Source organism: Hemitrygon akajei, chromosome 14, assembly GCF_048418815.1.
Source record: "Hemitrygon akajei chromosome 14, sHemAka1.3, whole genome shotgun sequence".
NCBI lineage: Eukaryota > Metazoa > Chordata > Chondrichthyes > Myliobatiformes > Dasyatidae > Hemitrygon > Hemitrygon akajei.
In genome coordinates, this window is record NC_133137.1 from 50,525,823 (window position 1) to 50,757,503 (window position 231,681).

General features: G+C 46.4%; 1 protein-coding gene, 1 long non-coding RNA gene and 1 pseudogene across 2 annotated transcripts; 1 reads left to right on the forward strand and 2 right to left on the reverse strand.

The window, feature by feature from the left end:
• Nucleotides 1–19,787: 19,787 nt before the first annotated feature.
• On the reverse strand, nucleotides 19,788–20,721 carry LOC140738985 (sin3 histone deacetylase corepressor complex component SDS3 pseudogene; annotated as a pseudogene).
• A 32,535-nt stretch (nucleotides 20,722–53,256) lies between these two features.
• Nucleotides 53,257–60,384, reverse strand: LOC140738571 (uncharacterized). The gene is made up of 3 exons (XR_012101393.1): nucleotides 60,213–60,384; nucleotides 53,825–53,889; nucleotides 53,257–53,736 (listed from the first exon to the last, which is right to left on the reverse strand). It is a non-coding gene; the product is annotated as an uncharacterized lncRNA (long non-coding RNA).
• A 10,196-nt stretch (nucleotides 60,385–70,580) lies between these two features.
• On the forward strand, nucleotides 70,581–230,404 carry eea1 (early endosome antigen 1). Its single transcript, XM_073066037.1, is given in 31 exon segments — nucleotides 70,581–70,741; nucleotides 90,468–90,554; nucleotides 92,704–92,832; nucleotides 96,583–96,683; nucleotides 103,401–103,455; nucleotides 103,545–103,610; nucleotides 106,012–106,051; nucleotides 106,165–106,278; nucleotides 108,730–108,851; nucleotides 112,924–113,079; nucleotides 117,489–117,605; nucleotides 120,161–120,499; nucleotides 122,005–122,154; nucleotides 125,738–125,857; nucleotides 136,511–136,714; nucleotides 138,610–138,810; nucleotides 150,576–150,689; nucleotides 152,047–152,202; nucleotides 155,102–155,241; nucleotides 157,358–157,646; nucleotides 173,397–173,498; nucleotides 175,637–175,829; nucleotides 188,610–188,710; nucleotides 188,712–188,792; nucleotides 189,964–190,149; nucleotides 213,170–213,301; nucleotides 214,953–215,138; nucleotides 218,312–218,550; nucleotides 224,183–224,303; nucleotides 225,464–225,562; nucleotides 228,601–230,404. Coding segments are annotated over 31 exon segments (4,287 nt in total). The 5' UTR covers nucleotides 70,581–70,717; the 3' UTR covers nucleotides 228,724–230,404.
• The last annotated feature ends 1,277 nt before the right edge of the window (nucleotides 230,405–231,681 follow it).

Here is a 231,681-nt window from a genome sequence, read left to right on the forward strand (position 1 = left end):
CCTGGGCCTGAGATCGTATTGTAACAGCAGGGCCTGGGCCTGAGATCGTATTGTAGCAGCAGGGCTTGGGCCTGAGAATATATTGTAGCAGCAGGGCCTGGGCCTTAGATCATATTGTAGCAGCAGGGCCTGGGTCTGAGATCATATTGTAGCAGTAGGGCCTGGGCCTGAGATCGTATTGTAGCAGCAGGGCTTGGGCCTGAGAATATATTGTAGCAGCAGGGCCTGGGCCTTAGATCATATTGTAGTGGCAGGGCCTGGGCCTGAGATCATATTGTAGCAGCAGGGCCTGGGCCTGAGATCACATTGTAGCAGCAGGGCCTGGGCCTGAAATCATATTGTAGTGGCAGGGCCTGGGCCTGAGATCATATTGTAGCAGCAGGGCCTGGCCCTGAGATCATATTGTAGCAGCAGGGCCTGGGCCTGAGATCACATTGTAGCAGCAGGGCCTGGGCCTGAAATCATATTGTAGTGGCAGGGCCTGGGCCTGAGATCATATTGTAGCAGCAGGGCCTGGCCCTGAGATCATATTGTAGCAGCAGGGCCTGGGCCTGAGATCATATTGTAGCGGCAGGGCCTGAGATTGTATTGTAGAGGAAGGTGCAGGGATTGTATTGTGGCAGCAGGGCCTGGGCCTAGGATCATATTGTAGCGGCAGGGCTTGGGCTTGAGATGATATTGTAGCGGCAGGGCCTGGGCCTTAGATCATATTGTAGTGGCAGGGCCTGGGCCTGAGATCATATTGTAGCGGCGGGGCCTGAGATTGTATTGTAGCAGCAGGGCTTGGGCCTCAGAATATATTGTAGCAGCAGGGCCTGGGCCTTAGATCATATTGTAGTGGCAGGGCCTGAGATTGTATTGTGGCAGCAGGGCCTGGGCCTAGGATCATATTGTAGCGGCAGGGCTTGGGCTTGAGATGATATTGTAGCGGCAGGGCCTGGGCCTGAGATTGTGTTGTAGTGGCAGAGCATGGGTCTGAGAGTGTAGTGCAGCAGCAGAGCCAAGTTTGAGAGTGAGGAACTAGCAAACATTAGGCCAGTTTAAGCACTGTCTTAGGCCTGAAAAATCAGGGCATCAGGGCCAGAGGTGAGAGATGAGTTGGTGGTCAGCTCTCTTCTCAGTGAGATTTACTGAACTGAGGCTGTGGTGTGTGATGCACCATCAATAACTCACGCTGAGACTTAGGAAGTGAGATATCGGCTTTTATTGACTGGAAGAACAAACAACACTACATCCTGGGAAAATGAGGGAGAGCAGCAGACCACAGTCGCCTTTATACAGGGGTCTGTGGGAGGAGCCACAGGAGCAGTCAGCAGGGTCTGTGGGAGGAGCCACAGGAGCAGTCAGACAGGTATATCTAGTTCACCACAGTGTGCAATTAACAGGCTCCTGGACTGGCTGTAGTGATGATTGGCTTAGTAGTTGTGAACAGCAACAACGTCCATGAGACCAAACCCTTTGCCAGTCTGACATTACCAAAAAGGCCTCCAACTGTGCCAGATTACTGGAGTTTTAGTGTTACTCTTCTCTGCAGTGTAGTTATTGTCAAGCTATGCTGGTCAATTAGGCCCACCAATGACTTTCATGCCAAGCTATCTATTGTTTCAACCCAAGATGGGTCTAGAAGTTGATGTCTGATTTGTCCTTGCTGCTGTGCTCATCTCATCCATCATTAACACAGCTCTCCTGCCTCCTTCCTTCCAAACTGTCAAATATAGTGTTCAGCTCCCAGTCTTGTTACTGCTTCTCCTTGTTAGCTATCAAACTATATCCAATGATAAACATTGATGTACTTAATTTATTTTGCTAAATGCATTCTGTTTAAACAACAACCTAAGTTTGTCTTAAATGCAAGAGATTCTGCAAATGCTGGAAATTCAGAGCAACACAAAATGCTGGAGCAACTCAGCAGGCAGCATCTATGAAGCAGATCCTGACAACGGGTGACAGCCTGAAACATCGACTGCTTATTCCTTTCCAGTGTTAAACTGTAACAGGCCCATTCACACCAGTACTGTACACCAGTGTTATACAGTGACAGACTTGTCTCCACCATATAACATATAACAATTACAGCATGGAAACAGGCCAACTTGGCCCTTCTAGTCCGTGCCGAACGCTTACTCTCACCTAGACCCACCGACTTGCACTCAGCCCATAACCCTCTATTCCTTTCCTGTCCATATACCTATCCAATTTTACTTTAAATGACAATACCGAACCTGCCTCTACCACTTCTACTGGAAGCTCGTTCCACACAGCTACCACTCTCTGAGTAAAGAAGATCCCCCTTGTGTTACCTCTAAACTTTTGCCCCCTAACTCTCCTATAATTTGGTGACCAGAACTGTACACAATACTCCAGATTTGGCCTTACCAATGCCTTGTACAATTTTAACATTACATCCCAACTCCTATACTCAGTGCTCTGATTTATAAAGGCCAGCATACCAAAAGCTTTCTTCACCACCCTATCCACATGAGATTTCACCTTCAGGGAACTATGCACCATTATTCCCAAATCACTCTGTTCTACTGCATTCTTCAATGCCCTATCATTTACAATGTATGTTCTATTTGATTAGTCCTACCAAAGTGTAGTACCTCACACTTAACAGCATTAAACTCCATCTGCCATCTTTCAGCCCACTCTTCTAACTGGCCTAAATCTCTCTGCAAGCTTTGAAAACCTACTTCATTATCCACAATGCCACCTATCTTAGTATCATCTGCATACTTAAAAAGTACTGTACCCCAGTTCTATACAGTGCCAGAAACCCCTCTCCACCAGTACTGTACCCCAGTGTTACACAGTGACAGACCTGTGCCACCAGTACTGTATCTCTGTGTTATACAGTGACAGACCAGTCTCCACCAGTACTGTACCCCAGTGTTACACAGTGACAGACCCATCCCCACCAGTACTGTACCCCAGTTTTATACACTGATAGACCTGTCCCCACCGGTACTGTACCCCAGTTTTATACACTGATAGACACGCCCCCACTGGTACTGTACCCCAGTGTTACACAGTGACAGACCCGTCCTCACCGGTTCTGTACCCCAGTGTTACACATTGACAGACCTGTCTCCACCAGTACTGTACCCCAGTGTTATACAGTGACAGACCCGTCCCCACCGGTACTGTACCCCAGTGTTATACAGTGACAGACCCATCCCCACCAGTACTGTACCCCAGTGTTACACAGTGACAGACCTGTGCCACCAGTATTGTATCTCTGTGTTATACAGTGACAGACCAGTCTCCACCAGTACTGTACCCCAGTTTTATACACTGATAGACCCGTCCCCATCGGTACTGTACCCCAGTGTTACACACTGACAGACCTGTCCCCATCGGTACTGTACCCCAGTGTTACACACTGACAGACTGTCTATGGCTCTGAATTTGTTCCTGAGTCCAGAAGCTCATAGTGAACATGACATGGTTCCTGAGTTTCAGTTCCCTGGCCGTCACATCCCCGAGACCCTGTTTATGGACCTGTGAACCTGTCGTATTTCACCAGATTTCTACAGATGTACTGTGGAGAGGTGTCTGGCTGGTATAGAGGCACTAATGCCCAGGAGAGACTCAGCCAGCTCAGGCACGGGCACAGAACCTCACCAACGTTCAGGCGGAGCCTAAAGAAGGCGGCATCCATCACTACGGAGCCTGACCAGCTGGAAGAAGCCCTCTTCTCATGACTACCACTGGGGAGGAGGTGCGACAGCTGAAGGCCCAGACCTAATCTTTTATGCACAGCTTCCATCCCTTCACCATTAGATTTCTGAATAGTCCATGAACTTCTCCTATTTAGCAAGTTTGAAAGTTGTAATTGATGGAAATTTGCTATGACTGCAGTGTGCTGCTGCCTCAAAACAAATAACTTTCAGGCCTAATGTCAGTGACAATAAACCTAATTCTGATTCTATATGGACGGTGCAACACTGCTCATGCAAAGAGCACCATGCACTGGTAATTGAATTCCTTATACGTACTTTGGATGAAGAAAGCTCACTTTGCAAATAAAAGAATTCACCCCTCACTGTGATACTAACCAGAACACAGACGAGGTACTTGTGACATTTGGATCCTTTGCTCAGTGTTCAGAAGGGTCCTTCGAGTCAAAGTCAAATTAAATTTATGTGCATGTCACCATATACAACCCTCAGATTAATTTTCTTGCGGCCATTTACAGGAAAATGAAGGAACAATGGAATTTAAGAAAGTCTGCACATAAACAAAGACTGATGAACAACCAGTGTGCAAATGAAGAGGACTGAGCAACTGAAGAATGAATATTACTGGGAAGATGAGTTGTAGAGTGGGTCTGTAGGTCATTGAGTTGGTTTTGTTTTGAAGTTTTGAAGCTTTTCACGTCGATTCAGTAGTCTGATGGTAAGCTGGTGCTGTGTGACCTCCTGCCCAATGGTATCGATGTGGCCTGGATAGTGGAGTCTTTGGCAATGGGTGCTGCTTTCTAGTGACAGCGCACCACGTAAATGTGCCCCGTGGCAGGAAGGGCTTTTCCTATGGTGGACTGGGCTGTATCCGGCACATTCTGCAGACTCTTCCACTCCTGGGCATTATCGGGCTGTGAAGCAACTAGTCAGTATACTCTCCACTGTGCCTCTACAGAGGTTTGTCACAGTTTTAGATGGCATGCTGAATTTAGAACTGGAGGAGATTAATGTGTGTTTGAATAGAATTCTGAAGAGCTGTTGTGTCGGCTGGCTTCTGCTGACACGAGTTTGGTATTTTATTATCTTTGCTGATTCCTATTTCCATGGGTCTGAAATGTTTAGAATCAAATCTAATAAAACTACTTGAATAGTTCACTATTATTTATGACTGACATGCGACTTATTTGTGCAGTGCAGGAGCTTTGACCATATATGACGATAAACCAGCACTGTGGAAAAAAACAGCATTGACTAGGTTCTACACAAAAGGAATCTCCAACATTGATCCAGAGCAAGCAAGTATTGCTCCTCTGTTAGTACATCGCAGTTAATGGATGTTGAGCAACTTTTGACATTAAAAAAAGATTAGATAAATGCCCTGAGCTATCTATAGGATTTAAACTACAAACCACAGACAAACAGCAGTGGCTTAAATCCATGATCAATTATTGGCAAAGAAATAAAATCAATGAGCAAGTATCAATGGTCACAAGCTTTTCTCACAAACCTTTCATTCACAAGATTCTCTGCAATTCACAGTCTGGGCTAAACCATCTTGACCTGCCATTGCAGCCTCACTGCTCAATGCATTCAATCTTCAGCACAGCACGTGTGGGGTAATTGATTTTGGGAAATAATGTGGGAGAGTTTGATCAAACATAGTTCGAATCCCTAAACAAACAAGCTGGTGCGAAGGTCTCTTCTTGAAGGTTGTTGATAGAGACAGGGAGTGAAATCTTGGCCTGATCAGTCAGCAACGGAGCTCTTAACAGATACTGAACAATTATCAGCTACGTTCACTCAAAAGTTAATTATTTATTAGTGCAATCAAAACTGCAATTGAAGGGGTCAGTCTTTCTTTGCTCATTTTTCTAGTGTACCATATTTCTCTATTGGGTAGTGTGGCAGTTAGCACGGGGCATCGGAGTTCAGAGTCCAATCCCGACATCCTCTGTAAGGTGTCTACACGTCCTCCCTGTGGAACGAATGGGTTTCCCCCGGGAGTTCTGATTTCCTCCCACAGTCCACAGACGTTCCGAGTAGGTTAATTGGCCATTGTAAATTAGCCTGTGATTAGGTTAGGGTTGTTGGGGGTTGCTGGGAGGCATGACTCAAAGGACTGGGGGAGCCTACTTCATGCTCTATCTCTAATAAATATAATAAACAGAATCCAGGCAGAATACTCTCATTTTGGACCTGGGTTTTAGGGGATTATTTTTTGGCTTAGAACTTGACTGCTTCTTCACCTAGGGATAGAAAATACTCTCATGCCTCCCCAGTACTTCATTAATATTCACTGACTGAAATATTCCATCATCAAGTACCTCCACCATCCAGGCCATGCCCTCTTCTCACTACTACCATCGGAAGGAGGTACAGGAGCCTTAGGTTCCACAGCACCAGGGTCAGGAACAGTTATTTCCCTACAGCCATCGGGCCCCTGAACCAACATGGATAACTTCACTCAACTCAACTCTGAACTGATTCCACAACCTATGGACTCATTTTCAAGGGCTCTACAACTCATCTTCTCAGTAGTTTCTTTAATTTGAAAAATTTGCCTTCTTTTACACATTGGTTGTTTGCCAGTCTTTCTTCATGCATAGACTTTTACAAATTCTTTTGTGAAAATCTATAAATTTGCCGACGATACAACCATTGTTGTTAGAATCTCAGGTGGTGATGAGAGGGCGTACAGGAGTGAGTTATGCCAACTAATGGAGCAGTGCCACAGCAACAACCTGGCACTCAACGCCAGTAAGACGAAAGAGCTGATTGTGGACCCCAGGAAGGGTAAGACAAAGGAACACATACCAATCCACATAGAGGGATCAGAAGTGGAGAGAGTGAGCAATTTCAAGTTCCTGGGTGTCAAGATCTCTGAGAATCTAACCTGGTCCCAACATATCAATGTAGTTAGAAAGAAGGCAAGACAGCGGCTATACTTTATTAGGAGTTTGAAGAGATTTGGCATGTCAACAAACACACTCAAAAACTTCTATAGTTGTACAATGGAGAGCATTATGACAGGCTGCATCACTGTCTGGTATGGAGGGGCTACTGTACAGGACCAAAAGAAGCTGCAGAGGGTTGTAAATCTAGTCAGCTCCATCTTGGGTACTAGCCTACAAAGTACCCAGGACATCTTCAGGGAGCGGTGTCTCAGAAAGGCAGTGTCCATTATTAAGGACCTCCAGCACCCAGGGCATGTCCTTTTCTCACAGTTACCATCAGGTAGGGGGTACAGAAGCCTGAAGGCACACACTCAGTGGTTCAGGAACAGCTTCTTCCCCTCTGCCATCCAATTCCTAAATGGACATTGAATCTTTGGACACTGTCTCACATTTTTTTAATAAACAGTATTTCTGTTTTTGCACATTTTTGAAAATCTATTCAATATATGTAACTTATTTACTTATTTATTTATTATTATTTTTTCCTCTCTCTGCTAGATTATGTATTGCATTGAACTGCTGCTGCTAAGTTAACAAATTTCACATCACATGCTGGTGATAATAAATCTGATTCTGAATTTCTTTATTTTCCTATAAATGCCTGCATGAAAATGAATCTCAAGGTAGTTTATGTTGACATAAACATACTTTGATAATTTTAATAGCCATGAGTAAGACCACCAAGGTTATCATTAACGTACAGTATCAGCAAAGAGGTTCAGCAGCTTTGGGGAGCAGGGTGATATCCGATGAGTTCAATGGGAGTTCCTCACATTTCAATCAGACTGAGGGTCAATGTGGTTTTATTTTCAACAAAAAATCTGAATATCAATTGACTGTTGGAGAGGAATGAAGACATGTTCTATTTTTATTTAAATATGTGATTAAAAACCTATGTCAGAAATAAATCCTGGTGCCAAAGATACAATTTTCTGTCTGGATGGAAATAATCCAAAGTGATACGTGTTGGAGAGGTTTCTGTCCACTCTCTTTAATAACCTCATCAATCAAACTGAAGGGCAGGTTGCTTTTCTGTGAATAATAAAATGGCCACTGAGTGTGGCCTTCTGCAGCTGTAGTCCAGCCACTTTAAGGTTTGGCATGTACATTCTGCGACGCTCCTCTGCACACCACTCTTGTAACCCATTGTTATTTGAGTTATTGTCACCTTCATGTCAGCTTGAACCAGTCTGGCCATTTTCCTCTGACCTCTCTCATTAACAAGATCTTTTCGCCCACTGAACTGCCATGCTAGACTGGACTGCCAACACAGATGCCTTGTGCAGGAAGGCACAGAGTCGACTGTACTTCCTAAGAAGGTTGGCGTCATTCAATGTCTGTAGTGAGATGCTGAAGATGTTCTATAGGTCAGTTGTGGAGAGCGCCCTCTTCTTTGTGGTGGCGTGTTGGGGAGGAAGCATTAAGAAGAGGGACGCCTCACGTCTTAATAAGCTGGTAAGGAAGGCGGGCTCTGTCGTGGGCAAAGTACTCAAGAGTTTAACATCGGTAGCTGAGCGAAGGGCGCTGAGTAGGCTACGGTCAATTATGGAAAACTCTGAACATCCTCTACATAGCACCAACCAGAGACAGAGAAGCAGTTTCAGCGACAGGTTACTATCGATGCAATGCTCCTCAGACAGGATGAAGAGGTCAATACTCCCCAATGCCATTAGGCTTTACAATTCTACCGCCAGGACTTAAGAACTTTTTAAAAGCTATTATTAATGCTTTTTGAGATAGTGATTTAGATGCATATCATATTCTTTACTGAGTTAAGTATTGTATGTAATTAGTTTTGCTACAACAAGTGTATGGGACATTGGAAAAAAAGTTGAATTTCCCCATGGGGATGAATAAAGTATCTATCTATCTATCTATCTTTCATTCATTTTTAAATTTTTTTTAAAAAAAAATTTCCACCATTCTCCGTAAACAATAGGTGGTTGTGCATGAAAATCGCAGGAGGTCTGCTATTTTGGACACACTCAAACTCCCCCCGTCTGGCACCAGTGTCGAGGTCACAATTCTTCCACATTCTGATCTTTGGTCTGAACAACATCTGAATCTCTTGACCTTCTCTCCATGCTTTTGTGCATTGAGTTGCTGCCACATGACTGGCTGATTAGATATTTCATTAACGTGCAGGTGTACAGGTGTATCTGATAAAGTGGCCACTGTTTGTATTAGCTTTGTGTTTCACCCATCTTCTTCCCCAGCACTCATCAACAGCCTCCTGAGACGATCTTTGGACCAGCTTGTTGTTGTCTCCTTGAGAAATTTCAGCAACAGGTCCAAGCTGTCACTCCAGCGTGGTGCTCAGAGACGTGAGAGACTGCAGGAGGCGGGATCTGGGAGTGCACACGGCATGCTGCAGGAACTCAGCATTGGTCAAAGCTTTCATTCAGTCCGGATGAAGGTTCTCTACCTAAAACCATTGATGGTTCATTTCCCTCCACAGATGCTGCCTGACCCACTGAGTTCCTCCTGTGTTTTGAGTGTTGCTAAAGGAAAGTTGACTACTGAGATATTTTGTGGTCACCCTCTCAGTTGTTTATGGACAACTCAATGATCTTTCAAATATAGAATAATCTTCAGGATCCTAAACAACATTATTCTCAATCATCTGTCACTCTTGGAACTTCCTACAAAATTCTTTTCTCTAGATTTCTAATTTACAATAGTATAGCACCTCACCAGGCATCATAATAGAACAGCTTATGTAACTGCTGTCTCTCCCAGGGTCCCGGATTCAATCGCGAGCTCAGGTCCTGTCTACACATTCATACTGTGAGTGAGTGGGTTTCCTCAAAGTCCTCTAGCTTCCTCACTACCAGTTTGTGGGTTGGAGGGTTAAATGGGCACTGTGAATTGCAGCTTCTGAAGGTGAGTGGTAGAATCTGGGGAAGGGGGTTGGTAGCTGACGGGAATGTGGGGCAAGTAGAAGGGCTTCAAGATTGGAGATTGGAGCTAATTGATCACAGTGTACATTGAAACACAGTGAAATGCATCTTTTTTATTAACAACCACCACATCAACTGTGAATGGTGCGCTGAGGGAGCCCATATCTGTCACTGCACATTCAGGAGCATGTCCACCATGCTCAGCGAAACAACAGTGAACACAACACAACAACAACAACAGCAAAACAACCCAGCGGTGACACATGCAGTCCTCTAACCACAAGGCCAGCCGTCTTCTTCGGCCTCCAGCCTCCAGCAGACTCTGATTCTGACTTGGACACACAGACATTGGGCCTTTTGCCACCCCAGTGGGTTCACAGACCTGGGGCTTCAGGTTAGGACAGGGTTAGTGAGGGTGGGGTGCCTGTGGTGGATGCTGACTCGGGCTGGCTGAGGGGCCTGTTCCTGTGCTCTACGACTCAATGAGTTCAAAAGCACCTCACTCGTGCAGTCTTGCCAAATTCCTAAATCAACATTTCTACAAGTCTTGAGAATGAAATTAATTATTGTTCTTAATGCTACAAAAGACATGGCTGAGGACAGAAATTCATTGATTGTTACTTTATAAAGTTCAAAACCAACAGGTAGCATTGAATCCTCACAGAACACATCTGCCTTTGGCTGTTGTACAGAAGAAGGTCCACCCAGACTGTACAAGAAGGCATGGGGCAGGACCTTGGCACCCAGATGGGGATTGGGGAATGAGGGGGGTGGGAGGGCAACTGTGGTTCAAAGAATGCAGGACAGAAAAGTAAAAAGATGTGAAAAATAGAAAAAAGCATGGTGTGTTTGTGAATATCATGCAGCGGGGGAAGAGGCCTTTCCGCCAGCACGTCAACCATCAAACACACATTCACACTAACCATACACAGATCCCATTTCATGCTATCCACATGCTCACCATTCCAACACTCACCTACACACTGATGGCAGTTTGTACTGGCCCATTAACTTCAAATTGATTCGAGTTGGAAGGCGGAGCTTAGGAGGGATAATGGCGCCTAACGGCGACTCCTTTTCTTGCATCTTCGGAAACAGCTCTATTTCCATCTTTAATATCGGTATTTTTCCCTTTCAGGGTTCTTTTGAAGACCCTGACCTGGAGTTACACGCTGACTTCGGTTCTTTGCAGGGATGGGACCCGTTCTCGGGGTCTCACGACTGGCTGTTATTCGACATGCCAAGGGTTCGGCCTGAGAGTCTCGATGGTTCAGAAGCCTAAGATCTCAGGTCTCTGGAGGTGGGTGGATCGAGGGTCGGTGTCACGCGTGTCATCGGGGAGACCAGAAAATCTTTTGCTGTGGGCCCGAAGACCTGAGGTCTTTGCGATCTTTGGACACAGAGCTTGAAAAAAGCAATGAAATGGACTTTTAACATTGTAAACCAGTGGGTTGTTGTTATGTCTTCCGCTCGCTGTAAAAATGGGGTCACCTCCCTCTCCCTTACCAGGGAGAGAGAGAGAGAACCTGTGGGTTGTTGAATTCGGATGAAATGCAAAGCCTTTGGGGTAACTTTGGTCTGTGTCTTTGCTAATGCTTAGCACACACTTGGGTTAGGTGACGGGTGCGCTTTTTTTGCTGGTCGGAGAGGGGGGAGTGTTGCTCGCTGCCGCTTACACGTGGAAGGGGGAGCTGGGGGGACTTTGGGGTTCTAACATTTAACTGTCGTTCATTCTTTGGGGCACTCCTCTGTTTTCGCGGATGGTTGTGAAGAAAAAGCATTTCAGGATGTATGTTGTATACTTTCCTCTGACATTAAATTTGACCTTTGAACCTTTGAACCTATGAAGTTCAGTATATTCAAGATTGCTGATGACACCACTGTCGTAGGCTGAATCGAAGGTGGAGATAAATCAACATGCAGGAGGGAGACTGAAGATTTGGCTGAGTGGTGTCATAACAACAACCTCTCACAATATCAGCAAGACCAAACAACTGATTACAGGCTTCAGGAGAGGGAAGGCAGAGGTCTATGAGCCAGTAATCATCGGAGGATCAGAGGTGGAGGGGGTTAGCAACCTTAAATTCCTGGTGTTACTATCTCAGGGGACCCATCATGTAGGTGCAATTGCAAAGAAAGCACAGCAGCGCTTCTACCTCCTCTGGAGTCTGTGGAGATTCAGCATGACATCTAAAACTTCGGCAAACTTCTAGAGATGGGGAGTGGAGAGTGTATGGACTGGTTGCATTGTGTCCTGGTATGGGAATACCAGTGCCCTTCCATGGAAAATCCTTCAAAAGGTAGTGGATTTGGCCCGGTATATCATGGGTAAAGCTCCCCCCACCCCCCCGCCCCACCATCGAGCACATCCACATGTTCTGGGAAAGCAGTGTCCATCATTAGGGATGCCCACCCCCAGGCCACGCTCTCCTCTCACTGTTGCCCTCAGGTGGAAGGTACAGTTACTACCCCTCAACCACAGGCTTGAACTGTACTCAACTTCACTTACCCCATTATTGAAATGTTCCTACAATCGATGATCTCACTTTCAAGAACTCTTTATCTCATTATCTCATGGTATTGCTATTTTGTTACATTTACATTTGCACAGTTTGTTGTCTTCTGCACCCTGGTTGCTCTTTCAATGTTATAGTTACTGTTCTGTAGATTTGCAGAGTAGGAAAATGAATCTCAGGGTTGTATATGGTGACGCATGTACCTTGACAATAAAGTTTACTTTACCTTAACTCATCCACCTGTAAGATTTTGTTTGGAGGGGAACACCCTGAGGAAGCCCACATAGTCACAGGGAGAGCTTGCTGACTCCACATAGACAGCGCTCAAGGTCAGGATTGAACCTGGTTTACTGGAATGGTGTGGAAGTGCCACTGTGCTGTCCCAGGAAGTAATGAGGGACTGAACAGGGAATGTCCCCCATGCATTGTGCTTCTGCACACCACTGAGCATCTCCTCAAACACTTTCAGGACTACTCCTTCCACTTCCTGATCAATGAGGATATTGTATTGATTGCACAGATTGCGAGGAACTTCAGGATAATTCCCAATGGAATAAACTCATCAGTCCAATTTCCTCTGTCCTTACCTCCCTCTGTCAGAGGTTCATCAGCTCCACCTTTTGCCCTTTTGCCAATTATAAATGTTAAGGAGTAATTCATTGCCACCCATTAACCCAGCAATTTGTCTTTGGGATGTGGGAAGAAACTGGAGCACCTGGAGGAAATCCCATGATCACAAGGAGAACCTGCAAACTCCACATAGACAGCACCGGAGGTCAGGATCGAATCTATGCTCTTGGAAAACCAATGGCTGTTCCACCACTCCATTTAACATGTAAATATCATAAGCAATGGAAAGGCAAATAATATGTTGGCCATTATTGAAAGAGGATTTGAAAACAAGAGCAAAGACGTATTTTTGCATTGTGTACAGATCTGGTCCCGACACATAAAGAATATACTTGCAATGAAGGCTGAAAAAGAAGTTTTCATACAGTCAATAGGTTTAATACAGGGTTGATATTTCACCTGGGTGTCACAGTTCAAAGGTGTTTTGTCATCCAGCACAAGGGTGAGAAGGTCATGAACCTTCCCACCCACCCTCCTGCAGCCCATCACAGGTAAAGCCTTCCCCATCTTTGAGCACATCTACAAGGAGAGCTGCCACAGGAAAGCAGCTTCCATCATGAACGACCCCCACCATCCAGGCTGTGCTCTCTACTTGCTTCTGCTTTCAGGAGCCTTAGGTCCCACACCACCATGTCCAGCAACAGTTATTACCCCACAACCATCAGGCTCCTGAACCACTGTCAATAATTTCACTCACTACAACTCTGCACTGATTCCACAGCCTATGGACTCACTCGCAAGGACTCGACAACTCATGATCTCAACATTATTTATTTATTTATTTACTCATTCACAGTTCGTCTGCTTTTGCCACTGGTTTTTTGTCGGTCTTTGTAGTTTTCCATTGATTCTACTGTACTGTATTGCTTTGCTTTACCGTGAAAAGGAAATGAAATTCAAGGTAGTACGTAGTGATACGTATGTACATACGTTGATAATAAACTTACTTTGAACTTTGAACCTTAGGCTCACCCTTAGGTAAATCAATTCATGGCCTGAATGCAGATGGAAACTGATGATACAAGTTAAGAGGTTCATGGGAACATGGAAGTAAAACAGGGAAGTGGTTCTGAGGTAAAACACCAGCCATTGGACTGCAGACTGGGCACAGGAGTCTGAAAGGCCTGTTTATAGAGCCATAGTGATTCAGATTCATATTTATTCCGATTCAGATTTATTCATCACATGTACATCGAAACGTACAGTGAAATGCTCACGTGCATTGATCGTACAGTAGGATAAAAGGATGGTACAACATTGTGGACCAAAGAGATGATACTGTGCTGTAGTGCTCTATGTTCTATGCACTATCCAATCTCTCCTTAAAATTTAAGCCTTCCAGTCCCAGTAACACCCTTGTCAATCTTTTCTTCACCATTTCCAACTTAATGAAATCCATTCTCTAGCTGGACGACAGAACTACGCACAATACTCCAATGTAGTCTCACCGACAACCTGAATCACGGTAGCGTGATCTTCAACTCTTGTGCTGTAATGTTGTTATGTTCGCTATGTCAAAATTATTATTTGATGCTAATAAATGGGTTTGATTCCTGGATAGCAGCAGTTGTGGGCCTTATACCCAGCACACGCACTGCATGAGCCAGAGTAAAGATACAGTACTATACTAAAAGCCTGCACCAAGATATGATACCAGAACAACAGATCACTGTTTGGTCAAGGTGCAGAGCTATTGCCAGTCTTTAGCCCAACTCTACGTTGAGTGCGTTCCTGGACTAGAAATTCCAGGAAGCGATGGGGATTTCTTCCAGGAAGCTTTGACTACATCCCTGAGTCCTGCCGATGGGTCTCGGCACGAAACATAGACTGTACTCTTTTCCTAGGTGCTGTCCGGCTTGCTGAGTTCCTCCAGCATTTTGTGTGTGTTGCTCCAACATCTGCAGAATCATTTCCTCTGCCAATCTGAACATCTTTCCTTTAGAGAATGAAACAGAAAGCTGTTTTGGGATCACAGTGTCGGCAACGTGAATGACTAAAGAAGTTGACTTAGTGTAACTGGGATTTTAATCCGGGGCATGCTGGCCTCAGAGAGAACTCTGATGTTAGCTTGTTTGTCCTATTGAATTTGCAGACACAGGGTTGGCGATATTTTTCCAATGCCTTGAGATTCCTGCTGTTAGAATATAGAACTTAGAACACAAGACAACAGTACAGGCCTTCAGTACACAACACTGTACCAACCTTTTATCCTACTCAGAATCAGAATCAGGTTTATTATCACTGGCATGTGACGTGAAATTTGTTAACTTAGCAGCAGCAGTTCAATGCAATATAGAATATAGAAGAAGAAAATATAGTAAATAAATAAGTCAATTAATTACAATATACATATATTGTGCAAAAACAGAAATAATATATATTTAAAAAGTGAGGTAGTGTTTACGGTTTCAATGTCCGTTTAGGAATCGGATGGCAGAGGGGAAGAAGCTGTTCCTGAATCGCTGAGTGTGTGCCTTCAGGCTTCTGTATCTCCTACCTGATGGTAACAGTGAGAAAAGGACATGTTCTGGGTGCTGGAGGTACTTAATAATGGATGCTGCCTTTCTGAGATGCCTCTCCCTGAGGATGTCCTGGGTACTTTGTAGGCTAGTACCCAAGATGGAGCTGGCTAGATTTACAACCCTCTGCAGCTTCTTTCAGTCCTGTGCAGTAGCCCCTCACCGACCCCATACCAGACAGTGATGCAGCCTGTCAGTAAGTTCTCTACTGTACACCTATAGAAGTTTCTAAGTGTATTTGTTGACATAATGTGGTGAACTACATATACCTGTCTGGACACACCCCCTGCTGACTGCTCCTGTGGCTCCTCCCACAGACCCCGGTATAAAGGCAATTGAGGCCTGAGCCCGGCCTCATTCTCCAGGATGTAGTATGGTGGTCAATTACTGCTTGTTCTTTCTTCCAGTCAATAAAAGCCGATATCTCGACTTCACGTCTCAGAGAGAGTTATTGATGGTGCATCACATAACAAATGTCTTCAAATTCCTAATGAAGTATAGTCGCTGTCTTGCCTTCTTTATAACTGCAACAATATGTTGGGACCAGGTTAGGTCCTCAGAGATCTTCACACCCAGGAACTTGAAACTGCTCACTCTCTTCACTTCTGATCCCTCTAAGATGATTGGTCTCTACAATCAATCTAACCCTTCCCTCCTACATTACCCTCCATTTTTCTATCATCCATGTGCCTATGTAAGAGTTTAAATGACCCTAATGCATCTGCTTCTACCACCACCCATCACCCTCTGTGCAGGGTGTTCCACAAACTCATCACTCTGTGTAAACAGTTTTTAGCCCATCATTCTGTTCCAATTTTTGATTATAAAAGGCTATAACCATCAGACAAAGGAGCAGAATTAGGCCATTCAGCCCATTGAGTCTGCTCTACCATTCCATCATGGCTGATTTATTATCCCTCTCATTCTCCTGCCTTCTCCCCATAGCTTTTGAACCTATCAACCTTTGCTTTAAGTATACTCAATGTCTTGGTCTCCACACTCAACTGTGGCAATGAATTCCATAGCTTCATCCCCCTCTGGCTAAAGAAATGAACTCTCATCTCTATTCTAAATGGACGTCTCTCTAGTCTGAGGCTGTGCCCTCTGCTTCTAGACCCACACACGATAGGGAACGTCCTCACCACATCCACTCTGTCTAGGCCTTTCAAAATTTGACAGGTTTCAGTGAGCACCCCCTCATTCTTCTAAACTCCAGATAGTCCAGGCCCAGAACCATGAAATGCTCCTCAAACATTAACTGTTTCATTCCTGAAATTATTGCAATGAAGCTCCACTGGACTCACTCCAACGCCAGCACATCCTTTCTTGGATAAGGGGCCTAAACTGCTCACAATATTCCAAATGTAGTCAGACCAGTACCTTATAAAGCTTCAGCGTCACATCTGTCGGCCAGAAAGAATAACAATCTTCAAATCAGTGAATTCAAATGAATCAAGGACAGTGGAAGCAGTCTTTGTTCTTGTCGTGTGCTTGGGGGATGGAGGCTGCCATTTTGTGAAGACACTCGATTCTCCATTTTGTGAGCTTGACATGCTGGACTTGATTAGTGTTTTAAAGAAGACACAAATACTGTTCAGGTAATCTGCTGGACTGGAGGTCATTTCCAAATAAGGAGTTGTTTGTGAGGTGTTCTTTGGTTGGCTATAACATGCAGACTTGTGAATGCCTGAGGTGATTCAAGCTCATCGCTGACTGAGAACAAAGAGCCATGAGTCAGCAACTGTCCCTTGATGGGAAGAGGACAATAGATGGATGCTGCTTTGGACCAGAGCCAATGACCAGGTGTTAAAGGCCAGACACATGACCTGCGGCCAATGACACGGGAATGCGACATTTGAATTGATAAGAAATGGATATAAAAGTGGATGCTTTGTGTGTGCTGGTGGCGGTAACTTCGAAGAATAACCATCGCAGACACAAGCGAGAAGAACCCTGCATGAAGCACGTGGAGAGTGAGTTGGGACCACGAGGAACAAGGAACACCTGGCCAGCGTAAATTCCTCCGCCCGGGTAATACCTTTGTTATTCTTTGACTATCCAGGACAGTCAGGGGTATTTAGCAGGTGTGCGCACAAGGTATTTAGTGTATGAATTCATGTATTTGTTAGTTTGAACAATAAAGGTAATTGTCAGTAAATACAGATCTTGCTGTGCCTCACTCAGAATCGTTGGAAGAGGTAGAAGCGGTATCTCTCTCTCTCTCCTCTCTTTTCCAACAGATCCTGGCTCTTATCTTTAGTCCTCTCGAATTGAATGATAACATTGCATTGGCCTTCCTTACCACCAACTCAATCTGGAAGTTAACCTGCAGGGAATCCTGCACAAGGATTGTACCTCTGATTTTTGAATTTTCTCTCTGTTCAGAAAATAGTCTGCAGTTTTATTCCTTCTATCAAAGTGAATGATCCTACACTTCCCTACACTATATTCCATCTGCCAATTTTTTTTTGCCCAGTTTCCCAATCTGACCAAGTCCTTCTGCAGACTCCCTGCTTCCATAACACTACCTGTTCTCTACATACCTTTATATTGTCTGCAAACTGGGCCACAAAGCCAGCAATTCTGTCATCCAAATCGTTGATTTATTATGTGAAAACACCACTTGTCACCAGCAACTAACCAAAATAGGCACCCTTTATTCTGACTCTTTTTATCCTGCCAATCATCCAATTTTCTATCCATGCTAGTTTGTTTCCTGTAATACCCTAGGTATTATCTTGTTAAGCAACCTCATGTGCTGCACCTTGTCAAATGCTTTCTGAAAATCCAAGTAAATTACATCCATTGACTTTCCTTTGTCTATCCTGCCTGTTATTTCCTCAAAGAATTCCAATAGACTTGTCAGGCAAGATTTCCCCTTAAGGAAGCTGATGCATCATCAATAACTCTTGGAGATGGGAGGCTGTGGGAGGAGCCACAGGAGCAGTCAGCGGGGGGGGGGGGGGGGCGTGTCCAGACAGGTATATGTAGTTCACCACAGAAACCATGCTGACTTTGGTCTACTTTATCATGTGCCCCCAAGTACACTGAAACCTCATCCTATATAATAGACTTCAGCATCTTCCCAACCACTGAAGTCAGGCTAACTGGCCTATAATTTCCTTTCTTCTGCCTCCCTCCCTTCTTGAAGAGTGGAGTGTTGTGGTGTGCACTAGTAATGTCGGAACCCAAGTGTGGAGGAAAGGCAGATGCTAACCAAAGTTTATTCATAAGAATACACCGCGAGGCGTAACATTCTCAAAACTAGGACCCCGCAATGAGTGCTCATTGGGCGTCTGCTTAAGTAACACAAGTAACGTGGCAACCCCAAGCCTATGAAAATAAATTTAACAAGTTTAAACAGAAAGCACCGGGAGACCGCATTACAAAGAGTGAGTCGCTTGATAAAAAGCACAAGGAACTAAATGAATATCGACTCCCGTTAAACAACAATTAAACAATTCAGGTGCTCTTAAAAACTTTGGAGTCTGATGCTCTTTGCTCCCCACACAAGCCCAAAGAGCTCATTACAGTGGAGTGACATTTGCAATTTTCCAGTTCTCTGGAAAATGTTACGGAATCTAGAGTTGCCATCAACCCTGCTAGTGTCCCCTTCCAATCAACTCCTCTCTCATGCCTCTGTAATTCCCCCTTACTCCATTGTAAAACTGATACATCTGTTTAAAGCTTCTCCCTCTCAAACTGCACAGTGAATTCTATAATATAATGATCATTGTCTCCTCAGGGTTCCTTTACCTTAAGTTCTCTAATCAAATCTGGTTCACTACAAAACACCCAATACAGAGTTTCCTTTCCTTAGATGGGGCCAGAGGGTGACTTCTCCCAGCTCATCAGTGAAACAGTGAAATTCTTACTGTTTAATGTCTCTGCTTTCCTTTGCAGGGTGGCTGGGTTCCTATCGGGATCTTTGATCTACAGCGGCACTCAAAAATGCAGCTCTGCACAGTGGCATATTCCCACTCTAGGAGCTCACTGATCGGCCGCAGTTTGGTATGTTTTTGATGTTGTGTATGTGGCCTGGCTACACAACAATGCTCTTAATAAAAACGCTGGAGTCGGGAGCTAGTTTCACGGTTTTTTACTGGCAGAATCCAAACTTCAGCACACATGTACAGATCAATATGCGCCTAATAGCTCATTCAACAACGTGTTACTAAAACGTAAAGTAGTCCCTTATTGTACTGTAGGCTATACGGTACACTCCTCCCCTTTTATTTTAATAGTGTATCACCTGTTCTTTTTTTACTGGGGCACTATGCTAAATAAATATGTTTACCCTTAACATACAAATGCCTACCATTTGTTTACCTAGTAACTTAATAATATCAAATTATAACAAAGAAACATAATAATATCAAATTATAACAAGCCTTTTATTTACTTTTGGTCTAAGATCTATTTATAACTTAAGTCTCGGGGGGGGGGGGTGTCTTCTCTGCCTCTCCGGGAGCGTCTGTCTATAAACTTGTTTGTTTTAATACAGATTTCCATATAAAAGCCATAAAAAGTTGACCTCTGAGCATAGGGAGTTAAGAAGATGTGTGCCTCCACCTTGCTAAGAGTTCTAGGCAGCAGATCTCCTCCGTATAATGAAGACTCCTCTGTACAGCTGTCCTGGATATATACGCATCTTTGTGCTATCACTTGTCTTCCTTTCCCATAACTCATTTGTTCCAACTGAGCTAATTACACAGCCAATCTTCGTATTCGCCTTAGATTCCAAGTAGATAGCCTGACCTTTATGATACCAGCTCTTATCAGAATATAACTTACCATCTTCTATTCGTGCTTCATATCTTTGTGCTGGTGATTTAGCAGGAGTGCTGGGAAGATGCTCAGGAGAAGACGGAGATGCTGGTCTTTTTGGAGATTTGAGCTTATTGAGAGTTCACAGATCTTCCATTATCTGTTCATCTGTTAACAAGTAATTTAACTGCGCAGGTGCAGGTTTTTGTCTTTTGTCTGTAATTGGAACAGGGTCATTAGGTCTCCTCCTTAGTTTCCTCGTCATTATTGGCTTTACCTCCTTAGAATCTCCTGTGAGTTCCATTGTTAGCCTCTCATTCTCAATCATCTTTTTCTTTTCTTCTAACTCACTTTTTATCTTCAAATCCCTTCACTGCTGCTTTCTTCTCTTTAATATAATTCCTTTCCACTTGTTCTGTCTCCAGTTGCAGAGAAAGCTCTGCATTTCGTATTCCTTCCTTGCATTGTTGATCTAATTTCTTCATCCTTTTCTGATACTCCTGCAAAGAGCCTTCCTGTAACTGCTGTTGCTGTCTTTAGAGAGATGTCAATTTCTCCTGGTACATCTGCTCTTTTACTTCCAGGTAGTCTTCATCATCCTGCTTACTGGCAATATCTGTCTCCCTTGCATCCTTTGTATCTTCATCCCAGTCACAGCCACGGATAATGTGTTCGTCCTCATCGTCGATGCTGTCTAGCTCCTCCTTGTTGTTGTAATAGTCGACAATGGGTGAGAGGAGAGCTGTGGACATCTTCCCCCACCGAGCTGCCCTCCTTTGCTGACACATCTAGCACCTTGATGGTGTATCAATCCAAATGGATTTTCCTGAGCCATTCACGTCCCAGCAACGGTGGTCCTCTATTTTCCAGTACATAGAGGTTCAGCTGCTGTGTTTTGTCTCCGTAGGTCACAGTCACTTTAATTTTACCTTTGCGACTCACTTTCTGTCCTAGCAGTCTTTAGCAGTAGTTTAGTTTGTTTCCGAGGTATGTGAGAAAACAGTCATTTGTAGTTGGGTACAGAGATCAGTGTTAAAGCTGAGCCTGTGTCCAATTCCATTTCCGGTCTCACACCTGCCACTTGTGGAGTGATCCTTATTACTCTTCGATCATCTGTCTCTTTCACGCTGTGAAGTTGCAGACAAGACAATTCACTTTTGTCTGAGTAGTTTTCATCAGAACTGCTTTCTTCCATTTTGTGTACATTGTTGTTTTTTTCTTTCTGGGGTTTCTTGTTTCTCTGCATTTTGTCCTTTTTCTGCTGTTGACTAGCTTTGTATACTCTGCCAGTGTGGCCCTGTTTGCCCCAGTTTCTGCATTCTTTGTCTTTAAACCAACAGTCATCAGGGTCATGTGACCTGTTCCCACAACGGTAACATTTCTTTCCTTCATTTCTGTTCAGTGACATTTTACTTGTGGCATACTCCAGAGATTTTTGTTGTTTCTCTGAAGCACCCCTGCCGCTATTTCCATTGATATTGCAATGTTCAGCACCTTCTCGAATGTAAGGTCCCTTTCACACAGAAGCTTCTTCTGTGTGGTTTCACAGTGCATGCCACACACTAACCTGTCCCTCAATGCGTCCAATAGACCAGCTCCAAATTGACAATGTTCTGATAATTTGCGCAATTCAGCACAATATTCAGAAATGCTTTCATTTTTGTTCTGATTCTGTTTGTGAAATTTAAATCTTCCAGCAATGACCAGTGGTTTGGGGTTTAAATGCTGTTGGAGAGTGTCTACTATTTGCTTGAACATTTTGTCAGCTGGCTTTTCAGGGGTTAACAAGCTCCGTAGCAGGCTATATGTTTTTGCTCCCATAATCCTTAACACCATTAGCCTCACAATATAACTCCACTCTTTCGATGTAAGTTACCCAGTGTTCAATACTACTATCAAATGCTGTAATGGTTTCAATCATTGCCATCCTTGTTATGTTAATTTAGCCCTGTTTTCTCCTTTTTTTCTTTTTTCCTTTTTGTTAGTGCCACGAGCGCACTCCGTCTGTGTGTCTGTGTGTGTGTGTGTGTGTGTGTGTGTGTGTGTGTCTCCTTTTTATCTCTCTTCTGGGGCAGACAGACCTTCACCTTCTGAGGGTCAGCGCCGGCTGTGGTCTTGCCTGGATGTGCTGTGGCTCCGACTGTGTCTTTTGGTCTCCCGACGTTCCTGACCCCGGCTGTGCTCCTGCTTCCTTTCAGACTTGCAGCCTCGCTCTGTATCCTTCTCCCACTCCTTGGCTCGTTCCTTGCACTCTTCCTCCAAGTGTTGTTATCAATTAAAACATGGCGTTCCGATACAATGTAGGGTCATTAACCTTGTTGCCAATTTTTTGTGTATGTGGCCTGGCTACACAACAATGCTCTTAATAAAAATGCTGGAGATGGGAGCTTTGCCTCGTGGTCTTTACTAGCAGAATCCGAACTTTAACACACATGTACAGATCAATACACGCCTAAACGCGCATGCTCAGTACGCGCCAAATACGCATTCAACGACGTGTTACTAAAACATAAAGTAGTCCCTTACTATACTGTAGGCTATAGGGTACAGAGGCCTTGTGTGGCCATGTGGGACATAAATTCTCACTGGTGTTGCAAACTGATGTGTAGCAGGAGCCGGAACATCAGAGACAACAAGAGTGGCTGTCGGAGGGCTCTGCACTCAGTCATCAATCGATATCTCTCTCTCTCAATCTCTCTTAACGGTGAGGGAGAGATCGAAATAGTGACTGTTGTATTCCCTGTCACTATGGAAGGAGCGATATCTGTTTCTCCTTTGTTAGTGAGAGTGACCCCGTGGGACATTGAAAATGTCGGAGCATTTGATGGACTGTAGACTGTGGTCTCTCTTTGAGGGCTTTGCCGTTGTTTGAATGGTGGGTGGTGGTATTACTGATGCTTTATGCTGGAGGGTGGATGCTGCTTGTGCGTTGGAGGGGGTGGGGGCTGTGGGGTTCTTATGTTTTCTCTGTCATTCATTCTTCAGGGATTTTCTTCTGGTTTCGAGGATGACTGTGGTGAGTGAGAATTTCAGGTTGTACATTGTATGCATTCAATGGAACTATTGAAATATTATTGAACTATTGATTCAACCACAAGTTGCTCTAAAGAGCTATCTCATAGGCACTCTACAAATTCCCTCTCTTGGGATACAGCGCCAATCTGATATTTCCAATCTATCTGCATATTGAAATCCCCTATGACTATTGTAACATGCCTTTTCTATTTCCCGCTGGAATTTATATCCCACTGTTCAAGGGTCAGTGTACAACTCCCATCAGGGTCTTTTACCCATACAGTCTCTTAACTCTACCCACAAGGATTCTACATCTTCCAATCACATGTCACCTCCTGCTAAGGATTTGATTTCATTTTTTCCACCTCTCCCCCTCTGCCTACCTGCCTGTCCTTTTGATACAATGTGTATCCTTGGATGATAAGCTCCCAACAATGATCTTCTTTCAGCCATGTCTCAGTGACGTCCACAGTGCTGATCTCTAACTGATCATCTGCCTTATTCAAATATAAAACCATCAGTTCTGTATCCAACGGCCTGTTCAATTTTGTCCCCATGTTTCACTTCACCTCATCCCACTGACTGCAACTTTGCCCTATCATCTGCCTGTCCTTCCTGACAGTCTCACTACACACTGCATCAACTTGTATACCAACTGCCCCTATCCTCAGCCCTGTCACTCCGGTTCCCATCCCCCAGCCAAATTAGTTTAAACCCTCCCCAACAACTTTAGCAAACCTGCCTGCAAGGATGTTGGTCCCCCCCCCTCGGATTCAGGTGTAACCTGTCCTTTTTGTACGGGTCATATCTTCCCCAGAGGAGATCTCAATGATCTGAACCACTTCCTCAGTCACTCATTCATCTGTACTATCATTGGCTTCCTGCCCTGACTAGCACGTGGTATGGGGGGGGTAATCCAGAGATTGTTACCTTGGAAATCCTGCTCTTCAGTCGCTTGCCTAACACCCTAAACTCACTGCAGAAGACATCTTTCCCCTTTCTACCTGTGGGTTTGGTGCTCACGTGCACCACGACCTCTGACTGCTCACCCTCCCTTGTGAGAATCTTCTGCAGCCGCTCTGGGACATCCTGGATCCTGGCACCTGGGAGGCAACACACAATCCTGGCTCCTCTTTCACAGCCACAGAATCTGCTGACCGTCCCCCTAACTATCGAGTCTCCTATCACTACCATACTGCCCGACTTTCCCCTTTCCTGCTGAGCCTCAGAGCCGGTTACTGCTGCCACAGGCCCGGTTACTGCTGCTGTGTCCTTATAGGCCATTCCCAACCTCCCCCCCCACCCCACAACCAAGCAGTATTCACAGGGGGTACTTCTTGCTGAGGGGCATGGCCACAAGGGTACTCTGCTCTGACTTCTTAATCCCCTTACTTTTCCTGCTGGTCTGAAGCCTGCACTCTGGGTGTGACCACCTCGGTAAAAGACTCCTCTGCCTCTCAGTCTGCTGACTGAGTAACTGTCCACATCCACAGATGGATTTCTTTTCCATAGGATATATCTTTGCAGGGGAGAGTGAAATGTTTGCCACTGTTTGTTTACCTTTAATCTGTTTCCCTACTTTGGCCAGCTTTGCTTTTAGAGATGGCCCGTATTCAGTAACTCCAGCCTAAAGGCGTTCATTTTCAAACTGAATGTGAAATTCTATCATGCCATCCGCATCCCTCTCTCGGACATCCTTTACTATGGGCTCACTTGTAACCTCTGACTTGCTACACATGAGCAGATCGAAAATAACCTGTTCCCTAATTGGTTTCACATTGTATTGTTCGAAGACACTGCCCTGAACATACTCCATGAACCGAGCTTCAAAGCCACTTGTCAATTGTTTTGTCCACTGTGCATGAAGTTTCAACCCACCCATGACTATCTCAGCTCCTTTCCCGAAGGCTTCATCATTTACAATAGACAATAGACAATAGGTGCAGAAGTAGACCATTCGGCCCTTCGAGCCTGCACCGCCATTTTGAGATCATGGCTGATCATCTACTATCAATACCCGGTTCCTGCCTTGTCCCCATATCCCTTGATTCCCCTATCCATAAGATACCTATCTAGCTCCTTCTTGAAAGCATCCAGAGAATTGGCCTCCACTACCTTCCGAGGCAGTGCATTCCAGACCCCCACAATTCTCTGGGAGAAGAAGTTTTTCCTTAACTCTGTCCGAAATGACCTACCCCTTATTCTCAAACCATGCCCTCTGGTACTGGACTCTCCCAGCATCTGGAACATATTTCCTACCTCTATCTTGTCCAATCCCTTAATAATCTGATATGTTTCAATCAGATCCCCTCTCAATCTCCTTAATTCCAGTGTGTACAAGCCCAGTCTCTCTAACCTCCCTGCATAAGACAGTCCAGACATCCCAGGAATTAACCTCGTGAATCTACGCTGCACTTCCTCTACAGCCAGGATGTCCTTCCTTAACCCTGGAGACCAAAACTGTACACAATACTCCAGGTGTGGTCTCACCAGGGCCCTGTACAAATGCAAGAGGATTTCCTTGCTCTTGTACTCAATTCCCTTTGTAATAAAGGCCAACATTCCATTAGCCTTCTTCACTGCCTGCTGCACTTGCTCATTCACCTTCAGTGACTGATGAACAAGGACTCCTAGATCTCTTTGTATTTCTCCCTTACCTAACTCTACACGGTTCAGATAATAATCTGCCTTCCTGTTCTTACTCCCAAAGTGGATAACCTCACACTTATTCACATTAAACGTCATCTGCCAAGTATCTGCCCACTCACCCAGCCTATCCAAGTCACCCTGAATTCTCCTAACATCCTCATCATATGTCACACTGCCACCCAGCTTAGTATCATCAGCAAATTTGCTGATGTTATTCTCAATGCCTTCATCTAAATCATTGACGTAAATTGTAAACAGCTGTGGTCCCAATACCGAGCCCTGTGGCACCCCACTAGTCACCACCTGCCATTCCGAGTAACACCCATTCACCGCTACCCTTTGCTTTCTATCTGCCAACCAGTTTTCTATCCATGTCAATGTCTTCCCCCCGATGCCCTGAGCTTTGATTTTACCCACCAATCTCCTATGTGGGATCTTATCAAATGCCTTCTGAAAATCGAGGTACACTACATCCACTGGATCACCCCCGTCTAACTTCCTGATTACATCCTCGAAAAACTCCAACAGATTAGTCAAGCATGTAGACTCTCCTGCTTCAGACCTCTAAAATCCCCTCAAAATCATTCCTTACCTTACATCTCTGAGCCAGGAGTGTTTCTCACTACATACTAAACTCAGTTCCTCTCAGCTCAGACTCAGATTTGTTTACAACATGCACCTCCAACATGCATCCTTTCCTTTATCAAGCAACACGCCCAAGAATGTGGGGGCACCACAGTAGAGTCGTGGTTAGTGCGACACCATTGCAGCTCAGGGCATCGGAGATCAGAGTTCAGAGTTCAATTCCGGCCCCATCCGTAAGGAGTTTGTACGTTCTCCCCATGGGCCGCGTGGGTTTCCTCAGGGTGCTCGAGTTTACTCCCACAGTCCAAAGATGTAGTGGTTAGTAGGTTAATTGGTCATTGGAAATTGTCCTGTGATTAGGCTAGTATTAATTAGGTGGGTCGTTGGTCTGGAAGGGCCTGGTCTGTGCCGTATCCCTAAATAAACAAACAAATCATTGTGCTGAGGGCAGCCACAATGCAGAATACCCACAATATTCCATAGAAGAACACCTGTGGCAAAAACAAGACACCAACAGCAAAACAAGCCCTGTTCCCATCACTCCCACCCACCCACTCACACACCAAGACAGGCCACTCGTTTCCAGGCTGCCAGTCCTTGTCTCCAGATTCAGACTTGCAGACATCAGGCCTCCAAATTCAGGCTTTACCCAGGGATGCTGATTGCAGCTTTGACCTTTGGTTCTTGACTTCCAGATTTGCACAGACCTCTGACTTCAGTGACCTAGGCCCACACGACTTCTTCAGGTCTCTACTTTCAGTCGTCGACCTTTGGTTTTGCTGTCCTGACTTCACCAGGTTTGCTTGTTGAGCCTTGTACTCCAGACTAGCACGGACCTTCGATCCCGGACATCCAGGGACTTTTACCATTTTATCTATCCTTCTGAAATATCAAATGTTCAGGAATATTCATTTCTTGAGCTTGGTCACCATGTCTCTATAATATTCCCATGGTAAAACTCTTTCATTTACATCTGTGCCATTACTTCATTCATCTTATTGTGAATGTTATGTGAACATAAGACCAATGTTTTACCATTGTTGCTTATTTTGACCCGTTTTCTAGGAGCTGTTGTGTGCTCAGTACCGTCTTGACACACTCTGGTTATCTTTATCCAGCTTGCTGTCCTTCACTATTGTCTTGCTCTTTCTCTGTAACTTCCCAAATTTTCCAATGCTAATTCCCTCACCACCTCCCCTCCCCTACACCATCTAGTACAATATTCAGACTCTTGACCTTACAATCTGCCTCATTACAGATTGTCTGCCTGCACTGCACTTTTTCTGCAACTGTAACACTCTGTTGCTGCAATCCCTCTGTCTCTGCCAGTGACCCGTTGTGATGAAATGATTGATGTGGACAGTATGCAAAGCGATGTTCTCATTCAGATTCAGATTTACTTGTCGCAAGTACATCGAGTGAAATGATTTGTTTGCGTTAACAATCAACACAGCCAAGGATGTGCTCGACACACTCTGGCACCAGCACGGTATGTGCACCACATTCGTCGGAGCAGCACTGAACACAACAAAATAGAACACACAAAGCAAGCCGAGTTCCTCCCTCACACCCACCACACAGGTACACCGTCCTCCAACACCAGGACAAGCTGTCTGCTTGACCTCCAGTCTCCAGTACAATCGTGGATTCGTAGACAGTGGACGTGCAACTTTCCCAGCAGAATCTCAGAGATCTGCAGACTCGGGCCCCAAATTCTGCACTTCCAATGGACCTCCGGCTTCAGTCTGGGCTTCTGATTGACCGCTGGGCTTTGACCCTCGGCATCGAAACAGGACTCACTGATGACGATGGATGACGACCCTAAAAGCAGCCCATGAGCTTGCGACTCACCAGGGGCTGGTCTCCAAACACCAGGCCTCAAATCCCAGTCTCACGATTCACATTCCCAGGAAGACATTGGCCCTCGTACCTCCTGCCCACACAGAACTTTGATCCTGGAACACAGCAATGATTCCAGTCCTATTGGTCCAACATCCAAACAAGTCCATGTCACTGACCTTCGAACATTGAGTGTGGGCTTTACACTTGGTAAATGTGACAATAATAAAGCAATTTATTTAAATTAATACCATATCCAGAGCCCTAGCCACCCAGCCTCACTATACCACGGCTGATCATTCAGCACCCAGCCTCTGGTCAGTTTTCTCATCTCTCCACAGTCTCTCTCTTGTACCTGTTGGGACAAGTGTAAGGGTTGAGGGTCCACCACAACTGTCTTGCCTTTAGTCACCGGCCAAGCCCACTGTGCTTAAATAGAAGGGTGTAGCAGCCTTCAACCTTGGCCATTGTGGTGTTCAGTCTCCAACTCATCAAATCTGATCAAGGTGTTGTTCCTTGAGTTGCAGAAATGCACCACAGATGTGGCTACTTTGGATTACAGCAGCCTGACATGTCACAGCCCTTCCACCAGGGATCAATGTACCTCTTGCTAATAAATTATAATTTTAATGAGAATAATCTGGTTTTAGAGTATCAATTTTATTTCTACTTTTTGCTTTTGATTATAGTTTAGAATGACCCACTTTGCTTATTTCTGCTTTCCTAAACTTCTGATTTGGATTCCTACTGTTGGTGTTTCTAATTCATTCTAGTTTAGTTTTTTAACATACCTTTTCCCCATATCCAACTAATTCTATGGTTTATCAGATTGCTCGCTCTGCCTTCTGGTGGGAGAGCGCTGAGCGAAGGGCATCCTTTGTGTGCATTGCTTGTCCTCATGACTCCCACTGTTGAGTCTGCTGCTCACTCACAGCACCAGCTGAACAGCTATCTGAAATTGTTGACTTAGATTTATTCCCAAAGGCTGCAATATGTCCAGATGGAAAATGAAATGTTATTCCTCTCAAACTTAAACTGGGCCTCATTGTTTCAGATTCAGATTCATTTAGTTATCACATGTACATCGAAGCACAGAGTGAAATATGTCATTTGTATTAACAACCAACGCAACCGAAAGATGTGGAGGGCAGCCCACTAGTGTCACCACTAGCAAACGGTACATGCCCACAATGCTCAGCAGATCAACACAGGACATGACAAGCATCAAAACAATATCAGTGAAACAAATCCTGTCCCTGAAAGTGAAATATATTATCAGAGTACATACACGTCACCACATACAACCCCGAGATCCTTTCTCCTGTGGGCATACTTAGCAAATCCGTAGAATAGTAACTGTAAACAGGATCAATGAAAGAGCAGGAGAATTGAAGACAACAAACTGTGCAAATGCAAATATAAATAAAGAGCAATAAATAACGAGAGCTTGAAATGACGAGATAAAGAGTCCTTAAAGTGAGATCATTGGTTGAGGGAACATCTCAATAGAAGAGTGTAGTTGTCCTCTTTTGCTCAGGAGCCTGATGGTTGAGGGGTAGCAACTGTTCTTCAACCTGGCGGTACGAGTCCTGAGTCTCTTGTACCTTCTACCTGATGGTAGCAGTGAGAAAAGAGCCTGGCCTGGGTGGTGGGGATCTCTGATGATGCTTTCCTACAACAGCATGTCATATAGATGTGCTCAGTGGTTGGGAGGGCTTTACTCATGATGTACTGGGCTGAATCCATTACCTTTTGTAGGATTTTCTGTTCAAAGGCTTTGGGGCTGTTTCCATACCAGCCCATAATGCAGCCAGTCAGTACAGTCTCCAGCACACACCTATAAAAGTTTGTCAAAGTGTTTGGTGTCATGTTGAATCGCCGCAGCCTTCTAAAGAGGCACTGACGTGCTGTCTTTGCAATTATATTTATATGCTGTGTCCAGGACAGGTCTGCTGAGAAAATGATATCTAGGAATTTAAAGTTACTGACCCTCTCCACCTCTGATCCTCCGATGATTACTGGCTCATGGACCTCTGGTTTCCCTCTCCTGAAGCCTGTAATCAGTTCCCTGGTCTTCTTGACATTGAGTGAGAGGTTGTTGTTATTACACCACTCAAAGGTTCAAAGGTCAAATTTAATGTCAGAGGAATGTATACAATATATACATCCTGAAATGCTTTTTCTTCATAAAACCTCCATGAAAACAGAGAAGTGCCCCAAAGAATGAACGACAGTTAAAAGTCAAAAACCCAAAGTCCACCCCAGCTACCCCTTCCCACGTGTAAGTGGCAGCAAGCAATGATCCCCCTCCCCCCCACCGGCAAAAGTAAACGTGTGTCGGTACCATCACCAAGCACAAGCGTGTGCTAAGCAATAGCAAAGACACAGACCTTGCAGTTACCCCAGAAGTTTAGCATTTCATTCGAATTTGACAACCCACAGGTTCTCTGTGTCCCTGGCAAGGGAAAGGGAGGAGTCCCCCAATTTTCACTCAGCCAGATTTTCAAATCTCCCTCCTTTATGCTGATTCATCACCACCTTTGACATGGCAAACTTGTGTATGGTATAGCCACACAGTCATAGGTGTAAAATGGGTAGCTGGGGTCTAAGTACACTGCCCTGTGGTGCTCCTGTGCTGATAGAGATTGTTGAGGAAATGTTGCCAATCCAAACTGATTAGGGTCTACAAGTGAGAAAATCCAGGATTCAATTGCACAAGGAGGTATTGAGGCCAAGATCTGGGAGCCTATTGATTCATTTTGAGGGGATGATGGTATTAAATGCTAAGCTATAATTGATAAAGAGCATCCTGATGTGAGCACCTTTGCTGTCCAGATGTTCCAGGGCTGTATGAAGAGCCATTGAGATAGCTTCCGCTGTAGACCTGTTGTTTCGATAGGCGAGTTGGAGTGTATTCAAGTCATCATTCAGACAGGATCTGATACGTTTCATCAGCTGCCTGACAGAACACTTCATCTCTGTGGGTGTAAGTCAGACATGTGCAATTGGGCACCGGTACAATTGAGGCCTGCTTGAAGCAGGTGGGTACTACACACTGTTGGAGTGCGAGGTTGAAGATATCTGTGAATACACTAGCCAGTTAATCAGTACATGGGGGATGTGAGATTGTTCCTCCCTGTTCTGGTGGTCAAAGCGAGCATAGGAGGTGTTGAGCTCATCTGGAAGCAAAGCTCAGCTGCCCCCTAGGTTGCTAGATTTAACTTTGTAGGAGGTTATGTCATTCAAACCCTGCCACAGCTATCATGCATCCTTTGTTGATTCCAGTCTAGTCCAGAATCTCCACTTCACCCAAGAGACAGACAGACAGACATACTTTATTGATCCCAAGGGAAATTGGGTTTCGTTACAGTCGCACCAACCAAGAATAGTGTAGAAATATAGCAATATAAAACAATAAATAATTAAATAATAATAAGTATGTTATGCCAAGTGGAAATAAGTCCAGGACCAGCCTATTGGCTCAGGGTGTCTGACACTCCGAGGGAGGAGTTGTAAAGTTTGATGGCCACAGGCAGGAATGACTTCCTATGATGCTCAGTGTTGCATCTCGGTGGAATGAGTCTCTGGCTGAATGTACTCCTGTGCCTAACCAGTACATTATTGAGTGGATGGGAGTCATTGTCCAAGATGGCATGCAACTTGGACAGCATCCTCTTTTCAGACACCACCGTCAGAGAGTCCAGTTCCACCCCCACAACATCACTGGCCTTACGAATGAGTTTGTTGATTCTGTTGGTGTCTGCTACCCTCAGCCTGCTGCCCCAGCACACAACAGCAAACATGATAGCACTGGCCACCACAGACTTGTAGAACATCCTCAGCATCGTCCGGCAGATGTTAAAGCACCTCAGTCTCCTCAGGAAGTAGAGACGGCTCTGACCCTTCTTGTAGATAGCCTCAGTGTTCTTTGACCAGTCCAGTTTATTGTCCATTCGTTTCCCCAGGTATTTGTAATCCTCCACCATGTCCACACTGACCCCATGGATGGAAACAGGGGTCACCAGTGCCTTAGCCCTCCTCAGGCCCACCACCAGCTCCTTAGTCTTTTTCACATTAAGCTGCAGATGATTCTGCTCACACCATGTGACAAAGTTAGTCACTGTAGCCCTGTACTCAGCCTCATCTCCCTTGCTGATGCATCCAACTATGGCAGAGTGGCTTTCCAGAGATCATACCTGCACTTTTTTGTAGCATTTGTAGCATTCTTGATCTCTAGAGCCTCTGATATAACCCTCAGCAAATTCCAGATTTCATTGTTCATCCAGGGCTTCCGATTGGGGTAGACCCGGAACGATTTTGTGGGGACACACTCATCTACAACTGTTGTAATAAAGTCTGCTACGATGCTAGTGTAGTCACTCAGATCCTCAGATGAGTTCCTGAACACGGCCCAGTCCACTGACTTGGGCAATCCTGTAACTATTCCTTTACCTCCTGTGATGAACACTTAGCTGTCCTGATCTCTGGAGCCGTGTTCTTCAGGCTCTGTCTGTGTGCAGGTAGTAGGTGTACAGACAAATGATTCGACTTGCCAAAAGTGCTGTCTCAGGAAGGAATGATAGGCATTCTTTATCATAGTGTAGCAGCGGCCTTCTGGTGCAACAGGTTATGTGCTGCTGATAACTGGGCAGGGTTTTCTTCAAACAGGCCTGGTTGAAGTCACTGACGATAATTTGAAATGCGTTGGGATGGGCTGCAGATGACATCACGTAGTGTCCCAAGTGCTTTTTTATAGTCTGCCATTGGCAGTATATGAACTTGGATGAGAACTGTTGAGACAAATGCAACTGTCTACATTTCATCGTTAGGTGGTCTAAGTCAGGGGAATATAAGGTCGGCATAACTACCACATCTGTACACCAAAGAGGATTGTCCAAGAAGCACACACTGCCACTTTTCCTAACCAGAGTTCGTGGTTTGATCCATTCTGAAAATGGTAAAACCTTCTGGTCTGACTGCTGTGTCTGGCATGTCCACAGATAGCCAAGTTCCAATGCAACAATGGGGACCTGCCTCATCTGCCTCTGTCACAGCAGCCTTGCCCGGAGATCGTCAGTCTTATTTTCCAGTGACTACACATTTGCCAACAAGATGCTGGGTAGAGGAGGCCTCATCCCTTTGTGTTTCAGTCTGACTTGGCTCCCCGCCCACCTGCTGTGTTTTCAGCCATGGCGATGTCTCTTAACGGTGCTGCGCTTAACAGCTTCGCATTCTAGCACTGATCACAAAATTACTGATGTTGTTTTGAAGTCTGTTTGTTAAGAGGAAATGTATCTGCTGCAGATTGCAGTGAAAGTAATTCAAAAGAAGTATATTTACGAGGAAAACTGGAACAATTTTCTGCATTCCGCAGGAAGTCACCGATGTTCACTGACGCCATCTTGAAATCCACAAAGCTGCAGGACAGAGGGAGGGAGGGAGGGGAGCTCTGAGCTCACACTACTCACGTGGAACGGGTTTTCAGGAACAAAAGGAAAAGGTTCTGACACAAGGCAAGAGGGTGACAACGAGGCATACATGGGGCTTGGGTAATTGACATCTCTTCATAATGGAGTCTCAATGTGATGCTTTAGCATGTGCTGTAAGCTAGCTAGACTGCATTTTATAGACTCACACAAGATAAGACCAGCCTGTTTTGTACATCGGTTGTGTGTTGGCTCTACAAAAGAGCTACCTAACCCTCTCACTCACCTGTCCTTCCCAGATTTGTCCCTGGGACATTTCCACCTCCTCTCAGTCCATTCAATCCTGAGCACCAAAGTCGAACTTGAAGTAACTTTATTATCAAAGTATTTTCATGTTTCTATATGCTACCTTGAGATTTATTGTGGAACCTAAGGCTCCTGTACGTCCTTTCCGAGCATAGTAGTGAGAAGAGATCATGGCCCGGATGGTGGGAACCCTTGGTTACCAATGCAATAAATCTCTTTTCCACCCTTCCTAAGGATTTCTCAAAGTGAGATACCAAGAATTGAGCACATAATCCATGGAACATTCAGAATTCAACAAAAGCTTAACAAAACTTCCAAGCTTTTGTATCCTGTGCTATTGCACTCCTTAATAATGCCAAGGACTCCACCAGCTGTGGAAAAGAAACAGGCCTGCCACCTATTATAGTTTGTGCACTCCTGTTTATCCCCATAATGCCTTTGTCCCATTTAGTTCAGATTGTCATCTCTGAATCTTCTGACCACAATGAGCCACTTATCAGCTCCCTGTTCAATGTTACTTACATTGCCTCTGACCATTCTGTCAATCTCCTGAATTCTTCCTAACCCTAATGCAGAGGCCCAGTGGCTGGGTCTGTGAATCTCTGAGACCGCTGGGGAAGTTAAAGGCCCAATGTCTGTGAATCTACAGATCCCGATGATAACAATGAGAAGCAGTCTTGCCCTGGGTGATGATGGGGGCCTTTATAATGGACACCACCTTTCTGAGGCATCACCCTTTGAAAATGTTTTGGATACTACAGAGACGGGTACCCAAGATGAAGCTGACTAATTTTACAACTTTCTATAGCTTCTTTCAGTCCTGTGAAGTAGCCCCCCCCCCCCCCCCATACCAGACAGTGATGCAGCCTGTCAGAATGCACTGCAAGGTACATCTAGAGAAATTTTCAAATGTTTTAGGTGACAAAACAAATCTCCTAATGAAATATAGCTGCTGTCTTGCCTTCTTTATAGCTGCATCAATACTTTTTTGGACCAAGTTATGTCCTCAGAGATCTTGACACTTGAAATTGCTCACTCTCTCCACTTCTAATCCCTCTGTGAAGATTGGTGTGTTTTCTCATCTTACCCTTCCTGAAGTCCACAATCAGCTCTTTCATCTTACTGACATTGAGTGCCAGCTTGTTGCTGCGACACCACTCCACTAGCTGGTATAAATCACCCCTGTACACGGTCTCATCTCCATCTAAGATTCTACCAACAATGATTGTATCATCAGCACATTTATAGATGGTATTTGAGCAATGCCTAGCCACACAGTCATGGGTATAGAGAGAATAGAGCAGTGGGCTAAGCACACACCCCTGAGGTGCACCAGTGCTTACTGTCAGTGAGGGGGAGATATTATCACCAATCTGCACAGGTTGTGGTTTTCTGGTTAGGAAGTCAAGAATCCAATTGCAGAGGGAGGGTCAGAGACCCAGGTTCTGCAACTTCTCAATCAGGATTGTGGGAATGATGGTGAACGATACTGAATTCCTGTTGAAAATTTAATCTTCTTAAGGGTAGGTGTCCCTAATAAAGACTTCGTAATGGAGAAGCAAATCATAAGCACAGAGATTCTGCAGATACCGGAAATCCAGAGCAACACACACAAAATGCTGGAGGAACTCAGCAAGTCAGGCTGCATCTATGGAAACGAAAGAACAGTTAACATTTCGGACCGAGACCTTTCTTTAGGACCGAATACCATCTGCCTTGTTGTTCATTTCAGTTCTAAGTTTTGCATCACCTGCAAGTTTGGAAATGATTTAGCAGCACACCTTATACTAACCCCCAGGTATGTAGTCTGAAGAGCTTGCCCTTGACTTTCTATCTCTCAGCAGCTTTGCATTCACTCTTCCCTGTGCTTTTAATTCCAAAGTCAAAGTCAAGTTTATTGTCCACGTATGCATACAGAAGATGCAATGAAAAACTTATTTGCATTTGCATTATTTGCATAAAAACTTATTATCACAGGCTCGCAGCATCAGATAAGCAGCGTTCACAATGAAAGCTTAAATTATACACATGTTTACTGAAAAAAAACAAGTAAATAGCACAATTAGAGTAAAAAAAACAAAATCTATTTTCGTGCAAAGTGATCAAAGCAGCCATAGAGTTGATAAACTGTGGTAATTTGTTTTATTTTGGGTAGATTTCCCTACAACCGGAGTGTCTGGAGAGGGAATTCCTGAGGCAGTGCCTCCTGTAGATAGTGGGGAGGGATTTGTCCATGATGTATTGGGCAGAGTCACTATTCTCTGCAGCTTCTCCACGGGGTTCAGTTTTGCTAACGGGCCTGTGACATGGGTTCTGCCAAGGAAGCCTCTCGCTCCATCACATTAGAGTTTACCTGTACAGAATATGAACCTTAGGCTTCTTGGAGCAGATCAAATTGTTGCAGCATAACTCTTGGCAATGGAAAATGCACTGTGAATAGATATCACACGGCAACTGAGCTGGAACTGCAGAAGCAAGTCATTAAAGGGGAAATGAATGCCACACATTCTGATCAAGCAGGCTTGCTGAAAAGTACAGGAAATCTCAGGCCAAGTTACCACTTCTCACAATAGGTATTAAACACCACAGCCGACAGACTTCTCTAAATGACACAAATTCTGTGTTTCCTTTCTGTCTAGGACAGTCCACTGCAGGAAAGTTGAGGACAACAGTTAGAGACCTGCGGGAGAGTCTAGGATCAGAGGGCAGAGACCTGGGGGAGAGTCTAGGATCAGAGGGCAGAGTCCTGGGGGAGAGTCTAGGATCAGAGGGCAGAGACCTGCGGGAGAGTCTAGGATCAGAGGGCAGAGACCTGGGGGAGAGTCTAGGATCAGAGGGCAGAGACCTGCGGGAGAGTCTAGGATCAGAGGGCAGAGACCTGAGTGAGAGTCTAGGATCAGAGGGCAGAGACCTGGGGGAGAGTTTAGGATCAGAGGGCAGAGACCTGAGTGAGAGTCTAGGATCAGAGGGCAGAGACCTGGGGGAGAGCCTAGGATCAGAGGGCAGAGACCTGGGGGGGAGTCTAGGATCAGAGGGCAGAGACCTGCGGGAGAGTCTAGGATCAGAGGGCAGAGACCTGGGGGAGAGTCTAGGATCAGAGGGCAGAGACCTGCGGGAGAGTCTAGGATCAGAGGGCAGAGACCTGAGTGAGAGTCTAGGATCAGAGGGCAGAGACCTGGGGGAGAGTTTAGGATCAGAGGGCAGAGACCTGAGTGAGAGTCTAGGATCAGAGGGCAGAGACCTGGGGGAGAGCCTAGGATCAGAGGGCAGAGACCTGGGGGGGAGTCTAGGATCAGAGGGCAGAGACCTGGGGGGGAGCCTAGGATCAGAGGGCAGAGACCTGGGGGAGAGCCTAGGATCAGAGGGCAGACACCTGAGTGAAAGTCTAGGAGGATCAGAGGGCAGAGACCTGGGGGAGAGTCTAGGATCAGAGGGCAGAGACCTGGGGGGGAGTCTAGGATCAGAGGGCAGAGACCTGGGGGAGAGCCTAGGATCAGAGGGCAGAGACCTGGGGGGGAGTCTAGGATCAGAGGGCAGAGACCTGAGTGAGAGTCTAGGATCAGAGGGCAGAGACCTGGGGGAGAGTCTAGGATCAGAGGGCAGAGACCTGGGGGGGAGTCTAGGATCAGAGACCTGGGGGAGAGCCTAGGATCAGAGGGCAGACACCTGAGTGAAAGTCTAGGAGGATCAGAGGGCACAGCCTGAGTGAGAGTCTAGGAGGATCAGAGGGCACAGCCTGAGACTACAAGGACATCACCTTATAGCAGGCTTGAGGAGGAATTGCTTTAGCCAGTGGGTGGTGAATCTGTGGAATTTATTGTCACAGATTGCTGTGGAGACCAAGTCATTGTTTATGTTTAAGGTGGACGTTGATAGGGTTTTGATTAGCAAGGGTGTCAGGTTACATGGTGATTATTTTTCGTTTAGAGTTACAGCTGTAACAGACCCTACCAGCTGAAAAAGCCCATATGGCCCAGGTTGATGCACCATCAATAACTCTCAGAGACGGGAGGCGAACGATAGCCTTTTATTAGCAGCAGAAGTGACCACAACATCTTGGAGACTGAGGGAGGAGCAGTGCCTCCAATCGCCTTTATACAGGGGTCTGTGGGAGGAGCCACAGGAGGAGTCAGCAGAGGGGCGTGTCCAGACAGGTATATGTAGTTCACCACACTCAACCCCCCCTTTGTTTTAAAAGAGAGTCCCCACGGGGTGAAGTTTCTTACAAGTATATTTACAGGTTAAGTCTATCAGGCGGTCGAATCTGTCACTGCGATCTACGTAGCACCGGTGCCGTGGTGATTGCACAGGTGACGGTGGTTGTGCTGGCTCCACCCTGACTTGAGGTGCCAGCCCGTTAGGCGTCAGTAATCCCTCATGCGTGTGCGAGGCGTCCAGTATGGGAGTGTCGTGAGGTGTCTGTGTAGGGCTTGGTGTGTGCGGTGTCTCATGGGTATACACCTCGGTGGGTATGGGGTTCATAGTCACTGTGGAGTGTTCGGGGTAGTGGTCTGCTGCTCCTGCGGGCGCCAGGTTGCGGACGGAGACCGTGTCCTCCCGCCCATCAGGTAAGACCACATAGGCATACTGGGGGTTCGCATGAAATAGGTGAACCCTCTCGACCATCGGGGAGTATTTATTGCTCCTCGCATGTTTCCGGAGCAGCACTGGCCCTGGGGACGTCAGCCAAGCCAGTAGGGTGCTCCCAGTGGCAGACTTCCTGAGAAAAGAAAAGAGGCGCTCATGAGGGGTGGCATTGGTGGACATGCATAACAGGGAGCGGATGGAGTGGAGTGCCTCGAGGAGGACCTCCTGCCAGCGAGAGACCGGCAATCCCTTTGACCTAAGGGCTAAGAGTGTGGCCTTCCACACTGTGGCATTCTCCCTCTCCACCTGGCCATTTCCCCGGGGATTATAGCTCGTGGTCCTACTAGTAGCAATACCCCTAGCCAGCAGGTGCTGGCACAGCTCGTCACTCATAAAGGAGGACCCTCTATCACTGTGGATATAGCAGGGATATCCGAACAGAGTGAAGAGCTGGCGCAGGGCTTTTATGACGGACGTGGCAGTGGTGTTGGGGCAGGGGATGGCAAAGGGGAACCGCGAGTACTCGTCGATTATGTTGAGAAAGTAGACATTGCAGTCGGTGGAGGGAAGGGGGCCCTTAAAGTCGACACTCAGTCGCTCAAAAGGGCGGATGGCCTTGATAAGTTGTGCCTTTTCAGGACGGTAGAAGTGCGGTTTGCACTCAGCGCAGACTTGGCAGTCCCTGGTCATCGTCCTGATTTCCTCAAGGGAGTAAGGCAGGTTCCGGGCTTTCACGAAATGGTAAAGTCGGGTGACCCCCAGGTGGCAAAGATCTGCATGGAGGGCGTACAGCAGGTCGAGCTGTGCGCTGGCACATGCTCCTCGGGATAGGGCATCAGGGGGCTCATTGAGCCTTCCAGGCCGGGTCAGGATGTCATAGTTGTAGGTGGAGAGTTCTATTCTCCACCGCAAAATTTTATCATTTTTGATTTTGCCCCGCTGTTGGTTGCTAAACATGAACGCAACTGAGCGCTGGTCAGTCAGCAAGGTGAACCTTTTGCCGGCGAGATAGTGCCTCCAGTGCCTAATAGCTTCCACTATGGCCTGGGCTTCTTTCTCCACCGCGGAGTGCCGAATTTCAGGGCCTTGAAGGGTACGAGAGAAGAATGCTACCGGCCTTCCTGCCTGATTGAGAGTAGCAGCCAGCACAAAGTCGGAGGCGTCACTCTCTACTTGGAAGGGAATGGTCTCGTCCACCGCATGCATCGTTGCTTTGGCAATGTCCCCTTTAATGCGGCTGAAGGCAGTGCGGGCCTCGGCTGAAAGGGGAAATGCGGTGGACTTGACCAGGGGGCGGGCCTTGTCTGCATAGTGAGGGACCCATTGGGCGTAATAGGAAAAGAAGCCCAGGCACCGTTTGAGGGCTCTGAGGGTGGTGGGAAGAGGGAGTTCCAACGGTCAGGGTCAGGGCCAATGACCCCGTTCTCCATGACATACCCAAGGATAGCAAGTCGGGTGGTTCCGAACACACAGTTATCCCTGTTATAGGTGAGGTTAAGAGCTTTGGCCACTTGGAAAAATCGTTAGAGGTTGGTGTCATGATCCTGCCAGTCGTGACTGCAGATGGTGATGTTATCCAGATATGGGAACGTGGCCTTCAGTTGGCACTGGTCCACCATCCGGTCCATTTCCCTCTGGAAGACAGAGACACCATTTGTGACACCGAAGGGGACGCGCAGGAAGTGATAGAGCCTGCCCCTTGCCTGAAAGGCGGTGTAGGGGCGGTCCTCTGGGCGGATAGGGAGCTGATGGTAAGTGGATTTCAGGTCTATGGTCAAGTACACCTTGTACTGGGCTATCTGATTGACCATATCCGCGATGCAGTGTAGGGGGTACGCGTCAAGCTGCGTGAACCTATTGATAGTCTGGCTATAGTCCATGACTATCCTATTTTTCTGCCCGGTTCGAACAACGACCACCTGGGCCCTCCAAAGACTTGTGCTTGGCTCAATGATCCCCTCCCTGAGCACCCGCTGCACCTCTGACTGAATGAAGGCCCTGTCCCCCGCGCTGTACCTCCTGCTTTTAGTTGCCACAGGTTTACAGTCAGGGGTCAGGTTGGCGAACAGCGGTGGGGGAGGGATCTTGAAGGTGGAGAGGCTGCAAGTGGTGTCAGTAGTGCGGCCGTTGGCATGGTGTTGGGTGGGATGTGTGGGTCGGTGTGTGTGTGTAGTCAGTAGCGGGGTATATGGCGAAGTCCCACAAAACTGAGGATTTCTAACAGTGATTGGTGGGAGGGGCCCGTCATACTCCACTGTCACACTTTTCAGGTGGCTCTGGAAGTCGAGCCCCAATAGCACAGGGACACACATTTGAGGCATGACCAGTAACGCAAAGTTCCGATATTCTGTGCCCTGCACCACCAATGTTACTACACAACCCCCCCGGATGTCTGTGGAATGCGATCTAGAAGCCATGGTGACCCTCTGGCTTACCGGTCGTGTCACGAGTTGGTGTGGAGCACTTTGGTCGAGGGTCACGGAGGCCAGAGTTGCATCGCGGGTCGGATGCGGGGCGAGGTGGCGCCGACAAAGATGGCCGCCCCCATGCCTCGCACGCAGTGGGCAGGCAAGATGGCGGCCCCTATGCCTCACATGCGGCGCTGTCCGACCCCACTCGTGGTTTGGACTTACAGGCCTTGGCGAAATGGCCCTTCTTTCTGCAGCTGGAGCAGGTAGCTTCTCGGGCCGGGCAGCGTTTTCGGGGGTGCTTTTCGAGTCCGCAGAAGTAACACTGTGCGGACTTGCGACTGGTAGCAGCCGAGGTCGATTCACCAGCGGGTTGCATCCAAGATGTTGTGGCCACTTCTGCTGCTAATAAAATTGATGCACCATCAATAACTCTCGGAGACGGGAGGCGAAAGATAGGCTTTTATTAGCAGCAGAAGTGACCACGACATCTTGGAGACTGAGGGAGGAGCAGTGCCTCCAATCGCCTTTATACAGGGGTCTGTGGGAGGAGCCACAGGAGCAGTCAGCAGAGGGGCGTGTCCAGACAAGTATACACACAGTTTACCACACAGGTACACCCATGTGACCAATTCACCTTCTAACTCAGTCTTTGGAATGAGGGAGCACCATGGGGAGAACGTACAAACTCCTTACAGACAGCACCAGAATCGATCCTCAGTTGCTGGTAAAGGAAAATAAATCAGGCATGATGGAGCGGTGGAGCAGACTCAATGGGCTGAGGAGACTAATTTTGCTTCTATGTATATAGGGCTAAAAGCTTTCTTATCTGGACACTTTAAGCAAAATCTTCCAACACGGTGTTGGAACTATGAGGGAGCTGCATTCACTATGCCAGCTCTAAGCTTTGCAATTCCTTTAGGATGGTCCTATTGTCGGATCCATTAGTTGAGAGTCAATGTAGACTTCCCAATGCTTACCTGGAAATTTTGCTTCAGGTAAGAAAATTGAATAAGTTTCAAATTGACAGTTATCAAGACTCGTAAATATTTTCCCTGTACTTTGATTGAGAATCTCAAAGGAGCTATTCTTGTCTTCAGTGAATTTTTTTTCATGGATTTTCAGAAGGCGTTGACATGGTGCCACACATGAAGCCACTCAGCAAGATGGTATTACGTGAAAGGTGCCAGAATAGATAGAAGACTGGCTGACTGGCAGGAGGCAAAGAGTGGGAATAAAGTGAGCCTTTTCTGGTTGGCTGCCGGTGACAAGTAGTGTGCCCCTGGGGGCACGGTCAGGGCCACATCTCTTCACGTTATATGTCAGTGATTTGGATGAAGGAATTGATGGCACCGTGGCCAGGTTTGTGTTTGATATGAAGATAGGTGGAGTGCAGGCAGTGTTGAGGAAACAGGGGGTCTGCAGAAGGACTTAGACAGATTGGGGGAATGGGCAAAGAAATGGCAGGTGGAATATCGTGTTGAATGTCCAAGGATAAATTAGCTCATTTTTATTCTCATATAAACCCTATTTGTGATAGATGTCAATCAGAAATCGCGTCTTTAACTCATATGTTTTGGTCATGTCTGATTTTGGAAAAATATTGGAAAGATATTTTTGATATTATTTCGGCGGTACTGAACATTGATTTACAACCCCATCCTATTACCGCAATTTTTGGTTTACCGATGATGGGCTCACTTCACTTATCTCCTTCCGCCTGTCGAATGATTGCTTTTCTCACTTTGATGGCTAGAAGATCTATTTTGTTGAATTGGAAGGAAATTAATCCTCCCACGGTATTTCATTGGCTTTCTCAAACTATGTTATGTCTAAATTTAGAAAAAATTAGAAGTGCTGTATTTGATACTTCTATTAAATTTGAAAAGATATGGAGACCATTTATTCAATATTTTCATATGATGTAATGGCCCTGTGCCAGGCTTATTGGTTTTTTCAGCTTTAATCGTATGTATGTTGAGAGGATCGGAGTTGACGACATTGATGTTTATGTATGCTTGTGAGATATTATGAACAGCCCTTTTTTTTTCTTTTTTTTTAGTTTTTTTAGTTTTTTCTTCCTTTTTTGTTTTTTTTCTTAGATATTAGATTAGTAGATTAGTTAACTTTCATATATAGATTTATATATTTTCTCTTTTTTTAATATTATATATTAATGGAGCTTCTGTTGGTGTTTCTGTAGGTCTGGATATCTATGGTGAGTTCACACATGCTCACACACACACACACACACACACACACACACGTAAAAATTCAGTTTAAGTCCTGTGATAGATTTCCACACGGACGTATAGTGTGGAAGTACTCCAGGAAAACACTGAAACCCCAGAGAGCAGATAAACTTTGTTCTTTGCTCCAGTGGCACAGTTGCTGCAGAGGGTCTCATCAGCAAAACATGTGACAGCAGCTTGCCAAGGCTCCTAAAGCTGTGACTTTTATCATACATGTGCATGGCAGGACCACAGCCTGCCGGTCCCCATGCAGGCCACACACTACCCTGACTCGGAAACACGTTCACAATGCAGCATACAAAACCCACAGCAGAACAAGTCCACCATCGCTGCAGGACTTGTATGTGTCCAGGACAAAGAACGGGTAACAGACACCATCCACCTTGCAAAGTGCCTTTTCCAAAAGCCCCATTCTGGAAAGTGTGACAGGGCTGGAAAAACAAAAACTTCATGGTATCTTAAACAGTTCCTTCCCCCAGGCAGCTCATCTGATCGACCATTCTAGCTAGCTCCACCACCCTGCTCTGTGTGACACCCAGTCACAGCACTGTGAACACTTTAAACCACCTTTTATAATGCTGTTCACACTGTAAATACATAGTTATTTATGTATTTATGCAAATTTTATTCCATATTTGCTTTTTAACCTCTGTCTTTTTTTATACTGTCTTTCATTGCATGTTGCACTCTGACCAACACACATAACAAATTCCTAACATATAGATGGATAGATACTTTATTGATCCCAAAGGAAATTAGTGTCACAGTAGCATTAAAAGTGCACTGATATAAATATTAGAAGATAAATAGAAATAATAAAAAATGTTGCCTCAAACAGTCTAACAGGAATGGGTCATCACTTCCCCAGCTATAGGTTATCTCATTATAGAGCCTAATGGCCGAGGGTAAGAATGACCTCATATAGCGCTCTTTGGAGCAGTGCAGTTGTTCTTAGTCTATTACCGAAAGTTCTCCTCTGTTCAGCAAAGGTGACATGCAGAGAGTGAGAAAAAATGTCCAGAGATGCCAGGATCCATTGTTCTACCACAGCCTCCAGTGTGTCCAGTTTGACTCCTATAAGAGAGCCAGGCTTTCTAATCAGTTTATTGACATCACCCATGTTGATGCCATTGTACCAGCACATAGAAGATTGAACTGGTGACAACAGACAGGTAGAAAATGTGAAGGAGAGGCCTACACACTCCAAAGGACCTCAGTCTCCTCAGGAAGTAGAGGTGATTCTGGCCCTTCTTGTACACAGCCTCTGTGTTGGTGCTCCACTCAAGTCTGTCATCCCGTGCAACCCCAGGTACCAGTAGGTCCTCACCACATCCATGTCCTCAACATCAATAGTAACAGGGAGCAGTGCATACTTGGTCCATCACCATCTCCTTTGTCTTACTAATGTTAAGCTGCAGATGATTCACCTTCCACCATTTGACAAGTGTGAATGCCTGTGGAGAATGAAGTTGATCCTTCAGCCTTGAAATCATGGAGCTGCCTGAGGAGGGAAAAACCTTTACCAGGAGGAGCTGCCCGAGGAGGGAGACACCTTTACCAGGAGGAGCTGACCGAGGAGGGAAACACCTTTACCAGGAGGAGCTGACCGAGGAGGGTAACACCTTTACCAGGAGGAGCTGACCGAGGAGGGAAACACCTTTACCAGGAGGAGCTGATCAAGGGAATCATCTTTACCAGGAGGAGCAAAAGGTTCAGGAGAGCAGCTCACCACAACTTCTTGAGGGTGATTAGGGATGAGTAATAATTGCTGGCCTTGCCTGTGACACCCAGATCCTCCCAAAAAATTATAAATCAGGAGATGAAGGTGCCGGTAGCGTTATTGAGGATTCCTAATAGCCATCCCACAATCTCTTTGACCCACTACGTCAGGAAGGAGGTGCAGGAGCATCATGACTAGGGCAGTCAGACTGGGCAACAGCTTCTCCCCTCAGGCTGTATGACCCGGCCAACATCGAGGCCTCATCACTAGGACAGCGAGCTGTTTTCTGTCTACCTGTGCTGCTTTCTACATGCTTTTTGAATTATATTTTATTAAGTTAATTATGATCTGTTCTGTGTGTGACGTATATTCTGTGGCTGCACTGCAGCCCGGAGGAACGTAGTTTCCTTTGGTTGTACAGTCACATGACAAGAAACTTGAACTTCAGCTTCAACTAGAAGAGCCATGCCTGATCGGTCATCCAGAAGTTGAAGCCCGCTGAGAGACCGGAGATGGGAGGCCTGTCTGTATGTGTGTGAGGGTGGGAGGGAGGAAAAGGCCTTATTTTGCTGCTGCTGTCTTGTTACTTGCTGTATTTTGTTTTGTTGTGTTCTGTGTTGTTCTGCCAAGCACTGTGAACATGCTATGTTGTGCCAAAATGTGTGGCGGTATTTGCAGTCTGCCCCCAGTGCAGCATGTACAAGTCAACACGTACAAACAAGCTGGAGGAACTCAGCAGGTCGGGCAGCATCCGTGGAAACGAGCAGTCAACATTTCGGGCCGAGACCCTTCGTCAGGACAGCGTTGGGTGTGTTGGTTATTAATGGAAATGAGGCATTTCACTGTCTGTATCTATGTACATGTGATAAATAAATTAACCTGAATCTAATCCCATCCCTTATCCTTAAAGGTCAACTTGCAGGTTGAGTCAGTGGTGAGGAAGGCAAGTTCAATGTTCACATTCATTTCAAGAGGACTTGAATATAAGAGCAAGGATGTAATGCAGAAGCTATTTAAGGCATTGTTCAGACCACACTTGGAGCATTGTGAGCAGTTTTGGGCCTCTTATCTAAGAAAAGATGTGCTGGTACTGGGGGGGAAGGAGGAGGGGGGTGGATGGGGAAGGAGTTTCGTGAGAATGATTTTGGGAATGGAAGGGTTAAGGTATGAGGAGTGTTTCATGACTCTGGGTCTGTACCCACTGGAGTTTAGATGAATGGTGGGGTGTGGAATCTCATTGATTCGGACATTGAAAGGGCTAGATAGAATGGATGTGGAGAGGATGTTTCCTATAATGGGGGAATCTAGAACTCCAGGGCACAGCCTCAGAACAGAGGGAAGTCCATTTAGAACCGAGATGAGGAAGAATTTCTTTATCCCTGAGGGTGGTTGGGAGGGGAGAAGAGAGAATGTCCAGGGAGCGTGGGGTCTTTGATTATGTTGCTTGCTTTACTGTTGCAGCAACTAGTCGCAATAAATGATTCCCCACCTGCTTCCCTTTATTCCATTCACTGACCTCTTCTACCAGATGCCTTCTTCTTAAAGCCTTTTACCTCTTCAATCTATCCCCTGCCAGTTCCTCACATTATCCTCCCCCCTCCAGGTCTCACCTATCACTGCCAGCTTGTACTCCTCCCCCTCATCTGGCTTCTGCCCCATTCTTTTCCAGTTCTGATGTAGAGTCTTGGTTGACTGTTTATTCCTCTCCATAGACGCAGCCTGACCTGCTGAGTCCCTCCAGCTTTCTGTGTTTGTTGCTCTGGGTTTCCAGCACCTGCAGAATCCTGTGTCTCCAATTTTACTCTGCAGATTCTGACATGAGCGGGGCTTTTGTAGAATTTTACTTCTAGCTAAACCATGAGACTGTCCTGAAACTCTGAGCTACTCCTTGGAACTCCATGAACAACGACCAGGAGCTTACGGACTGTCACTAACAGACTGGACATTGGCCAGCCTCTCCCCTTCCCACCAACTCGCCACAATGATCCCTCTTCAGGTCTGGCCCTGAACTTGCATCTTTCTCCGCTTTCTCTCCTATATTCTGTTACCCTCTGCCTCCCAGCTTTTCCCTGAGCCACCACGTTATCTCATGAGGATAAGTTGAGCCTGCTAGGGCTTTTCTCTCTGGATCAAGGTAGAATGAGAGGTCTACAAGATGATAAGAGGCGTAGATGTGGCACTGTCTATTTAAAGAGCAGACACGAGGAAATCTGCAGATGCTGGAAAATCAAACAACAACACACACAAAATGCTGGTGGAACACAGCAGGCCAGGCAGCATCTATAGGGAGAAGCACTGTCGACGTTTCGGGCCAAGACCCTTCGTCAGGACTAACTGAAAGGAGAGGTACTAAGAGATTTGAAAGTAGTGGGGGGAGGGGGAAATGCGAAATGACAGGAGAAGACCGGAGGGGGTGGGATGAAGCTAAGAGCTGGAAAGGTGATTGGCAAAAGTGATACAGAGCTGGAGAAGGGAAAGGATCATGGTCTCCCAGTCTGCGTCGGGTCTCACCAATATATAAAAGGCCACACCGGGAGCACCGGATGCAGTATACCACACCAGCCAACTCACAGGTGAAGTGTCGCCTCACCTGGAAGGACTGGCTGGGGCCCTGAATGGTGGTGAGGGAGGAAGTGTAAGGGCAGGTGTAGCACTTGTTCCGCTTACAAGGATAAGTGCCAGGAGGGAGATCGGTGGGAAGGGATGGGGGGGGACGAGTGGACAAGGGAGTCGCATAGGGACTCCCTTCTCACAATTCCTCTGACTCCACCGCATCTGCTCTCAAGATGAGGCTTTTCATTCCAGGACGAAGGAGATGTCTTCCTTTTTTAAACAAAGGGGCTTCCCTTCTTCCACCATCAACTCTGCTCTCAAATGCATCTCTCCCATTTCCCGCACATCTGCCCTCACCCCATCCGCCTGCCACCCCACTCGGGATAGGGTTCCCCTTGTCCTCACCTACCACCTCACCAGCCTCCGGATCCAACGTATAATTCTCCGTAACTTCCGCCACCTCCAACGGGATCCCACTACCAAGCACATCTTTCCCTCTCCCCCCTTTCTGCTTTCTGCAGGGATCACTCCCTACGCAACTCCCTTGTCCACTCGTTCCCCCCATCCCTTCCCACTGATCTCCCTCCTGGCACTTATCCTTGCAAGCAGAACAAGTGCTATACCTGCCCTTACACTTCCTCCCTCACCACCATTCAGGGCCCCAGACAGTCCTTCCAGGTGAGGCGACACTTCACCTGTGAGTCGGCTGGTGTGGTATACTGTGTCCGGTGCTCCCGGTGTGGCCTTTTATATATTGGTGAGACCCGACGCAGACTGGGAGACTGTTTCGCTGAACACCTACGCTCTGTCCGCCAGAGAAAGCAGGATCTCCCAGTGTCCACACATTTTAATTCCACATCCCATTCCCATTCTGATATGTCAATCCATGGCCTCCTCTACTATCAAGATGAAGCCACACTCAGGTTGGAGGAACAACACCTTGTATACTGGCTGGGTAGCCTCCAATCTGATGCCATGAACATCGACTTCTCTAACTTCCGTTAATGCCCCTCCTCCCCTTCTTACCCCATCCCTGACATATTTAGTTGTTTGTTTTTTTCTCTCTCTCTGCCCATCACCCTGCCTGTTCTCCATCTCCCTCTGGTGCTCCCCTCCCCCTTTCTTTCTCCCAAGGCCTCCCGTCCCATGATCCTTTCCCTTCTCCAGCTCTGTATCACTTTTGCCAATCACCTTTCCAGCTCTTAGCTTCATCCCACCCCCTCCGGTCTTCTCCTATCATTTTGCATTTCCCCCTCCCCCCACTACTTTCAAATTTCTTAGTATCTTTCCTTTCAGTTAGTCCTGACGAAGGGTCTCGGCCTGAAACATCGACAGCGCTTCTCCTTATAGATGCTGCCTGGCCTGCTGTGTTCCACCAGCATTTTGTGTGTGTTGTTTAGCACTATCTATTTCTACCTCCATCATGTTGCCTGCTTCCTTCCTGTTCACCTCCTGCTCGGACTCTCAGCAACACCTTGTTCCCCTTTAAATGTTAATTCTAATGAACTTGAGGCCTACGTCCATCACCCTTCCCACTGTCAACCTGAGGTCCTGTAAAATTCTTCAGCAGTTGTCCTAACCTGGTCTGCTTGGTTTGGCAACACAAGAGATTCTGCCGGTGCTGGAACTCCAGAGTACCAGAGTAAATCCAGAGCCCGGATGAAGGGTCTTGGACTGAAACGTCGACTGTTTATTCCTCTCCATGGATGCTGCCTCACCTGCTGAGTTCCTCCCGCTTACTGCTTGGTTCGTTCATCCTATTGTGCTCATGGTTAAGTAATAAGCCAGTTCTAACATCCTTGTCATTTTTAATTTCCTCCTAAGCCTTAGCCCCCCTTTGCTCTAGCCATACACCTGTCTGAAGTAGCCTCACCTCTGACATCTGGCCCCTGGAGACATGCCTGACTTAAGTCACTTTTCCACTAGCAGCCAAAGCCCTGACCTCCAGAGATTCATTCCTGAAATTCCACTGCCTCTTCAGCTTTCTTTTAGAAGCTGCTGAAAACCAACCTGTTTCCTAAGCCCTTGGTCACTGCTATGACAACTTCTAATGGTTCAGTGTTAAACTTTCACGTCAAAGAGCTTTGGAACGTTGAAAGCTTCAAGTGTTATATAAACAGATGCGGCTGCTGTTGGTGCAGTCTGCATATTTGTTTAATCTTTATTCATTATATGCCAACTAGTTTTTCCACATCCATCTTCCGGAGTACTTGTGAAATGAACGTGAAGCTCTCTCTGCCTTGGTAAGGCAGCAGCACCATCAAAGACCCCACCCACCCTCTCTCCTCCCCTCTTCCATCAGGCAGAAGATATAAAAGTCTGAAAGCACGCACCACCAGGCTCAAGGACAGATTGTACCCCATTGTTATCAGATTCTTGAATGGACCTCCTGTACTGTATAAGACGGACTCTTAACCTCACAATGATCTTGCACTTACTGTTTACCTGCATGCACTCTCTCTCTGTTACTGTAACACTTCATTCTGCATTGTTACTGGTTTACCCGGTCGAACCTCAATGCACTGTGAACCGATTTCATCTGTACTAACAGTATACAAGGCAAGTTTTTGGTGCATTTGACAATAATAAACTAATGCTGATAACAAATAGTCCCTTCAAATGTAGCTGATGAAGGGTTTCGACTCAAAACTTTGACTCTTTATTGCCCTCCCTGGATGCTGCCTGACCTACTGAGTTCCTCCAGCATTTTGTGTGTGTTACTCTAGATTTCCAGCACCTGCAGAATATTTTACAACGATAGCAGGTAGTGTTGTATGTGTGATTATACTTCGGTTCCCTGCGTTTTCCCAGCACCCAGTCTTGGCACAGCACATCCAATCCTGATCAGGAGCCTTTTACCCACAGGCAGTGCTGTCAATGAGAAATCTCTGATAAGCAGACATGAGGCAACACTTCAATCGATACTAACTGGCTGATACCAGATCTGATACAAAACCACAGTTACACTTACATGATAGAAATAAATCTACTCTACACGCCTGTATTTACTGAACAAACATTTCCCACCCATTGGTGCCAAAGAAATAAAGCAGTCTGAGTAATCAGCAGGCACTCCCAGACTCAACAAATTGGAATTTTACCACCCAACGTAAAAAAAGATTAAAGTTCACAGCCTACATCAGTGATTATCAGCACTGAAATCGAAGGCTAGTTGCTGATGGATATAGCTAGTTTTAATAATTTATTATTCAGAAATAAAATTTACCATATTTGAATTTCAAAATGCCCTCATTGTATTGGACAGTACACTGCCTCTGGATGACTCAGTGGGTGTCACACAGTTTTAGCCAATTGTTGAACCTCTCACCTTAATATTCAGATTATGTGTGATTTTTAAACTTTTGTCTGCCAGTGAAGTATGAAGAATAAAAATAGAGGGAGTGTAAATGCCTTTGCACTTGAGTCTTGAATCAAAATCAGAATCAGGTTTATATGCCAAGAAATGTGTTGTTTTGTGGCAGCAGTACAGTGCAAGACATAAAGGTTTACCATATGTTACAATATGAAATATGAAAAATATAAAAAGAGAGCAAAAAGTGAGTAGTGTTCATTGTCCGTTCATAAATCTGACAGTGGAGGGGAAGAAGTTGTTTCTGAAACTTAGAGAGTGTATCTTCAGACTCATGATAATCCTGTACTGTACTGCATTGTTAAGCTGCACTGCACTTTCTCAGTAGTTCTGCAGTTATACTTCATCCTGACTGCATTGTTATTAGTTTACCTTGTTCGTCCTCAATGCACTGTAATGAATTGATCTGCATGGGGTAGCACGGAGGGTTAGCAGCTAGCATAACACTAGCAATCGGGATTCAATTCCCGATGTACATGTACATACAGTATGTATGGGGGGGGGGGGGGGGTGTGTGTGTGTGTGTGTGTGTGTGTGTGTGTGTGTGTGTGTGTGTGTGTGTGTGTGTGTGTGTGTGTGTGTGTGTGTGTGTGTGTGTGTGTGTGTGTGTGTGTGTGTGTGAGTGTGTGTGTGTGCTTGAGTGGATATCGGACTGCTGGAAAGCAATGCTGGAGAGGAAGTAACGGCGGACAAGGAAATGGCAGACAAACTGATTACGGTAAGTATTTAGCATCAGTCTTCACTGTGGAAGACTCCAGCAGTTTGATGGAAATTCCAGGTGTCGGGGGCAGGAGGTGTGTGAAGTTACCATTCATTACTTGAGAGAAGGTTCTTGGGGAAAGTGGAAGGTCTAAAAATAGATAAGTCACCTGGACCAGATGGTGTGCACCCCAGGGTTCTGAAGGAGATGGCTGAAGAGATTGTGGAGGCATTAGTAATGATCTTTCAAGAATCACTAGATTCTGGAATAGTTCCAGAAGACTGGAAACTGCAGATGTCTCTCTACTCTTCAAGAAGGAAATTATCAGCCAGTTGGTCTGACCTCAGTGATTGGGAAGATGTTGGAGTCCATTGTCAAGGATGTGGTTTTGGGGTACCCGGAAGCACATGATAAAACAGACCATAGTCAGCATGGTTTCCTCGAGGAAAAATCTTGCCTGACAATTCTATTGGAATTCTTTGAAGAAATATCAAGCAGGACAGACAAAGGAGAATTGGTTGATGTTTTGTACTTGGATTTTCAGAAGGCCTTTGACAAGGTGCCTCTCATGAGGCTGCTTAACAAGCTACAAATCCATGATATCACAGGAAAAATTCTAGCATGGATAGAGCAGTGGCTGATTGGCAGGAGGCAAAGAGTGGGAATAAAGGGAGCCTTTTCTGATTGGCTGCCAGTGACCAGTGGTGTTGCACGGGGGTCTGTGTTGGGACCGATTCTTTTTACGTTATATGTCAATGATTTGGATGATGGAGTTGATGGCTTTGTTGCAAAGTCAGGAAGGTGAGGAGCAGGTAGTTTTGAGGAAGTAGAGAGGTTACAGAAGGTCTTAAGCAGATTAAGAGAATGGGCAAAGAAGTGGCAGATGAAATACAGAGTTAGGAAATGTATGGTCATGCACTTTGGTAGAAGAAAGGGTTGACTGATTTTAAAGTGGAGAGAAAATATGAAAATCTGAGGTCCAAAGAGATTTGGGAGTCCTCGTGCAGGATTCCCTGAAGGTTATTTTGCAGGTTGAGTTTGTGGTGAGGAAGGCAAATGCAATGTTCGCATTCATTTCAAGAGGAATAGAATATAAAAGCAAGAATGTAATGTTGAGACTTTATAAAGCACTGGTGAGGCCTCACCTGGAGTACTGTGAGCAGTTTCGGGCCCCTTATATAAGAAAGGATGTACTGAAACTAGAGAGGGTTCAAAGGAGGTTCACGAAAATGATTCCAGGATTGAGCTGCTTTTCACATGAAGAGCGTTTGACGTCTCTGGGCCTGTATTCATGGAATTCAGAAGAATGAGGGGTGGCCTAATTGAAACTTATCGAATGGTTTAATAGAATGGTTTGATAGAATGGATGTGGAGAAGATGTTTCCTATGGTGGGAGTGTCTAAGACCAGAGGACATAGCCTCAAAAATACAGGGCTTCCTTTTAGAATGGAGATAAGGAAGAATTTCTTTAGCCAGAGAGTGATGAATCTGTGGAATTCATTGCCACAGGCAGCGATGGAGGCCAAGTCCTTAAGGCAGAGGTTGATAGATTCTTGATTGGTCTGGGCATGAAGGGATACAGAGATTGGTGCTGAGAGGAAAACTGTGTATTTAATAATAACATGGGCTGAAGTCAGCATGGTTTCCTTGTTTTTGACTTAACGGATTCCTCAGTTATGCAAATCTGTTGGAATTGTTGAAGAAATAACAGGAGGATAGACAAAGTAGAGTCAGTGGATTTTCAGAGAGCCTTTGACAAGGTGCTTCACATGAGGCTATAAAGAATATAAGAGTCCATTGTATTGCAAAATTCGAATTTATTATCAAAGTATGTATACTATATATATCCTTGAGATTAATCTTCTTGCAGGGCCTCACAAAACAAAGAAACATAATAGAATTCAATAAAAGAACACACAACAAGACAGCCCCATACCCAATGTGCAAAAGAGGACAAATCGCACAAATAGTAAAAAAAAAGTGAACAATAACACAAGCAGCGTGAAGTGCAGAGTTCCTGAGAGTGAGTCCACGGCTGCACTGAAGTGAGTGAGGCCGATCCAGGATCTCGATGGCTGAAGAGCAACACCAGCTCCCGAAGCAGACAGCATGGGACCCAGGACTCCCGCTCGATGGTAGGAATGAGAAGAGAGGGAGACAAGTCAAATGCAGACAGGTGGTGCTGAACACAAGTTTGCCTTCGACAATTTTTATCTTGCTTGATGCTTTAATCAGTACAGAGTAATGGAGCCGATCGCAGGTTTGTCTTCTGCTATCAGGCCTTGACACAGTGTCCACCCCCAGTGATGGCTACTCCAGCCATTCCTGTACCCTTGAGAGTCTAGTTCACCAATTCCCTTGGGAGATCGTAAAAGTGTAAGATCATTTAGTCGGTTCAAAAGTACATCATTAAAAAGATGCAGTCTCTGCAAGGAATATACTTACTAGATTAGCAAGTAGTCTTGTGAGCTGTCTGCGAAATATTGCCGTTGGTCACTGGCGCCATCTTGCTGCAGGAAAGATACCTGCATGAGTGAAAAATTGGCTGACTAGCAGGAGGCAAAGAATGGTTGGCTGCCAGTGAGTGGCGGTGATCCACAGGGGTTGGTGCTGGGACTTCATTTACATTATAGGTTGATGATGTAATGATGGCTTTTTGGCCTCATTTGCAGATGATACAAACATGGGAAGAGGGGCAGGCTGTGTTGAGGAAGCAGGGAGCCTGCAGAAGGACTTAGACAGATTAGGAGAATGGGCAAAGGAGTGGAAGATGGAATACAGTGTGGGGAAATGTATGGCCATGCAATTTAGTAGAAGGAATAAAGGAACAGACTATTCAGAAATCAAAGGTTCAAAGGGACTTGGGAGTCTTGGTGCAGGGTTCCCTAAAGTTAAGTTGACTCTGTGGTAAAGAAGGCAAATAAAATGTTAGCATTCATTTCCAGAGAACTAGAATATAAAAGCAAGGATGTAAGTCTGAGACTGTATACAGTATTGGTCCAACCACACCGGGAGTATTGGAGAGGGTCTAGATGAGTTTGCGAGAATGATCTCAGAATCAGAATCAGAACCTGGTTTATTATCACCGGCATGTGATGTGAAACTTGTTAACTTAGCAGCAGCAGTTCAATGCAATACATAATCTAGCAGAAAGAAAATAAATAATAATAAATAAAATAAAACTTAATAAATAAACAAGAAATTCAATTACATGTATTGAATAGATTTAAAAACATGCAAAAACAGATATACTGTATATTAAAAGAAAATGAGACAGTGTCCAAAGATTCAATGTCCATTTAAGAATTGGATGGCAGAGGGGAAGAAGCTGTTCCTGAATCACTGAGTGTGTGTCTTCAGGCTTCTGTATCTCATACCTGATGGTAACAGTGAGAAAAGGGCATGCCCTGGGTGCTGGAGGTCCTTAATAATGGATGCTGCCTTTCTGAGACACCGCTCCCTGAAGATGTCCTGGGTACTTTGTAGGCTAGTGCCCAAGATGGAGCTGACTAGATTTAGAACCTTCTGCAGCTTCTTTCAGTCCTGTGTAGTAGCCCCTCCATACCAGACAGTGATTCAGCTTGTCAGAATGTTCTCCATGGTACAGCTACAGAAGTTTCTGAGTGTATTTGTTGACATGCCAAATCTCTTCAAACTCCTAATAAAGTATAGCCGCTGCCTTGCCTTCTTTATAACTACATTGATATGTTGGGACCACATTAGATCCACAGAGATCTTAACACTGAGGAACTTGAAGCTGCTCACTCTCTCCACTTCTGATCCCTCTATGAGAATTGGCGAGTTCTCCTTTGTCTTACCCTTCCTAAAGTTCACAATCAGCTCTTTTGTCTTACTGATGTTGAGTGCCAGGTTGTTGCTGCAGCACCATTCCACTAGTTGGCAGATCTTACTCCTGTACGCCCTCTCGTCACCCCCTGAGATTCCACCAACAATGGTTGTATCATCAGCAAATTTATATATGGTATTTGAGCTAAGCCTAGCCACACAGTCATGGGTATATAGAGAGTAGAGCAGTGGGCTAAGCACACACCCCTGAGGTGCGCCAGTGTTGATCATCAGCGAAGAGGATATGTTATCACCAGTCCGCACAGACTGTGGTTTTCTGGTTAGGAAGTCGAGGATCCAATTGCAGAAGGGGTTTCAGAGGCCCAGGTTCTGCAACTTCTCAATCAGGATTACAGGAATGATGGTTTTAAATGCTGAGTTATAGTCAATGAACAGCATCCTGACGTAGGTGCTTATGTTTTCTAGGTGGTTTAAAGCCGTGTGGAGAGCCATTGAGATTGCATGTGTCATTGTCCTATTGTGGCGATAGGCAAATTTCATTCTCGGGAACGAAAGGGTTGATGAGTGAGGAGCACTTGATGGCTCTGGGCCTCCATTCTCTGGAGTTCAGAAGAAATCAGGTGTGGAAATCTCTCTGAAACCTACTGAATATTGAAAACCCAAGGTAGAGTGGAAGTGGGGAAGATGTTTCCTATGGTAGGATCAAAGGGCACAATCTCAGAATAGATGGATAACACTTTAGAACAGAGATGAGAAGGAATTTCTTCTGCCAGATGGAAGTGAATCTGTGGTATTCATTGCTAAGGAAGGCTATGGAGGCTAAACTATTGGATTATTAGATATAGGCCATTTTGGGTCCAAAGCAGATGGCATTTCATTGGCTCTTCCTCAATCCAGTAGCATTTGGACAGTAAAGATGCATACATCAGTATGGTCATTATTGACTACAGCTCAGCATTCAATACTGTCACCTTAAAACTAATCAATAAGCTTCAAGACCTGGCCTCAATACCTCCTTGTGCAATTGGATCCTCAATTTTTCACTTGGATTGGCGACAACATCTCTTCCTCAATCTCCATCAGCACAGGTGGACCACAAGTCTGTGTACTTCTGCTCTACTTGCTTTACACTTATGACTGTGGGGCTAAGCACAGTTCCAAAGCCATATTTAAGTTTGCTGATGACACCACTGTCATTCACCCAATCAAAGGTGGCATGTAGGAGGGAGATGGAAAACCCGGCTGAGTGGTGCCAACCAAACAATCAAGGTGCAAAAGGCAACAAACTGTGCAAATACAAAAGGAAGAAAAAGAAATAATAATAATAAATAAACAATAAATATTGAGAGCATCAGGTGAAAGGCCCTTGAAAATATGTCCATAGCTTGTGGGAACAGTTCAGTGATCGGGCGCATGAAGTCATCTCACTGGTTGAAGAGCCTGATAGTTGAGGGGTAATAAGTGTCCCTGAACCTGGTGGTGTGAGTCCTGAGGGTCCTGTAACTTCTTCTTGATGACAGCAGCAAGAACAGAGCACGACCTGGGTGATATGGGTCTCTGCTTTCCCACAAAGGTGCTTGTGTAGATGTGCCCAATGGAGGCGTGTGCTTTGCCTGTGATGGATTGGGCCACATCCAGTACTTTTTCTAGGATTTTCCAATCAAGGGCATTAGGGTTTTCATACAAGGCTGCGATGCAACCAGTCAATATACTCTCCACTAGTCATCTATAGAAGTTTGTCAAAGTTTTAGATGTCATGCCAAATTTTCGCAACTCCTAAGGAAGTAGAGGCGCTGCCATGTTTTCTTCACAATTGGACTTACGTGCTGGGCCCAGGACAGGTCCTCTGAAATATTAACACTGAGGAATTTTAAATTGATGACTCTCTTCACCTCTATTCCCCTGATGAGGACTGGCTCGTGGACCTCTGGTTTTCTCCTCCTGAAGTCAATAATCAGCTCCCAGGTCTTGCTGACATTACATGTATACGTACTTTGATAATATATTTACTTTGTATATTTAAAATGGAGGTTGATAAGTTCTTGCTTAGTAAGGGATTCAAAGGTTATGGGGTGAAGGCAGGATGATGCAGTTGAAAGGGATAATAAATCAGCCACAATGGAATAGCAGAGCGAACAATGGGCTGGGTGGCCTAATTCTGCTCCTATGTCTTACGGTCTTATGAACTATTGCGAAGGGGGTGGGGGATATAACACAGTCCCTCTATAGTGACTTTTTACTAAATTCTACTCATTTGACCTCAGTGGATGATCTCCCAAGAATATCATCTCTAAGCATGGCTGTTACATCCTCTTTTATAACAAAGATAACACATACCTATACTTGTGTTATGCCTCTTAGAGCCTGTATCCTGAAATATTGAGCAGCCAGCCTTGGCCTTCTCTCAGCCATATGCCTCTCGCTGTAATCACATCCCAGTCCCCAGAGGACGGAGACAATCAAAATCAGGTTAATATCGCTTGCATGTTGTGAAATTTGTTAACTTTGCAGCATCAGTACAACACATTACATAATAATCGAATAAAACAGTGAATTACAGTAAGTATACATAAAACAATTAAATTACAGTAAATAGTGCAAAAATAGAAATAAAAAGGTAGTGAGATAGTGTTCATGGGTTTAATGTCCATTTAGAAATTGGATGGCAGAGGGGAAGAAGCTGTTCCTGAATTGTTACATGTGTGCCTTTGGGCTTCTGTACCTCCTACCTGATGGTAGCAATGAGAACAAGGCATGGCCTGAGTGGTGGCGGACCTTACTGATGCACGCTGCCTTTTTGAGGCATTGCTCCTTGAAGGTGTCCTGGATACAATGGAGACTAGTGCCCATGATAGAGATGACTGAGTTTACAACACTCTGCAGCTTCCTTCGATCCTGTACAGTAATTTCCCCCACCACCCCTATACGAGACGGTAATGCAGCCAGTTAGAATGCTCTCCATGGTACATCTGTAGAAATTTGTGAGTGTTTTTGATGATCTCCTCAAACTGATAGGGCAGATGATGGGGCAAAATTGCAGTCAATGATATGAGTTGAAATGCAACATGGGGGCAAAATTTTGAAAAGGTGATGAATACAGGACAGAAGGTATTATATTTGTATATGGAATAAAGTAGATGATCTTCTGTGCAGTCAGAGATTGGCAGGTAGGACATTGTGGCCATCACTATGTCGTGGCTGAAAGAAGATCATTGTTGGGAGCTTAACATCCAAGGATACACATTGTATCAAAAGGACAGACAGGTAGGCAGAGGGGGTGGGGTAGCTCTGTTGGAAAACATGAAGTCAAATCTCTTGAAAGTGGTGACGCAGGATTGGAAGATGTAGAATTCTTGTGGGTAGAGTTAAGGAACTGATGGGAGTTGTATACGTGCCTCCGAACAGTAGCCAGGGTGTGGGATATAAATTATAATGGGAGTTGGAGAAGGCGTGTCAAAGGGCAATGTAATGGTAGCCATGGGATTTTCAGTATGAAGGTAGATTGGGAAAATCAGGTTGGTGCTAGATCCCAAGAGAGGGAATTTGTAGAATGCCTATGAGATGGCTTTTTAGAGCAGCTTGTGGTTATGCTCACTAGGAGAAACACAATTCTGGATTGGATGTTGTGTAATGAACCAGATTTGATTAGGGAGTTTCAGGTAAAGAACCCTTAGGAGGCAGTGATCATAATATGAAAGAATTCATCCTGTACATTGAGAGGGAGAAGCTAAAGTCAGATATATCAGTATTACAGTGGAGTAAAGGGAATTACAGAGGCATGAAAAAGGAACTGGCCAAAGTTGATTGGAAGGTTACACTAGCAGGGATGACAGCGTAACAGTAATGGTTAAAGTTTCAGAAGGTTCAAAGGTCCAATTTAATGTCAGAGAAATGTATACAATATACATCCTGAAATACTTTTTCTTTGCAAACATCCACGAAAACAGAGAAATGCTCCAAAGAATGAATGACAGATAAACGTAAAGAACCCCAAAGTCCCCCAGCTCCCCTCCCTCCCACATGTAAGCAGCAGTGAGCCACAATACCCCCTCCCCAGCTCCCCTCCCTCCCACATGTAAGCAGCAGTGAGCCACAATACCCCCTCCCCAGCTCCCCTCCCTCCCACATGTAAGCAGCAGTGAGCCACAATACCCCCTCCCCAGCTCCCCTCCCTCCCACATGTAAGCAGCAGTGAGCCACAATACCCCCTCCTCCAGCTCCCCTCCCTCCCACACGTAAGCAGCAGTGAGCCACAATACCCCCTCCCCCAGCTCCCCTCCCTCCCACACGTAAGCAGCAGTGAGCCACAATACCCCCTCCCCAGCTCCCCTCCCTCCCACACGTAAGCAGCAGTGAGCCACAATACCCCCTCCCCCAGCTCCCCTCCCTCCCACACGTAAGCAGCAGTGAGCCACAATACCCCCTCCCCAGCTCCCCTCCCTCCCACACGTAAGCAGCAGTGAGCCACAATACCCCCTCCCCAGCTCCCCTCCCTCCCACACGTAAGCAGCAGTGAGCCACAATACCCCCTCCCTCCCACATGTAAGCAGCAGTGAGCCACAATACCCCCTCCCCCAGCTCCCCTCCCTCCCACACGTAAGCAGCAGTGGGCCACAATACCCCCTCCCCAGCTCCCCTCCCTCCCACACGTAAGCAGCAGTGAGCCACAATACCCCCTCCCCCCACCGGCAAAAAAGAGCATCGGCACCCACCACCGAGCACTCAGTGTGAGCAAAGCAACAGCAAAAACACAGACTTGCAGTTACCCCAAAGACTTTGTGTTTCATCTGGCATTCGACATACCGCCAATTCTCTTTCTCCCTAATAAGGGAGAAGAAGGTGTCTCCATTTTCCCAGCGAGTGGGGAGACATAACAAACAACTCGCTGGTTTACGATGTTAAAAGTCCATTACGTCGCTTTTTTCGAGCTCTGTGCCTGAAGATCACAAAGATCCCCGATCTTCGGGCCCGCAGCAGATATCCCAACTCCCCCAACAACACACGAGTCTCCAGCCGTGACACCGACCTTCAATCCACCCATCTCCAGAGCCCCGAGATCTTAGACATCCGAATTCGAGCCGGACTCTCAGGCCGAACCCTTGGCTTGCCAAACAATGGCCAGTCCTGAAACCCCGAGAGCGGGTCCCATTCCTGCAAAGAACCGAAGTCAGCGTGTAACTCCAGGTCAGGGTCTTCAAAAGAACCCTGAAAGGGAAAAATAAAGATATCAAAGATGGAAGTAGAGCTGTTTCTGAAGATGCAAACAAAGGAGTCGCTGTTTAGTGCCATCTTAACAGGCAGGGTGTTGTTTATTTGGATTGTCATAAGTCTTTGACAAGATGCCACACATGAGGCTGCTTAACAAGATAAGAGCCCATGGGATTGCAGGGTAGAAGACTGGCTGACTGACAGGAAACAAAGAGTGGCAATAAAGGGAGCTATTTCTGACTGGCTGCTGTTAACTAGTGGTATTCCACTGGTGTTGGTATTGGGGCTGATTCTTTTTACATTATATATCAATGATTTGGATGACAGAATTGATGGCTTTGTGGACAAGTTTATGGACAATACAAAGATAGATGGAGGGGCAGGTATTGTTGAGGAACCAGGAGGATTTAGACAGATTGTGAGAGAAGTGGTAGATGGAATACAGTGTAGGAATGTGTATTGTCATGCACATTGGTAGCAGGAATGAAGGCATAGGCTATTTTCTAAACCGGGAGAAAATTGAAAACTCAGAGGTGAAAATGGACTTGGGCGTCCTTGTTTATGATTTCCCAAAAGTTAACTTGCAGGGTGAGTCATTGGTTATGAAAGCAAACACAATGTTTGCATTCATTTGGAGAGACTAGAATAAAAGGACAAGGATGTGATGCTGAGGCTTTATAAGGCATTGGTCAGACCGCACTAGGAGTATTGTCAGCAGTTTAGGGCCCTTATCTAAGAAAAGTTGTGCTGGCGTTGGAGGGGGTCTAGAGGAGATTCTTGAGAGTGATTCCAGGAATGAAAGAGTTAACATATGAGGAGCATTTGATGACTTTGAGCCTGGATTAGCTGAAGTTTAGAAGAATGAGGAGGAATCTCATTGAAACCTATGGGATATTGAAAGGCCTAGATAGAATGGACACAGAGAGAAAGTACCCTATAACGGGTGAGTCTGGGACAAGAGGGCCCTGCCTCAGAATAAAATGACATTCATTTAGAATACAGAAGAGGAAAATTTTTTTAGCCTGAGAGTAGTGAATGTGTGGAATTTATTACAATGGATGGCTGTACGGGCCAAGTTATTGAGTATATTTAAAGCGGAGCTTGAAAGTTTTTTGATTAGGGCTTCAAAAGTTACAAGGAGAAGGCAGCAGAATGGGGTTGAGAGGGATAATATGTCATGATAGAAAGGTGGAGCAGACTAAATGGGCTCAATGGCCTAATTCTGCTCCTATATCTTATAATCTTTATCCACCTTCCGTGTTAACCCTTGTGCATTGAAATAAATGCAGTCGACCTAGGTATTCCTTATTGAGACTTTATTGGTTACTAAACTTGCTCTTGCTGGTTACTGTTTTATCTCATGACTTGCTCCTGCTCAGTCACACAACCCCTGCCAATCCAGTTTAAAATGCTGAGGATTTACAGCATTTTTTGCAGTTATTATGCATGCTTATTTTTGCCATCTTCTGCTTTTCAAAACTTAACATCATCAAACGAAAGTGTTCCCATAACTGTTTAAAAGTGGATTCCTGGCTAACGGTTAAGCAGTCAGTTCTTTTGGAATCTTGTTTTCTTTCACCATCTAAGGCAGAATGAAACAAAATTCCTGTTCTGCAGAATATGAGGCAACAGACAAAATTCCATGTCACCCAGTTCAGTGAACACCTTTTAACAATGATGGTGTGAATGGTCAGTTTTATTTCAGCAACACCTATTTTGTTTTCAGAGTGAGTGACAAATTATATTGTGATAATTCATAATTTGGAGAAGGAAAGCTCTGATTTTAAAACTCTGCTGCTTTGCAGCCATACCCACCCATGGAGAAGGCTTTGAGAGCAAACCCCGAAGAAGAAATCCGGAGTCAGGGTCCCTAAGGCAGTTCAATGTTGTTTACAACTTCACTCTGGCAACCTCTGCGAGGACACTGGTGCCAAGCTGCATCGGCACTTGCCCTTCCCTTGGACTACATCAGTGACGTGGAGAGGGGGAGCCCGCTGCATGGGCAACAGCCGGATCTTCACACCCAGGCTTGTACCCTGGAGAGGACACAGGCCACCAGAGGCACAAACCCATGATCTCCTGGGATCGACAGCTGCCTACTACAGTCCATAATTTGAAATAGTGCTTCTTTAACTTTTTTGATGCAACTTTAAGACTCAGAATTTTCATTAACTTTGTTACTGCTTTAGGGAAAACGTGTGCCTTTCCTCACTAAGGGCTAGGTGGTGGAAAGGGTTCTTCAGATAGATAGATAGATAGATAGATACTTTATTCATCCCCATGGGGAAATTCAACTTTTTTTCCAATGTCCCATACACTTGTTGTAGCAAAACTAATTACATACAATACTTAACTCAGTAAAAAATATGATATGCATCTAAATCACTATCTCAAAAAGCATTAATAATAGCTTTTAAAAAGTTCTTAAGTCCTGGCGGTTGAATTGTAAAGCCTAATGGCATTGGGGAGTATTGACCTCTTCATCCTGTCTGAGGAGCATTGCATCGATAGTAACCTGTCGCTGAAACTGCTTCTCTGTCTCTGGATGGTGCTATGTAGAGGATGTTCAGAGTTATCCATAATTGACCGTAGCCTACTCAGCGCCCTTCGCTCAGCTACCGATGTTAAACTCTCCAGTACTTTGCCCACGACAGAGCCCGCCTTCCTTACCAGCTTATTAAGACGTGAGGCGTCCCTCTTCTTAATGCTTCCTCCCCAACACGCCACCACAAAGAAGAGGGCGCTCTCCACAACTGACCTATAGAACATCTTCAGCATCTCACTACAGACATTGAATGACGCCAACCTTCTAAGGAAGTACAGTCGACTCTGTGCCTTCCTGCACAAGGCATCTGTGTTGGCAGTCCAGTCTAGCTTCTCGTCTAACTGTACTCCCAGATACTTGTAGGTCTTAACCTGCTCCACACATTCTCCATTAATGATCACTGGCTCCATATGAGGCCTAGATCTCCTAAAGTCCACCACCATCTCCTTGGTCTTGGTGATATTGAGACGCAGGTAGTTTGAGTTGCACCATATCACAAAGTCCTGTATCAGTTTCCTATACTCCTCCTCCTGTCCATTCCTGACACACCCCACTATGGCCGTGTCATCAGCGAACTTCTGCACATGGCAGGACTTCGAGTTATATTGGAAGTCTGATGTGTACAGGGTGAACAGGACCGGAGAGAGTACGGTTCCCTGCGGCGCTCCTGTGCTGCTGACCACTGTGTCAGACCTACAGTCTCCCAACCGCACATACTGAGGTCTATCTGTCAAGTAGTCCACTATCCAATCCACCATGTGAGAGTCTACTCCCATCTCCGTTAGTTTGTGCCTTAAGATCTTGGGCTGGATGGTGTTAAAGGCACTAGAGAAGTCAAGGAATGTAATCCTCACAGCACAACTGACCCCCTCTAGGTGAGAGAGTGATTTGTGCAGCAAATACGTGATAGCATCCTCCACTCCCACCTTCTCCTTATACACAAACTGAAGAGGATCCTGGGCGTGCCGGGTTTGTGGCCTCAGATTCTGTATTATCAGCCGCTCCATGGTCTTCATAACGTGCGACGTCAAGGCAACAGGTCTGAAGTCATTCAACTCCTTTGGTTGTGGTTTCTTCGGTACCGGGACAATACAGGATGTTTTCCACTGTCTGGGTACTCTTCTCTGCTCCAGGCTCATGTTGAAGATGCGCTGTAGTGGTTCTCCCAGCTCAGTCGCACAGGCCCTCAGTAATCGTGGGGAAACTCCATCCGGTCCAGCCGCCTTGCTGGTACAGATCTTCCTCAGTTGACCTTCCACCTGTGCAGCCGTAATCCTGGGCGTGGGCAAGGTCTCCTGTGAGTGGCTATTTTCCTGTGAGGGAAGTAAGCCTGGTGTGGATTTCTGCGGTGAGGATGAGATTGAGCTGTCGAACCTGTTGAAGAAGTTGTTCAGCTGGTTCGCTTTCTCCACATCTCCACTTATGTTCGCCCCCCGCTTTGCACCGCATCCGGTGATGATCTTCATCCCATCCCACACCTCCTTCAGTGTCGGAGGATACATCCTGGGACCAACACTTTGAAACTGTCATGAAGAAGCACATCAACAACTGCACCTTGTTAGGAGATTGAGGAGATGCAACTCAGAACAAATGTCGACCACGTATCCGGTGGAGAGAATTCTGCCTGGTTGCATCATTGCTTGGTAGGGAGATTCATTGTACAGGATTGAAAATGGTTGCAGAGGGTTGTAGGCTCAGTCAGCTCCACGATGATCACATTCCTCCCCCCTGTCAATGACTTCACTGAGAGGTGGAGCCCCAGGAAGGTGGTATCTGTCATTAAAGACCCCCACCATCAGGTTTGAGCCTTCTTCCCATTGCTACCAAGAGGGAGAAGGTACAGGGGCTCAAAGACACACAAAATAATTTACAAACAGCTTCTTCCCTTCCACTAACAGATTTCTGAGCAGTCCATGACAACGATCTTGTTATTCCATTTTTTGAAGTATTGATTTATTTTTGATTATATTAATTTTATGTACCATTGTTGCAAAACAATGAATTTCACATCATATGCACTCAGTGGCTCGAGATGAAAAGAGAGGCCAACTCTATCATCAAGACAACAGTTCATTGGGCCCCTGAAGGATGGGGGAAATGTGGGAGACTAAAGACAACTTGTCACCATACCATAGAGGCAGAATTGAGGACTCTGAATCACACCTGGGGCACAATAGAGGAGATGGCCAAAAAGACAGAGAGAGATGGAGGATCTTCATTGCTGCCCAAGACATGAGCGCCAGTAACTAACTAACACTCAGTGGCTAATTTTTTTTAGGTATACATTTACACCGGTTCGTTAATGCAAATATCTAATCAGCCAATCATATGACTGTAACTCAATGCATAAAGCACGCAGACATGGTCAAGAGGTTCTGTTATTGTTCAGACCAAACATCAGAATGGGGGAAGATATGTCAGCTCAGTGACTTTGACTGTGGAATGATTGTTGATGCCAGACAGGGTGGTTCAGAAACTGCTGATCTCCCGGGATTTTCACATACAACAGTCTCTAGAGTTTACAGAGAATGGTGTGAAACAAAAGTGAGCAGCCCTTCTGTGGATGAAAATGCCATGTTAATGAGAGGTCAGAGGAGAATGGCCAGACTGGTTCAAGCTGACAGGAAGGCGACAGTAACTCAAATAACCACATGTTACAACAGTGGTATGCAGAAGAGTATCTCCAAATGTACAACACAGCAAACCTTGAAGTGGATGGATCACAGCAGAAGACAACAAACATAGACAGTGGCCATTTATTAGTGTAAGTCAGTGGTCTGTCTGATTTACTCTTGCTTGGTGGCTTACTTAACCCTGAATCAGAAAGGTTATGAGCTGATGTCCCACTCCATTGACTAGAGCAGAAAATTCATTCCACCAGTCCTGTGCAGAGAATATTGTGTTGATGAACAGAAGAAATTAGGAGCAAGAGTAGGGCCCCCAGGCCCCTCAAGTCTGGGCTGTCATTCAATATAATCACAGCTACACTGTTGTCAGTTCGTCAATCTTCCAAATTCCAATCCTCCCCGTTCAATACCTCTATTCATCTGTCCTCCATGACAGAAAAATCCACAGGGCCATAAGAAATAGGAGCAGAATTAGGCCATTCAGCCCATCCGCCTGCTCCACCATTCCATCATGGCTGATATATTATCACTCTCAACTCTGTTCTCCTGCCTTATCCTCGTAACCTTTGACACCCTGACTAATGAAGAAACTATCAGCCTTCACTTTAAATATACCCAATGACTTGGCCACTACAGCTGTCTGTGGCAAAGAATTCCACAGATTCACCACCCTCTGCCTCATCCCTGTTCCACCTCAACTCTGTTTTAAAGGGGCAGCCTTCTATTCTGAGACTGTGCTCTCCGGTCCTAGACTCCCCCACTATAAGAAACATTTTCTCCAGGTCCCCTTTCTCTCATACTTTCAATACTTGATAGGTTTCAATGAGATTCCCCCTCCTCATTCTTCTGAACTTCAGTGAGTTCAGGCCCAGAGGCATCGAACGTTCCTCATATGTTAACCCTTTCATTCCCAGGTTAATTCTCTCTAGTACTAGCACACCCTTTCTTAGATAAGGGGCCTAAAACTGTTGACAAAAATTCCAGAGGTTCATAGTCCTCAGCAAGAAGAAATTCATCCTCATGATGACTTTTAATGGCCAAATCTTTATTTTGTAACTACATTCCTTGTTTGAAACTCTCCTTCTGGTGGACAGTCCCCTACAGTCACAAGGCTACACAATGAATTATAGAACCATACAGGAGGGAAAAAGGCCCTGTGGCCCATTGTGTGTGTGTGCCACTGCAAGAAACACTTCTATTCTTTCGATAAGCAGGACAGCACTGTGCGGATCATGTTTTATTCTGATTTCTCAAATGCCTTTAATACCATTCAGCCCTCATTGCTGGGGAGAAGCTCTGTTCAATGCAGACTGGCACTTCCATTGTATCCTGGATAATGGACTACCTGACTGTCAGACCACAGTTTGTGCAACTTCAGAGCTGTGTGTCAGACATGGAGCCCCACAGGCTACCTTCCTGTTTACCCTGTATACCTCAGACTTTAGATACAACACTGAGTCATGTCATCTGCAGAAATTCTCTGATGACTCAACAATAGTTGGGTGCATAAAGGGAGGATGGGAGGATGAACATAGGGCTTTTGAGGAGGACTTTGTCAAATGGTGCAAACTGAATCATCTGCAGCTCAGGATGAGTAAGAGAAAGGAGGTGGTGATGAACTTTAGAAAGACTAAACCTGCACTACTCCCTGTTACTATTGATGGTGAGGACATGGATGTGGTGAGGACCTACAAGTACCTGGGGCTGCACCTGGATGACAGATTTGAGTGCAGCACCAACACAGAGGCTGTGTACAAGAAGGGCCAGAGTTGCCTCTACTTCCTGAGGAGTCTGAGGTCCTTTGGAGTATGTAGGCCCCTCCTTCGCATGTTCTACCAGTCTGTTGTTACCAGTACAATCTTCATTGTGGTAGTGTGCAGGGAAAATGGCATCAACACAGGTGATGCCAACAGGCTCAATACAAACTGATTAGAAAGGGTGGCTCGGTTATAGGTGTCAAACTGGATACACTGGAGGCAGTGGTAGAACAAAGGACCCTACGGAAAATCCTGGCAATTCTGGACAATGTTTCTCACTCTCTGCATGCCACCTTGGCCGAACAGAGGAGCACTTTTAGTAATAGACTAAGACAACTGTGCTGCTCCAAAGAGGGCTATACGAGGTCATTCTTACCCTCAGCCATTAGGCTCTATAATGAGTCAACCTATAGCTGGGGAAGTGATGACCCACTCTTGTTAGACTGCTTGAGGTAACTTATTTTTTATTCTTCCTACTTCTCCTCTAATATTTATATCTGTGCACTTGTAATGCTACTGTGACATAAATTTCCTTTGGGATCAATAAAGTATCTGTCTATCTATCTATCCACCCAACATTCTGATCAAACTGCTCATCAATTCTGTTCAGAAATCTGATGGTGGAGGGGAAGAAGCTGTTCCTAAAACAAACTCCACGTAGAGGGTGTTGAGGTCAGGATCCAACTCAGTTTCCTAGAACTGTCAGGTATCAGTCCTACAAGTGGCACCACTGTGCCACCGTTGGAGGTGCCACCCTTCCAAAGAGGTGGAAACCAGCAAACCAGCTTCTCCCTCAGGTGGTTGTGAGGATTCTGTGGCACCACTGAAGAAAAACAAGGCAGTGCTCCAAGATTTATCACTCAATCAACATTTTGTTGGAGACTATCTGGTCATACATCAGGTTACAGGGGCAGAAGGTAGGAGAATGGGATGAGAGGGAAAATAAATCAGCCGTGATGAAATGATGGAGCAGACTCAATGGGCCAAATGGCCCAATTCTGTTTTATTGGTCTTTTTATTATGTTGGAGTTATTATGTAGAATTTCCTCCTTATTCATGCCCAACAATGGGGGATGCAACATCAAAGTCTTTATTGAATATAAAATTATTTGGGACATCTTAAGATTGTGAAATGGATTACAAACATAATTTTCTTTCTTTTTCAGTATGGTCTCAATGCAACTTTAAGTTTATTGAAATTAGATCTTTATTAATCTGTGGTTAACATTATTAAGAGTAAAGATTAGCTTAATTTGTCACATGTATATCAGAATCATGTGTGGCGAAATTTGTTAACTTGGCAGCACCAGTACAATGCAATATATGATAGTATAGAAATAAATGAGTAAGTAAATCAATTACAGTAAGTATATTGAAACATGGAGTCCCAGGGTCGAAGTGTGAAGGTCAAACCCATGATTGCCAAGTCCTAGGGTAGAGGTTGGCGATGTCCGGAAGGCAAAGCCAAAGGTCAAAGTCCAGAGCTTGTCAAGTCCATAAGTAGAAAGCCTCAAAGGTCAAAGACTGAAGTCGGCAAGTCTGGAGGTAGAGGGCATCTTCAGGCCGGGGACAGAAGGTTGAGGCCTAAAGTCTTCAAGATTGGGAGTCCGAAGCCAAGGACTGCAGGTGGCCTGACCGGGTGTGTGTGAGGGGTTGGGAAAATGGCTTGTCTTGTTCTGTTGTTGTTGCTGCTGTGTGTTGTGTTGCGTATCTGGGCATGCTATGTTGGTGCCTGTATGTGTGGTGACACTTGCCGCCCTTGGTTGTTAGCACAAACGACACATTTCACTGTATGCTTTGATGTACATGCAATAAACAAGTCTGAACCTGAATATGGTGAAAAGTGTTGTTTGCATCAAATCAAGTCAGCAAGGATTGCTGCAAGTGTCACCAGGCTACTGGCGCCTACATTACACACCCACAACACGCTAACCCTAACCATATGACTCTAGAATGTGGGAGGAAAGCAGAGTGCCCAGAAGAAACCCACGCAGTCAAAATGAGAACATTCTAACTCCTTACTGACAGAATCGAACCCTAATCAGTGCAAGACCTTTTAATAGAGGAAAGCTTGCAGTTAGTGATACATTTTGTAGAGGAGTAATATTTCTGATGGTTGTACTTTAGAAAATGATTGGATCCAATTCCCATGTTGTAAGAAGTTTGTGCATTCGTCCTGTGACTGCATGCGGTTCCTCCCACATTCCCAAGATGTGAGTTAGTAGGTTAATTGGTCACATGGTGTAATTGGGTGGCAGGGGTTCGTTGGGCTAGAAGGGCCTGTTACTGTGCTGTATCTCTAAAATATATACAATTAAATAAATAGCTTTACATATAATTAAGACTAATTAATGGTAGGACTTCTTCTGACAGAGGGAATTATGCCATCAAACCTACAATAAACTTATACTCTTAAAACAGACAAGAGAAAATCTGCAGATGCTGCAAGTCCAAGTAATACAAACAAAATGCCTCAGGACTGTCCTGCCAAAAGGTCTCAGCCCGAAACATCAACTGTACTTTTTCCATAAATGCTGCCTGGCCTGCTGAGCTCCTCCAGCATTTTGTGTGTGTGACTTATATCTGGTTAGGATTACCATTGCTCTGCTGAGATTATAAAGCACTACTATATAAAGTTCTCTCAAGAGTTTTGCTCCATATTTATCCCCCACTGGCCAGATCAACAAGAGATCTTGAAGCCCACTCTGCTTATGGCACACAGGTAAAACATGACAGTCTGTCTGCAGTGTGACATGCATCGTCGAGGACCCCCACCATCGAGGCAGTGCTAGCTTCTCATTGCTGCCATGAGGCAGGGGATACAACAGCCTGAAGACCCACAAGCTGATCGACAACAGCAGCTTCTCCTCTACCCATCAGGTTCTTGGACCGATCTGAAAACGCTCATTTTACCTGGACTATAGAGAACAATCTTGCACTTGTTGTTTATTTTTGTTGAGTAAATTATGTAGAATTTTATGTTCAGTTAAGCTTATGGCATTTAATATTTTTAATCATGCATGGCGCTGCTGCTGTAAAGAAGTTAATTTTCATGGCATTCAAACCCTGGGTATTTGTTTGCCCATGACAATAAACAGAAGCTTGTACTGGGGAGCGCAGACCACCGGGCTTCACCCGGTGGGTTACATCCATTGCATGCAGTCTAGGCGATAGTGAAGTTTGGTCACAAGTTTCATGCAACAAATAAACCGGTGAAGGAGCGAGGAGGGGTGACTGGAGCGGCCAGCTGCACGTTGCTCTCGCTAGGCGGACAGACGTCAGGTGCCCGCCGGCCCACAGGCTCCTCCCTCCGGCCCTGCAGTTACACTGAGCGAGGATAACTCCTGGTCCCGGCCCGGCCCAGTCTGCTGGTAGCAGCCCCGAGCCCACTGCCATGTTCCGGCGGATTCTGCAGAGGGTAGGTGCGGGGGACGAGGGCGGATTGTCGGGGATGGGTACGGCCTGGATCCTGCTCTAGCAGCCGAGGCCTCGGCCGATCTGCGGCCCCGGCGGCCCTGGGTCTTGGGGACGGGACGGGACGAGACGGGCTGGGCTGGGCTAGGCTGGGCGGGGTGCGGAGGTATGTGCCGCCAGTGGGAGAGTGCCCTCCCACCCAGTTCCCCGGTTCAACACCCAGCTAACCCCAATCCATGGGCCCACACCACCACGCCCACCCCTTCTGCCACCTACCTCTCCCCATCTCCTCCACTCCCAGACCCCTCCTCCCTACACGCCCACCCAAATCTCCTCTCCCTACCTGCCTCCCCCGAACCTCCTCATCCTCCCAACTCCGTCCCCCTCCTCCCTCTCCAGGTAGGGTAACAACACCCACACACTCTGTCCCTCCCCTCATTACTCACGCTATTCTATTCTCACACCCCCTTTCCCCCACCTCCTCCTCTAAGCCGTCCAGTTTACTCTCCCCGATGCCCAGCTTTCCCCCCAACCTCCACCCTGCACCAACAAGATTGTGCTCACGTCCCAACCTTCCTTCACACCCCCTTTGGGCTTATACATCCCATTATGATACCCTGTTTACTCCATTTGTCTCTGCTCCAGTCCTGCTGTTGAGTTGCCTTGGGGAGGAGTTCTGTTTTCAAGTTTGCAAAGCTGAGCGATCAGGTGAAAACATGGCTGAAGCAGTACAGTGGATTCTATTTAATTGGGACACATTAGGATTAGTACATTTTGGCCCAATTAAGTGGCTGCTCCAATCAGCCAAGGTTTCATGGAAGGAGTTAAAAAGGTATATAAAAAAGACAAGTAACACACACAAAATGCTGGAGGAACTCAGCAGGCCAGGCAGCATCTATGGAAAGGAGTACAGTTGATGTTTCGTGCCGAAACCCTTCATAAAAGGTAGATTATACTCTTCCAAAGATGCTGCCTGGCCTGCTGAGCTTCAGCATTTTGTGTGTGTTGCTCGGATTTCCAGCATCTGCAGATTTTCTTGTTTGTCATTTTAAAAACACACAAACTCATTTTAACTGAGTAATAAATTATGTATTTAAATGAAATACAGAACAAGTTAGAACACTACAAATGTTACTATAGAACTGTGTATTAGTTCCCAATAGTTATGAATGGAGGTCACTGCCATGTTCTTGTTGATTGACTGTAAAAGAACAAATCAGTGCAGTCATCAAATGGACTACCTTCATACAATGCTTTCAATGATTGCATCTTCCAAACTTTCATTTTCATTGTAACATTCAAGATGATTGTTGGTACCTTAAAATTCTTCATGATTCCTTACCTGCTAAAGCAGTGAAATCATTTCATTTTCACTCCCAGCTCTTTCTGGCATCTCCAAGCCTGAATGCTTGAAGCTGCACTGAGCAAAACAGTTCTGAATTGCCTTACTGCCAACTATCAGTGACGAAAATCACTTCATTTTGAACACAAACTCACGCTACTAACACTATTTAAGAATTGTTTGCTCTAAGCATGATATCTGTGAATGGCCACACAAGAACATGCTACTGGCGCTACTTAGAAACTGTTCGGCAACATTCTCCTGTTGGACTTAAGCAGCAGAGTATCCCAAATAAACAAAGGGAATCGTGGCTATTTTCCTGAATAGTTTATGTTCTTTAAGGTCTCAAATTATGATGTTGGAATTATGATTATGATTCCATAATTATGATTATGGAATTATGATGATGTAGCTATTAGTGAAACATGGTTGCAGGAAGGGTGTGATTGGCAACCAAATATTCCTGGATTTAGTTGCTTCAGGGGTGATAGAGTAGGAGGGGCCAGAGGAGGAGGTGTTGCATTGCTTGTCCGAGAAAATCTTATGGCGGTGCTTTGGAAGGATAGATTAGAGAGCTCCTCTAGGGAGGCTATTTGGGTGGAATTGAGGAATGGGAAAGGTGTAGTAACACTGATAGGAGTGTATTATAGGCCACCTAATGGGGAGCGTGAGTTGGAAGAGCAAATGTATAAGGAGATAGCAGATATTTGTAGTAAACACAAGGTGGTGATTGTAGGAGATTTTAATTTTCCACACATAGATTGGGAAGCTCATTCTGTAAAAGGGCTGGATGGTTTAGAGTTTGTGAAATGTGTGCAGGATAGTTTTTTGCTACAATACATAGAAGTACCGACTAGAGATGGGGCAGTGTTGGATCTCCTGTTAGGGAATGCGATAGGTCAGCTGACAGATGTATGTGTTGGGGAGCACTTCGGGTCCAGTGATCACAATAGCATTAGCTTCAATATAATTATGGAGAAGGACAGGACTGGACCTAGAGTTGAGATTTTTGATTGGAGAAAGGCTAACTTTGAGGAGATGCGAAGGGATTTAGAGAGAGTGGATTGGGTCAAGTTGTTTTATGGGAAGGATGTAATAGAGAAATGGAGGTCATTTAAGGATGAAATTATGAGGGTACAGAATCTTTATGTTCCTGTTAGGTTGAAAGGAAAGGTTAAAGGTTTGAAAGCGCCATGGTTTTCAAGGGATATTAGAAACTTGGTTCGGAAAAAGAGGGATGTCTACGATAGATATAGGCAGCATGGAGTAAAGGAATTGCTCGAGGAATATAAAGAATGTAAAAGGAATCTTAAGAAAGAGATTAGAAAAGCTAAAACAAGATACAAGTTTGGTTTGGCAAATAAGGTCGAAGTAAATCCGAAAGGTTTCTACAGTTATATTAAAAGCAAGAGGATAGTGAGGGATAAAATTGGTCCCTTAGAGAATCAGGGTGGTCAGCTATGTGTGGAGCCGAGGGAGATGGGAGAGATTTTGAATGATTTCTTCTCTTCGGTATTCACTAAGGAGAAGGATATTGAATTGTGTAAGGTGTGGGAAACAAGTAAGGAAGTTATGGAACATATGACAATTAAAGAGGTGGAAGTACTGGCGCTTTTAAGAAATTTAAAAGTGGATGAATCTCCGAGTCCTGACAGGATATTCCCCAGGACCTTGAGGGAAGTTTGTGTAGAGATAGCAGGAGCTCTGACGGAGATCTTTCAGATGTCATTAGAAACGGGGATTGTGCCGGAGGATTGGCGTATTGCTCATGTGGTTCCATTGTTTAAAAAGGGTTCTAGAAGTAAGCCTAGCAATTATAGACCTGTCAGTTTGATATCAGTGGTGGGTAAATTAATGGAAGGTATTCTTAGAGATAGTATTTATAATTATCTGGATAGATAGGATCTGATTAGGAGTAGCCAGCATGGATTTGTGCGTGGAAGGTCATGTTTGACAAACCTTATTGAATTTTTTGAAGAAGTTACGAGGAATGTTGACGAGGGTAAGGCAGTGGATGTAGTCTATATGGACTTCAGCAAGGCCTTTGACAAAGTTCCACATGGAAGGTTAGTTAAGAAGGTTCAGTCGTTAGGTATTAATGCTGGAGTAATAAAATGGATTCAACAGTGGCTAGATGGGAGATGCCAGAGAGTAGTGGTGGATAATTGTTTATCGGGATGGAGGCCGGTGACTAGCGGGGTGCCTCAGGGATCTGTTTTGGGCCCAATGTTGTTTGTAATATACATAAATTATCTGGATGATGGGGTGGTAAATTGGATTAGTAAGTATGCCAATGATACTAAGGTAGGAGGTGTTGTGGATAATGAGGTGGGTTTTCAAAGCTTGCAGGGAGATTTATGCCGGTTAGAAGAATGGGCTGAACGTTGGCAGATGGAGTTTAATGCTGAGAAGTGTGAGGTTCTACATTTTGGCAGGAATAATCCAAATAGAACATACAGGGTAAATGGTAGGGCATTGAGGAATGCAGTGGAACAGAGAAATCTAGGAATAACAGTGCATAGTTCCCTGAAGGTGGAGTCTCATGTAGATAGGGTGGTGAAGAAGGCTTTTGGAACGCTGGCCTTTATAAATCAGAGCATTGAGTACAGAAGTTGGGATGTAATGTTAAAATTGTACAAGGCATTGGTAAGGCCAAATTTGGAATATTGTGTACAGTTCTGGTCACCGAATTATAGGAAAGATATCAATAACTTAGAGAGAGTGCAGAGACGATTTACTAGGATGTTACCTGGGTTTCAGCACTTAAGTTACAGAGAAAGGTTGAACAAGTTAGGTCTCTATTCATTGGAGCGTAGAAGGTTGAGGGGGGATTTGATCGAGGTATTTAAAATGTTGAGAGGGATAGATAGAGTTGACGTGAATAGGCTGTTTCCATTGAGAGTAGGGGAGATTCAAACGAGAGGACATGATTTGAGAGTTAGGGGGCAAAAGTTTAAGGGAAACACGAGGGAGTATTTCTTTACTCAGAGAGTGATAGCTGTGTGGAATGAGCTTCCTGTAGAAGTAGTAGAGGCCAGTTCAGTTGTGTCATTTAAGGTAAAATTGGATAGGTATATGGACAGAAAAGGAGTAGAGGGTTATGGGCTGAGTGTGGGTAGGTGGGACTAGGTGAGATTAAGAGTTCGGCACGGACTAGGAGGGCCAGAATGGCTTGTTTCCGTGCTGTGATTGTTATATGAAGTAAGCAGCTATCCTAATTAACTGATGCCTGGTTAATCGAAATCCGCTGTATAATGCAGGAAAACGTGAGGTTATTTACTGCGGTTCAGGACAAAGGCACGGTGGTTTTTTTTGAATGATGAGCAATCAGGAAATGATGTTTAGAGGGATTTAGTTGTTCATGTACATGAGTTAAGCATGTTGGCTGTATTAAGGGAGTGATAGTGTTTTACAGCAATCAATAGAACTTGGCTGAGTTCATATGTGGAATATTGTGTACAATCTTTGTGTCTTTGTTTAAAAAATGGATATAGTTATCATTGAGGGTGTGTAGTGAAGATTCATCTCAGACTGGTTCCTGGGATAGTGGGATTGTATGGAGAGTGCTTGTTAGCCTACGCTTGGGCACTCTAGAGTTGAGGAAACTGAAAACTGAACTTGTTGAAATTAATGATTGTAACAGGGAGCTTACTTCCCCAATTGGAGACTCTAGAACCAGGTGTCATAGTCTTAGAATAAGTTGCAAATTCTTTAGATCTTAGATGAGAAGTTTTCCTACCCAGTGGATGGTGACTTTTTGGAATTCTGTATCATAGGCTGAAGGTTGTTCACTCTAGAAAGACATTGATAGGTTTTTGGAGGTTAAGGGAAAAGATTGCCCACGATCAGGATGAGCAGGCTAGTAAGCTAGATGGTGGACTCCTGCTCCTGTTTTCTGAAACTTGTCTGTTGATTGTTTGATGACAAAGATGAAAGGTAAACAAAGTTGTGACAAGAATTGGTGGGGAAGCTGCAGGAAAATTAAAGGTCTAGGAGATAACCACCTCTAAGAAGACCACAACTTTGTCATGGTTTGGAGGCTTGCATGCCTCAGTGAGCTGGAGAGCTCTGTTAGCTGGAGTCAGGGCTTTATGTTTTTGGTAGGGTCAAACAGGTCAAAGGGTAGAGGCCAGGCCAGGAGTGGTCCACCTTTCTTCCAGGTTTGGAAGATCAGCTCAGGGCTAGCAACCCTGACTGGTCAAACAAAACTGTTACAGAAACAGTGATGAAAAATTCTTCTACATCTTAGTGTGATGGTATTCCTGAGTCTCCGCCCGGGACTTGCATGACTGACAGTGGTGAAAACTGAGAGGAAGCTACTGGCATGATGAAGGAAGCCCTGAACACTGCCGAGACCAAGACCAGCATTGGTTTCGGAAAGACAGAGCTAGAGGACCTTCATTGCTGCCCTAAACACCAGCAGGCGCAAAACAGTACGCAAAAATAAACTGCGCTGGATTCCCATTCATACCTGCAAGTATTGTGCAAACAAAAATGCTTGAGCCATACTTTGTCTATTACTTGGGCTTTGGTGCAGTTGAAACAAAAGTAATCACCTGTCCTAGACAAGGCTAGCGTATATTGCTCCCACATGCCATTTGTTCTGCCCATCATGCCAATTGATCAACATCATCCTGTCCCTACAACTATCCTCACCATCACTAATCCAAATCTTAGACATACCTAACAAACATTAAGGGTTCAGATCACCACTGGTCACAGGCTTCCAATTGTAAAAACAGCCCTCTTCAACCATCATCATGACTCAAAAAACCTGTTTTTGTGCTAACTTGCTCTGGATTTCATGAGTTCTAACCCTGGCGATCATTTTAACTGGTGGCAGCTTATAATTTCCTGTTGTTTGTGACGTTTAATTCAAAGCCTTAAACTGTCTCAGTGTAATGTGAATTTATGTTCTCTGGATTGTTACATAGGTTCTAAGCAATGCTATGGTGAAGGTTATACTTTGGCGTAGTCAGTGTGGTTTGAGAGAGAGGACTCTATTAATGGAGCAGTAACACATAGAAGCAGGCCCTTTGGCCTACTTGGTCCATGCTGACCAAGATGCCCATGTAAGATGGTCTCAATTGCCTGTATGTGACCGATTTCTCTCTCAACCTTTCTGATCAATGTGCCTGTCGAAGTAATTTTTAAATGGTGTTATTGTACTTGCTTGAACCATTTCCCATATAGCTCATTGCATATACACACCACCTTCTGTGTGAAGCTGCCCCTTGGCTTCCTTTTAAACCTTTTCTTGTCCTACTTTAAATCCTTATGTGCTCTAGTTTTTGATTCTCTAGGGAAAAGATTGTGTGCATTCTCCCTATCTACGCTGCTAATGATTATACAGAAGGTCATTTCTGAGTTTCTTGTGCGCCAAGGGATAAAGTCTAGCCCATCCATCCTGTCCCAATGATTTAGGCCCTCACGTATTGGCAATGTTCTTTTAAATCATTTCTGCACTCTTTTCGGTTTAATTTTTTCTTTCTTATAACAGGGTGACCCAAACTGTACACAATACTCCAGATACTATCTCATTAACATCTTGTAAAGATGAGACATAACATCTCAATTTCTATAAATCAATCCTTTGACTGATGAATTCTGACTTGCCAAGCTCGCTCTTCATCACCCTGTCTATGTGTGATGCCACTTTCAGGGAACAATATACTTGTACACTTGGGTCTTTCTGTTCAACCTTTCCCAGGACCTGAAGCTGGTGGATACATTTTTTTTTATTCAATAAAATGAGACATTCTTGGGGTAAGAGGCCCGTTTGATCCAATATTACATGACATTTTTTATCCTGAAGTTCAAAGATAGTGGCAGGACAATTCCATATTTACAATGTATCTACAAGGCTTCCTTTGAATTACATATAATTTTCACACCTTTTTTGCACCCACACTCCAGACACCCAAAAATGAATGTTAATCAGCATTGTCTGGTTTTCAGATAACTGTCCATAGCTCCAGGAAACTGTTGTCCGGGACTGCATTTTAAATTTATTCTACAATCCATGTTCAGGTTTAAAGACTGGCTGCTGAAGTTAATATTTGCTATATACCCTGACTCCAGAATATGCTCGAACACTACCATTCTCTGTGAAAGTCCTATACCCTGACTCCAGAATATGCTCGAACACTACCAATCTCTGTGAAAGTCCTATATATATCCTGACTCCAGAATATGCTCGAACACTACCATTCTCTGTGAAAGTCCTATACATACCCTGACTCCAGAATATGCTCGAACACTACCATTCTCTGTGAAAGTCCTATACATACCCTGACTCCAGAATATACTCGAACGCTACCATTCTCTGTGAAAGTCCTATACATACCCTGACTCCAGAATATATTCGAACGCTACCATTCTCTGTGAAAGTCCTATACATACCCTGACTCCAGAATATGCTCGAACACTACCATTCTCTGTGAAAGTCCTATACATATCCTGACTCCAGAATATACTCGAACGCTACCATTCTCTGTGAAAGTCCTATACATACCCTGACTCCAGAATATGCTCGAACACTACCATTCTCTGTGAAAGTCCTATACCCTGACTCCAGAATATACTCGAACACTACCATTCTCTGTGAAAGTCCTATACCCTGACTCCAGAATATGCTCGAACACTACCATTCTCTGTGAAAGTCCTATACCCTGACTCCAGAATATGCTCGAACACTACCATTCTCTGTGAAAGTCCTATACCCTGACTCCAGAATATGCTCGAACACTACCATTCTCTGTGAAAGTCCTATACATACCCTGACTCCAGAATATGCTCGAACACTACCATTCTCTGTGAAAGTCCTATACCCTGAATCCAGAATATGCTCAAACACTACCATTCTCTGTGAAAGTCCTATACATACCCTGACTCCAGAATATACTCGAACACTACCATTCTCTGTGAAAGTCCTATACATACCCTGACTCCAGAATATGCTCGAACACTACCATTCTCTGTGAAAGTCCTATACATACTCTGACTCCAGAATATACTGGAACACTACCATTCTCTGTGAAGGTCCTATACCCTGACTCCAGAATATACTCGAACACTACCATTCTCTGTGAAAGTCCTATACATACCCTGACTCCAGAATATGCTCGAACACTACCATTCTCTGTGAAAGTCCTATACATACCCTGACTCCAGAATATACTTGAACACTACCATTCTCTGTGAAAGACCTATACATACCTTGACTCCAGAATATACTGGAACACTACCATTCTCTGTGAAAGTCCTATACATACCCTGACTCCAGAATATGCTCGAACACTACCATTCTCTGTGAAAGTCCTATACATACCCTGACTCCAGAATATGCTCGAACACTACCATTCTCTGTGAAAGTCCTATACATACCCTGACTCCAGAATATGCTCGAACACTACCATTCTCTGTGAAAGTCCTATACATACCCTGACTCCAGAATATACTCGAACGCTACCGTTCTCTGTGAAAGTCTTACCGTGGTTTGACTTTCCAGAGTGCAACACCTGGCACTTATCTGCATGGATTACCATTTGGCTCACTGACCTGGTTGACTTGTTCACTCTATTTTTTGATATCATGTCTGTGATGCCACCTTTTGTTTTGTTTGGGTATCCCAGTCCTCGAGCCTACCTCCCCAGCCATCCACGGTGCTCACCTCCCTCTGAATATGTTTTAACCCAGTGAGGGTGGGAGTTACTCTGGCATACACAGGACAAAGATGACCTCTGACATGAAGGAGGGGGTGAGATTCAGACAGCCTTGCTCTAGCACACACCATCTTGACTTGAATGTATGTTGCCATTCCTCATTGTCGTTGGGACCTACTGAGTCTCTTTGGAACTCCAGTTTCCAGTGATCATGAACCGATCTTAAGACCACTTCACTAATCCATCACAACTTCCGTTCTCTCAGGTTAGCTTGAGTGAGCCAGGGCTTTTCTCTGTGAAGTGGAGGATGGGAGGTGACTTGATAGAGGAGTACAAGATGAGAAAAGGCATAGATTGAGTGGATAGCCAGAGATTTTTTCTTAGGCTGGAAATGGCTAATTTGAGAGGACATACTTTTAAGATCATCAGACATAGGAGCAGAATCAGGCCATTCAGCCTATCGGATCTGCTCCGCCATTTTATCATGGCTGATTTACTATCCCTCTCAACCCCATTCTCCTGCCTTCTCCCCGTTACCTTTGACGCCCTGTTTAACCAAGAGCATATCAACCTCTGCTTTAAATATACTCAATGACTTGGCCTCTGCAGCCTTCCACGGCATTGAATTCCACAGATTCAGTGCTCCCTGGCTAAAGAAATTCCTGCTCATCTCTGTTCTAAATGGATATCCCTCTATTCTAAGGCTGTGCTATCTTGTCTAAGACCCACTATGGGAAACATCTACTCTGATAGGCCTTTCAGTATTCAGTAGGTTTCAGTGTTTGTGCTTCATCCATCACTTCACTTTACTTTGTTTAGTTTATTTATGCTAATTCAGATTCTCCTTAAGCTTCCTGCTTGTTATAAGTACTCTCTATGGCAACAGGTTCCAGATTCTCACTTTAAAAAAATGAAAATATTGGTCAACACACACAAGATGCAGGAGGACCTCAGCAGGTCAGGCATCATCAACGCAGAGGAATAAAGAGTCGACATTTTGTGCTGGGGTCGTTCATGAGAACTGGACAGGAAGGGGAAAGAAGCCCAGATATGAAGTTGGGGGTGGGGGGGAGGAAAGAGGAAGGAGCACAAGCTGGCAGATGATGGGTGAAACCAGGTGAGGGGGAAGGTAGGTGGGTTGCCGAGGGATGACGAAGTGAGAAGCTGGGAGGTGATACATGGGGTGATTGATAAGTTTGTGGCCTAAGGTAGAAGGAGTCAATTTTAGAAAACCTAGCACATTTAATTTTCAACATAGTCCCCTCCTAGATTTACACACTTAGTCCAGTGGTCGTGGAGTGCACAGATTCCTTCTTTGTAGAAGTGGTCCACAGCAGAGGTGATTGATAAGTTTGTAGCCTAAGGTAGAAGGAGATGAGCTATACAGCTCTCGTTACATACACATGCAGTTCAACTCTTTGAGTGAAAATGCAGAAAGTTTGAAGTTAATAAGTTCGTGGCCTAAGGTAGAAGGTTATCAATCACCCCATGCTGTGGACCATTTCTAGAGGTCCAAGACGCCGACTTCTACAAAGAAGGAATCCGTATGCTCCACGACCGCTGGACTAAGTGTGTAAATGTAGGAAAAATAAATGTGCTAGGTTTTCTAAAATTGACTCCCTTTACCTTAGGCCATGAACTTATCAATCACCCCTCGTATATAGACAAGGTAAAGGGCTGGAGAAGAAGTAATGTGATAGGAAAGGGGAGTGAACTGGGAGGAAGGGGAGGGGCAGCAGAAGGAGGTGATAGGCAGGGGAGCCAGAATGGGCAATGGAAAAAGAACGAAGAGGGAGGGGTTCAAAATTATGAAGTTAGAGAATCAGTGTTTATGCCCACAAGTTGGAGGCTACACAGACGGAATATGAGGGTGTGGCTCCTCCAACCTGAGAGTGACCTTGTTGTATCAGTAGAGGAGGCCGTGGAGAAACGGTGTTGGATAGACTGTTGAGTCTGAAGGCTGGTAAGTCCCCGGGACCTGATGGTCTGCATCCCAGGATACTTAAAGAGGTGGCTCGAGAAATTGTGGACGCATTGGTAATCATTTTCCAATGTTCTATAGATTCAGGAACAGTTCCTGCTGATTGGAGAGTGGCTAATGTTGTCCCACTTTTCAAGAAAGGAGGGAGAGAGAAAACAGGGAATTATAGACTGGTTAGCCTGACGTCAGTGGTGGGAAAGATGCTGGAGTCAATTATAAAAGAGGAAATTACGACACATTTGGATAGCAGTAGAAGGATCAGTCTGAGTCAGCATGGATTTATGAAGGGAAAATCATGCTTGACTAATCTGGAGTTTTTTGAGAATGTAACTATGAAAATGGACAAGGGAGAGCCAGTGGATGTAGTGTACCTGGACTTCCAGAAAGCTTTTGATAAAGTCCCACATAGGAGATTAGTGGGCAAAATTAGGGCACATGGTATTGGGGGCAGAGTACTGACATGGATTGAAAATTGGCTGGCTGACAGGAAACAAAGAGTAGTGATTAACGGGTCCCTTTCGGAATGGCAGGCTGTGACCAGTGGGGTACCGCAAGGTTTGGTGCTGGGACCGCAGCTGTTTACAATATACATTAATGATTTAGATGAAGGGATTAAAAGTAACATTAGCAAATTTGCTGATGACACAAAGCTGGGTGGCAGTGTGAAATGTCAGGAGGATGTTATGAGAATGCAGGGTGACTTGGACAGGTTGGGTGAGTGGGCAAATGTATGGCAGATGCAGTTTAACATGGATAAATGTGAGGTTATCCACTTTGGTGGCAAGAACAGGAAGGTAGATTACTATCTAAATGGAGTCAAGTTAGGAAAAGGGGAAGTACAACGAGATCTAGGTGTTCTTGTACATCAGTCAATGAAAGCAAGCATGCAGGTACAGCAGGCAGTGAAGAAAGCTAATGGCATGCTGGTTTTTATAACAAGAGGAATTGAGTATAGGAGTAAAGAGGTCCTTCTGCAGCTGTACAGGGCCCTGGTAAGACCCCACCTGGAGTATTGTGTGCAGTTTTGGTCTCCAAATTTGAGGAAGGACATTCTTGTTATTGAGGGAGTGCAGCGTAGGTTCACAAGGTTAATTCCCGGAATGGCGGAACTGTCATATGTTGAAAGATTGGAGCGACTGGGCTTGTATACACTGGAGTTTAGAAGGATGAGAGGGGATCTGATTGAAACATATAAGATTATTAAGGGATTGGACACACTGGAGGCAGGAAGCATGTTCCCGCTGATGGGTGAGTCCAGAACTAGAGGCCACAGTTTAAGAATAAGGGGTAGGCCATTTAGAACTGAGATGCGGAAAAACTTTTTCACCCAGAGAGTGGTGGGTATGTGGAATGCTGTGCCCCAGAAGGCAGTGGAGGCCAAGTCTCTGGATGCATTCAAGAGAGAGTTAGATAGAGCTCTTATAGATAGCGGGGTCAAGGGATATGGGGAGAGGGCAGGAACGGGGTACTGATTGTGTATGATCACAGTGAATGGCGGTGCTGCTAGATGGCTGAATGGCCTACTCCTGCACCTACTGTCTATTGTCTATTGACACGTCATAATTGGAATGGGAAGTCAAATTGAAGTGGGTGGCCACCGGGTTGGGCGGCGTCTGTGGAAAGAATGTCAGTTAATGCTTCACCGGAGTTGAGCATAAGTGAGGCAGAGAGAGTGAGGATGTGATGGTTAGAACAAAGACATTGTTCTAATAGAGTGAGAGTGTTAGGGGCAGGTAGAGCGCCACAGTCGCGTGGTGGTTAGTGTGACGCTGTTACAGCTCAGGGTGTTCTGGAGTTCAGAGTTCAACTCTGGTGCTGCTCTGGTAAGGAGTCTCTGTGCATCTACCCTGTGGAATGCCTGGCTTTCCCCGGCTGCTCCGGTTTTCTCCCATGATCCAGAGATGGACTGGGTAGGCTAATTGGTCTTTGTAAATTGTCCCCTGATTATAGGTCAGGGGTAATCGGACTTGTGGGGTTTCTGGGTCAGCATGGCTCGAATGGCTGTGCTGTATCGCTAAATAAAATTTTTTAAAAATTAGTGCCCTTACGGCGTGCCCCCTTTGATAAAATTAGAACGGCTTGGGAGCTTGACTTAAACATTTCTTTATCTGATGCGGTTTGGGACTCAATTCTCAAGTCAGTTAATTCAACCTCTCTTTGTGCTCACCACTGTCTTTTACAGTTTAAGATTGTACATAGGGCTCACATGTCCAAATCTAAATTGTCCTGATTTTACCCTAACATTAGTCCTGTCTGTGATAAGTGCAAAAGTGGCGAGGCTTCTCTTATTCATATGTACTGGGCCTGTCCTAGTCTAGAGTAATTTTGGAGGGAGGTTTTCCTAACCTTATCCCATATTCTTAATTGCCACTTAGAACCTAACCCTCTGATTGCTCTTTTTGGTTCCTTGGGTGAGGCGGATATACATTTGAGTCCGACTAAACGTCGAACATTATCTTTTGCTTCTCTTCTGGCTAGACGTTTAATTTTTCTTAGGTGGAGAGATGTTGCCCCGCCCACGCATGCTCAATGGCTTAGTGATATTATGTCCTGTTTAGACCTTGAAAAAATTCACTACTCACTTTGGACATAAAGTTTCATAAGGTGTGGGGACCTTTTCTTGAATATTTTCATGACTTTTCTGTAGATTAAGTTTTTTTTCAGTCCCTTACTTTCAGCTTTCTTTTTCCTTGGTAGTAGGCATTATTATATTTTGTTCTTATTTTCATTTACAGTTTCGGGGGTTTGAATGCTCCGATTTATATTTCCTACATCTTGCAGTGGTTGATCTGGAGTTTTTTTTTCTGTGGGGAGGGTGGATACTAACTCTACATGACTTTACTTTGGGTGCTTTTTCATCATTATTTTGAACCATATTATTACTGTATGTATATCTTGCAGTGTATTAATCTCTTATTTTGTAGTTGGGTTTTTGTTGTAGTAATTGTAGAAATGTATAAAAAAAATCAATTTAAAAAAATTAGATTAACTTCCTTTGTCTGATGTGTTGCAAATGGTAAGATTGTGGGACATGACCAGCAGGCCAATCTGCACAGAGAGAAAAAAAAGAATTTAAGGAATAAATGAGTCAAAGTAATGTTAGGCGACAATATCTAGATCTTAATGGAAAGGAAATGTGAGAATCTGAGGTTAGAGGTTTGAATATTGAGTCCAGAAGGCTGCAGTGTACCCAGATAGAAGATGTTTGGCCTGGTTTTAACAGTGCAAGACGCAGCAGAGGGAAAGGCTGGAGTGGTATAGTGAATTAAAATAGAAAATTCGCACTATCCTGTGTAAGGAGCCACTTGAGTAAGGGAGGATTCCCTGAATTCCTTATTCAATTCAATGATGACTCTCATATTAATGGCCCCTTAGAACAGCTTTCCGTGTTAACCCTTTCAAACCCAGTTGTAATTGTAGATCGCTGTCTGGCCACCTCTTGGTCTGGGAAAGAAGCCTGGTCATCCCTGACATGCTTATCCTCTCCAGTTGGTGTCCTTGTGACCTTGTTTTGCTGCTTCTCCCCTCAGGAGGAATTTATGAGTTCACGTTGTACAGTTAGTCACTCTACCGTTGGTGTGTCTCAGGGTAATTTCCTCACTGCCTGGGATGGGCACTCTCAGACACATGGATGATTCCATGCTGGGAGCTGCTATCATGGTCCTCTTTCAGCTGTGGAGAGTAACTGGAACCCCAGCTCTTTCCTGCCATCAGCCCAGAGTTCAGGAAAAGATAGTATGGCTGTTTTTAAACTTCCCTTTACTTCATACCCCAGTCTTGGTGAGAAGAGGCTGCTCATGCATCTTTAAATGACCATTTGAGGCCTGACAAGACTGTTGGGTATTGATTATTATTGTCACATATACTGCGATACAGTGAAATGCTGTGTTGGCACCGGAATGTGTGGCATATGTGTTGGTTATTAATGCAAGTGATGCATTTCACTGTACGTTTTGATGTACACATGATAAATAAACTTGAATGTTGAATCCTGAAAAGCGTGTTTTGAATACTGTTCATACAGACCCAATGAAATGGAATAGGGTGAAGCAGTAACAGTGCTGAGCGAGTGTAAAAGGTACTGAAGGAGTGCAGTGCAGGTCAGTGGTAATGTGTAAGATCATAACGAGGTATGTTGTGAGGTCAGGACTCCAGCTTATGGTACAAGAGGTCTGCTCAAGAATCTGATAACAATGAGTTAGGCTCCCCTTGAGCCTGGTGGTACACACTTTCAGGGGAGAAGAGAGCATGACCAGGGTGGTGGGTCTTTGATTATGCTGGTTGCTTTACTGTGGTAGTGAGAAGTGTAGACAGAGTCCATGGAGGCGAGGCTGTTTTCCCGTGATGTACTGTGCTGTTGTTTTATTAGAAAGCTCCAGTTGCCTCGGTGAGGTCTGATTCATATTTCATACTGAATATTTGGGAGTCATTTTGTACTGTGAGTAAGGCTGTTGTGCATAGTGGTTGAGTCATATGCCACGATGACATCTTACCTCATACCCCCAATCCAATTGCAGTGTTTTAATATTTGCAGGGCTATCATAGTTTACAAACTGCATGATGTCTCCTGTAATTCTACACAATTGGGTCTTTCCTGCAGCTCTGCTCATTGGTTTGGCACTGATGTGTGTGATGCTCTTTGTTCCGTGACTAGATTGGGATAAGTGTTTGGCCATTCCCTCTTTGAGCCTTTTACCATTCAGCATAGTGGTTAAATCCCGCAGAGCCCTGGACCACAAACCGGGGCATGGACAGTAAAGCTGCTGTGACACAGCTCCACTGGCTTGGGTTCAGTCCTGACTGCCAGTGCTGTTTACATGAAGTTTGCAAATTTTCCCTGTGACAGTGGGGGCTTTTTCTGGGTCTTCTGTTTTCCTTGTGCAGGTTGAGCATTAATTGGCTTCTCTAATGATCTCGAGTGTGTAGGTGGGTGTTAGAAATGGGGGTATTCACATTCAGATTTATTTATCACAGGTACAGTGAAATGCTATTGTTTGTGTTAACACCCGGGGGGCAGCCCACAAGTGTCACCACACATTCCGCTTGCCCACCATGTTCAACACAACAAACAATGACATTGAAACAAGCTCCTTACCTCCCTCCCACCCACACACAGACAGCTCCACGACAGGCCTCCAAGCTGTGTCCACTGGGCTTGGCTTTAGACCACTGACTGAGCTCTGGGCTCAGATTGCTGGTGTTGACTCCTGGACTGGCCAGCGAGGGGACAGAACAGGCAAGCTCCAGCCTCGAACATTGAACATGCCCGACAGGGTTGTGTGGCCTTCGGATGCAGATCATCACCCGTCCACGTGGACTTCAAACACAGAACGCAGAGTGGAGGCCTGACGCAGCCCTGTCCCAAAATCCTAACCTGACCTCTAACTTCCCTCTCTGTCCCTTAAACCATCCGAAAGTATGTAAACCTAGGACTGCTGTGCTATGGAAGTGCAGTGTTTCAGAAACAGACAAACTAAGGCTGTGCCTGTTGCTTTTTAAAGAAGGACACCTTGGTTCTCTCCAGTGTCATAGACAGTGCCACTCAACACGTGCCTTGGAATGTTCTGTGTTAATGCAGGAGTGCAGTGGAACCTCAGATTAATGTTAAATCTGAAGGACTACAGGGCTTCCTCCTCAAAGTGTCAAACTAGCTGATAAAAGTTATTTTGGTAGGGGTTTACAGTGACATTGATAGATCAATAAAACAAATGTGATTACATTTCATAAATACAAATTCTACAGATGCTGAAAATCCAGAGTAACACAGACAAAATGTTGGAGGAACTCAACAGGTCAGGCAGCATCCATGGAGAGGAATAAACAGTTGACATTTTGGACCAAGACCCTTCATTAGGAGGGTTACAGTTTCCAAGCACAGCTTAAAGAATGACGATAAAGTCCAGTTCACTTGAGAATATGTTAGAATTACTTTCTAATAAACTTCCAGGAGTTCCTTTGAATGCATTGAGGTTGACATGTACTACCTTTTCTTTATCCTTTGTGGATGTGACTGTCGCTGTTTAAAGTCAGTGTTTTTCATCTTTCTCAGTAACAACTTGCTTAGCCTTTCAGTTGTTACGAACCCCGTAACTGGGTCACTTACCAGCAAAGATAGAGAGGTCCGTTGAAGTCTGATGGTACTATTTTTAACAGTATTTATTGGTAAAAATACACAAAAATAATATCAATGCAAACATACAGATAATATACGTCGTCAATACTAAATCTAAAGCGCGGGTATAATAATAATCAATAAGAAATAGCTCTATCGTTGTCTAAGGGATAATGTATTGTCCGATGGAAATATAAAAGTCACTCAGTTCATTCAGTTCATACATGCTTCAGCCTTTGGGGACCGCTGGGTTTTCAATTGTTGACGAGAGAGAGAGAGGTTTTGAGAATAGAAACTTGCCAGCTTTCCTTTATCCGCTCTTGATCCGTATTCGTCCTTTAGCGAGGCCGTTCCGTGGAGGACTTGTCATCCGGGCAAGGATGGACATACACACAAGCCTCCACTGGTCTCATACGTTTCTCCTGGTGTGTCTAAAGGGGTTGTTCCCCAGACCCTCTTTTATCCTTACTCACGGGGTCTCAGATGTCAATCAGGTTGGGATGATGCCATCTCTCAACCAGCCCACTCTGGTCATCTCCTGAGGGCTTCAATGAATAGTACAGTACTCAATATACAATTCCGTCTCCAAGAGACAATAGCCGTTATCAATGGTTCCGCCTTACGGAGGCCAGGACACATTCCAAACCCTGTGTATTCTGGATGTCTCTCTCTCATTTCCTGGGTCCCAGACCCAAATTAATAGCGATCTTGCGATTCTCAAAAAGGAGGGGACTACTTTGTACCCTTCGGCCCCTCAGAGTTGTGGCACATTCGTAACACAGTTGTTATGATACCAGCCCCCTCCTTTGCGAGAATCGCAAGAGCCCTAGTGAGGGGGGGGGGGTCAATGACCCAAGAGAGAGAGAGACGTGCTGAACAGCCACAGGAAATGGGAGAGAGAGGGAGACGTGCTGAAGACCACGTTCCACCGGGAAGCAGAATAAAGCGACCCTGGCTATTGTCTCATGAAGACCACGTGTAAAGCCCTCGGGCAAAGTGGGCTGGTTGAGAGAGAGATTGACACCTGCGATCTCGTGAGGAAGTATAAAGGAGGGTCTGGGGGGGGGACGACCCTTTCAGACGCACCAAGGAGACACGATAGCGATCCCGTCGTAGCGGGAAGCCATTTTGAAGGAAGCCACGTGCGTTAGATTCCGAATCGGGAGTCTGTGGCTGGAATCACGGACAATCGCTTTTAACTAACAACAGGAAAGCCTGCTCTCCTGATTCCACCGCGTTGCTTCGGAAGGACCTGGGCAAGTGTTCCTTTTCTCACCAACCTCTCTCTCTCCAATACGGGCAACTCAGCGGTTCCCAGGAGGCTGAAGCCTGTCGACTTTTTGAATGACTGTTATATTTTTCCAAATGGACAAGATATTATCCCCCTAGACAACGATAGAGCTTATTTCTGATTGATCATTACTATACCTGCACTTTAGATTGAGTATTGACGACTTATGGTATCTGATTGTTTGTATTAACCTTCCTTTTGTGCCCCTTTATAAATAAAAACGGTTTAAAAATAGTACCATCAGACTTCAGTGGACCTCTCTATCTTTGCTGGTAAGTGATCCAGTTACGGGATACGTAACACAGTGAACAGTAAAATCTAAGGGTCACACCCTGTGGCTGTGTGTTCCAGATTCCATGCACTCTTGGTTGAACAAATTTTTCTCAGGCGATGGGCGGGCAAGGAGATGAGGTGAGGGTGGGACAAGGGGTTGGGAAATGGAGAAGGGAGAGGTGTTTGGGGGGCATTCCTGGCAGTTTGAGAAATCAATGTTCATGCCACAGGTTGGAGGCCACCCAAACAGAATATAATGTGGTGTTCCTCCAACCTGAGTGTGACTTCATCATGACAGTAACATGGCTAGATATAATGGAATGGGAAGTGGAATTAAAGGTCATCCAGCATCAACGCTGTCCATTTCACACACATCTACTCTTACCCCATCCTCCTGCCACCCCACCAGCCTCCATATCCAAATTCTCTGAAACTTCTGCCACCTCCTACGGGATCCCACCACCAAGCACATCTTTCCCTCCCCTGCCCTCCACTTTTTGCTTTCTGTAGGGATTGATCCCTACACAACTTCCTTGTCTGTTCATCCCTCCCCACCGATCTTCCTCCTGGCACTTATCCTTGCAAGTGGAACAAGCAAAATCTCCAGTGTTCTCAGTCTATTCAGCTTCTCCTCTTCCCATCTTCCCTAAAGAGTGGTGACAGGAGCTATGCACAGGCTCCAGCTGAAACCCAACTAGTGTTTTGTATCAGCAGATGCTGGAAATTCAAATAACAACACACACAAAATGCTGGTGGATCACAGCAGGCCAGGCAGCATCTATAGGAGAAGTACTATACGGTCGACGTTTCGGGCCGAGACCCTTCGTCAGTGTTTTGTATAGTTGTACTATAATCTCCCCGCTCTTACACTCTAAGTGAGCTGTGTGTTTGACCTTTGGGTTTGGTGGGAGCTGAGGCAACGCTTGTACCCTGATGGTCCCCTTGAAACAGACTGTATGGAGAAGAGGGAGCTTTCACCAATAGATCTGTCTGGTTGTTTACTGAGTTACTCACACGTGAATCACCTCCAGCTCTGGTTGGCCTGAATCTCTTTCCTTTTCTTGCAGACGTCTCTTGCTTCTTCAGGATCTGAACCAGATACCTCAGTAACAGCATCACCCGCTGTAGAAGTTAACAATGAAGGTGGTTCAGAGGTACGTAACCCCAAAACATGATGCTCTGATCTTCAGGAGTCAGTTATCATCATTGTTGCTTTTTATTTGTTTACTTAGAGATACAGCGTGAAACAGGTCTTTCTGGCCCAACAACCCACCTAGTTAACCCTAGTTTAAGCACAGGGCTAGTTAACCCTAGCCTAAGCACAGGGCTAGTTAACCCTAAGCCTAATCACAGGGCTATTTACAATGACCAATTAACCTACTAACATCTTTGGACTGTGGGAGAAAACTGGACACCCAGAGAAAACCCATGCACTTGGGAAGAATTCTACAGGGAGCAGAGGAAGCTGATAAATCGCCATAGTCCATAATGTACCTGCAAACTCAGAATGGAGAGAGAGAAATGACCAGTGTTCTGGGCAATGTTTGCCCAAGGCTGTGGAATGTATAGATTTGTTCAAATGTCTCATTTACTTGTACCGACAGTGAGGAAAGAGAATCCCGTCAGTATCAAAACCACTGGGCCTTCAGTCTTTGGAGTAAAGTGCAATTATTCAAAGGAACAGCTAAAAAGTTACTGTCAAATTAACAGACAGATTTGAAATTGATGCACAAGAACAAACCTAGTATCCAAACCATTATTGACAAACTAGCACATTATTATCTTGTCACCTTCTGCAGTACTTTGAACACAATGACAGGGTCAGGAACTGTAACATTGAAGAAATTGTAAGTTAGTCCTCAAAATGGTGCTGTCTGTACTGTTTTTGTGAATAGAATAGTTGACGTGCTTTCAACACATTAGCTGTATGTCAGGATGTGAAATATCTTGCTGGGAAATGAAATGCTGAACAATTTGTGGAACTTTTACAGGTTATATCAATAAGTGGAAGAATTATTACTGACCTAGTAACAAGGAAAAGCAGGGAATTAGCTTAATCAGAAAGGTTAGATTATAATGAAGTTCTTTACTGTCATAAGACTATAAAATGTGGACTCTCAAAAGTCAAAGTCTAAGATTGCATGTATTTGAAGTGAGATTTTATTGTAAGATCTATTGGGTTTTGTATCTGAAAAGGAAATTGAACAAAGATAAGCAGCAAGAAGGTAATTCTAGTTGGAAATGAGACAAGGAGACTGCAGTGATTTGTCCAGATAATCAGAAGAGCAGCTTTTAAACAAAACTTCAGGGTGTGGTTGAGAGGAAGCAAAGATGGAGATCGGGTACGTTGGAGCCTATGAATGGCAGAGGACCTGAGGCATCTGATAATCACATTGATCATAATGATAAGAATTAGTTAGGATAGCCTGCCCTGGTCTTCCCCCTTTCTCCAACACACGATTGACAGTCTTCACACATACAACACAGGACCAGAGAAGGTCTCTTCCACCCATCCACAGAGTTCTGGCTGATTTGTACCTCAACTGCATTTACTTGTCTTCCACCCATATTCTTAGATATCCTTACCTGCCCAAGATCTAAGCTTGAGATTTGCTGCTGACCCATTGAACTCGCATCCTTTTTGGTTTTCAATGCTTTCATGTTTTTGCCACTCTTTGGAAGAACACGCTTCCTGAATTCACTTCAGCATGTCGGACGCTAATTTTACATTAATGTCTCCTAGTGCCTTCAAGTGCACTTCCCAGAAAAAGATGATATCTCAGTCCTTCCAATTATTTTAAGGTTATTTTACTACTTTTTTTCTATTGACACAGTAACCTTGATGTTTTCAGTTTATCAGAAATCCAAGGAATGAGTGGAATAAAGAGGAGGCGGCTATAATTGAGAATTATTGCTAAGAATTAATGAAATTTCTTTGCAGTTGAAAGCTTCCATCTGCTACTAAAGTAAAACTAATGGAATATTGCACAATTGTGGGATATCACTGAGCATAACTCCATGCAAGGGATCTTCAAATTACTTAAATCAAGCTGTAATGAGGACAGCAAATAAAAGATGTGCTGCTGTTTTCTTCAACCAGTGATGATAAAACTCATCCTTTGAAACCACTTTTAGTGGATTTTTGAAGTTCAATCTAACTGTTCTGCATGTTGAAATATTCTCCATGTTTTTTTGTGTGTGTGTATATGTCTTGCTTTCACAGCCATGGTGAAATTGGACCTATTCGTGCTTGACCCTGCTCATAATAAGAGTTGTAATTCTGAAAGTTAACACTCTTTCCAGGGGTTCATCTGTCCCATCTGTATGCAATCGTATCTAACGCCAGCTGAGCTGTTTGAGCATGATCGGAACGAGCACACTGTGGCAGACAGGGCGAAGCAGGAGCAGCTTAATCCAGAGACGGCCATTAGTGTGGGTTGCTCTTTGTTTGAATACTCTCTGGGTGGGTGTGTGTAGTGGTGGTGGATTTTCATTCTAACGTGAAACTAGTCTTGATTTTTGCTTTTTTTTCCCCCTGTAGTAGCAGTGGGCTGGCCTTTCCCTGTTCTTTTATGCCAGCATGGCTGTACATTGAGTTTGTCTACTATTGCACAGCCTCTTTGTCACTACTGGATGAGTCACTTACTAATCGGTGCACAGGAGACTTTCTGGGGTTTCTCACCGGAGGATTGTGCTCTGCCATAGTGTTTAATGCAGCGGGACCTGGCTTTGCTTCCATTGTCACTTGCATGGCAGCCTCTGACATTTGCCCACTGAGGTGAAGTGCACCTTTCTCTTGACAATAGTGTGGATAGTAGTGATAGTTTTGTGCTTTGGGACAACACAAAGGATAGTGAAATATTTCACTATTTTGAAAGACGGAGTTTAGAGTTGAACAGTAAGAAGTGGTAGATGGTCTGTGATAATATCCAGATAAATACACCCAGTGGTCAAGCCCCTTTCTTTCTCCCTCGGCCTCCCATCCCATGATCCTTTCCAGCTCTGCATCCCTTTTGCCTATCACCTTTCCAGCTCTCAGCTTCACTCCACCCCCTCCTGTCTTCTCCTATTATTTCACATTTCCCCCTCCTACTTTCAAATCTCTTGCTATCTTTTCTTTCAGTTAGTCCTGACGAAGGGTCTCGGCCTGAAACATCGACTGCACTTCTTCCTATAGATGCTGCCTGGCCTGCTGCGTTCCACTAGCATTTTGTGTGTGTAAACTGAGGCACAAAGAGATTTGGGAGTCCTTGTGCAGGATTCCTTAAAAGTTAATTTGCAGGTTGGGTCTGTGGCGAGTAAGGCAAGTATAATGTTAGCATTCATTTCAAGAGGACTAGAATATAAAGTCAAGGATGTGATGTTGAGATTTGAAGTATTGTGAGCAGTTTAGGCCCCTTATCTTAGAAAGGATGTGCTGAAACTGGAGAGGGTTCAAAGGAGGTTCATGAAAATGATTCCAGGATTGAATGACTTGTCATATGAAGAGCATTTTGATGGCTCTGGGACTGTCTTCACTAGAATTCAGAAGAATGAGGGGTCACCTCATCAAACCTATCAAGTGGTGAAAGGCCTTGATAGGGTGGATGAGAAAGTCAAAGACCAAAGGACACGTCCTCAGAATTGAGGGGCCTCCTTTTAGAACAGAGATGAAGAGGAATTTCTTTAGCCTGAGAGTGATGAATCTGTGGAATTCTTTGCCAGAGGCACGTGTGAGGGCCAAGTCTTTATGTATGTTTAAGGCAGAACTCGATAGATTCTTGATTGGTCAGAGCATGAAGGGATACAGGGGGCAGGCAGGAGATTTTGCTCCAGATTTCAGTGTCTGTACAGTCTGGATGAGAATCCCGTGGTGAAGGGGATGTAGATGGAGAAGAATTCTTGCTTGACACAGTGTTTACAAACAAGAGAAAATCAGCAGATGCTGGAAATCTGAGCAACACACACAAAATGGCCAGGCAGCATCTATGGAAAAGAGTACAGTCGATGTTTTGGGTTGAAATCCTTCAGCATTTTGTGTGTGTTTTGTACTTTTGTGGTTAGGAAGGAAATAACTGCTTCCATCTCTTCATTCAGGAATTGAAACTTTTGGAATTTGTTTCATTAATGGTTGAGCAGAAGTTTTGCCATTAACTGGTGATGTCAGTACTCTCCACATTTCTGACCTTCAGTGGACCTGAAGCATCATTGCTAGTCAGTCACTAATCCACTTTTAAAAGGAGTCTTGTTGCCATGGCACTCAAGCTGTGGTTTTTCACTTCTGGTTTTCTTCATGGTAGGAAGGAACAGGAACTAAAAAAAACATGGATGCAGACAGAGGAATGAGATCAAACCATTCAGTACCTCATGTCTGTTGTCCATCAGTAACTGGCATCTATGAAGTTGCAACGCAAGCTCGTTCTACTTTATTATTATCTGTGCACAGGGAGGAGATGCCTGCCTGTTGTGTAGGGGTTGTGTTAAGGAAAGCTTTGTTCTATACTAATTAAAGTTTTAAACAACGAGGAGTGATTTTATTGAAACATACCTAATTCTGATGGGTTTTGACAAGGTAAATGGTGAAAGATTCCTTCCTCAGCTCTTCACCTCTTCCAACTTTTATCTCTCAGCTTTTACTTCAGCTCCCTAGCCCTCTCACCTGGTTTCACCCATCACCTGCCAGTTTGTACTCCTTCCCCTCACCCTACCTTCGTATTCTGGCTTCTCCCCCTTCCTTTCCAGTCCTGATGAAGGGTACTTGCCGGTTTATTCCCCTCCATACATGCTGCCTGAGCTGCTGAGGTCCTTCAGCATTTTGTGTGTGTTGCTGTGGATTTCCAGCACCAGCACAATCACAATCTCTTATGGTTATGGTAAGATGTTTCTCCTGGTGGGAGAATTGTGAGTTGCATTTTCAGAATAAATGGCCATGACAAGTTATTTGATCTGAGGATCACTCTTGATTTATGCTTTGCATTCAGTCCTTAAATTCTGTACTTAAAGAGAAGCTTCCACAAAGTCAAAGTTGAGTTATTGCCATCTGCAGAAATACATGTATGCATAGGTGCATTGAAAATTATATTTGCATCAGCACCACAGGCACCTGTATCAGAAAAGCAGCATTCATAAGAAATCATAAGCCTGAATTATACATACCTTTTACAAGAAAGAACTCAATTAGAACAAATATCCATTGTGATTAGAGTGTTGCTATACTGTAGTGATCAGGTTATGCCAGTTGATTTAAAAACCAAATGGTTGAAGGGAAACAGATGTTTTTGGACTTTGTGGCTTCAAGGGTTCTATGGACAGACAGTTACTATTGTGACTGGGTCAGTCTAATGAGACTTCTGTTACTTTGGAATAATGTCAAAGTTGAAAGCAAATTTATTATCAAAGTACCTGCATGTCACCTTATGTTACCTTGAGATTCATTTTCTCGCAGGCATTTACAGGAAAATAAAGAAATATAATATAATTTATGAAAAGGTATACATAAAAGACTAACAACCAATGTGCAAAAGAAGACAAACTGCAAGTAAAAAATAATAAGTAAGTAGAGTTATTGAGAAGATGAGTTGCAGAGTCCTAGAAGGAGAGTCGAGATCATGGAATCAGTTCAGCATTGAGGTGGGTGAAGTTATCCATGACAGTTCAGGAGCCTGATGATTGTCGGGTAGTAACTTTTACTGAACCTGGTGGAGTAGGACAAGGCTCTTGTACCTCCATAACAGTGGCAAGTTCGATAGATCTGGGCAGTTGCTTTAAATTTATAAACTTTATCCTTAGCAGTAAGATGGGTGCACAGTAACTGAAAGACAGCCAAACCAAGAGGCAGTGGGGAATGTGAGGATGCTGGGGCTGCTTCCCAACAGGGCCATTTGTCAGGAAATAGAACATGGTGGGGGGGGGGGGTGGTGAGTGTAGTTTAGGGGAGAGCTAATGAAAAGAGTAGGCTGGCCAGAGATTAGCCCTTGTCCACACGCGGCATGGAACATCCTGCTGCTTCTGCAACATTCAATGCTGTCGTGAGACTGTCTTAATTCTCCTGTCTGCCCAGTGACTTCATGAGCTTGGCTTGATTTGTTTGTCCACGCATCCTTGTGCTGTGCGGCATGTTTCCTTGCTTCCAATTCCCAACCACGGCTCACGGGAGTGTACGCAAAGACTCTGATTTGTTCTGTGCCCACTTTGACTTCACAGGGTTTTATTTGCCCACTGTGTATGAAGTCCCATGCTTCAGCCGAGGATCTCTTCAAACACTATGAGGTGTTTCACGATCCGGGGAATGACTCTGGCCCCAGGTAGGAACAAACAAATTTGCCAAGCTTCATTTATTTACTGTAAGAGTTGTCCCAATAAATTGGTTTGGTCGTTTTCAAGGTTTCTCAAGACATTTTGAGTTAATTTTACTGTTGAGTTCAAAAGTAATATCTGTATTATTGATGCCAGTCTATAAGGAAACATGCTTCCCCTGGGTTTCTATAAATTAATATAAAGATAGATTGGAATCCAGTTGATTGGGACACATTGGGACCCAATTAATCAGCTTCCCCAATTAGCTGAAGTTTCATGGAAAAAATGAAAAAGGTATAAAAAGACAAACTATATCAAAATTATGCATTTAAATGAAATAAAGAACAAATTAGAACACTACCAGTACTACTGCAGTGCTATAAAACTGTATTAGTTGCTAATATTTGTCAAGAAAAGAATTAATCCAGTGTACGCTGCTATTCCGCCAAATAAGCAGCTGCCCTGATCAACTGATGGCCCAGTTAACCGGACTCCACTGTGTATGCAGTTCATTCTCGTCTGGGCAGTTGACACCTTATTCATGAACTTGGTTTCAGTTGGTCTAGATTCCTGGAATCCAGTGGTAATTATTTCCAAAGATGAAACCCTTAATTGGTCTGGGTTTACTTTATGTATTATCCTGCATGGAATGAAGAAGGTGAGTGTTCAGGGACACAACACCACCATTACGTGGGACAGGTTGATAAGCTCTGAGAAAAAGACCTGCTTCTTGGACTCTTTTAGTCCCACCATGGTTGACAGATTAACCTGCTTCAGAGGTATACAAAGTACATTTATTATTGAAATACACATGCCACCAGGACGTTCATTTTCTTGCAATCATTTACAGGAAAATAAAGAAATACAATAGAATCTATTAACAAAAATATACATAAACAAAGACTGACAATCAATGTGCAAAAGAAGACAAATTATACAAATAAAAAAATAAATAATACTGTAGACTTCTTAAAAGTGAGTCAGTTGTGGAATCGGTTCAGAGTTTTGGTGAGTGAAGTTATCCACGCTGGTTCAGGAGCCTGATGGTTGTAGGGTAATAACTGTTTCTGAACCTGGTGGTGTGGGATCTAAGACTCCTGTACCTCCTGCCCGATTTTAATAGCGAAAAGAGAGCATGGCCTGGATGGTGGCGGTCCTTGATGATGGATGCTGTTTCTTGTAGCAATGTTTCATGTAAATTTGCTTAATAGTGGGGAGGGTTTTGCCTGTGATGGACTGGGCTGTATCCACCAGTTTTCTGTAGTCTTTTCTGTTCCTGGCTATTGGTGTATGATACTCTCCACTGTGCATCGATAAAACTTAACATGCAGAATTCAGGCAAGTTTCTAAGAATGTAGAAGTGCTGTTGTGCCTTCTTTGTGATGGTACCTGCATGCCAGATCCTCTGATATGATAACGCCAAGGAATTTAAAGTTACTAACACTCTCTACCTCCGATGCTCTAGTGAGTATTGGCTCATTGACCTCTGGCTTTTTCCTCCTGTAGTCGATAATCAGCTCTTTAGTTTCACTGATGTTGTTGTGGTACCTTTCAACCAGATTCTTAAAATTCCTCCCATATGCTGATTTGTCATTAACTTGGATTTGTCAACAACAGTGGTGTTGGCAGCAGACTTAAATATGGCATTGTAGTACACCATATGGGCTTAAGTCTGTGGGGCTTGAGTGCAGAATCTTAGGGAGGCTTGGAGACCTAGTGTGGGTGAATATACAAGATCTCTCGACACTATTTCAAAGCCGTGCAGGGGGCTTCCTTGAATTGTTGATAGATAAAATAACATATCTTGTCTTATGTGGGATATGGCTTTGCGTAATATAGTGCTGTGTTCCATTAGTAATTACACTTGGAAAGGCATCTTGCTGGTTATCAAAGACTTGGTGGCCTGAGACCTTGAAAAGTGCTATTTGAGTGTTGGTAGGTCTGTTTCTTAAATTAGTACTGCACAGATCAATTGCCGGTGGCTATCTAAATTAAAGGAATCTAAAGAGATGTTTACCAAGGTGTGTGATCGATTGATCAGTCTTGGCAGAGTCACTCACTGTTAGTGCTACAAGGGTAGTTAAAAGGAATGCTGTTATTCTTCAACTCAGTTATGCTCAAAACTGGTTCCTTACAACACTATGCATATCATTGTTTCATTCTGCAGAGAAATATTGCTCTCCCTTAATAAAGGGGACTTTTTTCCACAGCTGAGTTATCTGCCTTCAGCAGTGCAGGCTCATTGAAATCAAAATCTGTTCACATCGATGATGAGTGTTTATAGATTTGTTTTTAGTGACAGGATGTGCGAAGGGACATGTAACTGCCCGTTGTTAGAGTGTTTAAGTTATTTAAAGAGACAGCACGGTAACAGGCCCTTTTGACCCAATGAGACCACGCTGCCCAATTACACTGTGTGTCCAGTTAAATTACTAACCCTTCGGGATGTGGAAGGAAACTGGAGCACCCGGAGGAAACCCACGCAATTACAGGGAGAACGTTTAAATTCCTTACAGTTACCTAGCCTGTCCCTTGATACCTTCCCACTGCTTTGTACTTTCTCCACCACTTACAGTCTTGGGCTCGCCAGTTTTTTTCTCATGCCCAGAGACAGGATGTTGTTTGCAGGTAAATTTGCAAACCAGAGGATGAGGAAATATTGATTCTGTTCGTTTCTAGGAGGGGTGCTGAGCATTGAGGAAGCATAATCAGTAAGGTTGTAGCTGAGAGGAAGATTGCTGGAGTCTTTGACAATGTGGACGGTGATCTTTAGGCCACAGGGTGATGTCTGTGTGTTGGAGCGTATGGAGTTACAGTACTGTGCAAAAGTCTTAGGCACATGTAAAAAAATTCTCTAAAGTGAAGGTGCTTTCAAAAATAATGAAATGCAAAGTTTCTAAATATTAAAAAAAATACTCCAATGAGCATTAAACAGTTAAAAAAAACTAAATCAAATCAATATGTGTTGTGACCACCCTTTGCCTTTAAAACGGCATCAGTTCTCTTAGGTACACTGTTGTGCCATTTTGTAAGAAGATCAATTGGTAGGTTGTTCCAGGCATCCTGGAGAACCTCTTCCTGCAGTTCTTCTGCAGACTTTGGCTATCGTGTTTGCTTCCGTTTCTCCAGGTAATCCCAGACAGACTCGATGATGTTGAGGTCAGCTCTATGGAAGCCGGAACATCTGTTGTTGTTTTCCTTGTTTTTTTTTTCACTTAAGCTCATTCTTTATGACCTTGTCCTGCTGCAGAATGAAGTTGGAACTGATCAGACGCTTCTCTGCTGGTATTGCGTGATGGATGAGAACCTGCTTGTACTTCTCAGCATTGAGAATTCCATTAACTCTGACCAGATCACCAACTTAATTTGCAGATATGCAGCCCCAAATTTACAGGGAACATCTGCCATGTTTTACTGTTGGCTGCAGACGCTCATTCATGTAGCACTCGCCAGCTCTTCTACGGACAAACTGCCTCCTGTCTGAGCCAAAAGTTTAAACTCTGACCTGTCGGTCCAGAGCACTTGCTGCCATTGTTCAGAACCTTGTGTTTTGGTACATAGGTGAGCCTCTTGGCTTTGTTTCCACTTTGGAGGAATGGCTTTTTGGCAGCAACTCTTCCATGAAGACCACTTTTGACAGTACTTCTCCAGCCTGTAGAGGGGTGCACTTGGTTTCCTATGGTTTCATGAGTTCCGAGCTGACTGCAGTGCTGGACTTCTTCCAATTTAGAAGGGACATCAGTTTGATGTATCTCTCATCTGCTGCACTCAGTTTCTGTAGCCGACCATTGCATTCCTGGCCCTCAACCTTGCCCATTTCTTCAGAAGAGCATGGACAGCACATCTTGAAACTCCTGTCTGCCATGAAATTTCTGCTTGGGAGACACCTTGCTGATGCAGGATGACCACCTTGTGTCTTGTTGCTATGCTCAGTCTTGCCATGGTGTAAGGATTGATGGTTAGAACGTTAAACTGTCACGCCTGCCGCACCCTCACCTTTTAATTTGGTTGTCAGTTTGATTCCTTCTCCGCCTGTTTCTGTTTCAGTTGATCGGTTTAGTTCATTCAACTCATTACGCTATTGATCATTAGCATTCTGTTTATCTTTGTTTAATCATGTACTGGGCTAAATACCTACAAAGTTAGCAAGTTTTTATTTGAAAAGTGGTGTGTTATTTAATATGTTACTTTCTTTAAACAACATACAAACATTCCTCTGTAACATTTAAATTTTTTGGAAAATGAATGTTTAAAAATCTAAAATTTGCTCATTTTTACTGGCACACTAATGCAGAAGACAAAAGTAAACATCAAAGGCAAAATTTATATAAAAAATCTAGGATGCCTAAGACTTTTGCATAGTACTGTAAATCCTGATAAAAGTGAGGTGAGTTTGGAAGTGCTATTGACAACATACTGCCGTGAATGGGCTGTTCGAGGGTGTACTGAGGAACAGAAGGACCTTGTACAAATCTAAAGATCCTTGAAGGTGGCACCACAGGGGGATAATGTGGTTAAGAAAGCATTTGGAAGACTGGCTTTCATTAGAAGGCATCAAGTAGAAGAACTGGAAGGTTATACATCAACTTTATAAACCACTGGTCAGACCTCAGCTGGAACATGGCATGCAGTTCTGGACACCACAGAGTAGGATATTGTGGTGGTACTGGCAATGATGGAGGGGAGATTCACCAGGGCAAATCTATCCTGAAAGTTAAGAGGGGACATGATTGAGGTACGGTTGCAAACAAAGTTTGTGAACTCTTTGCAATTACCTGGTTTTCTTCATTAATTACTCATTAAATGTGGTGTATCATTCATCTATGTCACAATAATAGACAAACACAATCTGCCTAAGCTAATAACACACAAACGATTGTACTACTTGTCAATGCACCATTTAAACAGTCACGGTCTAGGTTCAAAAAAAGTGTGTGAACTTCTGGGGTAATGCCTTCTACAAAAGCTATTTAGACTCGGGTGTTCCAATCAATGAATGCTGAAGGAGGTGGAAAAGAACTCAAGGGTAACAGCAAAAGACCTGCAGAAATTTCTAGAACTTGCTAAAGTCTCTGTTCGTGTGTCCACTATAAGAAAAACACTGAACAATAATGGTGTTCCTGAAAGGGCACCACAGAGGAAGCACCGCTCTCCAAAAAAAAACATTGCTTCATGTCTCAAGTTTGAAAAAGACCACCTAGTCAAGATGGTACCTGTGTACAACGTTCCTTCAGTTGACATCTTCGGGATGGATCATGAAACCAGATATTTCACTTTTTAATGTTTTTTACATTTGTCATTGGTTTTGAATGTGATTCCGGAACTGTCGGAGCCTGTGATTTGCAGTTTGGAGATCTTTTGGGTGTTTCAGTGCTCTGCGGTCTCCAAGCGGATTCCAGCAGGAAGGCAGCGTGTGCAAACCTCATGGTGATAAAGCTGTAGGATGGCGTGTGAGCCGAGGTTTGACTCCATTTCACTGATTAAAGTTTCCATTGTTCGCTGATTAAAGTAACGGGGGAGATTGAAACGTCGAGGCGAATATGGAGGGTGAGCACTGGCTTCCTGTCTTTTGATCGCTGGTGGGATCGGTCTGCTACCAGAGAGGGGAGACTGCCTTTTGATCGCTGGTGGGATCGGTCTGCTACCAGAGAGGGGAGACTGCCTTTTGATCGCTGGTGGGATCACTCTGTTACCGGAGAGGGGAGACTGCCTTTTGATCACTGGTGAGATCGCTCTGTTACCGGAGAGGGGAGACTGCCTTTTGATCACTGGTGAGATCACTCTGAATCTACCGCTGTGCCCAGAGAATGATACCCAGGTTTTCTGCATTTTGGATATGGACTTGGACTATAGACTTTTTTTTCCAGACTTAAAGAGTTTTTTTTATATTCTATGTTTTTTGCCTGATCTCCCTCATTTTTTGTGTAGGGTGGGGAGGATTTGTGGGTTAATGTGCCTGTTGTTTTTTGTTCATTTTTTTGTGTGGGGAGGAGGGATTTGGGGGGTTGATTGTGCTGCTGTTCCTTTCTTTCTTGGTTTTGTGGCTATCTGGAGAAGAAGAATTTCAGAGTTGTATGGATGGCATCCGTTAGTCACGTGAGAGCATGGATCCGCGCCTGGAAAGACTTGCTTCAGCCTCTTCAGGGGGCAGGCCTGGGCAAGGTTATATGGAAGACTGGCAGTTGCCCAAGCAGCAAGTTCAATAAAGACGTGAAATGCCTCAATTGTTTGTGTGTTATTACTTTAGGCAGATTTTGTCTATATTATTGTGAAGATCAGACCACATTTTATGAGTAATTCTTGCAGAAAACCGGGTAATTGCAAAGGGCTCACAAACTTGTTCTTGCACCTGTATATGAATTGATGAGTATAGATGGGGTAGACTACAGGAAACTTTTCTCCAGATCAAAGGCAGATGAAACAGACATAGATGTAGAATGAGCGGGAAGAGATTTAGAAGGAATCGATGGGGAACATTTTCTACTCGGTGAGTGAGCACCTGCCTGAAAGCGTGGTGGGAGCAGAGTTGCTGACAACATGTAGGTGACGTTGAATTAAGTACTTGAATTGTCTAGGTATGGAATGCTACAGATCAAATACCAGAATACAGGATTAATATAGATGGATATCCTCTAGCTGGAATGGAAATAGCAAACTGAATGGCTTGTTTTCCTGTTATATGACTCTGAGAGATGTGCTGACTATTATGTTGTTTTAATGTGCAGAGATGATATTAACTTCCATCAGCAAGAGCTACAAGACCTTAAGGCCTCCTTAAAGGTGAGAATGTTCAAGCATTTCCATCTTGAGCTTCTGTCGCACATCAGTATCTGTTGTCCTGCTCAAGATTTGCTGCCTTGTTTCTGCAGGAAGAGCGCTGGTTCTCAGAGGAGCTGAAGAAGGAACTGGAAAAAGTGCAAGGACAGCTGAAGCAAGTAATTCATTTCAGATACTTAGCTGGATTGGAGCTAAAGTGCCCTGATCATATTTGTCTCACTTTTCTCATATTGAGCCATGTGGTAACTGCACTAACATCTATTTTGGTTCATAATGGGGAACGTGATTAGGAATATGTAGGGGTATAAATGCATGAATGTTTTATAAAATTTCATACAAAGCATCCCATATTTTTCCAAACACATGAAAATAGTGTTCATATTTTATGTTATTAGTTAGGTTTTGGTTGGAGTATTGCATTCAGTCTGGGCACTTTAAATGATCTTTAAACCCTGAGAGGGTGCAGAGGAGGTTTGAGTGAGTGAAACCCGTGGAGACTCTGATTGAGGAGCTAGAAGCCACAAAGGATTTTGATAAAATCGAGCAAGGCTCTATTAACAGTGGTGGAATTATAAGCAACAAGGCAGCCATTGAATTTGAGATCATTGACAAAAGTAGGTTATGAGGAGCACTTTGTTTATGCAATTAGTTGTAATGACCCAAAATATATTGCCCAAAAAAGGTAAATTCCAAAACAGTAATATATAAATAGTTGGAAGTGGAACCATTTTTGCTGGTGTGGTGAAGTGCAACAGGGGGGGTCGAACTCATTGGACAGAGCTTTCAAAAAGCTGTTGCAGGAAGTGAGCAGAATGTGCTTTAATGCATGTGAATTTTTCCATTAAAAAAACATAATGCACGAACATAAAGCAGTCAATTGTGCTTTGAGCTTTTGGTGATGAGGTTAAATAAAGCAAGCTCCCTGTTCTATTGGATAGCATTCCTAAAATAGCAATGCACTTAGAAGTGAATGACTTAAATAATTACCATGCTTGAGTGTGCTATTGGTCAGTGTGCTGATCTGAGGAAGCCAGGTCCCTTCCACAGAAAGGTGCCTCAATGCTTAATGGAAGTTCTCGACCATCCATTTCCCTTCGCTGCTGAGTTTATCCAGGGCTTTGTGTGCGGCTCCAGGTTCCTGCACCCGCTGTTGTTTGTGTACCACAGCACCCCTGTTCAGGAAGTAAGGATTCAAAGGACTCAATTTATGCCTTGGCTTGTATCATTTTACTTGTGGCCAGCATTGGTTTGTTTGTATCTAAAGTTTATTTTGTGACATTGGGATAGTTCAGTTTCAAAGGACCAACGTCTTGTGTTGTCTGGAAGTAGTTTGTTTCCTAACCATAATGATTCGCGGAGGAATAGTTCAAGTTTATTGTCATCTGATTGTATATATATATACAACCAAATGAAACAACATTCTCCTGGGCCACGGTGCACCCACAATACATATATCACACATAGCACATAAAACAATACAGGTCAAAAATGCATGTAGTAACCAGCACAGGTAAACAGTACAGAAAACAGCAAACTTGTAATGACTAGACCTTGGTCATGACAGAGTAATCATTAGTCTCACAGCCTGAGGGAAGAAGCTGTTACCCAGTCTGACAGTCCCAGTCCTGATGCTTCTGTACCTCCTTCCTGATGTTAGTGGGCCAAAGAGATTGTGAGATGGGTGGTAGGGATCCTCAACAACGCTTTGGGCCCTTCGTCTACAGCACTTCCGATAAATGTTACAAATAGAGGGGAGGAATACCCCAGTGATCCTCTCGGAGTCACGGATAGGAATTAAGTATGAACTTCTGAAAACGTTTGGGATCAAGGATCCAGTGTGAACAAGGAGATCCCAGAGAGGGGTTAGAAAGAGCTGTTCCTTTCAGTTCTTGGAGCACAGTTAGTAATGTGAGCAACATGTTTTTCCAAGCAAGTTTGAAGATTGGTGAAATGAACTGGAACTAACTTCTTTGTGATAGCAGCTCCAGCATTTTCCACACAAACTTTGACTTGCATTATGAACTGTAGATATAAAATTATTCTTTTAAAAGTGCTGTCATCCAAATGGCAGGCAGTAACCACATATGGCTAATTGGGAACCCAGCTATGGCAATTGCACTTATGATTATTGATGACAGTTGGGTAATCGTTGCGACCCTTGTCCTAATAATTGCAGTATCTCAGTACTCGTGTTTACACAGTGTATGCATGTGAACTTTAATCTTTTTGTACATGAGTTGGTTAAGGCGACTGTGGAGTGTGGGAGGCTTTTTGATCACTAGAATTGCTACTTTATTATATGGCAGGAGATATTTGTTCAGTAAATATATACAAGGGAAGTGTATTGATTGTGTAACTGGGTGTGTTTTCTATTAAAATTAGTGTTGGGTAAAATCTCCCCTGTGGCTAATTTGTGCCACTTTTTGGGCAATATTTGGTTCACCTAAAGTTATTGGTACATGTCTTTTATGGAACCAGGGTTGGCCTAGCTTCTCAAGGTGGTTAATTGATGTCATTAAATATCTAATATGCTCAAACTCAATTTTTATTTCTTTTTAGGCATCTCAGTCTGGTGGAGCAACGTCTCCTATTCCCCAAGGTAACTTCTCTTTAAAACAAGTTGGGCATATTGTGAAAAAAAAAAGTGGTGACTTCTAGAACAGACTGCAACAGAATTAATTTTTTAACTGTGGGTTCTTGTTCCTCCCATAGAGATTTCACATCTACAGAGCCAATTAGAAGACTCCCAGCTAGAAAACAAGAAGGTCACACAGATGAAAGACTTGCTCGAGCAGAAAGCTGCCACGTTAGCAGCGGAATTGGTTGGTAAGTATGGATTCCCTGTCTCTGAAGATAAATTAATGATCAGAGAATTTTATTTTTACTTTGGGACCTCTCAGTTCTTTGGTTATTGAAGTCCTTTTGAAATGTTGACCTTTTAACTTATCCTAAGATCAATCTAACCCTTCCCTTATACATAGCTCTCCATTTTTCTATCATTAATGTTCCTATCTAAGAGTATTCAAGATTGTTTAATTCAAGATGTTCCATGCACTCTCCACTCTGAAAAGAATTTACCTCTGACATCCCCCTCTGTGTCTCCCAATCATCAGATTAAAGTTGTGTCCCTTTGTAATAGCTGTTTTTGCCCTTGGAAAAATGTCTCTGTCTATCCACGCCTCTTGTCATCTTGCACATCTGTACCAAGTCACCTCTTATCCTCCTTCACTCCAAGTAGAAAAGCCCTAGCTTGCTCAACCTATCTTCATACGACAGGCAGCATTCTGGTAAATCTGTTAGTTAACATCTCTCTTGTTAGTTAAGAAACAATTATTGTCAGCGTCATCAAAAGCAGGAACTCTCCTTACTTTTCTTTAAATAGTGCCTTTAGATCTTTTAATCCACCTAAAAAGACAGTGGGAGCCATTACTGTCTGATTTGGTGCAGCATCCATCACAATATACAAAAACTACAGCGTACTGTCAGGTCAGCAGAACAGGTCATTGGCTGCAGTCTCCCATCACTGCAGGACCTGTATGTGTCCAGGCCAAAGAAACGGACAGGGAGAATCATTGCAGACTCTATGCACCTTGCAAACTGCCTTTTCCAAAAGCTCCCTCTGGAAAGTGTTACAGGGCTCTTGAAACAAAACCTTCATGCCATCTTAAAAGGTTCTTCCACGGGTGGTTAATCTGAAGACAGATGGACGGACATACATTATTGATCCCAAGGGAAATTGGGTTTCGTTACAGCCGCACCAACCAAGAATAGTGAAGAAATATAGCAATATAAAACCATAAATAATAAAATAATAAGTTAATCATGCCGTGGAAAAAAGTCCAGGACCAGCCTATTGGCACAGGGTGTCTGACACTCCAAGGGAGGATTTGTAAAGTTTGATGGCCACAGGTAGGAATGACTTCCTATGACGCTCAGTGTAACATCTTGGTGGAATAAGTCTCTGGCTGAATGTACTCCTGTGCCTAACCAGTACGTTATGGAGTGGATGGTAGTCATTATCCAAGATGGCATGCAACTTGGACAGCATCCTCTTTTCAGACACCACCGTCAGAGAGTCCAGTTCCACCCCAACAACATCACTGGCCTTACGAATGAGTTTGGTGTCTGCTACACTCAGCCTGCTGCCCCAGCACGCAACAGCAAACATGATAGCACTGGCCACCACAGCCTTGTAGAACATCCTCAGCATCGTCCGGCAGATGTTAAAGGACCTCAGTCTCCTCAGGAAGTAGAGACGGCTCTGACCCTTCTTGTAGACAGCCTCAGTGTTCTTTGACCAGTCCAATTTATTGTCCATTTGTATCCCCAGGTAATCCTCCACCATGTCCACACTGACCCCTTGGATGGAAACGGGTCACCAGTGCCTTAGCCCTCCTCAGGTCCACCACCAGCTCCTTAGTCTTTTTCACATTAAGCTGCAGATGATTCTGCTCGCACCATGTGACAAAGTTTCCCACCGTCGCCCTGTACGCAGCCTCATCTCCCTTGCTGATGCATCCAACTATGGCAGAGTCATCAGAAAACTTCTGAAGATGGCAAGACTCTGTGTTGTAGCTGAAGTCCAAGGTGTAGATGGTGAAGAGAAAGGGAGACAGGACAGTCCCCTGTGGAGCCCCAGTGCTGCTGACCACTCTGTCTGACACACAGTGTTGCAAGCGCACAAACTGTGGTCTGCCAGTCAGGTAATCAATAATCCATGACACCAGGGAAGCATCCACCTGCATCACTGTCATCTTCTCACCCAGCAGAGCAGGGCAGATGGTGTTGAACACACTGGAGAAGTCAAAAAACATGACCCTCACAGTGCTTGCCAGCTTGTCCAGGTGGGCGTAGACACGGTTCAGCAGGTAGACGAGCAGGTAACAACCATTCTAGTCAGCTCTGTGTCTTCATGCACATTTTACTCCATATTCCATATCTGTTTGTTTTTTTACATATTACGTATTATAATTGTTGAATGTTTTTGTTTCATGTTGCGCCAGTAAACCACGGCAAATTGCTAAATTGTATATATCAAATAAAGATGAACCTTGATCCTTTAATGTTTTGCCTGAAGGACTGTACTTATGAGAACATAACACATCTAGTGCTGTTTAAATATCTTGGGAATGGAACCAATATCATTGACTCAAGGGTGAGAATGTTGAGCTAACATCTCGAGGGCAGTACGTATTTGAAAAGTAAATATAAATATATGATTTCTTTTGAAAACAGCCAATCATTTTGCATGGGTTAATATTCATAAATTCTCAACAGATGTAAAAGCAAAATTTGATGATGAGAGAAGCCACAGGGATCTTGCAGAAATGAATCTGAAATCTTTAACAGAAGAGCTGGAAAAGGAGAGGGCTGTGGTTGAAGAGCTCCGCAGTGAACTGGTATGCAAGTTTCTTCTCACAATTATTCTATTTCAGCAATGAAATAAGCCTTGAGGATTTATCCATACCTACCGTGTGTTTGCTCTGCTCCCTCTGAGAGTTAATCAAGATAAGCCCAAGACTTCCTTTTTCATGCTTTTGAGCCTCTTGATGTCACTAGCTTCTTCCACCTCATGTACATTACCCAGATTAATTAAACTTTATTCTGTCTTTCCTATCTTTCACAAGAAAGATATAAGGTAATGCCAAATTAATCCCAGATGATTAAGGGAAATGGAGAGCAAAATCTGAAATTGGTTAAGGACAGCAAACAGAGGTCTTTAGCAGAGAATTAACAGAAACAAAATACTGGAGGAACTCAACGACTGGAGCATCATCTATGGAGGGAAATGGACAGTCAAAGTTTTGGGTTGAGGCCCTTCATCAGGCTGGGAAAGACGAGGGCAGAAGCTAGAGTAACAGGTAGAGGAGGGGGAATAGCATGAATTGGCAGGTGATAGGGAAATCCCGGTGAGAAAGGAGACGGTATGTAGGTGAGTGTGGGGGGCGGGGGTCTTAAAAAGGGATGATGTAAAAAGGTGGGAGGTGATAGGTAGAAGAGACAAAGGGCTGAAGAAGCCAGAATTTTCTAGGGGAGGACAGTGGACCATGGAATGAAGGGACGTAGATGGGAAACCAGAGGGAGAAGGTGAGGGTGATAGGTAGGCTGTGAGAACAGGGAGAGGAAAGAGAAGGGGATGGGGGGTGCACAAGGAAGAGGTAAACAATGAATCTTGGGATGGTATAAGGAAATCTCATTCTCCGAGGGACATGTTTGTAATTTTTTTTATTGAAGTTCATCATCAAACAAACATTTCCATAAGATGTATTTCAGACATTGTACATATATATCATATAATCATATATATCACAAATCTCCACAAAGTATTTATCTGAGGTATACGCTTATAGAAAAGAGTGGAAAGAAAAAACAAGCAAAAGGAAAGAACTATGTACAAGTAGGGAGTGATTTTTTTTTACAACAGATTCATTGATTTGTGAGAATAAAATCAGGCCTATGAGGCATTATGTAGTTAAACCATTTTTCCCAGTATGAATCAAATTGTTCCAGCTAATGATTAACAGATGCTGTCTGAGGGACATGTTTGATCTATTCCTCTGAGTAGATCTACAGTCAGTGACCACTTTTATTAGGTACACCTGCTCATTAATGCAAGTATCTAATCAGCCAATCATGTGGCAGCAACTCAATGTGTAAAAGCATGCAGACATGGTCAAGAGGTTCATTTGTTGTTCAGACCAAACATCAGAGTAGGGAAGAAATGTGATCTAAGATTGTTGGTGCCAGATGGGTTGAGTACCTCAGAAACTGCTATCTCCAGGGATCTTCACAAGTTTACAGAGCATGATGCAAAAAAACAAAAACATCCAGTGAGTGGCAGTTCTGAGAGAGGTCAGAGGAGAATGGCCTGTCTGGTTCAAACTGACAGGTAGGTGACAGTATCTCAAATAACCTTCCATTTTAAAAAGTGGAGTGCAGAAGAGCATCTCCAACTGAACAGCATGTCGTACCCTGAAGTGGATGGGCTACAGCAGCCGAAGCCCATGAACATACACTCAGTGCACACAGGAGGTAGATCAATGCTGGAACACGCAAGAAGTGGGTCTCTGCCAGCTTTTTGAGTGAACTACTCAGCCATTCAATGTCCTGCGTTCCAATTCAGATGTTAGGAGCAGTGGTTAGGTAGTTCCAGCACAGAATAAATAACTTGCACTGTGAACTCCAAAGTCACCATGGCAAGTTGCAAAACTAATTTCAACAGTCTTAATAATACACGGCATGTCTTTGGAAAATGATACCACACATGTTCCATTGCTTCGGAGTATGGCCAACATTTATTATCTGACTCCAGTGCAAAGGAACAGAAACAGAGACAGGGAATGGCTCATTGAGGTCATTCAGCCCATCATATGTATACTGATCAAGAAAGGAGCCCCTTGCCCAAATTCCATCTTCCAGCAGTAGTTCCGGAATCCAACATGTCACAGTCCTTCATTTTCATATTCAGATATTTTTTAATGTTTTCTGTCTCTGCTATTGTTAGTAAGTGATTTCTAGACTACAGCCACTATTTGGGTAAAATCATCTTCTCTTAGCTCCCCTTTAAACCATCTACTAAATATTTTATGTCTATGACCCCTTGTTTTTGACCACCTCAGCTAAGTGAAGTTGGTCATTATTAATTCAATGTAGGCTCCTAATGTTATTCACCTCAATCATTCTTCCTCGACCTCCACTGTTGAAAACGGGTTCCCAACCTTTTTTATGCTTTAGATGAATACCATTAAGCAAGGGGTCCATGGACTCCAGGTTGGGAATCCCTGGTTTAAAAGAAAACACTAACTTGTCCACTCTTTCCACATTGTGATGCTTTTCTGGGCTAAGCTATGTCTTGCTAAATCCCTGGATCCTCTCCAGTACCATCAATACTTTCCTGTAATGTGCTGAACCAAAACTGGCAGCCTGAGTTTTAGTATAACCACCTGCTCTTATGGGAGTAGAAAATCCAATGAAAAGGATTCCGTGTGACTTACAGATCACCTCAGAAACTTGTCCTGTTATCTTCCAGGTCTCTGCAAGTTTGGTTCAAACTCTAATGTTCTTCCACACCACTCGACGCCCTTCTATTCCCGTAAATTCCCTTGCTTGTTGAGCCTCCCCAAATGCATGGAACCCATTTGCTACTTTTCTTCCTGATGTATCAGACCATCAGTATCTTCCAAATATTTCCTCTACTTGACCAGACTATATATCAGCTGCTTGGCTCCTACATTAAAGTCTAAATCATTCAGATATGTAAAAAAAAAAGTAAGCAAAGGACAGAGAGTTGAGCATTGTGGAACATCGTGATCAAAAATCTCCTAGTGACCATAACCGGTCAATCATTACCTCTGCTTCCTGCCAATGCAGCAACTTTGGGTCCACTCACCCACTCCCCTTGATTCCCAAACAGCTAATCTTTAACCTGTAACTGAGTAGCTTGCATGACCGTTTCAGAAGGCAGGTTAGAGTTAATTTTGTAGCTCTGTGTCTGCAGTCATGGAGGCAGACTGGGTGAAGAGGGCTGGTCTCCTCTTCTGAAGAAGACCATAAGACAGAGGAGCAGAATTGGGTCTGCTCTGCCATTCAAGCATGGCTGATTTATTTTCCCTCAACCCATTCTCCTGCCATCTCCCCATAACCTTTGATGCCCTTTACTAATTAAGAACACATCAACCTCTGCTTTAAGTACACCCAATGACAATAATGTCTTCCACAGCCAATAAATTCTACTGATTCACCACCATCTGGCTAAGAAATTCCTCATCATCTCTGTTCTAAAGGGATGTCCTTGCATTCTGAAGATGTGCCCTCTGGCCCTAGGTTCCCACTATTGGAAACATCTTCTCCACATCCGCACCAACTAGGCCTTTCAATATTTGGTAGGTTTTAACATGTCATTAACATGTCAAATGACTTAGTGAATTTAAGTTACTAGTTGATTATTTTAGTAGAGTTAAAAAAGTTAAAGTCTGTCCCGAGCCTTAACAGGCCGGTGCTTATGCCAGTTTCCATGGCATGAAGTGACTGAGAGTATGAGACTGCCTCCCCCACCCCCCGGATAGGCCGCCAGTCTATCGCGAGGTTAACCCCCAGCATTTTGCCGGAACCTATCTTCAGCTGGGTGGACTGGAGCAATGTGTGGTTAAGTGCCTTGCTCAAGGACACGACACACTGCCTTGTTGCTGGGGCTCGAACTCACAACCTTCAGATTGCTAGACCAACACCTGAACCACTTGGGCACGTGCCACATCTTTTAGTAGAGTGCCACTACTGAAACTAGACAGAGGTACTTTGGATCTGTAATGCTCCACAACGTGAGCTGGTGGACCCATAGGATTCATTCGTTGTCTCAATGGAGTTAGTTGTGAATTTGGATTCCTTTTTGTATTGTTGAAAGAGGCAATCAAATTGTCATTACTCCTACTTCTAACCTGGTTCGGAAGCCTAATTGCTATAGTGTCATTGCAGCTTCAGAGGCCTGGAATCGAGGATGTGCTGGTGCTGAAGAAGGAGCTGGTACAAGTTCAGACCCTGATGGATCAGATGAGCCTGGAACAGGAGAAGCGGTCCGATAAACTGAAAGACGAAAATGAGCGGCTGAAAGTGGAGGTTGGGGCATCGGAGGTAAGATCGTGGGCATCCTCATCTGCACAAGTCTCCCGATTCGGTACAATCCAGTGACAAATCATCTAAAGGCTTAAGGAGGCTGCGTTAAATACTAACATTTAATTGGTTATTTGAAATATAAGCATCTGAACAGGATGATGGAACCCTATTGCCAGAGTGAAGGAAATTCAGCCCATCATGCTTGTTCCAGCTGATTGTTGGGGTTATCCCATAAATCTCATTCCCTTGATCTTTCCCTGTGGGTTGGCAGTTATTTTTGGACCGTCTTTCAGTCAGTCTGAATCTCATCATTGTTGTAATAGAATGGATTACCTAAGCCAGGAATCTTGCAGATAAACATTATTTCTTTTGCTTCTCCATCAGATCTAATGAACAGTCTGAGTTTGCGCATGTGCGTGCGTGTGTGTGTGTGCGTGTATGCGTGTGCGTGCGTGCGTGCGTGCGTGCGTGCGTGCGTGCGTGTGTGTGTGTGTGTGTGTGTGTGTGCAGTGTGGGTGCAGCACTTTTGATCCAATGTGTCAGGCAGTAATCCTCTGTGATTGGGCACCTTGCCTGATGTTGTTTGCTGTTGACTTGAACATTTTTCATGTTTTTATTGGCAAAGGAAGCTATTTGGCTCATCCAGTCTGTGCTGGCTCTGAACATTCCCATCAGTCCCATTTCTGTGCAACCGATTCTCTCTCATATTGCCTGTCAGTCGTTGCCCCTTTCCTTCCACTGGGGGAAATGTACAGCCGATAAGCTTATCGGTATATCTTTGAGGAGAACACGTGAACTCTAGACAGACAGCACCAAATGAACCGGGCCCGTTGGAGCTCCCCGGTAGCACCATTAGCCACTGAGGTGGAAGCATGCAGCTGACAACAGGAAGACATATAACATGGATTACTACAGCACAGTACAGATGTTGTCCGACCTTTTAACCCACTCTGACCCTTCCCTCCTACGTGGCCCTCCAGTTTTCTATCATTCTTGTATCTTTCTAATAGTTTCTTAAATGTCCCTAAGGTAGCTGGCTCCTTCACCATCCCTGACAGTGTGATCCACACACTCACCGCTCACCTTTGACATCTCATAGAAACGTAGAAAACCTACAGCACAATACAGGCCCTTTGGTCCACGAAGTTGTGCCAAACATGTCCCTACCTTAGAAATTACTAGGCTTACCCATAGCCTTCTATTTTACTAAGCTCCATGTACCTATCTAAAAGTCTCTTAAAAGACCCTATCGTATCCGCCTCCACCACCCATTCCACGCACTCACCACTCTCTGAGTAAAAAACTTACCCCTGACATCTCCTCTGTACCTACTCCCCAGCACCTTAAACCTGTGTCCACTTGTGGCAACCATTTCAGCCCTGAGAAAAAGCCTCTGACTATCCACACGATCAATGCCTCTCATCATCTTGTACACCTCTATCAGGTCACCTCTCATCCTTCTTCGCTCCAAGGAGAAAAGGCCGAGTTCACTCAACCTATTCTCATAAGGCATGCTCCCCAATGCAGGCAACATCCTTGTAAATCTCCTCTGCACCCTTTCCATGGCTTCCACATCCTTCCTGTAGTGAGGCAACCAGAACTGAGCAGAATACTCCAAGTGGGGTCTGGCCAGGGTCCTATATAGTTGCAACATTACCTCTCGGCTCCTAAGTTCAGTTCCATGATTGATGAAGGCCAATACACCATATGCCTTCTTAACCACAGAGTCAACCTACGCAGCTGCTTTGAGCGTCCTATGGACTCGGATCCCAATTGATCCTCCACACTGCCAAGAGTCTTTACCATTAATATTATATTTTGCCATCATATTTGACCCACCAACATGAACCACTATATTTTCCTCCAGTCACTTTGAAATTATGCCATTTCCACACTGGGAAAAAATCTCTGGCTATCCACTTGATCTATGCTTCTACCTTGTACATCTCTATTGAGGTCACTGCTCATTCTCCTCCTCTCTTAAGAGAAAAGCCCTGCTCGCTCAGCTTCCCCCATAAGATATGCTCTCTCATCCAGACAGCAGCTGGTAAATCTCCTCTGCACCTTCTCCAAAGCTTCTACACTTCCTATAATGAGTCAACCACAACTGAACACAATATTCCAAATGTGGTCTAACTAGAGTCTTATGGAGCTGCAACATTACCTCATGGCTCTTGAACTCCCCTGACTAATGAAGGCCAACACACCATAGGCCTTCTCAATCACCCTATCAACTTGTGCAGCTACTTTGAGGGTCTGTGGACGTGAATCCCAAGATACTCTCTTTCTCCACTGTATTGAAGATGTAAAACGAGCACTGAACTTGATCTCATATGTTCCCCAGTGAGAGGGTTAGATTACATTTGCCCCCTGCATGTTGGGTAATGGATTATTGCCCTGGTGTTTTTACCCCTGCTCCTGCCTGACACATTGCCTCGCTTGCTTCCAGTTTCCATTGTTCACATCGAGCTAACTGAAGGGGTTAATTACTGAAGCTTTAACCCGATAACTGTGTTTGTGAAGTGACATTTAATTTCTTTCCATCTTCCATGCTGCCATCCTTCACTTTGTTTTCCTTATTGCTTCCCATCTGGAGAAACTTGAATCTGAGGTAAATCTTGCAATCCTTCTCTCGAACAATGCCTTGTGTGCCACTCAAAATTCCAGACGCTGTTGCTTCTCCACAGTTAATCTGTTGAATCTTTGTTTAAAATGTTAGCCATTTAGTCAAAGAGGTGGGGTATTCTGTTATTTGCTGGAAGCAATGACTGTTGTTGAGGCAATAGGATTCTTTTAAATGAGAGTGAGCTAGTGTCTATGCTGTTCTCAGATACCTATTTCTTCAAGTGTGTACCCCCTACATATGGCTTTTTAAAAATGAGTGACTTCATCTCCTGATGTCAGAAAGTTTGATTTACAGTGACGAGTTATTTTATTTTATATATATGCCCTTCCGGCCCAATGAGCCCATGCCGCCCAGTTACACCCATCTGACCAATTAACCCACCAATCTCTACATCTTTGGAAAGTGGGAGGAAGACAAGGCACCTGGGTCATGGGGAGAGTGTGCAAGATGCTTACAGACAGCAGCGGAATTGAACCCGGGACACTGGTGCTGTAATGGTGTTACGCTAACCGTTGCACCACTGCGTTGCCCCCATTAGATGTGACGATACATCTGAGGGCACACTGGTCTAAAGTCCGGACTCTTATTATTAAAATCTTCTGTTTAATTTTCAAAGCACCGAGGGTCATATCCTAGGTAGAAAACAATTGCCAAAGTTAAGCAATGTAAATATTTAGTTAGTAGCTGGGATTAGAGTTGGGTACTCCTGTTGTTGTGTTCAGATGAATTCTTTGACAATAACTGCTCTAGACACCCAGTTCTCAGATCAATCAGAGGGAAGTAAACTTGAAGCAGTGTGCACAGGTACCCTAGTGATGCAGAAACATTGCTAAATATTTTGAAACTTTTTGTTTGCAAAAATTTTGATAAGAAAAGCTAGACAGCAATATGTTGTTCAGTTCTCCCAAGCCTGTTCCACCTTCGGTTGGATTATAACAGAACCATCCTTCAATTCTGTCTGCCCATTTCGTTTCCATATCCCTTAATTGTCTTGAGTCTAACAATCATCAGTAAGTTTTGAAAGGTCTAGGTAACTTGTAGCTTTTAAAACCTTTATTGGATTAGAGTTCACTGTTTCAAAGTCAAACTAGATTTCTTATCTAAATACGTACTGTATATGTCAACATGACATACGCATACCATGGCCTTTTAGAATATTTAACATTCAAAGTTCAAACGTTCAAAGTAAATTTGTTATCAAACTCTGTATATGTCTCTATGAGATTTATTTTCGTTCATGTATTTACAGGAAAATAAAGAAATATGGTAGAATTTATGAAAAGACTATGCATAAAAAAGACAAACAACCAATGTGCAAAGGAAGACAAATAATGCAAATTAAAATTTTGAAAAAAAATACTGAGATTATGAATTTGTGTAGTCATTAAAAATCAGTCTGCAGACTCACTAGGACTTTTCCTGGTTTGGGGGACTTTAGTTACGGGAAGAGGTTCGATAGACTGAGCTTGTTTTCCCAGGAGTGACAGAGGCAGAGGGGTGATCTGATAGAGGTGTATTAAATTATAAGAGGCATTGATAGGATGGATAGTCAGAATTTCCCTCCCCCTGGTGGTAGAGGAATCAAAAACAAGAGGGCAGAGATTTAAAAGTGGGGGAGAAGTTATCAGGGGAGCCTGACCTTATTAGAATCAGGCAGTAGGCAGTCTAAACGGGTTGAATGATCTGTGTGTGCTTCATTTAAGAAATATGTAATTTTCCAATTAGTCTATATTTGAACAATGTTTCACTCTCCGTTTTGCAAAGATCAGGGCTGTGAGTCACACTTGTGTTTGGGTTTAAGGTCTCCATGGGGGAGTTGAAGGCAGAGCTTGCCAAAGTTGTTCAGGAGAACTCGAGCCGTTGTGAGGAGATTCAGAGGATCCAGAAGGAACGTGACGCAGTGAAGCAGCAAAACCAGGTGTGTGAAGCCCCGACTATGGAAACTGGCACTTGTTACTTGAACAGCAGAGACACCAGGGACAGCAGATGCTGGAATCTGGAACAACGCCCGAGGTACTGCAGAAACTCCACATGTCAGCGGGCATTTGTGGAGGCAGATGGAAGTTTCATTGTTTTGGGTCGAGACCTTTCATCTCTACTCTCGTCCAGTCCAAGTTACGAGCTTCCACCTGAAATGTCCTCTGTCCATTTCCTTCTGCAGATGCTGCCTGAACCACTGAGTTTCTCCAGTGATGCCTTTACTTGAAACCCTGGTTGTAAATGAGCACTTGGATAATATTCAATTGAATTCAAGTTTAGCTATCATTCACATACATGAATACAGCCAAAGGAACAGTGTTACTCCAGAGTCAAGTTGCAAAGCACAGTATCAACAGTCACACAGCACAAAGCACACATAACACATACAAGATGGCAAGCACATGACGATGTCAGTAAGATACAGCGATGTAAAAAAATATTCCAGGCCCAAGTGAACACTGGGAGAGTGTGGGTGGGGCGGGGGGGGGGGGGGGGGGGCAGTGCCGACTCCAGCCTGGATACTGCACCAATGCCTCTCTCTACTGGCTGTAAACCGGCAACACTGGCTTGAGGCCTAGTCCTTTCTGCCACCAACAGCACACAGCACCCCCATCTTAATCAATATAATTTATGATATAGAAGCTAGAGTACACCAGATTCAGATTTGGATTAATTTATCACATGTGCTTTAAAACACAGTGAACTGCCTCGTTTGCATTAATAACCAACATTTGTGTTAACACACGAGAATATGCTGGAGGCAGCCCACAGGTGTCTCCTCACATACCGGCATCAACATAACATGCCCACCATGCTTGGCAGAATAACACATCATTGACAAATCCTAGCAGCAAACCAAACCCTGTCCCTCCCTCCCACCCATCCACGAACATATACTGTCCCCTAACCCCGGGACAGACAGCCTCTGGCCTCCAGCCTCCAGGACTTGTAGTTTGGCAGATATGGGCCTTTGACTTCCCCAGTGGATTTGCAGAGATTTGCAGACTTGGGATTCAAGCCTATCAACTCTTCACACCTACTCTGCCATTCGATAGGATTATGGTACCTCAGCGTCACTGTCCTGCACTCACCCCATGATTCACATAATATCCAAGTATATATTGAATACAGATCCATCACTGATCAGTTTGCAGCTTTTGGTTTTGAGACGATGTTGGTGACCATTTTCCTCAGCCTGCGGGTGTTGATGTGGGATGGACGGATCAGATTGTGTTTCTGGGCATCCTGTTTGAAGAAGGAGCGGGGCAGCTGAGGTTTGCTAGAGCAAAGCAGAGAGTGTAAGGTTTCTTTCTAGGGACAGTTGGAAGAGCCCTGAGAAGGAGAAAGTGGAAAAAAATGTAATACTCAACCGCATGCCAAGTTATTGTAAGTGTCATCAGTCAAAAATCTCAGGCCAGTAATGAGGATCATTTTCTTAAGAACTGTAAGGCACCACTTGCAAAGGTTGCAGAACCAGGGTGAAGAGAAATGAAATTAAAAATAGGAATTGAATGTACAGAGTTCCGTTACAACACGATAGTTATGGTCTTAAGAAACTTCATGTTGTAGGAAGTCACAAAACAGGTTGTAGTTACCTTCAAAGCACAGATTTAAACTTGAAGGCCAAGGGCTTTAAGAGGAGCCATCAGAGATTTCTGAAAGTGAAGCAGGGAATGAGGGGGTTCACTCTAGTAAATATGAGAGAATCCTGGGGTGAACAGAATGTAATACTCAACAATATGATGAATTATCAACATAAAAAATCTCAGGAACATTACCAATTTTATTTTGTTGGCTAAATACTTAAAAGCATGGTTAATAGGTTGGTATTGGATAATTTGTATGGGCTTCCTTCCCAAAGAAATGTTAGCAAAAGCTGTTGGTATTGGGATTTGTTTATTACTGTCTGAGATACAGTGAAAAGCTGGCCTTACGTACAGATCAAATCATTACACAGTGTAATGAGGTAGAACAAGTTAAAACAAAAATAATGCAGAATAAGTTGTAAAATCTACCAAAAAAGTGCGGTGCAGGTAACCAGTAAAGTGCAACGTTATGACGAGATGAATTGTGAGACCAAGAGTCCATCTTATCGTACAGGAAGTCCATTCTGGAGTCTGATAGGAGGATATAAGCTGTCCTTAAGCTGCTATCCTCAGACCTTGATATCTTCCGCCTGATGGGAGAGGGGAGAAGAGAAATATCCTGGAAGTGTGGAGTCTCTGATTATGTTAGCTACTTTACTGAGCAGAGAGAAGTCTGTCAAGGGGAGGCTGGTTTCTGTGATGTGCTGAGCTGTGTCACGACTCTCTGCTCTTTCTTGTGATCACGTGCAGATATGGACTGTTGTTGATTTATGATAAACTTGACTGCGAAGCTGTTCAATTCTTTAAATCAGATTTTTCAGCTTTTGAACTTAATGACAGTACTGCTAACCCTGCCATGTAATATTGCACCATTTTAACTGAACGTTTATGTATTGCCTTAACGTAGAAACTCTCTGAAAGTCTATCCAAGAAAGAAATTGGATTTCAGGAGCTGCATGATCGTCTGAATGAGGAGGTGTTGAGTAAGAAGAGTTTGCAGACTCTTCTGCAGGAGAAGGAACTGGATTGCAAGCAGCTGCAGACGAAGCTGTCATCTGCCGAGGCCTTGATGCAGAGAGCACACACCGAGCTGGGTCAGAGTGGCGAGTCTGGCCAGAGGCTGAAGGCTGAGCTGTCAGAGGTGGAAACCAAGTATCACCAGCTTCGGGCTGAGTTCAAGCAGACGCAGCAGCAGAGAGAGGAGAAGGAGCAGCTGAGTGCCCAGCTGCAGAGCGAGGTCAACCAGGTGAGCTGTGTAAACCCCTGGCCCTCGCCACTTCAGAGTTGCTGCACAAGTTGATAGGGTGGCTAAAAAGGCTTACAGTGTGTTTGCTTTTGTTGTGCTCAAGAACAGTGAGGTAATGATGAAGCTCTATAAAACCCTGGTTAGACCACTCCCAATTCCAGCATTTGTGGTTTCCTGTGACTCCATTTTATAAACTCCAGCTGATTTACAACAGAGAACTCCCACGCTGTTTTCATATCACCTGTTCCGTCGGCCTTCCTGTAACTCCAACTTGGTGTCAGAAATCACAACTGCAACTTCCAACTCTGGTGTTCAGTGCAATTTCAGTTTCTGCAGTCTCTTCTGGTTTTGCGCTACAAGACAGCCACACCTTTAAAACCTGCCCTGACTCCAGGGCGACTAGTTACAGTTTGTGATGATTCCTTTCAGTTACAGGTGTTTTGGTTTAAGAAGTTAACCTGAATTTCTGGGCACGAAGACACTAATGCTTTGGATGATTTTTTAAATATTTGATAGAGATCTGCAGCATACAAGTGTAAATAAAAAATGTTTCCTTTTAAAGTTATTCACAGTAGATTTAGATATATTTATCACATGTTCATTGTAACACGCAGTGAAATTGTTATTTGCATGGACAACCAACACACCTAAGGATGTGGTGTGGGGAGCCCGCAAGTATTGCCAGCATAGCAAGCCCACCGTGCTCGGCAGAACACAACAAGCAACAAAACAACAGCAAGACGGCCCCTTTCCTCCCTCTGCCCCTACCAGTGCACATCTGCAGTCCTCCAGCCCCAGGACAGGCATCTTCTTTGTTCTCCAGCCTCCAGTGGACTCGTGGATTCGCAGACTCTGGGCTGCCAGACGCAGTAACTGTAAACTCTGGTAGGATTAGTTAGTGGAACGCCATTGATTTAAAAAATGCATACTTTTGGGATTAAATCCACATACTCAGTCACCCTACACCGACTTTCCACTGAATCACAGTGAGGAATATATTTTAGAAAAATAATGTTAGGTCCAATTTCACTGGTTTAAAGTAAGAATCTTGGTTTTAAAGAAATGCAAATAAGATTTGAATTAAAAACATGTAGTGTATAAGAAGCCACCTTTCAAACAGTTTTGGGCCAGAATTGCCTATTGGAGCCCAGTTGTAATCTATATCCCCGTGCCCACCACCAGTTCCTCTACATGAAAGTGGGAATAGCACAAAGCTTACGGGTGGATCGTCTGCTTGTGCAAAGAAAGCAGTTCTCAGTGGAGCTGGCTGACCGTACTCCAGGGTGCTCATACAAGTTGCTCGAAACCTGGTGGTCTTGGCAGCACATCGAGATGTCCGTGGAGGAATGCTGCTGACTGGCACGTTCCAGACTGTCGGAATACGTGCTGGGGGACGCACTGAAGCGTGCTGCAGTTACCGCAAGGGCTCGGTGGGGAAGGATCACAGTGTAGGGTTCTTCCGCTACTGATGTTAAAAGATGCTCATAGAAACTGTCCTTTCATAGCTCCACGCAAAGCTTCTGGAGACTGAGCGGCAGCTTGGAGAGGTACAGGGCCGGTTGAAAGAACAGAGGCAGCTGTCCGGTGAGAAAATGAAGGATAAGGAACAGCAAGTGGCTGACCTGCAGCTCAGACTGTCTCGCAGTGAGGAGCAGGTAAGACTCCACGTGGCCCTGCTGAAGGGTCTCAGCCTGAAACGTCAACTCTGCTCTTCTCCATAGATGCTAAGTTTCTCCAGCATTTTGTGTGTGCTGCTCTGAGTTCCAGCATCTGCAGACTTCTCTTGTGTAAGACTCCATATGGGTTGTCTTCAGTAGTTTGATTTGTCGTAGAGTTTTAGGAACAGCTTCTTCCTCTCTGCCATCAGATTTCTGAATGTGCCATGAACACTACCTCATAAGACATTCGGCCCATTGAATCTGTTCCTCCATTCAATCTGACTGATTTATTTTCCCATTCTTCTGCCTTCTCCCATAACCTTTGACACCTTTACTAATCAAGAACTTGTCAACCTCCACTTTATATAAACCCAATGACTTGACCTCCACAACCACCTGTGGCAATGAATTCCACAGATTCACCACCCTCTGGCTAAAGATATTTCTCTTCATCCCTGTTCTAAAGGAACAAATGGCTATGTGTGGCCATTTGGCCCATCAAGTTTATACTGACATTTATACCAATTCTATTTTACCCCAATCAGCACCTCCTCCCTAATATTGTTCTTTTACAGTATTTATTTTCAGAAAGTTATACTGTACTCATTTTTATGTCTTGCACTGTACTGCTGCCACAAAACAACACATTTCTAGACATGTGTTAGTGATAATAAACCTAATTCTGATTCTTCACTGAGAGGCAATATGCAGTTTAAGACACTGACGAGTGGATAAACTGAAACGTCAGGCCTTTGGGGTGAGTCATCAGGCAGCGATGTAATCCCTGACTCAGTCACTATCCAGTGTTACAAAAGGCCCTCCTATCCTTGCTCATGGTCCAGCAACATATCATATTTAACCTCCCTCTCTTGTGTTTAACCTTTCTCTGTAGGCTCCTTGAACTTTCCAGTTCAATTAAGTGTTCATGACTTAGCGCAAAAGTTAGAGCAGGTTTTTCAAGGTGACCGTCACTGTGCAATACTTGGATACCACCTTTCAGTCAAAATGTATAACTACAGCCTATCTACTCTCACAAGACATACTTCCCCATGTTCCCTGAACAATGTTTACACTTCAGCCAACATCAACTTTTCGGGGGGAAAAAAGGGCAACTTCACTTCCTAGTACATTAGTCAATGCTAAACAATGAATTTGCCCTTTGCATCAGCATCTAGATATAAACATATCCAAAGTACAAATTTTCTACCACCATTGAATAAACAATTTAAGTAGGAAGTTTCATAGAACAAAGACCATAAGCCATTACAGCATAGTTCAGGCCTTTCAGCCCACGATTATGTAGGGTGAACCTAACCCTTCCTTCCCAAAATAGCCCTCCATTTTTATATCATTCATCTGCCTATCTAAATGTTTCTTGTATATCTGTAATGTATCTGCCTCTGGCAGGGTTTTCCACACATCCTACAGTCTCTGCTTTTTTTTTAAAAAAAGTATCTCTGATATTTCCGTTATACTTTCCTTCTATCATCTTAAAATTATGCCGTGCAAAAACATCTTTGGCTATCGATCTGAGAGTTGAATGCAGCTATTCACGTAGATTAGGGCCACCTTAAGAATGTTTGAAATGTGAGCTAATCACATTGGGGATTGTCGTTCTGTGCGCAGATCAAAGTCACAGAGTCATGCTGCCCAGATCTGGGCCTCTGGCCAAACACGGCCACAGTGACCCTCAAGCATCTCTCTCTGCTGATCCCACTTGTCCCCCATTCTTCCCCCATTACCTCTCCCTAGGCCACCCATCTTACAGTGCCCTGTTAACTATCTTGGGTACGTGGGCGGTAACCATAGCACATGGAAGGAAAACCAGGGGAAGGATATGCGAACTCTACACAGCGATCAGCATTGAACTCGGGAGCTGTGGGGCAGCAGGCAGCAACCACTGTGCAACTGTGCCCCCTATTGGAGTGTTTCCTTTGCCTGAGAGTGAATGGAATGCTGATCTTCCCTCTGAAGCATTGTTTTAATTGTCTAATTTCATGTGTAGTACTCATAGCACTTGGATAATATATTTGAGCTACTTTTAGCTATGATTACTAAATGATTCATTAGGTTTTGTACAGCAATTTGCAAATGAACATCTCTCCTATCAGGTTTCTCTCTCTTCAGCCCTTTACCTCTTCCACCCCTCACTTTCCAGCTTCTTGGTTCATCAACCCCCTGGCCACTCCCCCACCTACCTTCATCCTCACTTACTTTCACTTATCACCTGCTAGTTTGAACTATTTGACCTCTCCTCGCCTTACTCTGACTTCTTCCCTCTTCCGTTTCAGTCCTGATGAAGGGTTTTGGCCCAAAGTGTCAACTGTTTATTCCACTCCATAGGTTTAGTTTAGGTATTGGTTGACATATGTACGCACTAACAGTGACGATGCCTCATTTCCTCAAGTCCTTCGTGTACTTGCAGATTTTTCTCTGACAGCTCCTCAGCAGAAAAGAACTGATCTCCAGCCTCCTCCCCTGCTGGTGCTGGCCTGGGTTGTGTGAATGGCTGTGATTGGTTCCAGAGTAAACATTATTGATATTGTTTCCATTTTAACATAATAAAATAAAGCAGAGGACCGGTTTTTGATTGAGTTTTAGCTATGAACTCCAGTGGATTGTTCCATTTGTGGTCACTGCTCAATGGAAGGTGAGTGGGAAGAACTATATGTAGTTATTCATACCGCAGTCAAGCTGATGAGCTCAGATTTCTCTGGGATGTTGACCAGAGGAGAGGAAGGTCAGTTCAGCTACGCTAACTGGTTGAGGGTGTTCGTGTTGTGGGCCTTGCTGTCCTGAAGGTGTGTGAGGCTATACCAAGAAAGGAAGCTGAGAAGTGACGTGTTACTAACCTACATCCCAGTGTGATCATGTGTGGTCTCTGAAGCTGTTTGTCGGGCTGACGACGTGGGTGTACAATGACAGTGTCCCTCTGCTGACCGCTGGCCGGGGAAAGCTGACTGAACAACTTTTCCCCATCAACTGGTTCTCTGTTGCTTCACTCAGCGGCACTTGAACCCTGGAGCCTGGATCCTGAGACACAGAGTTTCAGAGGAGGCTGGCACATGGCTAGCAGTGGCACTCTGGAGCCTACTCCCACTCAGGGCAAGGAGCCCCCTTCGGGTGTGGTTACCACAGGAGAGGGTAAGTGATCGGTACAAAATCTGATGAGGGGTTAAGGAGTCAAACCTGGGCTTGAGTTCTAAGGTGGAATGATGTTCAGCTACATCGTCCTTCCAGCAGTCCCTGTAGCCAGGCACGGTTCCTTTGTCCCAACTTGGGGAGTTGAAAGAGACCCTTGGTTCTGCAGCGGACTCAGAGTTTCCCATTAGTCCTGTAGTTTGGCTCTGTTCCAGCAGGATGCTTGTTGGAGATGAAGCTCGGCATCCTGGTGCCTCTTACCTTGGTCTTGCATACACAGAGCAACACACACATCTCAGCAGGTCAGGCAGCACCCATGGGAAAGAGTAAACTGTCTTTGCCGAAACACTTCTTCAGGATTTGCAAACACAATGTTCAATTATTCTCTTAAAACCCACTGCTGTCCAGGGTGGCGCTCATGCTTTGATTTGTGCTTCAGGTGAAGGGAGGTGCGGCCGCCCTGATGGAAGTACAACATCAGCTAGAGAAACTGAAGCAGCAACACCAGGAGCTGCAGACCAGCCAGCAGAACACCACGTCCCAGCTACGAGAAACACAGGTAATCACTTAACCAGCCTCGCACCTGGGAATAGGAGAGTACCTGACTTTGGGGTTTGCACTTTTGCATGTTGGTTGTTTGTGTGTGTGTGTGTGTGTGTGTGTGTGTGTGTGTGTGTGTGTGTGTGTGTGTGTGTGTGTGTGTGTGTGTGTGTGTGTGTGTAGTTCTTCATTGATTGTGTTGTATTCCTTCGTTCTACTGTGAATGCCTGCAGGAAAATGAGGATGGTAAATGGTGACATATACAGTACATACTTTTGGTAATAAATTTACTTTGAACTTTGAGAACTGCTGAAAGGACTTTTGGTGAAGAACGCTCCTTCAGTCGATATTTTCTGGATGGATCATGAAACCATATATTTCATTTCTTTCATGTCTTTTCCGTTTGTTATTGGTCCTGAATGTGATTCTGGAACTGCTTTGCAGTTTGGAGATTGTTTGGGTGTTTCAGCACTCTGCAGTCTCCGAGAGGATTGCGGGAGGCAGAGGCAGCGTGCTGGAACCACGTGGCAAGAAGGCTGTGAGCTGATGTTCGACTCCATTTTGCTGATTAAAGCTTCCATTGTTTGCCAGTTAAAGCAACGAGAGAAATTGAAATATTGAGGTGAATGCAGAAGGTGAGCACCAGCTGCCTGTCTTTTGATCACTGGTGGGATCGCTCTGTTACCGGAGAAGGGATACTGCCTTTTGATCACTGGGGATCGCTCTGCTACTGGAGAGGGGAGACTGTCTTTTGATCGCTGGTGGGATCGCTCTGTTACTAGAGAGGGGAGACTGCCTTTTGATCGCTGGTGGGATCGCTCTGTTACCGGAGAGGGGAGACTGTCTTTTGATCGCAGGGGATCGCTCTGTTACCAGAGAGGGGAGACTGTCTTTTGATCACTGGTGATCGCTCTGTTACCGGAGAGGGGAGACTGTCTTTTGATCGCTGGTGGGATCACTCTGTTACCGGAGAGGGGAGACTGTCTTTTGATCGCAGGGGATCGCTCTGTTACCTGAGAGGGGAGACTGTCTTTTGATCGCTGGTGGGATCACTCTGTTACCAGAGAGGGGAGACTGTCTTTTGATCACAGGGGATCGCTCTGTTACCGGAGAGGGGAGATTGTCTTTTGATCGCTGGTGGGATCACTCTGTTACCGGAGAGGGGAGACTGTCTTTTGATCGCAGGGGATCGCTCTGTTACCAGAGAGGGGAGACTGTCTTTTGATCACTGGTGATCGCTCTGTTACCGGAGAGGGGAGACTGTCTTTTGATCGCTGGTGGGATCACTCTGTTACCGGAGAGGGGAGACTGTCTTTTGATCGCAGGGGATCGCTCTGTTACCGGAGAGGGGAGATTGTCTTTTGATCGCTGGTGGGATCACTCTGTTACTGGAGAGGGGAGACTGTCTTTTGATCGCAGGGGATCGCTCTGTTACCGGAGAGGGGAGATTGTCTTTTGATCGCTGGTGATCGCTCTACTGCTAGAGAGAGGAGACTGCCTTTTGATCGCTGGTGGGATCGCTCTGTTACTAGAGAGGGGAGACTGCCTTTTGATCGCTGGTGGGATCGCTCTGTTACCGGAGAGGGGAGACTGTCTTTTGTTCGCAGGGGATCGCTCTGTTACCTGAGAGGGGAGACTGTCTTTTGATCGCTGGTGGGATCACTCTGATACCGGAGAGGGGAGACTGTCTTTTGATCGCTGGTGGGATCGCTCTGTTACCGGAGAGGGGAGACTGTCTTTTGATCGCTGGTGATCGCTCTGCTGCTAGAGAGGGGAGACTGCCTTTTGATCGCTGGTGGGATCGCTCTGTTACTAGAGAGGGGAGACTGTCTTTTGATCGCAGGGGATCGCTCTGTTACCGGAGAGGGGAGACTGCCTTTTGATCACTGGTGGGATCACTCTGTTACCGGAGAGGGGAGACTGCCTTTTGATCGCTGGTGGGATCGCTCTGTTACCGGAGAGGGGAGACTGCCTTTTGATCACTGGTGGGATCACTCTGCTACTGGAGAGGGGAGACTGCCTTTTGATCGCTGGTGGGATCGCTCTGTTGCCGGAGAGGGGACTGCCTTTTGATCGCTGGTGGGATCACTCTGTTACCGGAGAGGGGAGACTGCCTTTTGATCACTGGTGGGATCACTCTGTTACCGGAGAGGGGAGACTGCCTTTTGATCGCTGGTGGGATCGCTCTGTTACCGGAGAGGGGAGACTGCCTTTTGCTCGCTGGTGGGATCGCTCTGTTACCAGAGAGGGGAGACTGCCTTTTGATCGCTGGTGGGATCGCTCTGTTTCCGGAGAGGGGAGACTGCCTTTTGATCACTGGTGATCGCTCTGTTACCGGAGAGGGGAGACTGCCTTTTGATCACTGGTGATCGCTCTGTTACCGGAGAGGAGAGACTGCCTTTTGATCGCTGGTGGGATCACTCTGTTACCAGAGAGGGGAGACTGCCTTTTGATCACTGGTGGGATCACTCTGTTACCGGAGAGGGGAGACTGCCTTTTGATCGCTGGTGGGATCGCTCTGTTACCGGAGAGGGGAGACTGCCTTTTGCTCGCTGGTGGGATCGCTCTGTTGCCGGAGAGGGGAGACTGCCTTTTGATCGCTGGTGGGATCGCTCTGTTACCGGAGAGGGGAGACTGTCTTTTGATCGCTGGTGATCGCTCTGTTACCGGAGAGGGGAGACTGTCTTTTGATCGCTGGTGATCGCTCTGCTGCTAGAGAGGGGAGACTGCCTTTTGATCGCTGGTGGGATCGCTCTGTTACTAGAGAGGGGAGACTGTCTTTTGATCGCAGGGGATCGCTCTGTTACCGGAGAGGGGAGACTGTCTTTTGATCGCAGGGGATCGCTCTGTTACCGGAGAGGGGAGACTGTCTTTTGATCGCTGGTGGGATCGCTCTGTTACCGGAGAGGGGAGACTGTCTTTTGATCGCTGGTGGGATCACTCTGTTACCGGAGAGGGGAGACTGTCTTTTGATCGCAGGGGATCGCTCTACTGCTAGAGAGAGGAGACTGCCTTTTGATCGCTGGTGGGATCACTCTGTTACTGGAGAGGGGAGACTGTCTTTTGATCGCAGGGGATCGCTCTGTTACCGGAGAGGGGAGATTGTCTTTTGATCGCTGGTGGGATCACTCTGCTACCGGAGAGGGGGAGACTGTCTTTTGATCGCTGGTGGGATCGCTCTGCTATCGGAAAGGGGGAGACTGTCTTTTGATCACTGGTGGGATCACTCTGTTACCGGAGAGGGGAGACTGTCTTTTGATCGCTGGTGGGATCACTCTGTTACTGGAGAGGGGGGACTGCCTTTTGATCGCTGGTGGGATCGCTCTGTTACCGGAGAGGGGAGACTGCCTTTTGATCACTGGTGGGATCACTCTGTTACCGGAGAGGGGAGACTGCCTTTTGATCGCTGGTGGGATCGCTCTGTTACCGGAGAGGGGAGACTGCCTTTTGATCGCTGGTGGGATCGCTCTGTTGCCGGAGAGGGGAGACTGCCTTTTGATCGCTTTTGGGATCACACTGTTACCGGAGAGGGGAGACTGCCTTTTGATCACTGGTGGGATCACTCTGTTACCGGAGAGGGGAGACTGTCTTTTGATCACTGGTGAGATCGCTATGCTGCAGGAGAGGGGAGACTGCCTTTTGATCACTGGTGGGATCACTCTGTTACCGGAGAGGGGAGACTGCCTTTTGATCGCTGGTGGGATCGCTCTGTTACCGGAGAGGGGAGACTGCCTTTTGCTCGCTGGTGGGATCGCTCTGTTACCGGAGAGGGGAGACTGCCTTTTGATCGCTGGTGGGATCGCTCTGTTGCCGGAGAGGGGAGACTGCCTTTTGATCGCTGGTTGGATCACTCTGTTACCGGAGAGGGGAGACTGCCTTTTGATCACTGGTGGGATCACTCTGTTACCGGAGAGGGGAGACTGTCTCTTGATCGCTGGTGGGATCACTCTGTTACCGGAGAGGGGAGACTGTCTTTTGATCGCAGGGGATCGCTCTGTTACCGGAGAGGGGAGATTGTCTTTTGATCGCTGGTGGGATCACTCTGTTACTGGAGAGGGGAGACTGTCTTTTGATCGCAGGGGATCGCTCTGTTACCGGAGAGGGGAGATTGTCTTTTGATCGCTGGTGATCGCTCTACTGCTAGAGAGAGGAGACTGCCTTTTGATCGCTGGTGGGATCGCTCTGTTACTAGAGAGGGGAGACTGCCTTTTGATCGCTGGTGGGATCGCTCTGTTACCGGAGAGGGGAGACTGTCTTTTGATCGCAGGGGATCGCTCTGTTACCTGAGAGGGGAGACTGTCTTTTGATCGCTGGTGGGATCACTCTGATACCGGAGAGGGGAGACTGTCTTTTGATCGCTGGTGGGATCGCTCTGTTACCGGAGAGGGGAGACTGTCTTTTGATCGCTGGTGATCGCTCTGCTGCTAGAGAGGGGAGACTGCCTTTTGATCGCTGGTGGGATCGCTCTGTTACTAGAGAGGGGAGACTGTCTTTTGATCGCAGGGGATCGCTCTGTTACCGGAGAGGGGAGACTGCCTTTTGATCACTGGTGGGATCACTCTGTTACCGGAGAGGGGAGACTGCCTTTTGATCGCTGGTGGGATCGCTCTGTTACCGGAGAGGGGAGACTGCCTTTTGATCACTGGTGGGATCACTCTGCTACTGGAGAGGGGAGACTGCCTTTTGATCGCTGGTGGGATCGCTCTGTTGCCGGAGAGGGGACTGCCTTTTGATCGCTGGTGGGATCACTCTGTTACCGGAGAGGGGAGACTGCCTTTTGATCACTGGTGGGATCACTCTGTTACCGGAGAGGGGAGACTGCCTTTTGATCGCTGGTGGGATCGCTCTGTTACCGGAGAGGGGAGACTGCCTTTTGCTCGCTGGTGGGATCGCTCTGTTACCAGAGAGGGGAGACTGCCTTTTGATCGCTGGTGGGATCGCTCTGTTTCCGGAGAGGGGAGACTGCCTTTTGATCACTGGTGATCGCTCTGTTACCGGAGAGGGGAGACTGCCTTTTGATCACTGGTGATCGCTCTGTTACCGGAGAGGAGAGACTGCCTTTTGATCGCTGGTGGGATCACTCTGTTACCAGAGAGGGGAGACTGCCTTTTGATCACTGGTGGGATCACTCTGTTACCGGAGAGGGGAGACTGCCTTTTGATCGCTGGTGGGATCGCTCTGTTACCGGAGAGGGGAGACTGCCTTTTGCTCGCTGGTGGGATCGCTCTGTTGCCGGAGAGGGGAGACTGCCTTTTGATCGCTGGTGGGATCGCTCTGTTACCGGAGAGGGGAGACTGTCTTTTGATCGCTGGTGATCGCTCTGTTACCGGAGAGGGGAGACTGTCTTTTGATCGCTGGTGATCGCTCTGCTGCTAGAGAGGGGAGACTGCCTTTTGATCGCTGGTGGGATCGCTCTGTTACTAGAGAGGGGAGACTGTCTTTTGATCGCAGGGGATCGCTCTGTTACCGGAGAGGGGAGACTGTCTTTTGATCGCAGGGGATCGCTCTGTTACCGGAGAGGGGAGACTGTCTTTTGATCGCTGGTGGGATCGCTCTGTTACCGGAGAGGGGAGACTGTCTTTTGATCGCTGGTGGGATCACTCTGTTACCGGAGAGGGGAGACTGTCTTTTGATCGCAGGGGATCGCTCTGTTACCGGAGAGGGGAGATTGTCTTTTGATCGCTGGTGATCGCTCTACTGCTAGAGAGAGGAGACTGCCTTTTGATCGCTGGTGGGATCACTCTGTTACTGGAGAGGGGAGACTGTCTTTTGATCGCAGGGGATCGCTCTGTTACCGGAGAGGGGAGATTGTCTTTTGATCGCTGGTGGGATCACTCTGCTACCGGAGAGGGGGAGACTGTCTTTTGATCGCTGGTGGGATCGCTCTGCTATCGGAAAGGGGGAGACTGTCTTTTGATCACTGGTGGGATCACTCTGTTACCGGAGAGGGGAGACTGTCTTTTGATCGCTGGTGGGATCACTCTGTTACAGGAGAGGGGGGACTGCCTTTTGATCGCTGGTGGGATCGCTCTGTTACCGGAGAGGGGAGACTGCCTTTTGATCACTGGTGGGATCACTCTGTTACCGGAGAGGGGAGACTGCCTTTTGATCGCTGGTGGGATCGCTCTGTTACCGGAGAGGGGAGACTGCCTTTTGATCGCTGGTGGGATCGCTCTGTTGCCGGAGAGTGGAGACTGCCTTTTGATCGCTTTTGGGATCACACTGTTACCGGAGAGGGGAGACTGCCTTTTGATCACTGGTGGGATCACTCTGTTACCGGAGAGGGGAGACTGTCTTTTGATCACTGGTGAGATCGCTATGCTGCAGGAGAGGGGAGACTGCCTTTTGATCACTGGTGGGATCACTCTGTTACCGGAGAGGGGAGACTGCCTTTTGATCGCTGGTGGGATCGCTCTGTTACCGGAGAGGGGAGACTGCCTTTTGATCGCTGGTGGGATCGCTCTGTTGCCGGAGAGGGGAGACTGCCTTTTGATCACTGGTGGGATCACTCTGTTACCGGAGAGGGGAGACTGTCTTTTGATCGCAGGGGATCGCTCTGTTACCAGAGAGGGGAGACTGTCTTTTGATCACTGGTGATCGCTCTGTTACCGGAGAGGGGAGACTGTCTTTTGATCGCTGGTGGGATCACTCTGTTACCGGAGAGGGGAGACTGTCTTTTGATCGCAGGGGATCGCTCTGTTACCGGAGAGGGGAGATTGTCTTTTGATCGCTGGTGGGATCACTCTGTTACTGGAGAGGGGAGACTGTCTTTTGATCGCAGGGGATCGCTCTGTTACCGGAGAGGGGAGATTGTCTTTTGATCGCTGGTGATCGCTCTACTGCTAGAGAGAGGAGACTGCCTTTTGATCGCTGGTGGGATCGCTCTGTTACTAGAGAGGGGAGACTGCCTTTTGATCGCTGGTGGGATCGCTCTGTTACCGGAGAGGGGAGACTGTCTTTTGATCGCAGGGGATCGCTCTGTTACCTGAGAGGGGAGACTGTCTTTTGATCGCTGGTGGGATCACTCTGATACCGGAGAGGGGAGACTGCCTTTTGATCGCTGGTGGGATCGCTCTGTTACCGGAGAGGGGAGACTGCCTTTTGCTCGCTGGTGGGATCGCTCTGTTACTAGAGAGGGGAGACTGTCTTTTGATCGCTGGTGGGATCGCTCTGTTACCGGAGAGGGGAGACTGTCTTTTGATCGCAGGGGATCGCTCTGTTACCTGAGAGGGGAGACTGTCTTTTGATCGCTGGTGGGATCACTCTGATACCGGAGAGGGGAGACTGCCTTTTGATCACTGGTGATCGCTCTGTTACCGGAGAGGGGAGACTGCCTTTTGATCACTGGTGATCGCTCTGTTACCGGAGAGGGGAGACTGCCTTTTGATCGCTGGTGGGATCGCTCTGTTACCGGAGAGGGGAGACTGCCTTTTGCTCGCTGGTGGGATCGCTCTGTTACCAGAGAGGGGAGACTGCCTTTTGATCGCTGGTGGGATCGCTCTGTTACCGGAGAGGGGAGACTGCCTTTTGATCGCTGGTGGGATCGCTCTGTTACCGGAGAGGCGAGACTGCCACTGACCGCAGAGTGTGTCACCCAGGTTTCCTGTGTTTTGGATATGGACTTGGACATTAGACTTTTCTCAGTCTTGCAGTTTTTTATATTGTGTTTTTCTTTCTCAGTTTTCTCTGTGCAGGGAGGGGAATTTGGGGGTCGATAAGCCTGTTCCGTTTTTGTTCATTATTTGTGCAGAAAGCTGGAATTTGGGGGTCGATGTGCCTGCTCCGTTTTTGTTTATTCTTTATGCGGAGAGGAGGAATTTAGGGGGTGATGATCATTTTCTGTTTTTGTTTATTCTTTGTGCGGAGAGGAGGGATTTAGGGGGTGATGATCGTGTTCCGTTTTTGTTCATTCTTTGTGCGGAGAGGAGGGATTTAGGGGGTGATGATCATTTTCTGTTTTTGTTCATTCTTTGTGCGGAGAGGAGGGATTTAGGGGGTGATGATCATTTTCTGTTTTTGTTCATTCTTTATGCGGAGAGGAGGGATTTAGGGGGTGATGATCGTGTTCTGTTTTTGTTCATTCTTTGTGCGGAGAGGAGGGATTTAGGGGGTGATGATCGTGTTCCGTTTTTGTTCATTCTTTGTGCGGAGAGGAGGGATTTAGGGGGTGATGATCGTGTTCCGTTTTTGTTCATATTTTGTGCGGAGAGGAGGGATTTAGGGGGTGATGATCGTGTTCTGTTTTTGTTCATTCTTTGTGCGGAGAGGAGGGATTTAGGGGGTGATGATCGTGTTCTGTTTTTGTTCATTCTTTGTGCGGAGAGGAGGGATTTAGGGGGTGATGATCGTGTTCTGTTTTTGTTCATTCTTTGTGCGGAGAGGAGGGATTTCGGGGGTGATGATCGTTTTCTGTTTTTGTTCATTCTTTGTGCGGAGAGGAGGAATTTAGGGGGTGATGATCGTTTTCTGTTTTTGTTCATATTTTGTGCGGAGAGGAGGAATTTAGGGGATGATGATCGTGTTCCGTTTTTGTTTATTCTTTATGCGGAGAGGAGGGATTTAGGGGGTGATGATCGTGTTCTGTTTTTGTTCATTCTTTATGCGGAGAGGAGGGATTTCGGGGGTGATGATCATTTTCTGTTTTTGTTCATTCTTTGTGCGGAGAGGAGGGATTTAGGGGGTGATGATCGTGTTCCGTTTTTGTTCATATTTTGTGCGGAGAGGAGGGATTTAGGGGGTGATGATCGTGTTCTGTTTTTGTTCATTCTTTATGCGGAGAGGAGGGATTTAGGGGGTGATGATCGTGTTCTGTTTTTGTTCATATTTTGTGCGGAGAGGAGGGATTTAGGGGGTGATGATCATTTTCTGTTTTTGTTCATTCTTTATGCGGAGAGGAGGGATTTAGGGGGTGATGATCATTTTCTGTTTTTGTTCATTCTTTGTGCGGAGAGGAGGGATTTAGGGGGTGATGATCGTGTTCTGTTTTTGTTCATTCTTTGTGCGGAGAGGAGGAATTTGGGGGTTGATGTGCCTGGTCAGTTTTTGTTCATATTTTGTGCGGAGAGGAGGGATTTAGGGGGTGATGATCGTGTTCTGTTTTTGTTCATTCTTTGTGCGGAGAGGAGGAATTTGGGGGTTGATGTGCTTGGTCAGTTTTTGTTCATTCTTTGTGCGGAGAGGAGGAATTTGGGGGTCGATGTGCCTGTTCTGTTTTTGTTCATTCTTTATGCGGAGAGGAGGGATTTAGGGGGTGATGATCGTGTTCCGTTTTTGTTCATTCTTTATGCGGAGAGGAGGGATTTAGGGGGTGATGATCGTGTTCTGTTTTTGTTCATTCTTTGGGCGGAGAGGAGGAATTTGGGGGTTGATGTGCCTGGTCAGTTTTTGTTCATATTTTGTGCGGAGAGGAGGGATTTAGGGGGTGATGATCGTGTTCTGTTTTTGTTCATTCTTTGTGCGGAGAGGAGGGATTTAGGGGGTGATGATCGTGTTCTGTTTTTGTTCATTCTTTGTGCGGAGAGGAGGGATTTAGGGGGTGATGATCGTGTTGTGTTTTTGTTCATATTTTGTGCGGAGAGGAGGGATTTGGGGGTCGATGTGCCTGTTCTGTTTTTGTTCATTCTTTGTGCGGAGAGGAGGGATTTGAGGGTCGATGTGCCTGTTCTGTTTTTGTTTATTCTTTGTGCGGAGAGGAGGGATTTGGGGGTCGATGTGCCTGTTCTGTTTTTGTTTATTCTTTGTGCGGAGAGGAGGGATTTGGGGGTCGATGTGCCTGTTCTGTTTTTGTTTATTCTTTGTGCGGAGAGGAGGGATTTGGGGGTCGATGTGCCTATTCTGTTTTTGTTTATTCTTTGTGCGGAGAGGAGGGATTTGGGGGTCGATGTGGCTGTTCTGTTTTTGTTTATTCTTTGTGTGGAGAGGAGGGATTTGGGGATCGATGTGCCTGTTCTGTTTTTGTTTATTCTTTGTGTGGAGAGGAGGGATTTGGGGGTCGATGTGCCTGTTCTGTTTTTGTTTATTCTTTGTGTGGAGAGGAGGGATTTGGGGGTCGATGTGCCTGTTCTGTTTTTGTTTATTCTTTGTGTGGAGAGGAAGGATTTAGGGGGTTATGATCATGTTGCCGTTCTTTCCTTTCTTGGTTTCGTCGCTATCTGAAGAAGAACTTCAGAGTTGCATACTTTGATAATAAATGACCCTTTGGACCTGGCCTTGGCAACAAAGCCAGCATTTACTGCCCATCTCAGTCTGGCCTTGTGAAAGCGGGTAACACTGCACCAGTGTGATAAAATTGTTCTTTATCTTGTGTATTCCCTGAATAATAACAACTTCAGTTTAATAGTACATCATTGGGATTTGAAAAATGCTGTATAACTATTTCTATCCAACTCTTTCACAAACCCTCTAGGTGATTAAAAGAACTGTGGTCACTGTGCTTTATTGATAAATAAAATTAATAGATTTAAACAAAAATCATAAGGTAGTCGGTGTGTTCAGGAGCTCTATAGAAATGTGTGATTTTTAGGAAGTCTCCTGTCGTGCTTGAGATGTCCACAAAAGTGATGTCTTTATTCATTTTGGAATAAGGTGGTCAGCATTGACAAGGAATGCAATGCATATGCTTTAATCTTTAGAAATAAATAGCTGAGATACTCTCCAAAATCCTTTGCTGCAGAGTGATCTGGAGCAAGTACTGCGGCAGATCGGGGACAAAGACCAGAAGATTCAGAACCTGGAGGCTCTGTTGCAGAAGAGCAAGGAGAGCATTGCCCATCTCGAAACCGAGCGAGAGGACCTTTTTGTTAAGATCCAAGATGGCAAAGGTGAAGTGGCCGTCTTGAATCAACTGCAAGAGAAGAACCATGTGTTGCAAGATCAGGTACACAAGTTTTCTTTTTGGTGTTTGCACAGAGTTAAGTAAAGTGTGGACTAATATTTCTATAATGAGGTGTTCATATTAATAGTTGTCTAATTATGCTGTTTCCAAGAAGTTACTTATCATTTGTATTCAAAATGACAAATGTTTTATAAATAGATCATCTGTATTTATGAAAAAACTGCAGATGCTGGAACTCTGAAATTAAAACAGAAAATGCTAGAAACATTCCATGTGTCAGGCAGCGCCTGTGGGGAGAGAAACGGACAACATTTCACTTCTGAGATGTTTCCTGTGTATTGGGAAAGGGAAACTAAGTTAGCTTTCTGTTGCAGGGAAAGGCAAAGTGGGGTGTATATTCAAGGGAATACCTTTGATAGGGCAAGATCAAATGACATTGCTGTTAAATTGTAGTTAAGATCAAATTTTGAACGATCTGATTAATTGTATCATCAGCAGATATGTTAACTCATTTGGTCTCTCCAGGTATTGCTATTAAAGACACTGAAGATGAGACTGGACTCAGGGGAGGAAGCACAACACTGTTGCTTTTCCTGCCCATTAAATGGATTGTCAAAATCAGTTAGTTAATTTTCACCTTGTTGATTCTTAAAGGTGATTTCTCTGGAGTCCCTCCCCCTCTGCTTTCCAAATTGACATCCAAATGACAATTACTTAAGTCCAGTAGTAAACTGATAATAGCCTTTGATGAGACATTGAGAACTTTGCAAAGACGAGTTAGGCAGAAGTACAGGGTTCTTGATAACATGGCTCAGGTGATTCTTGTCAACAGTGTTGGCCACTAAATCAGCAAGAATCAGGCTGACAGATTCCAGGTTTCTTTATCACAGTCCACTTTGGCCAGTGTTCTGCCATCCAAGAAGTCAAAGTAAGTGAGTTAGAGAACTTAGAGAAGAGTTTACTTCTATTAATTTTAACCATATAACAATTACAGCATGGAAACAGGCCATCTCAGCCCTTCTAGTCATTTTCAAATTGAATTTCAAACTCTTATTGAATTTTCAAATTATTAAGAATTTTAAGCAGTGAAAATTATGTTTCATAATTTCATCTACAGTAATACAAGAAAATGCACCTTAAAAAGTGGCACAGAGCCAGATCTATAGGTGGTTGTATGTGAAATTGTGTCTTGAAGATCTCTGCTCTGCCTTAAACTTTTACAAATCCAGAAGCTCCCAGTACCATCCTGGTCACTCCATTGGAAACCAGCCAATACTGCAGATGTCTCAGGGCATGCTGTACGTAATTCCATGTATGGGGAATTTAATTTCTATTCTACCTGTAATATTATTCACCACACATTATTGTCCAGTATAATTCACCTACTTTTATTGATGGTTTCATTCTGATTATAGGCAGTTAATGAAATAAACTTTAATAACAGGTCTGCTTTGCTTCTGTCTGATTAATTCCAGGTAAAACAGATCTGTTTGCCGATGTGATTTCCTTTGTGAAACAAACTCCTCTCTCTATGCTGGGATTACTATGTTCTCATAAACCCCTCATTAAAATGGCTGCAACTTCAGCCCTACCTCAACAGTTTATTGTTACAGAACAGTGGCTTCTTAATACGCCAATGTTGAGGATTATCATTAAAGTCACCGGTGGTATAATGACCAGCTTATACTCCTTCCCCTCCCCTCACTTCCTTTCTGCCCCCTTCCTTTCCAGTCCTGATGAAACATTGACTGCATTCTGTCTGTTTTGCTCAGAATCTGTTGTGTGTATGATGACCATAACTGTAACAATGATGACTTTTTTGTGGGTGTTGCTCCCAGCGTTTGGTAAAGTCACCAGTGGTGTGATGACCAATACTGATGATGTCTGTGGATGTTATCCCCTGCATTTGGTGACTGACTAGTTCGTTGAACTATTAGGTGACTCAGTTAACGGAGAAACTGAAAAACCAAACGGAGAGCCATAACCAAGCACAGGAGAACTTGCACAGGCAAATGCAAGAGCAGAAATCCCACCTACACGCGGCTGAAGACCAAGCTCGATCCCTCGAGTCTACCATTAGCGAGCTTACCAGCCAGCTCAGTGAGACCAAGGAGAAGATGGTTCAACTTGACTTGCAGGTACTGTGTTTTTGTTTGTGTGTTACCTGTTAGCCCAGTACACTCATCTTCGCATCATAAACACCATGGCTTCAAGAATCTGATTCAGACTTGCAGTACTTGGGTGAACTCTGTCAGACAATGAACTGACATTGTCAATTGAAAGAGGAAATTACTAAGTGTACCCTGTTAATTAGTGTACTGACATTGAATCAGAATGGATTTACCCATCTTGGAATGTGAGAGATTAGGAGGAGATGTAACAGAAGTGCTCAGTGTAGAGTTTTCAGTTCACTGATGATGTATCACTGCTGTTAAACTCTCTCCTTGTCCTCCTCACCAGCACCCCTCCCCCAGCAAGGTGAGATCCCATTGACCTGGTTCCTTTCAGATTCAGAATCAGAATCGGGCTTATTATCTCTGATGTCATGAAATGTGTTGTTTTGCGGCAGAGGTACAGTGCAATACGTAAAAATATATATCTATATCTGTGTGTGTGTGTGTGTGTGGACCGCATCTTGGGTAATGATGAGTTTGAGTACAGAGAGGAAATTAAGAACCTGGTGGCATGGTGCGAAGACAATAACCTATCCCTCAACGTCAGCAAGACGAAGGAATTGGTTGTTGACTTCAGAAGGAGTAGCGGGCCGCATGACACAATCTACATCGGTGGTGCACAGGTGGAACAGGTCAAAAGCTTTAAGTTCCTCGGGGCGAATATCACAAGTAACCTGACTTGGTCTAACCAAGCAGAGTCCACTGCCAAGAAGGCCCACCAGCGCCTTCCTGAGAAAGCTGAAGAAATTTGGCCTGTCCCCTAAAACCCTCACTAATTTTTATAGGTGCACCGTAGAAAGCATTCTTCTAGGGTGCATCACAACCTGGTATGGAAGTTGTCCTGTCCAAGAAGCTGCAGAAGATCGTGAACATAGCCCAGAACATCACACAAACCAATCTTCCATCCTTGGACTCACTTTACACCACATGCTGTCGGAGCAGTGCTGCCAGGATAATCAAGGATAAGTCCCACCCAGCCAACACACTTTTTGTCCCACTTCCCCCAAGGAGAAGGTTCAGGAGCATGAAGATACGTACGGCCAGATTTGGGAACAGCTTCTTTCCAACTGTGATAAGACTGCTGAACAGATCCTGACCCGGATCTGGGCTGTACCTTCCAAATATCTGGACCTGACTTGCACTACTGTACTTCCCCTTTTCTATTTTCTAATTATGATTTATAATTTAAATTTTTATTATATTTATTTTGATTTGTACTTCAGGGAGTGCGAAGCGCAAAAACAAATATCACTGTGATGATTGTACGCTCTAGTATCAATTGTTTGGTGACAATAAAGTATTTGTATTTGTGTGTATGTGTGTGTGTGTATACACACACACACACACACACACACTTAAATAAGTAGTGCAAAAAGAGAGCAGAAGTAGTGAGGTGGTGATCATGAGTTGGGTCGTTGTCCATGTGGAAACCTGATGGCGGAGGGAAAGAAACTTTCCCTGAAATGGTGAGTGTGAGTCTTCAGGTTTCCCGTGCCTCCTCTCTGATGTTAGTAATAAGAAGAGATGAGTGATGGTCCGTTCCTGACTATGGGCTGCATCAGATTAGAATCCATATCAGAATCAGGTTTATTATCACCGGCATGTGACGTGGAATTTGTTAACTTAGCAGCAGCAGTTCAATGCAATACATAATCTAGCAGAGAGAGAGAGAAAAAAATAATAAATAAACAAGTAAATAAATTACATATATTGAATAGATTATTTAAAAATGTGCAAAAACAGAAATACTGTACAGTATATTAAAAAAAAAGTGAGGTGGTGTCCAAAGCTTCAAAGTCCATTTAGGAATCGGATGGCAGAGGGGAAGAAGCTGAGTGTGTGCCTTCAGGCTTCTGTACCTCCTACCTGATGGTAACAGTGAGAAAAGGACATGCCCTGGGTGCTGGAGGTCTTTAATAATGGACCCTGCCTTTCTGAGACACTGGTCCCTGAAGACGTCCTGGGTATTTTGTAGACTAAGCACTAGTCTAAGCACAAGATGGAGCTGACTAGATTTACAACCCTCTGCAGCTTCTTTCAGTCCTGTGCAGTAGCCCCTCCATACCAGACGGTGATGAGATTTGGATTTATTTCTCACACGTACATCAAAACATACAGTGAAATGCATAATTTGCATTTGCGCCAATGTGTCCATGGGTATGTGGGTTGCAAACAACCATCAAACCTGTGGATGTGCTGGGGTCAGCCCACAAAGTTTTATTTCCGGCCCACACTGTCCTATCCAGGTTCAAAGAATTGAACCCCGGTGTCCCAAGCAGTAATGGAGTCATGTTAACCACTATGCTACTGTGATGCCCTCGATCTATTGACCAGTCAGCAAGGCTTTTGCTTTGAACCTGCTTTAAACCTCTCTACCTCCTTTGAGGCTGTGCTTGAGAGTCTCGACTGTCTTTGGTCGAGACTGTCTTGATAACTGACGGGAATCAGTGTGAAATACAGTTGACTGCACGCCTGTCGAGCATGGTACACTTGTGCTACAGTAAGAGTTGCTGTTGTTTAAGCAGGACTGTTCCACTGACAGAATCTAACTTTTAAGACACAGGCCTAAAATGAGAAGTGATGCTAAGGATGGTCTTCATATGCATTGACTTGCTTCTGTCGGAAATGCTCTGCCTGAGGGTGCAGTTGAAGCAAATTCAATGGTAACTTTCTGAAAGTGTTGAGATAAGTGGTTCTAAGGAAAAAGCTTTAAAAGAAAGTGAATTGGGACTTGCAGGATGCCTCTAACAAAGAACAGGCATGGATGCAATGATCTAAATGTCTCCTCATATATAATGGGGCTGTGATTATGGAGATGTTTATTGTGTAACTCGTATAAATGTAGACAGAGCAATGCTGGAGAGGAGTATCTATTGGATTTTGATATGTTTCGATTCAAAGGTTCTGTGGAAGTCAGGAATGAGGCATAAAACTTACTGCTCCTGATTGTTTCCTAATTCTGACAAGAGCGGAAAATGAACAAGAAAGAGGAGCCAAGTAAAGAAGGGAAAAAGGAGTTGTGGTCTTCTCGTACTCAGAGCAGAGATAATAAACAAAGTTCCAGTGTTAACAATGAACCTATAACAACTGATTCAAGTGGCATGACACCTGCTACAGAAGAATAAGAAGCTTCTGGAAAAATACAGAAGCAAATGCACCATAATTACTGGAAAATTCACTGAACCATTAGTTAGGTGATTATATAAAACTCCAAACAAGCACAGGAAAGTTAAGCTACAAGAAAAGTAGTAGTTCTACATCCCAGGCCAACATGTCCAATACAGATTGAAGATATTTTGATTATAGATTCCCTACTGTCATATTGAGATGACTGTCTCAGCTATTGTAGGAAAGCATGAAAAGTTTACTGCCCTACCTGCTCAGTATACCGCAGGTGATGATCCTGGAGCTACTGGGACAGAAGCTCGGTGTACATAGACACGGAATTGGCAGGGCTTGAGCTGCAAGTTCTCTGTAAAGGCAAGAAGAGTTGGCAGTAACACCTGAACACAGTTGGTGGACTTCACATTCTGTATGGCCTTAAGTACGGTCACAGGGTACCAAAAGCAAGAGGACGTACAGTTAAAGTGAAAGAAAGGAGTTTTAGGATAAACACAAGAGATTCTGCAGATGCTAGAAATCCAGAGCAACATACAAAATGCTGGAGAAACCCAGAAGGCATCCATGGAGGGGAATAATCAGAGACATTTCAGGCTGAAACTGGGGAAGGAAGGGGAAAAATCCAGAATAAAAGGATTGGGTGGGAGGGGGGAAGAAGGAGGACAAGCTGATGGGTGATAATGAACAAACACGAGGAAATCTGCAGATGCTGGAAATTCAAACAACAACACACAAAATGCTGGTAGAAGGGTCCTGACGAAGGGTCTCGGCCAACGTCGACAGTGCTTCTCCCTATAGATGCTGCCTGGCCTGCTGTGTTCCACCAGCATTTTGTGTGTGTTGGGTGATAATGAAGCCAGTTGAAGGGGAGGGTTAAGTAATTTACACAGAGCAGTTGATATCTGGAACACCCTACCAGAGAACTTGACGGAGTCAGATACAATCGCAGTGTTTAGACAGACTCTTCAGCAAGTCTGGCACAGAAGTGGGCAGATGGGAAAATGGTCAGCATGGATGTGATGGGTTGATGGGGCCTGTTTCTGTGCTGACTCTGTGTCCGTGACTCAATAGGAATCTAGTCTCCACTCTGTGGACCCATTTGAGAAGCAGGGTTTTTGTTCACCACAGGAAAGCTCGAGCTGTTACTGATTCTTCTTGTAATCTTTGTGTCATTTCTTTTCACTGAGCTATGTGGCATGTCAGGTGTTTGACTCTCAGCTCCAGGGACCTGAGTATCAAAGTCTGAGCTGCCCCGTCAGTGCATCGTTGCACTGTCAGAAGATCAAGCCTTTCCTGTGAGATGTGAAACCACCACCATTCTAACAGATCGTGGCCGATCTGTGTCTCAATTCCCTTTTTCACGTCCAGGTGCTGTGACAGTGACTTTTAACTTACTAGGAGTTGAGACATCAGCTGAAGTCAGTTTGGATGCTTAGTTTAATAAGATCAGAATGTAATTCAGTCCCTATTTTAAAGCTGAGTCTACATTTCTATGCAATCTGATTAAAGTTGTTCACCTGTGTCTTCGTGGCCCTAAGGCTATAATAATAGAATTACAGTGACAATTTCCCAATTAAAAAAACACAATTATCTACATTTATAATGATTTATAATATTATATAATTTATAATAAATTTATAATGATGAATGTTTGTAGATTTAATATTTTAAACAGACTGTAAATTTAATATCAAGTACAAGATAAAGTTTATTGTCATTCTACCGTACACATGTATACAGCCAAACGAAACATCGTTCCTCCGGATCAAAATGCACAACACAGTATGTATAACTCACACACAACACAAAGGTAGTATTACCACAAATAATACGATGCATTTATGATCCAAGTCAGAAAGTAAATGGATACACTGCTGGTGTTTCATACGTGGTGGCAGTGAGTTCAGTCATCTTACAGTCTGGGGAAAAGGCTGTTTCCCATCTGAACAGTCCTTGTCCTAATGCCATGGGATCTCTCTCCTGCCTGATTGGAGTGGGATGAAGGGCAGTCAAGGAGATTGTTGGACTTTTGAATTGTTGGCTTAGTGAAGGAATCATTGACAATGCTAAGGGTTCCTGTTAAATATTTTGGAGCGATCCCAATGATCCTCCCAGCAATTTTTTGTAGAGACTTGCAGTCAGATGCTTTGCAATTCCCGTACTGGACAGTGATGGTCAGGACACACTCAGTGGCGCTCCTCTAAGTTAGAATGCGGGGGGTGGGGTGGGCAGTCGTGCTTGGTATGTCTCATCAGAAAGTGGAGACACAATTGTGCTTTATTGGCTGAAGAGGTGGTGTTCGGAGACCAGATGAGATTGTCTGCTATGTGCTTGCCCAGAAAACCTGGTGCTCCTAATTCTCTCCATTTTGTGCAGTGTGGTGTGATCAGCCTGCACCTTCATAAAGTCCACAATTATTTGTTTGGTCTTGTCCACCTTGAGACTCAAGTTGTGCTCGCATTGTTGTACCAGCTGCTCGACCTCCAATCTGTATGCTGTCTTGTCATTGTTGGTGTGTCATAGTGAACTTAATGATTAGATTTTACTAATCGAGCAGTGCAATCCTGCTTCAGCAGCGGGCTGAGCACACAGCCCCTGGGAGTGCTGGTGCTCATTGTGGTGGAGCCAAACCCTGGGGAGTGTCGGTGCTCGGTGTGCTGGAGTACAGAGCCATGGGGAGTGTCGGTGCTCGGTGTGGTGGAGTACAGAGCCCTGGGAAGTGTCGGTGCTCGGTGTGGTGGAGTACAGAGCCCTGGGGAGTGTCGGTGCTCGGTGTGGTGGAGTACAGAGCCCTGGGGAGTGTCGGTGCTCGGTGTGGTGGAGTACAGAGTTCTGGGGAGTGTCGGTGCTCGGTGTGGTGGAGTACAGAGCCCTGGGGAGTGTCGGTGCTCGGTGTGGTGGAGTACAGAGACCTGGGGAGTGTCGGTGCTCGGTGTGGTGGAGTACAGAGCCCTGGGGAGTGCCGGTCAGTGTGGTGGAGTACAGAGCCCTGGGGAGTGCCGGTCAGTGTGGTGGAGTACAGAGCCCTGGGGAGTGTCGGTGCTCGGTGTGGTGGAGTACAGAGCCCTGGGAAGTGTCGGTGCTCGGTGTGGTGGAGTACAGAGCCCTGGGGAGTGCCGGTCAGTGTGGTGGAGTACAGAGCCCTGGGAAGTGTCGGTGCTCGGTGTGGTGGAGTACAGAGCCCTGGAGAGTGTCGGTGCTCAGTGTGGTGGAGTACAGAGCCCTGGGAAGTGTCGGTGCTCGGTGTGGTGGAGTACAGAGCCCTGGGGAGTGTCGGTGCTCGGTGTGGTGGAGTACAGAGCCCTGGGGAGTGTCGGTGCTCGGTGTGGTGGAGTACAGAGCCCTGGGGAGTGTCGGTGCTCAGTGTGGCGGAGTACAGAGCCCTGGGGAGTGTCGGTGCTCGGTGTGGCGGAGTACAGAGCCCTGGGGAGTGTCGGTGCTCGGTGTGGCGGAGTACAGAGCCCTGGGGAGTGTCGGTGCTCGGTGTGGTGGAGTACAGAGCTCTGGGGAGTGTCGGTGCTCGGTGTGGTGGAGTACAGAGCCCTGGGGAGTGTCGGTGCTCGGTGTGGTGGAGTACAGAGCCCTGGGGAGTGTCGGTGCTCGGTGTGGTGGAGTACAGAGCCCTGGGGAGTGCCGGTCAGTGTGGTGGAGTACAGAGCCCTGGGGAGTGCCGGTCAGTGTGGTGGAGTACAGAGCCCTGGGGAGTGTCGGTGCTCGGTGTGGTGGAGTACAGAGCCCTGGGGAGTGTCGGTGCTCGGTGTGGCGGAGTACAGAGCCCTGGGGAGTGTCGGTCAGTGTGGTGGAGTACAGAGCCCTGGGGAGTGTCGGTGCTCGGTGTGGTGGAGTACAGAGCCCTGGGGAGTGTCGGTGCTCGGTGTGGTGGAGTACAGAGCCCTGGGGAGTGTCGGTGCTCGGTGTGGCGGAGTACAGAGCCCTGGGGAGTGTCGGTCAGTGTGGTGGAGTACAGAGCCCTGGGGAGTGTCGGTGCTCGGTGTGGTGGAGTACAGAGCCCTGGGGAGTGTCGGTGCTCGGTGTGGTGGAGTACAGAGCCCTGGGGAGTGTCGGTGCTCGGTGTGGCGGAGTACAGAGCCCTGGGGAGTGTCGGTCAGTGTGGTGGAGTACAGAGCCCTGGGGAGTGTCGGTGCTCGGTGTGGTGGAGTACAGAGCCCTGGGGAGTGTCGGTGCTCGGTGTGGTGGAGTACAGAGCCCTGGGGAGTGTCGGTCAGTGTGGTGGAGTACAGAGCCCTGGGGAGTGTCGGTGCTCGGTGTGGTGGAGTACAGAGCCCTGGGGAGTGTCGGTGCTCGGTGTGGTTCAGTACAGAGCCCTGGGGAGTGTCGGTGCTCGGTGTGGTGGAGTACAGAGCCCTGGGGAGTGTCGGTGCTCGGTGTGGTGGAGTACAGAGCCCTGGGGAGTGTCGGTGCTCGGTGTGGTGGAGTACAGAGCCCTGGGGAGTGCCGGTCAGTGTGGTGGAGTACAGAGTCCTGGGGAGTGTCGGTGCTCGGTGTGGCGGAGTACAGAGCCCTGGGGAGTGTCGGTGCTCAGTGTGGTGGAGTACAGAGCCCTGGGGAGTGTCGGTGCTCGGTGTGGTGGAGTACAGAGCCCTGGGGAGTGCCGGTCAGTGTGGTGGAGTACAGAGCCCTGGGGAGTGCCGGTCAGTGTGGTGGAGTACAGAGCCCTGGGGAGTGTCGGTGCTCGGTGTGGCGGAGTACAGAGCCCTGGGGAGTGTCGGTGCTCGGTGTGGCGGAGTACAGAGCCCTGGGGAGTGTCGGTGCTCGGTGTGGTGGAGTACAGAGCCCTGGGGAGTGTCGGTGCTCGGTGTGGTGGAGTACAGAGCTCTGGGGAGTGTCGGTGCTCGGTGTGGTGGAGTACAGAGCCCTGGGGAGTGTCGGTGCTCGGTGTGGTGGAGTACAGAGCCCTGGGGAGTGTCGGTGCTCGGTGTGGTGGAGTACGGAGCCCTGGGGAGTGTCGGTGCTTGGTGTGGTGGAGTACAGAGCTCTGGGGGGTGTCGGTGCTCGGTGTGGTGGAATACAGAGCCCTGGGGAGTGTCGGTGCTCGGTGTGGTGGAGTACAGAGCCCTGGGGAGTGCCGGTCAGTGTAGTGGAGTACAGAGCCCTGGGGGGTGTCGGTGCTCGGTGTGGTGGAGTACAGAGCTCTGGGGGGTGTCGGTGCTCGGTGTGGTGGAGAACAGAGCTCTGGGGGGTGTCGGTGCTCAGTGTGGTGGAGTACAGAGCCCTGGGGAGTGTCGGTCAGTGTGGTGGAGTACAGAGCCCTGGGGAGTGTCGGTGCTCGGTGTGGTGGAGTACAGAGCCCTGGGGAGTGCCGGTCAGTGTAGTGGAGTACAGAGCCCTGGGGAGTGTCGGTGCTCGGTGTGGTGGAGTACAGAGCCCTGTGGAGTGTCGGTGCTCGGTGTGGAGGAGTACAGAGCCCTGGGGAGTGTCGGTGCTCGGTGTGGCGGAGTACAGAGCCCTGGGGAGTGTCGGTGCTCGGTGTGGCGGAGTACAGAGCCCTGGGGAGTGTCGGTGCTCGGTGTGGCGGAGTACAGAGCCCTGGGGAGTGTCGGTGCTCGGTGTGGCGGAGTACAGAGCCCTGGGGAGTGTCGGTGCTCGGTGTGGTGGAGTACAGAGCCCTGGGGAGTGTCGGTGCTCGGTGTTGTGGAGTACAGAGCCCTGGGGAGTGTCGGTGCTCGGTGTGGTGGAGTACAGAGCCCTGGGGAGTGTCGGTCAGTGTGGTGGATTACAGAGCCCTGGGGAGTGTCGGTGCTCGGTGTGGTGGAGTACAGAGCCCTGGGGAGTGTCGGTCAGTGTGGTGGAGTACAGAGCCCTGGGGAGTGTCGGTGCTCGGTGTGGTGGAGTACAGAGCCCTGGGGAGTGTCGGTGCTCGGTGTGGTGGAGTACAGAGCCCTGGGGGGTGCTGGTCAGTGTGGTGGAGTACAGAGACCTGGGGAGTGTCGGTGCTCGGTTTGGTGGAGTACAGAGCCCTGGGGAGTGCCGGTGCTCGGTGTGGTGGAGTACAGAGCCCTGGGGAGTGTCGGTGCTCGGTGTGGTGGAGTACAGAGCCCTGGGGAGTGTCGGTGCTCGGTGTGGTGGAGTACAGAGCCCTGGGAAGTGTCGGTGCTCGGTGTGGTGGAGTACAGAGCCCTGGGGAGTGCCGGTGCTCGGTGTGGTGGAGTACAGAGCCCTGGGGAGTGTCGGTGCTCGGTGTGGTGGAGTACAGAGCCCTGGGGAGTGTCGGTGCTCGGTGTGGTGGAGTACAGAGCCCTGGGGAGTGTCGGTGCTCGGTGTGGTGGAGTACAGAGCCCTGGGGAGTGTCGGTGCTCAGTGTGGTGGAGTACAGAGCTCTGGGGAGTGTCGGTGCTCGGTGTGGTGGAGTACAGAGCCCTGGGGAGTGTCGGTGCTCGGTGTGGTGGAGTACAGAGCCCTGGGGAGTGCCGGTCAGTGTGGTGGAGTACAGAGCCCTGGGGAGTGCCGGTCAGTGTGGTGGAGTACAGAGCCCTGGGGAGTGTCGGTGCTCGGTGTGGTGGAGTACAGAGCCCTGGGGAGTGTCGGTGCTCAGTGTGGTGGAGTACAGAGCCCTGGGGAGTGCCGGTCAGTGTGTTGGAGTACAGAGCCCTGGGGAGTGTCGGTGCTCAGTGTGGTGGAGTACAGAGCCCTGGGGAGTGTCGGTGCTCAGTGTGGTGGAGTACAGAGCCCTGGGGAGTGTCGGTGCTCAGTGTGGTGGAGTACAGAGCCCTGGGGAGTGCCGGTCAGTGTGGTGGAGTACAGAGCCCTGGGGAGTGTCGGTCAGTGTGGTGGAGTACAGAGCCCTGGGGAGTGTCGGTGCTCAGTGTGGTGGAGTACAGAGCCCTGGGGAGTGTCGGTGCTCAGTGTGGTGGAGTACAGAGCCCTGGGGAGTGTCGGTGCTCGGTGTGGTGGAGTACAGAGCCCTGGGGAGTGTCGTTGCTCGGTGTGGTGGAGTACAGAGCCCTGGGGGGTGTCGGTGCTCGGTGTGGTGGAGTACAGAGCCCTGGGGAGTGTCGGTCAGTGTGGTGGAGTACAGAGCCCTGGGGAGTGTCGTCAGTGTGGTGGAGTACAGAGCCCTGGGGAGTGTCGTCAGTGTGGTGGAGTACAGAGCCCTGGGGAGTGTCGGTGCTCGGTGTGGTGGATTACAGAGCCCTGGGGAGTGTCGGTGCTCGGTGTGGTGGAGTACAGAGCCCTGGGGAGTGTCGGTGCTCGGTGTGGTGGAGTACAGAGCCCTGGGGAGTGTCGGTTCTCGGTGTGGTGGAGTACAGAGCCCTGGGGAGTGCCGGTCAGTGTGGTGGAGTTGGAGATGTTGTTGCCAACACAAACTGACTGGGGTCTTTTTGTCAAGGAGCTCAATGTCCAGTTACAGTATAGAAAGAGATGTGAGATCCAACAAGGACCATTTACCCACCAGCTTCTGAGGGATAATCATATTAAATGCTGAGCTGAACTCAATAAACAGCATCCTGGTGTGTGAGGTGCCATTTTCTAGGTGGGATAGGACAGAGTGGAGTGCAGAGCCTTGAGTATCATCAGTGGACAGATTTGAGCAATAAGCCAACTGGAAAGGGTCCAATGCAGCATGAAGATGTGATTTAATGTAATCCAAAACCAGCCACTCCAAGCACTCCATTATTGTTGGGGTCAGTGCTACTGGACGGTAATTTACCGCAAGCAACTGTTGCTCTCTTGAGCACCCAGGTGATGGTGGCTGCCTTGAAACCTTCGGGGACAGTGAACTATTCCAGAAAGATGTTAGAGACATCTCTTTGAACCTCTTGTTGACTGGGCTGCACAGTCCCTTGGCATCACAGCTTTCCGTGGATTGACCCTGGTTGGGGTCTTCCTCACATCAGCTGCAGTGCCTGCTCCTCGGGGTAGGAGGGGGGAAGGGGTCTTTCCTTGCCAGCTTATCATACTGTGCAGAAAAGACACTCAGCCTATCAGGAAGAGAGACGTCACTGTCATTGGCGTGCAGGGTGGATTTGTGGTCCTTTATGGTCTGAATGCCCTGCCACATGCGCCATATTTGATCTAAGCCACTTTGAAGTAAAATTAACAAGTGTTTTCATAACAGTGCTAATCTGCAGCTTGCTATACCATGAGGCTGGGGATGCCATCAGGAAGGAGGTACAGGAGCTGTGGGTCAGAAACAATTAGTACCCTATAACCATTAGGCTTATGAACCACATTAGGTTCACTCACCTCAACTCTGAACTGATTCCACAACCTATGGACTCACTTTGAGGGACTCTGCAACTCACATTCTCACTTTTATTTATTTATTTTTAATATAATTTTCTGTATTTGCACATTGTCAGTCGATGTATATATTTTTACATTGGTTCTATTGTATTTTTGTTTTTGCAAGAAAATGAATCTAAAGGTAATTTTTGGTGACATATACGTACTTTGATAAATTTGCTTTGAAGCTTGAACTTTGAATTGCAAGTTCAAAAACAGCAATCCGTAGGCTTTAGTTGGAATAAAACTGAGTAAATGTGATGGAGGTGTAGTTCAGCCTTGGTCTAATCAAACTGAACAGCTTTTTTCCTGAGATCCCATTTCCACAATTAGTGACCCATTGCTGTCTTCCTTGACTTGTTCAGGTAAAGGGGAAAACGGAGCTGCTGCTGTCTGCTGAAGCATCCAAAAATGCACAGCGAGCTGACCTGGAAAACCACCTGGAGACTGCCAAGCACGCACTTCAGGATAAAGAGCAGGTACCTACCTACCTTTCACAGTCCCGACTTCTGTCCATGGTTTGCCTACTGTACACCCTTACTATCCCCCCCCCCCCCCCACACTTATATGAAGCAAACTTACAGTCAAACTACAAGCCCCTCCGACAGTGGCACTGAAGCACCAAGAATCCAGGAGAGTATAGGTACAAAATAAAGCAACCATTATTGATTGTTTTCGGTTGGAGATCCTGGACCCGTGTATGCGGTGGCAACATGTCTACAGAAAGAAAGCTGAGACAAGTACCTTGCAAATTAATTCTTCGCTTCAAAATTCACAATGTTGTATGAACGATGTCAGTCACAGTCATAGAGCACCATAACAGGCCTTTCAGCCCACCATGTGCATGCTAACCCCTTTGCCCATCTATTTTATTTATTTACTACTTATTTAGAGATACAGTGTGGATCAGACCCTACTGGCCCAACGAGCCACACTGCCTAGCAAATTACCGATTTAACCTAATCATAGGACAATTTACAATGACCAATTAACGTACAAATAACAACAGGTACTGTAAATTCAGCAGCACCTAAATAGGCAAAGAGTAGAAGGATGCTGTCTTAAAGGGTAACCAGTACATCTTTGGACTGTGGGGGGGCTACAGCAATCCTGTTTTCCTGGATTAAGACAACATCCCTCTATTCTTTGCCTATTTAGGTGCTGAAGGTTCTAAAGTACCTGGTGCTATTTGTATTAATGTTAGATAACGTACTTTGTTTCAGTAGCTCTGCTTTCAGATGGGAGTTGCAAATAGCCCAGGCAGTGATATATTTCTCTGTAAATGTTTTAAATGCAGTGTGTCTAGCTTGGACTGCAGACTGACAGCAGAAATGTCTGATAGTCTGGAGGTGGTGCTGATGTATCCCCTGAGTGTTGTAATCATGTTCCTGTGTCTGTGGAGACACCATCATTCCTTCCATAGTTGATGAGAGTGAACCATCTCTTCACCTGTGACCCAAGTGCTCACTGACTACAGTGACCCGCAATCTCAATTTTAAAATTTAAATCCATTTTCAATCCATCCCAGTTGCCTCAAACTTCCCCAAGCCCAAATCATTAGATCTCTGTGCACTGCTGATTTGGGCCTTTGCTTGGCCCCAATCTTGGAGTGTGCCAAGAACTTCAACATTCCTCCAGTATTTCTTCCTCAAACCCTCCTTGTCACATCTCCTTCTGTAGCCTGTCTCTCGAATCAAAGTTTAGCTTGTCAGTCATTGTGGGCATTATAACACTAGGCTTGTTGATGGCTTGAGACATCTTACCATGTTGAGGGTACTACAAGTCATATTGTACATCACTGAGCCAATATCTTATGGAGTTGCTTTATTTCCCCAGGAGCTGACCAAAGTCAAGTCTCAGCTGGACCAATTGACATCAACACTTAATGAGAAAGCAGAGTACTGCAGCCAACTTGACACCAGCCTGAGAGAATACAAGGAGAAGCAGCTCCATTCTGAGCAGAAAATCGAGCAGCTGGAATCTCAGATTAAGGTCTGTAGTGCACGAACAATAAACACTGACTCTGAACATATTCCAAATACAGAATTAGTAATGAGCAGCCACGGATTTCTGTGTTCAATATCCAAGTCTGAGAGAGGAGAATGGCGATTTATTTTCATGTTTTGCTCATTTATACTTGCAATGATGTCCATCTTATGTCACAAAGGTATTTTAGAATAATCCTCAGTAGGTATTTGCGTAGCTGGGTAATTAGAACAACATACACACAATGCCAGAGGAACTCAACAGGACAAGCAGCATCAATAGAAAGGAATAAACAGTTAATGGTTCAGGTTGAGATCTTTCATCAGGACTCAGCCCAGTATGGGTCCTGCGTGGAAATCAGAGTCTCTGCCCAAAACAGCGACGGTTTATTCTTCTCTATAGATGCTGCCTGACCTACAGAGTTCCTCTAGAATTGTGTGTTACTTTTGAAAGGCAGGAATGCCCACGATGTGCACTACAGAGTCACGGTCATGTTTTAAGGGCTTTGGCCGACATTTCTAGGTATTAGCAGTGTTGGAGATAGGCAATGGAATGCACTTTGCAGATGTTCTTTCAAACAAAAACTTACTGGGATACAGTACTGTGCAAAAGTCTCGGGCACATATACATAGCTCATGTGCCTAATGAAGTCTTTTGCCCAGTACTGCATTTGTCAACATGAGCGAATCTGTAAATCTGGCAGGAGCAAAGGATGTTGGGAATGGCGAGGGGAGGGGGATGTGAGACGGGTGCTAGAGAAGGAGTGTGAGGGGTGGGGTGTAGTATGGGTGCAGACACACCCAGCCCTGAGACACCAGGCAAAATCATTTGATTTGATTTATTGATCATTACAGAATGTCTCTCTGGTGCTGCCCTCTCCCTTCCCCCTTCCCACTCTCGGTCCACAATAGAGACCCATATCAGGATCAGGTTTATCGTCACTCCAAAAATTTGTTTTTTTTTGTGGCTGCAATACAGTGCATCACATAAAACTACTACAGTACTGTGCAAAGGACTTAGGCACCCTAGATATATACATGAGCCTGAGACCTTTGCACAGTACTGTATATACTGTTACGTACCCCGTAACTGGGTCACTTACCAGCAAAGATAGAGAGGTCCGTTGAAGTCTGATGGTACTATTTTTAACAGTATTTATTGATAAAAATACACAAAAATAACATCGATGCAAACATACAGATAATATACGTCATCAATACTAACTCTAAAAGCGCGGGTATAATAATAATCAATAAGAAATAGCTCTTTCGTTGTCTAGGGGATAATGTATTGTCCGATGGAAATATAAAAGTCACTCAAGTTCATTCAAGCTGCAGCTTTTGGTTGGAGAGAGATGGATTAAAACTTGCCCATTCCTTTTATGATGTCAATCCTTCGAGAGTCGTTGGGGCTGATTTCTCCTTTGCTGTTAGCTAAAGCCGTTCTTCTGTGGCAAGGCCCACCAATTCCGAGGCAAATGGAAAAGGACGCACGTGGCTTTCCACCCGCTTTCACTATTATGCTGTTACAGGATTTCTAGCGTTTCTTCTGGTGCGTCTGAGGGGCTGTTCCCACAGACCCTCTTTTATCCCCACTCACGAGGTCTCAGATGTCAATCAGGGTGGAATGATGCCATCCCCCAACCAGCCCACGTTGCCTGAGGGCCTCCACGAAGCACAGTACTCAATACACAATTCCGTCTCCAAGAGACAATGGCCGTTTCCCGTAGCTTTGTATCGCCGAGGGGCCAAGACATCCCAAACGTCTCTCTCTCATTTCCTGGGTCTCCTGGCCTGAATTAATAGTGATCTTGCGATTCTCAAAAAGGAGGGGGCTACTCTGCACCCCTCGGCCCCTCAGAGTTGGGCACAGGCGTAACAATACGATCTTTTTTATCAAATAAGACTTTATTTCCCCAAAATCAGCTTGGTTTGACTTTCCCTAAAGTGTCAACCACAGTTTCAGATAAACTACCCAGATAAATCCCATGACCGTGAAACCAGCTCCCCAGCACCCCCGTGTCTCTCTGCCCCTAACCTGTCAGTCTGATGTAAAACTCCCTGGATGAGCAGAACTCCAATAACATTGGAGGAACTCCGCACCAGCTAAGCAAATAGTTGTCTTGACCTCATCTCTGGCCTCCTGAACCTGCACCTTAAAAGGGACAACTCACGAGAAAATGACACCTTCCCTTACAGTACACAGCATCTTGCCTTGGAAAGGTATTGCTGTCTCTTCATCACTAGGTTTAAATCCTACACTAAACCACGACTTGCTCCACATGATCTGTGGGGTGATGTAGTACCACAGCAGTTAGCGCGATGTTTTACAGCACCAGCTGAGAGATCGGGGTTCAGTTCCTGCCCTGCCACTGTCCACAATGAGTTTGTACGTTTCCCCCATGATTCCTCTGGGTGCTGCAGTTACCTCCCAAATTCCAAAGACGTACAGTTAGGGTGAGTGAGTTGGGGGCACGCTAGCTCGGTTCCAGAAGCGTGGTGACACTCGTGGGCAGCCCCAGCATAATCCCAGCTAGTTTGATTAGAAGCAAATGACATATTTCACTGTGTGTTTTGGAGCACATGACAAATAAAGCTAATCTTTAATCTCAGGAAGCAGGCTTCCCACTGGCATTGAGTAAATACTAGACAGTCAGTTGGTGAATTGTTTCGATAAAAGTAAACCACGTGAAGGCTGAAACTTGTTGTGTGCCCTGTATACTCTAGAGATATTAATGGCTCACAAAAATCAGGTACATTGGTTTAAGATGCTGCAAGCAGCTTTGGAAATGAAGTTTAAATCCTATTGTGTGCAGGCTCTATGTGCTGTGTACTGTAAGCAGCTAATAACATTTAAGTGGAGCGGGAGTGTGAAACAGAGTGCTGTAACGAGCTTTCACTTTCAGAAGCTGGAGTGTGACGTTGCGAAGGCAGAGCAGAATGAGAAGCGAGCCCAGGGAGACCTGAAGCTGCTCCACAAGCAGCACGGTGCTCAGGAAAACCGGATCAAGGAGCTGAACCTGCAGCTCGAGGCAGAGGCAAAATCGTAAGGACTCTAATTCTGATTCAGTGTTTGCTTTGTCTTGAATCTTGCAGCACAAGAAGAACGATGGGGGGATTTCATTGAGATGTATTGAAAGGCCGAGGTAGAGTGCATGTGGAGAGGATGTTTCCAACAGTGGGAGAGTCCAAGACCAGGGGCACGGCCTCAGAATAGACCGACATCCCTTTAGAACAGAGATGAAGAGTTATTTATTTAGCCAGAGGGAGGCGAAAATGTGGAATTGATTGCCACAGATGGCTGTGGAGGCCAGGTCATTGAGTGTATTTAATTGGAGGTTGATAGGTTCTTGGTTAGTAAGGGCATTGAGGGTTTACAGGGAGAAACGAGAATGAAATTGATAATAAATCAGCTATGATGGAATAGCAGAGCAGACTTGATGGGCTGGATGGCCATTCAGCCTCTTTGCCACACTAGCTCAATAAAAGTTGTCAAATTCATTGTTTCCTTCTAAGTCCTTTCAATTATGTATTCAGTTCCTGTTCCATAAAGTTAACGGTATTTTTTTTAAACATTGTTTTAACTGTTTGTAACCGTCAACTATCTCCCAACTTATCAGATCTCTTAATCTTTGCTCTAAGTGGCTGGTGAAAAAGCCAGTTAGGACAGTGAGTATCCGAGCAGTTGTGTGAAACCACGCTTGGAATACTGCAAACAGTTTGCTTACCTTGTTACAGGCAAAATGGAAAGAGTGCAGTAAGGACGTATGAGGATGTTGCCAGGATTCAAGGGGCTGAGTTAAGGAGAGTTTAGCCAGGTTAGGTCTTTACTCCTTGGATTATAGGAGAATTACAGAAATGTTTAAAATTATGAGAGCCATGGTTAAGGTGACAGTAATAGGCTTTTCCCCAGGGTAGGAAATCCAAAACTAGGGGGCATAGATTTAAGGTGAAAGGGGAAAGGGTTAGAAGGGACCAAAGTGGCAACGTTTTCATGCAGAGGCTGAGGTGTGAGGAGAAGTGGTTGAGGGAGGTAGAATAGGATTGTTTGAGAAGCCCTTGGATTGGTACATGGAAGAGCAGGACTGAATGTAGGGAATTCCCAGAGTTCGTAATGACTTAACGATATGTGCACTCGTGTATAAGCTGTATTCCTTTCAGTAGACCCGTATACCCCTCAGGTCATCTTGTACACTGAATTTTTCAGTAGGGCAAAGTATTTCTTCCTTCTGGAGCGCTGTGCTTCGCAACACTGACTGCTTTCATGTGCCCATTTTACCAGTCTGTCTGTGCTCTCTCAAAGTGTAGTACTGTTCTCCATGATGCGTATTAGATTTTGAATTTTGTGTCATCACCAGACTAGGAAACTTAGCCCTATGTGTATCCAGCTCCAGACAACTCATAAGTTTTGGAAGGTGTTGTGATTTTGATATCAACCCTCTGGGGACACTGCTGTTTTTTTGTTTTCTCCTGCAACAGCAGCCTGTCCCCTCTACTCCTTTCTGCCTAGCGAATTCCAAGTTCACCCCTCGCTCTGTCCCGCTGGAGCTGTGAAATGTGTATTCAGTAGGCCGAGCTTTCAAATATCAAGTGGTACAATGGTTCCAGGTCAGGGTGGAGGAGCAACACCTCATATTCCGACTGAGTAGCCTCCAGCCTGATAACATGAGCATCGATTTCTCTTTGGGTCATGTCTCCCCCTACCCCCTCTTCTTTTTCCATTCCCTGTTCTGGCTCCCCTCTTGTCCCTTCTTTTCTCTTCACCTGCCTCTCAGCTCCCACTGTCCTCCTCTGGATTTCCTTTCTTCCATGGTCTACTGTCCTCTCCAGTTAGATTCCCTCTTCTTCAGCTCTTTACCCTTCCTGCCTATCACCTCCCAGCTGCTCACTTCACCATCCACCCACCCAATTTCCCCCTCACCTGGTATCACCAATCATCTTCCAGCTTGTACTCATTCTGCTGGCATCACCTTTTATTCTTTTCCCCCTTCCTTTCCAGTCCTGGTGAAGGGTCTTAGCCTGATCAGCTGATTCTGTTCCTCTCCGTGGATGCTGCCTGACCTGCTGAGTTCTTCCAGCATTTGTGTTTGTTGCTCATTACCCGTCTGTCTGATGGCCAATTGTTAAAACAGAACTGATGATGGACTTTTCCTTATTTTCAGTCTTAGTGGCACAAAGCAGGAACTGGAGGAGAAATCGGAGGCCCTGAGTGAGATTAGGAAGCAAGTGCAGGAGTGTGAGAGTAAGAAGGAGCTCATAGCAGAAGAGCTGAAGCAGAAGACAGAGAGTGAGAGCAGGATGCAGGGGCAGCTGGTGGCCCTCGGACTGGAGAAGGAATCTTTATCCAAGGAGCTGACAGACACTAAGGAAAGTCTTTCCAGGACTCTCGAGGAAGCACGAGCGGAGTGGGAGAAAGATCGGCATCTGCTGAAAGCTGCTGCTGATGAGAAGGTCGGTGTGAATTGGAATTGGTTTATTATGCAGTGAAAAGCTCGTCTTCCTGCTCATACGTGGTGCATTGAGACAGAGCAAGGAAGAACAATAGCAGGAAGCAGAGTGAAGTACAACCGCTACACAGACGGTACAGTGGCATGCAGAAGTCTGGGCACCCCTGGTCAACCTTTCCGTTACTGTGAATAGCTAAACAAGTAAAAGATGACTTAATTTCCAAAAGGCATAAGTTTAAAGATGACACATTTCTTTAATATTTTAAGCAAGATTACTTTTTTATTTCCATCTTTTACAGTTTCAGAAAAACAGAAAAGGAAAAGGGCCCAAAGCAAAAGTTTGGGCACCTTGCATGGTCAGTACTTAGTAACACCCCCTTTGGCAAGGATCATAGCTTGTAAATGCTTTCTGTAGCCAGCTAAGAGTCCTTCAGTTCTTGTTTGGGGGATTTTAACCCATTCTTCCTTACAAAAGGCTTCTAGTTCTATGAGATTCTTGGGCCATCTTGCATGCACTGCTCTTTTGAGGTCTATCCACAGATTTTCGATGATGTTTAGGTCGGGGGACTGTGAGGGCCATGGCAAAACCTTCAGCTTGCGCCTCTTGAAGTATCTATTGTGGATTTTGAGGTGTGTTTGGATCACTATTCTGTTGTAGAAGCCATCCTCTTTTCATCTTCAGCTTTTTTTACAGACGGTGTGATGTTTGCTTCCAGAATTTGCTGGTATTTAAATTAGTTCATTCTTCCCTCTAACAGTGAAATGTTCCCTGTGCCACTGGCTGCAATGCAAGCCCAAAGCATGATCGATCCACTCCTGTGCTTAACAGCTGGAGAGGTGTTCTTTTCATGAAATTCTGCACCCTTTTTTCTCCAAACATACCTTTGCTCATTGCGGCCAAAAAGTTCTATTTTAACTTCATCAGTTCACAGGACTTGTTTCCAAAATGCATCAAGCTTGTTTAGATATTAGTTTGCAAACTTCTGACGCTGAATTTTGTAGTGAGGACGCAGGAAAGGTTTTCTTCTGATTACTCTTCCATGAAGGTCATATTTGTGCAGGTGTCGCTGCACAGTAGAACAGTGCACCAGCACTCCAGAGTCTGCTAAATCTTCCTGAAGGGCATTTGCAGTCAAACGGGGGTTTTGATTTGCCTTTCTAGCAATCCTGCAAGCAGTTCTCTCAGAAAGTTTTCTTGGTCTTCCAGATCTCAACTTGACCTCCACTGTTCCTGTTAACTGCCATTTCTTAATTACATTATGAGCTGAGGAAATGGCTACCTGAAAACACTTTGCTATCTTCTTATAGCCTTCTCCTGCTTTGTGGGCATCATTTATTTTAATTTTCAGAGTGCTAGGCAGCTGTTTAGAGGAGCCCATGGCTGCTGATTGTTGGGACAAGGTTTGAGGAGTCAGGGTATTTATAAAGCTTTGAAATTTGCATCACCTGGCCTTTCCTAACGTTGACTGTGAACAAGCCATAGCCCTAACAAGCTAATTAAGGTATGAGACCTTGGTAAAAGTTATCTGAGAGCTCAAATCTCTTGGGGTGCCCAAACTTTTGCATGGTGCTCCTTTTCTTTTTTCACTCTAAAATTGTACAAAACAAAAATAATACACTCATCTAGGTTAAAATGTTGAAAAGAATGTTTCATCTTTAACTTCATGACTTTTGGAGATCGATTCATCTTCTACTCAACTATTCAGAGTAACAGAAATTTTGACCAGGGGTGCCCAAACGTTTGCATGCCATTGTATATGTGAATGACAGCCTCACCTGGAGGAGCTGTTGTAGGGCCCTGGGTAGGGACAGCTATTGAGTTATTATTATCATGTGCACTGAGATACAGTGAAAAGCTTGTTTTGCATACTGTTCATACAGACCAGATCGTTACACAGCGCATTGAGGTAGAACAAGACAAAACCACGCCAATGCAGAATAAGGTGTCACAGCTACAGAGAAAATGCAGTGCAGGCGAACAATAAAGTGTAAGATTATAACAAGCTACGGTCAGGAGTCTCTTTTAACATACAAGAGTTCTGTTCAAAGGTCTGATAACAGCAGGTTAGAAGCTGTTAAGTTTTTTACACAGCTTTCTGCAGCCGCCTGTGATCACATTGTACATTGAAAAGCTTGTCTTGCATACTGTTGTTGCAGATTAAACGATTACACAGAGCATTGAGGTAGAACAAGGTGGAACAATAACCAAATGCAGAATGAAGTGTAACGGCTACAGAGAAAGTGGAGTTGAATGATCTGCCTGTGGATGACTCACATGGAAGGGCTGCTTTGGGCCCCGGATGATGGTGAGGGAGGAGGGCAGGGACAGAGAAAGTTCAGTGCGTGAACAATAAAGTGCAAGATCATAAGGAGATTGTGAAGTCTGAGTCCATCTTATCAAGCTAGGGAACAATTCACTATAATAGTCTTAGTGCCCAGTGAGTATAGCTGTTGAAAAGAGATTCCTTCTTGAGATTACCGGCAGTGATCTTCAACGGTAGAGTATCTGTATTGCTGTGCTGGAGACCTAGGTTCAGTCCTAACTTTGGGCACTGACTGGGGTTTACAGGTTCTCCCCGTGGCTGCGTGGGTGCCCGCCGGTGTTTGTTTTCCTCCTTTGTCCCATGTATGTGTAACTTGTGGGGGTGGGTGGTTAAGCAGTCGCAGAAAATCGCTCCCAGAGGTTGCAGATGATGGGATTGATGGGAATGTTGAGAGAGTAGGTTACAAGGAAAATCAATGGGGGAATGGGATTGCTCTGTGAACCACCATAGACTTGATGGGCTGAATGGCTTCCTCCTTGTTAAAAATTTAATTTAGAAGTACAGCATGGTAAAAGCCTCCTTCAGTGAACACGCGCTGCTCAGTTACACCCATTAATCTACTAACCCATATGTCTTTGGAATGTGGGAGGAACCCATGTGGTCACAGAGAGAATGTACAGACAGCAGCAGGACTTGAACAAGGACCACTGGTGCTGTAAAGTGTATTACTAACCACTACGCTACCCTTCCGCTATGTTGTGTGGAAAAATGCCCTTTATGTCTTTTGTGACCTGCCCGAGTTTCGTTCCAGCCCGAAACATCGACTGTTTACTCTTTTAAATGGACACTACCTGACCTGCTGAGTTCCTCCAGCATTTTGTGTGCGTTGCTTGGATTTCCAGCATCTGCAGATTTTCTCTTGTTTATGGTGGGAAATCGCCTAGTTTCAGGGCATTTTAGGGGGTAGTTGGGAGTGAAGTGATTTAATGTTATTGTGAGGCCTGGAATCATGGGAACTCAGCCATGTAAGGGCCACACACTTCCTTCTCTGCGGAGCAGTGGGCTTCTATTGCAGTCCTAAAGATCCTGCTTACTTTCCCCAAAAACACTAATTTTATTCTTCAATCGTAAATACATTTGCATTCTCCAAACAGCGTTTCTAATAAAAATTTGAGCCTCTGGGCTATTAGTTGAGACTTCTGGATTTTAGTCTATTATCATAGTCACTAGCTTTAACCACAATTTCATGGTTTAAAATTACAAACACTTAATGTTCTTCCGTTATTACACTTAAACTGTGTGTTGTGTCTAGATCCATTTTACTGCTGATGTTCGTTAGTGGGATGGTGAGGTGGGTCCTGCTGCCTTTGTCAGTGTGTTTATCTTCTGAATGCTTTCTCCATGGGTGGCTGCAGTTGAGGCTCTCTCCCCGACCCCAACCCCCAATGAATACAGAAGCTGTGAAATGGCCCTCATCTGGCAAAGTAAGGGAGGGGGACTGCTGATAGGCTGGTAGAGCACTCACCCAACCTCACAGTGTTTCATCTCAGTTACCGTGAGGCTGAGTGATCGTGTGAGGACACTGTTTCCACTGACTGTTCAGTAAAATCTCTGATTGCGTTTAAAACAAGCAACAAAGAGGCACTGTTGATCAGAGATAGTGTCACAACTGCCCAAAAGGAGGAAGTCATGGAGGGATTGTCTGTGGAGTCTCTGTGGGTGGAAATTAGGAACAGGAAGGGGTCAATAACTCTGCTGGGTGTTTTTTATAGACCACCCAATAGTAACAGGGACATCGAGGAGCAGATGGGGAGACAGATTCTGGAAAGGAGTAATGAAAACAGGGTTGTCATGATGGGAGATTTTAATTTCCCAAATATTGATTGGCATCTCCCTAGAGCAAGGGGTTTAGATGGGGTGTTGGGAAATGAACCTGGTCAGGTGTCAGATCTCTCAGTGGGAGAGCTTTTTGGAGATGGTGATCACAATTCTATCTCCTTTACCATAGCATTGGAGAGAGATAGGAACAGACAAGTTAGGGAAATGTTTAATTGGAGTAAGGGAAGGGGAGCTATGAGGCTATCAGGCAGGAACTTGGAAGAATAAATTGGAAATAGATGTTCTCAGGGAAACGTACCAAAGAAATATGGCAAATGTTCAGGGGATGCTTGCTTGAGATTCAGAGTAGGTATGTTCCAATGAGATGTGGAAAAGAAGGTACAGTACAAAATCTGTGGTGCACAAAGGCTGTTGTAAATCTAATAAAGAAGAGCTTATGAAAGGTTCAAAAAACCAGGTAATGATATGAATCTAGAAGATTATAAGGCTTGCAGGAAGGAGCTTAAGAATTAAATTAGGAGAGCCAGAAGGGACCATGAGAAGGCCTTGGCAGACAGGATTAAGGAAAACCCCAAGGCATTCTACAAGTATGTGAAGAGCAAGAGGATAAGACATGGGAGAGAGAATAGGACCAATGAAGTGTGACAATGGAAAAGTGTGTATGGAACCGGAGGAAATAGCGGAGGTACTTAATGAATACTTTGCTTCAGTATTCACTACAGTAAAAGATCTTTGCGATTTTAGGGATGACTTGCAGTGGACTGAAGAGCTTGAGAATGTAGATTTTAAGAAAGAGGATGTGCTGGAGCTTTTGGAAAGCATCAAGTTAGATAAGTCACCGGGACCAGATGGGATGGACCCCAGACTACAGTGGGAAGCGAGGGAGGAGATTGCTGAGCCTCTGGTGATGATCTTTGCATCATCAATGGGGACAGGAGAGGTTCCAGAGGAATGGAGGGTTGTGGATGTTGTTCCCTTATTCAAGAAAGGGAGTAGAGATAGCCCAGGAAATTATAGACCAGTGAGTCTCACTTTAGCGGTTGGTAAGTTGATGGAGAAGATCCTGAGAGGCAGGATTTATGAACATTTGGGGAGGCATATGATTAGGAATAGTCAGCATGGCTTTGTCAAAGGTAGGTCATACCTTACGAGCCTGATTGAATTTCTTGAGGATGTGGCTAAGCACATTGATGAAGGTAGAGCCGTAGATGTAATGTATATGGATTTCAGCAAGGCATTTGATAAGGTACCCCATATAAGGCTTATCAAGAAAGTAAGGAGGCATGAGATCCAAGGGGACATTGCTTTGTGGATCCAGAACTGGCTTGCCCACAGAAGGCAAAGAGTGGTTGTAGACAGGTCATATTCTGCATGGAGGTTGGTGACCAGTGGTTGGGTTAGTAAATTTACTGATGACACAAAGGTTGGGGGTGTTGTGTATAGTATGGAGGGCTGTCAGAGGTTACAACGGGACATTAATAGGATGCAAAACTGGGCTGAGAAGTGGCAGATGGAGTTCAACCCAGATAAGTGTGAGGTGGTTCATTTTGGTAGGTCAAATATGATGGCAGAATATAGTATTAATGGTATGACTCTTGGCAGTGTGGAGAATCAGAGGGATCTTGGGGTTTGAGTCCATAGGATGCTCAAAGCTGCTATGCAGGTTGACTCTGTGGTTAAGAAGGCATACGGTGCATTGGCCTTCATCAATCGTGGGATTGAGTTTAAGAGCCGAGAGGTAATGTTGCAGCTATATCGGACCCTGGTCAGACCCCACTTGGAGTATTGTGATTAATTCTGGTCGCCTCACTGTAGGAAGAACGTGGAAACCATAGAAAGGGTGCAGAGGAGATTTACAAGGATGTTGCCTGGATTGGGGAGCATGCCTTATGAGAATAGGTTGAGTGAACTTGGCCTTTTCTCCTTGGAGTGACGGAGGATGAGAGGTGACCTGATAGAGGTGTACAAGATGATGAGAGGCATTGATCGTGTGGATAGTCAGAGGCTTTTCCCCAGAGCTGAATTGGCTAGCATGAGAGGGCATAGTTTTAGGGTGCTTGGAAGTACGTGCAGAGGAGATATCAGGGGTAAGTTTTTTACACAGAGAGTGGTGAGTGTGTGGAATGGGCTGCCAGAGACGAAAGTGATAGGGTCTTTTATGAGACTCCTGGATGGCTGCATGGAGCTTAGAAAAATAGAAGGTTATGGGTAAAGCCTAGGTAGTTCTAAGGTAAGGACATGTTCGACACAGCTTGTGGGCCAAAGGGCCTGTAGTGTGCTGTATGTTTTCTGTGTTTCTAAAAATCCTTTATTTCTGTAGCACATTTCACAACATTTGAGCTTGCCAATGTCTCCTCCAGCAACACTCATACAAAATGATGAAGAAACTCAGCAGATCGGGCAGTAGTAATGGAGGGGAATTAAAAATCGATGTTTCCAGCTGAGACCCTTGCTTTCCAGTCCTGATGGAGCGTTTCCAGTCTCAACCTGAAATGTCGACTGTTTATTTGTCACCATAGATGCTGCCCGACCTGCTGAGTTAGAACACAGAACATTACAGTATAGTACAGGCCCTATGGCCCACAATGTTGTACTGACTTTTTAACCTACTCTAAGATCAATCTAATCCTTCTCTCCTACATAGCCCTCCATTTTTCTATCATCCATGTGCCTATCGAAGAGTTTCTTCAATGTCCCTAGTGTATCTGCTTCTAGCACCATCTCAGGCAGCAGGTTCCACTCACCCTCACATCCTCACATTCTGACATCCCTCACCCCGTACTTTCCTCCAGTCATCTTAAAATTATGCCACCTTGTATTAGCCATTTCTGCCCTGGGCAAGTTTCTGGCTGTCTGTACCTCTTATCATCTTGTATGCCTATATGAAGTCATCTCTCATCCTCCTTTGGGCTTTTCTCCCTGGAATAAGTTTGCTCAACCTATCCTCGTAAGACATGCTCCCCCAAATGGGCAGCAACCAGGTAAGTCCCCTCTGCACCTCCTCTAAATCTTACAAACCTTTCCTGTAATGAGGTGACCAGAACTGAACACAATGCAGCCAGTGTAGTCTGATAGGCATTTAGTGTGGGTCTCACTGTCTGCTCACAAGCACTGAGCGAGCGTTGGTGACATTGCTTTTCTTGCTAATTATTTGAATGGAGAGAAAGGAATGTGGCAACTCGTGATTTAGGCTACCGTACATGAGGGAGGCAGTGTGCTCTGTTGGGTAGGGCATGCGGACTGGGTCTGGATCTGTGGTGGCTCGGGAAGGGTGATTGAGAAGGGGGTGAGACAATGGTGGGTGACTTTGGTAGGACTTCAGCTGTCAGACAAGAGGGAATTGGGGAGATGTTTGGTAACCACGGGGAGTTAAAAACTGCATCAGCACGTGTCGGTCCCAGACTGAGCATCTGTTGCCCAGGTCGGGAGCATCCTTTAGCCTATACTGTCAGCCTTAGTGCCTCCACCCCCAGGTCGGGAGTATCCTTTAGCCTGTACTGTCAGCCTTAGTGCCTCCTCCCTCAGGTCGAGAGTATCCTTTAGCCTGTACTGTCAGCCTTAGTGCCTCCTCCCTCAGGTCGAGAGTATCCTTTAGCCTATACTGTCAGCCTTAGTGCCTCCACCCCCAGGTCGGGAGTATCCTTTAGCCTGTACTGTCAGCCTTAGTGCCCCCACCCTCAGGTCGAGAGTATCCTTTAGCCTATACTGTCAGCCTTAGTGCCTCCACCCCCAGGTCGGGAGCATCCTTTAGCCTATACTGTCAGCCTTAGTGCCTCCACTCCCAGGTCGGGAGCATCCTTTAGCCTATACTGTCAGCCTTAGTGCCTCCACCCCCAGGTCGAGAGCATCCTTTAGCCTATACTGTCAGCCTTAGTGCCTCCACCCTCAGGTCGGGAGTATCCTTTAGCCTATACTGTCAGCCTTAGTGCCTCCACTCCCAGGTCGGGAGTATCCTTTAGCCTATACTGTCAGCCTTAGTGCCCCCACCCTCAGGTCGGGAGTATCCTTTAGCCTATACTGTCAGCCATAGTGCCTCCACCCCCAGGTCGAGAGTATCCTTTAGCCTGTACTGTCAGCCTTAGTGCCTCCACCCCCAGGTCGGGAGTATCCTTTAGCCTGTACTGTCAGCCATAGTGCCCCCACCCCCAGGTCGGGAGTATCCTTTAGCCTATACTGTCAGCCTTAGTGCCTCCACCCCCAGGTCGAGAGTATCCTTTAGCCTATACTGTCAGCCATAGTGCCTCCACCCCCAGGTCGAGAGTATCCTTTAGCCTATACTGTCAGCCTTAGTGCCTCCACCCCCAGGTCGGGAGTATCCTTTAGCCTGTACTGTCAGCCTTAGTGCCCCCACCCTCAGGTCGAGAGTATCCTTTAGCCTATACTGTCAGCCTTAGTGCCTCCACTCCCAGGTCGGGAGTATCCTTTAGCCTATACTGTCAGCCATAGTGCCTCCACCCCCAGGTCGGGAGTATCCTTTAGCCTATACTGTCAGCCTTAGTGCCTCCACCCCCAGGTCAGGAGTATCCTTTAGCCTATACTGTCAGCCTTAAGCCTCCACCCCCCGGTCGGGAGTATCCTTTAGCCTATACTGTCAGCCTTAGTGCCCCCACCCCCAGGTCGGGAGTATCCTTTAGCCTATACTGTCAGCCTTAGTGCCTCCACCCCCAGGTCGAGAGCATCCTTTAGCCTATACTGTCAGCCTTAGTGCCCCCACCCCCAGGTCGAGAGTATCCTTTAGCCTATACTGTCAGCCTTAGTGCCTCCACCCCCAGGTCGGGAGTATCCTTTAGCCTGTACTGTCAGCCTTAGTGCCCCCACCCCCCGGTCGGGAGCATCCTTTAGTCTGTACTGTCAGCCTTAGTGCCTCCTCCCCCAGGTCGGGAGCATCCTTTAGCCTGTACTGTCAGCCTTAGTGCCCCCACCCTCAGGTCGAGAGTATCCTTTAGTCTGTACTGTCAGCCTTAGTGCCTCCACCCCCAGGTCAGGAGTATCCTTTAGTCTGTACTGTCAGCCTTAGTGCCTCCACCCCCAGGTCAGGAGTATCCTTTAGCCTATACTGTCAGCCTTAAGCCTCCACCCCCCGGTCGGGAGCATCCTTTAGTCTGTACTGTCAGCCTTAGTGCCTCCACCCCCAGGTCAGGAGTATCCTTTAGCCTATACTGTCAGCCTTAAGCCTCCACCCCCCGGTCGGGAGTATCCTTTAGTCTGTACTGTCAGCCTTAGTGCCTCCACCCCCAGGTCAGGAGTATCCTTTAGCCTATACTGTCAGCCTTAAGCCTCCACCCCCCGGTCGGGAGTATCCTTTAGTCTGTACTGTCAGCCTTAGTGCCTCCTCCCCCAGGTCGGGAGCATCCTTTAGCCTGTACTGTCAGCCTTAGTGCCCCCACCCTCAGGTCGAGAGTATCCTTTAGTCTGTACTGTCAGCCTTAGTGCCTCCACCCCCAGGTCAGGAGTATCCTTTAGTCTGTACTGTCAGCCTTAGTGCCTCCACCCCCAGGTCAGGAGTATCCTTTAGCCTATACTGTCAGCCTTAAGCCTCCACCCCCCGGTCGGGAGCATCCTTTAGTCTGTACTGTCAGCCTTAGTGCCTCCACCCCCAGGTCAGGAGTATCCTTTAGCCTATACTGTCAGCCTTAAGCCTCCACCCCCCGGTCGGGAGCATCCTTTAGTCTGTACTGTCAGCCTTAGTGCCTCCACCCCCAGGTCAGGAGTATCCTTTAGCCTATACTGTCAGCCTTAAGCCTCCACCCCCCGGTCGGGAGCATCCTTTAGTCTGTACTGTCAGCCTTAGTGCCTCCACCCCCAGGTCAGGAGTATCCTTTAGTCTGTACTGTCAGCCTTAGTGCCTCCACCCCCAGGTCAGGAGTATCCTTTAGCCTATACTGTCAGCCTTAAGCCTCCACCCCCCGGTCGGGAGTATCCTTTAGCCTATACTGTCAGCCTTAGTGCCCCCACCCCCAGGTCGAGAGCATCCTTTAGTCTGTACTGTCAGCCTTAGTGCCTCCACCCCCAGGTCGGGAGTATCCTTTAGCCTATACTGTCAGCCTTAGTGCCTCCACCCCCAGGTCGAGAGTATCCTTTAGCCTATACTGTCAGCCTTAGTGCCTCCACCCCCAGGTCGAGAGCATCCTTTAGCCTATACTGTCAGCCTTAGTGCCTCCACCCCCCGGTCGGGAGCATCCTTTAGCCTATACTGTCAGCCTTAGTGCCCCCACCCCCAGGTCGAGAGCATCCTTTAGCCTATACTGTCAGCCTTAGTGCCCCCACCCCCAGGTCGGGAGTATCCTTTAGTCTGTACTGTCAGCCTTAGTGCCTCCACCCCCAGGTCGGGAGCATCCTTTAGCCTATACTGTCAGCCTGATTATTTGTATAACAGATTTTCCCCCAAACCATCGGACTACCAACCTACTTACCTCTGCTGTGCCTATTGTCTTGTTTATTATTTATTGTAATCCCTGCACTGATCTGTGTACTTTATGCAGTCCTGGGTAGGTCTGTAGTCTAGTGTAGTTTTTGTGTTGGTTTACGTAGTTCAGTGTAGTTTTTGTACTGTTCATGTAGCACCATGGTCCTGAAAAAGGTCATCTTGTTTTTACTGTGTACTGTACCAGCAGTTATGGTCGAAACGACAATAAAAAACAACAATTGACTTGACTTGTAATTAACACCTGTAGCAAGGCTGAGACTGGTTGCTGCTGTGGTTTAAAATGCTTTCCAAGAAAAGAAAAGGTGACATCGAAGGTCGGATATTCAACGATAATTGGAAAGATCAGTTTTTCTTCTGTGGAGTCAACGGCAAACCTGTGTGTCTGATATGCTCGCAACAAGTGGCTGTGGCAAAAGAGTACAATATCAAACGACACTATGAGACGTCACACGGAGAAAAATATGACAAGTACACGGGAGAACTCAGAATGCAAAAGGTAAACGAGCTTGAAGCAGCTCTGAAAAAACTGCACTCGGTGTTCACCAAAAGTCGAAAGACTCATGATGGAGCTGTCATCCAGCTATATTATTGCCAACAAAATAGCTGCTGTGTTGAAGCCATACTCAGAGGGGGAAATTCATCAAAGCATGCATGCTGATGGCGGCTGAGAAGAGACAGGCTTCTGGTAATATCAGCTTGTCAGGAAATACTGTGGCAGAGAGAATCAGGGACTTTGCAGGAGATTTGAACAGTCAACTAACAAAGTGAAGTCATTTATTGCCTTCTCTATTGCAATTGATGAGAGCACCAACGTGACGGATGTGGCTCAGTTGGGAATATTGATTCGTGGTGCTGATGCATCTTTGACCGTCACTGAGGATTTTGTGGAGATGGTGCCCATGAGAAACACCACGACGGTGAATGACGTTTTCTCCAGTCTCGTCGAGGCCTTGGACAGACTGGGGGTTGCTGGAGTCACGCTGTCAACGTGGCAACGGATGGCGCACCGTCCATAGTTGCGAAAAAGGCAGGTGTTGTTGCGAAACTCAGAGAGAAAGTTCAGACAGAGAATCCAGAGCAGGAATTCTGGAATTTTCATTGTATTATACACCAAGAGGCGTTATGTCCATTTTCAGGCTCCTACTACAATGTCATGGATGTAGTAATCAAAACGGTTAATTTTATTAGAGCCAAGGGACTCAATCATCGGCAACTTGACACTCTTTTGTCTGAAAGTAATACTGGACAAGGCCTACCCTACCACACTGAAGTCCGCTGGTTGAGCAGAGGGGTTGTGCTCAAACATTTTTCAATTACCTGCGGAAATTGGACTATTTATGAACGAGAAAGGGAAGCCAGTGGCAGAGTTGGATGACCCAGACTGGCTTCATGATCTTGCATTTTTGGTAGATATAATAAAGCACTTAAATGTGCTTAATGTTAACATACAAGGCTGCAACAAACTTGTTACGAAATACTACGACAGCATTCGTGCCTTTCAAACTAAATTAGGCCTGTGGGAGATGCAACTACCCTGGAGCAACCCAGCTCATTTCCCCTCTTTGCAGTCTGTGTGTGTCACTCATGGGAATAATGACAACATGAACAGGTACAAGGATAAAATATCAGGGCTGAAAAGTGAAGTTCCAGAATCGTTTCTAAGTATTCACTCAGCTCGAGAAGGAGTTCTCACTATTTTGCTTGCCATTTGCCGTCAACGCAGCATCAGATGTGCCGGAAGAACTCCAAACGGAACTAATTGAAATTCAGTGTAACTCGGCTTTGAGACTGTGGGTCTGGACTCAAACTATCAATACCTGGTACCGATGTACCTGAAGATGACAGACTTTCCCTTAAAGATCCTTTGCATGTTCAGGACAACATATCTCTGTGAGCAGGCGTTCTCCATAATGAACATTAACAAATCCAAACTGCGTTCACAGCTGACACACAGACATCTAAGTGACATTATGAAGATCACAACTGCCCAGAAACTGGTCCCTGATGTTGACAGGCTGGTTAAAGCCAATAGATGTCAGGTGTCTGGAAGCAGCAATTGAAAAACGAGTGACACTGTTCAATGCACTGCGACATGTAAGCAAAATGCATTATGAAATATTGAGTGTCATAATATTGTGATTCTTTCATTTTCTGACTATTCTATTATTGTAAATGTGATCACTTCAATAAAAATTAGAGGCTAACTGTGTTCATTGTCCGAGTTTGATTGCTGGAAACAGGCTAATAAAAATAAGGTGCAGTTGTGTAGCCAACATTTACAATCTGTTTCGTTAGGTCTGCATTTGTGTCTGCTAATGTTTGATTTTAAATGGTTTATTAATGGAAAGGGTGTGGCTCCCAAAACAATCTTAGCCAAAATAGCATTGTCTTTTTTTTCTCTCTCTTATCACAACTTTCTTGTAGCCTAGGACTGTAAGTTAATACCAGTCATAAAAATAATGCTTGCTAGATAATCTTTTTCATAAGAAACAAAATTTGTGAAGTGAAACACTTTGTAGTTATAGTAGAGGCTGAGGCACGTGAGAGCAGGCTGAAAAAACGAAGGCAGTGACAGCTGTGGGAGCACGGGCGCGTGCACAACTGATCTGGCACACACCAAGTCGCATTTTGCCCAATCCGGCCCGTGACCTAAAATGAGTTTGACACCCCTGCTTTAGCCTATACTGTCAGCCTTAAGCGGTGCCCCACCCCCATTCCCAACCAGTTAGTACGTGATCCACCGTCTCTGCAGAGTTGCCATGTAGTGGAATTTGGTATAAGGATGTTGGATCAGGGTCTGACTTTTCAAGATAGCAGACGAGTGAGGCACAAGTCTTGTGGTTACAGCAGTTTTGTTAGATATTCAAAACAAAGAAACAGAAACATAGAATGCCTACAGCACAATACAGGCCCTTCAGCCCACAAAGCTGTGCCGAACGTGTCCTTACCTTAGAGCTACCTAGGCTTACCCATAGCCCTCTATTTTTCTGAGCTCAATGTACCTGTCCAGGAGTCTCTTAAAATACCCTGTCGTTTCTGCCTCCACCACCGTCGCTGGCAGCCGATTCCAAACACTCACCACTCTCTGCGTAAAAAAAACTTACCCCGACATCTCCTCTATACCTACTTCCGAACACCTTAAAACTGTGCCCTCTCAAGATAGCCATTTCAGCCTTGGGAAAAAGCCTCCAACTATCCACACGATAAATGCCTCTCATCATCTTATTCACCTCTATCAGGTCACCTCTCGTCCTCCGTCGCTCCAAGGAGAAAAGGCTGAGTTCACTCAACCTATTCTCATAAGGCATGCTCCCCAATCCAGGCAACATCCTTGTAAATCTCTGCTGCACCCTTTCTATGGCACAGCATAGAAATAACAGTAGAGCACAGCAGAAGTTAACTAACCCTGATGTAACCGAGAACCAGGCTCTATAAAACCTGACTGCTGGAAGTAAGGAAAAAGATTTCTGCACCTTTGACAATGATATTCAGGAGGCATGGGATCCACAGAAGGCAGGGCATGGTAGTAGAACAGTGGGGTTCTGCAGCGATCCATTCTGGGATCCCTGATCTTTGTGAATTTTATAACTGGATGAAGAAGTGGAAGGATGTGGTGGTAAGTTAACAGAGGACTCGAAGTTTGGTGGTGGTGTGGATAGTTTTGAAAGTTGTTATAAGTTGTAACAGGATACTGACAGCGTGCAGAGCTGGGCTGAGAGGTGGCAGATACAGTTCAATCTGGAAAAGTGTGAAGTGATTCACTTTGAAGGTCAAAATTGAAGGCAGAGTACAGGGTTAATGGCAGAATTCTTTCAATGTGGAGCAACAGAGGGATCTTGGGATCCACATCTATTGAATCCGTAAAGTTACCACACAAGTTGATAAGTTTATTGAGAAGGTGTATGGTGTGTTGGCCTTCATTAGTCAAGAGATTGAGTTCAAGTGCCACGAGGTAATACTGCAGCTCTATAAAACTTTGGTTAGACCACCCTTGGAATATTGTGTTCATTTCTGGTCGCCTCGCCTTATTATCAAATCAAATCAAGTTTAATTGTCATTCAAACTATACATGGATACAACCAAATGAGACAGTGTTCCTTGGGGCCAAGGTGCAAAAACATACCTGTACATTCAAAATAACTAGAAAGGATGAATAAAGAACACAGTCATGTAAGAAAACACATTTTTAGTCCAAGACCCTGAGAGACAAGTCCCACAAATGGAAGGATCCTGCCTGTAATTCCACTGACCCAACACTGGAGGGCAGCACCAATGGGAAATGCCACACCAACTGAGTACAGACTGCGCTACAACGCAAGCCTGAGGATTGAGGCCTAATCCTCACCACAAATGAGGCAGTGCTGCTGCCTCACCACCTGCCTCAGCACAAAAGAGAAACAGGCCCGCTTCCTCTGAACCACCAGCCAGCTACTCTACACAGTGAGCAGCTCACTGATGCTGTAGGCCTGTTGTGCACATAGTTATTGCAGTCAAGAATAGCTTACTATATCTTAAAATGCATTTAACAAAGAGAAAAAGCACCTTTAGTTGGCCCCCGAGAGGTCACTGCATGTGTATGCTCCGCCATCTTGCCTCCAATCCAATTATAGGAAGGATGTGGGAGCTTTAGAAAGGGTGCAGAGGAGACTTACCAGGATGCAGTCTGAATTAGTCAGCATGATTTTTGAGGAAAGGTTGAGTGAGCTAGAGCGTTTCTCTTTGGAGCGGAGGAAGAGAGGTGACTTGATAGATGTGTTCAACATGATAAGATGCATAGATCAGATTGGGAGCCAGGCACATTATCCGAGGAATGAAGTGACTAATATAAAGGGACATAATGTTAAGGTGATTGGAGGAAAGTATAGGGAGATGACTGAGATAGGTGTTTTTACATGGAGCGTGGTAAGTGCGTGGAACACTCTGCCAGGTTTAGCGATAGAGGAAGTACATTTGAGATAAATATCTCAAATTAGATAGGCACATGGAATAAAGACGGGGGAGGGAAATTTGGATTAGCCTTGGAGTTAGGATAAAAGGTTGACACAACATAGGCTGAAGAGTCTGTACTATGTTCTGTGTACCTTTCCTAACCACTTTCAAAGCTCAGAGTGTGGTTTGAATTTGTGGAGGTGTAAAGGTAGGAGAGGTGAGTCTCCTCCACCACATTGTTTATAGGTGGCCTGAATGCTGTTGAAGTAATGTGTCCCCATTCTCATTTGTTTAGGAAAGATTGCATGAGCAAGTCAAGCAAGGGCTGCAGAGGAAGTTTGAGAATGCGACCAACGAGGTGAATGAGCTGAAGACCTTGGTGCAGCAGAAAGAAGAGGTGAGCAAAGTGGTTGGACTGGTGTTGGTGGGTCTGTGCCAGTTTGCACATTGGGGAGGGGGTTCAGTCCCTGACTGGTTTACATGGGACATGGAAAAAGAGAAAAGTTCTTTGATGGCAGAAATAGGCAGTGGTTAACTGAACAGGAAAGCAAAGTATTAGACCCAGTCAGTGTTGGATATGTGGGAATGGCCAGTCCAGGCCTAGCATTGCTGATGGAACAGGTAAACATCTGGAGTTGGCCATGTTTTGCTGTTAACCCTAAATGAAAATTGGATTGGTGTTGGATTCTTTTATTGACTTCCCTAGACCTTAACAGCTTCCTTTTAGTCACTGGTCACCACATCCTGGATCTCATCCCTTATCTTTAGTGATCCTGTGTTTGTCATCGAGTTATACAGATCAAAATGGGCCTTTCAGCTCATGGTGTCCATGTCAGCCATTAAGCATGTGGTCTCCATTTCTCAGTGTTTATCCGCTTTAATCTTAAACCCTGCCAGAGACACTTCATTCAAATCAACAGCTCTTAATTTATTCAGCCCATCGTCCTTCAGGGCCGTTTGTAGTTGTTATTGGGCTTTTATTGGAACCTGTTGTGAGTCTGGGGTAGGGAAGCAGCCTCTCAATGCATGAGAGGAGACCAGCTTCCCAGTTAACCCTTTAACACTGCAGTTCTCTGTCCCCCAGTTGAATGGATTGTTTGAATAGCTGAGGACCTTATTCCCTGGAGTGCAGGAGAATGACGAGAGATATTGCAAAAGAGTGGGAGGAGTATAGACAGGGTGAATACATGCAGACATTTTTCCCCTCAGGCTGGGTGGGACTAGAAATAGAGGTAAAATGGAGGGTAAACTGTTCAAGAAGAATCTGAGGGGGGGGAGCTACTTCACTTAGAGGGTGTTGCAAGTGTGGGACAAACTGCCAGTGGAAGTGGTGGATGCAGGTTGGGTTGTCACATTTAAGAGGTTTGCATATATAGATGGATCAGAGGGGTATGGAGGGATATGGTCTGTGTAGGTAATGGGATGAGTCAAAAGATCAGGTCAGCATGGACTGGATGGGCTGAAGGCCCTTTATCCACTGCAGCTGAGGTGAATGAGAGCAGGTTTAACTGAAGCATAGAGGGGTCTTGTTAGGGTGGGTGTAGCACAATCTAGAATTGGGGAGGGGGGCGGGCCAGTTTAGAAATGAGCAGGACGTGGAACAGTACGGGCTCACTATCCCACCACCTTTTAACCTACTCCACCATCAGTCTGTCCCTTCCCTCCTACACAGCCCATAACTCTCCATCTTCCTTTCACCCATGGAAAAAGGTGAGCTGGGGTGGGATTCTTCTCTTCCAAGAGCTGGGAAGTCTGGAATGTTTTCTCTGGGAGCCTTCGAGCATTTTTAAGGCTGAGGCAGATAGATTCTTGTTAAGCAAAGAGTTTATCAGTAATACAGAGGGGAGGGTCTGGTAAGGTCCAGAGGGGCTGAATGTCCTGCCATGCCTAACAGGTGTATGTAATGCACAGGGTCGGGGCTGCTGGGGATGGAGGGAATGTTCAATTCAATGTCAGAGAAATGTATACAATATCCATCCTGAAATTCTTTTGCTTCGCAAACATCCACGAAAACAGAGAAGTGCCCCAAAGAATGAATGACAGTTAAATGTGAGAACCCCAAAGTCCCCCCAGCTCCTCCCTCCCACGCATAAGCAGCAGCAAAGCGACAATCCCCCCTCCCCCACCAGCAAAAAAGCCTCAGCACACTGCACCGAGCACTCAAGTGTGCAGCAAAATATCAATAAAGACACAGACTTGCACTACCCCAAAGACTACTCGTTCACCTGATATTCGACATACCACAGGCTCCCTCTCTCTCCCTAATAAGGGAAAAAAATGGTGTCCCCGTTTCACAGCGACACGGGAGACATAACAAACAACTCGCTGGTTTACGATGTTAAAAGACTGTTGCATTGCTTTTTCTGAGCTCTGTGCCCAAGGGACTCGGGTCTCTGGACACACAGCTCACTTTTTTCAATCGTCTGTGTACTCCCACGACACACCATCGAGGACATCCGCAAAAGGCAGATCCTTTTGAATGTGTTGAGTGAGTACGATTTGAGCTGTTGATCATTCTTCCTTTGGACCAAGCAGCAGCTGAAGATGAATGCTGACAGGTCAGCGGCAGATGTCTGCAGGCTGCAGGAGCAGCTGACCGAGAAGCAGAGGGCCGAGCAGCAGATGCAGGCAACGCTGAAGGGATCCCTGGAATCTCAGGAGCAGCAGAGACAGCAGTACGAGGCCCAGCTGAAGGACTTGAAAATAGAGCTTTCCCAAAAGGTATCGTGTCTTGTGCACTATAACAGAATCCTGTGTTTGGGCAGCAAACGGGGAAGTGGGCTGAAGTGTTGGAAACCTGGTATAAAAAATGTAAGCTGCTGGGCGATCTCAGCGGGCCAGGCAGCTTCTGCGGAGGGAGAATACTGTTTCAGAATTATCAGGATCGGGTTAATTTTCAGTGGCAAGTGCCATCAGATTTGTTCTTCCATGACAGCAGTATAACTGTCTTAGACATAGTTATAACTATAACTTGCAATAAGAAATATATGTATATGTTTTAAAAAAATAAGTAGTCAAAGAAGAGAGCAACAGTAATGAGTTAGTGTTCATGGGTTCATTCTCTGTTCAGAAATCTGATGGTGGAGAAGAAGGTGTTCCAAAAGTTCAGGCTCTTGTACTTCCTCTCTGATGGGAGTAAATGAGAAAAGGGCAGGTCCTGGTTTGTGAGGGTCCTTAATGATGGACGTCACCGTCTTAAGGATTTGCCTTTCGAAGATGTCCTCAATGGGGGAAGACTCGAGGTCTGGTGAAGGTACAGCCACCTGATGTGGCACCATTTCAAGATCAGGCTGATTGTATGGGAGGGTCAGAACAAGAACTAAAAGGCTTGTCGGGCTGGGCTAGGTTGCAGACAGGAGGGTGACAATAAGGGAGATGATTGAAGATGTGGGCTTTGGAATAATTTGAGATATGTACAGCATTTTGGATGAAAGGTCAGTGAAAAGTTATCAGGAGGAGATTTGAATCATTATACAAAAGTCACCAGAGCTATATATATGTGCCTAAGCCTTTTGCATGGCACTGTATCTACAGTACAGTAGCTCTTGGAGATTAATACGAGTTGCTTATGTACTGGTTCCATTAGAGGTGATGAGCCGAATGACCTGCTCAAATGTTGCTTGTCTCTAAACCAGAGATGAGAACTCAGGCAAGGTGACATCTTGATGTTAAATTTGGCACTAGTTTGAAGGATCATTTTGGGGCTGGATAAATGTTATGAATGGTCTGGTTTACCTTCTGGTAATGCTTGGAACAGCAGCGGTAGCCAGGAACGGAATTACTCTGGCGTCAGTCCTACTCCAAAGTCAAACACTATGTGTTGGCTCATCTCATACTTGCTGGCCAAGTGTGACCCAATCTGATCGGGGTCCTGATGCACATCCATGCAAATATGTGGCGTTTCACTGGAGCAGACAGAGGGTGGATGGATGCCAGGAGGGGGATGATTTATCGTAGACAGACGACACTTCTGGGTTGAGCTGGAGCTGGTCTGGTGCAGCGGGCTCCGGCCCTACTGTGTGCACGGTTTGGGAGAGTGTGAGAGAGTGAGAAAAAGGTTTGGTGTGTAGCGTTCTTTTGCTCTGTTTTAAATTTTGGACGCAGCTGCTACATAACTTGTGTTTGGTCGCCTTACAGGGACTGCAAAGGAATTTTTCACCAGCCTATCCCTTGTTTTCTTTTTGCCTTTGCATAAGGAGTCCTCTAACAGTAGCGGTAAAAGAGGTGCTTAGCGTGTCCTTAACGAAAAAGCGAGCCAGTAATTAGATCGTGGTGAAGTCGTTGTAGGCCTTACGAGGCGGGACCAAGAGTTGCTTTGCAGTGTAGTTTACTGGCGGAGAAAGTGAATTGATCAGGGAACGTAAATCTACAAAGTCCGGGGAAGGTCTTAGCACATGTTAGGCGCTATCTGGTACATCGAGAGCATAGGAGGAATAGTAGCATAAATAGTACACCCTATCCTCGTTATATGTGGGGGATACGTTCCTTGCAGTCGGTGCATAACGTGAATAATTATTTAAATGGAGAAAATAGGGATGCGTTCCAGAGGGCTTCCTAAATATGTTTTATCTGTAATTTATTCACATTTTCATACCAATACAACACAAAAGCTGTACCACAAAGGCAACATTTGTATTATATTTAATCAATTTAAGGTAATATTCAACTTAATAAATCATAGAAGGTTAACATACTAGGGTGTAGAGTACTCACCAACAGTGGCAGGTGTGTTCACTCCGGGAGATGAGTGGGTGTTGTGGTGTCGGGATCATATCAAGCACAGCAAGGGGTGAAGGAAGACTCACAGAACTCTTAGAACTGCCAACAGCAAGAAATGACACCGGTTTGAAGGAAGTGGTGAGGATTGTTTGCTTGGCAGCATTTTGTTTTTCAGCATAAATTTGCTTGTAAGGAAGAAGGGTTGACAGCAGGGAGCAACTGAAATGCTGACTCCGTTCTAAACTTGGGTCCATGTCCATCGCCATTTGTGCCAAGTGTTCCAACTTCCACCATTCCCTCACCGTTGGTAACCTCCCGGGATTTTCAAAATCGTCTGTTGCTTGCAGCATCTGAGAGATAGTTCGCTGTAAAAAAAATACGCCTTGAATGTGGATCACACCTTGGTCGAGTGGTTAAACCAGCGATGTTGTGTTAGGCGGCAGGAAACGCACTGTTATGTTAGGATGAAGGAATACGTACACAATGCTGGAAGAACTCAGCAGGTCAGGCAGCATCTGTGAGAAAAGAGTAGCCAACGTTTCGGGCCAAGACCCTTCATCAGGAATGGGGGGGAAGAGAGGGCCGAGGCCCAGTAATAGAGATGGGGAGGGGAAAGGGCTAGAGGTGCCAGGTGGAGAACCAATCAGAGGAAAGATAAAGGGGGGGAGGGGATAAGCATGAAAGAACTGTAGAGATAAAGAAGCAGAAAGTTGAAAGGGGAGAGAGGCAGAGAGGGACCTGGGATAGGGGAAAGGGGAGGGGGAGGGAATTACTGGAAATTGGAGAATTCAATGTTCATACCACCAGGCTGGAGGCTACCCAGACGGTAGATGAGGTGTTGCTCCTCCAACCTGAGTCTGGCCTCATCATGGCAGGAGAGGAGGCCATGTATGGACATAACTAGATGGGAATGAGAGGCAGAGTTGAAGTGGGTGGCAACCGGGAGGTCCTCACCGGATGCAATAGACGACTCCAGCAGACTCGCAGGTGAAGTGTTGCCTCACCTGGAAGGACTGTCTGGGGCCCGGAATGGTGGTAAGAGAGGAGGTGTAGGGACAGGTGTAGCATTTGCACTTGCAGGGATAAGTGCCAGGTGGGAGATCTGTGAGGAGGGACGTGTGGACCAGGCAGTTGTGGAGGGAACGATCCCTGCGAAAAGCAGAAAGGGGTAGAGAGGGAAAGATGTGCTGGGTGGTGGGGTCCTGTTGAAGGTGGTGCAAGTTGCGGAGGATAATGTGTTGGATCCGGAGGCTGGTGGGGTGGTAGGTGAGGACAAGGGGAACCCTGTCCCTGTTGTGGTGACAGGAGGATGGGTTAAGGGCTGAAATGCGGGAAGTGGAGGAGATGCGGGTGAGGGCATTTTTGATGACGCCAAAAGGGAAACCACGATCCTGAAAGAAAGAGGACATTTGAGAAGTCCTGGAACGGAAAGCCTCATCCTGGGAGCAGATGCGGCGGAGACGGGGGAACTGGGAATAGGGAATGGTATTTTTGCATTGGGCAGGGTGGGAAGAGGTATAGTCAAGATAGTTATGGGAGTCAGTGAGTTTGTAGAAGATGTCACTGGATAGTCTGTCTCCAGAGATGGAGACCGAGAGATCAAGAAAGGGGAGAGAAGTGTCCGAGATGGACCAAGTGAATTTGAGGGCTGGGTGAAAATTAGAGGCAAAGTTGATGAAATTGACGAGCTCAGCATGGGTGGAGGAAGCAGCACCAATGTAGTCGTCAGTGTAGCGGAGGAAACGTTGGGGAGTGGTGCCAGTATAGATTTGGAGCATAGACTGTTCCACATAACCCACAAAGAGGCAGGCATAACTGGGGCCCATGCGAGTGCCCATGGCTACGCCCTTGATCTGGAGAAAGTGGGAAGAACCAAAGGAGAAGTTATTGAGAGTTAGAACAAGCTCCGCCAACCAGAGGAGTGTGGTGGTGCTGGGGAACTGGTGGGGTCTGTTCTCCAAAAATTAGCGGAGGGCTTTGAGGCCTTCTTGATGGGGGATGGAGGTGTATAAGGATTGAACATCCATGGTAAAAATGAAGCGGTCGGGGCCGGGGAATTGGAAGTTATTGAAGGGCATGGGATGTATCCTGGATGCAGGTGGGGAGAGACTGAACTATGGGGCATAATATGGAGTCCAGGTAGGCAGACACAAGTTTGGTGTGGCAGGAGCAGGCTGAAACTATGGGTCTGCCAGGACAGTCAGGCTTGTGGATCTTGGGGAGGAGGTAAAACCGAGCTGTGCGGGGTGTGGGAATTATGAGTTTTTTGGCTGAGGGAGGAAGGTGTCCGGAGTTGATGAGGGTGGAGATGGTGTGGGAGACAGTGGATTGATGTTTTTTGGTGGGGTCCTGTGGCAGGGGTAAGTAGGAGGAGGTGTCGGAGAGCTGCCGTTTGGCCTCAGTGAGGTAGAGGTCCGTCCGCCAGACTACTACGGCACCACCTTTGTCTGCGGGTTTGATAGTGAGGTTAGGATTAGTGCGGAGAGAGTGGAGGGCAGTGCGTTCAGAGGGAGTGAGGTTGGAACAGGAGGGAGGGGTGGTGAAGTTGAGACTGTTGATGTCTCGGCGACAGTTAGAGATGAAAAGGTCGAGAGCAGGTAGAAGGCCCGATGGGGGTGTCCAGGAGGAGGAGGAGCGTAGAAGCCGGGAGAATGGATCATCACTGGGGGCGGAGGGGGAATCCTTGTTGAAGTAGTAGGCTCGGAGACGTAGGCGGCGGAAGAAGAGTTCAGCATCATGGCGGGCACGGAACTCACTGAGGTGGGGGCGGAGGGGGACAAAAGTGAGGCCCTTACTGAGGACAGAGCGTTCTCCCTCAGATAGGGGAAGATCAGGGGGGATGGTGAAGACACGGCAAAGGTTGGGACTGGGGTTAAGGGAGGGTAAGGAGTGGGAAGTCTCAGGAGGAGGAGGGGTGTTGGGATGTTCAGGGAGAGCGGGCAGAGGGGAGGATGAGGGACGGAGGGATGGAGAGGGGATGAGGGATGAAGGGAAGGCTGGGAGTCACAACGAGAATAGGAGGTAGCAGGGGAATAGGACGGGTGGCAGGACCCCACGGCAGCACCGACGGTCCCGGCCATAGGATCCCGGTCTGAGCCGGACCCGGAGCTGGGGCCTCCGGAGCTTATAGCCCACAGGGTGTCAAATCTGTGGTCAGAGTCCGGAGCGGGAGAGTTCATGGTCCGCCGGGGGCTGGAGCTCAGATCTGTGGTCCGAGTCTGGAGCGGGAGAGTTCATGGCCTGCCGGGGGCTGGAGCTCAGATCTGTGGTCCGAGTCTGGAGCGGGAGAGTTCATGGCCTGCCGGGGGCTGGAGCTCAGATCTGTGGTCTGAGTCCAGAGAGAGAGTTCATGGTCCGCCGGGGGCTGGCGCCCATGTCCAGGGGGCTGTGGTGCCAGTTGGGGTCGGAGTCCGAGGTGGATGATTCTTCGACATGCTGAAGGTCTGAGAAATAGGAGTCCGGGCTGGAGGCAGTCGTCCTCGTGGGATGCAAGCGAGCAAGCTTGTAATCCTTCTTGGACATGAGGAAGGAGAAGAAACGGTGGTTGCAAGCGTGAATCCGGCGGAGAATGAAGTGGAGTAGTGGACCATGGCAGACGGTGGAAAGCGTGGCTCAGAGTGGGGCAGAGACAGTGATAGGAACCGCAGGTATCTCCGCGTGGCGGTAAGCGTGGCTCGGAGAATCCGACGGGAGACGCAGAGGGAGCATCGGTTAACAAAATGACAGTACCTGGGATCCTCGCTGGGCCCGAACTGGGAGGCCTGGAACCGAAGCTGGAATCCCTTCGGTATGAGATGGCGGTGGAGACACGTTCCCAAAAACGAGACATGGCTATGGTACCGTGTTTGGGTCAGGATGTGGTCGAAGAGACGGAGAGAGGCGGAGATAACGGAGGGTGGGCAGTGAGTGAGGATCTCACTGAACTCCCGTCAAAGAGAAGATTTGAACTTCTTCAGGGTAGGCATACCTCGAAGAGATTTCGCAGTGGAGTAACGAATCAAAACACAAAAATACAACTGTAGATGCTGTGGATCAAAGAATACGTACACAACGCTGGAAGAACTCAGCAGGTCAGGCAGCATCTGTGAGAAAAGAGTAGCCAACGTTTCGGGCTGAGACCCTTCATCAGGAATGGGGGGGAAGAGAGGGCCGAAGCCCAGTAATAGAGATAGGGGAGGGGGTAGGGCCTAGAGGCGCCAGGTGGAGAACCAATCAGAGGAAAGATAAAGGGGGGAGGGGATAAGCATGAAAGAACTGTAGAGATAAAGAAGCAGAAAGTTGAAAGGGGAGAGAGGCAGAGAGGGACCTGGGATAGGGGAAAGGGGAGGGGGAGGGAATTACCGGAGATTGGAGAATTCAATGTTCATACCACCAGGCTGGAGGCTACCCAGACAGTAGATGAGGTGTTGCTCCTCCAACCTGAGTTTGGCTTCATCATGGCAATAGAAGAGGCCATGTATGGACATATATAGATGGGAATGAGAGGCAGAGTTGAAGTGGGTGGCAACCGGGAGGTCCTGTCTATTGTGACGGACGGAGTGGAGGTGCTCGACGAAGCAGTCCCCCAATCTGCGTCGGGTCTTGCCGATGTAGAGGAGGCTGCACCGGGAGCACCGGATGCAATAGACAACTCCAGCAGACTCGCAGGTGAAGTGTTGCCTCACCTGGAAGGACTGTCTGGGGCCCGGAATGGTGGTAAGGGGGGAGGTGTGGGGACAGGTGTAGCGAAAAGCTGAGAGGGGTAGGGAGGGAAAGATGTTCTTGGTGGTGGAGTCCTGTTGAAGGTGGCAGAGGTTGTGGAGGATAATATGTTAGGATGAATGCTGTCCAAATGTTTAGGATGGGCTGGCACATTGTCAAGCAACAAAAGAACTTTAAAGGCAAGATTCTGTTCCTGGAAGTAGCGTCTCAGAGCTGTGTTACCTTCAGCTGATGCCACGCTGTTTATAATTTCCAACTTTTTTCAAATGTTAAAGCGGTTCTCTGCCGCTCGCTGATGACCCAGGACGTGACATTGGAAGCTTAGGAGGCATAGTTAAATATTTCAAGCACAAAATCGCTGCACCGTAGGTAAAACCAACAAAAGTTTAAGAGCGCAAGATCGCACATCCACAGCTTGCCAAAACCAATGCGAGACTGGCGGGAGTGAGACTGTGAGGCGTGCACACCTGACTTGTGTTGGCGGGAAAGCAGGGCTCCTCGCATAACTGTGAGTTTTGGACGCAAATAAGGAGACGTTGGTAGAAATAGGTTCCTCGCATTACTGTGAATCCGCAGTCTGAAGACGCATATAACGAGGATAGGGTGTAGTTTACTTCTAAGAATTTAAATAAATACAATCACTTAATGTTCAGTAGTTCTTTCCTCCAAAAGTATAATGCAGCTTCTGCAATGTCGCTCTTGCCTTTTGTTCAGATTCACGGAAACCTGCTCCCCTGGAGAGTTAATATGAGAAATGTCAGCTAATCCATCGCCTCGGGTACTAGGTGGCTGACCTGCGATGTTGTAGAGAATTGGCAGATGTCCTTTAGGGATATCTCTCAAGAGAGCCGTGGGTTGGGACAGGGAAAAAAAGCGACAGGTGGATGACTGTGGGAAGTGGTAAGAGATGCACACTGCTCTGGGGCACCATCCCCAGAGTTGGAGGTGTCCTGCCATTTGAATGTCTAGTGAGGCTTGACGATGACCATGAAACCTCTGAGGTGGTAGGCAGGATAGAGGAGCCCCACAGGACCTTCTCTAATCCTAAACCGAAAAGGAAGTAGTGATAGTAGGGGACTCAGTTATCGGGGGGTGTGGTTGAGAATCAAAGAGCCTCATAGGATGTGCTGCCTACCAGAAGCACGAGCAGAAGATCTCCCTGGACAACTGGATAAGCTCTTGGCCAGAGCTCGGGTGGGTCCAGTAGTCATTGTCCACACCGAAACAAATGACATTGGTAAGGGCTCGCTCTCAGTTCTGCAAAACAAATTTAGAGAGTTAGGTGGAAGCTTAGGGACAAAACTGACAAGGTAGTCTTCTCAGAAGTTCTGCCTGTGCCACGAGCGTGTTCCAGGTAAGATAGAGGAGATCAGAAGATATAACACATGGCTGAAATCATGGTGTAGGTTAGAGAGGCATGGGTTTATGGGACATTGGGACACCTTTTGGCCAGATGGAACTTGTACCACTGGAATGAGTTGCATTTGAACTGGAGGGGCACTAATCTACTGGGCAGGCATTAGCTGAGGATGGTTTAAATTAGGGAATAGTGGAGCAGGGAGCTTGGAACAGGTCAGGCTCAACACCTTAGTGGAGAATAACATATTAGGACATATACTGATTATGTGGTTAAAAAAAAATGGGTCAGAATAGGATGAAAAACATCAGTAATAGACTAAACATAGACTAAATATAAATGCAAGAAGTATTAATAAAATAAATGAGCTGGAATTAAATGCATGTGCTTGTAAATATTATATAATAGCAATAACTGAAACCTGGCTGACCTCAGTGGATAGTGATGAATATAGTATTAAAGGATATACTTTACTTGGGAAAGATAGGCAAGATTGTAAAGGTGGAGGAGCAGCCATGTACATAAAAGAGAATTTAAATGCGAGGCTGCTTTTGATAGACGAATCGAGACAGAAGATATCTGAGTGAGAATTGAAGGCTATAAGGATAAAGGAATAACTTTGGGTTTATATTATGGACCCCTAATGCTGATAGTGATTTTAATAAATGACTCTATCAGAATATTGTAAAAAGCAAGTTCTGAGGGAGATGTTAAAGTTATGGGAAACTTTAATTCCCAAATATTGAGTTGGAGAATCCAGTGACTAATGGCTTACAGGAAAGTGAATTTATTGAGTTGTTGAAAGAGTGTTTTTTTACTCTGTATATTAATACACCAAACAAGAGGGGAGGCCTGTCTGGATTTGATATTCTGTAACAATCAGGATAGAATTTTGAGTATGGAATTTGTTGAGCCTTTAGGACCAAGCGAACATTGTTAGTTTCACAGTTTCTTGAGAGAGTGTATCAGTAAAAGCCAAAGTCATTAAAGGGAGTTTCAGAAAGGCAAAGTTTGTGCAGATGTGGCAAAGACTTCAGAAGGTAATCTGAAAGGAAGTGCTTTGAGGTTTAGTCAGTTGAGGAACAATGGGGTCAATTTAAGGAGGTAATACAGTGCAGGAAATGTTCATAACCAAGGTCAGGTGAAGCAATAAAAATAATAGATCAACTACATGGACAAATAAAGAAATACATTAAAAATTACTGAAGAAAAGATGACCATATAAGGAATACAGAAAACATAGTAATGCTGTTAACCATAAGGCATATAAAAATATGAGAGCTATAGTCAAGAGGGAAATTCAGAATGCCAAAAGGCAAGTTGAGAAGGATATTGCTATTGATGCTTAGATTGACCCCAAGAGATCTTTTTAGTACTTTAGAAGTAAAAAGAAAAGTCAAGGAGGAAGATAAGGGAATTAGGAATAATAGTGATGTGTTAAATTAGACAGAGAAGGACATATACTCTTAACTCATATTTTACTGAAGTATTCACCTGCAATGATATTAGCAATATGCCAGTAAGTGTAGAGAAAAATAAGTTTGTTTTAAGTGACTTAGAGATCTTAGAAAGCATTTCTTTACACAGCGAGTTGTGGACACATGGAACAAACTACCTAGTTGAAAGTAGTACCTTAGAGACTTTCAAATCTAAACTCAATAGTTATTTCAACACACCATGTGAATGGGAATTTGACAGGCTTCGTTGGGCCGAATGGCCTGTTCTTGTCAAAAACTTTCTGATGTTCAGTCCCGGAGCCCGGATGAAACCAGACCGGAGAGATTTGCAGATGGAGTTCTGGGGATAATGTGTCCGGACAGGGTCAGGGAAAGATCATGGGGGCAAGTTACGAGTTAAAAGGAGAGGAGATTTATCTGAGGAGAGAACAGTTAATCAGCTAATGTAGGGAGACTGAAGGAGAAGGCGGGCAGTCCACATTTTGATTGGAAAATGTAAAAGGGAGCAGGTTGGGTCTCTGGAATGTGGTAGGGTCAGACATGTATGGGAGTTGGGAGGGAATCCAGGGAGTGATGCAGCTTCAGCACCAGGACAGTGGCAGTGTTTGGGGTGGGGAACATGGTGATTGAAGGGAAAATAAAGCCAAAGATGGCTCAGCGAGTTTTGTGACTTTGTTGGAGTTCAGGGTGAGCCAGGGGATTTAAGACAGTTGTGGTAACAGAAACAGACTCTTCTGCCCAACTTGATCATGCTGACTAAGATTCCCATCTAAGCTAGTCCCATCTGCCCGCTTTTGGCCCATATGCATCTAAACCTTTCCCATCCTTGTACCGTCCAAGTGCGTTTTATATGATGTTATTCTACCCTGTTCAGCTGCTTCCTTCTGGCAGCCTGTTCCACATACAGGCCATCCTCTGTGCACCTTCCCTTCAGGGTTTCTTCGTTCTGTCCTCTCACCCTGAGCCAGTGCTCTCTGGTTTTTGATCTCCTTTTCTCGGGAAAAAAGCTCTACCATTCACCTTATGCATGCCCCACATGATTTAATAAACTTTTGTCAGATTACCAGCAGGTGGTAACAGTGGGGCTCCCTCACCTCCACCCCTCTGACTCTCAACACACCAGCTGTGTGGTTGAAAAGGCACAACAGCGCCTCTTTCACCTCAGACAGTTGAGAAAGTTTGGTATGGGCCCCCAAGTCCTAAGAACTTTATACAGAGGCACAATTGAGAGCATCCTGACTGGCTGCATCACTGCCTGGGTATGAGAACTGTACATTCCTTAATCGCAGGACTCTGTAGAGAGTGGTGTGGACAGCCCAGTGCAGCTGTAGATGTGAGCTTATCATGATTCAGGACATTTTCAAAGACAGGTGTGTAAAAAGGGCCCGAAGGATCTTTTGGGGACTAGAGTCACCCCAACCACAATCTATTCCAGCTGCTTACCATCCAGGAAACGGCACCGCTGCATAAAAGCCAGGCTCTGGGACAGCTTCTTCCACCCAGGCCATCAGAATGATTAACTCACGCTCATTTGAATGTGTTTCTATGTTACACTGACTGTTCTGTTTATTATAAATTATTAAAAATTACTATGATTGCACATTCCACATTTAGATAGAGACATAATGTAAAGATTTTTACTCATGTATATGAAGGATGTAAGAAATAAAGTCAATTCAATTCATTTCATTCCCCCTTTGCTCCCAGGAATAAAGTCAAGTGTCTCTGGCCCTTGATTCCTGGCAACATCCTTGGAAATCTTCTTTGCACTCTTTCCAGCTAATGACATCTTTCCTAGTAACAGTTTATCAAAACCAGATTCAATCTGTTCACCTAAAAAATGTTTAACTATGGTGAATAATGTGGCTAGATAATGGGGATGTCCTGGGATAAGTAGGCTGATTATGATTTTCCTATAATTCCATGAATATGAGTAATTATAATTGTCTCCTGCAAGGCCATGGAATTCCACCTGGAGACATTCCCATGTTCACAATTAAAAACAATGATGGCTTTGTTCAGCAAACATGATGAATCTCTGGACTTCTGAGCTTCCTTTTGACATATCTCCCTCTCCCTCTCCCTCTCCCTCTCCCTCTCCCTCTCCCTCTCCCTCTCCCTCTCCCTCTCCCTCTCCCTCTCCCTCTCCCTCTCCCCCTCCCTCCCCCTCCCTCTCCCCCTCCCTCCCCCTCCCTCTCTCCCCCCTCTCTCCCCCTCCCTCTCTCCCCCTCTCTCCCCCTCTCTCCCCCTCTCTCTCCCCCTCTCTCTCCCCCTCTCCTCTCTCCCCCTCTCTCCCCCCCTCTCTCCCCCCCCTCTCTCCCCCCTCTCTCCCCCCTCTCTCTCTCCCCCCCTCTCTCTCCCCCCCCCTCTCTCTCCCCCCTCTCTCTCCCCCCTCTCTCTCTCCCCCTCTCTCTCCCCCCCCTCTCTCTCCCCCCCCTCTCTCTCCCCCCCTCTCTCTCCCCCCCTCTCTCTCCCCCCCCCTCTCTCTCCCCCCCCTCCTCTCTCCCCCCCTCTCTCTCTCCCCCCCCTCTCTCTCTCCCCCTCTCTCTCTCCCCCCTCTCTCTCTCTCCCCCTCTCTCTCTCCCCCTCTCTCTCTCCCCCTCTCTCTCTCCCCCTCTCTCTCTCCCCCTCCCTCTCCTCCCCTCTCCCTCTCTCCCTCCCTCTCTTCCCCCTCCTCTGTCACTCTCTCTTTCACTCTTGCTTTTTCTTTCCGAATTCTGTCATTTCTTCCCCCTGGTTGTGCCCTTGAATGGAAAATCCTACAAAAGGTAGTGGATACGGTCCTGTCCATCATGGGTAAAGCTCTCCTCATCATTGGGCACTGCATTCCCTCATCAAAGGCCCCCACCACCCAGACTGCGCTGTCTCCTCGCTATCAGGAAGAGATCAGGACTCACACCACCAGGTTCAGAACAGTTATTACCCCTCAACCATCAGACTCCTGAACCAGAGGGGATCACTTCACTTGCCCCATCACTGAACTGTCCCCCATGACCAATGGACTCACTTTAAAGGACGCTTCATCTAATGTTCTCAGTGTCTACAGTATTGTTTTTTTTCTCTCTTTTGTATTTGTTCAGTTTGTCTTTTGCAAATTGGTTGTTTGACCACACAGTTGGGTAAGGTCTTTCATTATGGTTCTTAGATTTACTGAGTATGGCCACAAGGAAACAAGTTGCAGGGTTGTATACGGTGACATATATGCACTTTGATAATAAATTTACTTTTGAACTTTCTTGTACAACAAAGGCCTCACAGATATATTTCTCTGCAGGCTGACGCATTACCAAACTGCAGCAGGAGGTGGCAGCACTGAGCGAGCAGCTGACTGCCAAGAAAGAGACCTTGTCTGCACTACAGAAGGAATATGACGCCCTGTCAAACCAACCTGGCAAGGCTGCAGTCGGATATGTACGGAAAAGAGTCTGAGCTCTCTTCCATCAGGCACGACTTGAAGGTACGTGAGTGTACGGATGTGCAGTATTAGTGCACCCTTCAGAATTTAATCAATTTCTCCATAAATATTACCTAAAATCCCAACAGCAAGGTGTGTAATATTCCAGGAGGTCACAAAGAATCTCAGGGTAACATCTAAGGAGCTACAGGCTTCTCTTCATTGGTTAATGTCAGTGTTCATGAGTCTACCATCGGGCAAACACTGGACAACAATGGTATGCTTGGCAGGATTGCAAGGAAAAAGCCACTACTCTCCGAGAAGAACACTGCTGCCCGTCTAAAGTTTGTCAAAGACCACATGGATAAGCCAGAGGCCATTGGAGGAATAGCCTTGGAGGGGAAAGAGTTGGGGAAGCAATAGTAATTCAGTAGGATGAACTGTATATCGGGCCAATGGGAGCCACCTGTTCTGTGATTCCCAATCTAATTGATAGTTTCCAGGCTGAATGGTCAACTTCAGCTCCTGAGTGGTCTTGTACACGGTTTGATTTTGTAGCGGCACAGAGACAAAGCCAGCCTCTCACCCACCAAGTTACGCCTGCCGTCAGGTGCTCACTTAAACTACACTCCTGCGCAAGGTGGCACGGTGCAGAGCGGTTAGTGTGGCACCCTATAGCACCAGCCATCTGGGTTCATATTCCTGTCGCAGTCTGTAAGGAGTTTGTACGTTCCCCCCCGACTGCGTGGGTCACTCCAAAGACATACGGGTTGGGGTTAGTAAATTGTGGACGTGCTGCGTGGTGTCAGAACTGTAGTGCCACTTGCGAGCTGCTTTCCAGCTGCGTTGGTCATGAGTGCAAACGGTGCATTTCACTGAATGTTTCAATCTATCTATCACAAATGAAGCTGATCTGTAATCCTGTGGGATTAACCAGTACTGTTTTATCCAATCCACACTCTGCTCCCTCCCCTACATATGAGGGGCACATGAGAATCTGGGATACTGGGGGGAAATCCACACAGTCACAGGGAGAACATGTAAACTCCACATCAACAGCACCCGAGGTCAGGATCGGGTGAGGGTCCCTGGTACTGTGAGGCAGCCCTTCTACCTGCTGCACTGTGCTGGCCTTGTTGAAAGTGAGAGCACGTTGCCTTGTCTGGTGTGCTGGGTTCCTCTGGCAAGTGCAGGCTGTTTGCAGGTGGTAAGCATGTGGCTTCTTGCCACACAGGCCAAGGAAGAGAAGTTGGTGCTGGCAGAGGAGGAGCTGGTGAGCAGCAGGACCCAGGTGAGCAGCAGCCAGCAGGCGGTGCAGCAGCTGAAGCAAGCCCAGGCCTCGCTGGAGAAGGCCTTGGCCTGCAGCCACGCTGAGGCTGAGGAGACCAAGGGTCGACTGCTACAGGTGGAGAAAGAAAAGGTAAGGGCTTTGTCCAGTCCCAGGGTGTGTATTTTATCATTCCACAATGTAAGGCTATTGAATGGAATTATTGAACGATAGACAAACTCTTGACCTCTCAATCTACCTTATTAACATACAAGATTGTCGTAAACTCTGCTGGTTCCATCATGGGCATTAGCCTCCCCACCATCGAGGACGTCTTCAAAAGGTGATACCTGAAAAAGATGGCATCCATTTTTAAGGACCCCATCACCCAGAACGTGCCCTTTTCATTACTACCATCAAGGAGGAGGTGCTGAACCCTAAGTACACCCACCCAACACTTTACGAACACCTTCTTCCCCTCTGCCATCAGATTTCTGAACAATAACCCATGAACACTACCTTCAATATTTCTGCTCTCTTTTTTAATGTAATTTTACGTATATTTCTCATTGTATGTAATAGTATATTTTATGTATTACATTGTACTGCTGCCACAAAACAACAAATTTCACGACATGACAGTGTTAATAAACCTGATTCTGATTGCCGTGACCTTGCCCCTCATTGCCTGCCTGCCTGCACTGTCTCTGTCACTGTAACACTTCATTCTGCATTCTGTTACTGTTTTCCCTTGTACGGCAGAACTGTGCAAAAGTCTTGGGCATAATTTTTGGTATTGCACGGACTGTTGCCGCAAAAAAAAAACACGTTTCATGACGTGAATGATGATAAACCTGATTCAGCTATGTGTCTCTGTTGTGGACTGAGAGGGGGAAGGGAGCAGGGAGAGGAGAATCATGGTTGAGGAAAGGGGAGGGAGTGGGAAGCACCCGAGAGGCATTCTGTAATGATGAGTTAAGTGATTGTTTGAAATCAAATAACTTTGCCTGGTGTCTCAGGGTGGGGTGTGTCTCTACCAGCCATCCCTGGCATTCCTCCTCTGTCACCTGGCCCACACCCCCTCCCCGGTGACGCTTTACCCTCGTTGTTCCCAACCAAAGACTTTTGACAGTACTCTACCTCAATGCACTCTGAAGTGAAGTGATATGTGTCGATGACGTTCAAAACAAAGTTGTTTGCTTGGTACACGTGACAACAATAAACCAATTTTCCATTATGAATAGGAAAGACTTTATTTTTCTGTTCCATTCCCACAAATGTTCCTGAGGTTTGATGATTCCTGTCAGTAGATCACATTGCATTAGGGTAGTCCCTTTGACTTAAAACAACATAGGAGGAGGCCATACAGCCCACCTTTTGTATACCTGCTCCCCAGCTGAGCATCCCAATCAGTCCTGTGTCCCCTCTCATTTCCCTCATCTCCCCAACTCGCACTTTCCCAGAATCAGGTTTATTATTATAATTGGCAGGTCAGCTAGTTTGATCTGCGCTCCTTAGCTCTGGAGTTCAAAAACAAAAACTTTAAGGGATGCAGACTCAGTTACACTTTAAACACCAGCTCAAAGCCTATTTTTTTAACCTTGTTTTGAAATAACATCTTTTTGTCTTTTATTTTCATGTTTGCACTTTAGCCCATTGTAAAGCAATTTGAACGACAGTATCTGTATGAAAAGTGCTTGATAAATGTTGTTAGTATCATCATCACTGTCTTATTTGTAGTGAAATGTGTTGTTTTGCAGCACCAGTGCAGTGCAAAGGCATGAAATTACTATGAAGTACAAAATAAATAAATAGCACAAAAAATGAGAAAGAATGAGGATCTGTTCATGAATCGTTCAGAAATCTGATGGTGGAGGGAAAGAATCTGTTCCAGAGTATTGAGTGTGGGTCTTCAGGCTCCTATACCTCCTCCCTGAGAGACCCATCTACTTTTGATTCTTTTGTCACAAGCCCACACTTCATTGACAGCAGTGAAACAGCCAGCGTGTCTACAGGGTGCTGAGATGAAACCCCAGCACCCAGGGGAGAGTGTGCAGATTCCATACTGAGCTCAGTACCTAACCCAGGTCCTCAGAGCAGTTACATCAGCATCGCTACCTACTACACCAGCAGGTCCACATGCCAGATTACAAAAGGAGCCTGATATGTCAGTCACGAGGAAATCTGCAGACGCTGGAAATTCAAACAACACACACAAAATGCTGGTGGAACGCAGCAGGCCAGGCAGCATCTACGCACATCATAGATGCTGCCTGGCCTGCTGCGTTCCACCGGCATTTTGTGTGTGTTGTCTGATATGTCAGACTGTCAGTCTATTGTATCCAGCGTGGCCTTCTCTACATTGGTGAAACCCGGCATAAACTGAGGGACCACTTCATCGAGCACCTTCACTCTGTTCGGCAACAAAGGCAGGATCTCTGAGTAGCCACCCATTTAAATTCGACTTCCCATTCCCATCCTGACGGGACTGTCCATTGCCTTCTCTACTGCCACGGTGAGTCAAAACTCAGGTGGAGGAGCAAAGCCTCATATTCCATTTGGGTAATCCCCAACTTGATGGCGGAAACATCAATTTATCCAACTTCCAGGAATTACTCCACTACACCCTCTCTTTTACCATTCCTTATCCTGTTATCCCCTCACTCCTTCGCTTCTCAGCTGCCCAACACCCCCCTCTGGTGCCCCTACTCCGTTCTTATCTCCCAGGGTCTATTGTCCTATCAGATTCCTGCCAGCTTGTACTCCTTCCGTCCCCTTACTTCCTCACTTTCTTATTCTGACTTCTGCCCCTTTCATTTCCAGTCCTGATAAAACATTTCCCTCCATAGATGCTGCTTGACGTGCAGAGTTCCTCCAGCACTTTGGTCCTTGATGGATGTCATCTTCCTGAAGCATCATCTCTCGTACACGTCCTTAGTGGTAGAGAGAGTATACGTGAGGCATCGCCTCTCGGACACGTCCCCACTGATGGTGAAAATGTACATGAGGCATCGTCTCTCATACACGTCCTCACTGGTGGAGAGGGTATACGTGAGACATCGCCTCTTGGACATGTCCCCAGTGCTGGTGAAAATGTACATGAGGCACCGTCTCTCGTACACGTCCTCACTGGTGGACAGAGGTGTACATGAAGCATTGCCTCTGTAACATGTCCCCACTGATGAAGGGAGGTGCACGTCAGACATCGCCTTTTGGACATGTCCCCAGTGGTGGTGAAAATGTACGTGAGGCATCGTCTCTCGTACACGTCCTCACAGGTGGACAGAGGTGTACATGAAGCATTGCCTCTCTAACATGTCCCCACTGATGAAGGGAGGTGCACGTCAGACATCGCCTTTTGTACATGTCCCCAGTGGTGGAGAGAGTGTACGTGAGGCATCGCCTTTTGTACATGTCCCCAGTGGTGGAGAGAGTGTACGTGAGGCATCGCCTTTTGGACATGTCCCCAGTGGTGGAGAGAGTGTATGTGAGGCATCGCCTTTTGTACATGTCCCCAGTGGTGGAGAGAGTGTACGTGAGACATCGCCTTTTGTACATGTCTTCAGTGGTGGAGAGAGTGTACGTGAGGCATCGCCTTTTGGACATGTCTTCAGTGGTGGAGAGAGTGTACGTGAGGCATCGCCTTTTGTACATGTCCCCAGTGGTGGAGAGAGTGTACGTGAGGCATCGCCTTTTGTACATGTCTTCAGTGGTGGAGAGAGTGTACGTGAGGCATCGCCTTTTGGACATGTCTTCAGTGGTGGAGAGAGTGTACGTGAGGCATCGCCTTTTGTACATGTCCCCAGTGGTGGAGAGAGTGTACGTGAGGCATCGCCTTTTGGACACGTCCCCAGTGGTGGAGAGAGTGTATGTGAGGCATCGCCTTTTGGACATGTCTTCAGTGGTGGAGAGAGTGTACGTGAGGCATCGCATTTTGGACACGTCCCCAGTGGTGGAGAGAGTGTACGTGAGGCATCGCCTTTTGTACATGTCCCCAGTGGTGGAGAGAGTGTACGTGAGGCATCGCCTTTTGGACATGTCTTCAGTGGTGGAGAGAGTGTACGTGAGGCATCGCCTTTTGGACATGTCCCCCAGTGGTGGAGAGAGTGTACGTGAGGCATCGCCTTTTGTACATGTCCCCAGTGGTGGAGAGAGTGTACGTGAGGCATCGCCTTTTGTACATGTCCCCAGTGGTGGAGAGAGTGTACGTGAGGCATCGCCTTTTGTACATGTCCCCAGTGGTGGAGAGAGTGTACGTGAGGCATCACCTTTTGGACATGTCCCCAGTGGTGGAGAGAGTGTACGTGAGGCATCGCCTTTTGTACATGTCCCCAGTGATGGAGAGAGTGTACGTGAGGCATTGCCTTTTGTACATGTCCCCAGTGGTGGAGAGAGTGTACGTGAGGCATCGCCTTTTGGACATGTCCCCAGTGGTGGAGAGTGTGTACGTGAGGCATCGCCTTTTGTACGTGTCCCCAGTGGTGGAGAGAGTGTACGTGAGGCATCGCCTTTTGTACATGTCCCCAGTGGTGGAGAGAGTGTACGTGAGGCATCGCCTTTTGTACGTGTCCCCAGTGGTGGAGAGAGTGTACGTGAGGCATCGCCTTTTGTACGTGTCCCCAGTGGTGGAGAGAGTGTATGTGAGGCATCGCCTTTTGGACATGTCCCCAGTGGTGGAGAGAGTGTACGTGAGGCATCGCCTTTTGTACATGTCCCCAGTGGTGGAGAGAGTGTACGTGAGGCATCGCCTTTTGTACATGTCTTCAGTGGTGGAGAGAGTGTACGTGAGGCATCGCCTTTTGTACATGTCCCCAGTGGTGGAGAGAGTGTACGTGAAGCATCGCCTTTTGTACATGTCCCCAGTGGTGGAGAGAGTGTATGTGAGGCATTGCCTTTTGGACATGTCCCCAGTGGTGGAGAGAGGTGTACGTGAGGCATCGCCTTTTGTACATGTCCCCAGTGGTGGAGAGAGTGTACGTGAGGCATCGCCTTTTGGACATGTCCCCAGTGGTGGAGAGAGTGTACGTGAGGCATCGCCTTTTGTACATGTCCCCAGTGGTGGAGAGAGTGTACGTGAGGCATCGCCTTTTGGACATGTCCCCAGTGGTGGAGAGAGTGTATGTGAGGCATCGCCTTTTGGACATGTCCCCAGTGGTGGAGAGAGTGTACGTGAGGCATCGCCTTTTGGACATGTCCCCAGTGGTGGAGAGAGTGTACGTGAGGCATCGCCTTTTGGACATGTCCCCAGTGGTGGAGAGAGTGTACGTGAGGCATCGCCTTTTGGACATGTCCCCAGTGGTGGAGAGAGTGTAGGTGAGGCATCGCCTTTTGGACATGTCCCCAGTGGTGGAGAGAGTGTACGTGAGGCATCGCCTTTTGGACATGTCCCCAGTGGTGGAGAGAGTGTACGTGAGGCATCGCCTTTTGGACATGTCCCCAGTGGTGGAGAGAGTGTACGTGAGGCATCGCCTTTTGTACATGTCTTCAGTGGTGGAGAGAGCGTACGTGAGGCATCGCCTTTTGGACATGTCTTCAGTGGTGGAGAGAGTGTACGTGAGGCATCGCCTTTTGGACATGTCCCCAGTGGTGGAGAGAGTGTACGTGAGGCATCGCCTTTTGGACATGTCCCCAGTGGTGGAGAGAGTGTACGTGAGGCATCGCCTTTTGTACATGTCCCCAGTGGTGGAGAGAGTGTACGTGAGGCATCGCCTTTTGGACATGTCCCCAGTGGTGGAGAGAGTGTACGTGAGGCATCGCCTTTTGTACATGTTCCCAGTGGTGGAGAGAGTGTACGTGAGGCATCGCCTTTTGTACATGTCCCCAGTGGTGGAGAGAGTGTACGTGAGGCATCGCCTTTTGGACATGTCTTCAGTGGTGGAGAGAGTGTACGTGAGGCATCGCCTTTTGGACATGTCTTCAGTGGTGGAGAGAGTGTACGTGAGGCATTGCCTTTTGTACATGTCCCCAGTGGTGGAGAGAGTGTACGTGAGGCATCGCCTTTTGTACATGTCCCCAGTGGTGGAGAGAGTGTACGTGAGGCATCGCCTTTTGTACATGTCCCCAGTGGTGGAGAGAGTGTACGTGAGGCATCGCCTTTTGGACATGTCTTCAGTGGTGGAGAGAGTGTACGTGAGGCATCGCCTTTTGGACATGTCTTCAGTGGTGGAGAGAGTGTACGTGAGGCATCGCCTTTTGGACATGTCTTCAGTGGTGGAGAGAGTGTACGTGAGGCATCGCCTTTTGTACATGTCCCCAGTGGTGGAGAGAGTGTACGTGAGGCATCGCCTTTTCTACATGTCCCCAGTGGTGGAGAGAGTGTACGTGAGGCATCGCCTTTTGTACATGTCTTCAGTGGTGGAGAGAGTGTACGTGAGGCATCGCCTTTTGGACATGTCTTCAGTGGTGGAGAGAGTGTACGTGAGGCATCGCCTTTTGGACACGTCCCCAGTGGTGGAGAGAGTGTACGTGAGGCATCGCCTTTTGTACATGTCCCCAGTGGTGGAGAGAGTGTACGTGAGGCATCGCCTTTTGGACATGTCTTCAGTGGTGGAGAGAGTGTACGTGAGGCATCGCCTTTTGGACATGTCCCCAGTGGTGGAGAGAGTGTACGTGAGGCATCGCCTTTTGTACATGTCCCCAGTGGTGGAGAGAGTGTACGTGAGGCATCGCCTTTTGTACATGTCCCCAGTGGTGGAGAGAGTGTACGTGAGGCATCGCCTTTTGTACATGTCCCCAGTGGTGGAGAGAGTGTACGTGAGGCATCACCTTTTGGACATGTCCCCAGTGGTGGAGAGAGTGTACGTGAGGCATCGCCTTTTGTACATGTCCCCAGTGATGGAGAGAGTGTACGTGAGGCATTGCCTTTTGTACATGTCCCCAGTGGTGGAGAGAGTGTACGTGAGGCATCGCCTTTTGGACATGTCCCCAGTGGTGGAGAGAGTGTACGTGAGGCATCGCCTTTTGTACGTGTCCCCAGTGGTGGAGAGAGTGTACGTGAGGCATCGCCTTTTGTACATGTCCCCAGTGGTGGAGAGAGTGTACGTGAGGCATCGCCTTTTGTACGTGTCCCCAGTGGTGGAGAGAGTGTACGTGAGGCATCGCCTTTTGGACATGTCCCCAGTGGTGGAGAGAGTGTACGTGAGGCATCGCCTTTTGTACATGTCCCCAGTGGTGGAGAGAGTGTACGTGAGGCATCGCCTTTTGTACATGTCTTCAGTGGTGGAGAGAGTGTACGTGAGGCATCGCCTTTTGTACATGTCCCCAGTGGTGGAGAGAGTGTACGTGAAGCATCGCCTTTTGTACATGTCCCCAGTGGTGGAGAGAGTGTATGTGAGGCATTGCCTTTTGGACATGTCCCCAGTGGTGGAGAGAGGTGTACGTGAGGCATCGCCTTTTGTACATGTCCCCAGTGGTGGAGAGAGTGTACGTGAGGCATCGCCTTTTGGACATGTCCCCAGTGGTGGAGAGAGTGTACGTGAGGCATCGCCTTTTGTACATGTCCCCAGTGGTGGAGAGAGTGTACGTGAGGCATCGCCTTTTGGACATGTCCCCAGTGGTGGAGAGAGTGTACGTGAGGCATCGCCTTTTGGACATGTCCCCAGTGGTGGAGAGAGTGTACGTGAGGCATCGCCTTTTGGACATGTCCCCAGTGGTGGAGAGAGTGTACGTGAGGCATCGCCTTTTGTACATGTCCCCCAGTGGTGGAGAGAGTGTACGTGAGGCATCGCCTTTTGTACATGTCCCCAGTGGTGGAGAGAGTGTACGTGAGGCATCGCCTTTTGGACATGTCCCCAGTGGTGGAGAGAGTGTACGTGAGGCATCGCCTTTTGGACATGTCCCCAGTGGTGGAGAGAGTGTAGGTGAGGCATCGCCTTTTGGACATGTCCCCAGTGGTGGAGAGAGTGTACGTGAGGCATCGCCTTTTGGACATGTCCCCAGTGGTGGAGAGAGTGTACGTGAGGCATCGCCTTTTGGACATGTCCACAGTGGTGGAGAGAGTGTACGTGAGGCATCGCCTTTTGTACATGTCTTCAGTGGTGGAGAGAGCGTACGTGAGGCATCGCCTTTTGGACATGTCTTCAGTGGTGGAGAGAGTGTACGTGAGGCATCGCCTTTTGGACATGTCCCCAGTGGTGGAGAGAGTGTACGTGAGGCATCGCCTTTTGGACATGTCCCCAGTGGTGGAGAGAGTGTACGTGAGGCATCGCCTTTTGTACATGTCCCCAGTGGTGGAGAGAGTGTACGTGAGGCATCGCCTTTTGGACATGTCCCCAGTGGTGGAGAGAGTGTACGTGAGGCATCGCCTTTTGTACATGTTCCCAGTGGTGGAGAGAGTGTACGTGAGGCATCGCCTTTTGTACATGTCCCCCAGTGGTGGAGAGAGTGTACGTGAGGCATCGCCTTTTGGACATGTCTTCAGTGGTGGAGAGAGTGTACGTGAGGCATCGCCTTTTGGACATGTCTTCAGTGGTGGAGAGAGTGTACGTGAGGCATTGCCTTTTGTACATGTCCCCAGTGGTGGAGAGAGTGTACGTGAGGCATCGCCTTTTGTACATGTCCCCAGTGGTGGAGAGAGTGTACGTGAGGCATCGCCTTTTGTACATGTCCCCAGTGGTGGAGAGAGTGTACGTGAGGCATCGCCTTTTGGACATGTCTTCAGTGGTGGAGAGAGTGTACGTGAGGCATCGCCTTTTGGACATGTCTTCAGTGGTGGAGAGAGTGTACGTGAGGCATCGCCTTTTGGACATGTCTTCAGTGGTGGAGAGAGTGTACGTGAGGCATCGCCTTTTGTACATGTCCCCAGTGGTGGAGAGAGTGTACGTGAGGCATCGCCTTTTCTACATGTCCCCAGTGGTGGAGAGAGTGTACGTGAGGCATCGCCTTTTGTACATGTCCCCAGTGGTGGAGAGAGTGTACGTGAGGCATCGCCTTTTGTACATGTCTTCAGTGGTGGAGAGAGTGTACGTGAGGCATCGCCTTTTGGACATGTCTTCAGTGGTGGAGAGAGTGTACGTGAGGCATCGCCTTTTGGACATGTCTTCAGTGGTGGAGAGAGTGTACGTGAGGCATCGCCTTTTGTACATGTCCCCAGTGGTGGAGAGAGTGTACGTGAGGCATCGCCTTTTCTACATGTCCCCAGTGGTGGAGAGAGTGTACGTGAGGCATCGCCTTTTGTACATGTCTTCAGTGGTGGAGAGAGTGTACGTGAGGCATCGCCTTTTGGACATGTCTTCAGTGGTGGAGAGAGTGTACGTGAGGCATCGCCTTTTGGACACGTCCCCAGTGGTGGAGAGAGTGTACGTGAGGCATCGCCTTTTGTACATGTCCCCAGTGGTGGAGAGAGTGTACGTGAGGCATCGCCTTTTGGACATGTCTTCAGTGGTGGAGAGAGTGTACGTGAGGCATCGCCTTTTGGACATGTCCCCAGTGGTGGAGAGAGTGTACGTGAGGCATCGCCTTTTGTACATGTCCCCAGTGGTGGAGAGAGTGTACGTGAGGCATCGCCTTTTGTACATGTCCCCAGTGGTGGAGAGAGTGTACGTGAGGCATCGCCTTTTGTACATGTCCCCAGTGGTGGAGAGAGTGTACGTGAGGCATCACCTTTTGGACATGTCCCCAGTGGTGGAGAGAGTGTACGTGAGGCATCGCCTTTTGTACATGTCCCCAGTGATGGAGAGAGTGTACGTGAGGCATTGCCTTTTGTACATGTCCCCAGTGGTGGAGAGAGTGTACGTGAGGCATCGCCTTTTGGACATGTCCCCAGTGGTGGAGAGAGTGTACGTGAGGCATCGCCTTTTGTACGTGTCCCCAGTGGTGGAGAGAGTGTACGTGAGGCATCGCCTTTTGTACATGTCCCCAGTGGTGGAGAGAGTGTACGTGAGGCATCGCCTTTTGTACGTGTCCCCAGTGGTGGAGAGAGTGTACGTGAGGCATCGCCTTTTGGACATGTCCCCAGTGGTGGAGAGAGTGTACGTGAGGCATCGCCTTTTGTACATGTCCCCAGTGGTGGAGAGAGTGTACGTGAGGCATCGCCTTTTGTACATGTCTTCAGTGGTGGAGAGAGTGTACGTGAGGCATCGCCTTTTGTACATGTCCCCAGTGGTGGAGAGAGTGTACGTGAAGCATCGCCTTTTGTACATGTCCCCAGTGGTGGAGAGAGTGTATGTGAGGCATTGCCTTTTGGACATGTCCCCAGTGGTGGAGAGAGGTGTACGTGAGGCATCGCCTTTTGTACATGTCCCCAGTGGTGGAGAGAGTGTACGTGAGGCATCGCCTTTTGGACATGTCCCCAGTGGTGGAGAGAGTGTACGTGAGGCATCGCCTTTTGTACATGTCCCCAGTGGTGGAGAGAGTGTACGTGAGGCATCGCCTTTTGGACATGTCCCCAGTGGTGGAGAGAGTGTACGTGAGGCATCGCCTTTTGGACATGTCCCCAGTGGTGGAGAGAGTGTACGTGAGGCATCGCCTTTTGGACATGTCCCCAGTGGTGGAGAGAGTGTACGTGAGGCATCGCCTTTTGTACATGTCCCCAGTGGTGGAGAGAGTGTACGTGAGGCATCGCCTTTTGTACATGTCCCCAGTGGTGGAGAGAGTGTACGTGAGGCATCGCCTTTTGGACATGTCCCCAGTGGTGGAGAGAGTGTACGTGAGGCATCGCCTTTTGGACATGTCCCCAGTGGTGGAGAGAGTGTAGGTGAGGCATCGCCTTTTGGACATGTCCCCAGTGGTGGAGAGAGTGTACGTGAGGCATCGCCTTTTGGACATGTCCCCAGTGGTGGAGAGAGTGTACGTGAGGCATCGCCTTTTGGACATGTCCACAGTGGTGGAGAGAGTGTACGTGAGGCATCGCCTTTTGTACATGTCTTCAGTGGTGGAGAGAGCGTACGTGAGGCATCGCCTTTTGGACATGTCTTCAGTGGTGGAGAGAGTGTACGTGAGGCATCGCCTTTTGGACATGTCCCCAGTGGTGGAGAGAGTGTACGTGAGGCATCGCCTTTTGGACATGTCCCCAGTGGTGGAGAGAGTGTACGTGAGGCATCGCCTTTTGTACATGTCCCCAGTGGTGGAGAGAGTGTACGTGAGGCATCGCCTTTTGGACATGTCCCCAGTGGTGGAGAGAGTGTACGTGAGGCATCGCCTTTTGTACATGTTCCCAGTGGTGGAGAGAGTGTACGTGAGGCATCGCCTTTTGTACATGTCCCCAGTGGTGGAGAGAGTGTACGTGAGGCATCGCCTTTTGGACATGTCTTCAGTGGTGGAGAGAGTGTACGTGAGGCATCGCCTTTTGGACATGTCTTCAGTGGTGGAGAGAGTGTACGTGAGGCATTGCCTTTTGTACATGTCCCCAGTGGTGGAGAGAGTGTACGTGAGGCATCGCCTTTTGTACATGTCCCCAGTGGTGGAGAGAGTGTACGTGAGGCATCGCCTTTTGTACATGTCCCCAGTGGTGGAGAGAGTGTACGTGAGGCATCGCCTTTTGGACATGTCTTCAGTGGTGGAGAGAGTGTACGTGAGGCATCGCCTTTTGGACATGTCTTCAGTGGTGGAGAGAGTGTACGTGAGGCATCGCCTTTTGGACATGTCTTCAGTGGTGGAGAGAGTGTACGTGAGGCATCGCCTTTTGTACATGTCCCCAGTGGTGGAGAGAGTGTACGTGAGGCATCGCCTTTTCTACATGTCCCCAGTGGTGGAGAGAGTGTACGTGAGGCATCGCCTTTTGTACATGTCCCCAGTGGTGGAGAGAGTGTACGTGAGGCATCGCCTTTTGTACATGTCTTCAGTGGTGGAGAGAGTGTACGTGAGGCATCGCCTTTTGGACATGTCTTCAGTGGTGGAGAGAGTGTACGTGAGGCATCGCCTTTTGGACATGTCTTCAGTGGTGGAGAGAGTGTACGTGAGGCATCGCCTTTTGTACATGTCCCCAGTGGTGGAGAGAGTGTACGTGAGGCATCGCCTTTTGTACATGTCTTCAGTGGAGGAGAGAGTGTACGTGAGGCATCGCCTTTTGGACATGTCTTCAGTGGTGGAGAGAGTGTACGTGAGGCATCGCCTTTTGGACATGTCCCCAGTGGTGGAGAGAGTGTACGTGAGGCATCGCCTTTTGGACATGTCCCCAGTGGTGGAGAGAGTGTACGTGAGGCATCGCCTTTTGTACATGTCCCCAGTGGTGGAGAGAGTGTACGTGAGGCATCGCCTTTTGTACATGTCCCCAGTGGTGGAGAGAGTGTACGTGAGGCATCGCCTTTTGGACATGTCTTCAGTGGTGGAGAGAGTGTACGTGAGGCATCGCCTTTTGTACATGTCCCCAGTGGTGGAGAGAGTGTACGTGAGGCATCGCCTTTTGTACATGTCTTCAGTGGTGGAGAGAGTGTACGTGAGGCATCGCCTTTTGGACATGTCCCCAGTGGTGGAGAGAGTGTACGTGAGGCATCGCCTTTTGTACATGTCCCCAGTGGTGGAGAGAGTGTATGTGAGGCATCGCCTTTTGTACATGTCCCCAGTGGTGGAGAGAGTGTATGTGAGGCATCGCCTTTTGGACATGTCTTCAGTGGTGGAGAGAGTGTACGTGAGGCATCGCCTTTTGTACATGTCCCCAGTGGTGGAGAGAGTGTACGTGAGGCATCGCCTTTTGTACATGTCCCCAGTGGTGGAGAGAGTGTACGTGAGGCATCGCCTTTTGTACATGTCCCCAGTGGTGGAGAGAGTGTACGTGAGGCATCGCCTTTTGTACATGTCCCCAGTGGTGGAGAGAGTGTACGTGAGGCATCACCTTTTGGACATGTCCCCAGTGGTGGAGAGAGTGTACGTGAGGCATCGCCTTTTGTACATGTCCCCAGTGATGGAGAGAGTGTACGTGAGGCATTGCCTTTTGTACATGTCCCCAGTGGTGGAGAGAGTGTACGTGAGGCATCGCCTTTTGGACATGTCCCCAGTGGTGGAGAGAGTGTACGTGAGGCATCGCCTTTTGTACGTGTCCCCAGTGGTGGAGAGAGTGTACGTGAGGCATCGCCTTTTGTACATGTCCCCAGTGGTGGAGAGAGTGTACGTGAGGCATCGCCTTTTGTACGTGTCCCCAGTGGTGGAGAGAGTGTACGTGAGGCATCGCCTTTTGGACATGTCCCCAGTGGTGGAGAGAGTGTACGTGAGGCATCGCCTTTTGTACATGTCCCCAGTGGTGGAGAGAGTGTACGTGAGGCATCGCCTTTTGTACATGTCTTCAGTGGTGGAGAGAGTGTACGTGAGGCATCGCCTTTTGTACATGTCCCCAGTGGTGGAGAGAGTGTACGTGAAGCATCGCCTTTTGTACATGTCCCCAGTGGTGGAGAGAGTGTATGTGAGGCATTGCCTTTTGGACATGTCCCCAGTGGTGGAGAGAGGTGTACGTGAGGCATCGCCTTTTGTACATGTCCCCAGTGGTGGAGAGAGTGTACGTGAGGCATCGCCTTTTGGACATGTCCCCAGTGGTGGAGAGAGTGTACGTGAGGCATCGCCTTTTGTACATGTCCCCAGTGGTGGAGAGAGTGTACGTGAGGCATCGCCTTTTGGACATGTCCCCAGTGGTGGAGAGAGTGTACGTGAGGCATCGCCTTTTGGACATGTCCCCAGTGGTGGAGAGAGTGTACGTGAGGCATCGCCTTTTGGACATGTCCCCAGTGGTGGAGAGAGTGTACGTGAGGCATCGCCTTTTGTACATGTCCCCAGTGGTGGAGAGAGTGTACGTGAGGCATCGCCTTTTGTACATGTCCCCAGTGGTGGAGAGAGTGTACGTGAGGCATCGCCTTTTGGACATGTCCCCAGTGGTGGAGAGAGTGTACGTGAGGCATCGCCTTTTGGACATGTCCCCAGTGGTGGAGAGAGTGTAGGTGAGGCATCGCCTTTTGGACATGTCCCCAGTGGTGGAGAGAGTGTACGTGAGGCATCGCCTTTTGGACATGTCCCCGGTGGTGGAGAGAGTGTACGTGAGGCATCGCCTTTTGGACATGTCCACAGTGGTGGAGAGAGTGTACGTGAGGCATCGCCTTTTGTACATGTCTTCAGTGGTGGAGAGAGCGTACGTGAGGCATCGCCTTTTGGACATGTCTTCAGTGGTGGAGAGAGTGTACGTGAGGCATCGCCTTTTGGACATGTCCCCAGTGGTGGAGAGAGTGTACGTGAGGCATCGCCTTTTGGACATGTCCCCAGTGGTGGAGAGAGTGTACGTGAGGCATCGCCTTTTGTACATGTCCCCAGTGGTGGAGAGAGTGTACGTGAGGCATCGCCTTTTGGACATGTCCCCAGTGGTGGAGAGAGTGTACGTGAGGCATCGCCTTTTGTACATGTTCCCAGTGGTGGAGAGAGTGTACGTGAGGCATCGCCTTTTGTACATGTCCCCAGTGGTGGAGAGAGTGTACGTGAGGCATCGCCTTTTGGACATGTCTTCAGTGGTGGAGAGAGTGTACGTGAGGCATCGCCTTTTGGACATGTCTTCAGTGGTGGAGAGAGTGTACGTGAGGCATTGCCTTTTGTACATGTCCCCAGTGGTGGAGAGAGTGTACGTGAGGCATCGCCTTTTGTACATGTCCCCAGTGGTGGAGAGAGTGTACGTGAGGCATCGCCTTTTGTACATGTCCCCAGTGGTGGAGAGAGTGTACGTGAGGCATCGCCTTTTGGACATGTCTTCAGTGGTGGAGAGAGTGTACGTGAGGCATCGCCTTTTGGACATGTCTTCAGTGGTGGAGAGAGTGTACGTGAGGCATCGCCTTTTGGACATGTCTTCAGTGGTGGAGAGAGTGTACGTGAGGCATCGCCTTTTGTACATGTCCCCAGTGGTGGAGAGAGTGTACGTGAGGCATCGCCTTTTCTACATGTCCCCAGTGGTGGAGAGAGTGTACGTGAGGCATCGCCTTTTGTACATGTCCCCAGTGGTGGAGAGAGTGTACGTGAGGCATCGCCTTTTGTACATGTCTTCAGTGGTGGAGAGAGTGTACGTGAGGCATCGCCTTTTGGACATGTCTTCAGTGGTGGAGAGAGTGTACGTGAGGCATCGCCTTTTGGACATGTCTTCAGTGGTGGAGAGAGTGTACGTGAGGCATCGCCTTTTGTACATGTCCCCAGTGGTGGAGAGAGTGTACGTGAGGCATCGCCTTTTGTACATGTCTTCAGTGGAGGAGAGAGTGTACGTGAGGCATCGCCTTTTGGACATGTCTTCAGTGGTGGAGAGAGTGTACGTGAGGCATCGCCTTTTGGACATGTCCCCAGTGGTGGAGAGAGTGTACGTGAGGCATCGCCTTTTGGACATGTCCCCAGTGGTGGAGAGAGTGTACGTGAGGCATCGCCTTTTGTACATGTCCCCAGTGGTGGAGAGAGTGTACGTGAGGCATCGCCTTTTGTACATGTCCCCAGTGGTGGAGAGAGTGTACGTGAGGCATCGCCTTTTGGACATGTCTTCAGTGGTGGAGAGAGTGTACGTGAGGCATCGCCTTTTGTACATGTCCCCAGTGGTGGAGAGAGTGTACGTGAGGCATCGCCTTTTGTACATGTCTTCAGTGGTGGAGAGAGTGTACGTGAGGCATCGCCTTTTGGACATGTCCCCAGTGGTGGAGAGAGTGTACGTGAGGCATCGCCTTTTGTACATGTCCCCAGTGGTGGAGAGAGTGTATGTGAGGCATCGCCTTTTGTACATGTCCCCAGTGGTGGAGAGAGTGTATGTGAGGCATCGCCTTTTGGACATGTCTTCAGTGGTGGAGAGAGTGTACGTGAGGCATCGCCTTTTGTACATGTCCCCAGTGGTGGAGAGAGTGTACGTGAGGCATCGCCTTTTGTACATGTCCCCAGTGGTGGAGAGAGTGTACGTGAGGCATCGCCTTTTGTACATGTCCCCAGTGGTGGAGAGAGTGTACGTGAGGCATCGCCTTTTGGACATGTCTTCAGTGGTGGAGAGAGTGTACGTGAGGCATCGCCTTTTGTACATGTCCCCAGTGGTGGAGAGAGTGTACGTGAGGCATCGCCTTTTGTACATGTCCCCAGTGGTGGAGAGAGTGTACGTGAGGCATCGCCTTTTGTACATGTCCCCAGTGGTGGAGAGAGTGTACGTGAGGCATCGCCTTTTGGACATGTCTTCAGTGGTGGAGAGAGTGTACGTGAGGCATCGCCTTTTGTACATGTCCCCAGTGGTGGAGAGAGTGTACGTGAGGCATCGCCTTTTGGACATGTCTTCAGTGGTGGAGAGAGTGTACGTGAGGCATCGCCTTTTGTACATGTCTTCAGTGGTGGAGAGAGTGTACGTGAGGCATCGCCTTTTGGACATGTCCCCAGTGGTGGAGAGAGTGTACGTGAGGCATCGCCTTTTGTACATGTCTTCAGTGGTGGAGAGAGTGTACGTGAGGCATCGCCTTTTGTACATGTCCCCAGTGATGGAGAGAGTGTACGTGAGGCATCGCCTTTTGTACATGTCTTCAGTGGTGGAGAGAGTGTACGTGAGGCATCGCCTTTTGTACATGTCTTCAGTGGTGGAGAGAGTGTACGTGAGGCATCGCCTTTTGGACATGTCTTCAGTGGTGGAGAGAGTGTACGTGAGGCATCGCCTTTTGGACATGTCTTCAGTGGTGGAGAGAGTGTACGTGAGGCATCGCCTTTTGTACATCAGTGGTGGAGAGAGTGTACGTGAGGCATCGCCTTTTGGACATGTCCCCAGTGGTGGAGAGAGTGTATCTGAGGCATCGCCTTTTGGACATGTCTTCAGTGGTGGAGAGAGTGTATGTGAGGCATCGCCTTTTGTACATGTCCCCAGTGGTGGAGAGAGTGTACGTGAAGCATCGCCTTTTGTACATGTCCCCAGTGGTGGAGAGAGTGTATGTGAGGCATTGCCTTTTGGACATGTCCCCAGTGGTGGAGAGAGGTGTACGTGAGGCATCGCCTTTTGTACATGTCCCCAGTGGTGGAGAGAGTGTACGTGAGGCATCGCCTTTTGGACATGTCCCCAGTGGTGGAGAGAGTGTACGTGAGGCATCGCCTTTTGTACATGTCCCCAGTGGTGGAGAGAGTGTACGTGAGGCATCGCCTTTTGGACATGTCCCCAGTGGTGGAGAGAGTGTACGTGAGGCATCGCCTTTTGGACATGTCCCCAGTGGTGGAGAGAGTGTACGTGAGGCATCGCCTTTTGGACATGTCCCCAGTGGTGGAGAGAGTGTACGTGAGGCATCGCCTTTTGGACATGTCCCCAGTGGTGGAGAGAGTGTACGTGAGGCATCGCCTTTTGGACATGTCCCCAGTGGTGGAGAGAGTGTAGGTGAGGCATCGCCTTTTGGACATGTCCCCAGTGGTGGAGAGAGTGTACGTGAGGCATCGCCTTTTGGACATGTCCCCAGTGGTGGAGAGAGTGTACGTGAGGCATCGCCTTTTGGACATGTCCACAGTGGTGGAGAGAGTGTACGTGAGGCATCGCCTTTTGTACATGTCTTCAGTGGTGGAGAGAGCGTACGTGAGGCATCGCCTTTTGGACATGTCTTCAGTGGTGGAGAGAGTGTACGTGAGGCATCGCCTTTTGGACATGTCCCCAGTGGTGGAGAGAGTGTACGTGAGGCATCGCCTTTTGGACATGTCCCCAGTGGTGGAGAGAGTGTACGTGAGGCATCGCCTTTTGTACATGTCCCCAGTGGTGGAGAGAGTGTACGTGAGGCATCGCCTTTTGGACATGTCCCCAGTGGTGGAGAGAGTGTACGTGAGGCATCGCCTTTTGTACATGTTCCCAGTGGTGGAGAGAGTGTACGTGAGGCATCGCCTTTTGTACATGTCCCCAGTGGTGGAGAGAGTGTACGTGAGGCATCGCCTTTTGGACATGTCTTCAGTGGTGGAGAGAGTGTACGTGAGGCATCGCCTTTTGGACATGTCCCCAGTGGTGGAGAGAGTGTACGTGAGGCATCGCCTTTTGTACATGTCTTCAGTGGTGGAGAGAGTGTACGTGAGGCATCGCCTTTTGTACATGTCCCCAGTGGTGGAGAGAGTGTACGTGAGGCATCGCCTTTTGTACATGTCCCCAGTGGTGGAGAGAGTGTACGTGAGGCATCGCCTTTTGTACATGTCCCCAGTGGTGGAGAGAGTGTACGTGAGGCATCGCCTTTTGGACATGTCCCCAGTGGTGGAGAGAGTGTACGTGAGGCATCGCCTTTTGTACATGTCCCCAGTGGTGGAGAGAGTGTACGTGAGGCATCGCCTTTTGTACGTGTCCCCAGTGGTGGAGAGAGTGTACGTGAGGCATCGCCTTTTGTACATGTCCCCAGTGGTGGAGAGAGTGTGCGTGAGGCATCGCCTTTTGTACATGTCCCCAGTGGTGGAGAGAGTGTACGTGAGGCATCGCCTTTTGTACATGTCCCCAGTGGTGGAGAGAGTGTACGTGAGGCATCGCCTTTTGGACATGTCCCCAGTGGTGGAGAGAGTGTACGTGAGGCATCGCCTTTTGGACATGTCCCCAGTGATGGAGAGAGTGTACGTGAGGCATCGCCTTTTGGACATGTCTTCAGTGGTGGAGAGAGTGTACGTGAGGCATCGCCTTTTGTACATGTCCCCAGTGGTGGAGAGAGTGTACGTGAGGCATCGCCTTTTGGACACGTCTTCAGTGGTGGAGAGAGTGTACGTGAGGCATCGCCTTTTGTACATGTCCCCAGTGGTGGAGAGAGTGTATGTGAGGCATCGCCTTTTGGACATGTCTTCAGTGGTGGAGAGAGTGTACGTGAGGCATCGCCTTTTGGACACGTCTTCAGTGGTGGAGAGAGTGTACGTGAGGCATCGCCTTTTGTACATGTCTTCAGTGGTGGAGAGAGTGTATGTGAGGCATCGCCTTTTGGACATGTCTTCAGTGGTGGAGAGAGTGTACGTGAGGCATCGCCTTTTGTACATGTCCCCAGTGGTGGAGAGAGTGTACGTGAGGCATCGCCTTTTGTACATGTCCCCAGTGGTGGAGAGAGTGTACGTGAGGCATCGCCTTTTGGACATGTCCTCAGTGGTGGAGAGAGTGTACGTGAGGCATCGCCTTTTGGACATGTCTTCAGTGGTGGAGAGAGTGTACGTGAGGCATCGCCTTTTGGACATGTCCCCAGTGGTGGAGAGAGTGTACGTGAGGCATCGCCTTTTGGACATGTCTTCAGTGGTGGAGAGAGTGTACGTGAGGCATCGCCTTTTGTACATGTCCCCAGTGGTGGAGAGAGTGTACGTGAGGCATCGCCTTTTGGACATGTCCCCAGTGGTGGAGAGAGTGTACGTGAGGCATCGCCTTTTGGACATGTCCCCAGTGATGGAGAGAGTGTACGTGAGGCATCGCCTTTTGGACATGTCCCCAGTGGTGGAGAGAGTGTACGTGAGGCATCGCCTTTTGGACATGTCTTCAGTGGTGGAGAGAGTGTACGTGAGGCATCGCCTTTTGGACATGTCTTCAGTGGTGGAGAGAGTGTACGTGAGGCATCGCCTTTTGTACATGTCCCCAGTGGTGGAGAGAGTGTACGTGAGGCATCGCCTTTTGGACATGTCCCCAGTGGTGGAGAGAGTGTACGTGAGGCATCGCCTTTTGGACATGTCTTCAGTGGTGGAGAGAGTGTACGTGAGGCATCGCCTTTTGTACATGTCCCCAGTGGTGGAGAGAGTGTACGTGAGGCATCGCCTTTTGTACATGTTCCCAGTGGTGGAGAGAGTGTACGTGAGGCATCGCCTTTTGTACATGTCCCCAGTGGTGGAGAGAGTGTACGTGAGGCATCGCCTTTTGGACACGTCCCCAGTGGTGGAGAGAGTGTACGTGAGGCATCGCCTTTTGGACATGTCTTCAGTGGTGGAGAGAGTGTACGTGAGGCATCGCCTTTTGGACATGTCCCCAGTGGTGGAGAGAGTGTATGTGAGGCATCGCCTTTTGGACATGTCCCCAGTGGTGGAGAGAGTGTACGTGAGGCATCGCCTTTTGTACATGTCCCCAGTGGTGGAGAGAGTGTACGTGAGGCATCGCCTTTTGTACATGTCCCCAGTGGTGGAGAGAGTGTACGTGAGGCATCGCCTTTTGTACGTGTCCCCAGTGGTGGAGAGAGTGTACGTGAGGCATCGCCTTTTGTACGTGTCCCCAGTGGTGGAGAGAGTGTACGTGAGGCATCGCCTTTTGTACGTGTCCCCAGTGGTGGAGAGAGTGTATGTGAGGCATCGCCTTTTGGACATGTCCCCAGTGGTGGAGAGAGTGTACGTGAGGCATCGCCTTTTGTACATGTCTTCAGCAGTGGAGAGAGTGTATGTGAGGCATCGCCTTTTGGACATGTCCCCAGTGGTGGAGAGAGTGTACGTGAGGCATCGCCTTTTGTACATGTCCCCAGTGGTGGAGAGAGTGTACGTGAGGCATCGCCTTTTGGACATGTCGCCAGTGGTGGAGAGAGTGTACGTGAGGCATCGCCTTTTGGGCACGTCTTCAGTGGTGGAGAGAGTGTACGTGAGGCATCGCCTTTTGTACATGTCTTCAGTGGTGGAGAGAGTGTATGTGAGGCATCGCCTTTTGTACATGTCCCCAGTGATGGAGAGAGTGTACGTGAGGCATCGCCTTTTGTACATGTCCCCAGTGGTGGAGAGAGTGTACGTGAGGCATCGCCTTTTGGACATGTCTTCAGTGGAGGAGTGAGTGTACGTGAGGCATTGCCTTTTGGACATGTCCCTAGTGGTGGAGAGAGTGTACGTGAGGCATCGCCTTTTGTACATGTCCCCAGTGGTGGAGAGAGTGTACGTGAGGCATCGCCTTTTGGACATGTCTTCAGTGGAGGAGAGAGTGTACGTGAGGCATCGCCTTTTGTACATGTCCCCAGTGGTGGAGAGAGTGTATGTGAGGCATCGCCTTTTGGACATGTCCCCAGTGGTGGAGAGAGTGTACGTGAGGCATCGCCTTTTGTACATGTCCCCAGTGGTGGAGAGAGTGTACGTGAGGCATCGCCTTTTGGACATGTCTTCAGTGGTGGAGAGAGTGTATGTGAGGCATCGCCTTTTGGACATGTCTTCAGTGGTGGAGAGAGTGTACGTGAGGCATCGCCTTTTGTACATGTCCCCAGTGGTGGAGAGAGTGTACGTGAGGCATCGCCTTTTGGACATGTCCCCAGTGGTGGAGAGAGTGTACGTGAGGCATCGCCTTTTGTACATGTCTTCAGTGGTGGAGAGAGTGTACGTGAGGCATCGCCTTTTGTACATGTCTTCAGTGGTGGAGAGAGTGTACGTGAGGCATCGCCTTTTGTACATGTCTTCAGTGGTGGAGAGAGTGTACGTGAGGCATCGCCTTTTGGACATGTCCCCAGTGGTGGAGAGAGTGTACGTGAGGCATCGCCTTTTGTACATGTCTTCAGTGGAGGAGAGAGTGTACGTGAGGCATCGCCTTTTGGACATGTCCCCAGTGGTGGAGAGAGTGTACGTGAGGCATCGCCTTTTGTACATGTCCCCAGTGGAGGAGAGAGTGTACGTGAGGCATCGCCTTTTGTACATGTCTTCAGTGGTGGAGAGAGTGTACGTGAGGCATCGCCTTTTGTACATGTCTTCAGTGGTGGAGAGAGTGTACGTGAGGCATCGCCTTTTGGACATGTCCCCAGTGGTGGAGAGAGTGTACGTGAGGCATCGCCTTTTGTACATGTCCCCAGTGGTGGAGAGAGTGTACGTGAGGCATCGCCTTTTGTACATGTCCCCAGTGGTGGAGAGAGTGTACGTTAGGCATCGCCTTTTGTACATGTCTTCAGTGGTGGAGAGAGTGTACGTGAGGCATCGCCTTTTGTACATGTCTTCAGTGGTGGAGAGAGTGTACGTGAGGCATCGCCTTTTGGACATGTCCCCAGTGGTGGAGAGAGTGTACGTGAGGCATCGCCTTTTGTACATGTCCCCAGTGGTGGAGAGAGTGTACGTGAGGCATCGCCTTTTGTACATGTCTTCAGTGGTGGAGAGAGTGTACGTGAGGCATCGCCTTTTGTACATGTCTTCAGTGGTGGAGAGAGTGTACATGAGGCATTGCCTCTCGTACATGTCCCCAGCAGTGGAGTGAGGTGTATGTGAGGCGTCATATTTTGTACATGTCTTAAGTGGTGGAGAGAGCTGTAGCCGTGATGGACTTGGTTGAGTAACACACACAAAATGCTGGAGGAACTCAGCAGGGCAGGCAACATCGATGGAAAAGAGTACAGTTGACGTTTCGGCCTGAGGCCTGTCATCAGGACTGGAGAAAAAACGGTGAGAAGTCAGAGTTAGAATGTGGGGGAAGGGGAGGAAGAAGCACAAGGTGTTAGCTAAAACCAGAAAGTAAGGAGCTGGGAAGTTGTTTGGTGAAAGAGATACAGGAGTGGAGAAGGGGGAATCTGATGGGAGGGAACAGAAGGCCATAGAAGAAAGAAAAAGAGGGGGAGGAGCACTGGAGGGAGGCGATGGGTGGGCAAGGAGATAAGGTGAGAGAGGGAAAAAGGGATGGGAAATGGTGAAGGAGAGGAGGTGGGTGTGGGTACATTACCAGAAGTTTGAAAAATCGATGTTCATGTCATCAGGTTGGAAGCTACCCAAACGGAATATAAGGTGATGCTCATCTAACCTAAGTGTGTCCTCATCACAACAGTAGAGGAGGCCATGGACTGACATGTTGGAATGGGAGTGGGCAGTCGAATTAAAATGGGTGGCAACCTGGAGGTCCAGCTATTACTGGTGAATGGAGCATAAGTGTTCAGCGGATCGAATCTATGTCGGGTAGATTGGGAGACTACTTTGCCAAACACCTACCATCACCCTCTATTTTTTGTCATCCATGTGCCTATCTAACTGTCCGTAATGTATCTGCCTCTGGCAGGATGTTCCACACACCCATCAGTCTCTGTAAATAGAGAAAACAATAAGGAAACTTCCTCTGCCCACCTCCCCCACCGACTTCCTCCAGTCACCTTGAAATTATGCCCCATGATAATAGCCATCAATGTTATGTGAACAGTTTTCAGATTTGAGTTTACAGTTAGAGTCAGTAGTATTTTTAATTCAGAAGCTGCCATGAATTATTATTTGAGAGATTTGAAGTCAGAAAGTTGTCCTTCAGTGATTAGCGATGACTGAAAGTTTGCCTTGGAGCTCACTCGCTCTCTCAACTTTGCAGATATGGTTTTTAATATTGAAAACAGTATTCCATTTTCTCACACTCTCCCCCCATTTCCTCCATGACCCTTAAAAGGCTTTAAAAGAAGAGGAATTAGCAAAAGAAAAACTCCATAGTGAGGAGCTTGAAGGGGCGAGGACGTCATTGCAGCAGCAGCTGAACAAACTAACAGAGGAGACACGGACCTGCAAGCAAAACTACGAGAAGGTGGGTTGTTCAGCTTCTGTTCACCAGAGCAGCTAAACACTGCGCTGAGCTCGTGACACATTCAGCTAGTAGACATTTGATGGGTTATGAGTTTTCAATGACTGACAGAAGGAATTAGCTTGCAAGTGAGTTGGAATGAAGTTTACTAGTTAACTATTCACACCAAGGTTCAGAAAAGGCTGATTAATAATACTGTCCAGAGAGTCTGGAGAACCGGTGACCTCTGCTCAACCTACTTTCCATCCACCTTCAAACTCAGCCCACTCTACTGTTGGCTGGAATGGTGGAGGCTGCAGGTTCTCTGTGGTAAGATTTCTGTTTAAACTGACTTAAACTACACACAACCAAATGTTGTTCCTCCATTTCTACCTGATCAAATTCTATAAAATCATTTCTTTTTAAAACTCCATCTTTGTCATCTGCCCTCACCATTTCACCCTCTGACCCTTGGTAATATTTAGTTGAACCTAGAACAGTACAGTCCCTTGGACCCACGGTGTTGTGCTGACCATTTAACCTACTCTAAAATCAATCTAACCCTTTCCTCCTACACAGCCGTCCATATACCAGTCTAAGAGCTGCTTAAATGTCACCGTACCCACCCCAGCAATGTGTACCACGCACGCACCAGCTCTGTTTTTAAAAAAAAACTTACCTCTGACATCCTTCCCTATACTTTCCACAAATCACCTTAAAATTGTGCCCCTGGGGGAAAGTCTCTGGTTGTCCATTCGATCTAGCTGTATTATCTTGTACACCTCTATCAACTCATCCCTAGTCTCCCTTCGCTCCGAGGAGAAAAGCCCCAGTTCATGCAATCTACCCTCTCCGCTGCACCCTCTACCCTACTTGCACTCAACGGCCAGTACGTCCCTCCGGAGGTTTGGTGTTCTGTTTTAGTCGATTCAGTGAAACTCTGCTTCGCTCCACCTGAGCTGTGTCTTTCACAGAACAGTCACCGTTCCTTTCATTTGTAGTATCTATTTGAATATCAGCTCAAATGTCTCCTCGCTCCTGTTTGTTTCTCTGCATTTAGAAAACACGCGGATCAAGTTCCACCCGTTGATTCCCTATTTCCATTTGTTCTGGCCGCAAGTGTGCTCATTCACTCGCTTGTTTGTTTGTTGATTTGATTGGTTGATACAGCAAGCTTCAGGTCCAATGAACTGCACCGCCCAACGACCTACCTAGTTAACCCGAATGTAATCACAGGACAATTTACAATGACCAGATTGTGGTAGGAAACCCATGGGCTCAATGGAAGTTTGTACAAACATCTTCCATAACAGTCCTTTTGCAACCAGCAAATTCCATCTCAATTATTTTCCTGTTTCAGTATGGAGATATACTCTTTAATCTGAAGCCCTAAAGGTGGTGCAGATTTTGAGGTTCCATCTCACCAAGTGAGAAGACCCCATTAATTCTTGCTGCCCCCGTTGAGCTGAGTGGAAAGGCAGCTCAGCGTTGGGAGGGTTGGAAAAACCAACAAAGCTCTGTTTCTTGATCTGCCCTCTCCGACTGGAAGGCTGTCCTTTAAACCCATTGTTTCTGTTGCACTGTGAGGTGTTTGAATGTGTGAATGCAAGAGTGCGCGGAGTGAGGCCGAGTGTGTGCAAGGTTGGACGATTGACTGTGTCCTTGTGGTTGGCAGGAACTGACGGGGCTAAGGGAGGCCAAGCAGCTGCTGATCCAGCAGAAACTGGAGGTGCAGGCCAACGTGGACAGCACCAGGCAGATGTTGGAGCAGGAGCAGAAAGACCACCAGCTTACCAAGGCCAAGGTCGACGAGGCTCAGCAGGACCTGGAGAGACAGCGTGCAGAGGCAGAAGCTAAACTGGTTTGTATATGTTAAGTATGGGCAGAGTGAGGACAGCTGATGAGAAAGGTTAAAGGGTTTTAGTGAGTCCTGTTAGCTACAGTATACACCAGGCAATTTAAAGTGCAGTGTGATGAACTGGGCCCACAGAGATGAGAAAACATGCATGCTCCCATGCCTGCACAAAATAGAGAGAGCTTTCAGTGTGTAGGAGTCTCAATCGAATCACAGCGCCATCGGTCAGCCGCATGCGTACTTGCTAATTTCTCGCGATCGATCCAACGCGGTTTAATACTCCCATCTGAGATAGAAAACTAGTACCAAAGTAGGGCACTTTTCACTATTTCCTTTAGTTGTTTGACTGGGAGGGGAAGGTTCTCCGAGTGTGATACTGTAAAGGTCTGAGAATTGACAGCTCAGAAATGGGTGGATTATGTCTGGGGACGATGAGGTGGGTTCAGAGTGCATCTCTCAGCCATTGCAGCCTGTGCCCAGGTTACAAACACCTGACCTATGGACACCCCTATATTAGAACAAACTCCTGTCTATTATTAAATTCATAAATACAAATGAATGTTCGTTCTGAAAAATTACAGTCCCTCTCCCTCAGGCGTTTAAATATAAAACATCAAAATCTACTGATACAGAACCAATTAGGAGAGCAGGGAGAAGTGTGTAAAGGGGTGCAAAGGAACATGACCAACTCATGGTATTTAGGACAGATCCAGAGGGAATTCCTTCAGATGTGAATCTGCAGAACACTCTGTTCCTAAGTGCTTCAGATACCTGAGCAGCAAGGGAGTGGAGGCCTGGGCTGTAACGTTGTGCTTGAGTGTTAGCGATGGTCTCATTGAACAGACGAGCTTGAGCCACCTCAAACCCCCCGCCCCCCCCCCCCCCCGTTGTTGGGGCAGTAAAAGGAGAATAGAGCCAGTGAGTGGCCAGAAGGAAATTGACCTTGATGGAGAACATGTCTGTAGGATTAAATAGGTAGATTCGGAGTGAGAGGAAGTTGATTCGGGGGATGGTTCAGGTCTGTTCATTGATTTAAATAGAAGCAAACAAGCCAGTAACGTGAAGCTGAGGCCTGTGGCTACAGGTACAGAGATCCCTGAAAGTGGTGATACAGGTAGACAGGGTATGAAGAAGCTGTTTGGCGTGCTGGCCTTCAACAGCAAGGGCACTGAATCCAGTAGATGGGATGCCATGTTGCAAATGTACAAGGTGCTGGTGAGAGCACTCCTGGAGTATAGTGCTCAGTTCTCATCACGCAGCTATGCTAAAGATATTAAGCTGGGAAGGGTGCAGAAAAGATTCACGAGGGTCTTACTGGGACTAGAGGGCTTGAGTTTTAAGCAGAGGATGGATAGGTGGGACTTTTTCCCTGGAGTGTAGGTGGCTTAGGGTTAACTTAAGTGTATGAAATCACGAGGGGCATAGATAAGGGGGATAGTCGCAGTCGTTTTCCCAGGGTGGTGGAGCCTAGAACTAGAGGGCATAGGTTTAAGATGAGAAAGGAAAGATTTAAAAGGTATGCTTTCACACTAAGTGTGGTGGGTACATGGAACAAGCTGCCATTTTGACAGGTGCGTGGATAGGAAAGGCCTCGAGGGAAGAGGGTCACATGCCCTCAGGACTCACACCATCAGGCACTACCCCTCAACCATTAGGCTCCTGAACCAAAGGGGATAACTTCACTCGACTTCACTTGCCCCACTATTGAAATGTTCCTACAACCTATGGACTCACTTTCAAGGACTCCTTTTCTCATGTTTTCAATATTTATTGCTTTTTTGTTCATTATTATTATTTCTCTTTTTATTTGCACAGATTGTTAACCTTTGCACACTGGTTGAACTCTCAAGTTGGTGTGGTCTTTCATTGAATTTATTATGGATATTATTCTATTATGGACTTAAATGAATCTCAGGGTAGTATATGGTAACATGTTGAAATTGTTTAAGACTTGGTGAGTCCTAATTTGGAGTATGTGTGCAGTTTTGGTCATCTGCCTACAGGAAAGATGTAAGTAAGATTGAAAGAGTACAGAGAAAATTTACAAGGATGTTGTCAGAACTTGAGGGCCTGGGCTACAGGGAAAGGTTGAATCAGTTAGGACTGCATTCCTTAAAATGTAGAGGATTGAGAGGAGTTTTGATAGAGATATACAAAAATATGAGGGATGTAAATAGGGTATATACAAACAGGCTTTTTTCCTGAGGTTGGGCGAGTTTACAACTAGAGGTCATGGGTTAAGGGTGAAAGGTGAAATATTTAAGGGGTACATGAGGGGGAATTTCTTCACTCAGGGTGGTAAGAGTGTAGAATGAGCTCCCAGCGCAGATGAGTGGACGTGGGGATGATTTCAACATTGAAGAGGAATTTGGACAGGTACGTGGAGGAGAGGGATATGGAGGGCTTTGGTCTGGGTGCAAGTCGATGGGACGAGGCAGATTCATGGTTCAGCACACACCAGATGGGCCGATGGGCCTGTTTCTGTGCTGTATTGTTCTACGACTCTGTGAAATTTGGAAAGAAGCTGTTCCTGAACCTGATGGTGTGCGACTTTTCAAAGGGATTCATCCTACATTTGGAAACAGTAGATACATGAGTGCTGTTGAGATGTATTGCGATGGGGTGGGGGGGCGGGAATGTTCTCTTGTATTGTGAAGACCATCCACAGAAAGTGGTGGATAAAAGTCCTCCCCAGCACTGAGCACATTTACAAGGGGGGGGCTGCCACAAGAATGCAGCACCGGTCATCAAGGACCCCCACCATCCAGGTCATGCCCTCTTCTCACTACTATGATCAGGCAGGAGGTACAGGAGCTATAGGCCCCACTCCATCAGGTTCAGGAACAATTATTACCCTTCAACCATCAGACTCCTGAACTAGTGTGGATAACTTCCCTCACCTTAACTCTAAACTGATTCCACAGACTACAGATTCACTAAAAAGGCCTCTACAACTCATGCTCTCAGTATTATTTAACATTTTGGCTCCTTTTGCCTGTTGGTTGTTTGTCAGTCTTTATTTATAGTTTTTATAAATTCTTTATTCTTTTGTTTCTGTATTTTCCTGTAAATGCGTGTAAGAAAATGAATCTTAGGGTTGTATATGGTGGCATATGCGTACTTTGATAATAAATTTACTTTGACTTAGTGTGTGAACCTTTCCCGTTGCCTCAATACAGCAACAGGAACTGAAGGAGAAGGAGGAACAGTGCAAGAAGCACGAGGAGGCCGAGGTGAAGCATAGCATGCAGATCACGGCGCTCAATGAGAACATGGTCACGCTGAAGAAGGAGTGGCAGAGCAGCCAGCGGCGGGTGAGCGAGCTGGAGAAACAGATGGATGACCTGCGGGGCGAGATTGCTGTGCTGGAAGCGACCGTGCAGCACAACCAGGAGGAGAGGAGAGCCCTGCTGGAAAGGTTGGTTTGTGGCCGCTCCACCTTCACAGCTGGCTTTGTTATTGATAGCAACCGTCTTCCCTTCAGTGCAAAAGCAGCGCAGGTAGAGGGGCCAGTGTGCTGAGTAGCAAGTTTAAATCCCGTTACTGTCGTTGGGGTGCTTAACAAAGTAGTAACAATAATGATGACACTACTGGACTCTCTGAATCTGCTAAGCAAGGAAAAACATGAACACGAGATTTTGCAGATGCTGGAAGTCCAGAGGAACACACACACAATGCTGGAGTTCTCAGCAGCTCAGGCAGCATCTATAGCAGGGAGTAAGCAGTCAATGTGTCAGGCCAGGATCCTGATGGATGTTTTCACTGGGGTTTCAGCCCAAAACATTGACTGTTTATTCCTCTCCTCAGCTACCTGACCTGCTGAGTTCCTCCAGCATTTTGTGTGCACTACGGGAAGGAAATTTGCTGGATTTATCCAGAATCAGAGTCAGGTTTATGATCTTTGACATGTGTTGTGAAATTTCCTGTTTTGGGGCAGCAAAAACGTGAACATTATTGTAAGTTACAATGTAAATAAATAGCACAAAAGAGGAATGATTTGGCAGTGTTCTTGGGTTCCTGGACCACTCAGAAATCTGATGGCAGAGAGGAAGAAGCTGCTTTAGAATGTTGAGTGTGGGTCTTCAGGTTCCTGTACCCTTTATCTGCTGGTAACGAGAGAGGGCATATCGCAGGCAGTGAGGGTTTGTAGTGATGGATGCCATCTTCTTGATGCACTGCCTCTTGAAGATGTCCCATGATGGAGCTGACTGAGTCTACAGTTCTCTGCGACCTCTTGCGATCCTGTGCACTGGTTCTCCATGTCAGGCAGTGGCACTCTCCACCGTGCATCTGTTGAAATTTGCAAGAGTCTTTGGTGACGTACCAAATCTCCTCAGGCTCCTAACAAAGTGTGTACAGTCAGTAGTAAGGCCTGAAGAAGTGTTGAACAGAGAGACATTGGGGTTTAAATCCACAGTTTGCTGAGAGTGGCAACACAGGTGGATAGATAGGGTGATGAAAGAGGAGATGGCACACTGGCCTTTGTAGCTTGGGGCACAGGACACAAGAGTTGGGATAATGTCTTGCGTTTTACAAAACTATGATTTGACCACAGTTGGCGTATTATGTGTGGTTCTGGCCAGTGCAGTCTCGGAAGGATATGATTGATCTGGAGAGAGTGCAGAGGAGATTCACCAGTGTGGTGCCTGTTTCTGAGACCTTGAGCAATGGGCAGAGTTTGGATAGGCTGGGTTTGGAGTGAAGGAGGCTGAGGATTGATCTGATAGATGTGTATAAGTGTTCTTGATTGGTAAGGGTAATAAGGTTTATGGGGAGAAGGTGGGAGATGGGATTGAGAAAAAATAATCAACCGTGATCGAATGATGGAGCAGACTCGATGGGCCAAGTGGCCTAATACTGCTCCCATATCTTATGGTCTTATAAGATGATGAGAGGCAAAGATTGGGTAGCTGGTCAGAATCTGTTTCCCATGTTATATATATCATAAAAAGGAGAACGTAGTTTTAAGACAATAAGATATAGGAGCAGAATTTCACCATTTTGGTCCATTGAGTCTGCTCTGCCATTCCATCATGGCTGATTTATTATCTCCGAGAGGAGCATTCCATCTGTTATATTGGCCAGATGTATACATGGGCATTGATTTTTAAAGGGACAGTGGAGAAACTAATGCTGAAGCATGGTGGTTAAAGAGGTATCACCTCGACTTGCAGAATGAATGTGTTGCTGCTGGAGAGGCACTGTTGTCTCCGTGTGTTGTATGGTCTGCAGCCTGGCCAACTTTATTGAGATGGTGTGTTGGAGAGTCTCTCACACTTTAAATTCCTTGGTGTTATCACATCAAAGGATCTGTCCTGGGAGCGGCACGTAAGTGCCATCACTAAGAAGGTACAACAGTGCCTCGACTTCCTTAGGATTACGTAGATTCAACATGTCACCTAAAAATTTATAGATTTATAATTTGATAGGTGCAATTGCGTCATGGCCTGGTATGGAAGTACCAATGCCCAGGAACAGAAAATTCTACAAAAAGTATTGGATACAGCCCAGATTATTACAGGAAAAACTCTCCTCGCCATTGAGCACATCTACGAGGAGCACTGCCAGAAGAAAGCAGCGTCCATCACCAAGGACCCCCACCATCCAGGCCATGCTTTCTTCTCTCTACTACTATTGAGCAGGAGATACAGGAGCTTTTAGGTCCCATACAACAAGGTCAGGAAAAGTTACTACCCCAGGCTCCTGAACTAGTGTGGATAACTTCACTCACCTCAACACTGAACTGATTCCACAACTATACACTCACGTTCAAAGACGCTACAACTCGTGTTCCATTCTTCTGGTAAGATGGCAGTGGTCTTGATCGCAGCGGCCTCTCTGTGTCAAACCAATGGTGTAATTGTTCATTTTTTTATGTCTTTTTCCTGATTACAAGACACTGCTGGATTGCTAGATAGTGATGGAGCTGGACTTGTTGTCTACCACATTGTCATCTGTTATAGCCACCCAGACATCAGAGATGGTGGGTAATGGTCCAACAGATGGTGCAAATGATTGTCAGATGTTTTTCTTGTGATCGCAAGACCCTGTTGGACATTGGTGATGTAGAATACTGCCAGTCCAGTTCACACTCATTGGCGAGACCGATAACGGGGGAGTTGCGTGGCCTACGTTGTTGTACAGACCAGGCCCTCTTGGCAGCTGTACAGGGGAGGAGATGCTGGTCAGTGCAGAAAGGAGCAGAGACACTGGAGATCGTGCTCAGCTGAGGTCTGGATCCTCCTGTCTGTGTTGCCCTCCAGAATTCGCATGGTGGAGACCAACTGGATTCTGATCTGCTGCGGCTGCACTAGCACGCGATGAGGAACTGCTACGTACTTGGTGTTGCATAAATGTGCCTCCAGGACATCATCCCATGCCCCTCAGGGACCTGAGCTATATTATTTGTTTTGTGACTGTTTTTCTGCTAGTAGCCTTATGCTGTGTGAGACTGTTGCTACTGTGTTTTGCATTATCAAGGGCTTGAGATTCTGCATGAAGCCATCTCCAAATGAGAAACAGTTCTTCCCAACACATTTCAGATCATAGTCGGGGACTTCAACCAGGTTTGTTTGAAGAAAACCCTGCCCAATTGCCATCAGCATATAACCTGTAGCACCAGAGATCCCAGCACACTAGACCACTATTACACTACGATAAGAAATACCTACTGCTTCATGCCCGGACCACATTTCGCTAAATCCGATCACCTGGCTGTTCTCCGACGTGCATACAGACAGAGGCTAAAGAGCAAAGCTCCTGAGATTAGGACAATAAAGAGGTGGCTGTGGGAGGCAGAGGAAAGTATAGCTTTGAGTGGGTGGAATGGGACGTGATCAAGAACTGATCTGAAATCTGAATGAATGGTTGTCACAGACTTTATTAAAGCAGTTGTAGACAAATGTGTCCTCACAAAATCATTCAGGGTCTTCCCCAGCCAGAAGCTCTGGATGAACCATGAGACCTGCAATCTGCTGAGGGCATTCAAGTCCAGTGACCAAGAGATCCGGGTGCGATCTCTGGAAAGCCATCTCACAGGTGAAGTGGCAATTCCGTACTAAACTTGAATCAACAAAGGATGCTCAGTAGTTGTGGCAGAGCATGAATGCTGTCACCTTTTATAAAGTGAAGTCAAGCAATGTAGGCAACAGCAGGGTTTCACTCCCAGATGAGCTCAGTGCCTTCTATGCTCACTCTGACCATCAAAGCATGCAGGGACCATCACAAGCTCCCACAGCCCCCTATCATCCTGTGATTTCAGTCTCTGAGACTGACATACGAGCATCCTTCAGGAGGGTGAACCCACAAAATGCATCTGGCCCAGACTGCGTTCTTGGCCAAGTACTGAAGAACTATGCTGATCAACTGGCTGGAGTGTTCACTGACTTCTCCTCTCACTTTGGCAGTCTGAGATACCCACTTGCTTCAAGAAGGCTTCAATTATACTGGTGCCGAAGAAGAACATGGTGACCTGCTTCAATGACTATCGTTCAGTAACACTTACATTCACAGGGATGAAGTGCTTTGAGGCTGGTGATGAAACATACCAACTCCTGCCTGAGAAGTGACTTGGATCCACTCCAATTTGCCTACTGGAGCAACAGGTCCACAGCAGATGCCATTTCATTGGCTCTTCACTCAGCCCTGGAACATCTGGACAGTGAAGATGTATACATCAGGATACTCTTTATCGATTACAGCTCGGCATTCAATATCATCATACCCTTAAAACTAATTAATAAGCTTCAAGAACTTGGTCTCAATACTTCCTTGTGCAATTGGATCCCCGATTTCCTTACTTTCAGACCCCAGTCAGTTCGGATTGGCAACATCTCCTCCACAGTCTCCATCAGAGCCGGTGCACCCAAAGGCTGTGTGCTTAGCCCCCTGCTCTACTCGCTTTACACTTATGACTGTGTGGCTGAGCACAGCTCCGATGTCATTTTCAAGTTTGATGACAACAACACTCTCGCAGGCCGAATCAAAGGTGGTGAGGAATCAGTATATATGAGGGAGATTGAAAATCTGGCTGAGTGGTGGCACAACAACAACCTCTTACTCAATGTCAGCAAGACCAAGGAGCTGATTGTTGAAGCACCAATGTCATTGAACCACAAAAAGTAGTGGATTTGGCCCAGTCCATCACAGGTAAATCTCTCCCCACCATTGAGCACATCTACACGAAGCACTGTCACAGGAAAGCAGCATCCATCATCAAGGACCCCACCACCCAGAACATGCTCTCTTCTCACTGCTACCATTGGTAAGAAGGTAAAGGAGTCTCAGGACTCACACCACCAGCATCAGGAACAGTTATCACCCCTCAACTATCTGAACCAGTGGGGATAACTTCACCTAACTTCACTTGCCCCATCACTGAAATGTTCCCACAACCTATGGACTCATTTTAAAGGGCTCTTCATCTCATGTTCTCAATATTTATTGCTTACTGTATTTATTTATTGTTATTATTTCTTTCGTTTTGTATTTGTAGTTGTCTTTTGCACACTGGTTGAATGCCATAGCTGGTGCAGTCTTTCATTGATTGTATGATTGTTATTATTCTATTATGGATTTATTGAGTATGCCTGCAGGGAAATGAGTCTCAGGGTTGCATGCTGACATATGTTTACTTTGATTTTAATTTACTTTGAATCTTGACTCTAGAAGAATACTGTTTTGTTTGTCTGCATTCGTATGGTTGAATGACAACTAAATTTGAACTTGAATGTTCTCAGTATTTTTACATTTTGTAATTGCACAATGTGTCTTTTGCACATTGGTTGTTTGACGATCTTTGTGTATAGTTTTGCATAAATTCTATTGTATTCCTTTAAATGCCTGCCAGAAATTGAATGTTACGGGGTAGTGTATGGTGACATAGGCGTACGGGTAGTCCCCGAGTTACGAACGTCCGACTTACATACAAATCCGACTTAAAGACGGACTCGGGAACGGAACTCGTTTGTAACCCGGGGACTGCCTGTACTTTGTTAATACATTTATGTTAGCTTCCATTGTGTTCCCAACTCTTTTCCTTTGTCGACCAGGTGCCTCACGAGTGAAGGAGAAATGGAGAAGCTGCAGGGGAAGGTGCTGGACCTGAGGCGGAAGCTGGATGACACCACAGCTGCTATGCAGGAGCTGGGCAGAGAGAACCAGGCACTCCAGGTAACCTGCAAGAACCACTGGACCTAGTTCACACCTTGGGCAAAAAGAGTAAGAGAAGTCTGTATGGAGTAACAGTACAAACCTGCAGGCTCAGAGGGATGTGGCTCTGCATGAAATCAGGTGTGAAAAGCTTGTCTTGCATACTGTCGATACACAGTGCATTGGACTAGAGCAAGGTAAAACAAGAATAGAATGCAGAACAAACTGGTGCAGTTCAGTTAGACAGTAAGGTGCAAGATCATAACGAGGTAGACTGTGAGTTCAAGAGTCAATCTTATTATACTAGGGAACTATTTAATTATAACTGTGGGGTAGAAGCCATCCTTGAGCCTAGTGGTACATGCTCTCTAGCTGTTGTGTCTTCTGCCCGATAGAAAAGGGCAGAATATCTGGGGTGAGTGGGCCCTTTGGATATTCTGGCTGCTATACAGAGGCAGCGAGAGGTGTAGACAGAGGGGCCTGGTTTCTGTTATGTACGGAGCACTGCCCACAGCTCTCTGCAGCGTCCTGTGGTCATGGGCAGAGCATTTGTCATACCAAGCCGTGTAGAATGCTTTCTTATGGTGCATTGATAAAAATTGGTGAGGGTAGACAGGGCCGTGCCCATTTATTTTTTTAGCATCCTGGTGAGGTAGAGGTGTTGGCGAGCTTTCTTTGCCAAGGCGTCTACATATTTCCATAAATACTGGAAGGAGTTTAAAAAATATAAATAAGTCACTGTGGAGCCAGAACTACTGATCCCCTTGTGACCTTCAGATTCTGTGTATCGGGTTGATCCCTCAGTAAGTCTATTTTGTACCCTGAGGGTCACTTTGAGCCTGGCCAGCACATGACTGATTTAGTTCCCAGGTACAGAGGAGATGTCAGGGGTAAGTTTTTTATGCAGAGAGTGGTGAGTTCATGGAATGGGCTGCCAGCAACAGTGGTGGAGGTGGAAATAATAGGGTTTTTTAAGAGACTTTTAGATAGGTACATGGAGCTTAGTAAAATAGAGGGCTATAGGTAAGCCTAGTAATTTCTAAGGTAGGGACATGTTCGGCACAACTTTGTTGGCCGAAGGGCTTGTATTGTGCTGTAGGTTTTCTCTGTTTCTATGTGTAACAAATAAATTAAAAATTTCTTTCAAGGACAGAATAATGATTTACTCTGTGTTGTGGTAGATTAAGCACACGCAGGCGCTGAATAGGAAGTGGACTGAAGATACCGAGGTGATGAACTGTATGTCCTGTGGAAAGGGATTCTCAGTCACTGTACGAAAGGTAGGATCTCGCTGCTTTGAGTCATTGTACCACCTTGTGCTCGTTGCCCTGATCTGAGTCCTTGTACCACCTTGTGTTCGTTGCCCTGATCTGAGTCCTTGTACCACCTTGTGTTTGTTGGCCTGATCAGTGACCTGGTTCCATATTCCCACATCTCTCCCTTTCTGTCATACCCTTCACCCCATCGTTGGTCTCGTATTTGCTGCCTGTACCCCACCCACACATCTCCCTTGGTGTCAAAAATCTTAATTATATCACCCATTGTTTTGTGTACTCTATGCAGTACAGATCTTGTGGTTGTAACCGCTCCAGGTAACAAACTCTTGTAATCTGTCCTTTATGCCAGACTAGTGCATTCTCCTCCAAGTCTGATATGCCTATATAGTGGAGTCATAGAGTCATAGCTCACTACGGTACAGAAACATGCCTTTCGATCCATCTAGTATGTATCAAACTATTCTGCCTAATCCCATTGATCTGCACCTGGACCGTAGCACTCCATATCTCCCAGCCAGACACTTACCCAAACACCTCTTAAATGTTGAAGTCAAACCCACACCCAACACTTCTGCCAGCACCTTGTTCCCACACTCACCACCTTCTGAGTGAAGATATTCCCCCCATGCCCCCCTTAAACACTTCACCCTTAACCCATGACCTCTAGTTGTAGTCTCACCCAACGTCGGTGGAAAAAGTCTGTTTGCATTTACCCTATATATACCCTTCATAATTTTCTGTACCTCTATCAAATCTTCCCTGATTCTTCTAAACTCCAGGGAATAAAATCCTAACCTATTCATCCTCTCCTTATAACTCAGGTGCTCAAGTTGAAGCAACATCCCTGTAAATTTTTTGCACACTTTTTCAATCTTACGGATACCTCTCCTGATGTATTGTTAATCGCTGGGCTATTCCTCACCTCTACCATTTTCCCTGCCGTTCCTTTGGGACGTGATTTCTGGTGGGAGAGATGATGTATGTTTGAGCCCAAGTACTTATAACCATAACCACTGGTGTATTTTAATTAGTTCAGTATTTGCTCTGAATCTGATTCCTGCTTTAGTCGTGACTGACGTTGGAGCAGCGCGCAGTGTTGGTCACTGATGAGAAGCAGGAGTTGTACAGTGGGTGCTCAGCTCTCCCCCTTCCCTTTTTCCACGAGGCTCGTGGATCAGTGTTCTCCCCCACCGTGACGTACGTGTGGGCAGCAGCGGAGGGTGTGGTGGATGCAGCTACTTCAGAAGATCGGGTGCAAGTGCTCTCGGAGTAAAGGAATGACTGTGATATTAACATCCACATCTGTGTTGCTGGGACAGTGCATGCTGCCTCTCCATTTTGCAATCAGAATCAGGTTTATTATCACTGACATATCATTAAATTAGATTTCTGTGGCAGCAGTACAGTGCAATATGTAAAAAATTAGAATAAGTTACAATGCGAAGTATATAAAAAATAAATTAGTGCAAAAGGGAGGAAACTATTGAAGTAATATTCATTGTCCATTTGATATGTCTGATGGCAGAGGGGAAGAAGCTATTCCTAAAGCACTCTCCTCAGGCTGCTGCAGCTCCTTTCTGATGGTGGCAATGAGAAGAGGGCATGCCCTCACCTTTGGAAGATGGGGAGGCTGGATTTTACAGCCCTCTGTGCAGCTTTCTGGACCCAGTGCAGTGGCCCCTCCATACCAAACAGTCATGTAACTAGTTAGAATGCTGCCCAATTTGCATCTGTAGATATTTGCTAGAAACTTCCTTGACATACCAAATCTGCTCAAACTCCTAATGAAATAAAGCATGTCTTCTTCATAACTGCCTCCATATGTTGGGATCAGAATAGATCTTCAGAGATAGTGGTACTGAAGAACTTAAAGCCAGTGGTGTACACTCTTGGGGTGTGTCCTTTGCCCTCCAGTTTATGAGGTGACAATTCAGTCTCTTGAGCCTGCCGTCTGCCTTCCTGTTGTTATGGTTAGTCTGTAGTGTCACTTTGTCTGGGAGGCACCGTGACGCTGGCTTGTGATGTCACTGTTGAAGGCAAGCTTGAGTTTAGCATTCCATCCCTTGGTCTGTGCTTCCCCCACTCACTTTCCTACCTGAGGGAAGTTTCTGTTAATCCATCATAAATACCCCGTATTAAATCACCCTTTGATTTTGTTGCACCAGTTGTCCCAGGCACATTACTTGTACCCAGTGCACTTGAGCCTTTTGATTGAGGGGTGGGGTGGTGGGGGCACAGTTGATCCCTACTCCATTCTTTTCCACGTTTGCTGCATTTGTCTTTGTGAGCACAACTCAAGGAAATTGCAGGAGCTGGCTAAGTGGTCCCTCAAGCCTGTTGGGCCATTCCAATATCATCATGGCTGATCTCCGTTGTCCTCAACTCCTCTTCTGGACCAGTTCCCCATAACCCTCAATTCCTCAATCTTTAATATATTTATCTATTGTGCCTCAAAGATATGTAATGATCTGATTTTCACCACCCTCTTGAGAAAATGCTTCTGTGCACCTCAATTTTAATAAGTGACAGGTACGGTAGTTATTTCCTTAAACAGTTGTAACTGCCCCCACTAGTGAAACATCCCAACATCAACCCTGTCAAGTCACTGGGTGAATTTAAGGCAGAGATCGATAGGTTCTTGATTAGCCAGGGTATCAAAGGGTATGGGGAAAAGGCAGGGGAGTGATTGGATCAGCCCATGACTGAATGGTGGAGCAGACTCGATGGGCCAAATAGCCTACTGCTGTTCCCTTCTCTGAAAGCAAGATGTGCCGATGCCTGCCAGTGAGAGCTTATTATGCACAGTATGGTAGCTAGTGATTGAGAGGATTTGCAGGCGTTGGAGGAGAGAAATGGGGCAGCCTACACCCCTGTACTGAAGAGTTCTGTACTTCTTGGCAGTGTTGAGAGGTGTGGAAGTGGAGGAGAGATGGGCTGAGTTCCAGGTGCCCTGTGACGTTCACCCCTCACGTGACAGTGGGTGGATGGAGCAAATCTGTCTGTTGTGATTCACTGAGAACTCCATTTCTTTCCCTTTACAGCACCACTGTAGAAACTGCGGAAACATTTTCTGTGCCGACTGTTCTGCCAAGAATGCCTTGACCCCCTCCTCGAAGAAGCCCGTGCGAGTCTGTGACACGTGTTACAATGAGCTGCAGGGATGAGTGGCCCGAGACTGCGAGTCTACACGTCCTCCTTCACACACACTTTGTACTTTTAATGATGGATGTATATTGAAGGCGTGATAAGCCCTGGCTACGACAGGTAGTTGCTATCATTTGGGAGTCTTTTGTATTGCTGGTTCTTGGTTCACTTTCACAGCATTAGCACATGGAGTTGATGAAATTAGGAGTTCAACAGCGATTATAGATCCTGTCTGATTTAACAGGTGGAAACTGGGCCTGATCTGTAACAGGTTGTCGGTCTCCAGAGGTGGAAGTCCTTTAACCCAGTCACTAGAGCAGAGACCATGAGCAGACCATGAATACATAGTGATTCTTTATTGCACTGAGAAATCCAATGTAAAACCATTTCACAAACTTGGGCCACTTTGTACAAAGTTTTGGGCAAAGTAGATACTTTGATTCTATGCTCCATGATGTGCCAGTGGGGAATGTTCCCTTTGGGACTGAATAACAATGAGGAATCCTAGTCTGCTTCCTTGTTCAGAGGTGATATCTAGCATATCAGCTGTTCACCCATGATGTGATTTAGAGCTACTTCGTTGCTTAGTTCCTTTGTGCAACAGATGTCAACTGGTTTTGAGTGGCACCTAATCACTTTTGTTATGATTTTGCTCTTACTGTTTTGTAAGTAGATCACAATTCCAGCTACTTGAGGGAAATGGTGCCTATTTCATTCCTGTTGGACACTATGCATCGGGACAAGTTGTAGACGAACACTTGCAGTACCATTTAACTGGCTGGGGTTAGCTCTTTGCTGGGTCTGACTCACTGGCTGCCTGTGGCTAAACAGGGGCAGCCACTGTTCACAGAGCCAGCACTGATCTGTAGCAGCCTTGCACAGGAGATGCCCATCTATCTCCTCAAACTGCCCCCCAAAACACTGGAATTCAGCTCTTCATAACACTGTCACCATTTCAAGTCCAATCCCGTGTCTGTGTCCCATGGCCTCGTGCTACAGTATTAAATGCTGCCTGAAATTGAATATGTTCTGCTTTCTCTAGGCTTTTCTCCTGAGATTCACATAAGAGCCAATACTGATTGATTAAAAGCATTATCCAAATACTAATACTTGATATTTTCCTTACTTCAGTCATAAGTCATATATATTAGTATGCACAGTTGTTTAATTATTAACTTGTACAAACCCTGCTACCTTCAAAGCCTTCCAATTAAAATTTAATTTTTTATAAGTTAAAGTTTTAATAGGACTTGATCAGTGAACCTTGCCAAAAGAAATCTCTGTTAAATCCACGAGACCTTCCCACAAGGGTAGAGTCGTGTTGCTGTACACAGACGTTGCATATCCAGTTTGGTTCAGTGATCCATCCCTCTGTTACAAAGCTCTTCTGTTAGTAGTTGAGTAATCTCCAGAGAGACTGATCACACTGACACTGGATGCTGATAGGCTCCGCTGTGATATCTGCATGAAATGTCCATTACAGAAACCAGTAGCTTTCAAGCTTGTTTTAAACAAAATGATGTGAATAATAAGCAATTGTGTACAAAGATTGTATTAACTTCAGTACTATCATGTCAACTTGTGTATAGTAAATTCAAAGGTTTAATTCTCACTATTGGATGAAGATCATGTAATCTGTTTATAGTAAAAATGTTAATTTGAGCGGTGCCACTTCACAATTAAATTTATTGTTTAGTAAAACAGCATCTTCTAGATTTTTTAAATATATAAGGTATCTAATATCCTCTCCAAAAATGTGTTTCTTCTCCTCCCCACTTTTGACAGAGGGTCTTCAACAGGAAAAAATTACTCTTCATCTGTCTCCTGATGAAGGGTTTCAGCCCGAAACGTCATCACTACCTCCTCCCATAGATGCTGTCTGGCCTGCTGAGTTCTGCCAGCATTTTGTGTTTTTTATTTTCTTCATCTGACCTGCTGAGTGTTTTTTAAATTTCATTTCTTGGTTTTGCAGATATTTTAATCTTTCAACACATGATATAAAGTTGATATGGAAACTATAATACAGTAATGGATTTTGTGGCTAACAATTGTGTGGTATGGGGGAGGTGGGGTAATTTCAGATTCAGATTGACCACAAGTACATCAATACGGTGAGAGGCACCATTTGTATTAACAACCAACGCAACCTAAGGTCTTGTTGAGGTCAGCCCACAAGTGTTGCCACAAATTCCAGTGACAACATACAGTGCCCACAATGCTGTGCAGGACAACACAGAACACAACAAGCAACAAAAGACGCACCCTCCCTCCCACTCAACACACATAGAGAGTCCTCCTGCTGCTCCAGCACAGGCCTCCAGTTTCTCGGCTACAGCCACTGGGCTTCAAATTCCGGACTTTTGATTGACCCCCGGATTGGCTGGAGACAGGACCCCAAACACCGGGCTGGAACTCGGGTGTGAGGGAGCAGGACCCCAAACTCAAGGCTCGAACTTGGGTGTGAGGGAGCAGGACCCCAAACTGCGGGCTCAAACTCGGGTGTGAGGGAGCAGGACCCCAAACTGCGGGCTCGAACTTGGGTGTGAGGGAGCAGGACCCCAAACTGCGGGCTCGAACTCGGGTGTGAGGGAGTAGGATCCCAAACTGCGGGCTCGAACTCGGGTGTGAGGGAGCAGGACCCCAAACTGCAGGCTGGAACTCGGGTGTGAGGGAGCAGGACCCCAAACTGCGGGCTCGAACTCGGGTGTGAGGGAGCAGGACCCCAAACTGCGGGCTCGAACTCGGGTGTGAGGGAGCAGGACCCCAAACTGCGGGCTCGAACTTGGGTGTGAGGGAGCAGGACCCCAAATTGCGGGCTCGAACTCGGGTGTGAGGGAGCAGGACCCCAAACTGCGGGCTCGAACTCGGGTGTGAGGGAGCAGGACCCCAAACTGCGGGCTCGAACTTGGGTGTGAGGGAGCAGGACCCCAAACTGCGGGCTCGAACTCGGGTGTGAGGGAGTAGGATCCCAAACTGCG